The 288,358-nt window shown below is 43.4% G+C and overlaps 1 protein-coding gene across 1 annotated transcript; it reads right to left on the bottom strand.

The window, feature by feature from the left end:
• Positions 1 to 110,728: 110,728 nt before the first annotated feature.
• Positions 110,729 to 263,491, bottom strand: LOC126260281 (cilia- and flagella-associated protein 251-like). Its single transcript, XM_049957606.1, has 3 exons — positions 263,464 to 263,491; positions 257,143 to 257,256; positions 110,729 to 111,909 (listed from the first exon to the last, which is right to left on the bottom strand). Exons 1-3 carry the CDS (start codon positions 263,489 to 263,491, stop codon positions 110,729 to 110,731), a joined length of 1,323 nt encoding a protein of 440 aa, XP_049813563.1.
• Between the last annotated feature and the right edge of the window lie 24,867 nt (positions 263,492 to 288,358).

Raw genomic sequence — 288,358 nt, 5'->3', positions numbered from 1 at the left:
CGACTCACGACCCGTCCTCACGGCTTCAATTCTGCCAGTACCTGGGCCCCTACCTTCCAAACTACACAGAAGCTCTCCTGCGAACCTTGCAGATCTAGCACTCACGGAAGAAAGGGTATTGCGGAGACATGGCTTAGTCACAGCCTGGGGGATGTTTCCAGAATGAGATTTCCAATCTGCAGAGGAGTGTGCGCTAATATGAAACGCAAAAGTCCCGAGTTGGAGTCTCGGTCCGGCACACGGTTTTAATCAGCCAGGAAGTTTCATTTCAGCACACACTCCGCTGCAGAGTGAAAATCTTATTCTGGAAACATCCAATTTTGTCTCTCGCATTCATCTACTGCCGAGTCGCACCGTAAGGAGCGCTAGCGGCACCTGCGTTAAACATGGCTGCCTTCACTGGACGCGAGCGTGCCACCTGTGTGTTTTGGTTTGAAGAATCGAAGTCGGCGACAACAGTTCAGCGTAATTTCCGTACCAGGTACGGTAAAGATCCTCCTAGTCGGCCTACAGTTTATCAAAAAATAGTTCAAGTGGCTCTGAGCACTATGGGACTTAACATCTATGGTCATCAGTCCCCTAGAACTTAGAACTACTTAAATCTAACTAACCTAAGGACAGCACACAACACCCAGCCATCACGAGGCAGAGAAAATCCCTGACCCCGCCGGGAATCGAACCCGGGAACCCAGGCGTGGGAAGCGAGAACGCTACCGCACGACCACGAGATTCGGGCTACAGTTTATCAGTGGCATAAATGTTTTGTAGAAACCGGGTGTTCGGTAAGACATGGGAAATCGTCTGGTCATCCAATCACATCTGACGACCTCGTTGAGCGAGTGAGACAATGTTTTAGCAACAGCCCTACAAAAACGACCCGGCTTGCATCTCGCGAAGATGCAAGAGGGTGATCTACCACACTACCTGGCTGATATCCGGGATTTTCTCAGTGCCCGCTTTCCAGGTCAATGGATTGGCCGTGATGCACCAATTGCATGGCGCTCACTTTCCCCAGACCTGACACCACTCGATTTTTTTAAATGGCGATTCATCAAGGATGTCGTGTTTGTACCGCCTGTGTCGGCTTCTCTACCTGAACTTAAAGCAAGACTTTACTCCGCCATGAGCAAGTTACACCTATATTGCTACATCGAGTTTGGGAAGAAATTGACTTCCGATGGCATGAGTGCAGGATAATGAACGGAAGCCACATAAAAGTCTTCAGTTTAAGGTAAAAAGAAAACTTGTGAAAGGTGGCTACACTGAGCCACAGCGCCAGAGATCGCGCTAGAGAGTATTGTTCCGCCGCCTCCACTGACAGTGATTATTGAGATGTCGTAGTGGGCAGTGCTTGGGGTGAGCTCGTGGTAGTCAGTGCTTGTTAAGAACTCGTAGCAGAGAGTGTTTGTTGAGATGTGCTAGTAGGGAGTGCTTGCTGAGATGTGATACTGAAAAGTTCTTGTTGAGATGTGGTAATAGCGAGTCGGTGTGGAGATATATTGTAATGATTAGAGTGATTTTGGTCAATATATGAAGGTAACGAAACTTGATTTCTTTTTCATTATTTAATGTCGTAAATAATGCGTCATTACAGGTTCAGTCAACAAAGCATCTGGCTTGTGTTCTGGGATTAGAGTGTAATTCTGGTTTTCTTGAGTAATTATGGTATTTCTATTTCCATTAATTAATTCAGTATAATGATATTTAAAATTTCTTGTGTTGTTGAAGAAGAACCGTGCCAGATGCGTACGTTGAGTCATACTTCCACACACAGAACAGTTACACTTGTGCCTTGGTTTCGTAAGTTTTATAGTTGCTGGGGACTTAATTAATTAATTGTGTTAATGAAAATTTCCATTTCATTCTTTGTTGTTGTTCTATGCAGTCAGATAGCGTAATAATACTAGTCAGGGCCAACCGTTTACGAGGCTTCGTAATCGGACAGACAGCTACAAAAAATTAAAAATTATTTTCATTTTATTTTAATTAAGCCCCCATGCACTTGACGTGTTTCCCTACAAAAAATACCAAATCCAGCTTCATATGTTCTTTCAATAAATTTATAGGAATTTTTAAAGTTGTAAAGAGTTTTTTGACACACTCTGGGGGAAAAATAGTCAGCCCCTGAAGATATAATAATACTGTGTATTGTCGCCTCTGCCCTTGATAATGACTTCGATTTCCCAAGCAAAAGAGTCGACAAGTTTCGTAAGGTCCGCCATATCCAGCTAAAATTACTCACTGAAGATTAGGTACCACAGAGCAACCAAAGTGTAAGGACATTGATTGGTAAGTGTGACATGCTGTTCCACATAGACCCACACATTTTCTGTGGCCTAAGATCGTGTGGTTTAGCGAGTGGCGGGGAGTCTGGGTGTTCGTCAAACCAGGAATGTACGTGTGCAGCCTCGTGAACGAGGTGGATATCATTTTACAACGGGAACTCCCCATCGCACCCCCCTCAGATTTAGTGGTAAGATGGCTCAGATGGAGCATGAAAACAGGAAGGACGTATATTGAGCTGTAAAAAAAAAAAGAAAGCAAAATAGAAACAGTGAACGGTCTGAGCTTACTAAGTGCAATACTGAGCAAAAATGAACAACCGCGGTGTCGTGGCTAAGTGGTCACAGCATTGGACTCTAAAGCAGATAACTCTTGTTCAAAACTCCCTCGTACCATTTATTTTCGCAACATTATGAACTGCCCGTTCGGTCATTGATGTGTTTGTTTTCTTTTTTTAAACTTGGCAGTTGTCACACTATAAACTGATTACAGAATATGAGTCGAGTGGTAAGAATACGTTATCGTCGCAGGTAAACGTGATGGATAGTGAGAGCAGGCGAGATACCACATAGACGTCTCGCAGAAATGAAAACAACAAACAGACGGTTGTGAACTACGGTACCACAAAGGGATTCAAGAGCCAAACTTCCAAAACGGAACACAACTTCAAAAACATTAAAAACATATGTTTTGACAGATCACAGAGAAAATGTGTGATTGTCGAACTGTTGCGTTCATTTGTTGCAACTTAAGTGACAAACTATCATGTTTTCGTCATTTCCTTGGCAGTGATCGCATTCACATCTGTACGACCATGGGGGAAGGAAGCATGCCTCACTCACTTATCAGACGTATAAATTAGGTGCTTCGGTAAGAGGTTCCCGTCATATGCCGTGTAGGACACACCAGACGTGTTGCGGTGGATGATTCGCGGTTCCCATTCGCGGTTCCCATTCGCAAACCACTTCCTTTCGGCTGCTAATAGAGTAGTTGTGAAGAACCAACTGCCATTCTAGGTCCCTTCCTTATAACTCGCTGTTGCAAACGGACCTTACACAACAGACACAAATTTGAATACAACAAACAGTGGGAAAAAAAGGTAGGCGTGATGCACGTTTGAACACGGCTCTCCCACATGGCAGACCAGCACCGTGGCGTCACCACTGTTTTATTACGCTGCTCTATATTGCACTTATTGTCTCTTGTCCTTCGATCGTTCACTGTTTCTATTTTGCTTTTTTTCTGCCAGTTCAGTACACCTTCTTCCTGTTTCCATGCTTGATCTGTGTTCAGATTTTCACGGGCTATCCACTGGGCCCTCTTACCACTAAATCTGAGGGGATCCGATGGGGAGTTTCCCCTGTTAGAAGGACTATGTTCACAGGAAACTCATTAAGACGGTCACTGAGACACTCGTCCGAGAACTGCATCGCCATTGTGTCTGAGGATGTCACCCGCAGAACAAGATGAAACTATTGATTGGCGACTCCATGGAGTGTTCTGTACACCACGACCAGATAATGGATGTAATTGGAAAGAGAAACATCATTGGTCGCATTTTTTTGCTTTGTTTTATTATCCGCAAAATCGATTTTCGGTCACTTAGTGACCATCCTCAGTGCTGTAATATACAATTAAAATTGGTAGGCACTGGTATCAAAAAGCATAGAGCGATCACATAATCTCTCGCTCTAAGCTTTTTGATACCAGTGCCTACCAATTTTAATTGTATATTACAGCACTGAGGATTGTCACTAAGTGACCGAAAATCGATTTTGCGGGTAATAAAACAAAAAAACACGACCAATGCTGATTCTCCTTCCAATTATACAAGATGAAACGTTAGGCGCAAAAATATTTCACACGGTCTACTTCCCAGAAAACCGATGACAGCAGGGATGAAAACGAGGCCTGTAAAAGTCTAACTGCATAGGTCTTTAAATGTATTGCAATTTTCAGAGAGATTAGTGTGTAATGTAGACAACCTTGAGGTCCAAATTCACATGCTTTGGACCGAGCGCGGTGGCGCATTCGAACTGGAGTTGCATTCGGGATTAAGAATGGTTCAAATCCTTACGCTGCCAACCGGGTTTAGATTTCCTATGGTTTCCCTCAGCTGCTTAAGGCAAATGCGGCGATGGTTCCTTTGAAAAAGATATTTCACATTTCCTTCTACTATCGAATATCAAATGGCTCTGAGCGCTATGGGACTTAACTTCTGAGGTCATCAGTGCCCTAGAACTTTGAAGTACTTAAACCTAACTAACCTAAGGACATCGCACGCATCCATGGCCGAGGCAGGATGCTAACCTGCGACCGTAGCGGTGGCGCGGTTCCAGACTGAAGCACCTAGAACCGCTCGGCCACACTCGCCGGCTATCCAATATCATGCATGTTCTTCGTCCACAATGACCTCGTCGTGAACAGGGCGTTAAAAACTAACGCCAGTTCCTGTGTTTTCTGTGCTTCAGTTTATGTCACAAATTTCTCCCGGCTATTTCCGTGGTTTCTGTGAAAGCTTGAAAACTGTATTGCGGAGAGTGAGGATTACTTTGCCGACGGACAAAGGCATTTTCTTAGAATTTTCTGTTTATTCTGTTGTATGATACCTTTCGTCGTATCTGTAGGATCATATTTTAATTGCACGCACCTCTTTTCCCAGCTCGTATCGCGGCGTCACCGAGTGTTCAGAGGTTTCCAGCATTAGCCGCACGTTTTTCGCTCAGCGATTCCAGAGTCCTCGCGAACGCCAGAAATACCACACAGCACGCCACGGCGCACTCTTCGCGCTCACAGTACGCATTGCGACACAGTCCGTGTGAATGTGTGTGTGTGTGTGTGTGTGCGTGTGTGTGTACGAGAGACAGAGAGAGAAAAGAGAGCTTATATTGTGTACGCCGGCGCGTGTGTGGCTTTTCTCCTCGTGTGTCGCAGGTCTTTGTATCCGCTCTTCAGAGGGGAACGGAATATTTTTAAAATGTCGACAGCCGCGCGCGGCGCATGTAATTAAACATAAAGAGTGCGGACTGCGGCTCTGCCACAAGCGGCTGCGTCCATTCTGCCCGCTGATGGACAAAGCGGGGTCGCAGCGGACTGCCGGCCGAGACGACAGCGCAGCCGGCGGAAATGTATCCCTCTGCCTGCCCGCTATCTGGGCAGGCGACGCAGCACGCCGGAGCACGGACGGGCCTCCTGGACGCGCGCAATATCTCTTTTCCCAGCTGCAGGGAGGTTGCGGTAAGGATACTGCGGGACTGAGTTCAGACGGAAAGGACACAGTTAGGCCCTTGCTGCCTGTAGCTACAATTTACAGGTCAACAGGTTTGCGTGTAACACAGGGTCTTTCTCTGTTTGAGACACAGTGACTCAGTGCCCAGTATCAATGAATTACACTACTGACCATTAAAATTGCTACACCACGAAGATGACGTGCTACAGACGCGAAATTTAACCGACAGGAAGAAGATGCTCTGATATACAAATGATTAGCTTTTCAGAGCATTCACACAAGGTTGGCGTCGGTGGTGACACCTACAGCGTGCTGACATGAGCAAAGTTTCCATCGATTTCTCATACACAAACAGCAGTTGACCGGCGTTGCCTGGTGAAACGTTGTTGTGATGCCTCGTGTAAGGAGGAGAAATGCGTACAATCACGTTTCCGGCTTTGATAAAGGTCGGATTGTAGCCTATCGCGATGGCGGTTTATCGTATCGCGACATTGCTGCTCGCGTTGGTCGAGATCCAGTGACTGTTAGCAGAATATGGAATCGGTGGGCTCAGGAGGGTAATACGGAACGCCGTGCTGGATCCCGACGGCCTTGTATCAATAGCAGTCTAGATGACAGGCATCTTATCCGCATGGCTGTAACGCATCGTGCAGCCACGTCTCGATCCCTGAGTCAACAGATGGGGACGTTTGCAAGACAACAACCATCTGCTCGATCAGTTCGACGACGTTTGCAGCAGCATGGACTATCAGCTCGGAGACCGTGGCTGCGGTTACCCTTGACGCTGCATCACAGACAGGAGCGCCTGCGCTGGTGTACTCAACGACGAACCTGGGTGCACGAATGACGTCATTTTTTCGGATGAATCCAGGTTCTGCTTACAGCACTATGATGGTCGCATCCGTGTTTGGCGACATCGCGGTGAACGCTCATTGGAAGCGTGTATTCGTCATCGCCGTACTGGCGTATCACCCGGCGTGATAGTATGGGGTGCCATTGGTTACACGTCACGGTCACCTCTTGTTCGCATTACGGCACTTTGGACTGTGGACGTTACGTTTCAGATTCGATCCCTGCGAAACCCTACATTTCAGCAGGATAATGCACGACCGCATGTTGCAGGTCCTGTACGGGCCTTGCTGAATACAGAAAATGTTCGACTGCTGCCCTGGCCAGCACATTCTCCAGATCTCTCACCAATTGAAAACGTCTGGTCAATGGTGGCCGAGCAACTGGCTCGTCACAATACGCCAGACACTACTCTTGATGAACTGTGGTATCGTGTTGAAGCTGCATGGGCAGCTGTACCTGTACACGCTATGCAAGCTCTTTTTGACTCAATGTCCAGTCGTATCACGGCCGTTATTACGGCCAGAGGTGGTTTTTCTGGGTACTGATTTCTCAGAATCTATGCACCCAAATTGCGTGAAAATGTAATCATACGTCAGTTCTAGTATAATATATTTGTCCAATGAATACCCATTTATCATCTGCATTTCTTCTTGGTGTAGCAATTTTAATGGCCCGTAGTGTATGATGTATTCATGGTGATTTTATGCACCGTGTACAAACTCTACGAGTTGTTCAATGAGAGAATACGGAGCATGCTCACAAATGCATGTTTTCCATGCTAGAGACCATTTACACAGTCAATCCATTTTACGGAGACTGCGGTATAAATGGTTCAAATGGCTCTGAGCACTATGGGACTTAACATCTAAGATTATCAGTCCCCTAGAACTTAGAACTACTTAAACCTAACTAACCTAAGCACAACACACACATCCATGTCCGAGGCAGGATTCGAACCTGCGACCGTAGCAGTCGCGCGGTTCCAGACTAAAGCTCCTAGAACCGCTCGGCCACTGCAGCCAGAGTTACCGTACGCATGGTTTCCTCCTAGAGGGTGGTACTGTTCCTCATACGTGATGCCCTAGCGCCCTCTCCTGCCGTAGTAATTCGTAATGTCGTGTCCGATTCAGTTCTCTTGTAGTGGATGTGATACAGCGTTGTACACAACGGTCCCGTATTCTAATCGAGAGCTTCTCGACATGGTGTTTACTTTTGGAAAGGGAAAGAAAACGGGTGGCGGGGAGCAAAGTTGTATCACATCTATCATCGCTGATAACAACCACAGCATTCAATGTTTCGCCGGCTGGAGTGGCTGTGCGGTTCTAGGCGCTACAGTCTGGAGCCGAGCGACCGCTACGGTCGCAGGTTCGAATCCTGCCTCGGGCATGGATGTTTGTGAGGTCCTTAGGTTAGTTAGTTTTAATTAGTTCTAGGCGACTGATGATCTCAGAAGTTAAGTCGAATACGAGGTGTGGCTAGAAAAAAACCGGACTAGTACTGGTGAAACAATAAAACGAATGCAATAAGGCTGAAAGTCGCGTGGCCTGTCACGTGACTCTCGCTCCGCCTACTGCTCGAGTTTCATCTGCCTCCTGCACTCAGTCTGCCCGTGGCGTCTGTTTTAAGTAGTTGGCCGGCCGAAGTGGTCGTGCGGTTAAAGGCGCTGCAGTCTGGAACCGCGAGACCGCTACGGTCACAGGTTCGAATCCTGCCTCGGGCATGGATGTTTGTGATGTCCTTAGGTTAGTTAGGTTTAACTAGTTCTAAGTTCTAGGGGACTAATGACCTCAGCAGTTGAGTCCCATAGTGCTCAGAGCCATTTTTTAAGTAGTTGACGTTTTGTCTGTGCGTCGGAAAATGTTGAGTGTACAGAAAGAACAGCGTGTTAACATCAAATTTTGTTTCAAACTAGGAAAATCTGCAAGTGAAACGTTTGTAATGTTACAACAAGTGTACGGCGATGATTGTTTATCGCGAACACAAGTGTTTGAGTTGTTTAAACGATTTAAAGATGGCCGCGAAGACACCAGTGATGACACTCGCACTGGCAGACCATTGTCAGCAAAAACTGATGCAAACATTGAAAAAATCGGTAAACTTGTTCGACAAGATCGCCGTTTAACAATCAGAGCAGTGTCTGAGTTAACAGGAGTTGACAAGGAAAGTGTCGAACAAGTTTACCGATTTTTTCAATGTTTGCATCAGTTTTTGCTGACAATGGTCTGCCAGTGCGAGTGTCATCACTGGTGTCTTCGCGGCCATCTTTAAATCGTTTAAACCACTCAAACACTTGTGTTCGCGATAAACAATCATCGCCGTACACTTGTTGTAACATTACAAATGTTTCACTTGCAGATTTTCCTAGTTTGAAACAAAATTTGATGTTAACACGCTGTTCTTTCTGTACACTCAACATTTTCCGACGCACAGACAAAACGTCAACTACTTAAAACAGACGCCACGGGCAGACTGAGTGCAGGAGGCAGATGAAACTCGAGCAGTAGGCGGAGCGAGAGTCACGTGACAGGCCACGCGACTTTCAGCCTTACTGCATTCGTTTTATTGTTTCACCAGTACTAGTCCGGTTTTTTTCTAGCCACACCTCGTAGTGCTGAGAACCATTTGAACCATTTGAACCAATGTTTCCAACAGTGCTTCGCTGTCTGTCTGAGACAGGGTCGTTTCAGGAAGCAGGACATTATGAAGGACATACGTGAAATGTTCGCATAGCAGACTTGGAGGAAAATGTCATTAACACTGTGGAAGGCGATCGCTGTGTCGGTACTAGGGAGTCGCCCCGCCAGTACAGGGTAAGCCAGACGACCGTGTAGAACATTCTCCATGACAATTGTTACTCCTCTTACCACTTACAAGGTGTACGAGGCTTACTAGCGAAACTTTCCACATGTGGAAAAGTTTTGACACTGGTTTCTTCACCAGGCAACCACGATTCTTGTGGGTGAATTTTCCTCCCATGTTGGAAAAAGTGCCGTTGATGATTCGAAGAGTTATGTAGCTGTTACATGATGGTGCTCCAGCCCACTTTGCCGTTAACATATGGACACAGTCGTGTCTTCCCTAGTTGATGGATCAGGTGAGGGGGCCCGTTGCATTGCCCGCTCTTTCGTCGGATCTCAACCCTTGCTATATCTGCTTATGGGGCCATCCATTCCACATGTGGAGACACTGGAGCAGAGTACTCACGGTGCCTTTGACACTCTTCGGATACAGCCTGGCCGATGTGAATGTGTGAGACAGAACATACTACGGCGCGTACACGCATGCGTTGAGCCACATCGAAACCATTTTGAGCACATATTGTAAGTCTAGCTGCATAGTACAGCGCGTATTAGACTGGGTTCTCTGTAACAATGGATGATTGAGTAAATGGTCTCTGGTACGGAAACCATGCATTTCCGGTCATACATTTATAAGATCTTAAGTTCCGTATCCTCTCATCGATCAGTCCCTGGAGTTTGTGCACGGCGGAAACATATCAGCCTGTGTATGCATTCTGAAGGGACGAATGAGAATTTTTACGTAGGCCAGGATTCAATCCCAGATATCCTGCTCACTAGGCAGACCCACTAACCGCTACCCCACCTGGCGCAGTGGGTTTGCGCGACATCACGGACTCTCCTGCCACGCCTTCCTCCTCAGTCCATTCACGCCCCAGCCCGCTTGGCTTCACTTGGAGCGTGAGAGAGATATGCAGCTGTGCAAGCCACTGTGCCAGGTGGCGAAGTGGTTTGTGCACCTGCCTACTCAGCAAGAGGCCTCAGTTCAAATCCTGACCTTGGCACAAACTTTATCCGTCGTTTCAGTCTGCATATGTTGCTTCTGGAGTGAAAGGATCAGCCGGTATACAACCGCCCAGGGGATTTTAGCGACCAACCTGGATCTAGGGTGCAGAGATGGAAGCGGTCGGGAGAAGGGCACTGGATGGAACCAAAGGAAGAATTGGCATCAGGTTACGATGAGGACTGGGTGGTCTGGAGATCACTAAACAGGCTACGCACCAACACTGCACGGTCAAGAGATAACCTTGTGAAGTTGGGATATTCTACTACGTCTAATCTCTGCGACTGTGGAGAGGTGCAGACGACCCAGCACATGTATAACTGCCCTGAATGTCCTTCACACTGCACTTTAGAGGATCTGATGTTGGCAACCCCAAATGCTGTCGACGTAGCCCGCTTATGGGCCAAATGCCTATAACATTTTGTTTCTGTGCACACATATTTGTATATATATTTTCATATGCCTGTAATTAATTTTTTTTCTGTGTGCTATTTATTATTTTATATTCCTGTATCCATGGTGCTTCTGACACGAATAAAAAAAAAGTCTGCATATATACATAATAGATATTTCAGACTTTAAAGGGCTCTGGAACCATATAGTTTCATTTGATCAATGGATTAGTTTGTGTCTTCCTCTTCCTCCTGTCTTTAAACTGTTCCTCACTCCAAGTGAATTTTTTATTACGCATAGCTTCACGTGTCCTATCCTTTTCCACCTCTTAACTGTTTCCAGCGTATCTTTTTTCCTTTCCACCCTGTCTGACTCACCTCATTCTTCACTTCAGGGACAGCCGAGACTTCTGCTTGTGTGCAGTGCTCTCGCTGACACGTGTAGTTCTGTTGCCTTGCTGCTCCCTTCCCCACTATCACGCCACGCTGCCCGAGCGGGAAGAGGGGGATACTGCAGAAACATAGCACTTAGAAGGCGATGCAATCGAGCGAGGAACACTGAACGTTTTGTTTGCACCTTGGCTTCATGTTTCATAACAAAATAGATCACAAACAAATTTTTTTTCAGTTTTATTTATTTGGGTTTCGTGTGCTAAAGACATAATAAAATATATATCTCGTGCAAAATACGTTGGAATATGCACAGACGTAGATGATTTTTTGCAGACATTTGTCAATCGGGTTACCACTTGATGGTGACGCAAATACTTTCATAAACGGAAAAAAAGCCTTTCATGCACATACGTTTGAAGTATCCCAGTGTTATAACTATTTTGTTTTTTCTTCTTAATTACGCTGGAGAGCCAAAGAAACTGGTACACCTGCCTAATATCGTATAGCGTCCCCGAAGCACACAGAAGTGCCGCAACACGACGTGGCATAGACTCGACTTATGTCTGAAGTAGTTCTGGAGGGAATTGACACCATGAATCCTGCAGGGCTGTCCATAAATCCGTAAGAGGGGGTGGAGATCTCTTCTGAAAAGCACGTTGCAAGGCATCCCAGATATGCTCAATAATGTTCATGTCTGCGGAGTTTGGTTGCCAACGAAAGTGTTTAAACTCAGAAGAGTGTTCCTGGAGCCACGCTGTAGCAATCCTGTACGTGTGGGATGTCGCATTGTCCTGCTGGAATTGCCCAAGTCCGCTGGAATGCACAATGAACATGAATGGATGCAGGTGATCATACAAGATGCTTACGTACGTGTCAACTGTCAGAGTCGTATCTAGACGTATCAGGGGTCCCATATCACTCCAACTGCACACTCCCCACACCATTGCGGAAACTCCACAAGCTTGAACAGTCCCTCGCTGACATGCAGAGTCCATGGATTCATGAGGTTGTTACCATACTTGTCCATCCAGTCGATACATTTTTATACGACACTCGTCCGTCCAGGCAACATGTTTCCAGTGATCAACAGTCCAATGTCGGCGTTGACAGATCTAAGGGAAGCCTAAAGCTACGCCGGCCGCGGTGGTCTAGCGGTTCTAGGCGCTCAGTCCGGAGCCGCGCGACTGCTACGGTCGCAGGTTCGAATCCTGCCTCGGGCATGGATGTGTGTGACGTTCTTAGGTTAGTTAGGTTTAAGTAGTTCTAAGTTCTAGGGGACTGATGACCATAGATGTTAAGTCCCATAGTGATCAGAGCCATTTGAACCAATTTGAACCTAAAGCTACGTGTCCTGCAGTCAGCAAGGAGACACGAGTGGGCCTCCGGCTGCGAAATACCATACCGATGATGTTTCATTGAATGGTTCTCACGCTGACACTTGTTGATGGCCCAGCATTGAAATCTGCAGCAATCTGCGGAAGGGTTGCACTTCTGTCACGTTGAACGATTCTCTTCAGTCGTCGTTCTTGCACGATCTTTTTCCGGCCGCAACGATGTCGGACATTTGATGGTTTACCAGATTCCTGTTATTCATGGCACATTCGTGAAATGGTCGTACGGGAAAAGCCCACTTCATCGCTACCTCGGAGGTGCTGTGTCCCATCGCTCGTGCACCGACTATAACACACGTTCAGCGTCAATTAAAATTTGATCAGCTGCCATTGTAGCAGCAGTAGCCGATCTAACAACTGCGCCAGACACTTGTTGTCTTTTATAGGCGTTGCCGACCGCTGCGCCGTACCCTACCTGTTTATATATCTCTGTATTTTTTAATACGCCCGCCCATACCAGTTTCTCTGGCGCTTCAGTGTATATCTCAGGTGTTGAATTGACTTTTCATCAGAGAAACTTTTTTGTTCTCAATACATTCTAAATTAGCCACACCAAAAAGACACGGGATATTTTTCCAATTAAATTTTAGTTTTAAGCCACGTAGAAAGTATTTACTTACAGCTTTCTTCATGAATCAAAGAGAACTTTGATATTGCTTAAAAGATTTTTCTGAGGCTGTTAGTACTGATATGATTTGTTTAAGTAATTTATTGCAATTTATTGTCACTGACTGATTACACGGAGAACAGCACCACATAAAAGGAGGTCTGACTTGAATTAAAAAACACCTTTAGTGACAGAACTGCAATAACGCTCGATACTTTTGGTCGCCAGAGTATACACATTACAAGTCATAAAATAACCTCACATAGAGAGCTAGAGAGTAAAAACATTTGATCTTATGATGGGATTAGCTTTCTCTCTGAAATGATAATAATTGCATCATTAGTTAATGGAACCACTGGTGGTGTAGCGTATTTATTTGCTAAAAATAAAAAATGTGCGCGGATCTGCGCGGAAACAAATTACGTGTGTTTCAACTCGGATGGCATGGCAAAAAGGAGTATAGAGTACACAGAGCTTTCGGCGCTTGTATAATAAAAACCGCAGATACATAAAACATGAGTGTAGTTTCGATGTCACCGATAAACGTATGAGAAACATAGGTGATATGTTAAATTTCTTGGAGAAAGATTGCATCGATTTATTATTTATTGCATATTAATCGAAACATTGTACCACATTTGCAACCTCATTATGGAGAACTCTTCCCTAGGAAAGCAACGTAGAACTTGTGGATAATTATATCGTATTAGAATTTGTCTGTTAAACGGTTTTCATCTGCACTTGTACAGGGACGCTTTCAGCTGAAATGGCAAACAGTCTCGAAAACAACTCAAAAACAGATGTAAGACAGACAACGCCGTCAAAATGTTTAGAGAACTATTCTTGTAAATCTTTCAACGCCATAACGAATTCTTCAAAATTCGGGTTCTCTTAAGCCCCAGTGAGAACAGGGAAATGGACGTTCCTTTGTCAGAAGCTGCCCCATCCCCAATGACATTTACCTTTCAAATGATCCCCACCAAATCACAAAACGTTTTACTGAACATAGTAAGAGCTCTGCAATCCATTCTGGATGTGCCAATTTTTTTTTCCGCTTTCGTTCTTCCTTCAAAACCTAACAACAGCAGGTCTTAAATCGAAAAATCGTTACAGTCATGCTCCTTGACTTAACTAACGATCTTTGCAGGACGATATAACGCTTCCATAAACTTCGTTCAATTCCATCAATAATTGTTGCAACTGACAATGTAATAACGCTTGGGTCAGTACTCCTACACTACTTCAGTTTGCGGGTCACTGACTGTATATGGAATAAAATGAGATTGCACTTTGAGACACTGTGAGTCAGTATCCAACGTCAATGAGTTAGTTGGTATCTTTCTCTTTCTCTGTTCCTCTTCTCACTCACCACTGCTTCTAGTGCATTATTTATGACGCAGTCTCTCTCTTCTCGTGAGGTGTCCTACCCATTTCCATTTCCTCCTCTTAATTGTTTCCAGTGTATGTCTTATCCTCTCTACTCCGTCTAACTCAACCTCATTCCTGACGTTATACGTCCGACGTTTTGATGTTGCCGACAGCAGTCCGAACCACTGCAACCAAGGCCAACCGCCTAGTTGGCTCCGCTTTGCCACCCACACACACTAAGCAAATCTCGGCCAATGGAGCGGTTGGTTGTCGTTCTTTGACTTTTAGGCTCAGCATCGACTTCTTGGACACTCTAACACTGCGGAATTCTGCAGTCATATAAACAGTCTTTTCTGAAGGCGACTAACGACCAAAATCTGAACGAACGAGTTCAAGACACTGCCGTTGGATTTTGTTTTTGCGAAAACACTAAATAAAAAATATGTTGTCCAACGAAAACCTTCGTGTGAAGTTTCAACTATTTTCACAACACAGTTAATCTGAACGCTCACTGTAAACAATTTACTTGGCCAGTTTTTAAAGTGGCTCTATTTTCGCAATAACAAAGACAAGTTTTAAAAGCATCATGGCGTGACATCTGAACTGTGGTGTCACCGCTAGACACCACACTTGCTAGGTGGTAACTTAAATCGGCCGCGGTCCTGTAGTACATGTCGGACCCGCGTGTCGCCACTGTGTAATCGCAAACCTAGCGCCACCACATGGCAGGTCACAAGACACGGACTAGACCTCGCCCAGTTGTACGGACGACATAGCTTGCGACCAGACGTACCAAGTCTTCCTCTCATTTGCCGAGAGACAGATAGAATAGCCTTCAGCTTAGTCCATAGCTACTACCTAGCAAGGCGCCATTTGTATCAGTGCTAATATCGTACTAATATTCAAGAGAGATGTATTCCAACAAGAGAATAAAGATAAGTATTAAACGCATCTACGTACTTTTCCTCTTATTCATTAATAAGTCTCATGTTCCAGAACTTCAAGCCCGTCTGCGTTAGTTTAGCGTGCACCTAGCTACCTCATTGTGTCTATGCTGTATAAGCTAGACACAACATGAACAACGCCATCTAATAAACTTTTGCCATATTTGAAAAATACCCTTGAACAAGATCTGACGCGAATGTTAGCGCATATCATTTTTAAATTATTTTCTATTTTCTGCATTGTGTTAATATGGTAAAAAATGTACCTTTTACTTGATGGAATCTTGGTACAAATTTCACTTATTCAAACGAAAAGCCACAAGTCATCGTTTTCGATGCGGAAATATTTATGTTTTCGTTTAAACAGTGAAATATTGTTGAACAGATGACATTCAGAGGAGCCTTGAAGAGGTAGTCTGCTCTCGAATTTGAGAAGATACGCTCCGTAACTCACCAGAAAAAGTCGTAAAAATATTGACAGCTTTTCGCTAAGCGGACTGTGCGGAATTCAGTGAACGCTGTACAATGAACTTCAGGAAAGCGGCGTGTGGCAATCGTGAATTATGTTGAAGCTGAGTTTGTGAGCAGCGAAAAAGTGATTGCATCTAAACTGAGCTTTCTGCAAAGTAAATCAGTTGAACTTGTAGGTCAGTGGTTTTCATAATTTAGTAATACTTGCTATTTAAACAAAATAGAAGTGGTAAATGGCATTTTACTAACAGAAAAACTTTCATAACTAAAGGGAAGTTTCAAAGATGCAGCAGCTTTGAGCGCTGAAATAATTCAACGGCTGTATTTGAAAATTTGTGACTCAGACTTGCATTCTCCACTTCTCGGGAACGGTCCCCTCGACCTACTCGGCCATCCAGGCACACTTCCCGATGTGATAGGACATACTATGGGGACCCTTATGTTAAGTATTCGAAGCCACGCTTTTACGTGTTGTACGATACACATACAGTATAGCCAATTCGACACGCAAGTCGCCGAATTGGCATCAACTAAATAAAAAAAAAAAGACTTGCAGCAGGCGACCGGTCCACCCTACGGTAGGTCCTAGCCACACGTTATTTCATTTGAGTAATGCAGATGTTAAAATACAACTTTTGGTCTTCTGTATTGTATCATGTATCATGTAAAATGTAACACACTCATTTATTCAACTACAGCTCATTTAAATGCAATTAACAAGAATCTTTACCAGTGGAAAAGTAACTTATTGTAAACATCAGTTTTACGAAATTCACAGAAGGACTAATTATTCCATGTGTGTATCAAACTATCATGTAAAAATGTTAGTGTTAAAATAAGTTCAATCATTAAATGGGAAATTAATTGTCAAAATTGGATTATTTCATAAAACGCGAAAAGTAATGTATCGAGTCTACTTCTGACTAACTGAAGCACTGAACACTATGTTTACTCTCAAGAAATTATGTTTCCATAAAAAACTCGGAACAGAGTTTGTGATTAATTCTGTAATTACGAGTTCTAGAACTTTCTTTGATAAACTAACTATTACTTCGATCATTTGGTCAAAACGACATTATTATGTAAAATTTGAATCTCAGAATATATTTCTGCATTATGTAAGGTACCCCAAGATATGTTGACATCAAAATTCCTGCTTTAGTTAACCAGATATTAATAATTTTGTATCAAGTTTTCTTAGACACTCTTCTCAAGCAGGATTTCGACATTAAACTTGAAACGCAATTTTAAAAATCACATTTCTTATAATCAGTTATTTAATTTGTTTAAAATTGTGACAGCGTACACAATTGTGTGTACCGTAGGTCTCTCGAAGTGCGTAGCGTTCCAAAAGATTAGAAAAGGGCATCGGTCACCTCCGATTTCAAGAAGAGACGTCGAATAGATGTGCAGAACTATATCTCTAACGTCGATCAATTGTAGAATTTTGGAACACGTATTATGTTCGAGTATAATGACTTTCCTGGAGACTAGAAATATACTCCGTAGGAATCAGCATGGGTTTCGAAAAAGACGGTCGTGTGAAACCCAGCTCGCGCTATTCGTCCACGAGACTCAGAGGGCCATAGACACGGGTTCAGAGGTAGATGCCGTGTTTCTTGACTTCCGCAAGGCGTTCGATACAGTTCCCCACAGTCGTTTAATGAACAAAGTAAGAGCATATTGACTATCAGACCAATTGTGTGATTGGATTGAAGAGTTCCTAGATAACATAACGCAGCATGTCATTCTCAATGGAGAGAAGTCTTCCGAAGTAAGAGTGATTTCAGGTGTGCCGCAGGGGAGTGTCATAGGACCGTTGCTCTTCACAATGTATATAAATGACCTTGTGGGTAACATCAGAAGTCCACTGAGGCTTTTTGTGGATGATGCTGTAGTATATCGAGAGGTTGTAACAATGGAAAATTGTACTGAAATGCAGGAGGATGTGCAACGAATTGACGCATGGTGCAGGGAATCTCAATTGAATCTCAATGTAGACAAGTGTAATGTGCTGCGAATGCAGAGAAAGAAAGATCCTTTACCATTTAACTACAATATAGCAGGTCAGCAGCTGGAAGCAGTTAATTCCATAAATTATCTGGGAGTAGGCATTAGGAGTGATTTAAAATGGAATGACCATATAAAGTTAATCGTCGGTAAAGTAGTTACCAGACAGATCATTGGAAAAATCCCAAGGAAATGCATTCCGAAAACAAAGGAAGTAGGTTACAGTACACTGGACTTTTGAGCAACGGAAGAAAGCCATTTGATCGAATGAGTGTTGTTTCACATCGTTTCTAACTTGTGGCCGAGTTTACATCCAAAGAGTGACACCAGGCGGGAGTACGGCGACGATTTGGGCTTGAATACTGCTCACCGGTGTGGGATGCGTACCAGATAGGGTTGATAGAAGAGATAGAGAAGATCCAACGTAGAGCAGCGCGCTTCGTTGCAGGATCATTAAGTAATCACGAAAGCGTTACGGAGATGATAGGTAAACTCCAGTGGAAGACTCTGCAAGAGAGACGCCCAGTAGCTCGGTACGGGTTTTTGTTGAAGTTTCGATAGCATACCTTCACGAGGAGTCAAGTAGTATATTGCTCCCTCCTACGTATATCTCGCGAAGAGATCATGAAGATAAAATCAGAGAGATTAGAGCCCATACAGGGGCGTACCGACAATCTTTCTTTCCACGAACAATACGAGACTGGAATAGAGGGGAAAACCGGTAGAGGTACTCAAGGTATCCTCCGCCACACACCGTCAGGTGGCTTGCGGAGTATGGATCTGGATGTAGATGTAAATGTAGACAGTAATTTCTAATGAAATTTTAATTGTAAGTTATTTAACGTGACTCTGTTAAACAATCTTTCAAAGAAATTGTACTGTTAAGAAAGTATATAAGCAGTGAGCCTAAGAGCTGAGGAGTGGCAGAAGAGTGGCAGTAAAGTGGCGATTGTTTTCAGTTAGTTCGAGTACGTGATCGTTAAAGTCAGTTTCCTTAATCTGTGAATTGTACGAATGTTCTGGAACAATATGAACATTAACACAAAATGTAAACTCTATGTTAGTGTAAAGTATTTAATACCATCGTCTTTTCATACTGACTCCTAGGATTTCCGCAGTGAAATAATTTACTAAGCATCCCAATTAACACCGGACTGGTGGAGAAAAGTCGTCAAGACCCACAGGATAAGTACACACTCCAAGCACTTCATTGACATTAACACCGACTCGTACTCTACAAGTATGTCAACCGAACAATTTTAGCTAGATCCTGGTAAAAAGAGTGTGTTAGACTGTGCAACTCAAATTCGCAAGTGCTGCTTGCCACTGGTGTTGTGACACTATTCATTTTACTACTTACAAGCGGACGCCGATAATATGCATCGCCACTGAAATAATCGTATGCCCATCGAGGCATATCTGTGCAATTTTATGTTTGCTGTCTGTTCTTTAGGACATGTCATAATCGCGAACTGTCAGAGTCCTTGTGGTATCACGTATCGAGATGACCCCATGGTTCACAGTTGGCTACAGAATTGCACTTTTCTGTCCAACGCCGACTGCGGCCACATGGGACTTGGCGGACCCAATGGTGCACACCCGCTGAGCCACGGCGTCAGTGGCTCTGGACTACGAGCGCCCTCTGACCCCGCAATGTAGGACGGCCAGCGGCAGACACACAGACTACTTGTACCTGAAGCCTCATTGCTAAGACATAGTTCATGCGTAGTACATCGAGCATCATTCTAGTTGCTATTGTATGAGCTTCACTCTAGTTCTTGCTGTATTATTTGTAGTGAGTCTTCGTTCACTTGGAGAAATACAAGTTAATTAAATCTTCCGTTTGTTGTGTTATTGTGCTTGCTAATCATTTCAGCTTCCGTCCAGTTTTCCTATGGCAATGTTGGCCACACCAGTCTGTAGCCCACCTCTTCTTACCATTGTGTTCAAAGTTGTATACAGCAAACCTAAAATGAGGCTCTGCACAGTATTCAAGTGAGCATTCAAAACTACCAAACACAGCGTGTTTTTGACAAACTGTTTATTGTTATGACAAACTTTTTATTAACTGTTGGAAAGCACGTTTCTTTCCAGTAATAAGTCTGTGTTCAAAATTGTAAATAGGCTACGAGAGAGAAAAACGGTGCTTACTTTCATTTTTTTATTTCTGTAACGCTTTGCTATGATGGACTTCGTGGTGACTGGGTGTTGTGTGATGTCCTTAGGTTAGTTAGGTTTAAGTAGTTCTAAGTTCTAGGGGACTGATGACCATAGATGTTAAGTCCCATAGTGCTCAGAGCCATTTGAACCATTTTTAGCGTGAACTTGGTAGCAAATGTGTGTATACAAACTGACAATACAGAATAGATATTTTAATGCTTGGTCTTTGATGGCTATCGATCTTCCACCATAACTGAGTCCATCAACATGAGGTAGCAAATTTGAGGTGGACAAGAAGGTGGAAACGTGGATTCTACTGTGCCAAGACTGCTTGGTAGGTACAATAGGAAAGCACGATCAATTAGCAGGAGTACAAAATAATAAATTACTTATTATTTAACTTTGTTGTACTCCATGATCTCTTGGTTGACAATTTATAACTGCCAACTTAGTACTGTTCTCTTTACTGTGGTACTATTGCGGAACTTTACAACTGGGCTTCAAAGACTTGATGGCAGCAATGACTGAGCTGCAGATTATGACTAACATCGGCGCTGGCTGACCACTGTAGACTGGCGCAACTGCACTACTCCCCTGCTGAACGTGAAGTGGCCTAGCGGCGCCTCGCGTTGAGCATAAGTACAGCGACTGGCTGTGTACTCTTTGGCTAGGACAGCCGTTCTTCTGTTCCGTTTATGCAGAGAATCGCATCCGGTGGACCGATCTCTTAGGCGGCGGTGTGGTCGTATGTCTGACGACATCACAGACTTTTCTTCACTTTAAATGGTTCGTCCGCAGCTCGTGGTCGTGCGGTAGCGTTCTCGCTTCCCACGCCCGGGTTCCCGGGTTCGATTCCCGGCGGGGTCAGGGATTTTCTCTGCCTCGTGATGACTGGGTGTTGTGTGCTGTCCTTAGGTTAGTTAGGTTTAAGTAGTTCTAAGTTCTAGGGGACTGATGACCATAGACGTTAAGTCCCATAGTGCTCAGAGCCATTTAAATGGTTCAAATGGCTCTGAGCACTATGGGACTTAACATCTAAAGTCATCAGTCCCCTAGGACTTAGAACTACTTAAACCTAACCAACCTAAGGACATCACACACATCCATGCCCGAGGCAGGATTCGAACCTGCGACCGTAGCGGTCGCGCGGTTCCAGACTGAACGCCTTGAACCGATCGGCCACCGCTTAGTAATTACAACCAGATTGGGAAAAAATAACGCCCTTTAATAGTATAGTACAGTTAAATACATCTGTGGACCCTACTGAGACGTGAAGAGCAATTAATTTTTTACAGTTTTTGCTAGGCTGTTTTTCTGGAGAACTCACGAAGATGAGGACATCCTGTGTTAGTAGGAAGGCAGAACAGAAGCCGCACGGTCTCGGGAGGTTCAACCATTCTCATTTGACAGGATGTACACTTATTTCTCGAGACAATACCTTCGTTAAGCCAATGCTCATCGTCCAAATCCCCAGAAGTTTTCTTCGGAAAGATCTGAAAAATGACCACGTGCATCTTAAACTCTCTACAGCTAAAAATTCCATTACATGCTGAAACTGATTCAACCCCAAGGACGCTAAATGTAGTGAAAAGGTTAGCTGGCCAGAAGTTTGTACTCAAATTCCTTGGTTTTCCCATTGTCACACGATATTTGTACAGCGACTGGGCTAAAATACAGAATCACCGCGAGAAATGCATTCTTGAACGTAGGTGCAAATGCGCTGTTGAAACTGACCACGAACGGCGCCTGTCAAGTGTCGTGGTTCAAATGGCTCTGAGCACTATGGGACTTAACATCTGAGGTCATCAGTCCCCTAGAACTTAGAATTACTTAAACGTAACTAACCTAAGGACACCACACACATCCATGCCCGAGGCAGGATTCGAACCTGCGACCGTAGCGGTCACGTGGTTCTAGACTAACGCTCCTAGACCCGCTCGGCCACTCTGGCCGGCTCAAGTGTCGTCTGTCGTGGCCAGAACTGTTCTGTGGCCAAGCGGTTCTAGGCGCTTCAGTCTCGAACAGCGCTGTTGCTACGGTCGCAGGTTCCAATCCTGCCTCGGGCATGGATGTGTGTGATGTCCTTAGGTTAGTTAGGTTTTAGTAGTTCTGAGTCTAGGGGACTGATGACCTCAAATGTCAACTCCCATAGTGCTTCGGGCCATTCTGCGAGTGCTAAGTGAATTCGGACGTGGGCAAATTTTTGGTCTCGTATGGTGGGTGCTTCTGTAATCAAGGTGGCCGAAATGTTTGGTACCGGTATTTCAGGAGGCACGATATACAGGCATGAAAGCGGAAAACATCATCCGCTTTGTCTCAAAGTGGACGAAAGCTTGAGTTGAGTGATCGTGACAGACGTCAGAACGAAAACTAAGAGGAAGCTGCAAAAGTCACTGCAGAGGTGCACGTAGCACTAGCGGACCATGTCAGCACCACGGCAACACGAAAGGAGGTACATACAGGGTGTTTCAAAAATGACCGGTATATTTGAAACGGCAATAAAAACTAAACGAGCAGTGATAGAAATACACCGTTTGTTGCAATATGCTTGGGACAACAGTACATTTTCAGGCGGACAAACTTTCGAAATTACAGTAGTTACAATTTTCAACAACAGATGGCGCTGCAAGTGATGTGAAAGATACAGAAGACAACGCAGTCTGTGGGTGCGCCATTCTGTACGTCGTCTTTCTGCTGTAAGCGTGTGCTGTTCACAACGTGCAAGTGTGCTGTAGACAACATGGTTTATTCCTTAGAACAGAGGATTTTTCTGGTGTTGGAATTCCACCGCCTAGAACACAGTGTTGTTGCAACAAGACGAAGTTTTCAACGGAGGTTTAATGTAACCAAAGGACCGAAAAGCGATACAATAAAGGATCTGTTTGAAAAATTTCAACGGACTGGGAACGTGACGGATGAACGTGCTGGAAAGGTAGGGCGACCGCGTACGGCAACCACAGCTAGTGCAGCAGGTGATCCAACAGCGGCCTCGGGTTTCCGTTCGCCGTGTTGCAGCTGCGGTCCAAATGACGCCAACGTCCACGTATCGTCTCATGCGCCAGAGTTTACACCACTATACATACAAAATTCAAACGCGGCAACCCCTCAGCGCCGCTACCATTGCTGCACGAGAGACATTCGCTAACGATATAGTGCACAGGATTGATGACGGCGATATGCATGTGGGCAGCATTTGGTTTACTGACGAAGCTTATTTTTACCTGGACGGCTTCGTCAATAAACAGAACTGGCGCATATGGGGAACCGAAAAGCCCCATGTTGCAGTCCCATCGTCCCTGCATCCTCAAAAAGTACTGGTCTGGGCCGCCATGTCTTCCAAAGGAATCATTGGCCCATTTTTCAGATCCGAAACGATTACTGGCATCACGCTATCTGGACATTCTTCGTGAATTTGTGGCGGTACAAACTGCCTTAGACGACACTGCGAACACCTCGTGGTTTATGCAAGATGGTGCCCGGCCACATCGCACGGCCGGCGTCTTTAATTTCCTGAATGAATATTTCGATGATCGTGTGATTGCTTTGGGCTATCCGAAACATACAGGAGGCGGCGTGGATTGGCCTCCCTATTCGCCAGACATGAGCCCCTGTGACTTCTTTCTGTGGGGACACTTGAAAGACCAGGTGTACCGCCAGAATCCAGAAACAATTGAACAGCTGAAGCAGTACATCTCATCTGCATGTGAAGCCATTCCGCCAGACACGTTGTCAAAGGTTTCGGGTAATTTCATTCAGAGACTACGCCATATTATTGCTACGCATGGTGGATATGTGGAAAATATCGTACTATAGAGTTTCCCAGACCGCAGCGCCATCTGTTGTTGAAAATTGTAACTACTGTAATTTCGAAAGTTTGTCCGCCTGAAAATGTACTGTTGTCCCAAGCATATTGCAACAAACGGTGTATTTCTATCGCTGCTCGTTTAGTTTTTATTGCCGTTTCAAATATACCGGTCATTTTTGAAACACCCTGTAAGTTGGGAATTGCAGAGCAAACAGGAATCCCACTCATCAGTGATGCAAATGCCAGTCGTAACGAGAAGTCGTCACGCCGAAGCTATAGAACTGGACTTTTGAGCAACGGAAGAAAGCCATTTGATCGAATGAGCGTTGTTTCACATCGTTTCTAACTTGTGGCCGAGTTCACATCCAAAGAGTGACACCAGGCGGGAGTACGGCGGCGATTTGGGCAGCCATGTCGTGGTATTGCATGCATCATCTGAGCATTACGGCCAAGGATTATGCGACCGTTTTGGCTGATTAGGCCCGTGTCATGGAACAATGTTTGTTGCCCAATGGTGATCCTGTGTTCCAAGAGACAGGGCCCCTGTTCACACCGCTAGCATCATCCAGGACCGTTGTTGTGAACGCGACGATGAACTTTACCATCTCACCTGTCCACCAAAGTCACCAGATCTCAGTATTATTGAGCATTTGTAGTCACTTCGGAGGAAAGGGTGGTGAACACTGTCCACCTCCATCATCATTTCCTGAAGTTGCCACTAATTTGCAGGACGTATGGTATAAGATTCGTTCGAAAACAATAGTCCTATTTATCCATTCCCAGACGATTGGAAGCTGATTTGAATGCCAACAGGTTTCATACACTACTGGCCATTAAAATTGCTACACCAAGAAGAAATGCAGATGATAAACGGGTATTCATTGGACAAATATATTATGCTAGGACTGACATGTGATTACATTTTCACGCAGTTCGGGTGCATAGATCCTGAGAAATCAGTACCCAGAACAACCACCTCTGGCCGTAATAACGGCCTTGATACGGCTGGGCATTGAGTCATACAGAGCTTGGATGGCGTGTACACGTACAGCTGCCCATGCAGTTTCAACACGATACCACAGTTCATCAAGAGTAGTGACTGGCGTATTGTGACGAGCCAGTTGCTCGGCCACCATTGACCAGACGTTTTAAATTGGTGAGAGATCTGGAGAATGTGCTGGCCAGGGCAGCAGTCGAACTTTTTCTGTACCCAGAAAGGTCAGTACAGGATCTGCAACATGCGGTCGTGCATTATCCTGCTGAAATGTAGGGTTTCGCAGGGATCGAATGAAGGGTAGAGTCACGGGTCGTAACACATCTGAAACGTAACGTCCACTGTTCAAGGTGTCGTCAATGTGAACAAGAGGTGATCGAGACGTGTAACCAATGGCACCCAGTACCATCACGCCGGGCGATGACGAATACACACTTCCTATGTGCGTTCACCGCGATATCGCGAAACACGGATGCGACCATTATGATGCTGTAAACAGAAACTGGATTCATCCGAGAAAATGACGTTTTGCCATTCGTGCACCCAGGTTCGTCGTTGAGTACACCACCGTAGGCGCTCCTGTCTGTGATGCAGCATCAAGGGTAACCGCAGCTATTGTCTCCGAGCCGATAGTCCATGCTGCTGCAAACATCGTCGAACTGTTCGTGCAGATGGTTGTTGTCTTTCAAACGTCCCCATCTGTTGACTCAGTGATCTAGACGTGTCTGCACGATCCGTTACAGCCATGCGGATAAGATGCCTGTCATCTCGACTGCTAGTGATACGAGGCCGTTGGGATCCAGCACGGTGTTCCGTATTACCCTCCTGAACCCACCTATTCCATATTCTGCTAACAGTCATTGGATCTCGACTAACGCGAGCAGGAATGTTGCGATACGGTAAACCGCAATCGCGGTAGGCTACAATCCGACCTTTATCAAAGTCGGAAACGTGATGGTACGCATTTCTCTTACGTACACGAGGCATCACAACGACGTTTCAGCAGGCAACGCCGGTCAACTGCTGTTTGTGTATGAGAAATCGGTAGGAAACTTCCCTCATGTCAGCACGTTGTAGGCAACCTTTTGCGAATGCTGTGAAAAGCTAATCATTTGCATATCACAGCATCTTCTTCCTGTCGGTTAAATTTCGCGTCCTTAGCGCGTCATCTTCGTGGTGTAGCAATTTTAATGGCCAGTAGTGTACATCGTATTAGGCATGGCAATGTGTTGTGTGTGTGTTTCTACATTTTTGTGCAACCCGTGTAGGTGGGTGCATTACTCTCGAGAAGGAAGCTCCTTTCTCTTTAGGAAAAAATGAAATGAACGTATGGCATCATTGGCCGGGGGACACCTATTCGGGGAAGTTCGGCCGCCAAGTCCAAGTCTTATTTCATTCGACGCCACATTGGGCGAATTGAGCGCGGGGATGAGGATGAAATGATGATGACGACAACATAACACCCAGTCCTCGAGCGGAAGAAATCTCCAATCCGGCCGGGAATCGAACCCGGGCGCACTTGCATGGGAGGCGAGCAAGTTACCATCCAGCTGAGCAGGCAGACTTCTCTTTAGGAATTCAGGCCCCTCTGCTCGTATATTTGACACTGTCGCTCCAGAAATCCTTCGTAATACGGGAGAGTTTTTGTTTCACTGGTGTTACGGTATTCGACACATAAAGGAATAGTCAGATAATGAAATTTGGAGTAAAAGGTGCTTCTTTTATATTTAGTAAGGAGTTCACGTTCTGTCCTTGTCCGACACTTCCACTTTGAAGTATGGTAAGAATATGAGTAGCAGGTATGCAAAGAGACAGTCTATCATCATAGTCCGAACGACAAAATTTTGTAGTCCGACCATACGAGGTGTGGCTAGAAAAAAACCGGACTAGTACTGGTGAAACAATAAAACGAATGCAGTAAGGCTGAAAGTCGCGTGGCCTGTCACGTGACTCTCGCTTCGCCTACTGCTCGAGTTTCATCTGCCTCCTGCACTCAGTCTGCCCGTGGCGTCTGTTTTAAGTAGTTGACGTTTTGTCTGTGCGTCGGAAAATGTTGAGTGTACAGAAAGAACAGCGTGTTAACATCAAATTTTGTTTGAAACTAGGAAAATCTGCAAGTGAAACGTTTGTAATGTTACAAGTGTACGGCGATGATTGTTTATCGCGAACACAAGTGTTTGAGTGGTTTAAACGATTTAAAGATGGCCGCGAAGACACCAGTGATGACACTCGCACTGGCAGACTATTGTCAGCAGAAACTGATGCAAACATTGAAAAAATCGGTAAACTTGTTCGACACTTTCCTTGTCAACTCCTGTTAACTCAGACACTGCTCTGATTGTTAAACGGCGATCTTGTCGAACAAGTTTACCGATTTTTTCAATGTTTGCATCAGTTTTTGCTGACAATGGTCTGCCAGTGCGAGTGTCATCACTGGTGTCTTCGCGGCCATCTTTAAATCGTTTAAACCACTCAAACACTTGTGTTCGCGATAAACAATCATCGCCGTACACTTGTTGTAACATTACAAACGTTTCACTTGCAGATTTTCCTAGTTTGAAACAAAATTTGATGTTAACACGCTGTTCTTTCTGTACACTCAACATTTTCCGACGCACAGACAAAACGTCAACTACTTAAAACAGACGCCACGGGCAGACTGAGTGCAGGAGGCAGATGAAACTCGAGCAGTAGGCGGAGCGAGAGTCACGTGACAGGCCACGCGACTTTCAGCCTTATTGCATTCGTTTTATTGTTTCACCAGTACTAGTCCGGTTTTTTTCTAGCCACACCTCGTACAATGAGATTCGAGAAGTGTTTCATATCTGGGACGTTTGCTTTTCCATGACGTCATCAAATTCTGTGTTTTGTTTCAGGCTCGTCGTGGGGACAAAAACCACATGTAGTGATTTCTGTTCTCTTCTATAACCGACGTGCGTGCATTTTCGTCTCTGGCTCCTAAAACGGCCGGATCTGGACGCCTCGTAGTTGTTGGAGGCCGTCCCGCTTTTTGATGTATCACAAGACTTGATAGCTTCTCATCTAAATTTGGGTTTTAAATGCCACAAGAACAGTGGACTCGATTTAAATATGCAGAGAAGCAGAAACTTGTGGGACATTATGTGTTATGAGTGAATTATTATAGCGTAAGTTTTTATTCATCCTAGCACATTTTAAGGTAGGACTCGTTACTATGTTTAACTTTTAACGGATTGCTAATACTTTGATTGTATGTTCCTTCCGTTTAATAGGATACTTGATAATGGTCTAAGGTCGAAACAAAGAATAAAGAAATAATGACAGCTGAAGGCTGCTATGGATCATTTACACTATTCCTGCTGTACAACAAGTCTTTCACGAAAAGACGCTGGTTAACGAGAACTCTTTCATTATTAATTTGAAAACTGTCCAGCTTTGCTGCAGACGTTGTTGAGTTTATGTACTTGACTTTATGTCTCGAATTATGTTTTAAATAAGCTACCATATTGTACCATCCAAGAGGTAGAAGGGAAGTAGCAAGACCCAGAACGTGGAGGCAGTGAAAAGTGAAGACGCAACGGGCACAAGTGCCTAAACCTTGAAGTGCAGGAGAAGAAGTAGAAGAAGGAGAACTAAGCTGTACAATAATTGCCGGCCGCGGTGGCCGAGCGGTTCTAGGCGCTTTTGTCCGGAACCGCGCGACTGCTACGATCGCAGGTTCGAATCCTGCCTCAGGCATGGATGTATGTGATGTCCTTAGGTTAGTTAGGTTTAAGTAGTTCTAAGTTCAAGGGGACTGATGACCTCAGAAGTTAAGTCCCATAGTGCTCAGAGCCATTTCAACCATTTGTACAATAATTTTTTATTGCCTGTAGTTTGTGACAAAATTTTTGGAAAGTTTTGTGACTGCCGATAAATTTGACTCGGCTTGATGTTTTTGTTGCTCTCTCTTGTGTGTCTCCGTTGCGTCAGAGTACTGTAGCCCTTGTCGTTTTTGTCGGCTGATAAGGGGCTATTTTCTCTACAGGTTTAAGCGTCGAAGCCAGCCATCCGTTTCCAGGCCTTCTTACCTGAATATTTCCTGCATCCATGAACATAACAACCTGAATAATTCAAGAGGATTGTATCGTTTCTCTGTCTTAAGAGTGCAGTTTCACACACTTGGTGAGCTGGACAAAGGAGAGAGTGGGAATGTGGAACAGTACACTTACACGTAGTAGAACTGTTGGTTAAGGGTTCTGCTGGACTGAAGACCACAAATCATCATCTGTTGACACAGCAGTAAACAGGAAAAGTACTCATTAAGTTATTAGAATGTTTCGAGAAATTTTTTTTCAAACATGAGACATCATTTTCCTGCAAATGATGAGAAGTTTTCACTTGCAGAGCATTCTTAATTTCATATTGCGAATACCCATTTTACTCCAAATAGATTCTACGCCAGTCAGCTCGTTCGTACTACTCGTTCGTACCAACTTAAGGAAAATGAAACAGATGTTCTGAAACCTAAGGATTTTCTTCCATACTGGGACATTGTTGTTGTTGTTGTTGTGGTCTTCAGTCCTGAGAATGGTTTGATGCAGCTCTCCATGCTACTCTATCCTGTGCAAGCTTCTTCATCTCCCAGTACCTACTGCAACCTACATCCTTCTGAATCTGCTTAGTGTATTCATCTCTTGGTCTCCCCCTACGATTTTTTCCCTCCACGATGCCCTCCAATACTAAATTGGTGATCCCTTGATGCCTCAGAACATGTCCTACCAAACGATCCCTTCTTCTGGTCAAGTTGTGCCACAAACTCCTCTTCTCCCCAATCCTATTCAGTACCTCCTCATTAGTTATGTGATCTACCCATCTAATCTTCAGCATTCTTCTGTAGCACCACATTTCGAAAGCTTCTATTTATTCAAAAATCGTCAAAATCATGAAGAAACTCCAGTGATCCTTTGGCCACCAGCCTAAACGACAGTTCTTTTCCAAAGACGCGTACTCTACAAGAATGTTGAATCAAAAACCGACGGCACACCCACCTTCTATGGCCCAACGAACCTGCGGTGTCTGAGCATTGTACACTACTGGCCATTAAAATTGCTACACCAAGAAAAATGCAGATGATAAAACGGGTGTTCATTGGACAAATATATTATACTAGGACTGACATGTGATTACATTTTCACGCAGTTCGGGTGCATAGATCCTGAGAAATCAGTACCCTAGAACAACCACCTGTGGCCGTAATAACGGCCTTGATACGGCTGGGCATTGAGTCAAACAGAGCTTGGATGGCGTGTACAGGTACAGCTGCCCATGCAGCTTCAACACGATACCCCATCTGTTGACTCAGGGATCGAGACGTGGCTGCACGATCCGTCACAGCCATGCGGATAAGATGTCTGTCACCTCGACTGCTAGTGATACGACGCCGTTGGGATCCAGCACGGCGTTTCGTATTACCCTCCTGAACCCACCGTTTCTATATTCTGCTAACAGTCATTGGATCTCGACCAACGGGAGCAGCAATGTCGCGATACGATAAACCGCAATCGCGATAGGCTATAATTCGACCTTTATCAAAGTCGGAAACGTGATGGTACGCATTTCTTTTACGTACACGAGTCACCGCAACAACGTTTCACCAGGCAACGCCGCTCAACTACTGTTTGTGTATGAGAAATCGGTTGGAAACTTTCCTCGTGTCAGCACGTTGTAGGTGTCGCCACAGGCGCCAACCTTGTGTGAATGCTCTGAAAAGCTAATCATTTGCATATGACAGCATCATCTTCGTGTCGGTTAAATTTCACGTCTGTAGCACGTCATCTTCGAGGTGTAGCAATTTTAATGGCGAGTCGTATATTTCGGCTGAGCATTCCATAGCTTGCGATAACAATCGGATACTGGCCATAGCATGAACCTTTTGCTATTTTATGTTCAGAGAAGCGATGTAAACGTAATCCCAAGATGTCATTTAACATGATAAACCAGTATGAGAGCCCCATTTAGACGATTCCTGGAATTGTCTCATTTCACGTCTGTGCTATTAGAGGAATTTTTGTTCTGAATCCGCTGTCTGGCTTTCTCCTACACCCCCCCCCCCTCCCCCAGTGTGGTCGATGAGCTACATGAGCCATGATCGTCGCAAATTAGAGGCTTGTCGAGCAGTCGTGCGATTGTTTATACTCGGCGGTTACAACATTTTAACTTTACATGTAAGTTTTATTTGTGAGTGACGCTTTTGTGCCAACTGTACTGTGTAGTGCATCTGCAGCACCAATTTCAGCAACAATTGGCACCACAGCGACACAACGAACTGTTAGATTCGGCTACTTCAAGGACTGTTCCGAGCCAGACGCCCTGTAGCGTGTACTCCAATGACCCCATACCACCGGCATTTGTGACTGAGATGGTGTCAAGCGGATGGTCACTGGAGGGCAGGGTGGAGGTCTGTTGTGATTTATGATGAAAGCTGGTTCTGCCTCGGTGCCAGTAATGGCCGAGTGATTGTTAGGAGGAAGCCAGTTGAGGAATTGCAACCAGGGGTGCGACTTCGTATTACAGAAGGAACACTCACGTGGTTCTCCCACGCACCCTGACTGCAAATCTGTACGTCAGTCTCGTGATTCAATCTGTTGTGCTGCCATTCATCAACGGACGTCTAGGGGATTTTTTCCAACAGGACAACATTCGCTCACATACCGCTGTTGTGACTCAACATGCTCTACAGAGCGTCGACATGTTGCCAAGGCCTGATCGAAAACGAGATCAGTCTCCAATCGAGCACGTATGTGACAACATGGAACGACAATTCCAGCGTTATCTACAAACAGCACTAACCGCCCCTGTATTGACCGACCAAGTGCAACTGGGATCGAACTCCATCCCACAAACTGACATCTGGCACCTGTACAACACTATTTATGCACGTTTGCATGCTTGCGTTCAACAGTGTGGCAGTTACACCGGTTGTTAATGTAAAAGTATTTCATATTTGCAGTGGCTTATACTTGCAGTGGCTAACATTAAAATGCAACATTGCAATGTTATTTACTGAGACAAATGTATTCACGAAATTTCATTATTCGACATTAATTACCTTTTGGTAATGCTTTTTTACCGTCACTATGTTTCATGCACTCTAAGAAAGGCAATCCATTTGATGTTAAATCTTGTTAAATAGAGAGAATACTTTATAACTGAGACGACTTCTAAAATGGTTCAAATGGCTCTGAGCACTATGGGACTTAACATCTATGGTCATCAGTCCCCTAGAACTTAGAACTACTTAAACCTAACTAACCTAAGGACATCACACAACACCCAGCCATCACGAGGCAGAGAAAATCCCTGACCCCGCCGGGAATCGAACCCGGGAACCCGGGCGTGGGAAGCGAGAACGCTACCGCACGACCACGAGATGCGGGCTACGACTTCTACTGACAGTAAATAGTAACTTCTATAAGTTAAGTTATTAACATGAAATTTACCTTTTATAGTTTCTGTAGCGAAGTTCTGGAAGAAGTCACTCAGCGGTAAATATGTTTTTTTGGCTCCTATATCGGCTAGCTTTTAAAGAGCAGGGTAAAACTTTGCTAAGAAAAATATTTTTTCTTATTAGTGTCCAGAAGTGGGGTCGACTAACGATGAAATGTAATATATCTCAGACTCTGGAAATCTAACTAATAAATAATTCTGCGAAACCATCCCGTTCTTATTATACAATAATTCAGATTATTATTTAGAAAAATTGTTTCGTACATTTACAAGTTTCATGGCAGACATCTTCTGCAAAGAAAGCACAATCGAATTACCCAACTTACGGCGAAAATTAGTTACCGTTTACAAAGTTTAGTCCTGTTTAGAAATTAGAATGCTCATCAGCAGAGGAAACCATCGTCGAAAATAATAATATTGCAGTAATTGCAATGCATGATATGTCATAAGACACAAAGAATAATTAAAATATTAAGAAATAGAACTCACTAGAACTAAAATGGCTGACAAGATAGAATCTGATAGTTCGAGAGGCTAACAGAAAGGTGCTAGAACAATAAAGAGCGCCAAATCGGTCACCAACCGTTATTTATAGTAGTAACAGAGATGTTAATGCCGCGCCGATCACAGTAAGCTTGGCATTGACACTAAGACAATCAGCGTTCCATGACCGCTGTAGTTAACGCAAAATATATCTTTCCTTATACATTAATAATTAATTTTATTTCTACCAGGTGACGGGAGGCGTTATTTCATAGTCTGCGTGCGGTTGATACTCTCGCAGTGTCCGGAGCAAGTATGGTGGGTCTGACACACCGGTGTCAATGTGTTCTTTTTTCCATTTCCAGGAGTGTATTTTGCAGCTGTGACTTATTAAACTTATAGTTTGGTAATTTTGAAATCTGTCAACACCTGCTTTCTTTGGGATTGAAATTGTTATATTCTTCTTGAAGTCTGAGGGTATTTCGCCTGTCTCATACATCTTGCTCACCAGATGGTAGAGTTTTGTCAGGACTGGCTCTCCCAAGGCCGTCAGTAGTTCTAATGGTATGTTGTCTACTCCCGGAGCCTTGTTTCGTCTCAGGTCTTTGAGTGCTCTGTCAAACTCTCTCTCTGCCACTTCAGTTTTCGTCTACATTCTCTTCCATTTTCATAATATTGTCCTCAAGTACATCGCCCTTGTATAGACCATCTATATACGCCTTCCACCTTTCTGCTTTCAATTCTTTGCTTAGAACTGGGTTTCCATCTGAGCTCTTGATATTCATACAAGTGGCTCTCTTTTTTGCAAAGGTCTCTTTAATTTTCCTGTAGGCAGTTTCTATATTACTCCTAGTGAGACAAGCCTCTACACCCTTACATTTGTCCTCTAGCCATCCCTGCTTAGCCATTTTGCACTTCCTGTCGATCTCATTTTTGAAACGTTTGTATTCATTTTTGTCTGCTTGATTTACTGCATTTTTTTATTTTCTCCTTTCTTCAATTAAATTCAATATTTCTTCTGTTACCCAAGGATTTCTACTAGCCTTTTTACCTACTTTATCCTGTGTTGCCTTCACTACTTCATCCCTCAGAGCTACCCATTCGTCTTCTACTGTATTTCTTTCCCCCATTCCTGTCAATTGTTCCCGTATGCTGTCCCTGAAACTCTGTACAACCTCTGACTTAGTTAGTTTATCCAGGTCCCATCTCCTTAAATTCCCACCTTTTTGCAATTTCTTCAGTTTTAATCTACAGCTCATCACCAATAGAGTGTGGGCAGAGTCCACATCTGCCCCTGGAAATGTCCTACAGTTTAAAACCTGGTTCCTAAATCTCTGTCTTACCATTATTTAATCTATCTGATACCTTTTAGTATCTCCGGGATTCTTCCATGTATGCAACCTCCTTTTATGATTCTTGAACCAAGTGTTAGCTATGATTAAGTTATGCTCTGTGCAAAATTCTACCAGACGGCTTCCCCTTTCATTTCTTACCCCCAATCCATATTCACCCACTATGTTTCCTTCTCTCCCTTTTCCTACTGTCGAATTCCAGTCACCCATGACTATTAAATTTTCGTCTCCCTTCACTACCAGAATAATTTCTTTTATCTCATCAATTTTTTCGTCATCTGCAGAGCTAGTTGGCATATAAACTTGTACTATTGTAGTAGGCATGGGCTTCGTGTCTATCTTGGGCACAATAATGCGTCCACTATGCTGTTTGTAGTAGCTTACCCGCACTCCTGTGTTTTTTTATTCATTATTAAACCTACTCCTGCATTACCCCTATTTGATTTTGTATTTATAACCCTGTATTCACCAGACCAAAAGTCTTGTTCCTCCTGCCACCAAACTTCACTAATTCCCACTATATCTAACGTTAACCTATCCATTTCCCTTTTGAAATTTTCTAACCTACCTGCCTGATTAAGGGATCTGACATTCCACGCTCCGAATGGGGGACTATTTTACCTCCGGAATATTTTACCCAAGAGGACGCCATCATCATTTAACCATCTTGTGTATTGTTTATGCTCTTAAGAGGTGGCCGGGCTTGAGCATTCTGCCACGTGCGTATGAGTTGTGTGCTGTTTATAATCCAGGCACCTGCTCCGTATGAAAGACGTCAGGCCCAGCCTCTGAAATATCTTTCTCTCCTTATAGACACTCATTCTTAAAGTATTTTCTTTATTTAACATTACTCTGTCAGTGTACTGGGGTAACATGCAGCACACCTAGTTCGGTGAAATCTCTTCGTCACAGGGGCTAGAGCATGCCTAGGGTCGCCGGCAAGCGGTGCCCGCTGCCCGTCAGTAGATGAGATCTGCGGGGTCCTGGTTTAGCTCTGACTGTTCCTTCCCGTTTGCACTTGAAAGTGACATCACCAACCGGCGCCGCGGCCAGTGCTGAAATGTCCCTGATGACTTTGTTACTCAGGTGACATCCAGTGACCAGTTAACGTGGGAAGTCGGCAAGCTCTCGTAGCCACCATATTCTACAGCTACTGTTGGCCTACTGACAACTCAGAAGTCCCGCCTCCCTTTACAATTGTAGATCCACCTGTCGTGACATCTAGTGGTCAATTCCGCGTCACAGAGGGGTGTGGATACGTTTTATCACACAGCATATGTCTCGCGCACAACGAGACCAGCTGAAAAGAACCAGTTGAGAAGATTAATCTCTTTTTGTGCTAACAACCACTGTTGCACTACAGATGACATCTACATCTACTGCTGTCGCTAGTAACGGCGTATTTTATTTGCAGGAAACCTTTTGTGCCTGGGACAGAAACAGGACTATTTATTCGTGATATTTCAAGTAATAAAGACTTTCTCGACTTAACACAGCCGGCCGGGGTCGCCCAGCGGTTCTAGGCGCTACAGTCTGGAACCGCGCGACCGCTACGGTTGCAGGTTCGAATCGTGCCTCGGGCATGGATGTGTGTGATGTCCTTAAGTTAGTTAGGTTTAAGTAGTGTTAAGTTCTATGGGACTGATGACCTTAGAAGTTAAGTGCTCAGAGCCATTTGAACCATTTTGAAGTTAACACAAAATAATACAGTGTTGCGTTTTATTCGTGTCAGTGCTGTGCCTTGGCTGCAGTTTTTCTGCTCCACTTTTTTGTGTTGTCAAGTGTACATGGTGGGATTGTGGCACACAATCCGAATAAAACTTTCACGTCTCGTCAGAATCGTTGATAGGCCCAGTAAACGAGTCACAGCTCTGCGCGGGGACATAAAAATCGTTAGCACGGTGAAATAAGAACATGCATGAAACTTCCTGGCCTTTCGAGGGCGAGTGTTCTACCAGTTTTTTTGTTTTGTTTTTTTGTTCTATATAGTTCTTTGCGTTTGGTCTGGGCGGACGTCATAAGACATTCGTTAAACTTGATCAATGATTCCTTGACTTGACGCACCCCTCTGACCGAACACGCTGAGATACCGTGACGGCTTCTAACTGAGCTACCCAAGCACGACTCGCGCCCCGTCCTCACACCTTTAAATCCGTCAGTACCTCGTCTCCTACCCTCCAGACCTCATAGAAGCTCTCCTGAGAACCTTGCAGATCTAGCACTCCTGGAAGAAAGGATACTGCGGAGACATGGCTTTGCCACAGCCTGGGGGATGTTTCCAGAATGAAATTTTCAGTCTGCAGCGGAGTGTGCGCTGATATGAAACTTCCTGGCAGATTAAAACTGTGAGCCGGACCGAGACTCGAACTCGGGACCTTTGCCTTTCGCGGACAAGTGCTCTACCATCTGAGTTACCGAAGCACGACTCACGCCCGGTCCTCACAGCTTTACTTCTGCCAGTATCTCGTCTCCACCTTCCATACTTTACAGAAGTTCTCCTGCGAAGCTTGCAGAACTAGCACTCCTGAAAGAAAGGATATTGCGGAGACATGGCTTTGCCACAGCCTGGGGGATGTTTCCAGAATGGAATTTTCACTCTGCAGCGGAGTATGCGCTGATATGAAACTTCCTGGCAGATTAAAACTCTGTGGATGAAATTCAGACTATCTAAGGAACTAAGGAATATGACAGCCGTGCTTTGTCGCTATACTACGAGCCTTCAGTATGCCGAGAACCATGCGGGCTATTTGTTTGTTGTGCTTTCTGATTCCAGATCAGAGCTAGGACGATTTATTTATTTTTGCTCTCCTTCAGGCGTGATCCACTTAATCTTTGGCACATGAAATGCTACAAAATCACACACACATATATGAATCAGAAGAAACAGGTACACTAGTTGCAAATATACTAATCATATCTTCATACACTCAACCACCAAAACTCTATACGTGTTTTTGTACAGCTTCTTCATTATCGTGATCATCTACACGGCATTAAATTCGTGCTGGTGTGATTTCGCTGTGGACAGCCGAACACCGTCTAATCGAAGTCCTCCTACGCGCCAGAGACACATTCGCGTGAGGAAATCATGTACAGACGATAAAGACGCACTCGGAAGCTTTTAGTGGTAACCATGGGAGTACCACCGTCGTGCAGCGATGGTTGGGAGTATGGCTGCATGATCTCTTCCCCTAGTTGGTAAGATGGGCACCAATGATTGTCCCATAAGGTCCGTACCTGCCACAGCTCGTCCGTGCAAGGAACATGTTCATTCTTCTTTCAGCCGTGGTGCATTGCGCTCTTAGCAGGAGGGTCGACATTTTCATTTCCATGACAACAGGTGCCCTTTTACCCACAGCCTGGTCATTTCCTTGTTACAGCGCTGTAGTTCAAAGACTCGGTCTATAACGTGGTACACCAAGTACACTGAATAGCCAAAGAAAGTGGTACACCTGCCTAATATCGTGTGGGACCCCCGAAGCACGCAGAAGTGCCGTAGCAAGACGTGGCATGGACTCGACTAATGTCTGAAATAGTGCTGGAGGGAACTGACACCATGAATCCTGCAGGGCTGTCCATAAGTCCATAACAGTACTAGGGGTTGGAGACCTCTTCTCAATAGCACGTTGCAAGGCATCCCAGATATGCTCAACAATGTTCATGTCATGTTTGGTGCCCAGCGGAAGTGTTTAAACTCAGAAGAGTGTTCCTGGAGCCAATCTGTAGCAATTCTTGACGTGTGGGGTATCGCATTGTCCTGCTGGAATGCCCAAGTCCGTCGGAATGCAGAATGGACATGAATGGATGCAGGTGATCAGACTGGACGCTTGCGGACGTGTCACTTCTCAGAGCCGTATCTAGACGTACCAGGGGTCGCAAATCACTCCAACTGCAAACGCCTCACACCATTACAGAGTCTCCACCAGACTGAACAGTCGGCTGCTGACATGCAGCGTCCATGGATTCATGAGGTTGTCTCCATTCCCGTACACGTCCATCCGCTCGAAATAATTTGAAACGTGACTTGTCCGACCGGGCAACATGTTTCTAGTAATCAACAGCCCAATGTCGGTGTTGACGGGCCCAGGAGAAGCATAAAGCTTTGTATCGAGCAGTCATCAAGGGTACACGAGTGGGCCCTCGACTCAGAAGGCCCATATCGATGTTGTTTCGCTGAATCGTTCGCACGCTGACTCTTGGTGACGGCCTAGCACTGAAATCTGCAGCAATTTGCGGAAGGGTTGCACTTCTGTCGCGTTGAACTATTCTCTTCAATCCTCGTTGGCACCGTTCTTCCAGGGTTTTGATGATTTGATGTTTGATGTTTTACCGGATTCGTGATATTCACGGTACACTCGTGAAAATGTCCACTGCATTGCTACCTCGGAAATGCGCCGAGTATAACACCACGTTCAACCTCACTTAAATCTTGATAACCTGCCGTTGGAGCACAAATAACCGATCTAACAACTGCGCCAGACACTTGTCTTATACAGGCGTTGCCGATCGCAGCGCCGCATTCTCCCTGCTTACATATCTCTGTATTTGAATACGCATTCCTCTACCAGTTTATTTGGCGCTTCTGTGTAGTTGCTGGCATGAATGGCTACATCATGCCGTATGAGCAGCAATGAATGGTTTTGTATCAGCGTAATTAAGACGCTCTAGTACTGCAGTGATCTCTGCTGTAAGCACCGAAGCTTCCGAAGGTTCCTGGAATTGTCCACTATGGCGCATCTGTTTGTCATTATACCCGCTACCGCCGCACTAGAGACGGCTGTTATATCTTCTGAAAATAAGGACAAGGGTGTCCTGACTCCCTTGCTGCAGTATTTGGAGTCCACAAACACAGTTGGAAGCTTTTTCTTATTTTTCTTAATTGTCCTTACAACTGTTTAACCGTAATCAGTTTCTAATTTGCTTCAAGAGCCTCTCTCACGAAACAGTTGTCTATGATAATACCTCTGTTCTACAAAATGGTCAGTAACTGCCCTCTACCTGAAGTGGTTCCCTCATCAAGATAAGGAATGGCCTTTATCATGTAGCTGGTAGCATTGTCACAAATCATGACAAGTTTCGGGCCATATTTCTCTGGCTTATTTCTCACGTGAACCCTGAAAGAGCCTCCTCGAGGAAAGCCAGTGAGCTGTTGGTCGATGGTGCAGCAAGAACTTGGCATTTAGTTTGTTATAGTGTTAGTTCAAATGTTTCTAACGTGTGTTTGATGGTGTCAGTCTCCTTCCCTTCCTCCGTTCTTCCCTGGTTTCTCTGTCGTCTACTGGAGTGTGTTAGGGACATCGACCTTTCTCCAGACAGTGACACGATAATGATTGCCGCAGAACGCGCTATCAGATAGTAGTTTAGCAAATAGATGATTATCTTTCATACAGCTGAGAGAATCAAGATACCGTTCAAAGCTTGAAATATGTCACGAATGGATGTCTTGGAACATAGAAACAAAATACTAAAATGGAGACGAAATAAAGTTAGCTTAGACGAGAGTAAAGCCTTCCTCTCACGGGACATGAAAACTCACAAGGAGAGGAACTGGTACGCCACAGCGTGGGATTCCAACTTCCACTACACTGTGGAACGTGAAGTGGAGAATCTGGCATATTACGTTTTTGCCTCTTGGAGAGGAACGTGGTCAATGGTGGCAGGGCAACGGTGGCTGACTGTACTGAATGAACAGGGCCCCGTGTTACTGAATTTTATTCCAAATGGAAGTAATGCCTGTGATCGAATCCGGTACCGTATGTTCGTAGTCATATGCTTTCATCGTGAGCTATTAAGGTATGCAATATGAATTTTCTAATAATATTAAACGGAGACACATTTCTATCTTCTACATAATATTATTTATTTAATCACGTGAGGGCGGTGTAAGAAGTCGGAAATGGCATCATGATGAAATAAATAATACTTTTCAGAACATCTGGAAAGTGTTTCCTACTTAAAGTTGTAGTCATGTTGTATCAAGCATCCACGGAAAACTCAGTTAATGTTATAGATATTTATTTAAACTATATTTTAATTGAGAGCAATGATTTGTAGTCCCCGACCTGTGACTAATTTGGGCCATAGAATCATGTAGCCATGAGTGGAAACAACCTCTGTCATCATGTTGTTAATGGATGCTGTATAACTGGTTTCTATGAAAAATAAAAGCGAAAGATACAATTTGCTGAAGCAATAAAATCTGACATTAATGTTCGCGACCATTGACGAGAAGACTTCAGCAGAGTTCGAAACGCTGTTATTGTTGGTCATATACATTTCTTAAAAAATTGTCAGTATCCGAAAAAATTATATATATGATTTTGCCGATTTTTACAAAGCGTTTTGAAACTCTTCGTCCGCTAATTACCATTTTTAAAAGAGAATCTCTGCACCTAATTAAGATTACAGTAGTTTAAGTGTAATCTACATGTTTTTAGCTGTGTGTGTAAATACGTGAGTGCAAACCCCTCGCGTTCTAGATTAAGCGCTGTAGTCCGTCCACAAGTAGTTTTCCTGAGCTCTACACGCACGCTGTGGACTGCTGCTCTGTGCTCCCCCTCGTTTAGTTATTTTTCCTCCGGGCGCAGCGTTTCTCGGGCAGCTGGCAGTTATTCTGAAAACTCCCGCCGCCAAACTCGGCGGCAAGTTTTTCTTCCGTTACACCGCTCGCTTTATCGGCAAAGTCGACAAACTTTCCGCCGGATGATTAAATTGATTGTGCATGCACATAATTCAACTTAACAAGCGTAGTTCTCGAGTTTGGCGAAGACGATCTCGGAGGGACTTAAAAGCTAATTGCTTGTCCCGCAAGCTGGAGAACGCGGTGCGCCTTCTGTGTTGACACGGAGGCAGGCGGGGCGCGGTGTGATGGGGTCTGAAGAAAGGAGAGTAATTGGTTTCTTCTCGGTGGCCAATACAGCCTCGATAAACGTAAAGAACGACGAAATTTTCAACAGCCTTTTGGTTTCAAAGAGTACTTTATTAAGCGATACAATGCAATTTTGAGCGCGTGCTCATTTGCAGCTGGTCCTAGAAACATCACAATGAAACAGAACTAAATGGAAGTCTGAAACATAAAAGCTTCTACAACCAACGGGTCGTAGCATTTTCTCAAAAAAAAAAAAAAATAGTGTGATTACTTACAAATGCTTCAGGACAAATCATCCTCTTAAGTACACTATCTGATCAAGGGGGATCGTAGCTTGAAGCTGTTCGCTAATTACCACTTTAAACGAGAATATATGCATCTAATTAAGATTATAACAGTTTGAGCGTTATCTAGATGTTTTAACTGTATGTGTAAATAGATGAATGTAAACTTCTCGCGCTGTAGATTACGCGCTGGCACCAGTTAGTGGACGCATATTCAGGGTGTGCATTCTTCACTTTTATGACGGCTTGTACTCTCAGTTAAGGGGGTAGGACATTAAACGGGCCGACTTGGAACACGAAAGGCACTACAGGACATTTTAAGTGGAAGTTTAAAAACATAACAAAAGAAATTTGTTTTTACATGTAAAATGTCATCATTTTTTCACTTACTATTCGCTGCATTTGTTCCTATAGGTACACTTTTCTTGATAAGTAAGAGAGGTTCTTCGATGAAATTTTCACTGCTCATTAAACACAATGTCCTTAACGCAAAACTATAGAATTTTCCAAATCTATTAAAACTGTGGTAAAAATGAGATAATTAACTATAAAATTTGACTTTTTTCTAAAGATGAAGTTTAAAATGTAACAACTCATTCATTTTTTCGTAAACTAAATAAATTCTACAGTTCCATACTGTGCAAAATTCATCGAAAAATCTCTCTTACTTATGAAGAAATGTGTACCTATAGCAACAAATGCAGCGAATAGTAAGTGAAAAAATGATGAAACTTGACGTGTAAAAAGAAATTATTTTGTTATATTTTTGAACTTCCATCGCTATGAGTGTGACTCCTGAATCGTTCCTGGTCATGCTGACAAAGTTTTATGATTTTATTTGTATCAGTATAGACAGTGGAAATTAAAATGTCCTGTGGTGCCTCTCCTGCTCCAAGTCGACCCGTTTGATGTCCTATCCCCCTTAATAAAATATTCCGGGCTGTAATGCCTTCATCTTAAATGATATTTCACTATAAAAATACACCAACCAGCCACTTTTTAATGCGTTTTATTTATGCCAATATGCATTTCGGGTTTGCACCCATCTTCAGCTGGCAAATTACAAGGATCTTCAGTTACTACAGTAGTACAATCTCGACAGCAGTTTGGATGCTGCAGCTGGCCTGTGCAAAAGCAACGATTCCAATCATTTACTTCAATTTCGAGAGTTTAAAGTAACGCACCATCAATTGTTCATTTTACTTACATTCTCCTCTCCTTGTTTTTTCTTGGCTTTTCTTCTTTTTTGCAACAACACAAACACTTTTTGTCACGTATTTTACACAGGCGCACTGCGTTATGCCCCTAGCCAACAAAGGAAAAAGAATGAACCTCCAAGAAGAAATCGAAATTTATTCACGTAAACATGCATCCCCTTCTGACATACTTAACGACCAAACAGTGCTGCCAAACCGAATATTTCTGAAAAACTTCCACACTCTACTTATCAAACCACTTACTAAGCACAATCAAGAAATAAATTAATCTAATATAAACCCAAGAAATGCATGTAATAATAGACAACATAAAAATCTTAATTCTATCTTTGTTATATTGTAAATGTATGAATTACTGCTTTGTATAAATGTGTTATGTTAGTTTATTATCTTCAATACTGCCTAAGTAAAAAAAAATAAATAAAATAAAATAAATTGTATACTTCGTACTCAGAATGCTTCTATCACCCAAGTCAATGTTTAGAAAACAGTAGCTTATCCTAGAACCTCAAAACTTTCGTAAAATATAACTCTGTCCATAGATAAACCGCTTGTATGTGAACAAAAACTGTCAGTCGACAACATGGAGGATAACGCAGTGCGCCTGTGTAAAATACGTGACAAAAAGTGTTTGTGTTGTTGCAAAAAAGAAGAAAAGCCAAGAAAAAACAAGGAGAGGAGAATGTAAGTAAAATGAACAACTGATAGTGCGTAACTTTAAACTCTCGAAATTGAAGTAAATGATTGGAATCGTTGCTTTTGCACAGGCTAGCTGCAGCATCCAAACTGCTGTCGAGATTGTACCACTGTAGAAACTGAAGATACATGTAATTTGCCAGCTGAAGATGGGTGCAAACCCGAAATGCATATTGGCATAAATAAAACGCATTAAAAAGTGGCTGGTTGCTGTATTTTTATAGTGAAATATCATTATCCAGGGCCACGGAGCTCAACAGTCCAAATAAAATGGACAAATTGTTACTTCATCTTAAAATCCAACATTTCGTCCCCATCTTCGGAGGACATTTTCAAGGGGGATCGCAGCTTCTTTGAATGTCCGATTCATACCCTCTCTCGCTACTGATTACAGCAAAATTCCGTTTCCACGTGCTTTTTGTTTTAGTCAGTAATGAGCCAGGGTATGAATCGGACAGTCAAAGAAGCTCCGATCCCCCATGAAAATGTCCTGCTCAGATGGGGACGAAACGCTGGGTTTTAAGTTGAAATCCATTCGATCACGGGATAATAGACCGGAACATTTTATTAATTACGACATTACCGGCCGTGAAAATTCACATTTTATGGCTTGAACTCTGCTGGGGACACTTTGACCGGAATTTGTTAATGTCTTTGGAGGAATTGCGGTCCACTCTTCCTCACGGGCCGAAACAAGAGAACTTCTTGATGTTGGACGCTAGAGACTGGAATGAAGTCAGCGATCTAACTCATCCGAAAGCTGCTCCAGTCGGTTCAGGTTTGGCCTTGGGGCAGGTGATTCCTTGTTTTCACAGACCATCGCACCAAAAATCCTGCTTTATTACAGGGTGCATTGCAGTGTAGATACCATCGTCGTTTCCGAACTGTTCCTCTATTGCACGCAGCACACAGTGCTGTGAAATGAATGCAAGTAACGTTCTTCAAGCATTCGTCAAATCCAAACCTTTTCATGGGATTGGCACAGTGTATAACGAGATTCGTCACTCTAAGTAACTTGTTCGATGTCATCCACTGTGCAGTGGCGTTGCTCTTTGCATCTCAAACGTCGCTTAGCTTTGATTGCAGAAATGTGTGGCTTATCAGGAGATGCTCGACCACTGTACTCAGTTCTTTTTAACTACCTGCGCCGAGTCGATGTGTTACATGGACTCTTGTTAGCGCCTTGGAACTCACGAGTGATTTCTTCGCTGATTTCATCCGATTTTTACAATCACTCTCCGCAATGGTTGGCAGTGCTTGTCCGCCGGTACTTCCTTGTCTTTGTTTGTCTGTGGTTGCTTCTTCGCGTTTCCACCTCAGTGCAGCGTCACCTGTAATCGACTTGGGCAGCTTTATGTGGGCGCAAATGTCCCTGACGGATCTGCTACTTAGGTGACACCCAGTGGCTAGACCATGGTAGAAATCACTGAGCTCTCTTGACCGACCCATTCTCGTTCTCTGCCGACAAGACAATACTCCCTACCTCCTTTTATACTGGCGGGTCAGTTTCTCGCAGCGTCTAGTGATCAATTCCGCATTATGTCGGAGTGTCCGGTTACATTTGGTCTGATAAGTGAATTAACAGTAATCACCTGCTAACCACAAGTATACCCGACATGGCCAGCAGTGTACAGTATCCAAAATATAACGTACAACGAATAACAACAGTTGCGAGAACAACTTCAGTATTCTGTGCTAATAATAAAACTTCAAAACCATCTTGTCTGTCTGTTTGTTTCTACACCTTAATCTCCAAAACTACTAGACGAATTTGGATCTGACTTTCACAGTTAACACGAGCTTAGTTTGGTCCAATGTACAGGCTTTACTTCATCCCAACGGATCACGAAGAAAGTTGTTTTCTTTTCCTTTAATATCATTTCATTCCCCTCGCCCGACACGGGCGGGGGCAGGGGGGGGGGGGGGAGGCGGCTGCCAGTGGATACAAGTCAGCGCTCTTCACCAATATGAGAGTAAAAATTTTAAAACGTGTAATGAAAGTGGACACAGCAGCTGACAACATAAAGTTTGACATAATAGAAAGACAGATTCAGTTGCATAATTTAAAGCATATAAAAATGTCGATTTGTTGTTTAAGTAAAAGTGTGAGACAGACGAAATGGCAGATGAATATTTCACAAATGGTAAAAGACAGAGGGACAGTTGTACCAGTTAAAAGTAGAAATCCAGTGTTTTGGCTCACTAAGGTACAGAGATACATGAGTGGAATGATCAGTGGGCCTACACTGCCGGGAAGAGGGTTATCATGGGAACGTAGCAGCTGAGGTAGAGTGTAAGAGGGTGTTTGTGTGGGCGGATGTCTGTGGAAGTAATGCGGGAGAATGAAGAGGGATGCCGTTCTGGACCAAGGCTTAGGGTGTGGGTGGAGAGGAGTGGAGAGGAGAGGAAGCGAGCCCTGACCGTTAGATCTGGCAGGACAGGAATATATCAGGACGGATTTCATGGTCGGGTAAGGGAAGGCGATTAAAATGTCGTTGTGAGAGGATGTGGAGAGAGAGGAGGTGTAGGGTTGGGGAAATGTGGTGGTAGAGGTGCGGTAGGGAACCAGGATAAATGAGCAGGGTGGTGGGGGGGGGGAGGGAGGTGTCGAGTTTACGGATAAAATACGGTATTCAGAGACGTTCAGGATGGAAGAGGAGGAAAGGGGATTTTACAAGTTGTTACAGGACTTGGGTCTGGGAAGGTAAGCAGATTCGAAAGGCTAGGTGGAGTGCATGGTGTTGGAGGATTTGTAATGCGTGATAAATGGATATGTGAAAATCACCTAGCCCGAAATCTGTGAAATTCACACCCAGTTTTGCTGGAAGCTACCTGCTCAAGGGCAGTGGCTGCCTGCGCCCCCAGGAGTTGTCATCGACTGGAAACGGTCCCTGTGCGGCACGGCCACGTGCCCTCAGCGCTAGGATTTCACCCGGAACAAGTCCCGCCTGTCCACCCCCCTCCACGCCTATCCATAGAGTAAGGCGCTCCCCTAAACAGCCGCCAGTTCCACAAACTGGAAGCTACATCAAAGTTGTTATCGTCACAGTCCAACACATGTTACACTGCGATGAAATTCACTAATGATAAGAAATTTAAGTTTTCCTGGATAGTAATATAATATGAATGTGCATTATTAAAGAAATAAAAATATTTATGGAGAATTGAAAGCATCGCCAGCAATAGAAAAGAAAAAAGTAACTTGATGTTCTTTAAGGGCAAAAAGGACAAATTTTCATTAACTAATTCACTTATTATAATACGTTTATTTGAGGGAAACAGCAGAGCAAACATACAATGCGAAAACAATGGTCTTGAATCTGTCATGTCGGTAGTAAAGCCACGGATGCAGTCGAATAACTCTGTTGTCTAAAATCAACGTTATATAGAAACAAGCTGTTTTGTTTATGTAGGCCCTCAGAGTAGTTCACGAAAATTAAAGAATATAAGAATGCCATAAAGTAGAAATGCGTAATGAAAGCAGTAAGATATTTGCGTATATGACGTATTTACATATTTCGTTAGTATTTGCATGGGTAATTGGTGAATTTTGACTTGTAAATTCTTCCAATGCCGCAACTGCGCATTATAAACGAGGTTATAAAGAATTGTGGCTGTTTCTGTGTGATTAGTGTCCTATATGCTGTTGCAAACGTCTCAGGAAAATAATCTGTCGTTATTCTTTGTCCTGTTTGTTTTTAACCAAAAATTTATTAATTTTGTAAATGTCATTCAAACCATATTTTAAAAATAATAATGATGATGTGTATGTTTGTCACAGAGAAGTAATGGAGGAAATAAATGCTGCAGTGTTTCACGGCTGTAAAACGTCCTCTATGCTGTGCTAGCTCTTCTTCCGCCCCTAAAACTTTTCAGTAAAACTGTTCAGTGAATAACACGCAAAAACAGTCTGGATCGAACTAGCAAGAACAAAGTAATTTTGATGCCTTCTGGAAGTATAGTGAACATTGGTGGTGAGTTCTGAAACTCAAGTGTCAAGTATACTGTGGTTCGTGTTTCTCCAAGCAAATTATTGTTTGACGGTAGGTTTTTCTTGTTTTAGGTTTGGGTGCTTTTTCTCACATAGAAGTATGCCTCTTCAAGGGCTATTCATTTTAACACTGAGTTCTCTTATTTAAAGAATTAAGTGCTAAATTATTTTCTCTTATGTTTCCTGTGGAAGTACCTGGCACAGCTGAGGCCAATTGTGCTCGTTTATTGTAACGTGTCTTTTAAGTATCTGGCAAAATTTAAGACCTAGCAAGATATTAATTTAACATTCACTTCAAGTGCAGCCGAACGCGGTAAACCACTTGAGTCAACTGAAGCGATGCCCAGGCGCCGAACAAAGACCGGGAAAACTGGGTGTTAGTGGGCGGGACATGTTCCGGGTGAAATCCTAGCGCTAACGATTTCTGGCTCGGCCGACCTGCACTCGGAAAGCCCTCGTCCACTCAAGTGACTGACGACTTGGTTAGTCACTCTCAGTGTGACTCTGAATTTCGGAGTGTTCAGCTCATTCGCCTTGAGTCTCTGTGTTCTATATGGAACTGTCAACAACCACCCATGCTAGAACCAAACAGATGGGACTGCGATATGGAGCTGTCCGAAACATAGAACAACATATTGCCGAGGAATGCTTAAGAGCAAAGACTGAATCGTGCTTAGTTCAAACGAGCATCAATATGGGGCACCGGATGACGGCTCGCTTAGAAGTAAAAAAGACATCGAATCAGGCGTAGAAGAGATCACGATAGGAAGAGACTTGGATTTCTAAAATATATACCGAAGAGTTAGGGGACTTGCACAATCGAGGGTATCATTTTGTTACGTGAGTGCCAGAACAGCAAGCAATGAAGAGGATATTATACATGCACCGGGCCAAATCACACGGCAATCAGGAAGAGCCAGAAACGACAAGAAGTTGATCTTCAAGCAGAGTTACTAACAAGGAATGACGGAAGCAGTTTTCTCTTAAGTGATGACAGCTTTGGATATAGGATCACCGTTTTTAGCGGAAAAGCAGGGAGAGAGGATCTAAAGAATAAACAAAACTTTTTTTTATAGAGGGGACCTTCAAATGCTGTAACAAGCTGTAACGTTGTTGCTTTGATTTGCTATGAAAGCGGTACTGATAGACAATTAAAGCGGGTTAAAAGCTGTGAGCTGTCTGGGGAAGTTAACCTTGCATTACTGAGCAACTGTTTCACCAGGTATCCAGTCTAGCTTACCAAATTCCCAACCAGACTAACATTAATTATAATCTTTTAATAGTCATACGACAACCGGTGATATATATATATATATATATATATATATATATATATATATATATATATATATATATATATATAAGAGAATTTAAATAAAAAGAAATAAATCAGTTTATATTTGGAAATTTATTTTAACATTGATCATTGAAATTTCAGCATATTAAACTAAACTGGTGCCTTATTTAGGAATGTGAAAATGTGAGTTTGTAATCTTACGGAACACATCAAATATGGAGCCAAGATTGGGAGACTGCATACAACACTGCATTCATAAAATACACACGAAGAACGTTGAAACATATGCAACAGGAAATTAACCACAACCAACCGATTCAATTTTCACCCAAAGAAGTTACGTTCGTAGCGCAAACATGTCCGTCATGTAATTACCACACACTGGTATACTAAATTCGTACTAACTCTCTGTGAAATCTTCCCGAAAAGAATAGCTGAGGGCTACTTTGATGATTACACCACATGCTTCACGTGGTCAACTTGGTTTACACAAAGAGTGTAACTCCACAATAATTTTGATAATTAAAATAAATTAGATCGAAAAGCAATTTACAAAAGAAAAACCTCGAACTGGTTACTATCGTCTTACTATTAACCTGATGGGTCAAACAATTGTATAAGCACGTGGTACTGGTCTCACAAAGTACACCCCACGTGGGTTGAACATAAAGAAAAGTTGCTATATTGAAAAATATTGTCAAGACGAGACGTTATAATCTCACACACATTCGCATTGAAGATTGATGATGCTAGTTAGAGTTACTGATCAACACGTGGTTCCACTTTACTCACGAAGTAGTGACAAAGCAACTACCGGAATATATTCTGAACTAGCCGGCCGCGGTGGTCTAGCGGTTCTGGCGCTGCAGTCCGGAACCGCGGGACTGCTACGGTCGCAGGTTCGAATCCTGCCTCGGGCATGGGTGTGTGTGATGTCCTTAGGTTAGTTAGGTTTAAGTAGTTCTAAGTTCTAGGGGACTTATGACCTAAGATGTTGAGTCCCATAGTGCTCAGAGCCATTTGAACCATATATTCTGAACTTCACACTCGAATTACACTGCGTTGCAATTTAAGATAACATTAGAAATTTTAGAGCTAAACCTGAAATAAAGGTGATTAAATTTTCAGTTAGGCTGAACTTAAGAAATCCATTGTCCTACGGACTTAGCCGACACGCGCTTAGCCGGAGATCTTACCACTACTGACGCTCGCCGCGGACAGACTGACCTGCGCTCCTAACGAGCGTGCTTCCCAAATACAAACGGAAGTGACCAGAGAGGCAGCTTCCTATACCAACATGACAAGGGACAGACAGGACCATACTAAGCATAGAAACCTCTCTGCTTTTAGAAAGCATAGCTACCTGTTCCGACGTTGGTCCTACTGTTCTCTAGCAGACAGGCTTGTATGCTACCATTCAGCATGCAACTAGAAATACATTTGCTCATTCATTCTTTCACACAGAAGGGAATGGGGATGACAGTATCTTATCATATGCAGTATATAAAAGAAAGCGGATGTAAGTTCCGTATGAGACTGTGTGACATGAATTACATATAAACTGCGTTTTAAAGTGTACTAGTGTGACAGATCGTTCTTGTTTATGTGTAAAAGTAACACGTTTCACTGCTCAGTCTCCTCCCAGATAGTCATAAACACCACAGTAAAATTAGAAGAGGAATTTATGCCGTAAATGACAACAGATTTAAGAAATTAACATGAAAGGAATCGAACAGAGACCTTTCAAAGCAACTGTCACAAATATCTACTATTCATGCAGACTTTGGAAGTTCAAAGCACTAAACGAACATCTGTTCGGTGACTTTTGAATTCTTACCAAACAAAAGAAAAGAAGCGCATCCGTCTTCGGAAGTTCAAAGCACTAAACAAACATCTATTCGGTGGCTTTTGAATTCTTACCAAATAAAAGAAAAGAAGCGTATCCGTCTTTTCGGCAATGTTGTGGACAATGTATCAGAATGGAAACCTAATAATGTCACCGTCGATTTCGAATCAGCTTCTATTTCTACGCCAAAAGTTGTGATCCCGTCGATTCAAGTGCATGGCTGCCATTTCCGTATGAAGAAATCTCTCTGGAGGAAAGTGCAAGACTTAGAACTTACTTACGAATACAGAGAAAACGAAGAAGTAAGGCTGCAAATTCGCATGTGTGCTGCTCTGGTGTTCCTTCGACCTGAAGATGTCTGCGATGTCTGCCTCGTGATACATTCACAAGCACGGGATATCGCCAGGCTTTCACAGTTTTTTGACTATTTTGTAGATAGATGGTTGGAAAATGACGAAAATCCGATCAGTCTTTGGAACTGCTACAGACGGCGCCATCGTATCACCAACGCTGTAGAAGGTTGGCACAAGAAAGTTAGTAAACTTCTCGGAAACCGAATCTTAAAATTAAAGACGTGATCGAGTGTATGAAGACAGAAGCAGAGAACTCGGCATGTGCATAACTGAGGTCAGGATTAAGTATGAAAGGCAAACGAAAGAGAACAACTTATACGAAACTTGATGAAAGGCTGGAAAAAATAGTAGAAAAGTATGAAGAGGATGGTGACATCATGGCTTGTTTGAAAGCAGTCTCTTATGTCCAAAAATTTGAATGAAGCCATATGTTATCCATATGATATATATGAAAAGAATGTACAAAATGTAAATACTCATAGTAAATTACAAATTTAAAAATAAATCATAAACTTTAAAAAACTAAGTAAAAAAAATAAAAAAATAAAAAATTAAAAAACTGATTTTAAAAACGCTTAAATGACAATTTGTTCCTGACATTTAGCCAGTCGAAAGCCTTGATAAAGTGTGTTTATTACGAAAAATGCATAGGCAAGACATTAGCACTTCCTTTAAGAAACGATATTTCATGTATGTTCTACCATGATTGACTGTCTGATTTTTTTTTTATTTTCTCTCTGACGCAATCACAAAATTTTCACATGTGGCGTGTATCGGTCAACGTCGTCCATCTTCAGTAACAACGTAAAATATATATATATGAAATTACAAGCAAATAATTTAAAAATCGTATCTCTCCTACTTGTCAAAAACGTACATTAAAATAAACATAAAATAAAGTATGGCTTATAACTACGGATGGTATATCATGTATATGTAATGTAAAGTACACAACATGCGTTGTCGCATAATGTGCGAAGATGAAGGCGGCCCCGTACAAGGGCTGCGCGTATGTAGCGCTAGGTGTGACGTGAGAAGCCGTGTACAGCTAATTTCACCTATATTCGTGCCTAACCCTCGAATTTTAATTAGCATGACAATGCGTCTTAGATACATTACATGTACCATAGCTGATCTACGGCTGCATTATTTTAACGTATTTTTTATGAAGTAGAAGTGATTATATCTTATATTCTGTGTTTGTAAATCGGTTTTTCTTTTTTCGGTTGTCTCTGAAAATATAATACTAAGTAAAAATCATGTAACAGAAAAAATGATCACTTCTCATAATAAGTAATGTGGCATTACGAATCTTATTCGATCGTCACTAGTCCCCTTCACCTATACACCACGTGAAAGCACTTTTACAAGGACTGTAAAAATTGTCTATTGCTGACAATATAGGACGGCAGAGTTGTCTGGCAATATCACGGCCACACGAATTACAGCCAAATGTACGGCAACATTGACGGCCACTATTGCCCGGCAATGTTTGCGGCAAAACATTTGCGGCCACATGTGTTTACATGTGCCACCCTATGGCCGCATAATGAACAAAAGCAACATAGTGGACGTGAGTGGGGCTCTCCGACTTTTGCATTCTACAGGGGGGAAAAAAAATTAGCATGAACAAAAGAAATAGGGCATCATGGATGCATTCTTTTTTTAAAGCAGGCGAACTGCTTCCGAAACTTAAGTTTGTTAACTGATTCTGGGAACTTACCTTTTCCAGAATGCTGAAATCCAATATCCTTTAAAAGTAATCCGTCCGAGACTTGGTAACACCAATCCCAGTATTATCTACTATATACGAGTTGCAACCGTTCAGTTTTCGGTGGTGGTGGGTAGTGTTTAACGTCCCGTCGACAACGAGGTCATTAGAGACGGAGCGCAAGCTCGGGTTAGGGAAGGATTGGGAAGGAAATCGGCCGTGCCCTTTCAAAGGAACCATCCCGGCATTTGCCTGAAACGATTTAGGGAAATCACGGAAAACCTAAATCAGGATGGCCGGAGACGGGATTGAACCGTCGTCCTTCCGAATGCGAGTCCAGTGTGCTAACCACTGCGCCACCTCGCTCGGTTTTCAGTTTTCGGCTAGTAGGGGTTGATACAGAGGTCTGATATTCCTCTCCCAAGAGCTGAAAAAAATTAATTTTTAGAAGTTTACACCAGAGCTGCTAGTTACTTAGTTCTGGCTGACAAGTTTCAGGCTTTGCCTATTTTCAGATGCCACCTGTTACAAAGAACAATATTTGTGATGAGTCGATGCGTCGAATGTGGATAATAAATGTAGCCTATCAGTAATAGTATGGTTCACATGGTAAACTACTTACGTATTTTGTATTTACAATGTGTTTGGTGTGCACAGTTCTATTCATGTTATAACGTTTACGTGTATCTCAGACTGCGTTAAAATATGTCACAATTTTAGTTACACCTCACTGTATTATGTTAACATATCTGCATAATATATATTTTCCTTCATTGTTGTCCCTTCATTACCCAGCATGACGTGGTTCACGTATCATCGATATTTTACATACAATGGAGAAGTTCCTCAGTGAACTACAATGTGCATCATTCTGGCTTATTTATCGTAAATATTATCATAATTTTGACACATGTTGATGCAACGAATTTTATCATGTCTTACATAATTTTTGATGTATTCAACTTACTTTGCGATTGTATTAAGATCAATGACTATATCCAGTGTAAGACAATATTCCATCACGTCATAGTTATAGAATAAATATTTCATTTGCTTTCAGCACTATTTGAAAGCAAACATATTATTTAATTTGTATTTCAATGAAATCTATATACAATAGTATTATGCTCTTATAATTCTCACTGTATAGCTTGCGATTCATATGCTTATTAAAATACTCTTGAAGGTTTCTATGAATCGTTTGCAGTCGCGTATTTGATGATTAATGCATGGTGGAGTGCCTTTCATGCGCTGATTAAGGTGCTAAGGAAATTTTCTATAATTATTCTGCTGCCGATTCTGTTTGTTGATTTAACATTTGTTTGGGAGCTTAGTCGTGTGAATGTACGTTTGTACAGGTATTTCTTCTAGCATGTCCATCAACTAGCCTTTGAAGACATCTCCAAAGCAGTGAAATTTCTCTCGACATTTTCAATGGAGTTTGTATTATTTTCTGAGGTGCGTGCTGAAAATTAAAAGGTTATTTTCGCTTCTGTTTATGTATCCTGTATAGCTCGTTTTAAGAGGACCTGGAGTTCAACGGGCTGCATATGTGCGCCTCACTTCCATCGCGTGTTATTCTTGACCTACAATGCGAAGGAAGTTGATGTTTTGTACCAACACTGAATAACATTAACTAAAGCTGTACAAGGAAAACTATTTAATTATCTGTTACAGTTTAAGAAATACGAGATTCTGTATAATAGACGGTTTACTTTGGAGGAATTTGGTGAACATAACTCAGGTCATTGGGAAGACATAGGTACCTAATGTCCTGCAAAAGTAGTTTCGAGAAAATGAGAAAAGACTGTTATCAGTATTTTTGAGTCGCCGTACTCCTCTTTCAGAACATTCCATCAGCATTATTATTGCTGGCGGGCTGCTTCTTCATCCTCTGTAGATATTTTCATGAATCTTTTCCTTACTCTGGACCGTAGTGCTGACTTTCGCAACCCTTTCAGCTCAATTACTTGCTGACAAACTTTGGCATTCAACACAGCTATCATACTATTTCCTGGTTGGACAGTGGTCGAGAGGTTATAGGCGCTACAGTCTGGAACCGCGCGACCGCTACGGTCGCAGGTTCGAATCCTGCTTCGGGCATGGATGTGTGTGATGTCCTTAGCTTAGTTCTAGTTCTAGGGGACTGATGACCTCGGAAGTCCCATAGTGCTGAGAGCCATTTTGAACCTGGTTGGACGCCTAATTTGCCCATTAGTTTTGTCTTGCTAATAACACCATCACTGAAACAGATGACAGCATCCATTACACCTGAGTACTGTCAATCGAACAAACATTGGTTTTGGTACTCTTTGCCACACGCCGCTGTTGAAACTCTCATTGGTGTTTAGTGTATGGCTATGTAGACATCTGTTAGGTAATTTTGTATCTGCTAGGTTCCTGCATATTGGCTTCATTGTTTCCATGATTGTGGGAGGCATGAAATGTTTATGGTGATACTCCTCACCTGTCGCATGTGCGCGGCTGGTTTGCAGACTGTGTGCAGCTCATGGTCTAGCGGCTAGCGTTGCCGCGTCTGGATCACGGGGTTCCGGGTTCGATTCCCGGCCGGGTTGGGGATTTTCTCTGCCCAGGGACTGGGTGTTTGTGTTGTCCTCAGCAGTTCATCATCATCATTCGTGACAGTGAGTTGATTATATTGTGTAAAAATTGAACTGTGTGAAAATTGGGACTTTGTACGGATACTGATGACGGCATAGTTGAGTGCCCCACGAACTATACATCATCATCATCATCATCATCATTAGTTCGCAGACATTTGTTCAAAAAGCGTTTAAGACCAAATCAATAATTGAAAACCAGATAAAATACCCAATTTTTGAAAAGGGAGAAATTTGTCTTTCAATTGGTGACAAAAATATGTGTTCGAAAATTTCAGTCACTTCACGTCCAGGTCCCTTAAACATCCGTCTGTCTAATGTAGGCTTTATTACATGCGTTGCATTCGTTTTTTTTTAACTTCTAGAATAGTCATATCGTCATGTTTTGGCTACTTTATAAATGATGTTGGTGTCGAGTGTGTTTCTGTCAAAATTGCGATAATGCCTGCAATAAATAAGCCAGCGTAATCCAATGAGAACAAATTCTCCACTGTATATAAAATATCCTCGTCACGTCGATCACATCACGCTGGGTAATGAAGGTAGCACAATTAAATATGTATATATTTTGCACATACGTTAACATAATACGGTACAGTAGGGTGTAAATACAATTGTGGCATCTTCGAATACAGATCTGAGATACATTCAAGTGTGGTGATATAAATAGAACTGTCCACACCAAACACATCCTAAATACAAAATATGTAAATAGTTACCATATGAATCATGTAATTTATAGTATCTTTGTTATCTACAATCAACGCATCCACTCGTAACAGATTTTGTTCTGTGTAAGAAGTGGTTTGCGAAAATGGGCGAAATCCGAAACTGGTCAACCAACACTACATAGTTAATTAGTAACATTTCTCATCCATATGCTTCTTGGAACAAGGCATTTGCAATGCTTTCGTAGAAGGGTTCGAAGAATTTATTGAAGTCGTAGATCAGAGATGACCAGAGTTATAGGGCGTGCTAAGTAATGTATACAACCATCGCACTAAAATAATAACAGTTGACAAATTGATGCCCATTTAAAACACGTGATGAAGCTTCAAAAACGTTCAGGCGTCTTAGTAACCGACGCAGAATAAAATTTCTGTTCAGTACTGCAGATCTTCTAAAACGATAGCAGTGAGAGTGTCCTTTTTCTGAATTCGCTCTTTGCATACATTACTTTCTGTTTCTTTCGCTCTAGTTGTAGGTGTATTTATCACGTTCATGGATTTCTCATTGGTTGTCTCGTTTGCCTAATTTCATATACCTGTAGGTGCTACTGTATTCTTGGAGCAGTGGTTCGTGTAATTCAAGAGACAAATCTAATCTCCAAGAACGAAATAATGCTGTTTCACGTGTCTTGACACAACAGCACTGTCAGCTGAGGAAGAAGAATCGAGGCTGATAGTGAAACGCAATCACATACAGACAAGAACCGAGACGGATACGGCCTGGTCATTGAAGCGTTGCAGCAATGTTGCTGGCAACAGTATTGCGCCCACACATTACCATAAAATAACGCCTTCGGCTCTCCTACCTGCCGGGCGGAGAGGTCAGAGGACCTATCCTCGACCTTTTCCTGAGTGCGAATTTCGCTGGGTGCGTATTTCAGGACACCACGATAAACAGAGGGAGGAGCGTAAGTCTATCCCACATTGGCATAGCAGAGGATGGGTCTGATCAGTGATTTATACATGTGGAGGATTGTGGAAGGGTACAATACCCATGTTCGCCCAGTTACTAGTTTCAGTTATTTTAGTCTATTGCGGGCTTTCCGCTGAATTGTTAGTGGAAAGGGCTTAGATGTTACTCGGCAATCAAGGGATAGTCAGAGGTATTTAAGTGTGTTAGTGAACTGGATAGGACGGTCGTAAATGGTAAGCTAAAAGTCGGGAGGATGCAACCTGGGGGTGGTACGGCCTATAATTATTGCTTGTGTTTTGGTAGGGTTGATTTTGAGGAACCACAAGTTGCCTTAGGAGATGAAGTGATTGAGTTGGAGCTGGAGGAATCGTTGTGAGGGTAGACAGAGGGCGAGAAAGGGGGTCTCATCGGTGTACTGGAAATGAACACGGGGAGGGGGCTTTCGCATATGTGACATACAGGAGAGGAGAGAGGGCGGAACACTGAGGCGCACCTGCAATGGGACGGAACATACAAGAGTTGGTGCTGTTGACGGTGACGTCAGACGGGCCATCAGAGGGGAAGGGAACGATAACGTGGACATAATTTATGGGGAGTGTACAGGTCTGGAACTTAAACAGGAGGCAGAAATGCCATACACGGTCATATGATTTTTCGAGATCGAGGGAGACAAAAATGTCGGATTTGCAGTTGCTGACTTTTATGGGATAGGAGATGAGTTAGGTACAGGAGTTGGTCATAGGAGGAGAAATCTGGGCGGAAGCTACATTGATGGAGAGGAATGAGTAAGTATTATTGTACGTGGTTATGGATATGGCGGGATGATCACGAACAAAGAAGATATTATGATTTAAAGTCCTATCTAAAACCGTCTGGTTGGATGTAGTAATCTCCAAAACTGCTAGACGACGTTTCGTGGGGTTTTCGCAGGCAACTTGAGCAGAGCTTGCGGCAACAGGCTTTATTTAATCAAAACCGGAACATGAAAAAAAAGAAAGAGATCGTAATTTAAAATTTTATCTAATATCGTCTGCTTAGCTTAGTAGTAGCTCAGATGTTTAATCATCACAGCGTAGTACACCGAAGAACCAACAGATGGTGCTGTCAGTTTCGTAGTACACCAAGGAACCAATCGGTGGCGCTGTTAGTTTTTTTTTTAGTTCATTAACGGATATATTTAAGCAAGTTTATGGCAGTAAAAGCACCGCAATTTTATTTTTACGAATACGAACTAACATCGAATTTATTTGGTTCAGATATACGGACTCAACGATTACAGCCGCACGGTTAGCCGAGCGGTCTCAGGCCCCTTGCACGGTTCGCGCGGTTCCCCTTGTCGGAGGTTCGATTCCTCCCTCGAGCATGGGTGTGTGTGTTGTCCTTAGCGTAAGTTAGTTTAAGTTAGATTAAGAAGTGTGTAAGTTTAGGGACCAATGACCTCTGCAGTTTGGTCCTACAAGACCTTACCACAAATTTCCATTTTCCTCAACGATTTCACTTTGTATGCTAAAAACTTAACGACATTGCCTTGTGTATTTAAATATGTTTCACTCATATTTGAGTTCTAGCCTAAGGAGTATTTCCGGAAGTTTACTTCTGCGACAGAATTAAGTACAAAATAACATGGAATGTCCTTGGTTGGGATATATCGATTTGCTGCTTTCCCTTTTGTTTTAAAAGTTCAACGACATTTCTTTGCTTCTTTCGATGGTTTTATTTATATTTATTGAAAGTAAAAACGAATTTATTAAGTTTCTTTGTAATTTGGGTGCCTCCACTTTACATTTCCGATTTCATTTTGTTTTCGAGTAAACTACTCGTGATCTAGGATTAGCTCAGCGTGTTACGTCAGAGGGTTAGCTACCCTGTGTAACAAAAAACCTGAGTGAAACGATCTACGAAGAACATCAGCGATGTCTTGTTACATCTGTCCCTACCAAATACAACGAACAGTAACGAAAAAAGGGGCCCCCGGTTCGAACCTCGCCACTGCTTAAATTTTGAATAAAAATCCTCGGCAATGGTGGCCGAAGACTTCCAGCATAAGAAGTCACCCTCGTCTGCCAACGATCTTTTCAACGAGGGAGGACGAGCTGCCAGCGGTTCAGCGGACTCTCTTGCCCCTCTGGTGGGAAACTGCCCCTAGAAGGAGGGAGAATCAGCGTTGACCAACGGCATGAGGACGCAGAAGTCAATGGAAAACATCAGAATCGAAGGCACACCACTTCATTAAAGACACAGAATGTTTATCCACAGGACATGAGGCCTGTAACTGAAAATGTTTGATTATGATTTCTCTCCATGAGCGAAAGTTCCGGATGGAACTGCCAAGGGCTAGGTGACCATGAGAATAAAATGTAATAACCAACGAGAGGATAATGTTGTACGAATCGAGGCGTGAAATGTCAGAATTTGAATGTGATAGCGAAACTAGGTAATCGGAGAAGTTAAATGCACAGCCACAATCTAGATATAGTTGAGTCAATGAAGTGAAATAGAAAGAAGATAAGGATTTCTGGTCAGACGATTATAAGGTAATATCAACAGAAGCTGAAAATGGTATAGCGGGAGTAGGATTCGTTATGAATAGGAAGGTGGAGCAGACAGTGTGTTACTGTGAACATTTCAGTGATAGCATTGTTCTCACTGGAATCGACAAAAAACCAACACCGACAACAATAGTTCAGAAGTACAAGCGAACGACGCAGGCAGAAGATGAAGAGATACAGAAATTATACGATGATAATTCAGTACGTTAAGGGCTATGAAAATCTAATAGTCATGGCTGACTGGAATGTGGTTTGCAGGGGAAGGAGTAGAAGAAAAGGTTACGGCTTCGAGTCCCAGTCCGGCGCAAGATTTCCACTTTCGCGATAGGATTAGCACGGAACTCAATCCGTCCTGCTACTCTCTCATTCCTACTACTAAACCCATGTTCTCCCGTAACCCATTCTTCTACTCCTTGGCTTATAACCGCATTCCATTCCGCCGTTACTGCTGGATTTTCATCTCCCTTCACATACTGAATTACAAATTGCGGCTAGCCGTCACGATTTTTCATCCACTCTACCCTTTCCTTCCCCTTCCTACATTTCATCTTCACAAGAGGAGGTATGATTGCAAAAGGAGGGGGACTGCTACGGTCGCAGGTTCGAATCCTGCCTCGGGCATGGATGTGTGTGATGTCCTTAGGTTAGTTAGGTTTAAGTAGTTCTAAGTTCTAGGGGACTGATAACCACAGCAGTTGAGTCCCATAGTGCTCAGAGCCATTTGAACCATTTTTTTTGCAAAAGGAGGTACGATAAAGTTTCACTTAGACTACATCGTTGTCAAGCAGAGGTTCCGAAATCACATATTTGATTGTAAGGAGTACCCAGGAGTACATATTGACTCAGATCACAATTTAGTAGCGATGAAGAGTAGGCTGAAATTTAAGAAACTAGTCAGGAAAAATCAATGGGCAAAGAAATAGGATACAGATGTACAAATGGATGAAGAGATGCGCTTGAAGTTCTCTGACGCTGTAGACATTGCAATAATGAAGAGCTCAGTAGGTAGTTGAAGATGAACGAATATCTAGAAAAATGGCAAACTGAAGAAAACGTGGGTAACAGAAGAAATACTCCAGTTGATCGGCGAGGGAAGGAAGTGCAAAAATGTACAGTGATATTCAGGAATACAGAAATACATGTCACTTAGGAATGAAATAAAAAGGTAGTGCAGCGAAACTAAGGCGAAATGGCTGCATGAAAAATGAGAAGAAATGGAAAAAGAAATGATTGTTGGATGGACTAAACGTCCAGGGAAGTCAAAACAACCTTTGATGAAAGTAAAAGCAAGGGAGGTAACATTAAGAGCGCAATGGGAATTCCATTGTTAAATGTATAGAAGAGTGCGGATGGATGGAAAGAGCACACTTAAGGCCTCCATGAGGGGAAGCCTTGTCTGATAACGTGGTGCAAGAAGAAACTGGAATCGATGGGATGAGATAGGGAGTCTCGTATTACAATCAGAATCTAAAATAGCACTGCACGACTTCAGATCAAATAAAGCAGAAAAAATAGATAACATTCCAGTGGAAAGTCTAAAACCAATGGGGGAAGTGGCAACAAAATGACTAGTGTGTGGAATGTATGAGACAGACCACATACCAACAAAATGTCGGAGAAACATCATCCACACAATTGCGAAGACTGAAAGAGTCGCCAGTTGCGAGAATGCTCGCACAATCAACAGCTCAAGCATCCAAGTTGTTGATAAGAATAATATACAAAAGAACAGAAAAATAAATTGAGGCTCCGTTAGATGACAGTTTGGCTTCAGGAAAGGTAAAGGTACCAGAGAGATAGTTGTGACGCGTTTGATAATGGAAGCAATGCTGAAGAAAAACCAATAGACGTTCATAGGATTTGCCGACCTGAAAAAGCGTTCGACAACGTAAACCGGTGCAATGTGTTCGAAATTCAGAGAAAAAGAGGAGTAAGCTATAGGGAGAGACGGGTAATATACAATATGTACACGAACCAAGAGGTAGCATTAAGACTGGAAGACCAAGAACGAAGAGTTCGAATTTGAAAGGGTGTAAGACAGGGATGAAATCTTTCGCCCCTACTGTTCAATGTATACATCAAAGAAGAAATGATGGAAACAAAATAAAGGTTCAGGAGTGGGATTAAAATTCAAAATAAAATATTTGCTTATGACGTTGCTATCCACAGACAAAGTGAAGAAGAATTACATTTTCTTTTGAATGGAATAAACAGTCTAATGAGTACAGAATAAGAAGTGAGAGAAAAGCGAAGGAAGACGAATGTAATGAGGAGTAGCAGAAATGAGAACAGCGAGAAACTTGACATCAGAATTGGGGATCACAAAGTAGACGACGTTAAGGAATTTTGCTAGCTACTCAGCAAAATAACTCGTTATGGACGGAGCACAGAGGACGTAGGAAGCAGACTCATACTGGAAAAACAGGCATTCCCAGCCAAGAGGAGCTTGCTAGTATAAACATAGGCCTTAATTTGAGGAAGAAATTTCTGTGAACGTCCGCTCAGAGCATATTACCATATGTTGGTGAAACATAGACTGTGGGAAAACCGGAAATGAGAATCGAAGCATTCGGAATGTGGTGCTACAGAAGAATGTTGAAAATTAGGTAGACTGATAAAGTACGGAAATAGGAGATTCTCCGCAGAATAGGCGAGGAACGCAATGTATGGAAAACAGTGACAAGAAGAAGGGACGGGATGACAGGACATCTGCTAAGACACCAGGGAATAACTGCCTTGGTTCTGGAAGCAGCTGCAGAGGCTAAAAACTGTATAAGAAGACAATGACCTGGCGATGATTGAGGACGTAGGTTGCAATTGTTAATCTGAGACAAAAAGTTTTCGCAGGAGAGGAATTTGTGGTGGGTCGCGTCAAACCAGTCAGAAGAGTGATGACACAAGAAAGCAAAATAGCCTAGAAAATGGTCGAGTCTTCCTCAGTACTCCAGAATGCCCAAAACTCTGAAGACTACGCAGTTTCAAGAATCTAATAAAGATGGTGAGGTGAGACTTGTTGCGACTCGACGACAGTAACCCGCTCTTTCGAAACTCTTTCTGGAACGAGGCGCGACGTAACGCTGATCGAGAATGTTGTCAAAATGGTCCAAATCGCTCTAAGCACTATGGTACTTAACATCTGAGGTCATCAGTCCCCTAGACTCAGAACTACTTAAACCTAACTAACCATGCCAGAGGCAGGATTCGAACCTGCGACCGTAGCAGCCGCGTGGTTCCGCGCTATTTGTCATCTAGTTCCTCAGCACCCTTTGCTGACAAAGGCTAGAAGTTGCTTGCCTACAACATGGCATCACAGAAGTAGAATTTTTGGTACAGTGACCGATTCCCACTTATTGCTAAGAATTTACCATTTCGCTTTAAACGTGTATAGTTCCCAGTGAGCCCATGTTATGCATTGACCATATACAAAGCTCAAGCCTGGATGCTGCGTATTGCGGCTGTGGAGCTGTACGCACGACCATCTCTACGTGGCTCTCTCATGTGTCAGTGAGGCGAACAAGCTCTTCGTTCAAGTCCCCAACCAAAGAATTTCAAACGTGGTATACGAAGAAGCTTCATAAGTCAAAAATGAATTCTGCATACGAAGTCTCTACCTCAGCTGCAAATAAATACCAGGGAAACGCCAGATTTCTCAGATAGTACGTAGCAAAATGACTGTGGTACATGTAACAACAAAGAACAGGAAGAGAAGCCATGGAATAATTATCCATAAATCACGCTTAGACAACTGATTCCATTTCACTCACATGTATTTTTAGATATATCCGAAAAAGTTTAGAACTCAAACGCAAAATTGCCCTAAATAGACATGGTTGGAGGCCGTGGCTGTTATATAAAATAAATCAAATAAAATTGTTGATGGTGAACAGCAATTATTGTTTATCCTCGGGCAACTCACAAGAAATCAGTGTATAATCTGCACTGACGTAAGCATGAAAAAATCGTCTGATGATGAACGGTAAAAAATTCGAAGCCGGCAACGGTACTTTTTGAGTAAAGTAACGTAAAACTAATTTGTGGTTGGTTGCTGTTGATCATCAACAATTTAAATTTAGAACTGTCTCCTAAAGAGAGACAATAAATAAATCGGACATCTACAAAAAAGGTAGACATGAAAGGGAAGCAGTGGTTGGGAAGGGAGTGAGACAGGGTTGTAGCCTATCCCCAATGTTATTCAATCTGTATATTGAGCAAGCAGTAAAGGAAACAACAGAAAAATCCGGAGTAGGAATTAAAATCCATGGAGAAGACATTGTAATTCTGTCAGAGACAGCAAAGGACCTGGAAAAGCAGCTGAACGGAATGGAATGTAGTCGAATTAAATCGGGTGATGCTGGGGGAATTAGATTAGGACATGAGACGCTTAAAGCAATAAATGAGTTTTGCTATTTGGGGAGCAAAATAACTGATGATGGTCGAAGTAGAGAGGATTTAAAATGTAGACTGGCAATGGCAAGAAAAGCGTTTCTGAAGAAGAGAAATTTGTTAACCTCGAGTATAGATTTAAGTGTCAGGAAGTCGTTTCTGAAAGTATTTGTATCGAGTGAAGCCATGTATGGAAGTGAAATGTGGACGATAAATAGTTTAGACAAGAAGAGAATAGCTTTCGAAATGTTGTGCTATAGAAGAATGTTGAAAATTAGATGGGTAGATCATATAACTAATGAGGAGATATTGAATAGAATCGGGGAGAGGAGAAATTTGTGGCACAACTTGACTAGAAGAAGGGATCGGTTGGTAGGACATATTGTGAGGCATCAAGGGATCACCAGTTCAGTATTGGAGGGCATCGTGGAGGGTAAAAATCGTAGTGGGAGACCAAGAGATGAATACGCCAAACAGATTCAGGAGGATGTAGGTTGCAGTGGGTACTGGGAGATGAATAAGCTTGCACAGGATAGAGTAGCATGGAGAGCTGCATCAAACCAGTCTCTGGGCTGAAGACAACAACAACAACATATGCACTATTCACACTCAGCTGTTGAGTAATGTATAACTTTGAATACTGTAAGTTCTCTGCGATAAAAAAAAACTAAAACTAAATTCATCCCGAACAGCCCATAAAAGTGCAACGGTATCGACCGGTCGCCGTGTCATCCTCAGCCCGCAGGCGTCACTGGATTCGAATATGGAGGGGCTTGTGGTCAGCACACAGTTCTTCCGGCCATATGTCAGTTTACGGGACCAAAGTTCTTCTGTGATGCTGAGTTATATATACAGTGACAGTAATGATCTTGAATGCTGACTATTGGTAATGTTTAGTACCATCGCGCTAAGGCGCTGTAATATCCTCACTGCAGTCTTGAGAACTCTATAGAAGCACAGTATCTGGGGGCTAAACCTGTCAGAATCACACGCTGTGAGGTCATGTGATTTCAGCGTCCTCTGGTGTCATGTCTGCGTAGCGCCACACAACGGAGAACAATAAACAATGGAAGAGCGATACTCGCCCGGCGACGAGCTGGGGGAAGGTTTTAGAGTCCGTTTCCCATGTAGACGTGACTGGCGCGCATTGACCCGGGTGTGGTCGACGAAGATGTCATTGATACCCTAATCGTCCCTTCCCCGTCCCATCCAAAATTGCTCACTGTCGTCGCATGGTGAGGATGTGGGTGATGATAGAGGGAGGTCTGCGTTGTGCAGCTGATGTGGTAGGCCGTGGCGCGATGGCAGATGACACCAACTAACACGTCCTACTTTCATCTCTGATATCACCGAGATCACCTGCCGAGAACCGGAGGTAGGTCGTCCATCCAACTACACAGGTGGGTGTAGTACCGATGCTGCTGAAGACGTAGAAGACTGTGCAGTTGATGTGTGCGACGGCGAGTAGGAGGTCGTTGCGTGGTATTGCTGTTTGAATTGGCTGTGACGCAATGGCAGGTAGCGCCAACACACCCACGCCCTGCTAATGGTCTTGGAAACCACCAGAGCTATGTCCTGAGAAATTGGAGGTAGGTCGTCCATCCAGCGGCACAGGCTGGGGTTCCATAGTTGCTGCTGAGGACGCAGGAGGTGTATACTTGGTGTAGGCTCAATGTCCATCACTGCTGTGGCTGCGAATGACGATGAGTGCGGTGGCTGCAGGGGCATCAGTGACTGTTCTGGGTGCAGTGCCAGAGAGAGGCGGGCAGTGGTCGGTTTCTATGACAGAGTTATCGGAAGACCCGTGCATACGGACGTCAGGCAACGCAAGGGCTGTTCGGGGGCAGCAGGCTGGGTTGTACGCAGCGTGGCAGATCTACATCTACATCCGCAATTCACCATACGGTGCGTGGCGGAGGGTACCTCGTACCACAACTAGCATCTTATCTCCCTGTTCCACTCACAAACAGAACGAGGGAAAAATGACTGTCTACATGCCTCTGTACGAGCCCTAATCTCTCTTATCTTATCTTTGTGGTCTTTCCGCGAAATACAGGGTGATTCAAAAAGAATACCACAACTTTAAAAATGAGTATTTAATGAAAGAAACATAATATAACCTTCTGTTATACATCCTTACAAAGAGTATTTAAAAAGGTTTTTTTTCACTCAAAAACAAGTTCAGAGATGTTCAATATGGCCCCCTCCAGACACTTGAGCAATATCAACCCGATACTCCAACTCGTTCCACACTCTCTGTAGCATATCAGGCGTAACAGTTTGGATAGCTGCTGTTATTTCTCGTTTCAAATCATCAATGGTGGCTGGGAGAGGTGGCCGAAACACCATATCCTTAACATACCCCAATAGGAAAAAATCGCAGGGGGTAAGATCAGGGCTTCTTGGAGGCCAGTGATGAAGTGCTCTGTCACGGGCTGCCTGGCGGCCGATCCATCGCCTCGGGTAGTTGACGTTCAGGTAGTTACGGACAGATAAGTGCCAATGTGGTGGCGCTCCATCCTGCTGAAATATGAATTGTTGTGCTTCTTGTTAGAGCTGAGGGAACAGCCAATTCTCTAACATCTCCAGATACTGTAGTCCAGTTACAGTAGCACCTTCGAAGAAAAAGGGACCAAAAACTTTATTGGCTGAAATGGCACAGAAAACGTTCACCTTAGGCGAGTCACGTTCATACTGAGTTGTTTCCCGCGGATTCTCAGTGCCCCATATACAGACATTGTGACGGTTGACTTTCCCGTTAGTGTGGAAAGTTGCTTCATCACTAAACACAATCTTTGAAACGAAAGATTCATCTGTTTCCATTTGAGCAAGGATAAAATCACAGAAATCGATTCTTTTAATCTTATCAGCTGCAGACAGTGCTTGAACCAATTTCAGACGATAAGGTTTCATAACTAACCTTTTTCGTAGGACTCTCCATAGAGTTGATTGTGGAATTTGCAGCTCTCTGCTAGCTCTGCGAGTCGATTTTCCTGGGCTGCGAACAAATGCTTGGTGGATGCGTGCTACATTTTTATCACTCGTTCTCGGCCGTCCAGAACTTTTCCCTTTGCACAAACACCCATTCTCTGTAAACTGTTTATACCAACGTTTAATACACCACCTATCAGGAGGTTTAACACCATACTTCGTTCGAAATGCACGCTGAACAACTGTCGTCGATTCACTTCTGCCGTACTCAATAACACAAAAAGCTTTCTGTTGAGCGGTCGCCATCTTAGCATCAACTGACGCTGACGCCTAGTCAACAGCGCCTCAAGCGAACAAATGTACAACTAAATGAAACTTTATAGCTCCCTTAATTTGCCGACAGATAGTGCTTAGCTCTGCCTTTTGTCGTTGCAGAGTTTTAAATTCCTAAAGTTGAGGTATTCTTTTTGAATCACCCTGTATAAGTTGACAGGAGTAAAATTGTACTGCAGTCAGCCTCAAATGCTGGTTCTCTAAATTTCCTCAGTAGCGATTCACGAAAAGAACGCCTCCTTTCCTCCAGAGACTCCCACCCGAGTTCCTGAAGCATTTCCGTAACACTCCCGCGATGATCAAACCTACCAGTAACAAATCTAGCAGCCCGCCTCTGAATTGCTCCTATGTCCTCCCTCAATCCGACCTGATAGGGATCCCAAGCGCTCGAGCAGTACTCAAGAATAGGTCGTATTAGTGTTTTGTAAGCTGTCTCCTTTACAGATGAATCACATCTTCCCAAAATTCTACCAATGAACCGAAGACGACTATCCGCCTTACCCACAACTGCCATTACATGCTTGTCCCACTTCATATCGCTCTGCAATGTTAGGCCCAAATATTTAATCGACGTGACTGTGTCAAGCGCTACACTGCTTATGCTCGTATCTTAGGAGTCTGCAGTGGGGCACCGAGTCAAACGCTTTCCAGAAGTCAAGGAATATGGCATCCGTCTGATACCCTTCATCCATGGTTCGCAGGATATCATGTGAAAAAAGGGCGAGTTGCGTTTCGCATGAAAATCAACACCTGGAACAGGGGAACGAAGTGGGTTTCGGTCCCGTCGATGTTTGTATCCAACACACCGCGAACTATGTAATGAGCACGGTCAGACGTCTGAGTGATGAGGCCAAATTCCCAGCTGCGAGGCTTGTTGTAGACACAATAACTTTGTCTTTCGTGAGGAACCTCATTGCGAAGTTAGTGTTGGAAGCAGAATGGCGAGTGTGAAAGATATGAAGCAGAGTGCGGTGGCGACGCCACATTCTGCTTGAGTTCTGCAGGAGTTCTAATGGGGATGTTTTGTGTGCGGGCACAGTGCGACAGCTGCTCACAGGGGAACCTCCCCATCGCACCCCCCCCTCAGACTTAGTTATAATTTGGCACAGTGGATAGGCCTTGAAAAACTGAACACAGATCAGTCGAGAAAGCAGGAAGAAGTTGTGTGGAACTATGAAAAAATAAGCAAAATATACAAACTGAGTAGTCCATGGGTAAAATATGCAACATCAACGCTAATACGGTCACGGGCGCGCCGTGGTCCTGTGGTTAGCGTCAGTGGCTGCAGAGCGAGAGGTACTGGGTTCAAGTCTACTCTCGAGCGAAGAGTTTACTTTCTTTATTTTTGCAAAGTTATGATCGGTCCGTTCGTTCATTGACGTCTCTGTTCACTGTAATACGTTTAGAGTCTGTTTTGCGACCGCACCGCAAAACCGTGCGATTGGTAGACGAAAGGACGTGCCGTCTCCAATGGGAACCGAAAACATTTGATCCAGCAAAACACGTCTGATATATTCTAGACGACACTGGTGACGGCATGTGCGTCACATGACAGGAATATGTTGTCGACCCACCTAACTTGCACACTTGGAGAATGGGTAAAAAGATTCTTCTACCTTGCCCGATTTAGGTTTTCTTGTGGATGTGATAATCACTCCCAAAAAGTGATGAAAACATAAGAGTGTGTCACATAAACTGCAACAAATGAATGCAACAGTTTCACACTCGCACAGTTTTCTCTGCGCTCTGTCAAAACATATGTTTTTAACGTTTTCAAATTTTTCCGTGTGTAGACCGTCAAATCCTGCATATGTCCAAGCAAATCTGAACATGTCCTGGAATTTTGGAGAGCGAAATTGATTATGTGTGAGTGCCTGAACTCTGATAATTGTCTGAAACTAAAAATTTAAACTTTTTACGGGAGGGAAGGCTTGAACCAAGGACCTCTTGTTCCGCAGCTGCTCACGCTAACCACGGGACCACGGCGCTTCTGTGTACACATCATCCTTGATGTTGCCTATGTTGCCCATGGACTACTCAGTTTGTATCTTTTGCTTATTTCTTCGCAGTTCCGCACAACTTCTTCCTGTTTTCTCGATTGATCTGTGTTCAGTGTTTCAAGGCCTATCCACTGTGCCAACTTATAACTAAATCTGAGGGGGGTGCGATGGGGAGGTTCCCTTGTCAGAAACAACAACATTTTTCCTCGTATGCGAATCACGAAGCTTCGACATCTGAATCTTGAAAGTATCTACGAAACGTTCATCTTCGCCGTTCGATTGCGGAGAAAACGATGCCATTTGATATATAGATCTTATAATTAAATTTTCCTCGAGACGTTTGAGTCTAATCTTTGATAATGATGGAAGGTGAAAAAATGAATTAAAATTTATGCACTTGCTGGGACTTCAAACCAGGTCACCTGGCTTACTAAACAGGAATGCTAGCCGCTACAGCTTCCATGGTAGATAAAGTTGAAACTCAAATTTCTCAAGGAAAATTTAATTATGGGATCTATACTTCAACTACACCTGAGGCACAGGATTTACTCATTACATCCAAAACTGGGGTGCTATTCTAAAGCCTGAGAGCTCGGCAATAGTGAGAATCTAAGAAGGGGAATATAAGCTGAAGATATGAATTGAAGTATGTGTTGGGGAGGGCACTTGGGTAGTCCGCACAGTACTGGGAGCTATAGTGCTGTGGTGGTGTGCCTGCCTAGTAAGCAAGGAAGCCTGGGTTCAAATCCCTATTGTGGCACTTCTTTTCATTTCTTCATCTTCCATCAGTACCATTCTCATATAGTGAATTCTATTTTGCTGAGGAATTTTTTGAAATTATGGCGACGAAAACTAGCAAGCATTGTCCGAAACAGTTGTTTACAGTAAACCTTCTAAGCGAAAGGCAGAAGCGGGTGCTTTGATAATGCTAGCGCTAGTAGTCTAATACACTGGAATGACAAAAAGATATTTGCTGTGTTTATCGACGATAATGCGCCACGTTGTGTTGCACCAATGACCCGCCAAATTCAATGTGGATACGTCTGCCAAGGACCGCTATGTCGAGGCCAATTGTAAAATTCTTGGTGTGCTGCTGCCTGGTAATCCGCGCTTGTGCGGCAATGGGCGGTCATATCTTCTATTTGTTCATCCAGCCCGAGCCATGTACAACGCTAGCAGGCAACCTGCTTAGGTCTAACCATTTCGCAGAGTCTTCTGTGTAATAGTTTCACCACATGTTGTTGTAACGATGTGGGACTCACGACTCACGTTTGTTCATTAGCAGAATGCAATAAAATTACACAATTCTGAAGAGAATGGCTGTTGCAGTGTATATGTATTTGCAAACTACTGCATCTGCGATTGATTTCAGATTATGAGACCAACATGTCCGAATGTAGTACTTGAGCAATCGTAGTGATTGATGTTGTTGAGAAACCTCCGTGGCCTGCCGAGAATTAACGGGAAAAGCTCGCAGTTCTAGCAAATCACAAACACCGGAATCAAGAAAAAGAACTTCTGATATATCGAAATGTGAATCATTTCCCACAGATGAGCGAGTCAGAGTGCCTTTGCATGCTACGCCGTAGGGCATAAGACATTTCATATTGTTAACTGGAATGAAGTCGCGACTAATGTCGCAGCTGCTCTGCCATAGGAGTAGGTATATTTTTAGTCGGATGAAAAAGAGCAGTCAGTGGCTTATGATCGGTCACAAGAAAAAATTTTCTACCATACGAACGTTGGTAAAATTTTGTGACACCTAAATTATAGGTAAGGCTTTCTTTTTCCAGCTGACTGTAGTTGACATAGGCCTTGTTCAACTTCTTTACGTGAATGCTACTGGGCGTTCCATCTTGTCAATCTTGTGAGACAGAACTTCTCCTTTTCCCGTGTAATGATGTGTCGAGTGGAAGCACTTCTTTTGCGGATCTAAATGCAGAAGACATGGGCAACTAAGGAATACATGTTTTTGTGCTGGCGTACGCTGGCGCTAGCACACTATGCAAAATAGAGGTTATGACAGTATTGGTAGAGGCCAACGACAACTCGGTCGATCGAGTGCCTTTTCTTGATTCTGAGCTTGGGAACCGCTGAGTTGAGAAGGCCGTGAGCGGCCAAAACGAGGATATAGAGGCTCGCGCAGCGGGAGTAGAGTTGAGATTAGAGATGGGCAAACTGAAACACGTAACTGTTTCGAAACAAATGAAACAGTACAATGTAATGTTTCGATTCGCTAATATCCCTACACATTTTATCATCTTGAATGTCTACTGCATAAGTATGTCCATATAAACATTTCGTATTTCCTGCAGCAAATGCGCTGCTTTCGTGTCGTGTGACTTTCGTACTTTTCAATTGGCTGAGGGCAGCCGTAGCTGAAGATAGAAGAACCACCACGAACGGAACTGGAGGTGGGAGCAAACTGCAGAAACAACGGATATGCCACTGGGATTCCCACATTCCGTTAGTATGGGTAATATACCCATCCTGCTAATTTCCATGCACATAAAGGGAATCATTGTAAATAATAGGCACAGTGACTATAGACTCACAAATAACGCCAAATAATTAGAATAAATAACAACATATAACAGAAAAAAATTGTCTTTCGAACCGTTACTATAAATTCACCATGCTTCCCAGTCCTTACCGTTCACCAATACAGTATCAGTGATATGTCAAACAGATTGCTTGCAATTATACCTCCATCAAATTTATGTATATGTCTAATAACTGTCACTCTAAGCCTTTTTTTATTCAAAATGTTGTAGGCTTACTTGCGTTTCTTAATATGATTATTGTACATGAACAGAGAAGCGTATGTTATAAAAAAAAGTGTAGTTTAACTAAATGATTTTCACATATTTATTGTTTTGAATGTGAATAGTATGCGTTGTTTTATTGTTTTGTTAGTGTTTATAAAGCAGATGTTACGCCATTTCGGAATAGGACAGCCAGCTAGAAACGAAGCTTTATTTTCGGATATCTTAAGCTTCGTGTTATTTCTTGTCAAAAAGATTTCGACACTCTTGAAAGTGTTTCATGAAGTGGTATGTTGTGTTTCAGCACCCGTGCCGAGCCCGAATCTCGTCCGACACAGAGCGGAATGAAACATCCATGCACAGGTGGACTGAAACAGCCTTATTTTGAAACAACGATGCAGTTTCTATGTCTGGCTCGAGATCGAATCTGGTCCGGTTATCTGAGACAGGGGCGGAATGAAACACCACTGTTTCGAAACAGTGAACCACAGCCGTTCCGAAACACTGAAACAGCTCCACGTATCGATACACTGTATCGAAACATAGAAACAGTGGCCAAGTCTAGTTGAGATGTGTTTACGTCTGGAGACAGTGTGGAGGCGCGTTGTAGTGTGTTGGGTAGGGTGCAGTGGTGCTGATACCGGCTGGGTGAACTCGTAAAGAGGGGAGGGAGCAGGTACTGAATGAGGGCGGTTGTCGAGACGTGGCAGTCCCAGCAGACAAGCCTTTACAATTGCAGGGATGGGGGCTGAGCGTTAATTTGCCAGTCTCGTTACAGACTGGACCTAACAAGGGTGAGAAGCCCAGTGTCTGCTTGCTCATTAAGCAGGTTTTGATATTTCCGTGGCTGAGGCACCTGTGTTGAGTTGCGTTCGTTTAACTGTGAGATAGGACCAGTGCATTTAAGCCGTTGGGTTAAATTTCCACAAGCCTACTGAACATTTATCCAGTGTGGTACGTATTTGTTATGTTACGTGTTGTAATCTTGTCCAATGAGGGTACGAATTTGTATTTTGATTACTGCGAGACGTAAATTTCCTTGTAACTGGAGAGAATAGTTATCGCTTAAAATGTCTTTACTGTCTGGGTTGATTTGTGTGTGGCAGTTCACACACATTTCTTTTAACTGTTTGAATTCGAATTTGTATACTCCAGTAGTGAAATTTAACATTGTGTCTCTTGTCGACAGATAGTGTGCCAGTTACTGTTTCTATATTATACTGTGTAAGTGCGCGGGGGTTGTGCCACTGAATCTTACCATCTGTATTATGTCTTAGTCAAGGGTTTTGGTAAGGATCATGATCAAACAAGGTAATTGGTTAAATAGTTCTTAATTTGTAGTACTAAAAAGAAAGCCTTAGGTTGTAAACAATTTGGTGTCATTGTTACTTTTCAGTTTTTCAACTATGTATCGTATTTTGTATTGTTCGGTAATTGTATTGTGTATTTCAGTTTCAGCCAAGCTGCTTTAAATACAATAAGGTAGGACATTGCCTTGCTGTTGATGTTTGATTACGTAACTGGCATGAATCCGAGAGAGCATAACTACTAGTTCCCTGGCGTGCTAACCTGTGTGACAAAGGGTATGTTTGTTGGTCCACTGTTTTAATCCCTGTCGTGGCAAACTGTTTTGTTCTGTTGTGGGTGCAAGATTAATGTTGTGACTTGGCACCTTCTGGCATAAAAACTTGGTTTGTTTTGATGGAGCCTTCCTGCAGTTAAGCATGGGTCTGTGTTACATAATAAATTGAGCCATTAACTCGCCAGTTAGAACTGAGTGGCTTATCGTGAATTTGGGTACGGAATTGTAACTTAAAATCTTCTCATGGCCTGAGCACTGTAAAATAAAGAAATTTCAGATTTTTTCCAAATAACTGTCTTTGCTAAGTCAGCCGAAAAATTTAATGCATAAAACATGAGTTATTAGGCCTCAAACAGCTGTTCCTGGTAAAACTTACATGTATAGAGCATCTCTGTATTGTTCATAAAAACATATTGATTTTGTTGTTTGTTCTAAAAGTAAATCTTTTACTATTGTTTACTGTTATCAATTTCTTTGACTAAAAGCCTCATGGAGAATTTGGAGTAGCTTTCAAGAGTGTGTTTCTGAATCCTTTTACATTTCCTAAGTGTGCTCGAATTTTATTTAATGATTCTTTCATTCATTTGACAAATTATTTCATTATATTTGAATTTAACTGAATACCTGTCTTGGTGTTTAAAGCAGTCACTGCGCTTGATCTCTGAAGTTTAAGTAATCTTTGCTTGATGATCTTAGAGTAATAACAACAGTTACATTTTGTTAAGATTGGGTTGGCTGCAAGTTGTGTATCTCACACAATTGCTTAATCATAGACCCCCTGCAATTTTTCAAAATAACACGTTCGTTTGGTAAATTCGTGTAGCGCACTTGATTGTTTAGGCACAAGCACCATACCACTCCAACCTAGGTCCCTGCCGCCTGAATGGTAGCAGAGTGTCCTTGAAACAAGGGACAGGGTTCTCATCTCGTGTATTGCCTAATATGCTTTAAAATCGGTTCGTGTACCGAGTCTTTTTGTGCTGTTTCAGATTGTAGCTTGAAAGGATCATAGTCCGAGCACTGTGAGGAGTATCTTGCCTTACCAAAGAACAATTACTATATAAATGCGCTGTGAGGGGTATCAAAGCTGAAGGCAGAGATACCAAATTGTCCCAACAGCTGAGGAAGGCCTTGGACTGTGACATTGTCCTGGTTTTGGCCACTGTGGAAGAGGTAAGTGCTGCCTGTTCCTGTTGCTCCGAACTTTCTGTAGTGTTGGCCTACATTATTAGGTGGCAGTGTCACAACTAGGTCTCAGGTATTCAGGATTATCTTAACTGTCTTGGGAATCAAGAGGACGACCTTGGCTTTGTGAATAAAGATCCTAAACTGAAAGATGTAATTCAGGGTTTGTGTAGTAGGGTATTTAGGCTTCAGCTCGAGTGTAGCCTCCTGAGTTATCAGAAGGGCTCGAATCCAGCAAGTGAACTGTCGCGAAGTCCAGTTAATGCATCACCTACCCTAGCTGAACAACCTGCTTGCAATCTGTTCAATAAGTACCTAAGCCATTATGGCCCCTTGTAGAGACTGGGCATCTTTCAATGGACACTATTGATCAAATCATTAATTCGTTGTGGTTGACATTTCGTTTATATGAGACTAGAATTCTGAATACTTCAAGCTATTTTCCCAGTTGCCCATTAGAAACTGTTTATTTGTACCAGAAGGTAATTTCAGACCAAATCGGAAGATATTGTCAGACAGAGAGACAGACAGAGAGACAGACAGACAGACAGAGCTGGGATGTATGCTCAGCTAGTGCTGAGGACTCGGTCTTCAAAACATCTCACATGGACGTGGATCGGGAACTTTTTTTTTTCCCCGCTTCTAAACCAATATCCTGCGGTATGTACAGTCAAGTTTAGGTTCAGTAAAACATCCTACTAAGCGATAAAGTATGGCAATAACTGTAACAGTTGTCCCCACACTAAATGAGAGATACAAGATCATTGCCCAACAACTGGCGATTGGCATGATCGGCCATTTGTTCCAACTTACGCATCTCCAATTTTTCTGGTACCCAAGTCGAGTAGGGAGGGCTACAGATCGTTAGTTGATTATCATAATCTCAATCTGAGAGTTGCTCAAGAACCAGTGGCTTTCCTGATTTACACTCTAAACACGCCCCTGATTGGTAGCAAGTGAATGCTGTGGTGGCACTATGTGCACGATTCCACTTAGCGTTCATAACGCAGTTTGAACCCGATCTGTAAGGAAACATGCTGTTACTCGCCAAGGGTTTTGACTTCAGAAGACCAGCTGCCATCAATATTCCTAAAATATTCCAATGAGGTAGGAAGGGGACCTCTATCATACAATAGACAACTATTCCCTGTAATTGTATTTATTGGTATCACTTTTGTACATGTTGGGTGATTACAATGCATGAGAACGATGTCAGGTATCGCTTGTTCAGACAAGGGGATCCTGGTATTAAATTTCTCAAATAACGAAAAATATGAAATATCAATATTGTGGTGTCACCGCCAGACACCACACTTGCTAGGTGGTAGCTTAAATCGGCCGCGGTCCATTAGTACATGTCGGACCCGCGTGTCGCCACTGAGTGATCGTAGACCGAGCGCCACCACACGGCAGGTCTAGAGAGACGTACGAGCACTCGCCCCAGTTGTACGGACGACATTGCTAGCGACTACACGTACGAAGCCTTTCTCTCATTTGCCGAGAGACAGTTAGAATAGCCTTCAGCTAAGTTAATGGCTACGACCTAGCAAGGCGCCATTTGTACCATTGCATGTACCTCAAGATAGAGTCTCACTTGTATCATCCAGAATGCTGTATACCAAAGGACAATATAAAAGTGAAGTGTTCTAGTAGCTACGTTCTTTTCTTTATCACATTCATTACGAATCCTGTTCCAGACTTAACGCCAGACGGCGTGAGTTGACGCGTGCCCTTTCGGCTACTTCACTGTGGACTGACTGCCTTAACAGTCCACTACATTGGCGACGAGGATGGGATTTTAGCGTTCGTATTGCACTAATTTGCTTGTGTCATGGCTTCGCCACATTCTCCAGATGTACTGTCCGAATTTTATCGCTTGCAGAATCAGCAGACGCAGGCCGTATTGGATGCCCTGGGACAGCTCGTCCAGGGTCAACGTGCGCTGCAAAACGATGCGGCCGCCGCCGCTTCATCGCTACTGCAGCCACAACATGCCGTTGCACCCTCGTTTCGTAGCTTTCATGCAGCTATCGAAACCTGGACGGAATGGTCCCGACAATTTGGAATTCATCTCGCCGCCTACAGAATTCAAGGTAATGAGCGGCAGCCGTTTTTGCTTTCGTGTGTAGGTGTGTCCACCTACCGTGTGATAGTGAAATTGTTTCCCCGGCGCGACGTAACAACTCTGTCATACGAAGAAATTTTGTCTGCTTTAGATGCCTATTTCAAAGAAACAGTAAATGTCGTTGCGAAAAGGTATACGTTCTTTCGTACAAAACGTACGGCCGGTCAGACTAATAGGGAGTGGGTTGCAACTTTGCAAGGACTTACTAGGGAGTGTGCATTTGAATGTGACTGTGGCCTCCCTTATTCAGATACTATGGTGCGTGATGCAATAGCACAGAACGTTTCTGATGTTCGCATACGGGAACAGATTTTGAAACTAGTTAATCCCTCCCTTCAACAAGTGATAGACATATTCGATAGGCAAGGCACACTTGACTTTGCTCAGGAATCATTTGAAACTTCGCCGGTAGTGTGTCGCATTAACCGGCCTGCCGGGCGCGCTGCGCGGACCTGTAAACAGCCTTCGCGCACGTCCGCACCGCCACGTGTCCCGCGAAAGCAAGCAAATGCAGTTCTAAAATCATGCCCGCGGTGTGCAACTAGACATTCGCGTGAAAATTGCCCATCACGCCAAGCTATTTGCTTTTACTGTCATAAGAAAGGACATGTTCAAAGTGTTTGCCAGAAAAAGCTCAGATCAGACACTCACAACCATTCCAGGCCCTTTGCTTCGCGCCGGAATCGAATCAAGGACACACAGGCTCGGGAACCTTCGCCCATGGACATTCATGTAGTTAGTGCCACTCCGCCCAGTGTTCCTCTCGTTAACGGTGACTGTGTTCGTTCCACAAAAGTGTGCGTCGACGTCGACGGACGTCCCGTCACGTCGCACGTGATTCTGTACCAGTGTCTGTTCAAGTTGCACAAAACACTCGCTCTTGTCGTCAGCAGGACAATAAACTTTTTGTAGATTTGGACTTTGCCGGACAAGTGATACCATTCCAGCTCGATACCGGAGCTACAGTTTCATTGCTCAATCACGCCACGTACAAACAACTGGGCGCACCACTGTTGCGTGCTGCACGTGTTCAGTTAAATACTTATTCCGGACAAGCTATCCCTGTGTTAGGACAGTGCATTCTTCTTGCTACATACAAGGAACACAAAATTTGTGTCATTTTACGTTCTTCGTTCTTCTTCGGCAGTGAACTTGTTTGGTTTAGATTTATTTCAATTGTTTAACTTGTCTATAGTAAATCAGGTCCTATCAGTGAACCAGACTGTGCCTTCAGCCGGTGTTTCTAGTCTATGTGAAGAATTTGCAGACATTTTTGCACCGGGCCTTGGTTGCGCTAAGAACTATGAAGCGCATTTGGAACTGAAGGTAAACGCGCAACCGAAATTTTTCAGAGCGCGCAATGTTCCCCACACATTGCGTGATGAGGTCGCCAGAACATTAAACGATTTAGAATCACAAGGTGTCATTGAACGTGTGCAGGCTTCTCTCTGGGCCTCACCCTTAGTAATTTTGCAAAAACCTTCCGGAAAATTGAGACTTTGCGTGGACTTCAAGGCAACTGTGAATCCGTAACTTGTGACTGCTACTTTTCCTTTGCCCCGCCCGGAAGATCTTTTTGACAAACTATGCCCGGGAACATATTTGTCCAAGTTGGACCTAGCAGATGCGTACTTGCAAATACCGGTGGACGAAGAATCCCAGCGCGTCTTGGTGGTTAACACGCATCTTGGTTTGTACCGATTCAAAAGACCGCCATTCGGGTGTGCATCCGCCCCTGCATTGTTTCAGCAATATTTACAAACTGTTTGTGCGTCGGTCCCTACTGCTGCGAACTATCTGGACGATATTGTGATCTCCGGAAAGACAGAAGCCGAACATTTAGCCAACCTACGCACATTATTTCAGGTCTTGCGACAAAATGGTCTTCGCTTGCGGAAGGGCAAATGTGTGTTTTTTGCTCGTGACTTACCATATTTGGGACATGTCATCAATGCCCAAGGCATACATCCGAGTCCAGAGCACCTCCGTGCCATACAGGAGTTGCCTTTGCCACAGAATGTGAAGCAGCTACAGAGTGTGTTGGGAAAAATTAATTACTACCATAAATATGTTCCCCATGCCTCTTCCATTTCAGCTCCGCTTCATCGCTTACGCCGTACAGGTGTTCTGTTCGTCTGGACGACGGAATGCGAACGCGCCTTTCGACAGTTGAAATCGGCGTTGCTTTCAAATACTTGCCTTACGCCCTTCGATCCCCAGAAACCCCTTTTGTTGATGGTAGATGCATCGGATTTCGGGATCGGTGCTGTGCTTGCGCACAAAGATGGATCGCATGATCGCCCTATCGCCTTTGCGTCCAAATTGCTCTCGTCAGCGCAACGGCATTATTCACAAATAGAGAAAGAAGCTTTGGCTCTCGTGTTTGGTGTTACGAAGTTTCAGGATTTCTTGTATGGTCGTCACTTTCCCATCATCACAGACCACAAACCTTTGACATCGCTTTTTCATCCGCAGAAGCCTGTACCTCCACGTACAGCGCAGAAGTTCATTCGCTGGTCTATTTTCCTCTCGCAGTACCGCTACGATATCTTGTATCGGTCCACTGCTAAGCACGGCAACGCTGATGCGTTGTCCCGTTTGCCTGTTGCTGAGGATAAAGCGTTCGATTCTTCCGAACTTGCTTGCATGTTCATTGATTCGGAAACCGATGACGTGGTCGAATCGTTTCCGATTGATTTTCGTCGTTTAGCTACAGCCACAGCTGCTAACCCTGTCCTTGCTACCGTTTTGCGTTTTGTTGCTACGCAATGGCCCTTGTCAAAGTCACGGATCGAGGATCCGTTGGTTCGCCGATTTTTTGCTCACAAGGAGAGACTTTTTGTACGACATGGTGTTTTGTTGTTGCGTTCTGATAATGATCAGTCCCGGGTCGTGGTCCCACGTTCGTTACAGTCCTCTGTCTTACGGCTTCTTCACCAAGGACATTGGGGTATAGTGCGTACGAAACAACTTGCTCGTCAGCACTGTACTTGATTCGGAATCGATGCTGCGATTACGAATATGTGCTCTTCTTGCATGTCGTGTGCCGAACAACTATCCGCGCCGCCGCGGAAATTCTTTGCATGGCCGACAGCCACTTCCCCTTGGCAACGCTTACACATAGATTTTGCCGGTCCATTCTGGAATGCTCGATGGTTGGTTGTGGTCGATTCTTTCAGTAATTTTCCTTTTGTTGTCAGGATGTCTTCCACGACGTCATCTGCCACCATCCAAGCGTTATCTGCTATTTTTTGCATAGAAGGACTTCCGCAGACTATTGTTTCCGACAATGGCCCACAATTCATGTCCGCAGAATTTCAGTCACTCTGCAAGGCCAATGGTATTCAACATCTGACATCCGCGCCGTTTTCGCCTCAGTCCAACGGTGCCGCTGAACGATTGGTCCGGACTTTCAGGTCACAGATGTTGAAGTTGAAAGAGTCGCATTCTCGGGAGGACGCATTGTTGCTCTTTTTGTCTTCGTATCGCTCTCAGCCCCGCGATGGTCGCTCGCCGGCTGAGTTGCTCCACGGTCGCCCTCATCGAACCTTGATGTCTTTGCTGCATCCGCCGCATCAGGTTCCTGTGCAGCGGCAGACTCCTGCTTTTGCTCCTGGCGACGTTGTCTTCTATCGCAACTATCGCGGTTCACGGCGTTGGCTCGCAGGGCGCATTCTTCGCTGCCTCGGCCGCGCGATGTATTTGGTTTTTGGGGCCTCTGGTGAGGTGCGTCGGCATCTCAATCAGCTGCGCCTCTGTCGTCGCACGGGTTCTGCCGCTCCCCGTCTGCTTTCAGCGACGGTGCCCTCCGGTCAGCGCCCTGGGGACCCATCTACTGGCTCCCCTCATCCCCAGGTGTTACCGACGATGCCTTCCATTTTGCCCCATGGCGACGCGCCGCTGCCGCCGCCGCCGGCGCCGCCCGCAGTGGACGCTTCGCTGCAGCCGCCCAGCGCCTCCCTGGGTCGCGCGCCGCCGATCGCTTCCCGTGACCAGCTGTACTCCGCCATGGAACTCTTGCCCGCTCCGGCCCAGATGTCGTCATCGCGCGTCGGATCCCCCGACGCAATGGAGGTCGACCCTTCGGCCCCTCCTGTCTCATTACGGGCGCATACACCGCATGTTGACGTGCACCCTGGACTAGGTTTTCAGGCGTTTCCTAGCTCCCCTCGGACCGAATGGCCGGGTGCGGGTGGCACGGCCTCGCCTGTTGTTAGGCTCCCCACCCCATCGCATACGTCAACATGGGGTCCTCCCCACGGCGGGCGGAAGCCTTATCACACGACCGTTCGCCGATTTGCGGGGGAGGAATGTGGTGTCACCGCCAGACACCACACTTGCTTGGTGGTAGCTTAAATCGGCCGCGGTCCATTAGTACATGTCGGACCCGCGTGTCGCCACTGTCAGGATCGCAGACCGAGCGCCACCACACGGCAGGTCTAGGGAGACGTACGAGCACTCGCCCCAGTTGTACGGACGACATTGCTAGCGACTACACGTACGAAGCCTTTCTCTCATTTGCCGAGAAACAGTTAGAATAGCCTTCAGCTAAGTTAATGGCTACAACCTAGTAAGGCGCCATTTGTACCATTGCATGTACCTCAAGATAGTCTCACTTGTATCATCCAGAATGCTGTATACCAAAGGACAATATAAAAGTGAAGTGTTCTAGTAGCTACGTTCTTTTCTTTATCACATTCATTACGAATCCTGTTCCAGACTTAACGCCAGACGGCGTGAGTTGACGCGTGCCCTTTCGGCTACTTCACTGTGGACTGGCTGCCTTAACAGTCCACTACAAATATCACAAAATTTAGGGTAGTTAATTCTTTTAACTGAGAGACAGACGCTCTGGTGGAAGACTATCCTAATGTCGAGCAGAACAATCTTTCTGACTGTAACAAATTGTTGTTTCCCCAAAAATGTTAATCAAACGTGGCTACTTAGCGCATGAAAGAAATACGTCGGTTTCGGTAAATGTTAAAAGGACAGTCTGGCTTCGTGTCACTGGAGTAAAAACTGGCTTGCGACACGACATTAATCTTTAATGACGTGCTGCGTTCTCTACCTTGTTGCGCAGCGTCGTCAGCTTGGCTGCTGCTGTGTGTTGTCCGATCTGTGAAGCTATCAAAATCCTATACTTAGCTTGGCTAATTCTATATCAGCAAACTTGGCCTATGTTTTCGTAAGGCATAAAACGTAAACTTCATCCTAGAATGCTTTTAATGGCTAAACACACGCGCAAGGCTGGCACGCCATGTGTTTCTCTGCCCTAGCTGTTCTCGCAAGAATTTAACTATATTGGCTCTCTTCGTTATCCGCTCACGAATTTTACGAAAAGAATTCAAACATCTCTTGACTGAACTTTGGAGCCGGGTGAAGAAAGTATTCACACAAAAATCTCCTTTGCCTGTCATCACGTCCGACCACACTTGATGGCATCTCAAGGGAAAGTGCCTGTCGCACTGCGACAATTGTGCGTCTGCTTAGCCTAGCCTCCCTCCTTCTACAGGGGAGTTGGACACTGGATGGAACAGCCAATTGCAGTCGCTCTTTAATATCTAGTAGCCATGCCTTCACAATCAGCAAATGGCTTAGTAAGTACAGTGTCGTATAATTGCCTAGCTTTCAGGTGAACTGCCAGGTCTTTTACACCCCTCCCCCCCCCCCTTTATTACCACTCAATCATCTACAACAGTGGTAAGTTATGTCCTTAGGCGCCGTTCACGTGATATACTGTTCTTCCCCCAGGTTCTCTGCTGTACCTGTCACCTGCGCTTGATCTGGACTAGGCTGCGGCTCTGCAGGCCATTGTCACAGCGTCGCTACCTGAAACTGGCTTCCCCCTCCAGTGATGCTGCCACCCTGTTTCTACGGAGTTTAAACTTGCAAATTTACCTAAGGGTGTTACTCTCGTCTCTCTCGATTCCACGTGTATTAAATCTCAAACAAGCGGAAATATACGCACAAAAAACACAACCCATGTAACAAAACCAATGTCTTGCAACGCGATAAACGTAACTCAAAATTGAGGCCCATACAGGTAAGGTGTCAAAGATCCCTCCGCCTTACAACACAACTGCTTCACCTGGTCATAAAGTGCTAGGTATTTCACGGTCTTATATCTCAATCAAGCCCTCATCAGGTTCCCCTGGCGAAGGAATCGAAGCCAACTGCCTTTCAAATGGACTGGAATCTGTTAAGAGTATAAAAATGTCGTTTGGCTTGGCTACCGGGGCAGCTGTGTTATTTAGGCTGTTAGGTTTGGTGCTAGATAATTTCAAGTAACTACCTTGATGACGTTAGTTATAGGAAAACATTTTTCACATTGAGCAAGTGCTTCAGTGTTTTAGCGAGGTGGGACTAACGATTAACGTGTCCAATGCTACTCTGGCTAAGCGGAAATTACCTTTTTAGGTAAGGGAGGGGGTTTTGGCTGTACCTGAACAAAAGCTATTTAATTCCCTATTCCTAAATATAAGGAAGAAGTCGCACAATTCTTAGGGATGGTAAATTTCTTTTGGTGATTCTCCGCCAATTTCGCACAATTGGCGTTGCCACCTGATCAGCTATGTTGGGAAAGGGTCCCCTTTCCGTGGAGCGGTCTCGGAGCAACCGTCGTTTCATACTGAAAGACTTGATGACTAGTGCTCAGGTGTTGTCTGTACCAAATTTTGAACAGGAATTTTTAAGAGACAGATGCGTCTGACTTAGGGATCACTGCGATATTATTATTAAAAAAAAAGGATGGAGAGAAGATCCATCAGGTATACATCGCCTTCATTGCCAGAAACTAAAGTTAAATACTGGGTCTATGAGCTGGTGGGGCCCCAGTTGTTTTATTCATCCTGGAGCATTTTAAGTTCGTTTTGGAACAAAACTTTTCCAATTGGAGACCAACAATGAAGTCCTGACATGGGTGCTCGCCAGACCCCGTAAGAAAGGACACAAAGGAAGATGGAAAGTCTGTATTTCTGCTCTTAGGTCTTCTGTGAAACATTTTACGGGCTCCGGAAATAGCGCCGACGAGGCACCATTAAACTGTAGGTTCCATGGTGATGAGGTCAGGGTAACCCCATGGAGGACAGTGAGTAATGTGTAGGTGGAGCTGTGTTGGGATAAATCTTAGAAGATTGTAAGAAAAACAACAGGCTGGGAAGCTGAGCAGTATGCACAAACCCAATGAAAAAAAAGGGGAGTAACAGGATATTCCGTGCGTAATGGGCTGCTATAATTTAGGACTCGGTATGATGAGGCATCAGATTTGTCTATCCAGGCAATTAGTGCGCCGATATTTCAGTATTTCCACCAGTCCATTTATGGGAGGGGTGGTTCATTTAGGGGTGCAGAAGTCGATCATGTACACTAGACAGCAAAAAAAGTGGGTCACCCCTGAATTCCAGCGTGTAGGCTGCACCTGAATGTATGCAACCAACAAAGCATATGTGTTGCACATAGTCGCAACCCTCCACAGTACAGTCGTTGTAACATACACAATGGGTACGGCTAGAGACTACTAGAGAACACCGGTCTTTATTACAGTCCGTCCAGATGTAAAGTAAAACCACGATAGTACAGAAGAGATCAGACAGTCCTTAACGTTTGTCAACTAAACTCAATTACAATAAGTGACATTTCAAATGTTATGGGACAACTAGTTTTGTCACATAAATCGTTCAGTAATCCTTAGGCACAATTAAATATTTGAGACAGTATATGGATTTATAAAGTTGTATGGCAATTGGAAACAAGTTCTTTGCTGTCTGAAAGGTTTACCCAACACATGCCGAACATAATTCAACGTTCAACGGGGAGTGGTTTCGCATCAACTTTATGTAATACTAAGCAGTTAAAAAAAAGGGTGATTAACGGCGGCAGCCACTCTACAGAAATGGATGCAAACCCAGAACGTAAAGCCATTGTTAACCAAGCAAAGCTTTGTGCCTTATCGAGACACGATCACTAGGCAGAAAGAGACGTCAAATATTGAAGTTTGCACCAGTATCAGTTATCAATTCTCAACTTGAACGTAAATGACGATAATGTTTGTACGAAAGCAGGAACCCTAACATGACAATTACCTTCTTGATAATTAACCTCGAAAGGCGTTGTATAGTGTTGCATTGTCAAGGAGTAAAGGATGCAAATGTTTAAAATTGAAGTGCGATCATGTAATGCTGGGGACAAGGATGCGAACCCAGCACCTAAACGGATTGTTTAATAAGTACGTAAAATCAGAATGTAGATATCACAGTTTGTCACCAGTAGTGGGATTGAAACCTTACATGACGACTGAAGTTGTATTGCCTGACCGGAATTCGAACCCGGCGCCTGCCGCCATCGTTGTCTAACCAGGAACAGACGAGAAATGTCCAATGTTGGTTCACAATCAGCGAGAGGTGCACACGTTTAACTAGAAATAAGGTGACGAAAACGTCTATGCTGACAGAGTCGAACGCCGCACACATGGTTATGAAGACACGTTAATAATCAACTTCATAGTCAGTAGTAGCTAGGAGTAGCATGTTTATTTGTAAACCTTAATGCCTTACTCATCCCTAGTAACGTGTTGCCTAATATCTGCGATATCATGGTGTTAATTTACAAGTGGATTGACTGCCGTAAAGAGCAATGTTCTATAGTAGTCGTGTATCATTGAGATGTAAATGAAGTGCCTCAGCAGAACGTAATTTCCGTCGTGCAGCACGTATTGTTTCAGAGACACTGAGTACATGTTATAAGTGCACAAAACGTGTATTATATACTACTTATATGCTATTATTTGGAGAAGCTGCCGCCAAACCTGTTTACTTTTACATTCCGCTTAGTTGTCGTGGTTGAATACACGTTTTCTTAAGGCTACATCTAATGCAGAGCGCTTACAAGAAAGAATAGTTTCCTGCGTCATGCTATTGCTAGCTAGGTGAAATATTTTGTGGTAGCTATGTTTAAAATGAATGTATTTTTGAAAGTATTGTTCGTCATATATTTGAATAAATCGTCAACTGTAGGTGTGCCTGCACACGTTATAGCATAATAGCTGTAGCTGCGTTAGTTTGTACTACACACTTGGGTAGGTTAGGTGTAACGTTTGATCCTTCAAGGGGTGATCGTGGCCCTGCGGCCCGGTTCTGTACCAGCCGCGGCTCGCGAGCTACGGGCCAACCAGGCTGGCCGAGGCGAGACGGAAGTGAGCGATCTGGCGGTGGCGTTGGTGGGCCAACAGCCCGGGACGAACCAGCACAGCTGCGCCGCATGCCTCTGCCTCTGCCGCTCCGTTTGACGTAAATATGTTTACCTCCTCTCCTGGCATCAGTATAAGAGCGGCAAGCAGAAATACACATCAGGCTGTCTGCCGTAATGGCTCACTGGGAGAGGGTCTATTCGAGGTAGTCAAAAAATGGTTCAAATGGCTCTGAGCACTATGGGACTTATCATCTGAGGTCATCAATCCCCTAGAACTTAGAAGTACAATATGTGTTAGCTTTCCTTTGAGTTACACTTTTAATTCAAGTGGGTGTCTTTTGAATATACAGTTTAAGTATTCTATTTTGATTTCATTTATACCATGTCTACATACTTACAAACTAATCAGCGTAGATGGACTCTGTCACAATAGTTTTTGTTACTTCAAATACGTCTCTCTCTTCCCCTCCTTCCATGAATACACCCTCCATCCTCCACACAATACGCCAACGATTTCATATTATGTTTACTCGCCGCGCGGGATTAGCCGAGCGGTCTTAGGCGCTGCAGTCATGGACTGTGAGGCTGGTCCCGGCGGAGGTTCGAGACCTCCCTCGGGCATGGGTGTGTATGTTTGTCCTTAGGATAATTCAGGTTAGGGACTGATGACCTTAGCAGTTAAGTCCGTTAAGGTTTCACACACATATGAACATTTATGTTTACTCGTTGTTAATCTCTTCTATTCATTCTCTCTCTCTCTCTCTCTCTCTCTCTCTCTCTCTCTCTCTCTCACACACTATCGCCGCAAGTGCCTTTCTATTACACTCCCCCAAAACTTTGTAAACAAATCTAGCGGTTTCCATTGACGCTACATTTTCTCTTTTAATTGCAGCTATCTTTACTCTCTATCATTCCTCTCACCACGTATGAAACCGTATTCGTTGATCTCCCCTTCCCTGTAACCCATTCTTCGTTCTGAGAACAGTCCTTCCTTATCTCTCGGTCCTAAGATAAAACGAACTATGGCACACGTCTAAATAAGCAATACTTTGCAAGCATTTCACGCTTATATTTAGCACTTCCGCACTTCAATCCATTCCCAGATCCCGCCCTCCTTCCTGTTACGCATCCCTTGACATCTGCATCTACATCTAAATGAATACTCTGCAGTTCATAATTATGTGCTTGGCAGGGGGTTCTGTGGTCTGGTGGATTAATCTTGTATTGAGGTGTAAAACGTGTAGGTTCACATCTCACGTCGGGCGTAAATTTTTAACACACACAAGTAGCTCTCCTTCACCCCTAGTAACGCCAAGTGCAGAACGCCTGTAAGCTCCGTAGTTCAATATCCGCAGTAAAGATAACATCCCTTCGCTCCCCACTGGGCATTCGTTTGAGCTGTGACGGATGGAGAAACCCCGTAAGGCAGAGACTCTGTCACCAGCAAGCCGTCGTAAACCAAAAAACGTATTTCATTTTAATGAACCAATGGCCATGTAAGTTCACAAGGGTCGTACTTGATTTGAAACTGAGACGTTGAAAATTGTGGTGCTGGACTGGGATTAGAATTCGATTTCACTATGTTCCCGAAGATTGCAAACTCTTCTAGGCGTCCTCGAAAGGCACCTATCTGGTTTCGAATCCTGATCAGCACAAAATATTTATTATTTCATTTCAAGCCCTAGTATGTGCACTCCGAACTACTGGTGAAAAATAGTTGCATTTTCAACGTCTCTTCGTGCGTTGTCAGCTGTAACGTGTTCGTTTCAACTCACAGCCACATGATGTGCGTTTTATCACAACATTAAAAGATGAAACGTTTCCTTACATCTTTTCAAGTTCAAACATTCCTCTCCATCCTACTGGTGAAAACGGATTTGGGTTTGACGTTGTGATCACCAACGACGACATGTTGTGGATTCAACTTCTAGACAGCAGAGTATTTTCCATCACATCATTGACAGTACAAACATGCCATTCCTAGCTATTATTGGAAAAGAATTTGATATTTAACGTTTCTTCATGACCGCGTGTGCGGGGTTTGAATTCCATTCAGCACAGAACTTTTCGTCGCCTGATGTATAGCTAAACATGCGCCCATCTCGCTACTGGTGAACCAACAACAGCTATTTATCGCCTGTTCTTGGCTGGAAAACGACGCTGGTAGATGCTGGGCTCGAATCCCAGTCAGGCAAAAACAATTCTATCGTCAATTAAGGTTCCAGCATTTCGCTATTGGTAAAAACATTTGACATTTAAATTCTGATTTTTATGTACAGTCGTGCTCAAAAGTATCCGAACGACCTAGACTGCATTTCACATGATTCCCATGCGACCTACATAACGCAGCTGTCTAGCAGGTCCTCTAATCGCTCCTTGGTACAGTCGTTTGACTATTGAAAATGGTTCCAACAAGTCACCACTAGAAAACGGCGCTCTGTATCGCAATAACTCAGGATGTCAAGTAATACCACGATACTAAAAATATCAGGGAACACCGCATCACGGATAAGACTGTCCTTAAGGCTTTTAAGCTCGCATTTATTGCAATAACTGACATACCTGAAATGTTAGCACTCTCATTATTACGTCAGATACGTAATGCACGTAGTAAGTTCGTCGTATTCATGATTTCCTCTTCAAAGTAACATACCTTACTTGTTATTTAACACAAAATGGCCGGCCGCGGTGGTCTAGCGGTTCTAGGCGCTCAGTCAGGAACCGCGCGACTGCTACGGTCGCAGGTTCGAATCCTGCCTCGGGCATGGATGTGTGTGATGTCCTTAGGTTAGTTAGGTTTAAGTAGTTCTAGGTTCTAGATTCTAGGGGACTGATGACCTTAGATGTTGAGTCCCATAGTGCTCAGAGCCATTTGAACCAATCATGCAGCCTAAGATTTCGTCGCTGACGGAAATTAAGTCATTCCTAACTAGGCATAGAGAGAGTGATATACCTCATTTTTGGACAGTATCAGTTAGCAAATATCAACTTTAAATTACGTAATGTAAACATTTTTAACGGACGCGAATTCCTATCCAGCATCTATTCTCCCTATTAACGAACTACGAGAGATGTTAAATATTGCTACTTCACAAGTAACTTACTTGAAATGCAGTGAGGTAAAGCTTTGTGTTGGACAAGGATTCGAACCCAGAATCTAATCGGATTGTTATCGAAGCACAATCAACTTTGACATATCGGATTTTCTCGGCAGTAGCTAGATGTATTAAATGAAATGACGAGACGAAACATTGATTTTTCCTTTCCAGGACTCCAACCCGGCACATATCGCTGTTATATTCTAGAGAATAGGAACGTTAAGTACGGGTTTGTTACACCAGCAGCGACATGTTGAAATTCAAACGCCAGCATTAAAGCAATATTATTCTATTTCACTGCTTTAATTTCAAAGTTCAGTTAAAGTATTCATAGCTGGCTGCAATATTTAGATTACACAAGCACAAATTAAGAGTGCTAGTTTTGTTACCATATTTTAGCTTACCTGTGACTGCAGCTCAGCTTGGTACGTACTAAATTTTACTATTGTTAATTGTTCAGAATCATTTAATTCAAGTTCAAAGTTAAATCTCTTATTTCTAAATTGCGTAGATTCAAGTAGCTTTTGAAATGATTGTTGAGGTAGTCCAAGACTAACCGTATCTTACTGAATTTCGATGTGCTTCAGAAAGAAAGCTCACTATTAACTTCAGTCACTAAATTAACTTTAGATTATCCGGTTTTATTAATTCTTTTGCTAAATTAAGTCAGTGTGGCGAAATTTATTACTTCTGACAAACTTTCAGTTTTCACACTACACGTTGCCACGCTTCTAGTGCTAATTATATGTCTAATAACCTTTCTTTTTCAGTTACTATAGTAATTGTCCTTAGGACTGGCGACCGTAATTTCCCCCAAATATCTAATTACCGCTAGTTAATTGTTAACGTAACGGCCGCACATTTACTTTCTTTATTAACTTTACCCCTTTTGAAAATTAATTTCCACCAGTTTCATTTGCATTTTTCCTTTCATTGAGATGTAACCCTTTCCTCCCTATTTACCGACAGATTAACTTCGGTGACGATTGCATTTCCCAAATTTCCATTAGGTACACGCGGTTTAATTTTTCACTGTCATTAAGGTCGATAAGTGAGGGGGAGGTTAAAACTTCCGCAGAGTTTCTGTGAAGTTTGGAAAGTAGGTGACGAGGTACTGGCGGAAGTAAAGCTGTGAGGCGGGTTCGTGAGTCGTGCTTGAGTAGCTCAGATGGCGCAGTCTGCCTTCGGCAGTGACACAGTGCGGACCGTGTTGCCAGCCGGCCGCGCTGTGGTGCGCGCGCCTGTTTGTTTACGCCGGAGCAGCTTCGCGTGTGCGGTGTTGCGAGTCTAGAACGAGATGGCACACTCGTACAGAAAAACGACTTTGAAGTTCAGTTTTGCGAATGACTATACACGACCAAAGGCACACGAGATTGAACGTTTCTTCAGAGAACAGGTAAAAATCGATCCACAGGAAATCGTGGGAATCAATTTATCGCTCGTTTCAAGCGTCGTCTATGTCAAGCTTGTTGACGAGGCTGCTTGCGACAGACTTCTACAACGATCACCGAACGGGTATCGTTTCTGTCATGCCGACGGGAATGTTGGTGCGGTTACAGTCGATCACACGGGAATGGGGATCCGCACTATACGAGTCTTCGAACTTCCGTTTGAGGTCCCGTCTGAACTTGTTACCGACGCCTTTCGACCGTACGGTACAGTTCTATCCCATGTGGCCGAAAAATGGACGAGTTTTACCACGTATCCCGTTTTAAATGGGGTGAGACAAATACGGATAGAACTGCGAAAGCACGTCCCCTCTTATTTGTACATAGGAGGTTGTCGAGCGATTATAATCTATGATGGGCAACCTCGCACTTGCTCGGGGTGCGGGAAAGAAGGTCACGTCCGCTCGGAATGCCTCCAGCGACGTTTAGTGCAAACTCCACGGGATGACGTTCAGGCGCCACAACAGACGACTGTCTTACCGTTGACCTTTGTGGAAGCCCTGAGAGGCGACGTGAGGGAGATTTCCGATGGGCACCAGCAGCTGCCCCCTATAGAGAACATGGACACCAACGGACTGGAACTCCGACCATCGGTTCCACCACAACAGACACAGGACACCACACAAGAGATGCAGCTGCCGGCCGCTCCAGGCTCATCCGTGGTGGCTGCCAGTGCTTCCACCGAGAGCGTGATAGGCCAGGACCAAGACGGAGGATACGCAACCCAGACAGCCGATGCGGAAGCAAGGCAACGGAAACAGCGTTCGCCGAAGAGAAGAAAGAAGCGTCGACTGACTTCTGCTGACGATAGCCATAGTCCCGAGGGGACAGTGGACGACAACGACAGTATCGACCTGAGACCAGTGGATTCAACAGATACCGAGATGACGATGCAGGAACTACACAGCGATGATAACTTGAACTCTCCTTCTGGTGACCGGAAGACGGAAGTGGAGATGACAACTGTCCAAAATCAGAGCGATGACAACGTTACCTCCCATACTTCGACCTGTTCCGGAAATATGCTGGGGGACTGGGCGCAAGAAATGGACCAACAGGAACAGGATGAAAATACGAACGCGACGATTGAGGATAGTCCTGGCCAAAGGCCGGGAGGGGTCGGGAAATGTTGACCAACTTAGTGTGTTGAGGAGCGCCGGGGGTGCAGATGGCCGCTTAATGACACCGCCCTACAACTGATGAACAAAAGCCAGGCGTACCGCATTGCCACGATAAACATTAATGGCATACGGACACCGCTTAAAATTCAAATGCTGAAAGATATGTTACGCGCTGCGGACGTGGACATTGTACTCCTACAAGAAGTGCGGTTCACATCGCCGCCAGAGTTCTACGGTTACGAGGCACATTATTCAGTGCACGATGAAAGTGGATGCGGTGTGGCGATTCTCACCAGGGAAGGAATGGGAGTGGAGGACGTCAGGTCTCTCCCTTCGGCACGCGGCATAGCGATCACTGTCGACGGCGTTCGTTTCATCAATTTATACGCACCATCTGGCTCCACAAAACGAAGAGAAAGGGCGACTTTTTACACCGAAGAGATAGCACCGTTGTTCGCTGGACGCTTTGATAACTATATAGTGAGCGGCGACTTTAATTGTGTCGTCGACAAAAAGGACCAAGTACCTCATTATGTGCCATGCATTGAACTGCGTGCGTTGATTACCGAAATGGCGCTTCTGGATACCTGGGAACTGCAGTATGGTGACAGACCGGGTTATACGTTTGTCACGGGACACTCGGCGAGTAGACTTGATAGGGTGTATGTGACACGAGCACTACGGACGGCGATACTGGATGCCGAAATCTGGCCAGCGGCTTTACGGATCATATGGCGTACGTTTGTACGATTTCAATAACGCGTCAGAAGATATGGCGGAGTAAAGGTCACTGGAAAATGAATTGTGCACTTCTACGTGACACTGAATGTCACCGGTCGATAGAGGCGGCCTGGGAGACCTGCGTTCGCCGACAACGAGCCTACACCTCGGTTCTCCAGTGGTGGATTAAATGCGCAAAACCAACGTTACGGAGAAGGTTGATACGATACGGGCAGGACAAATCGCAGTGGAACCGCACGACGGCTGATTTTTATTTTACAGCCCTGAGGGAGCTGATGACCCAACAACCATCGCCGGAAAGGCACACGGCCATGCGCAGGATAAAAGCCAAGTTATTACAGCTGACGAGACTAAGAATGGAAGGTATAACGGTCCGGGCGAGATTGGCGGACACAGTTGCTGCCGAAACCCCCTCCATGCACCACGTAGTACGTGAACGCCAACGACGACGCAGGACATTGATCAGGTAACTAATCTCTGAAACTGGCCAGCAAGTTGTGCACCAGCGTGATATTGCGCATGTGTTTACCGACTATTTCCGCCAGCTATATGGACCTGTACATGTGAACCACGAGACACTACATGATATCATCTCGGAAATGCCAGATAGAGGACCACCACTGGATGCAGAGACTTTCATCACAGTGATAACAGAGGACGAGCTGACAGACGCAATTGCCAGGGGGGCACCGAACAAGTCCCCAGGACAGGACGGCTTCCCAATTGAATTTTACCGCGCCTTTGCATACCTCATGGGACGGACCTGGATTCAGATGTACAACGAACTCCTGTTACCGCAGACTGAGATACCTGTCGAATTCACGGAGGGTATCATCATCCCAATACCCAAACCACGCGGTGGCAGAAATCCAGGAGATTATAGACCACTCACTCTCTTGAACTGCGACTATAAGATTTTCGCGCGCATCCTTGGGGCTCGCCTGCGGTCTACACTTTCTGATAGACTCCTCAGAGATCAAACTTGCTTCGGCGGCAAGAGTAACGTACATACGGCGCTTGGTGACTACCGAGATATCATCGCATTAGCAGCGGCATGCCGAGTGCGTGGGGCACTCGTCGCTATTGACTTCGATCATGCGTTCGACAGAGTGGATCATACCTTTTTGCATGCGGTGATGGGCAGATTGGGAATCCCGCAGGCCTTCATCCTAGTGATCATGCGACTTTTACACGGCGTACGATCAAAGGTCTCGGTGAATGGGCGGGGCACTGACTACATTGTTATTTCAAGGTCAGTTCGTCAAGGTTGCCCCCTTTCGATATTTTTGTATGCAATGGCATTGGAACCCTGTCTATATGGTCTCCGAAGACGGTTGGAGGGAGTGCCGTTGCCACAACTGACCTTTCATTGCCGCGCTTATGCTGACGATGTGATGCTGGTGGCACGGACAGGCGAAGAAGTACGTACGGCGTTGGCATGGATACAGCGATATGGGATGGCGGCAGGAAACGTGCTTAATCTACAAAAATCACGCTGCATGAACGTCGGTCGAGGATTACAACCGGGGGAGGAAGGCCCGCTCATCTTAGTTCCGACCATGAAATGCCTAGGTATTACGTTCCACACGGATGTGCAGCGGACAGCAGCGGATAACTACCGACGCATATTGAAGCTGATGCGGACAATGGTGCTGTTACAGAAATTAAGAGCGTTGGATATGATTAAGATGGTGACCTATGTTAACGTATACCTAGCACCGAGACTCACTCACGTAACGCATGTCCTGCCTTTAACGCGCACAATGGCATCACGGATACAAGCAACTTTCGGAACCTACGTGAGTGTGGGACACCTGTTTAAGATCCGATACACAACGCTTACGCTACCACCTGGAGAGGGTGGACTTGGTCTAGTGAACGTGTATGAAAAGGCACGGGCGTTATTCGTAAGTACGATTTTCCGACAGTGGCGCGCTCAATTTCGCAATATCTCGGGTGCGTTGGCCGATGTACTAGCGCCCACTTCAATGCTGCCCCTAGTCAATGTGGGCCATATTTCACCCAAGCTGTCACATTTCAAGTCTTTTTTTTTTTTTTTTTTTTGGAGCTTAGCTATGTCAGAGATTCCTTCCCAACAACACGACTACCGACGACGCGAGACGTATACCAACTCTTACTGCGCCGGTGCCCCAGGAATACCCTGGAAAAGAAGTACCGAGACAAGAACTGGCGACAGATATGGCGCGTTATACGGAACGTTTACCTCCCAACGTCGGTACGCTCAACATGGTATGTGGTGATAAATAGGAAGTACGCAACGAATCAACGGCGGCACGCGATTCATTTGGCAGACACTCCACTATGTTTAGGCTGCGCAACAGTGGACACTGATGAACATCGTTTAGTATGTAGTGGGACGGCTCCAGTGTGGCACTTGGCACAACAGATATTGGCATTCCTGTTAATCTCCGCCCCTCACACAATTTCATCAGACACACTTTTTTTCCCCCAAGAATCTTATTTCCCGGTCCAAAAAACCAGTGCGGTGACATGGGTGCGGGGAATGGTGGTGGGCTACGTATATAACGAATCGGAAAAGGACGAAATTGATTTTTGGCATTTTCTCCTGGATGGACACACGAAGCTGCAACAGCATAAGAAATATGGGCAAGACTTCGCTAATTACTTGCGACTTACCTTTACCGACCCGCCGGCCAGATGGGGTGTGACGGGTGAGAGATGAGGTAGACGAAGAAGCCGAGATAGACATCGATCACACTTACGGACCCTTAGTTAATTTCGAGAAGACGACCCAGTCTTACACCAACGTCTGGAGAACGAGTCGATAGATGGCTCTCTTGCTTTATCGAACGTCGGGTCGTGAGCAGATGTCGCCCCCGACACGAATTTCATTTCATTGCTACAGGAGCATGTTTCTTTTGTATTTGTACTATCCGGAATGTCTTCATGTCTTTCATTTGGACATTTTCAGTTTTATTCATTTCGTTGATTAATTAATTTTCTCATTAGCCACTATTTGTCAACATAGGGACTTTGTAAACACTATTATGCGATAGTACCACAAAATGTATGTCAGCAAAGGTGATAAGCCTGACATTCGATTTAAAAAAAAAGAAAAAAAAAGATGGATAGAGCGTCTGCAAAAAAAAAAAAAAAAAAAAAGATGGTAGGGCCCTTGCCCGCGAAAGGCAAAGGTCCCGAGTTCTAGTCTCGGTCTGGCACACAGTTTTAATCTGCCAGGAACTTTCATATCAGCGCACACGGCTGCTGCAGAGCGAAAATCTCATTCTAGATCCTCTACTTCTTCGTCTTCATCGAGAATAGCAATGACATTAGCGAATTGTTTCGATGACAGCCTCTCACTGTGACTTTCATTCAGACCATTGTAATTCAACAGAATGTGGGAAAGACAGCATCCCTTTCATACAGCTGCTTTAATCCAAGCCTTCGTTTTTGAACTTCCGTTCTTTTTTTTTTTACTTTATTTTACACATTTAGTTCCGTACTGGAATGAGTCATTACATTTAATAAATGTCAGAAGTTTGAGAGATTGCAGGGCACTCTCACTTCTGATTTGGTGTAGGGAATACGATCTATGGCGATTTGACTTCATACGTTGTGATGAAATGGTGGGCAGCAGTTTGTGTGCTCTAGGGAAAGGAATACGGTAAGATTCACCTGCGTTGAAAGGAACGGGGTGCCGACTTAAACGACTGCAGTAAAAGCACGGCGTCGGTGGGGCAACAAAGCGCGTTTTGTCTGGAGAACGGTGAAGACATTTCCAGACGGCCTGTGCCACAGTCGCGTTGTGCAAAAACACATTAAGGTTTGGCGCCAGATGTCCAGGTATACGGCCTAGCGCCAAAAATTCGCCGAGAGCACATTGTAGGCCTTGTTAGCGAGCAAGCCGCCAAAAGAAATGTAAACCTTCTGCGAATGTCCGTGGGACAGGGAAATTGGGGCACAAACGTCCAGACTCTGTCTCAAAACATGTTTTGTCAATGTGAGTTTATAGACGTTCTTTGCGAACTTTGAAATGGACGTAACAGGGGAGATAACAAGCTGTTTATGGAGGGCTGTGCTTCCATCCTGTATTGTTTTAGCAAAAGACATGGCAAACGTGTGGGAAAGAGGCCGTGAAGCTGAATTTTTTCAGTTTTCTGCCAATTAACTTTAAGTCTCTGATTGGTCAAATCGGTTTGCAGTGCAAAGACCATTCACCAAGCTTAGAATGCCGGGCTACAGCTCGTGATTGGCTTGTGCGAGATTGGAGGGAAGTCAAAAAAAGAGAAATGTACTTTTGGAACAGAGCTGAGGAGGTAACACAAAGGGAGATACGCCCTTGTAGAAGTCTCTTGTACTGGCACTTTGCGAGTAAAGAACTGCAGGTCTCTACCTAAACAGTGAGACTTGTCCTTTGCTAGGGTGCGACTTAGAACCTGTGCCAGTCACCTTCTGAACTGTCAGAGGTACTGCTGATATCATCACGGTCACAACGAGCGACGCATGTGTGTACTCACTTGTCTTGGAGTCGGCCGTCTAAACATTTGACGAATTCACACGCACAGTTATGGCACGGAGTCGAATTTGTTTGGCAGAGCAACAAACGGGTCCACCTGCACACTGGAATCCGTCGAGGTTTCAGAGGCTCTTAGGGAAGTACCTGCGTTCTGAATTAACCGAACACGAGACCGCGTACTTGCATTTTTTCGGGAATGCGCATTTAATAACAGATTGCCGCCGTCCATGACTTCAGTCACTGAACGCATCGTCGTGCGCCGCCTTCACCAGTAGGATGGTAAAGTATTCGCTGCTGCGACGTAGGGCTATAATATCTCTTTCTCAGCATTTTCATCTTTCGAACCATTTTTATGGTAGAACATAGATGCTTGGTGGTGGCGTAGTTTGATGCCACAACCTGGATTCATGTGTATGAAGTGAGATAGAGCGAGTGGTGTTCTGTTTAGTGCCGTGTGTCGATCCCAAGCAGATCACTTTGTCCACCATGGATCACATTTTAGTAAGGCTTTTGTTAAATAAATATTTTTGTATGATGTTTCTTTAATAAATTTGTCTTGTCTTGTTTAAGATCAATAAATAGATTGTGAATTAGACTACTTCTCCCTGAGTTCTGATTAACAGTTCCTTTGCATTTTTATGGCAGTCTAGATCAGAAACATAAGGAGTAACTTTTTCATTTGGTGTCCACTGCGTGGATCTTTTACTTCATTAACAGTAATCCTCTTTCAAGTTAATAACAGGTTGAATAAAATGTACATGAATCCTATTTAGACAAATTACTGGCTATGTAACAAAAAAATTTAATTTTTTCCATGAACACCCCAAGAGGACAGAGTGAACCGTAAGGAAATTCTTCAATACAGATTTGAAATTGGGTGGATTACTACTAAGAGTTTTTAATTCTTGTGGTGGCTTCTAGAAAACAGATGGTGCAGGATACTGCACGCCTTTCTGCACTTGTGAGTCAAAGAAATGCGATGCAGTTTCAGACTGTACGTCTGTCTAGTATTAAATGAAAGTAGCTATTTCTCTCGAACAAGTTCAAACAGGTAATAACAAAACTTATTAAATAATTTATATTGAGAGGTCAATGTTAAAAATTCGCCTTGGTTCTTGGGTATAATTTATATTACCCTTCTTTCCCATTAGCGTACTCCTATTTTCTTTTCTCACCATTTCGGACGTTGCTGAAAGCTTTGGCTGGATCGACAATCCTACGAACGGGTCTTGATTTATCTTAAGTCTTAGTTTCATCGCAACGTCAGAACTGTCACTCTAACGTCTTTACCTTCCCGAGAGTCAAACTGAGTGCCATGTACCAGATTGCCAGTTCTCTTTTCCGTTTTTCCATACACTATTTTTCTCGGTGTCTTGGCTGTAAGAGCTGTAGATGTAGCAGTTTACCTGCAACGGAATGGCTCCACGCTACACGAAATTCAATTACGAATACCTGCACACAACTTAGCTCGGCCACCAGGGCTCCTGACTTTAATAACAAATCTAATGAAAGAACCCAAAATTAATTACCAGGTGGAGCACAAGTATTGTAAGTTTAATGGTCGGACTCCCGGGAGCGCAAAGTATGCAGCCGACGCTCCTGCCGGCAATAAGGACATCCGCTAATACGTTCGCCCTCCCTCGCTGACACGGCTGCTTGGGAAGTTGGGGCCTCGGTTTTGTTTCAAAGATCAGCTGCTCAATCCTACAAAGTGCGTTAATCATTTTCCTCTAAAATCTAATACGCTACTTTACTAACTTGTCCTAGAATTACGTCATTAATGTCTTCATCCCACATTATTAATGCAAGAAATATCAAATATTAACATGTCATTAGAACTGAGAACAATTGCTGTAAAGTGACGAATACAGTTGAAAGTCTCGCCCTCTCTATTATTCGATTCAGACGTTGATCGTACACAAACATAATCTGAAAATGTTTGCATTACACTACGCTAAAAATACATCTTTCTAGAAACATATGCAGAAGCATATACACATTTACAAGTACATACATACATACGCACGCGCAAACGCACAAAACTGTAATACTGAGAGACAGAAAATATATAGAAAGAGGGGGAGAGAAAGAGAAGGGAAAGATGAAGAAAAAAGAATCTCTTAGATCTACAATGATTTCATGTAATTCAATCACTCTTAGAATAAGTAAGTTTTTCTGTTTGTGTTAACTTCGAACTTCCAGTGAACTGGCAGTTCTCTCCAACCGAGTAACCGAATTAGTGTTGAGGGTGAATTCCTCCAGTTATTTATACGTGAGTTAGGTTTTCTGCACCGGCAGGGCGGTTCTAGGAGCTTCAGTCCGGAACAGCGCTGCTGCTAAGTTCGCAGGGTCGAATCCTGCCTCGGGCATGGATGTATGTGATGTCCTTAGGTTAGTCAGGTTTAAGTAGTTCTAACTTCTAGGGGAGTGATGACTTGAGATGTTAAGTCCCACAGTGCTCGGAGCCATTTTTTTTTCTGCCCCTGAGGTCAGATTGCGGACACACTTGAACTAATGGAGAGTTTTCCTTCTCTCTGTAAAGCTCTTCCGCTTCTATCTTGAAATATGGGCTGTAATCGTAGGAACAAAACTAGGACACCTTACAAAAAATTAATTCTATTGTCCTACGAACTGGGCTACGTTTTGAGACACCCTTGTGGGCCATGCACCAGAAAAATATGTCGATGGGAACAAGTCGCTATAACTGCACCACGGAAAGTACAGTCCTGGAAATGGAAAAAAGAACACATTGACACCGATGTGTCAGACCCACCATACTTGCTCCGGACACTGCGAGAGGGCTGTACAAGCAATGATCACACGCACGGCACAGCGGACACACCAGGAACCGCGGTGTTGGCCGTCGAATGGCGCTAGCTGCGCAGCATTTGTGCACCACCGCCGTCAGTGTCAGCCAGTTTGCCGTGGCATACGGAGCTCCATCGCAGTCTTTAACACTGGTAGCATGCCGCGACAGCGTGGACGTGAATCGTATGTGCAGTTGACGGACTTCGAGCGAGGGCGTATAGTGGGCATGCGGGAGGCCGGGTGGACGTACCGCCGAATTGCTCAACAAGTGGGGCGTGAGGTCTCCACAGTACATCGATGTTGTCGCCAGTGGTCGGCGGAAGGTGCACGTGCCCGTCGACCTGAGACCGGACCGCAGCGACGCACGGATGCACGCCAAGACCGTAGGATCCTACGCAGTGCCGTAGGGGACCGCACCGCCACTTCCCAGCAAATTAGGGACACTGTTGCTCCTGGGGTATCGGCGAGGACCATTCGCAACCGTCTCCATGAAGCTGGGCTACGGTCCCGCACACCGTTAGGCCGTCTTCCGCTCACGCCCCAACATCGTGCAGCCCGCCTCCAGTGGTGTCGCGACAGGCGTGAATGGAGGGACGAATGGAGACGTGTCGTCTTCAGCGATGAGAGTCGCTTCTGCCTTGGTGCCTATGATGGTCGTATGCGTGTTTGGCGCCGTGCAGGTGAGCGCCACAATCAGGACTGCATACGACCGAGGCACACAGGGCCAACACCCGGCATCATGGTGTGGGGAGCGATCTCCTACACTGGCCGTACACCACTGGTGATCGTCGAGGGGACACTGAATAGTGCACGGTACATCCAAACCGTCATCGAACCCATCGTTCTACCATTCCTAGACCGGCAAGGGAACTTGCTGTTCCAACAGGACAATGCACGTCCGCATGTATCCCGTGCCACCCAACGTGCTCTAGAAGGTGTAAGTCAACTACCCTGGCCAGCAAGATCTCTGGATCTGTCCCCCATTGAGCATGTTTGGGACTGGATGAAGTGTCGTCTTACGCGGTCTGCACGTCCAGCACGAACGCTGGTCCAACTGAGACGCCAGGTGGAAATGGCATGGCAAGCCGTTCCACAGGACTACATCCAGCATCTCTACGATCGTCTCCATGGGAGAATAGCAGCCTGCATTGCTGCGAAAGTTGGATATACACTGTACTAGTGCCGACATTGTGCATGCTCTGTTGCCTGTGTCTATGTGCCTGTGGTTCTGTCAGTGTGATCATGTGATGTATCTGACCCCAGGAATGTGTCAATAAAGTTTCCCCTTTCTGGGACAATGAATTCACGGTGTTCTTATTTCAATTTCCAGGAGTGTATATGGTCAAAAAACTTTCGAATGATCACCAGCATTTAAATTTAACTGAAATTAACTAAAATACAGTAAACGTAATACATATTTCATTTTGTTTAAATGAAAGTTCCACGATTTGACTGTACAGACTGCTTATTATACTGTACAATCATTTCAGCATTTGGCCATTTTTCAAGTACCACATGATCATATCTCTGTAAAGTCATCGTGGAAATAAGATTTTAAATTTGGTTGTGTAACGAAGATCTCACAGCATTATATAACGAAGTTTAATGTATTTTGACGGCTACTTCCTTTACAAAAGTCTCATCTTGCTCTTAACTTTGTTGTACTTGAAAACGGCTAAAGGCCGAAATCATGATTGTACACTATTACAAACTGTCTACTGTCAAATCGCGGAACTTTCATGTAAACAGTACTATGATTATAGCCCCAAACTATGGATAGATCATAAACATTTCATTTTATTTGGCACCACTTCCCATTTTTCGAGCGGGCGGGCATATGTTACGGTAAAAAATACATATTAAATATGGAGAGAGTGTTCTTCGTGTCTTGCACAAACCAGCCAAACGCCATGGCTCTGATATGTAAAGATCGGGTAATAAGACTTCAGAAAGCCTTATTTATCAGAAGTTGATGAACACGCGTTGGTTACTAATTCATCGACGCGTGTTCGCTAATTTGTAGTCTTGGTGGCTTCCTGCGATGTCCTCACGTCATCAAGCGCCGACGAGGCCGCCAAAGGCGTTTTCACGGCAGTGCTCACAGCTCATAGAGAGCCTGCTCGAATCCTTATGATGTAATACATTTTCTTCTCTGATATTTGGCCAGTAAGTCAAGGAGAGGGTGGCAAAGTTTCAAATCACCTGATCTTGAGCCTGCATTAAATTAAAATCCCTTGCAGAGTGCCTTATGTTCGACATCATCCGTCCGTCGGATTGGGGCGTTAAGCTCGGCGGACCCTTTGGAGCAGGCTGTAAGGGCGCCAAGTTTCATCCTCTCCCTTTCCCCGTCATCCTCATTTGCTTACGGAAACTCATCTCTCGACTCGTTTGACGCTGTCATTAACACTTTTTCTGTGCTTCCCAATTCGCTCCTTCTGACAGTTTTGTTAACAAAAGTAAGATAGTTGTTACGTACACTGAAGAACCAAAGAAACTGGTAAAACTGCCTAATATCTTGTAGGGCCCCCGCGAGCACGCAGAAGTGCTGCATCACGACGTGGCATGGACTCGACTAATGTGTGAAGTTCTACTGGGGGGGAATTGACTCTATGAATCCTGTAGGGCTGTCCATAAACAGGTAAGGGTATGAGGGGATGGAAATCTCTTCTGAACAGCACGTTGCAAGGCATCCCAGATACGCTCAATAATATTCATGTCTGGGGAGTTTGGTGGCCAACGGATGTGTTTAAACTCAGATGTGCGTTCCTGGAACCAGTCTGTAGCAATTCTGGACGTTTTGGGTGTCTCAATGTCTTTGCTGGAATTGATAAAGTCCGTCGGATGCATGTGATCAGACAGGATGCGTACGTACGTGTCACCTGTCAATCGTATCAGGGTCCCATATCACTCCAACTGCACACACCCCACATCATCACGGAGTCTGCACCAGCTTGAAAAGTCCCCTGCTGATGCATGGATTCAGGAGGTTGTCTCCATATCCGTACACGTCCATCCGCTAGACACAATCTAAAACCAGACTCATCCGACCAGGCAACATGTTTCCAGTCATCAACACTCCAATGTCGTTGTTGACGGACCCAGACGAGGCGTAAAGCTTCGTGTCGTGCAGTCATCAATCGTACACGTGTGGGTCTTCGGCTCCGAAAGTCCATATCTATGTCGTTTCGTTGAATGGTTCGCACGCTCACACTTGTTGATATCCCATCACTGAAATCTGCAGCAATTTGCGGAAGGGTTGCACTTTTGTCACGTTGGACGATTCTCTTCAGTCGTCGTCGCTGGTCCCGTTCTTGCAGGATCTTTTTCGGGCAGTGTTGTTTTACCGGAGTCCTGTTATTCATGGTACACTCGTGAAACGGTCGTATGGAAAAATCATAGCTACTTCGGAGACGCTGTGTCCCATCGCTCGTGGTCCGACTAAAACACCAGCTACAAACTCACTTCAATCTTGATAACCCGCCATTATAGCAGCAGTAACCGATCTAAGAACTGCGCCAGCCAGTCCTACATAGGCGTTGCCGGCCGTTGCGCCATGTTCTGCCTCTTCACATATCTCTGCATTTGAATACGCATGCCCAGTATTTTTAACCTTGCGTTGAAGAACAGTGTACTCTGTACGCTACTCTGTACAATTACTTACTTACTGTACACGTACATTCTGCATAGGAATTCATAAACTTTAAACGTACGAATATGACCGAGGGAATGTGTTGCAAAATCGGACTGCGAAAAAGTAACTTGAAAGTATTTATCTGGTTCACTTTCTGTTTAAACAATCGTGATGGCAAGAATACTGTCTGAATTCCACACTGAGAATCACTAAACTTTTAAGCTCATAAATTGGCCCTGAAAAAACTCAATGTTCCCTTTTTCCATTATTCAGTTTTGGCTTACCTTTAGTACAATTGACAATTGCTCAGGGGAAACACCGTGACACTGCTCTTGTTTTGAATGCGCGTCGCATTTGCTGAGCTGCGACTAACTACAGAGATGCACCTGATGTAACGTGCTCTCTTTAAAAATAAAGGCAAAACATACTTGGTTACTAATAAACCTGAGTAAGTAAAAATGATCACTCATATTTTGTCATGGACTGTGAACGAGGGCATTCACTTGGGATAAATTATAACATTAGATGTACTTAATTTTGCTCCCGAAACATTAATACAAAAAAAATTCTTGAATGAACAAACGCCAATAGTCTTCTACAAGAAGAGATTTTTCAAAAATGCAACTTGTAAAAATGACATTAAATATTCAACAGCTTTTCCTACCCACAAATACAAATTGAAAATTATGCATGGCTGTTTATCTTTCCTGATACTCAAGTCTCTGAATGTCTGAACCAAGAATGCGTAACTGCAAGCTGTCGCAAAAAAGCGCAAAATCTGAAATAAACTACCTTAAATTAAATCCTCTATTTCTCACCAAAATAAAATTAATAAAGCATTCTTCTCAAAAATGCTTCAGTCTGTCCTCATCTCAGATAATCAGTAAATCAACATGTCCCACTTCCCCAGAATATACCCGCAGTCGTACCACACGGCCTATGCCTCACTGCTGCTGCTGCTGCTGCTGCTGACACACCACCACCGACTGCTGTCTCCTCATTTCATGATTAGCAGCGTGCATCATCTCCCACGCACCTCATCTTCCAAAGTAAAGATGGTCCAAGCAAGCCTTCAGGCGACACAGAAACTCTGACACTGCGCGCTAATAATTTCAAACAGTACAAAGGCACTTACGCATTCATGATATTCAAATACACTCCTGGAAATTGAAATAAGAACACCGTGAATTCATTGTCCCAGGAAGGGGAAACTTTATTGACACATTCCTGGGGTCAGATACATCACATGATCACACTGACAGAACCACAGGCACATAGACACAGGCAACAGAGCATGCACAATGTCGGCACTAGTACAGTGTATATCCACCTTTCGCAGCAATGCAGGCTGCTATTCTCCCATGGAGACGATCGTAGAGATGCTGGATGTAGTCCTGTGGAACGGCTTGCCATGCCATTTCCACCTGGCGCCTCAGTTGGACCAGCGTTCGTGCTGGACGTGCAGACCGCGTGAGACGACGCTTCATCCAGTCCCAAACATGCTCAATGGGGGACAGATCCGGAGATCTTGCTGGCCAGGGTAGCTGACTTACACCTTCTAGAGCACGTTGGGTGGCACGGAATACATGCGGACGTGCATTGTCCTGTTGGAACAGCAAGTTCCCTTGCCGGTCTAGGAATGGTAGAACGATGGGTTCGATGACGGTTTGGATGTACCGTGCACTATTCAGTGTCCCCTCGACGATCACCAGTGGTGTACGGCCAGTGTAGGAGATCGCTCCCCACACCATGATGCCGGGTGTTGGCACTGTGTGCCTCGGTCGTATGCAGTCCTGATTGTGGCGCTCACCTGCACGGCGCCAAACACGCATACGACCATCATTGGCACCAAGGCAGAAGCGACTCTCATCGCTGAAGACGACACGTCTCCATTCGTCCCTCCATTCACGCCTGTCGCGACACCACTGGAGGCGGGCTGCACGATGTTGGGGCGTGAGCGGAAGACGGCCTAACGGTGTGCGGGACCGTAGCCCAGCTTCATGGAGACGGTTGCGAATGGTCCTCGCCGATACCCCAGGAGCAACAGTGTCCCTAATTTGCTGGGAAGTGGCGGTGCGGTCCCCTACGGCACTGCGTAGGATCCTACGGTCTTGGCGTGCATCCGTGCGTCGCTGCGGTCCGGTCCCAGGTCGACGGGCACGTGCACCTTCCGCCGACCACTGGCGACAACATCGATGTACTGTGGAGACCTCACGCCCCACGTGTTGAGCAATTCGGCGGTACGTCCACCCGGCCTCCCGCACGCCCACTATACGCCCTCGCTCAAAGTCCGTCAACTGCACATACGGTTCACGTCCACGCTGTCGCGGCATGCTACCAGTGTTAAAGACTGCGATGGAGCTCCGTATGCCACGGCAAACTGGCTGACACTGACGGCGGCGGTGCACAAATGCTGCGCAGCTAGCGCCATTCGACGGCCAACATCGCGGTTCCTGGTGTGTCCGCTGTGCCGTGCGTGTGATCATTGCTTGTACAGCCCTCTCGCAGTGTCCGGAGCAAGTATGGTGGGTCTGACACACCGGTGTCAATGTGTTCTTTTTTCCATTTCCAGGAGTGTACTAGAGACATGCCCATGAAGTTATCTACAGCCTCCTATCACATCTTTACACAACTTTTGCAGCCAAGATATTCTGTAATATATTCTGCATACTGTAGTCTTATCTACTGCTACTATTTTTCATTTCCTGCTCTCTCCATTGCAACTATTCATGGATACCTTAACAGACACCGATGATTTCATTTTCGTGTGTAGTAAGCATTTATAGAACGAAGCAGGTCTGATGACCTTGTTATTTTCCTCAGTTCAAATGTTGTCCAAAGGTGTTTCAGTCGAGGGCATATGAATGGGTGGCTCCTACCTTGCGCTGCTCCGCACTCGCAGGATGCGTCTCCATCAACAGCGGAGGTGCCCCTGTTTGCATGTTGGTCTTGAAATGGGGTGGCGCGCACCCTTAGACGATTGAGCGGTCTCAAAACAGGATAGGACAGTTTCCTGAGGCTAACTCTTCCTCTGCAGGGTTACTCGGCGGCAGCTTACTTTTCCATTTGGTGAAGCGGTTAGATTCCGATGTTCCAGTAAGAATTTCAGTCGATAGACAGCAGCTTGACGATCGTGCAGTAGATGCTGAGCATCGTTTATCTGCTACGCCCTCTCCGCATCGGCAGCGAAGATCCTTCTGACAGTTGACGGACAATTCCAACAATCGGGTAGAGTTTCTAGATTAGCTGGCTTTATGCTTCCCAATAGGATTCGGACAGTCTCCCTAACTGCGGTATCAACCTGCATGGTAGGGGCAGATGCTTCCCACACTGGTGAGGTGTACTTTGGAGCTGGCACGCATAAGACGAGAGCAGAAGTTCTCAGCATGTTAGGACAGGCTCCCCCGCGACGATCGAGTCTGTCTTCAGAGTATTGTTCCATGCACCGGCCTTCAGCCTGATATTGTAGCAATGTATCTTGAAGGACAGTGTGGATCAAAAGTAACGCCCAGTTATACAGGTGTAGGACAATCGCTTTCCTTGCTGTGTGAAGTCAATTTCACACCACGCTTCTCTGTTTCGTAAGTGGCATGCGTCCATCTAAGTCTTGTTGGCTTTGGGAGTGAAAGTATTGACTTAGCAAAAGCCAAACGTAACCAATGATGATGTCCATTTTTCTCCCAGCTCTTCAAACGCCTTCCCTTAGGCAGCCACTACTGTAGACGCCCCGTTAACCTGTTCCTTCTTCTGGAAGATTTATTCCCTCATTTATTTCCTCATTTATTTCCTCATTTATTTCCTCATTTATTTCCTCATTTATTTCCTCATTTATTTACTCATTTATTTACTCATTTATTTACTCATTTATTTACTCATTTATTTACTCATTTATTTACTCATTTATTGTCCTTAATATTTCCCATTTCATAATTTATTATACCACTTAATTTTTAGCATTGTTCGATAGCTCTGCATTGCAAATGTTTATAGTTTCATCTTCTCATAACTCGGTGTGCATACAGTTCCGTACAATAACGACCAAGCATTTGATGGAACTACTGAGAGAAGTATTAACATCTGTTTAGATAAACACATGAGGAATCGTGTTCGAAGAAACTAATAAGTCAGCTATAGCGGAACAATCTTTAGAATTGAGCCAATGAAATAAAATTTCATGAGATTAATGTGACACATTGTCATACTCACTTGAACAAGTTGGAAATAAATTTTAACAGAAAAGAAGAGGGACTCAAAAATATGTACGAAGACCTTGCCCATAGGAAGCAATTTTAAAGATCTATCACTTAAAAACGCAAATGATGATGTATCATCCACTCCCCGTCAGTCGAAACCCTATGCTGTCGGCAACATCACAAACGGTGCCGCAGGTAAGTGGGTGTCAACAGAACCGTTGTTGGGACAAAAGACCACCTCCTTGAAGGTGCCGTGCCACTGTGAAGCGTTAGGCGGCGTGCCACGCATTCGTGTTTAATGTGGCCGCAATTGACCACGCTATTTTGTGTGTCCCATTTTGCCTGTTGCACAGTGTATCGGTCATCTCCTGCTGCAGCTGACAGTAGTCAACCATCTCCTCTGCTTCGGGCAGCAGCGCCTCGTGTTCAAAACGCTATCCATGCCCTTAAAACAATGCCGTGTGCAATACGAAACTCCTGGGCTACGCTCCAAACACTTCGTCCTTCTCTCAGTATCACGATGATTCTTCCCCATGAAAAGTCATCCACGTGTTGTCTACGGGCCATGTTGTAGCGAAAAACACCAGCGCAGTGCACAGTAATTGCTTGCTGATCGACGCACACTCTCTCTTTCCCGCCACTTCAACTCCTTCGTGTTCAGGGGTAAATCAAATTTGACGCTATAATCACGCTGACCTCGCCCAATACGACGTCCCACTTCGTGTGTGCGACTGGGAAACCTCTGGTAACATGTTCCAGCACCTTCATTCATTTCCACGCGATAGTTAATATGTTATTTGTCTAGCTGGCTCGTAAGTTTTGGTCAGAAATACAGAAAGTAGTTATGCAATTCATTGGTCCCTATTTCCTGGCATGTTTATACAAAACTCACAAGAGAAAGAGCAGTATATCTACATAACATCTAATGTTACAGCACGACTATTACATTTAGAAGATAAAGGATGCTACCTCACGAAATTCGACATCGTAACTTTTGCACACACGTGCATTACATTGTGGTCCCCTAAAGGCATTAATCATCGATAAGTCATTAACCGGCGTATAATTATAACGAGTAATACCAAGAACGACGAGTTTTGGATACATCTTCAATGCACTACTACCATTGGCATACTTTCATACCACCCAAGTCATAATGCAAAATTAACGCTATAAGAAAATTCTTTACAAACTTGTACCGTGTTTCCTGACATTTTCTTACAAGTCGTACCAACGACGACACGTTTTCGAGGTATTTTCAATGTCCTGGTGCTTTGAAACAGCATTTATTCGTAGGACATAAGTTATATTACAAAACCACCAAATACGGGCTTCAACTAATTAGGATGAAATCCGGTATTGCGTATCCCATGTTCTACTTGTGACGTAGACACCACTTCGACGTGACGGACAGCTAGATTGAAGGAACTGAGACTTTTGGTGGTCCCTGAGAGCTGTGCTGTATAAAAGCCATGCTACCATACGTCTACTTGAGTTAATTGTCATTGCAAGATGTAGTCTTAAGACTAGCGACACTCACATCAACAGTTCCATACCCTTCGACTGTCATTATGTAAACTTGTTGAGGAAGTATTCAAACTACGTTGTGCTAGTTTAAATTACAATCATACTGCGAGAAGAATTTGATAGAGCACTGAAAGATCTCAGTCGAAAATAGGCCCCGAGAGTAGACGAAATTCCGCCAGCTCTACTGATAACCTTGGGAGAGCCAGGCATGACAAAATTATTTCGTCTGGTGTGCAAGATATATGAGACAGGCGAAACACCCTCAGTCAGAATTTAATGACTGCAATGCCAAAGAAAGATGTGAAAATAATCGAACTATCAGTGTAATGTGTCATGTTTGGAAAATACTAACACGTATCCCTTACAGAATACTGGAAAAACTGGTAGAGGCCCACTTCGGCGAAAATCAGTTTAGATTTCTGATAAATGTAGAAACACGCGAAGCGATACTGACCCTGCGACTTACTTTAGAGGATAGGTTAAGGGAAGGGAAACCTATGTTTATAGCAGTTGTAGACTTAGAGAAAGCTTTTGACAACGGTGACTGAAATATTCTCTGAAACTCTGTTAAATACAGGAAGCGAAAGGCTAACTCCTTGTGCAGAAACCAGACGGCAGTTATGAGTCGACGGGCATCGAAGGGAAGGAGTGGTTGAGGAGAGAGCGAGACAGAGTTATGGCCTACCGCAGATGTTATTCAATCTGTACGTTGAGCAAGCAATAAAGAAAACCACAGAAAGCTCTGGAGTAAAATTGAAGTTCAGGGAGAAGAAATAAAGACTCTGAGGTCTGCCGATGACATTATAATTCTGTCAGACAGCTAAGGACTTGGAAGAACATTTGAACGGAACGGACAATATCTTGAAAGGAGGACGTAAGATGAACAAAAGCAAAACAAAGATAATGGAATATAGTCAAATTAAATGTGATTCTGGGAGAATTATACTAGCAATTGTATTTTGTTATTGGGGCAGCAAAATAACTGATGATAGCCAAGTAGATAGAACATAAAATGTAGACTGGCAATGGCAAGAAAAGCGTTTCTGCGAAAGAGAAATTTGTTAATATCGAATATAATTTAAGTGTTAGGAAGTCTTTTCTGGAAGTATTTGTATCGAATGTAGCCATGTATGAAAGTGAAACGTGGGCGATAAACAGTTTTGACAACAAGAGAATAGAAGTTTTTGAAACGTGGTACTACAGAAAAGCGCGAAAGATTAAATGGCTAAATCACGTAACTAATGAGGAGGTACTGAATAGAACTGATGAGAACAGAAACTTACAGCATAAACTGACTAGAAGCAGGGATAGGTCGACAGTACACATTCTGAGAGACCAAGGGGTCATGAGTTTAGTATTGGAGGAAACCGTGTGGGTGGGTGGGGGGCATAAAAATCGGGAGAGCAAGAGATAAAAGAGATAATTACAGCAAGCAGATTCAGAAGGATGTAGGTTGCAGTTGTTATTTAGAGATGAAGGGGCTTGCAAACGATAAAGCAGCATGGAGAGCTGCATGAAACCATTCTTCAGACTGAAGTCCACAACAACAACAACAACAACAACAACAACCAACAATTTAAATTCTTAATCAGTTGCTGTGTAATGCTGAACAGAAGCATTCCCCCCCCCCCACCCCCCGTGGCTCACCGCTGTTTGGTGAGTACTTGCTTGGCGACCACGGGGCCCCAGCCCTCGCAGCACCGCTTCTCTTTCTGTGCTGTTTGTGTCCTCTTCTCCTGTCCTTTTCCCCTCACTTGGAGAGATGTCTCGTGCCTCCATGGGCTCTTGAAGCTCATTTACGTTGGTTTGATTGCAGGTCTCTTCTCTCTTGTACTGCTCTTTCCCTACAGTGCCGGCTGAAGTGGCCGTGCGGTTCTAGGTGCTGCAGTCTGGAACCGCGAGACCGCTACAGTCGCAGGTCGAATCCTGCCTCGGGCATGGATGTGTGTGATGTCCTTAAGTTAGTTAGGTTTACCTAGTTCTAAGTTCTAGGGGACTAATGACCTCAGAAGTTGAGTCCCATAGTGCTCAGAGCCATTTGTACCTCTTTCCCTATAGTGATCTTTCCCTGTATCGCTCCTTCCCTGCACTGCTCTATTCCTGTATCGCTCTTTCCCTGAACTGCTCTTTTCCTGTACTGCCCTTTCTCTGTCCTGCTCTTGCCTCGTTTTGCTCTTTCCCCGTTTCCTCTTTCCCCGTTTCCTCTTTCCCCGTTTCCTCTTTCCCCGTTTCCTCTTTCCCCGTTTCCTCTTTCCCCGTTTCCTCTTTCCCCGTTTCCTCTTTCCCCGTTTCCTCTTTCCCCGTTTCCTCTTTCCCCGTTTCCTCTTTCCCCGTTTCCTCTTTCCCCGTTTCCTCTTTCCCCGTTTCCTCTTTCCCCGTTTCCTCTTTCCCCGTTTCCTCTTTCCCCGTTTCCTCTTTCCCCGTTTCCTCTTTCCCCGTTTCCTCTTTCCCCGTTTCCTCTTTCCCCGTTTCCTCTTTCCCCGTTTCCTCTTTCCCCGTTTCCTCTTTCCCCGTTTCCTCTTTCCCCGTTTCCTCTTTCCCCGTTTCCTCTTTCCCCGTTTCCTCTTTCCCCGTTTCCTCTTTCCCCGTTTCCTCTTTCCCCGTTTCCTCTTTCCCCGTTTCCTCTTTCCCCGTTTCCTCTTTCCCCGTTTCCTCTTTCCCCGTTTCCTCTTTCCCCGTTTCCTCTTTCCCCGTTTCCTCTTTCCCCGTTTCCTCTTTCCCCGTTTCCTCTTTCCCCGTTTCCTCTTTCCCCGTTTCCTCTTTCCCCGTTTCCTCTTTCCCCGTTTCCTCTTTCCCCGTTTCCTCTTTCCCCGTTTCCTCTTTCCCCGTTTCCTCTTTCCCCGTTTCCTCTTTCCCCGTTTCCTCTTTCCCCGTTTCCTCTTTCCCCGTTTCCTCTTTCCCCGTTTCCTCTTTCCCCGTTTCCTCTTTCCCCGTTTCCTCTTTCCCCGTTTCCTCTTTCCCCGTTTCCTCTTTCCCCGTTTCCTCTTTCCCCGTTTCCTCTTTCCCCGTTTCCTCTTTCCCCGTTTCCTCTTTCCCCGTTTCCTCTTTCCCCGTTTCCTCTTTCCCCGTTTCCTCTTTCCCCGTTTCCTCTTTCCCCGTTTCCTCTTTCCCCGTTTCCTCTTTCCCCGTTTCCTCTTTCCCCGTTTCCTCTTTCCCCGTTTCCTCTTTCCCCGTTTCCTCTTTCCCCGTTTCCTCTTTCCCCGTTTCCTCTTTCCCCGTTTCCTCTTTCCCCGTTTCCTCTTTCCCCGTTTCCTCTTTCCCCGTTTCCTCTTTCCCTGTTCATTTTTCCCTGTTCTGCTCTTTCCTCGTTCCTTTCTTTCCTTCTTCTGCTCTTCCCTTTTTCTGCTCTCGTTTTCCTACACTGTGGCGTTTGAGGCCATCATTACTTTCTTCCTTTCCTTCTCATTTTTTCTTCTCCTCCCTGTGTGTGCCTGACGGTCACCCTCGCGTTTGACACATAGTGTAGTGTAACGATTTGTTTAAATGGTTTTTTTTCGACATATGACCATGTGTAGACTTTGTCACCTACGTCAGTTACAACCCACTTCAAAATTATTTATATTCTTTTTAAACTGTCTCAGAATGGTTCTTGAACGAAACTGTAAAACATCATTTGAGTCGTATGCACAGAATTACGTCACTCGGGCCAATTGGTTTGCGTAAACTTTTTTCAATTTTTAGAAGCACGACGCAACAAATCGGTTTCAGAATCTTCTGTCGCTCTTTGGCTGTCGACCCGCGACGTATAGTGGCCAGCAATTTTCTCTCCGGTCCCGGCAACGAAGATGCTGTCTCCGTTCGTTGCGCCGCCCTCTCCGTACATGAAACATAAAAAAAATACAAAAACTTTAGACACTTCACAACCATTACAAATATTACAAAAATACATCAACAAAACTAAATTAAACTTATATTCACCTGCAAACTGGGCTGACACTGGTGGATGGGTGACGCTTCAATTTCGTCCCACTACATACCCCACCCACAAGCTCAGTTTGTCAGGTTTTAACCGAAAATAAAACTTTTTCTATATACAATATTTAACTGTTAATACATTTTCCTCACATTTTACGTACTCTAGAGTCCTTGCTCTTAGATAGATTTAATCCTTTTACTACGATATTATTGTGACTATTTGTCATTTACTCTTAATTGTGCTATTATGGTAATTCATAACCGAATATATGGAGATTACTCCTTTTCATTTAATAGTTGCTAGTAAATACTAATTTAGTACGTTCTTTAACGTTGTTACATTAGGACAGAGCGTTTAAATTGTGATAGATTAGTTTCAGTTTTATTCATTTACTAGAGTTATTCTTTGCAAAAATGTATATCACTAATAAGTTTCTCACAATAACTAATAGTACTATTTATTTTACGTCATTCTTTTCCCTAGTGCCCTATTTATGCCTGAGGTCAAGAATGTAAAACATATGGACCTTCAAAGATAAAGAAGAATTTTCTACATTCCTTATTGATCTTCGAACTTTTAGGATGAGATCGTACTAATACAAGATCTCCTACCTGAAATGAGGGTTCTATAGCATGTTGATTACAACTTTTAATTCTCCGTTCAGCATTTTTAACAATCTGTTCGCAAACTTTTTCGTTTGGATAGACAATTCGTAGAGTAACATTTTTCTTTCCTTTATATAATACGGTAACCTACTAATTAGGACTCGTATTAGGTGACTTTCAATAATTGGTTCTTCAATTAATTTAGCACGGTTTAAATGCCATTCGAAATAATTCCTATAACCTCCCCACCGTTTAGAATATGGAGGAGGGTCTAACAATTCTAAAGTTAAGTGTTGTTGTTTTCCTCTTGACCAATAATTTTGTTTAAACTGCTTAACGAAATCATCCCAGTCCCTAAATTCAGTTCTATGCAGTACTGCCCATTCCGCAGCTTCTGCTTCTAAATGTCCTATTACAAATTGAATCCGTTTCTCGTTACTCCATTTAGGAGATAATGAAGTTTCAAAAGCTTTTATAAAGATAATAGGGTGAAGTGCGCCTCCTGGTTTGAATACAGGAAATCGACTTGCTACATTTGAATTTGTCGTTATATCATCCAAACATATTGCGAGAGACATAGTTGGATTTTGTTTAGATTGCAGAGACGGAGTTGCATCGGATTGGCTTGCCGTGATTTCTTTATTTATATTATTTTCGTCCGAGCTAGCAAACTCGATGCGACTGTTGTGTCTGATTACGTTATTGCTTCTACTACTTGAAATGTTTTCATTATTATCTAATTCCGATAACCGTTTAGTAATTTCCTGTATTCGCATTTCTGTATTGGATACACGATTAGCTAATATCGATTCTTCACTGTGTTCACGATGTGAACGCTCTGTACCTTCATCAATGTTATTATCTTTGGAAGTCTCAAGGTTACTGCATATTTCTGTAATTAAATATTTCATGTTTTCTATTTCAGTATGATCTTTTTCTACTCGATGAGTTAGTATCTCTAATTCTACATTATCTATTGAAGAAATCTCTACAGGTTTGGTAGAAACCTCTTTAATAGATTCTAATAATTCTCTACGAACAGTTTCTGTTCGCATAGAAAATTCATCTCGTAACTTATCGTTATTTTTCTCTATTTCATTTACAACTAAGACATTGACATTATCTAGTCTCTTGGTTAAGTCAGTAATATCATTTCGCATGCGAGTTTTCTCCTCACGCGATTCCTGGATATGTTCTTTTAACCTTTTACAATTATCAGCAATCTTATACTAAGTCCTACTAGTTTTTCCTGCATTTCAACTTTAGAAGCCTCTATTTTATCACTTAATTCTCGACTGGTTTCATTAAGATATTCCTGTAACCTGTCTGTAGATTTTTTTAGCTCCCCTTTTAATCTAGCAGTAGATTCCTCGTTAGACTGTTTTAATTCCTCTTTTAGTTCCTCCTTTAATCTAGCAGTAGATTCTTCGTTAGACTGTTTTAATTCCTCTTTTAATCTGGCATTAGATTCTTCGTTAGATTGTTTCAATTTAGCGATCGCCCTAAAAAGGGATCTCATGCTCCTATCGGACATAGACTGCTCTTCGTCTGACATTTCACTTCCCGACATTATCGTAAGATATTAACTAGTTACACACGCAGACTTGTAATCAACAATCCTATAAAAGCACACTCCCTACATACAACACTCCACTTCCAACTTAAAACAGACTCACCGGACACTAATATTGTAATTTGTAGTTCTCGATGATGAGTGTGCTGCTATGGGATGCAGATGTAATAGCCGTCGACGCAGCCGCTGAGATGCTGCGACCCCGCTTCCGCAACCGGCAGGACGCTGAGTCGAACACCGGAGACGTCACTGGCTGCAACCACGCTCTGCCCACCGTTGACAGGCGAAGCCCTCAGCAACGCCTCTAATACCAGCCGGAGGAACGCCCCCCAGCTGACGCACTGGGCCTGTTAGTTTAGGGAGAAAAAGGTTGTCGGGGTTTGCAGCGTTCAGCTGCTGCCCAACAGATGCGCCTTCTCGTGGAATAACTGCGTGACCGTACTGCTTGGCTGCGCTCCGTCAGATGCCCACACCCGCGAAGTCGCCGCTGGCTGGTGAAGGCTCCACGAAGACTCTCGTTGACTTCCGAAGGACTCTTGATGTTTTGTTTCGTACCTGTGTGCCTTAGTTGCACACAAGTCCTGTTTATAAGGTCGCCACGGTGTAGTGTAACGACGTATAGATTTGTTTAAATGATTTTCTTTCGACATATGACCATGTGTAGACTTCGTCACCTACGTCAGTTACAACGCACTTCAAAATTATTTATATTCTTTTTAAACTGTCTCAGAATGGTTCTTGAACGAAACTGTAAAACATCATTTGAGTCGTATGCACAGAAGTACGTCACTCGAGCCAATTGGTTTGCGTAAACTTTTTTCAATTTTTAGAAGCACGACGCAACAAATCGGTTTCAGAATCTTCTGTCGCTCTTTGGCTGTCGACCCGCGACGTATAGTGGCCAGCAATTTTCTCTCCGGTCCCGGCAACGAAGATGCTGTCTCCGTTCGTTGCGCTGCTCTCTCCGTACATGAAACATAAAGAAAATACAAAAACTTTAGACACTTCACAACCATTACAAATATTACAAAAATACATAAAGAAAACTAAATTAAACTTATATTCACCTGCAAACTGGGCTGACACTGGTGGATGGGTGACGCTTCAATTTCGTCCCACTACAATAGCAGGAGACTGGGTAACGGGTAATTCCCAGTCCCGGGTTGGCATGTAGGGTCCCAGGCCAGGCCCAGGGAGCGGTGATTGCCTGAGCTGTTACCTTCCTCGTCTGCCGATTGGTCCCTCCGTCTGTCGTTCGGGAGGTGTGACCTAGGGTGTGGACAATCACCTAAGGCGGGGGGCTTCCCTTTGGAGGACCCCTGCTGGATCAGGGCGTTACTGCTGTCCATAGAGTTATGAAGAAGGAAGCTGCCGATTGGTGCCCACTCGCACATTATTCCTGACTTTCCATCGATTAACGCTTCCTATCAAGATCAAGGCAGGCTATGAAATCATCTCTGCGCGCCCTCGCATTCCCAATCCGTTGAGGTGTTATAAATGCCACCAGTTCAATCATACCAGCACGTCATGTAAAAACGCGACTGTGTCACTTGTAACAGCGATGCACAAGAGGGAGCCTATCCACCTCCTCCTCCCCCCCCCCCCCCGCCGCTGCGTTAATTGTCATGGAGAACATGCTGCTTCTTCTCGTTCTTGTCCCGTCTATCAAGGCGAGCGGGCTGTTCAGGAGAGGGGAATTGAGAAGGTACCTTTTCGTGTTGCCCGGAAACTGTTGGCGAGCCGTGAACAGAATGTCCCTTCGTCTGGAAGCTACAGCACCGTGTTAGCCTTTCCCCGTCCCACAAAAAACACGGCTACACAAACTTGTGACTTACAGTTCAGTTCGATGGTGGCAACGTCGCCTCACCTTCAAGCTGACACTCCGTCTCCCGCAACCCAGGCAGTAGATTCTGCTACCCGTTCTTCGCCCTCACCAGCGAAGACGGTTGCAACGCAGCCAGCGAACCGTCAATTCAGAAAGGATTATTCCCAGGAAGATTTCTTGTGTACCTCGAGTTCGCAGCCGTCTGGCTCTTCTGCCAGTCGCCAAAAGCGAAACCAATCATCCAAAGGCAAACAGTCTTCCGCCTCTCCAACTCGTCGGCCTTCTTCGACACGTCGGTCCTTTTCAACTGTCCGACACCTGGGAAGCTCCGTTGATCCCGCTTAGTTGATGGACGAAGATCCTCCACCTGTGGATTCCAGTGGCCGTCCTCCCTCGACAGCTCGCCGTACGCGGCCGTCGAGGTGAGTTTCTTCATTCTCCGCCGTTCCTAAATTGTATGGCCCTTTTACAATAGAATATCCGTGGCCTTCGGTCTAACAGGGCGGACCTCCAGCTGCTCATGGCAATCGCAATGTCCGCTTGTAGTCTGCCTCCAAGAAACCAAGCTACGTCCTGAAGACCATTTTGCTCTCTCCCATTTTATTTCGCTCCGGATGGACCTTCGCCTTAGGGCGGGGATTCCTGCTCATTGTGGGGTCATGCTGCATCTACGAGATGAAGTTTGTCATCGTCCTATCCGCTTGCACACCCACCTGCAAGCAATTGCTGTCCCTGTTTTCCTTCCCGAATTTACCTTTTCGCTCTGCACCATTTATATCCCTTCGTCTTCTGCTGTCACTAGGGCAGACCTGATGCAGCTTGTTGCTCAGCTTCCTCCACCCTTTCTGCTCCTCTGTGACACCAATGTCCATCATTCTCTTTGGGGCTCGCCTGTCGCCTGCCCAAGAGGTTCTCTTTTGGTGGACCTTCTCAATCATCTTAATCTTGCGTGCCTTAACACCAGCGAAGCCACGTTTCTCTCTGATTCCACGCACACTTATTCCCACTTAGGTCTCTCGATTGCTCCGCCCAGCTCGCCCGACGCCTCGAGTGGTGTGCTCTTTCCGATACCTGCTCCAGTGACCACTTCCCTTGTGTGACTCGCTGTACAGTCATACCCCGCCACAGCGGCCTGCTCATTGGAAATTCTCTCTTGCTGACTGGAGGCTATATTCCTCCTTCGCAGTCCTTGACGAACGGCCGTTTCCCAGCTGTGATGACCAGGTCGAGCACCTCGTGGACGTTATTCTCTCGCCTGCCGAATCCTCTTCCCTCGTACTGCTTCTTCCCGTCGGGTCCCGGTCCTTTGGTGGACTGTGGAGTGCGGTAATGCGATTCGTGCCCGACGACGTGCGCTTCGCGTCTTTCACCGCAATCCTATGCTAACGAATTGCATCCTTTACAAGCGATTACGTGCCCAGTGTCGTCGCACTATTAAGGAAAGCAAGAAAGCATGCTGGGTTTTCTTCACCAGCTCGTTCAACAGTTTTACTCCGTCCTCTCTCTCGTTTGGGGTGGCCTGCTCCAGCTTTCCGGGACTACCACCCACTCCCCGATTCCTAGGCTGACTGTGGCGGGAAACGTCATAGTCGACCCTGTCGATGTTTCCAACGCTTTGGGTCGGTACTTTGCGGAGTTTTCAAGTTCCACCCACTACCATCCTGCCTTCCTTTCTTAGAAACAGGTGGAGGAGACTGGTGCAATCTCTTTTCTCTCTTTGAGTCGAGAATGATACAATACTCCTTTTACTATAAGGGAGCTCGAACGTGCTCTATTCATCCGGGTCTTCTGCTCCTGGGCCCGATAAAATCCACGTCTTCATGCTGCAGAATCTTCCTCCTGTAGGAAAACGCTTTCTCCTCGATGCCTAAACTGTCTTTGGACTGACGGTGTATTTCCCACGCTTTGGAGTGAAGCTATTATTGTTCCCCTACCTAAGCCTTCCAGCTGTCGTCCAATTTACCTTACCAGCAGCGTTTGTAAGGTGATCTAACGCATGATCAATGGTCGATGAGTATGGTGGCTGGAGTCACACCACCTTCTCACTAATGCTCAGTGTGGGTTCCGAAAGCGCCGCTCGGCTGTTGATCATCTCGTCACCCTGTCGACGTTCATCATGAATAACTGTCTGCAGAAGCGACAAACAGTGGCCGTATTCTTTGATTTGGAGAAAGCCTATGATACCTGTTGGCGGACAGGCATTCTACGTACTATGCACATATGGGGCTTTCGCGGTTGTCTTCCCACTTTCATCCGGGAATTTTTAACAGACTGAGTTTTCCGGGTACATGTGAGTTTATAACTCTCCGATCTGCTACTGTTATACCATAACCTTAAAGTAGGAGTCAGTTTGCAAAACAGAATTATATTGTTATAGTAATTATGGCATAACGCATCAGAACAGTGTTACCCTCTGAGAGGAATTTTGTTGTTTGACCGTGTTGTACCTAACGAAGGTGGCTTATCGGAAGTGAAAGTCAGAATAACGTAAATATTCGAAAAGTAACAAAGAAAATTTTGTTTATCTGCACTGTTTAACTGATAATGGAAAACGGTCGCCAGCCTAATTAGGCAAAAGAATGATTAACATTCTCGTTGAAGAAAATAGTTATTAGTAATTTTAACGGATTAACACAACCTATACTTGGCCATACGCAAGTGCAATGAACTCTGACACACTCATATGTTTACGGTAAGATTGAAACTAACAGTTGGAACAGAACAAACTATTTGCAAAATTATAACAGCTACCGAAACACGCTATTACTTTCAGGGCTTACACAAAGTGAGTGGTCTTTATACTGTTAATATGCACACAAGAGAGACAAACACTTAGTAATCATGAATGTATAACGTTTCACCACTGCAGCTTTCTCACTTTTACTACATCGAAACACAATGCTAACAAAATTGCAAGAAACTGGCTGACCTTTTAGAATTTACTACAGATATCAAGGTGATCATTAGCTAAGCAAAACTTTAGTAACCTCAGTCTTAAGAACTTTTACTTTTGCAGTTGGCAACAGCACTTTAATAAGCAGTATAAATAGGAAAAATATTTTCATCAAACAACATTTACTTTAACCCACTTTCTTGCCACATTAACTTTAACTTTCTTTTTACTAAGTTCAAGAGACATTAATTAGCATAACATTGGTCATAAAAGTTCTTTCAATAGGGACACTCGGTAATTACTTTAGTTCAAACGGAAAGGAACCTGAGAGGTGTTATGATGAGAAAAATCAAGGTTGGTACATAAATTCAGATATAAATTACCTTGTATTTGAGCACAATAACACATCCATTAAGCTGATCCTTCACTGTACATCATTATAGTATTACGTTACAGTGATTGCGCAACGTGGTGGCAGCTGCATGTTGGTAGGTGGATTCGCAGACTGAATTGTTGGACTATGTCATTTCTTGGTGGCGACGACAGATACAAATTCCAGAATAGTTCCAGCTATTTATCCATCCATCCGAGGCATAGGAAAGTAGCAGGAAAAGCCTCCTCGGAACCAGCACAATATGCATCATTTACATGGCAGTGCACGGACTGGTAGCTCGTCTCCGACCGGTGGCTCGTCCCCGACTCGTAGCTCGCCTCCGACTGACTATCAGTTCCACCTTTTCTACATAGGCCAACCACAATTTGCGCGCGCTACACAGTTCCGTTCCCGAGGGGAACCACACTACCTCTTATACACCAAATTACTAAGATTCCTAAGTGAGGATCAGCAGTTGACATAACAGCAAACAAACTCATTGAATAACACAGAACATTTGCACATATTAACATGTCCACAAAAAATTATTCACACAAAATTACAATCATATACAGTAAGCTTTTATCCCTCCAAATGGGTCAAAGCATTTAAACGAGAGATATGCTACACAGCATACAATCAAATCATGATATCAAAGTTCTTACAAAGAAAGGAGTATACAATTTTATGTTATCGATTCAAACAAACATATTTACAGAAGCACAGCAATGTAACATTAAATGAAACAAAAGCAAAATAAATCAGTACAGCATTAGAGCTATGGTGTTACAAGTTCCTCCTTATCCCACGCCTTTTCACAGGAGAATGGGGTGCCTCATGGCTCCGTACTGAGTGTCGTCCTCTTCGCCACAGCCATCAATCCAATTATGGTCTGTCTTCCAGCTGGCATTTCCGGTTATCTTTTCGTTGACAACTTTGCTATTTATTGCAACTCCCTGCGGACGTGTCTCCTGCAACAGTCTTCAGCGTTGTCTGAACCGTCCCTATTCGTGTAGTGTCCCAAATGGTTTTCGCGTTTCTGCTACCAAATCAGTTTGCGTCAACTTCTCGCTGTACAAGGCGTTTCTTCCACCGTCCTTGCGACTGGACCGAAATGCTCTCCCGTTCGTGGATGCGACAAAGTTCTTAGGGCTTACGTTCGATACGAAACTCAGTTGGTCTCCCCACGTAACCTACCTGGCTGGACGCTGCGCCGGGTCCCTAAATGTCCTTCGTGTATTTAGTGGTATCTCTTGGAGAGCTATCCTCCTCCGCCTCTATCGATCTCTTGTCCGCTCCAAATTGGAATATGGATGCATTGTCTACTCCTCTGCACGGCCGTCTCTGTTACGCCGTCTAAATGCATCATCTGGGGATCTGTCTCGCCACAGGTGCCTTCCGTACTTGGCCTGTTGAGAGTCTCTACGCAGAAGCCGGTGAACTACCACTGTCATACCGGCGCGACATCATACTCAGTAGGTATGCGTGTCAGCTTTCTTCCATGCCAAGCCACCGAACCTTTGACCCTTTTTTTTATGACATTCTTGAGAGCCAGTACGAGATGTACGTTTCTTCTCTGCGGCCTCCCGGCGTCCGCTTTCGTCACCTGCTTCAGCAGCTGCAGTTCACACTTCCTGCCACTCTCCAAATGGGGGAGAGCCCTTCACCACCTTGGCTTGTGTACACAGGAGCGTGAGAGTAGAGCCAAAACCAAAACGGACGAAGAGAGGTTGACGTCGACGTGTAGGAAACACAGGCAATGGAAACGACTTACACGAGGACATTAGAAACCACCTTGAACTGGTTGCAGGACGTGGGTAACTAAACAACTTCAGATAATGGCTGCATTCACTTCATGCATGACTATAAAAACGCAATGGTTAATGTTAGCAGAGTAGAGTCTTATGTTAAAACTAAAGCATTAAAAGAATACGTACATCTTTATTCAGGGATTGGCACACAAAATCACAGACACAGTGTGGTACGATCACTTTTAAATATAGAAACCGACAGCGGCACAGCTACATTATGTCAACAAAAGTATCCGGACACCCCAAAAACATACGTTTTTCATATTAGGTGCATTGTGCTGTCAGGTACTCCATATCAGCTCGTGAGGGAGCAGAATGCGGCGCTCCGCGGAACTCACGGACTTCGAACGTGGTCAGTTGATTGGGTGTCACTTGTCATACGTCTCTATGCGAGATTTCCACACTCCTGAACATCGCTAGGTCTACTGTTTCCGATATGATAGTGAAACTGAAACGTGAAGGGACACGTATAGCACAAAAGCGTAAGGCTGACCTCGTCTGTTAACTGACAGAGACCGCCGACAGTTGAAGAGGATCGTAATATGTAATAGGCAGACATCCATCCAGACCATCACACAGGAATTCCAAACTGCATCAGGATCCACTGCAGGTACTATGACTGTTAAGCGGAAGGTGAGAAAACTTGGATTTCATGGTCCAGCGGCTGCTCATAAACCACACATCACGACGGTAAATGTCAAACTACCCCTCGCTTCGTGTAAGGAGCGTAAACATAGGACGATTGAACAGTGGAAAAACGTTGTGTGGAGTGACGAACCACGGTACACAATGAGGCGATCAGATGGCAGGGTGTGGGTACGGCGAATGCCCAGTGAACGCCACCTGCCAGCGTGTGTAGTGCCAACAGTAAAATTCGGAGTTGGTGGCGTTACGGTGTGGTCGCTTTTTTAATAAAGGGGGCTTGCACGCCTTGTTTTGCGTGGCACTAACACAACACAGGCTGCATTGATGTTTTAAGCGCCTTCTTGCTTCCAACTGTTGAACAATTCGGGGATGGCGATTGCATCTTTCAACGCGATCGGACACCTGTTTATAATGCACGGCCTGTGGCGGAGTGGTTCCACGATAGTAACATCCCCGTAATGGACTGGCTTCCAGACTCCTGGTCTGAATCCTATAGAACACCTTTGGGATGTTTTGAAATGCCGACTTCGTGCCAGGCCTCACCGACCGACATCGATACCTCTCTAAGTGCAGCAATCCGTGAAGAATGGGCTGTCATTCCCCAAGAAACCTTCCAGCACCTGATTGGACGTGTGCCTGCGAGAGCAGAAGAAGGGTGCTCCAACACCATATTGAATTCCAGCATTAACGATGGAGGGCGGCACGAACTTGTATGTCATTTCCAGCCAGGCGTCCGGATACTTTTGATCACATAGTGTATGTCATTCAAGCAAGTCATACGACACAGAACACAAGAAATCTTACCTTACGATGGAATAATCTCATAGATTTAACATGATTTTATTTGCGAACATGTGTGCACCTAAGAGAAGTAGAGTACGAAGACAAAGAAGCACTTTTTTCTGGGACGAAATAGCCTACGTACTTATCACATCTTCCACTACTACAATATTTGGAAGCATGACGTCCCCTCCTTGCTGCCCAACTTACTAAGTGACTGGAATCATTTTAATTACCGGTTAATGTGTGTTCAGTTTCATTTCTATGCTTGTTAAAATATGGCTCCCATCCTTGCTTCCCGACTTGTAGCTCGATCAAACATCCAGTTTTAATTTTTACCGCGAGTTCTTACTACTCGGCGAAGGTCTTCAACTAAAAGACTCTTGGATACACCTCCATCCCAACACACTCGTTTTTACTTATGCCAGTAACAGATCCACAGGCAGACTCGCGAGGTTATATGTATACAAGAACTTTTTAAGACAAGTTACCAGTTACGAAACATGGCCAGTTAATTTCTCTTACCACAGTACTTATCACATACCTCTGAAACTCGCTTGATCAGAAATTATTCTGGGTTCAAATGGTTCAAATGGCTCTGAGCACTATGGGACTTAACAGCTGTGGTCATCAGTCCCCTAGAACTCAGAACTACTTAAACCTAACCAACCTAAGGACATCACACACACACCCATGCCCGAGGCAGGATTCGAACCTGCGACCGTAGCAGTCGCGCGGTTCCGGACTGCGCGCCTAGAACCGCGAGACCACCGCGGCCGGCAATTATTCTGGGACGACGGATGAGGCAGATGAATGTCTACGTGTTGGAAGATGCTTTCGAGGCAGTTGAAGAAACTTGGAATAAAAGCATGCACCGTTTACCAACCTACAAGGGTTGTCCAGAAAGTAATGCACCGCACTTTTTTCCTCAGCCGAAAACTATGCTACGAATGCGAAACTTTACTTATGTATTATTTGAAGCCTCCTGTGTGAGCAAGCCAAGTTTCCGTCACTTCAGACGGATAGTGTAGCTGCAGGACAGTTTGAAAATGGCGTCGGTAGGTGATGCACGTGACAAGCAACATGCCGTCACTGAATTTCTCACTGCAGCGAAAGAAACTGTTGAGGATATTCAAAATCACTTGTGCAGAGTCTATGGAGCATCTCCTGTCGACAGAAGTACAGTTAGTCGCTGGGCACGGAGGGTGAGGTCGTCAGAAGGCGGTTCGGCGGAGCTCCACGATTTTCAGCTGTCGGGGAGACCATCCACGGCTGTCACACCTGACTTGCAGCGAGGTTATGTCATTCACGAGGAGAGAGGCATTACGACTCGGCAGTTGCAGACAGTTTGAGGAGGTGATTCACAGAGAAGCACTGGCTCCGCCACCAGGACAAGGATTGGTACCGACAGGGTATATACGCCCTTATTTCGCTTTGGAGGAGGTCCGTAGAACGGGATGGAGATTATGTGGAAAAATATGGTGTGTAGATAAAACATTCTTTCGTGTGCATAATTCTCATTATGTTCAATAAAGAATTGTTGATGAAAAAAAAATGCGATGCATTACTTTCTGAGCAGCCATCGTGTAATGATCTCGTAGTACAGTGGATGGAGCTGGGAAAACCAAGCCTCGTAAACTCGTTAAGAAATTTGCAAAAGAGAAATCGTACTAGAGGCGACATATGAAAGAGAATTATTTAACACCCTTGCTACTCCTGCATCAGGATGAAACTAAGTTAACTTCAAATACACAAAGGATTAAGAGTACGACAGCCAAATTAATTGCCTTCTCTAGAGAATACACTGACGACATCCAAGTAAGAGCATTGTACTATATTTCTAATGAACTGACCTCAATATGCCATATTATTCGCGAAATTAAAAGAGATAAGCGGAAGGTAGTTACCGAACTCGTTGTCCCACATAATAATGCGTACAACACTCAGGGCGCCGTGGAGGACTATGCTGTGAACCATTTTACTGAGCTTTGCACTGAATTGGAAACTAGTGACGTCGTAGAACGTAATAAGTTCGAAAAAAATACGCTCAACGATTACCCTTATAAACAACACAACATTAGTAGAAATAGTGGAAACAGAAAAAAATATTGCCGACGTCTCCAAAGAAAAAGTAATTGACTTAAACGGGTTGCCAATTGATTATACTCATTACTGGTACATCACTGGTGCAGAATTTACGAAGATATTCAACGAATACTCTAAAATTATATTCTACCATAACTGTTCACAGAAGGCTTAATGGCGCATACACCGGATGGTTATAATTAAAGTGCCGCCACTCACATAGTTGATGTGTGGGCTCTAACTATAGTACGGCTGCTAAACTTAATAGATTTGCTGAAGCGTTAATGCTGAACCAATTTACCCTGGAAAAAAAAGTGTCAATTTCGGCTACCGGGTGCAAATTTGGCGCTGTGAATGCAAGAAAGGCACATAGTAACGTTTCCATATGAAATAGGAATGGAACGTGGGCAGAAAAGATCGAACCAGTGAGATTTTGCTGTTAAGCGCTACTTGCACAATTTGTTCAGTATGAGCACCAGAGACGTCGACAAGATGCTGCATCCGTAAAACAAAGTGCTCAACAGTTGCTCGCAGCATTTCCTATCAAATCTGAGCAGTGTGTTCCTGTCCACCGGTATTCAGATGAGGTAGACAGAAGTTGTCTCTGGTAAACGCGGTCATTTAGATCATCAGAGCCAAATGTCACCTGGATTCGTATCAGGTGTTCTTGCAAGACAATCTCTGGAGATAATACAGTCATTGAAGGTTGCATTAAGCAGGTCTTTCACTGGGCGAACGGCATGATGTGTTTCTCCGTCGAAAACGGGAATCAAATGGCTCAGAGCGCTATGGGACTTAACATCTGTGGTCATCAGTCCCCTAGACTTAGAACTACTTAAACCTAACTAACCTAAGGACATCACACACATCCATGCCCGAGGCAGGATTTGAACCTGCGACCGTAGTAGTCACGCGGTTCCGGACTGAGCGCCTAGAACCGCTAGACCACCGCGGCCGGCCAAAACGGGAATCACATGCTGTAAACAGCTTCCTGTGGGATAGGACGCATTCCTCTTCCAGATGCCACAGCAAGCACACCCGTGTTTTCGAATTTCATTACTATATTCTTTGACACCGACCCTCTCGTCAGACCTTTCAGTGGGCGATACTCTCTTAATGCCGTATATTAATTGCTGCCGTTCACATAAAAGATTTCACTAACAGCGCACCATCTCTCTTCTCGATAGTCATGCTGTTCACTGATGTTATTGCTTGTCAAACGACAGCGTAGATGTCACACGGTCATACAGCGCCCGATTTGCATCTGATAGCCAAAACTGGAGCTTTTTTTTTCAGCGTAAATCGGTTCCACAATAACACATTAGTATATCTACCAAATTTCGCTGCCACAGGGTCATTATACTCCACACTGGACCTCCGTGAGTGGCTGCACTTCAATTATAACCACCCGGTAACCACCTTGTTTTAACTAGCGACCACCCATGAAGTTGAATTCAGGTTTTAAACTATTCACGCGCATAATGAATAACACGATATGATCTGTACTACCAAAAGTGGTTGGACTTCATGAGACCAGTATTGTAACCAGATGCTCAGTGTGAATAGACACGTCAGGTACCACAAGTGGGACTGCAAGACCAAAGCAGTCCTAGCATTTCTTGATTTCGTCAAGGCGATCGATAGGGTTCATCACGATTTCGTGCTGAAACTGAAGAAAGGTATCGTATTTAACGATACCTCCTTGCGGATAATAAAATGTCGCATCAGAGGAACACATTCTATATGCAATGCTAATGGTCAAGTAACGAGGCCAGCTCACAGAATCCTGAGGGCACGACATCCATGTGCTGTGTTCGTGGAGCCATTTTTAAAAACGTTCTACCTTGAATTACCAGGCTTACGCATTTTCAACAGCATGAGTGTTGTCACGCATATACAGACAACATCTGTATAATAGTCAAATAAAAGTAAGACGTACAAAGAGCCCAATTAATTATACGGAAATACATCACAGCCACTGGAGCCAAACGGTACTCAAATGAATCTCAGGCCTTATTATTACAAGCGCACCAAGATTACATCAAACCAACTGGATGCAGGAAGCAGACTCAAGAAAACAATTGGGTATGATTATCAAAGGAGGTCTAAGATTAATGTGAGGCGCAGATGGCATGATCGCACACAGGAAGTCCAACTAATAAATACTGCAATACGGTATTTCTTTTCTTGAAATAGTCTTAAGCGGTTCATGATGTCATTTTCTGCTCATAATCAATCTTAGTATTAAAAAATAATAAAACGGAAATGAAATTTAAGTAATCTGAAATCCCGCTTAAACGCTCGATTTGAGGCATGTGATGCCTGTGACGTCACTGGCTAGCCAGTTGTTCCTACTGTCAGAGCGCTCATTAACAGTGATGTCTTATTTTGAAATTTACGTTTCGAAATATGGGTTCCAAATGGTGTGTAGCACAACATTGTACAAACAAATCCATAACTTCTGTAAAAGTGAATTTGAAGCCATTCTGTCTATTTTTCGACCGTGGCCGTCTCAAGAAATATGTAAACAAACATGAATATATAAATAAAACACTTGAGTTCTTTCAGAATAACCATATACAAGAAATCTCTCATGACCCCACTCAGAAATTCAACAGTAAAGTAAAGAAATAGTTGAATAAAACATGCTTCTTATTAACAAGTTTTTTTTTTTTTTTTGTCGTCATCAGTCTACTGACTGGTTTGATGCGGCCCGCCACGAATTCCTTTCCTGTGCTAACCTCTTCATCTCAGAGTAGCACTTGCAACCTACGTCCTCAATTATTTGCTTGACGTATTCCAACCTCTGTCTTCCTCTACAGTTTTTGCCCTCTACAGCTCCCTCTAGTACCTTGGAAGTCATTCCCCCATGCCTTAGCAGATGTCCTACCATCCTGTCCCTTCTCCTTATCAGTGTTTTCCACATATTCCTTTCCTCTCCCATTCTGCGTAGAACCTCCTCATTCCTTACCTTATCAGTCCACCTAATTTTCAACATTCGTCCATAGCATCACATCTCAAATGCTTCGATTCTCTTCTGTTCCGGTTTTCCCACAGTTCATGTTTCACTACCATACAATGCTGTACTCCAGACGTACATTCACAGAAATTTCTTCCTCAAATTAAGGCCGGTATTTGATATTAGTAGACTTCTCTTGGCCAGAAATGCCTTTTTTGCCATAGCGAGTCTGCTTTTGATGTCCTCCTTGCTCCGTCCGTCATTGGTTATTTTACTGCCTAGGTAGCAGAATTCCTTAACTTCATTGACTTCGTGACCATCAATCCTGATGTTAAGTTTCTCGCTGTTCTCATTTCTACTACTTCTCATTACCTTCGTCTTTCTCCGATTTTCTCTCAAACCATACTGTGTACTCATTAGACTGTTCATTCCGTTCAGCAGATCATTTAATTCTTCTTCACTTTCACTCAGGATAGCAATGTCATCAGCGAATCGTATCATTGATATTCTTTCACCTTGTATTTTAATTCCACTCCTGAACCTTTCTTTTATTTTCCATCATTGCTTCCTCGATGTACAGATTGAAGAGTAGGGGCGAAAGGATACAGCCTTGTCTCACACCCTTCTTAATACGAGCACTTCGTTCTTGATCGTCCACTTTTATTATTCCCTCTTGGTTGTTGTACATACTGTATATGACCCGTCTCTCCCTTTAGCTTATCCCTACTTTTTTCAGAATCTCGAACAGCTTGCACCATTTTATATTGTCGAACGCTTTTTCCAGGTCGACAAATCCTATGAAAGTGTCTTTATTTTTCTTTAGCCTTGCTTCCATTATTAGCCGTAACGTCAGAATTGCCTCTCTCGTCCCTTTACTTTTCCTAAAGCCAAACTGATCGTCACCTAGCGCATTCTCAATTTTCTTTTCCATTCTTCTGTATATTATTCTTGTAAGCAGCTTCGATGCATGAGCTGTTAAGCTGATTGTGCGATAATTCTCGCACTTGTCAGCTCTTGCCGTCTTCGGAATTGTGTGGATGATGCTTTTCCGAAAGTCAGTTGGTATATCGCCAGACTCATATATTCTACACACCAACGTGAATAGTCGTTTTGTTGCCACTTCCCCCAATGATTTTAGAAATTGTGATGGAATGTTATCTATCCCTTCTGCCTTATTTGACCGTAAGTCCTCCAAAGATCTTTTAAATTCCGATTCTAATATTGGATCCCCTATCTCTTCTAAATCGACTCCTGTTTCTTTTTCTATCACATCAGACAAATCTTCACCCTCATAGAGGCTTTCAATGTATTCTTTCCACCTATCGTCTCTCTCCTCTGCATTTAACAGTGGAATTCCTTTTGCACTCTTAATGTTACCACCGTTGCTTTTAATGTCACCAAAGGTTGTTTTGACTTTCCTGTATGCTGAGTCTGTCCTTGCGACAATCATATCTTTTTCGATGTCTTCACATTTTTCCTGCAGCCATTTCGTCTTAGCTTCCCTGCACTTCCTATTTATTTCATTCCTCAGCGACTTATATTTCTGTATTCCTGATTTTCCTGGAACATGTTTGTACTTCCTCCTTTCATCAATCAACCGAAGTATTTCTTCTGTTACCCATGGTTTCTTCGCAGCTGCCTTCTTTGTACCTATGTTTTCCTTCCCAACTTCTGTGATGGCCCTTTTTAGAGATGTCCATTCGTCTTCAACTGTACTGCCTACTGCGCTATTCCATATTGCTGTATCTATAGCGTTAGAGAACTTCAAACGTATCTCGTCATTCCTTAGTACTTCCGTATCCCACTTCTTTGCGTATTGATTCTTCCTGACTAATGTCTTGAACTTCAGCCTACTCTTCATCACTACTATATTGTGATCTGGGTCTATATCTGCTCCTGGGTACGCCTTACAATCCAGTATCTGATTTCGGAATCTCTGTCTGACCATGATGTAATCTAATCGAAATCTTCCCGTATCTCCCGGCCTTTTCCAAGTATACCTCCTCCTCTTGTGATTCTTAAACAGGGTATTCGCTATTACTAGCTGAAACTTGTTACAGAACTCAATTAGTCTTTCTCCTCTTTCATTCCTTGTCCCAAGCCCATATTCTCTTGTAACCTTTTCTTCTACTCCTTCCCCTACAATTGCATTCCAGTCGCCCATGACTATTAGATTTTCGTCCCCCTTTACATACTGCATTACCCTTTCAATATCCTCATACACTCTCTCTATCTGTTCATCTTCAGCTTGCGACGTCGGCATGTATACCTGAACTATCGTTGTCGATGTTGGTCTGCTGTCGATTCTGGTTAGAACAACCCGGTCGCTGAACTATTCACAGTAACACACCCTCTGCCCTACCTTCTTATTCATAACGAATCCTACACCTGTTATACCATTTTCTGCTGCTGTTGATATTACCCAATACTCATCTGACCAGAAATCCTTGTCTTCCTTCCACTTCACTTCACCGACCCCTACTATATCTAGATTGAGCCTTTGCATTTCGCTTTTCAGATTTTCTAGTTTCCCTACCACGTTCAAGCTTCTGACATTCCACGCCCCGACTCGTAGAACATTATCCTTTCGTTGATTATTCAATCTTTTTCTCATGGTTACCTCCCCCTTGGCAGGCCCCTCCCAGGGATCCGAATGGGTGACTATTCCGGAATCTTTTGCCAATGGAGAGATCATCATGACACTTCTTCAATTACAGGCCACATGTCCTGTGGATACACGTTACGTGTCTTTAATGCAGTGATTCCCATTGCCTTCTGCATCCTCATGTCGTTGATCATTGCTGATTCTTCCGCCTTTAGGGGCAATTTCCCACCCCTAGGACAAGAGAGTGCCCTGAACCTCTTTCGGCTCCTCCGCCCTCTTTGACGAGGCCGTTGGCAGAATGAGGCTGACTTCTTATGCCGGAAGTCTTCGGCCACCAATGCTGATTATTTATCAAAATTTAGGTAGTGGCGGGGATCGAACCCGGGACCGAAGACGTTTTGATTATGAATCAAAGACGCTACCTCAACTAAATTTAAAATCTTATTTCCACGATGACTTTACAGAGATATGATCATGTGGTACTTGAAAAATGGCCAAATGCTGAAATGATTGTACAGTATAATAAGCAGTCTGTACATTCAAATCGTGGAACTTTCATGTAAACAAAATGAAATATGTATTACGTTTACTGTATTTTAGTTAATTTCAGTTAAAGACGCTACCCCTAGACCACTGGTAGAAACGCTAAATTAACAATTATGAACCAAACAGCCCCAAAATGAAGAGACCAACCGAAGATCTATAAATCTAATATCCCTATCAGACCAATTGTCAGTGCTATAAATCATCCAGGAATACAAAGTTATGCATAAGCTGCATGCAATTCTACAAAAACAATATAAATTTAAAACATCGTTTTCAGTAAAAAATAGCTACCAAGCAATACAAAGTATTAAAGATCTTCATATCCCATCCAGTACAAAGCTCATCTCCCTCGACATAGTTAACTTATATAGCAACATGCCCATCAAAGAATCCATAGATATAATCAAAAATAATTTATTATAAGGTCATACTATGTCCACAGCCGAAGTACTTGAATTAATAGAATTGCTAGAGCTTGTTCTTTCACACAACTATTTCACATGTAATGGCAAAATGTACAAACAAGATGTACGCCTAGCAATGGGAAGTCCTCTAAGTGGAATAGTTGCAGAAATTTTCATCAACCACCTTGAAAATAAACTTCTCAACAACAAAGACATAATAACCCCAAAAACAGTACACTACTGCAGATATGTTGATGAAACATGCATTGTATACAATGCAAGTGGTGAAGAAATAGAAACGCTATTAAACAGATTCAATAATTTACACAACATCCAGTTCACCATAGAACGTGAGTAAGATAACAAAATTAATTTTCTAGACATGACAATAAGTAACACAGACCAAACCCTAAATATCAATGTATACAGAAAACCAACATACACATACACATTCATTTGTAAATCTTCCACACATCCCAACTCGCATGAACAAGCTGCCTTCAGATCCTTCTTAAACAGAGCACAGAAATTCCCATTTAATGCTGCCGACTATGAGACAGAAATGAACACTATCAAATACATTGCATATAATAATGGTTATGAACATGAAATAGACACACTATCACAAAGAAAAACTAAAAATAACAAACAATGTGACACAGCTTCCTTACACAACGTCCAAAAACCCAAGTACATAACATTAGCATATTTAGATGTCATATCAGACAAAATAGCCAAGCTGTTTATAAAAAAAAAGACAGACATCAGGATCACTTTTGCCACCAAGAACAACCTAAAAAGGAAACTGATACATGACATCTCACATCTCACAGAGAAACTTAACAAAGCAGGAATTTATAAAATTATAAACCCACTTTAAAGAACACAGACTGTTTCAGACTAGGCAAACCGAATAAATCAGCTGTAGCGAAACATAAATGAAAGAGGACACAGCGTTACAACAGACAACGATCTCAGAACACTACATAACTTAGAAAAGAGCTGGAAAATGGACATCTTGGAAGAAATGGAAATATTCATCCATGGCCAAATGGGGAGTAACGAGATCCTGAATGAAATGACAGACTTCAAAAATTCACATTTCTTTTTCAATTTCACTACAGTACTCCTACAATAAAAGATTCATAACCTGACAGTCGTTTGACTCTAGCCCCAGCAATAGCTTAAAAATGTGTAAAATAAATTAGTTTATATCATGATGTGTTCAATAATATTGTAACAGGTTCTCAGTTTGTAATGTATTTCGTCAACCTACATCTTTAATACGATAACAAGACGTGCAGAAGACATGTAAACATCTGACACCACATAGATCGACAAATCGATAGTCAAATCGAAACCAGCTGCATTTCTTCTGCCTGCTCGTCCACTGCACTACAGAACTGTAATCATGTTTCCAAGTTACTGCTATACTAGTGACAATTTGTGAACAATGACCAGAACCAAGGAAATGGAGGCACCCCAGAGCACCACAACGAGACTGCCACGCCAGAAGAAAAAAAGTGAGTGACCCTTACAAAAAATTTTCGTGCAGACATCAGTCCAGCTTTCAAAGTGACATCACCTCTTACTACGTTTTCTCTTCTTCCACAGGATGACCACAGCATTTACGGAAAGACTATGTAACATCAGTATGGCCTTATTGTAAAGTTGTTTTTGTAATGCCATTTAGCCTGAAGATGAGGTATTATCTCGAAACATGTCGCTGAATAAATAAGTAATACAGTGGTTGACAAAAATTTGTGACTGGAAGCGGTAATTAAAAAAAAAAAAATCTTTACAAAAAAAAACCTTTACATATTTCTGTAAAAATGTGTTTGAGTGTTTCAGAGACTGTGAAGATGCGTAAAATGTGGTTGCAGTTCAGTTGTAGATTGCAGAGTAGACCGGGGCAATGCCGACACCTGGGGCAATACCGACACGATAGATTTTAGTTTTATTTTGATAGCGGAGCGCTGCTGCGTAGTGCTGCGCCCTTGCGGACGACACCACAACTAGCGCTCAGTGTGTTTCCGTCCTCTAATATTTTATAGGGGATTGTTAATGCCTAAAAGTTTGTTTTTATTGTGTTCCAGATGGTGAGATCGAGAAAACGGATGACTGAGAGGGGTTAATGGGATGAAGAAACTGTTAAAAAGGCATGTGATCTAGTTGAAAGTGGTAGATCAGTAAAGAGCGTCGCCGCGGAATTAGTAACTCCCAGCATTACGCTACATTATCGCTTAAAAGCAAAATTAGCAGCCAAATCAGCGTTGGGAAGAAAAGCCTATTTTACAACCGAACAGGAAGCTATTCTAACTGACCATATAAAGCAATTGTCAAACCAGTTCTATGGTATCACATTAACAGACTTAAGCCGACTTGCTTTCGACCTTGCAGAAAACTTAAATATTAAGCACAGTTTTAACGAAGGAACAAAAATGGCAGGTGATGACTGGGCCGCCGGTTTCCACAAAAGGAACCCAACCTTAAGCCTAAGGCAGCCTTCTGCAACACGCCTTAACCGAAATCTGGCTTTTAATATATCTGTAGTTGATTTATTCTTTTCAAACTTGGATAAAGTATATCAAAAACATCAATTTAAGGCAACAAGAGTATTCAATATGGACGATACTGGGATATCAACAGTTCAAAAGCCAGGAAAGGTTTTAGCCCCTAACGACCAACATTTGGTAGGCTTATAACACTTCCACTCCGCTACTGTTATACCATAACCTTAAAGTTGGAAGCAGGTCGTGAAATAACACTATCTTGTTAAAGCAACTATGGTATAAAGTGACAGAGCAGTGTTACCCTCTGAGAGGAATTTTGTTATGTTGACCGCGTTGTACCTAACAGAGGTGGCTTATCGGAAATGAAAGTCAGAATTACGTAAATGTTTGAACAGTAACAAACAAAAAGTAAATTTTGCCTATCTGCACTGTTTAACTGATAATGGAAAACGGTCGCCAGCCTAACTAGGCAAAAGAATGATTAACATTCTCGTTGAAGAAAATAGTTATTAGTAATTTTAACGGATAAACACAACCTATACTTGGCCACACACGAGTGCAATGAACTCTGACACACTCATATGATTACGGTAAGATTGAAACTGACAGTTGGAGCAGCACAAACTATTTGCAAAATTATAACAGCTACCGAAACACACTATTACTTTCAGGGCTTACACAAAGTGAATGGTCTTTATAACATTACTATTAATATGCCCTTCTAATACACAAGAGAGACAAACACTTAGCAAACAAGAGTGTATAACGTTTCACCACTGCAGCTTTCTCACTTTTACTACATCGAAACACAATGCTAACAAAATTGCAAGAAACTGGCTCACCTTTTAGAATTTACTACAGATATCAAGGTGATCATTAGCTAAGCAAAACTTTAGAAACCTCAGTCTTAAGAACTTTTAATTTTGCAGTTGGCAACAGCACTTTAATAAGCAGTATTAATAGGAAAATTATTTTCATCAAACAACATTTACTTTAACCCACTTTCTTGTCACATTAACTTTAACTTTCTTTTTACTAAGTTCAAGAGACATTAATTAGCATAAAATTGGTCATAAAAGTTCTTTCAGTAGGGACACTCGGTAATCACTTTAGTTCAAATGGAGAGGACCCTGAGAGGTGTTATGATGAGGAGAAAAGTCAAGATAGGCACATAAATTCAGATATAAATTACCTTATATTTCAGTACACTAACACATCCAGTAAGCTGATCCTTCACTGTACATCATTATAGTATTACGATACAGTGATTGCGCAACGTGGTGACAACTGCATGTTGGTAGGTGGATTCGCAGACAGAATTGCTGGACTCTGTCATTTCTTGGTGGCGATGATAGATACAAATTCCAGGATAGTTCCAGCTATTTATCCATCCATCCGAGGCCTTGGAAAGAAGCAGGGAAAGCCTCTCTCGGAATCAGCACCATATGCATGTTTTACATGGCAGTGCACAGACTCATAGCTCGCCTCCGACCCGGACCTCGCCTCCGACTGACTATCAGTTCCACCTTTTCCACCTAGGCCAACCACATTTTGCGCGCGCTACACAGTTCCGTTCCCGAGGGGAACCACACTACCTCTTATACACCAAATTACTAAGATTCCTAAGTGAGGATCAGCAGTTTACATAACAGTAAACAATCATTTTAAACAAAACAGGACATTTGCACATATAGATATTTCTACCAAAAATTATTCACACAAAATTGCAATTATATAGAGTAAGTTTTGTTCCCTCCAAATGGGACAAAGCATTTAATAGACAGATACACTACTTTGCATAGAACCAAACCATGACATCAAAGTTTTAACAAAGAAAAGAGTAAACAATTTTATGTTATCGATTCAAACAAACACCTTTACAGAAGCTCAATGATGTAACATTAAATGAAACAAAGGCAAAATAAATCAGTAGAGCATTAGAGCTATGGTGTTACAGGCTCTGCGACGAGTTGGGAATGAGGGAAGAATATTACGGTGGTCTGCGCTGTAAGTGCTTCTGAGGTTTACATCCCACCCATGTTCATCTATCCCCGGAAGCGGATGTCTCCTCAGTCGGAAAAAGGAGGGCCAGCTGGGGCCTTATATAGATGTTCACATAACGGATGGTGGAACGAGGATCTCTTCAATGATTGGCTTAAACACTTCAAATAGAACGCCAAACCAACCAAGGAAGACCCCGTGTTATTAATTATGGACAACCACGGAAGTCACATCTCTCTAGATAGCTATGAGTTTTGTAGAGCTAATTATATTCATGAGGTTTCTATACCACCACATACGTCACACAAATTGCAGCCTTTAGATTTGGCTTTTTACGGTCCTCTCAAGAAGGCATTCAACATTCAGTGTGACAGGTTATTAAGGGCTAATCACTCCGAGAAGATATCAGTTTATGATATTGCTTCGGTCTTCAATGAAACTTACATGAACGTCGCAACCATGGAGAAGGGCGTATCAGGATTTGGCGCAGCAGGGATCTTCCCGTACAAACCAGAAAAGTTCAGTGATTTGGATTTTATCTCTGAGAACAGAATCCAAACTCCGGTCATCACTGACCCAGAAATGTTGACGAACCAACGAATGGCGATGGTGTTCACGAGGGGAATAATGCAGTCACTGAGGAGCCTGCAAACACAAATCAGGCAAGGGCTGAAAATTCACAGCGTTCCTGGAAAACCACCAACTTGAAGCTGACTGGACTTGATGCTATTCCAGTTGCTTGCTCTTCAAGGTCGGATCCTTCCCCAAAAACCTCTCAGGATACAACTCACTTCAGAGAAGCCTTAGAAGCTTTATCAGCTATGCAACAACAGCCACGACCACCTCACAATGGTGTCAAACAAAAAGTTGACAGGAAGCATCAATCCATTATTATGACGTCCACATCCATGAAAACTGTATTGGAGGAAGCACAGAAGTAAAGAGTCATTAAGGATATGAAAGCTAAGCGTAGATTAGAAAAGGTGATTGATGACCCAAAGATTGTTCCAAAACTTAAGCTTTCTGAAGAAGTCAGGTCAAGTCGAAGGTAAACCCAAAATACAATCATGATGACCCAAAGATTGTTCCAAAACTTAAGCTTTCTGAAGAAGTCAGGTCAAGTCGAAGGTAAACCCAAAATACAATCAAGCACCACCAAGTGCAAGGCTACATCCAAAGGCAGAAAAAGAAGAAAAGGTGCAGCATAAAGTTTTCTTTTGAAGAAACATCTTCTGAAGAAGAAATAGATGAGTCAACGTTATGCGACGACGATAAAATGGACGACGAAATAGATTTATTTTCCAAAGACAGTAAAATGTGTTTAGTCTGTGGGGAATATGGCATTAAAACTGAACTGTGATATCGGTGCGTATTTTGTGGGAAGTGGGCACACGCAGACTGTAGCGGCTATGATTCTCCTGAAAACTACAGTTGTGACTTTTGCTCTACGTCTTAAAAGGATTTGTTTTCTTTTCAGACTTATTTGTCATATTTATTTATCTATAGTCATGACATACTATTATAAGTATCACATATAACTTTGTAACAATATACATTTTATTGATATACATTCATTTCTCACTAATGTCAGCATTATCCTAAAGTGGTGTCGAAATTTCCCCGGCGACCAGGGAAATACCGACATCCACTAGACATTGCTATATACGCGTTTTTCACTTTATAAATGTAATTAGTTTAACAAAACTATACTTTTAATGAAAGCAGAAATCCCCAATTAAACTTTAGGTATATCAATAAAAAACTTAACTAAATCAGTAAAAATTTAAAAATTAAAAATGTCTTAAGGTGTCGGCATTGCCCCGGTCTACCCTATCATTCACACGAGATATCATTGCACTTAGTATTTATCGGAAACACGCGGTAACATTATAGTAAACAAGTACAGTTGTGATTAGGAAAAAGGCAACGCTTTGAAAATGCTTTCAGGTCTATTACGCATATACTAAAATCCCAACTACTTGCTGATTCACGTTTAGCCGACCGAAGTGTCCTCTCTCCCAATAATATTGTGGACGGCTAGTACGTGTATTTATTTCTGTAAGGATCATTTTGATGTAAGTAAACACTCCAGATAACAGGTTATCGCTTGTTCTGTAATGTGTATCATGCTGAACTTCTACTGCAATGTTTACCAGATCGATTCTCATTTGGAGCAAGTTTTTCTTATTTTCTTCTCTTCACTTAATACTACTGTCTTCTTAAGTTTGCTTTATTCGTAATACTGTTACGTAAGAGCTTGAAATTCGGTATCACAGCACGTTTTAATACCTGTTTTCATTTATTAGCTTCATTTTATACCTCGTCAGTTCTAGATGAAACACAACGCTGGGTTTAGGAACCTGAATTTCATGCCTAACGTAGGTCTTATCCCGAAGAAACTGAGAAATGATTTAAAAACTACTGTTCCAAAACAAGTCGTTGAAGACAATAATTTGCCGCTTCCTAATTGTCTCTCCTGAGCCTGTTGTAAAGCTGTATGATTTTGACAAAGAGAGAAACTGAACATCGCTTGGAAATTACGAGGAAACGTAATAGTACCACAGCATAACGGTAAAATGAAGATGCCTATTAATAAACTTTCAAATCACAGTGTTTCAGCAGTAGTTAAGTATGCAGTACAACAACAGGTATTTGAAATTTCTGCTGCACCAACTGCGTATTTTAAACATATAATATTTTTGTGCTTGAAATTAATGACCTGGAGGAACAGAAAACTGTAATAGGTGAAGTAGTTGAAGATAAACACGATAATGCTCAACAGTTCCCCACGAGTGTTATCACTCTCCCTGAAAATTTGAAAGTTGAGCACAGAGCTACCTGGAAAACAGCAGCCGTTTGGCAACAACTACAGCAATTAACAAGCAGAGATATCTTCTGAATGAAAAAGTTCCACTTGTTCTATTGTGCAAGGTTTCACAGGTAGCCCTGGAAAACCTTTTCGGCAATCCTGCTTCGTAAGAGCGCAACTGTATGGAAACCATTTTTTCATTTAAGATGGAACAACACCTCGGTCACTTTCCCAGTGAAAGATCTGCTTAATGCAACCGTCGGCGGACGTTTTACCTCTAGAGTTTTTCCAGATGCATGGCTTGCGAGATCATCTCATCTGAATCCATGGCTCTTTTACCTCTGGGAATATCTGAGAGAACGCGTTCGCCAGGGACACATTCGGTCTCTACCTGATCTGAAGGCCAGTATACAGGCACAAATTGCTCAGATTCCAACGGAACTGCTCCGATCAACTGTTGATCACGTCGTTTTAGGTTTGCGGCATCTCGTCGACATCTCCAGTGCTCATACTGAACGAAGTGTGAAAGCAGCGCTTGATAATATGCTCAACATATATACCTTTTGTGGTGTCACCGCCAGACACCACACTTGCTAGGTGGTAGCTTTAAATCGGCCGCGGTCCATTAGTACATGTCGGACCCGCGTGTCGCCACTGTCAGGATCGCAGATCGAGCGCCACCACACGGCAGGTCTCGAGAGACTGACTAGCACTCGCCCCAGTTGTACGACGACTTTGCTATGACTACACTGACGAAGCCTTTCTCTCATTTGCCGAGAGACAGTTAGAATAGACTTCAGCTAAGTCCATGTCTACGACCTATCAAGGCGCCATTAGCCTTAGATAGCTTGTATCTAAAGAGTCTCACTTGTATCGCCACAATCTACAGATGTCTCATCAAGAACGATGTATACAAAGGATGGATTAAAGTTATGTAGCCCAGAAGCTACGTACTTTTCTTTATAGCATTCATTACGTCTCCTGTTTCAGACTTCACGCCATCCTTCGTGAGTTAGCGCGTGCATCTTGGCCGCCTCTTTCAATTAGTGTGCGTAGTGTTGGCAAGTCTGCCGACACTACACCTTTCCCTCCCGTTTGACCTGTTCTGTCCATGTCTCGTTCCTGATCCATTACATGTTGAAACGTTTGTCTACGTCTTAAGTGGATCTGAGCACCATGGGACTTGACATCTGAGGTCATCTGTCCCCTAGACCTAGATCTACTTAAACCTAACTAAGGACATCACACACATCCATGCCCGAGGCAGGATTGGAACCTGCGACCAGAGCAGCAGCAGCGCGACTCCGGACTGAAGCGCCTAGAACCGCTCGGACACAGGGGCCGGCTCTTGCATTCACAACGCTAGATTCGCCCCTGGGGACAAAAATTGGAACTAATTTTGTTCTAATGAAAAACGATTCCGCATTAACGCATTAGCATGTCTACCAAGTTTCGCTGCCGTACGATAATTACAGACCACACTTGACATCTGTGAGTAGTTGCGCTTCAATTATAATCACCCAGAATATGCGCTATTAATCCATTCCATATTCCCTCAGTTTTAAGGCAATTCTATGAGTGACTGCTGTGTCGCAGTACTTCGGCACAGTCGCCACGCAGTTCAGTTTTCACGTTTCCTATACCCGGAACGCAAAAATCTGGAATGAAGAGACCATAAGTGCATCAGCCTTCGGAAGGGTTCCGCTATCAGGGTTCACAAAATTCCTTTCCATTGTGTACTTAAAAGTTGTTCCAGCACTAAATATCTAATCTGTTTGGAGAAAAGAACGGAAAAACACAAGTAACTTAAGCTAACACTCCTGTAACACACGTATAGCTTCGTCTTACTTCTGTGACGTCATCAGAGCTTCAGCCCATAACATAGCGTTATGGATCACGTGCTAGTTAACTTCTTGATTCTGGGAGTAAAGGATTCATGCCAATTCTCAACAGACCAGCGGAAGCAACAATAGAAATAATGCATATAACCAACCCAGATCATCAGCTATAACAGAAAGAATAAAAGAATTACATTTGGGTGCCTGGTCAATATGTCAACTACGCGAGCTCCAAAAAAACCTTTCCTATAAAATTATATAATGTATCTCACGGAGCAGTACATAATTGTAACAGGCATACAAATTACAGAAAATGTTGCCTAAAATTTCGAGCAACAACAATTACTACGGAGTAGGCTTCACAAACCACCCATTTAACAAATAATACTAAATGGTATGGCAGATCTTTTGATGCTCTAAATTCAGCATTCAAACTGTCCTTGACCATAAGCTTTATTATTACTGATTTCACATTGTAACTGAAATTGAGGAAACTTGTTGATTACCTGAAAAGCGCCTTAAGACACCCATAGATGGAGCAGAATAGTAGTTTTCTTATTATTTTTATTTTCTTTTATTTACCTTAACTTTAAAATTTCGTTGTCAGCCATCTGAACTAGGCTGGCCAGTCTTTATGAGATGGAACGGCGGAGGGACTTGTGTACGTCCATCCATTTTATTTGTTTTTACTCGGTGTTGAGAGATCTAGAAGAGACCGAACTCGTCAGGTGGCAGGTGATTGAAAATAGGCGAGGGGAGAAGTAGTAGTGTTGCCTAAGAAATAGTTTCTAATGCGGAATCTATATTGTACTTCTAAAAAAAGAAAAAGGTTGTTTTACTAGAATAGATTTAATTTTCATATACGAAAACAAATTTTACCATTTTCACTTACGTTCTCGTCCTAATTCGTCACGAAGAGTACGTTACCTTCAGTTAGGGACCTGTTTATTCATGAGAAATGTTAGCTATAAGTTCTTTAGTAGACATTATGTACTTTTACAAGAGCTGTTATGCCTGGAAAAATTTATAAAATAACGTCGGTGCAGTGGCCAGACGTTTGCCATACAATACTCAAGGTCTAGAGTTAACATCCCGGTTTAGGTGTACGTTTTTTTTTCTAGTTTTTACCTGCTCAGTAAAGCTGTATCGTAAACATGACAGTTTGTATTAATCGACAGCATCGCAAACTGGGTTTTACTGTAGCTGATGTAGTAATGCGAAACATTACACTTTCCCCAATAGTTCCTAACTTGTGAGTAACCTCCTCTGAGGCAAATTTACCTGGGGTAAAAACAAAAGTGTTGACTTGTGTTTCGGTCACCAACCAAAATTATTCTTGAAAGATTGTTCCCATTACTACACCACCGTAACAGTTTCCTTGGAAAAAGTCGTTCCTTGCTCTTATTGTGTTTCTTTTAGCCAATCCGGGAGCTCCCCTTCAGCACTGCCATGCTCGGAGTCACTCTGGGAAAAGTTCCAAATGAGGCAACGTCTGCCCCTCTTATATACGGAGTGATGCACGAAATGTGTTACCATTCTGTTTTTGAATATAAACTTTATTGTCAATACAATCTGAAAGGAACATATACTACAATGAAGAGCCGTCCATGGAGATTTGTTCTAACTCAGCACATGCTCAATATGTCCACTATTTCGTTTCCTAACTTCCTTCAAACGAACACTGAAGTTAGTGATTACCCTACGGCACATGTGTTCCGTAATTTCACTGCAAGCTTGAAGAATAAGTCTTCTGAGCTCCATTGAGTCACGTGGACGTTTCTGGAAAATTTTTTCCTCTAGGTACCCCCATAGAAAAAAGTCACATGGATTGAGGTCTGGATTATTGGGGGGGGGGGGGGGGGAATTTTGTCCGTCATTTAAGCGACCTGGAAACCTGAGTGAAATGATCCGCATGTCGAAATGCTCGTGTAAAAACTCCAACACAGTGTTTGCAACTACTGCGTGTTGAAGGGCAAGGCAGTAGCAAGAAGCTGTGGAATGAAGCTATTGCGAAGCATGCTCAAATAACGCTCCTTGTTCAGTTTCTTCAACGAAAATGGGTCCAATAAGTCCGTGACTGGAAATTGCTGCCCACGCTGTAATCCTCGGAGCATAATGTTGTCGATCATGAAGCACTTGTGGGTTTTCAGTGGCCGAAAAGCTTACATCTTGTTTGTTAACCACACCGTCTAAATGAAAATGCGCCTCGTCTGAAAACCAAACGTTGTTGAGAGTTTCTTCCCTATCCTCCGCCCACTGAGCAAACAGTAGTCTCTGCTGCTTGTGTTCTTCAGTGGCGAACAAACTGGCTTAGGCCGAGGTCGCTTCGCTTCCAGTACTGTTCCTTTCTGTACAAATTTATCTTACAACCTGTGGATGGTCTTCTTGCAAGGGACCCATCGTGTGTTAAACTGTTGTCGCAAACGCCTCTGAGTCACAACAAGGCTTTTCGTTTCATGAAAAAGTAACAATTGCCGATCGTTGCTGTGTCGTCAGTCTTCCATTGTAAGCCATTGCTGCTTACTAGTCTCCTAGCGGCAGTATCGTGAATTACACTTCATTTCGTAACTCATTTGTTTTTCCAAGCTCTGCTGGTAATGCTGTTGAGATCCCAGCGGGATATCTAATGTGCGTCATAGATTGTAAAAAAAAAATAATTGGTAACACATTTCGTGCGCCACCCTGCATTTAAACGAAGCTTTTGGTGTAAGAGCCACGCTTTCTTTTCACCTGCCCCATAGTGACCTCTGGTGTCCGTCCCGAAAGTCGTGGCTACGTTTGGCAGGCAGCATCACTTTCTGCTAGGGTTGCTCCTCACTCCATCGTACAATACGTTCTCGCAAGTGCTCGCTACAGGAAGCTCTCCGTGTTGTGCAATTCTCGCTGGAGCATCGCAGGGGGTCAGAGAAAGCTCCGCCTGAGTTTAAAGTCAAATATGTCTTAAATCAATGAAATTAATATATTAGATTTTCTTTCGGAGCTTGTATATTTAGCTGCAATAATAAAATATTTGGTTTTTCTTACCTTTTGCTGTAACAGGTCTTAAAATTAAACAAAAAATCTGTGTCAGTCAACTTCAGTTCAACTGGGGATGAAGCTGACCGATTACCTGTTATGCGATAATAATGGAATGTTTATAACTCTGAGGTGACTTCGTTTGTTCTGAAACTGTATGAACAATTGAAAAATAAATTTTGTATTATAATTAAATTTTAATACTGGTTTCAGAACAACGTACAAAGGAAGTTTAAGTACAAAAACATGCAATGAAAAATTTGATTCTTCTTTGGCACTAAAAACTGACGTAAGCAAGTGGCCGTGTGGGGAGTGAGTCGGACGGCAGCGGGTGGCGGAGCACGAAGGGCTCTTTAGGCTGGGCGTGTTGCGATGCGAGCGGTGCAATTTGTCTGTCGGACGACTGGACTTCGGTATTCCGCTTGGGGTCGCGTGTCTGAGAATAAGTTTTCATCCTGGGGCCTCCGGAGTACACGAGGCGGCCGTAGCTATTCCTGCAGCGAAAGTCCGTGCTTGCGGCGCGTTGACTAAGACGGAAGCGTGCCGTCTTAGAACTACGGTCAGGCATCTCGCTTCTACAATTTTTGAGAACATTTCTCTTGGAAAAGTGAACATCAACAGTCACAACCGCAAGAAACTTCTTTTTGTTATGAGGTTACCGGTTTCGGTCTGTTTTAGACCACCTTCAGGCCTCACACCATGATGGCAGATTGTGGGAGTGCACGGTGCAGGCGATACGACTCCCCGAAGGCTTGAGCAGTTAGCGTTAGTGGAGTCGTAGCGCATGCTCCGTTCACTGCCATCGTCTACCATCATGGTGTGAGGTCTGAAGATGGTCTAAAACCGACCGAAACCGGTAACCTCATAACAAAAAGAAGTTTTAAGGTTTTTAACATGGCTGTCAATCAGCGACTGTTGTATAATACAAAATTTTGAAAAACACAGCCATCACTCGCGAACACAATTAATTTGTAACCTAGGTTTCGGTGTCACAAGGGATACCTTCTCGGGACAAAATTAAAACTAAATGTTACAGAATAACGTGCCAAAAAATACGAAAGCTGCGATCATACCTGATAGCGTCAGAAAGTCAAAATTAAAATGAGATGCAACAGAGGTGCAAGCCACTAGGGGCTGACATGTTTCCTCTGCTACAGCTGGAAATTTTCAAGCATTTACTTTCGAATGACGGACTTTTTCTCAACGAGCAGGTGCAGTTGCGCGGAAGAAGTTATTTCAATGGTATAAAGCCGCTGCTTGACGAGATCTAACACTTTGATGTACCGACTACTTCTTGTAGATTCAGAGATACCTTTTCTTTCTACTTTTTACGGCTCATATACGTAAATCAAAAAAACCTTTTGGTTTCATAACGTATCTATTATAGCAAGCAGTAATGCCATTTAATGGATTATTTCGTATATGTCTTCTTTATACATTTATGCTGGAACTTTTGTACTACAGCCAGTCACTCATTAGTTGTATTTTATATCATGCAGTATCCCGCTATTGTAATTACTTCATGTACACCGTTCAGGTGTTTGATTATTTCCCTCTCTACAGTTACGAGAGAAGTTTACAAAATAGCCTGTTTTACCAATTAGCCACCAGATGGCGGTATTGGCTTGAAGTTGCCGTGGCGCCCAAGTCACATGATGTTTCAGTTTTGTGTTGACTGTAGCAGAGGTCACATGGCAGCCCCTAGTGGCTTGAACCTCTGTTGCATCTCATTTTAATTTTGACTGTCTGACGCTGTCAGGTATGACCGCAGCTTTCGTATTTTTTGGCACGTTATGCTTCAACATTTAGTTTTAATTTTGTCCGAAGAAGGTGTCCCTTGCGACACCGAAACCTAGGTTACAAATTAATTGTGTTCGCGACTGAGGGCTGTGTTTTTCAAAATTTTGTATTATACAACAGTCGCTGATTGACAGCCATGTTAAAAACCTCAAAAAGAAGTTTCTTGCGGTGGCAACAGTGACTTCCTCAATCACCAACAGATAGTTATTCCAATGTGTCACATTGTTGCTGCTTTCTTACGTCACATTCTTGCCGCATTCACGAGGAAAGACGGCCGACTTCACCTTGATTCCACCAAGAACTGCGAAATTTTATTTGTGTGTCTATGAAAAGGCAAGTATAATAGATTAATTGCCGTTATTGCTCCATTTGTCGTTGTAAAGGGTCAGCGCATGACATTTGTAACATCTGGACACACTGGTAGTTAACACTGAGGTGAGAAAAGTCATGCGATAGCGATTCGCACATATAAAGATGACAGTAGACGTACACAAGGTATACATGTGAAAGGACTGTGCATTGGTGGAGCTGTCATTTGCAATCAGGTGATACATGTGAAAAGGTGTCCGACGTTATTACTACCTAACGTGAAACGACAGTCGAAGCTAGACACATGGGTCATTCCATTTCGGAAGCTCTTAGGGAATTCAGTATTACGAGATCCACAGTGTCAAAGTTGTGTCGAGATTACCATATTTCAAGCGTTACCTCTCGCACCGGACAATGCAATGGCTGACAGCCTTCACTTAACAACTGAGAGCAGCGGCGTTTGTGTAGATTGGTCAGTGCTAACAGACAAGCAAACTGCGTGAAATAACCTCAGAAATCAATGTGGAACATACGAAGAATGTGTCCGTTAGGACAGTTTGGCGAAATTTGTGTTAATGGCGTCTGGCAGCAAACGACCGACGCGCGTGCTTTTGCTAACAGCATGATATCGCTTGCAGCGCCTCTCTTGGGCTCTTGACCACACAATTGGACCCTAGACGACTGGTAAACCGTGGCCTGGTCAGATGAGTCCAGATTTCAGTTGGTAAGAGCTGATGGTAAACTTCAAATCTGGTGCAGACCCCACGAAGCCACGGACCCAACAAGGCACTGACAAGGGAACCTCCCCATCGCACCCCCCTCAGATTTAGTTATAAGTTGGCACAGTGGATAGGCCTTGAAAAACTGAACACAGATCAATCGAGAAAACAGGAAGAAGTTGTGTGGAACTATGAAAAAAAATAAGCAAAATATACAAACTGAGTAGTCCATAGGCAACATCAAGGACAGTGTGAGCTCAGGATCGCCGTGGTCCCGTGTTTAGCGTGAGTAGCTGCGGAGTGAGAGATCCTTGGTTCAAGTCTTCCCTCGAGAGAAAAGTTTAATTTTTTATTTTCAGTTTATGTGACAAACTCTTATGTTTTCATCACTTTTTTGGAGTGATTATGACATTCGCAAGAAAACCAAAATCGGGCAAGGTAGAAGAATCTTTTTACCCATTCGCCAAGTGTACACGTTAGGTGGGTCGACAACATATTCCTGTCATGTGACGCACATGCTGTCACCAGTGTCGTATAGAATATATCAGACGTGTTTTCCTGTGGAGGAATCGGTTGACCTATGACCTTGCGATCAAATGTTTTCGGTTCCCATTGGAGAGGCACGTCCTTTCGTCTACTAATCGCACGGTTTTGCGGCGCGGTCGCAAAACACAGACACTAAACTTATTTCAGTGAACAGAGAGGTCAATGAACGAATGGACAGATCATAACTATGCGAAAATAAAGAAAGTAAACCTTTCACTCGAGGGAAGACTTGAACCAAGGACCTCTCGGTCCGCAGCTGCTCACGCTAACCACGGGACTGATCACTGGTTGGAAATTGTTTTGTTTGTCTACCTGGAGGACATTTGCAGCCATTCATGGACTTAGTGTTACCAAACAACGATGTCATGTCACCAGGGCACAATTGTCTGCTATTGGTCTGAAGAACATTCTGGACAATTAGAGTGAATGAGCTGGCCACTCAGATCGTCAGACATCAATCCCATCGAACATTTATGGGACATAATTGCGAGGTCAGTTTGTGCACAATATTCTGCACCAGCAACACTTTCGCAGTTGTGGACGGCTCTAGGGGCAGGATGGCTCAATATTTCTTCAGGGGACTTGCAAAGACTTGTTGAGACCTTGCCACATCGAGATGATGTTACATGCCAGGCAAAAGGAAATCCGACACGATATTAGCAGGTATCACATGACTTCTGCCATCTGGGTGTACGTTTGGATGTTTGTGATGTCCTTAGGTTAGTTAGGTTTACCTAGTTCTAAGTTCTAGGGGACTAATGACCTCACCAGTTGAGTCCCATAGTGCTCAGAGCCATTTGAACCATTTTGTACGTTTGGACGTACGAGGCATTTTCACACTAACAACTCTTAAAATGTCAACTGTATGATGCAACAAATAGAACTGCCACCTATTAGACAACGACGAATGTATAAGCTAACAGACAAACTGTTATAGCCAATTGTTGTTGCATGGACTGTGTCACATTGTTGCTGCGTTCTTACGTCAAGTTTTTGCCGCATACATGGATGTCTGTTGATAAAAGAGCCGTTCGAGAAATGACCAATTTCACCCAGATTACACCAAGAATTGCAAGGTTGTATTTATGAGTGTATAAATAGGCAAATATAATAGGTCTGTTATGCCTGCAGTTGTGAAGGGTTCGTGCACGACATGCAAAATAACTGGACACACGAGTTGTTTTATGCCATTGTCAAGAATTAAAAATTTAGCTAATTAAAGAATTTAAAGAAATCAGTCCTTCTGAAAATGGTTAGTATTGAGACAGAGCGATTGTCACGAATTAAGAAATTTCGAGCAGTAAATGCAATAACTGAAATAAACTTATCACCAATATATAACATAAAATAGATGTTGAACTTCTAGGTCAAGTTTACACCATCAGTTATCTTCTCCCCATTTGACGCACGTCCCGAATTCAAGTATTCTAATGAAAAACAGGAACAGAAGAGAATTGAAGCATTTGAGATGTGGCGCTACAGAAGAATGTTGAAAATTAGGTAGACTGACAAAGCTATGGAATGAGCAGGTTCTCCACAGAACAGGCGAGGAAAGGAACATATGCAAAACAGTGACAAGAAGAAGGGACAGGATGATAAGACATGTGTTAAGACATCTGGGAATACCTTCCACGAGACTAGAGGGAACTGTAGAGGGTAGAAACTCTGGAGGAAGACAGGTGGTGGTGGTGGTGGTTGTTGGGATGTTTAAGGGGGACTAAACAGATAAGGTCATCAGTCCCCCAGGAGGAAGACAGAGACTGGAACATATTCAGTTAATAATTGATGACTAGGTGCAAAAGATCCTCTGAGATGGAAAGGGTTGCCAGCCGCTGTGGCCAAGCGGATCTAGGCGCTTAAGTCCAGAACCGCGCTACTACAGTCGCAGGTTCGAATCCTGCCTCGGGCATGGATGTGTTTGATGTTAGGTTTAAGAGGTTCAAGTACACAACTGGCCATTCAAATTGCTACACCACGAAGATGACGTGCTACAAGCGCGAAATTTAATCGACAGGAAGAAGATGCTGTGATGTGCAAATGATCAGCTTTTTAGAGCATTCACACAAGATTGGCGCCGGTGGCGACACCTACAACGCCCTGATATGAGGAAAGTTTCCAACCGATTTCTCATACACAAACAGCAGTTTACCGGCGTTGCCTGGTGAAACGTTGTTGTGATGTCTCGTGTAAGGAGGAAACATGCGTATCATCACGTTTCCAACTTTGATAAAGGTCGGATTGTAGCCTATCGCGATTGCGGTTTATCGTATCGCGACATTGCTGCTCGCGTTGGTCGAAATCCAATGACTGTTAGCAGAATATGGAATCGGTGGATTCAGGAGGGTAATACGGAACGCCGTGCTGGATCCCAACTGCGTCGTATCACTAGCAGTCGAGATGACAGGCATCTTATCCGCACAGCTGTAACGGATCGTGCAGCCACGTCTCGATCCCTGATTCAACAGATGGGGATGTTTGCAACACAACCATCTGCACGAACAGTTCGACGACGTTTGCAGCAGCATGGACTATCAGCTCTGAGAGCATGGCTGCGGTTACCCTAGACGCTTCATCACAGACGGTGCGATGTGATGGTGTTCTCAACGAGGAACCTGGGTGCACGAATGGCAAAATGTCATTTTTTCGTGTGAATCCAGGTTCTGTTTACAGCATCATGATGGTCGTTTCCGTGTTTGGCGACATCGCGGTAAACGCACATTGGAAGCGTGTATTCGTCATCTCCAAGCTGGCGTACCATCCAGCGTGATGGTATGTGGTGCAATTGGTTACACGTCTCGGTCACCTCTTGTTCGCATTGACGGCACTTTGAACAGTGGACGTTACAATTCAGATGTGTTACGACCCTTGACTCTACCCTTCATTCGATGCCTGCCAAACCCTACATTTCAGCAGGATAGTGCACGACCGCATGTTGCAGGTCCTGTACCGGCCTTTCTGGATACAGAAAATGTTTGACTGCAGCCGTGGCCAATACATTCTCCATATCTCTCACCAATTGAAAATGTCTGGTCAATGGTGGCCGAGCAACTGGCTCATCACAATATGCCTGATGAACTGTGGTATCACGTTGAAGCTACATGGGCAGCTGTACCTGTACACGCCATCCAAGCTCGGTTTGACTCAATGCCCCGGCGTATCAAGGCCGTTATTACGGCCAGAGGTGGTTTTTCTCGGTACTGATTTTTCAGGATCTATGCACTCAAATTGCGTGAAAATGTTCTAGTATAATATATTTTTCCAATCAATACCCGTTTATCATCTGCATTTCTTCTTGGTGTAGCAGTTTTAAGGGCCAGTAGTGTAGTTCTAATTGTAGGGGACTTATGACTCCAGATCTTAAGTCCAATAGTGCTTAGAGCCGTTTGAACCATTTAGAAAGGTTTGCAAAGGAGAGGAATTCGTGCGGGCCTCGTGAAACCAATCGGAAGATTTTTTAGTATTCAAGAAATCGCGCCATGGCGTCCGAGTGTGCGATATTAGTGAACGTGCAGTGTGCATAGTGGTAGCTTTGTTGAGCTGTTCTGATATGTGTACGGAAAGTGGCAGTGTGCGGTGCCCGCAGTTAGTGCCAACAGGCTGGAGGGCCCGCTCAGCGACGGTGAATAGCGGCGAGTGGCGGTGTCAGCGTCAGCGACCCTCTGCCCCCCCCCTCCCCCCTGCTCTCGTGATGATGAGGGTCCGGTGTCAGCGCAGCCCCGCCGAGGACCTGGTGACACGGCGGCCCGGTCGTTCGTTACGCTGACCTCTCGAAGCTCGTTAAAGCGACGCCGCAGACAGCAGCAGCAGACAGCGGCTACAGCAGCTGTCACGTGACGCACGAGGCCACCCCCACTCCCCGTCACCACTACCACCCCACCCCGCCGCGCTCACCAACTCAACAACCTGGGCTCATTCTGTGAGCGCGTCCCGGGTCCTTCATGGCCCCATATGGCATGATTCACACCTCTGCCACAAGCTCACAACTACGAAACATGTAGGTGTCACAAAAACTATTTCTGTTTGTTACGCAACTTGCATATTTCGAAACGTTAACCGGTTCAGCTTGTATTCTACTTTGTAGTGACGTTCCTGACGTGCCTTTTTTTTATTGTGTATGACGGGAGATAATCTTACTCAAATAGAGCTTTTACATGGAAGTCATTTCAAACGTCCTTCGAAAAAACATATGTCCATCCTATTTTACGCAGAAAGGATGTAATATGTCTCCACATTAAAAACTGGAACCCCTTTACGATAGACAGACGAAGATTAACGTGTGGTTGCGTTTTACTATTCACTTTGCGAGGTCTGATTAAAAAGTAAGGGGTATTTATTAATTTCGTGGGCATTGTACATCAGATGTTCAAATTTTTTTTATCTTGCTGGTACACATGTTCCTGATGTGGCGTGGTGTATTGGTTTGACTGAGTGTTGTACAATTTCAGCAAGATTACAATAAAAATAATTACTTATTATTAATGTAACATGAAGCTTTATTTAATCACTGCTATTCCCGGCTAATAATTGTTATTTTGTTAAAGAAATCTCCACCGGAGAACGCGCAGCAATGCTGTTTGTCAAGCAGTGCAAGTGGCACCAAGTTCATGCACAAAAGCAATCATATATAACCTGCATAGAAGCCATATGTGTGACAAGTAATCTGAACTAAGCAAGAGTAATGATTAGTAATTTTCAGTGCTGTTGCATTATACTCTCTTCACTAGTTGCAGATCGTTTATCGAATTTAACGCTACTGTTATTCGACGTGGCAACACTTCTCTTTAAGCAAAATGAACAGTTTTGTCACACTGTACCACACGCACACAACACTAATATATTTTTTCCTGTCAAAATATTTCATAAAAGTTGTTACGATATAACCAGGCTTCATACACGAGCATATAAAAATTTGTATCATGTAAGATGCTGTTTGCGTTCATAGAAGTTCACTATATTTAGAGAGTCTAACTGGAATTTATTACAAGCCAGTGGGTTCTGGGCCACCAATACACAATTATTATCGCAATTATGACCAACGACATTTATATCTGTACAGAAAATCAGTTTAAAACTGCCGTTGTAATATTTCACTAACACGGCGGCTAACATAAGACAATTATCGATTCTACCTCAGGCCGTGTTTTACTACTAACAAATAATATATATTAAATCTTTTTGTACCTTCACCATATGCATTAACATTTCAAAATGTTTCTCAATGTTAATGGCTCATTATTCAACATTTACCAAAAAACCGCGCTGTAGAGCAATAGCGCAAATGGCTGCGCTCCTTAGTAGCTGATCAGGAAGTTTAACATTTATATCAGATGAGAATCACAATGAAATAAAACTACAAACAAAGAAGATCCATTTCAATGACACATAATCTCTATTTTTCTTAATATTAAATTAGCATCATAATAGAGTTTCTTACAGGCCTCTGTGTTACGAGATATCAAGAACATCCTATCAGTACAACAGTTCGAAGAAGGATTATTCGAAGAATCATAGATAACAAAAGATTCAGATTTTCATTACAATTTTCCATGGGTATTGTCAGAGATATAATTTATTAAATTACACGTCATTAACGATAGTATTGTGTACATAGTTCCGCGTAGTCAGCGCGTACACAACTTTCCCACTAGAGCGCGCCCCGCTAACAACAGCGCAGGCGCAGCGCTCGTCCGTCTCCGCACTACGAGATGGCGCTGTCTTAGAGACGGACCAAATTCTGCTTCCGCCGATCCGCGTATTAATATGTCACACAGCCAATGAGATTGCTGCTAACGTAGAACCTTTTCTCCTTGCGGATCACACTCGCGCAGTGATACATAAACGCACAAGGTATTATAATGAGTCTGCATTTGTCTGCACCAGTCTGCACCAGTCTGCATTAGTCTGCATTAGTCTATAGTCAAGTTTCAAAAAATGGTTCAAATGGCTCTGAGCACTATGGGACTCAACTGCCGAGGTCATTAGTCCCCTAGAACTTAGAACTAGTTAAACCTAACTAACCTAAGGATATCACAAACATCCATGCCCGAGGCAGGATTCGAACCTGCGACCGTAGCGGTCTTGCGGTTCCAGACTGCAGCGCCTGTAACCGCACGGCCACTTCGGCCGGCCAGTCAAGTTTCAGTCTGCGCCTAATAAGATTATCGTATTCCTGTACATAGCCATGAAGATAAATGTATAGACACTTCGTCAAGTATCAGAGATATGTGAGAATATGATTAACGTACCAAGACCAAAGGAACTTCAGATTGTCAATCATAAATAGCATCCAGAATCAAGTAAGGTTTATGATTGTTATTATTTTAATAAATGTGTGTGAAAATTAATCAAGTTCTGATTAAAGTTGGTCACCGTCAATCTGCTACTCTAAGCGTGCAAGTGGCATTTCTATCGTCTGACCTAATGGCAGAAGATAAACACGCGACGATAAGACCACGAGACATATTGCTGACACTCGCCTACTTCGTTAGAGCGACAAGTCAAATAATCTGATGGTGTGTGTACCGAAGGTCTTACAGTACGCACACCACAGATAGTTATTTATTACTTTATTAATGATGAAGTCTTTTTTATTAAATCACGAGAACGTTTATTCACATTGAACATGCAATGCTGTCGTGAATATTATTCTGAATAAAATATAGACGCGGGTATTACACTGAGCCACAGCGCCATTGAATTAGTAGAGTGTTCTGTCTGGCGCGACTGGCTCAGGTGTAGGGTGTAGTATCGAGTATTCGTCTTGCGGCCCCATTGCCAATAGGTATGAGGTCTTTGCTGTTGTGTCGATTCCCTAAGGTCTCGACACAATGAGTGGCGAGGTGCACGCGAAACTAACGCAGACGGGCGTAAATTCTGAAACAGGAGACTGGATGAAAACTATAAAGAAAAGAAGAGAGATTTTAATATACTTAACTTTAATGTAGTCTTGTTCTTGTTGAAATACATCTCTTGCATAGTAGTAAGCAATTAGCAATGATACACATGGCGCCTTGCTAGGTAGTAGCGATGGACTAGCTGAAGGCTATTTAATCTGTCTCTCGGCAAATGAGAGGAAGACGTGATACGTGTGGTCGCAAGCTATGTCGTCCGTACAACTGGGCGAGGTCAAGTCCGTGTCTTGTGACCTGCCCTGTGGTGGCGCTACGTTTGCGAATACACAGTGGCGACACGCGGGTCCGACATGTACTACAGGACCGCGGCCGATTTAAGTTACCACCTAGCAAGTGTGGTGTCTAGCGGTGACACCACATTTGCTATATATATATATATATATATATATATATATATATATATATATATATATATATGGAGAGCGAAGATACCGGAGCACTTCATCGGGATTAGCGGCGACTACAAGCAGCAGGCCGACATTCTGTCCGTTGGTTGGCAAAATTCGTGTCGGACGACCTCTCGAAATCTGGCTGCCCTCTTCTGCCTGGCTTTCATCGGCACGACTCAGTAACCGCTGCGACGCACCATGGACCCATGGAACTGCTTGCTGATGAGAGGAAGTAACATTCTCTAATCCTCGTCGTGATTTGTTTCGTTGTCTACCTGCCCTCCTCATTATTTTTTGTTTTTCTCCCGACCCTCACAGTTTTACTCGGTCGGCTCTTTGGTCGTAAATATAGGCAGTAGTATTGTACCAAGACACTTTGTCCCGCTATTATATTGCCTTTCCTTTCTGGCTTGTACCCGATCATTAATGTTCTAATTAATCAGCTCTTGGTCGAAAACACAGCGGGAACAATTGCACTAGGGCACATGTTGCCGTTAACAAAAGACGGACCTTGCGTTTAGATTTAACAGTTAACCGGTTCAAATCTTTGATTGTAATTGCATTTCTCAGTCATTAGTTACAAACTGAACAAACTGTTGTACTAAGCTGTTCGTTTCTGTGTTTGAAAGACCGGGTCATTATTGATGTATTTCAGCTGGATCTTGTGGTTCCACCGAGTGAGTTCTCTTGTAGTAAGTGTTCACAAGTAATGTTTTATGACGTTCCTTCAGAGCGGTCTCAATAAACTGACAATCAGTGTAGCTTTGAAGATATTAACAGCCGATTGTCTCCAGGGCTTTAGTCAAAATAAAATTGTTAGAAAGGACGGGTTTGGATCCAGTCGCACCTTGGTTGCCGATTGAAACTAAGAGGTTGGTTGCTCTGAAGCAAGCCTTATCATTGTCATATTGTTTGCTAATCTGTTTAACCTTTGAGCACAGGTGCGCATCTTAACGGCGAACCTTTCGACATACAGCTTTCAAATTAAAAGTTAAGTCATCTGTTTTAAGTAACTGAATCACTCTTCTCATCAATGGTGCTTATATAGTTTTCATGTCTTGCAGAAGGGCATTTAATAAGACGGACTGTGCCCAGCGCGGTGGTAAACACCGCTGTTTCACCCGATAGCAGGCGGGCTGCATGTCCGGCTGTCTTGTAACCATAGTCATATTGTTTGCTGTTTTGCAATGCAGCTCTTCAGATTTCTTTTGCAAAGATTAAAAGCTTATTCAAGTTAAGGTTTAAGGTCATAACAGTTTTCCAAATTTGTTCATTTTGTTAAGGAGAATTTTACGATTATCTGTAAAACACAGTTTATATATTGCTAAATTAACAGGTTGTGTGAAAAGAAAGTTATATTGGTGGGTTCTCCCACGTTTTACTTAATTCCAGTAAGTACCACGTATTAGTTCCTGTTGAATGTTTGTATTTTCAGCTGTTTTGTGCATTTGTTTGTTGTTGACAATCGAAAAAGTTACACGTGTTTTCTAGTGCTCGGCGAGTTTTCACTTACGAAAATGATGGAGCAAAGCATTTGCAATAAATTTTGCTTGAAAAATGGAATAAAGCGCAGCTTCGCGTTCGAGATGTTGACTATGGCTTTTTGCGAAACTGCTATGAGTAAGAGAAGGGTTTATGAATGATGCAACGTTACGAAGTGAGTCGAGAGGACGGTCAACACGACGACCGCCCCTGGACGTCCTAGCACGTCAGTTACCGACGACAACGTGGAAGAAGTAAGGAGAATGGCTCTGGAAAATTGCCGAATCACTATCAGAGAAGTTGCTGATGGTGTTGGCATATCCTTTGGCTCATACAAAGCAATTTTTTCAAATGTTTTGGGCATGAAACGCACAGCATCAACGTTTTTTCCCGAATTGGTGAATTTCGACCAAAACCGACGAAGAACATCTGAAGAGGGCTATAACAGGTGACGAGACATGAGTATACGGGCATGACGTCGAAACCTAGGCCCAATCGTTCCAATGGAACCTGCCTGAAGAGCCAAGACCGAAAAAGTTCGACAAATTCGATCACAGGTGAATGTTCTTCTCACCATTTTCTTTGATTACAGTGGAATAGTGCATCATGAATTCCTGCCTGTGGTGGTGCAGTCATTAACGAATACTACTTGGAAGTTATGCGCCGCTTGTGTGAAGCAATCCGAAGAAAAGACTGGTGGCAAAATCATTCTTGGAAACTGCATCACGATAATTCTCCCACCCACATCTCAATGTCTGTTCATGACTTTCTGGCAAAAAAAGTTATGTTGTTCCTGTCACCGTATTCGCCGGACTTGGCACCCTGTGACTTCTTTCTATTTTTGAGGCTAAAGATAACCATGTAAGCACGTTGTTTTGCCTCCAGTGATGCAATATAAATCGAATCGCTGAAGCAGCTGAGCACTATAACGAAAAGTGCGTTCCAGAAGGGCTTCCAAAATTAGAAAAATCGCTGCCACAAGTCTATTATACCTAAGGGGGGTTACTTTGGATGAGACGAAGTTGATGTTGATGAATAAATAAACTCAAAGAAAGACAAAAATTCCCGTAATTTTTCTATCATATCTCGTGTAATCAGTATTGCAATTTGGGGGAAGTGACGTATCATGCTGTTTGATGTCAAAGTGTTAGTATTGCCAGGCACGTTTTTATAAATAACTGCAAAATACCTGAAGACGATCAGAAGCTGAAACCGGTTGTGGTTGGAGTATTCTTTGTCATTCAACTCTTAGTCGTTGAAAGATAATGTTCCTTAAAAACATTTGTGCCTGTTCCATGGGCGGCCACAGGAATTTATTCAAGGCGTGAGAAAAATTCAAAAGCGACCATTTTGATATTTTTGAATGTGAGAAAGTGTGGTGCACCCAAAACATTAATTTGACAGGAAGCTCATAAAGCTAACTGTATCTCAGATGACTGATAGTGATACGGTAAATATTTTTTTGAGGACTGGTTGCTGTAACACCCTACAGTGAGGTGGCAAAAGTCTTGGGATATCTCCTAATATCGTGTCGGACCTCCTTTTGCCCGTCGGAGTGCAGCAACTCAACGTGGCGTGGACCCAACATGTTGCTGGAAGTTCCCTATAGAAATATGCTACCTCTACAGCCGCCCATAACTGCAAAAGTGTTGCCGGTGCAGGATTTTGTGCACAAACTGAGCTCTCGGTTATGATCCATAGATATTCGATAGGATTCATATCGGGCGACGTGGGTGGCCGAAATATTCGCTCGAATGGTCCAGAATGTCCTTCAAACAAATCGTGAATAACTGTGGCCCGATGACTTGGCGCATTGTCATCCATAGGAATGAAGTCCAAGAATGGCTGCAATTGGTCTCCAAGTATCCGAACATAACCATTTCCAGTCAATGGATCGTTCAGTTGGACCAGAAGACCCAGTCAGTTTCACGTAAAAAATCCAACACCTTTATGGAGCCACGACAAACTTTTACAGTGCCTTGTTGACAACTTGGGTCCATGGCTTCGTGTGCTCCGGGCCACACTCTAGCTCAGGGGCGGGCAGGAATTCTGCACGTGTGCGGTGCACATGCACGTGTGTTGTTAACAGGTGTTCTGCGTGCACACAGGGGCAAGCTGGCCACCCGCTTCTCTCCCCTCCCCACCATACCGTCTCTCCGCTTCTTCCTATGTAATGCGTTTTGTTTCCTGCCCTGCTTTATTGAATGAAGGAATAAGGTTAGTAGGAGTGCTTGAAAGTAATCATCGTTTGAAAGAGTACCTATTACCTACGATACGTTTTATTTAATTATCACAGGTGGAGTTTACAATACGTTTAATGTGTGGAACAAAATTTCTACATACAGACAAACGCAAAAGTTTACTCTTAACCGAGACTTATTAATTTTCATAACAGAAAAAAATCTCTCTCAAACGTATGTCGAGCCAAACATTGACATTATCTTCGCGGCTTCACGATGGAGACGAGGAAACTTGATGTGGAAAGTCGTGATAAAAATCTATCAGACGTCTTACCAAAGAGGAACCTGTCTCTCAGACGAGAATTACGCTGTAGACCTATTAATTCCATTTGCAAACTGGGATGAATATCATCTACAGAAACAGCAGATTGTCTCGAGAACTATTCAAAACCTTGGGATAAGTAAGATATATCGCCAAATCGCTAGAGAAATTCCTCTTTTATTGCACTAAGAACGGCAACATGCTGAAATTTATTATAATGGCGTTCAATATTAAACTTCCGCTGACCAGCGAGAATACTGTCACATATTATACATTTCCAATTTTCACGTTTTTGCACAGAGAAAAAATGATTCTCCCATTCCTTTTTAAAAGATAGCAAATCTCCAATTCTCCGTTTCCTTGATTCACTCTGCATTTTCCGGTTATTGAAGTTCACTACGTAGTGGTCGCTTCGCTTCCGCAGCTTAGCCTGGAACTACACTGCCGCAACCTGCCGGCTGTCGCCACTGCTCCGTTCGACGATTGCACGCGAGCAGCACAGGTGCAGCGCTGTGTGCTCATGAGCCGCGTGGAACATTTGCCCGCCCCTGCTCTAGCCCTACCATCCCTCTTACGATCTGGATCGGGACTCATCTGACCAGACCACGTTTTAGGTATGAGGTCCAATCGATATGGTGACGAGTGCAGGAGATGAGCTCCAGGCGAGGTCGTGGTGTTAGCGAAGGCACTCACGTCGGCCGTTTGCCGCCATATCCTATTTAAGTCAAATTTCGCCACATTGTCCAACCTGATGTTTGTCGCATCTCCCACATGGATTTTTGCCGTCATTTGCCTCAGTGTTGCTTGTCCGTGTTAGCACTGACGAATGCGCGTAAACGCTGCTGCTCTCGGTCGTTAAGTGAAAGCCATCGCCTACTGTGTTGTCCTTGGTGACAGGTAATTGCCTGAAATTTGGTATTCTCGCCACACTCTTGACACTGTGGATCTCGGAACGATTGCCATGCGTCTAGCTCGAACTAGTATTCCACATTCAAAGTCTGTTAGTTCGTGTTGTGCAGCCATAATCAGGTCCGAAACTTTTCACGTGTATCACGTGAAATTACATCTTCGCCAATGCACTTCCGTTTTATACCTTGCATACATGATACTACTCCCTTTCCTGTATGTCCATATCCCTATCCCATGACTTTTGTCACCTTAATGTTAAGGGAAACACATTTCATTAGCATTACCAAAGTACATATTTCTGTATTATTAACATACCTATGCATATAGGAAATCTTCGAAAGCAACCATGATAGTGGTTGGTAGAACTAACTCCTAACTATCTAGGACTGAACTAAAATAGTTTTCATCTCCCTGGCTTAGCAGATAATTGTGTACTCTTACAACTGGACTACAGAACACACACGTACGTGGTAGGGCATTATGTTGTGTTGCATTCCATGTGTTTCAAGAACCATGTAGTTAATGAAGATCCCAACACCTCTTAGACCTTGACATTTCACCGTATTTTCCTCTCTTCCAGTGCAGAAACAGATATTTCTGCTGCATTTTGGTCCAGAGACGAAGAATATGTAAAGACAGTTACATTACTACACATCTGCATTGGTACATGACCGTGTTCTTCATACTGCAGTCGCTCTAACCTGTAAAACTTAATGAAGTATCAAAAACCCATGGTGGGTCAAATGCAAACGTACTGTTCAACATGTGAGGCAAGCTTGTTCTTGTGGAAATAATTGGGGATGGGTACTGTGAATGCATCGGTTGCAGCAACCATGTTTGCGCTGAGCTGGGCGTTGGAATTGTTCCTTTCTGTGGCTTGTTAAGCTCAATACGAGGAAGCGACAGAGAAAAGCCGGAGTATTCTATTTCGGCAATGTTTTGTAAATGATCACATCCCCCAATACCGCAAAACAACGTCGAGACCGCCGCCACGACAAGAAAACTACACAGTTACAAGTGAAAGCCTAACAACCAAATAGATCAGTGTTTACTGGGCCACAGTGTTTCCCCTTGCACTTGGTAATGCTAAATCTGCAGTTTAATAGTGTGGTATCGCACGTCGATATCACCTCTTGGGCGTTATAGCAACGGAATTGCAAGTTTCCATCTGACGACAACAGTGGCCATGTGTGATCTGGTAGACCACGCCCACTTAGCCACACCTCCAACAGCTATGTACTTCGAGTGCTCTCTGCGGCTACGATATAGTATGGCTGGTGGCAAGGACTCACCTCACTTGTGCTTGGAGCCTCATCACACATATACCATAGTGTGTGCCTAGTACAGTGAACTTTATCCTTGTTGACATTATAATAGCTGGACTCTATTTCCTACAGCATTATTTGTAATGCCTTCCTTGACTTGGAGGAATACAAGTTAAGTAAATCTTCTGTCTGTTGTCTTAACTTGTTCGCTAAACATTTCTGCTCCTGTCCAGTTTTCCTACGACGACAGCTGCCACATCACTCTGTAATCCACCTCTCCTTAGCATTGTGTACGAAGTGGTACACTTAAAATACGGAACAAGTTCTGGAAATTGTAATATTACCCTCCCTCATATCACCAGTAAACTTTCAGTCTCTTCAAGAAGATTAATTGCTTTGTTTCAAACAGTTCGAGAGGTGTAAGACATACAAATAATTTTGTTACTTATCTTCATTTTCTCATTGTGGGCTGCAGTTCATCGTGTGTAGGGGTAGGTCCTTGAGGCTGGAATTTTTTGACTCTGTGGCTTCCAGTTGACATAATAACTGATGTTTCTGTTTTCTACGACTTTTTTATTTTATGCCATTTTATTACATCACACTGACTTTACAATCTCCACTTAAGAACACTAATTTACATTGTTATTGCCGAAATTAAACACACGTTCGATATCAGGAGAGGCACGCCCGCTATTCCTAACTTATTCTGCGGTACAGAGAGTTTACAAAACAAAGGAGTTTACAAACTTTCTTGACAAAAGAAGAATCATCACTACGTTATATCATTATTTTGGAAATGAATTCAGTAATAAATTTAATAGTTAGAGTTAGGTCGTGCAGTTAATAATATGAATTTTAAGTATGCCATTTATTTTGTAATTTAAAATATTTCTAAGAGGAGAGTGATTTTAACTGTACTTACGGAGTTATTACATATCGATTGTAACAAATCAATTTCTTTTTATAAATTTTAGCCCGAAATACTATACATGGTACACCATATCAAATGAAATTCATTTACTTAATCAGCTGAGATAATGTTAACCTACACAAGATTCGAAAATATTCCTCTTTTCGGCTAATTCTACAAAGAAAGGTAATGTTAGAGAAGGATGTGCTATTACAAAATGCATCAGAATTCTGTAATGGGTAAAAGGTCTATCCCATATTCCAGCAGGAGAGAGCAGATACCTTCTCTCGCACCCCTCCTCCCCCCTCCTTGCAGACACCTATTGCCAGTACCGACATTTGTGGCACGCATAAGTCGTGAAATGTGTACGTGTACAGCGGACGCACTATTTTCGACTCAATGTACGATCATATATCGGTGACTGATTACCTATCTGAGCGGAAAAAGGGTTAATTTGGCGAAGCCTCTGTGTTGTGTATCTCACAAAGTCAGGGAAGTACGACGTGGCGACTAAAAAGTCGACGATTTCCTAGTTGTCTGATAGTGTCGCGACATATGGAAATTACAAAATGAGTAAATAGAATACAAAATTCGAAACAGAATGACGCTGTAAAGCCTTGCCTTTGGCCCAAAGCTGTGGAGTAATGGCGAACTGCAGTACATAACATAACCAGCGTAACAGCACTCGGTCAACTGAGGCTTCGTCTGACAGTCTTGGGTAAAGCATGCACGTAGGTCTCGTTTCCGATGAAATCCAGAGATCAGTGGACACTCTTCTAATGGAAGTATCGCAGTTTTAACGGCTAGAACAGAATAAAAAGTATTTTAAGGAAATGTGTGTCTTTTACGACAGATGAAGGTCATTTATAAGTGAAATTCAGTATTTCTGTGCAACAGATTCTTTAAACTTAAAGATTCTGTAACACATTTTGCCGAAAAAACAATACTGCCCAAAAGACAATTACGATCAGCAGAGTCATAAATGAAGGTTTCTTTGATAAAAAGCTAAACGTTTGCTTCAATTAATACGTAGTGTACAGTAGAGTACTATAAATATAGAAGGCCTTACAGACAAAATGTAAACCTTGAAGCAAAATACGAAACGAATTTATACCGGTAGTTGAGGCGTGGAGACGGAACCACAGAGCAACTGATGGAGAAACAACGATGTGTTGTAGTTAAACAACGCGATCTTCGCCCCCTGGTCGTGTCCAAATGTCATTCGTAGCCAGTAGAATGAATATCTATTGAATACATGACGAGAAACTTTACTTACTAACTTAAAATTGATATCTATTTATAGTACTAACTGTAAGATTAAGGACTGTTATATTTGTGACGGAAAGGATTAAAAATGTATATACTGTATACGACGATACTGGTTATTTAGCTGCATGTGTAAGATGTTTACAAAAGTTTTGTTACTAGCTTGCGTATGGTATCTAATTACGTATTAGGGTATATACTTTTATTTATGCTATTTTGTGTTTTAATTCTCCGCATCACAAATACAGGGTGATTCAAAAAGAATACCACAACTTTAAAAATGTGTATTTAATGAAAGAAACATAATATAACCTTCTGTTATACATCATTACAAAGAGAATTTGAAAAGGTTTTTTTTTCACTCAAAAACAAGTTCAGAGATGTTCAATATGACCCCCTCCAGACACTCGAGCAATATCAACCCGATACTCCAACTCGTTCCACACTCTCTGTAGCATATCAGGCGTAACAGTTTGGATAGCTGCTGTTATTTCTCGTTTCGAATCATCAATGGTGGCTGGGAGAGGTGGCCGAAACACCATATCCTTAACATACCCCCATAAGAAAAAATCGCAGGGGGTAAGATCAGGGCTTCTTGGAGGCCAGTGATGAAGTGCTCTGTCACGGGCTGCCTGGCGGCCGATCCATCGCCTCGGGTAGTTGACGTTCAGGTAGTTACGGACAGATAAGTGCCAATGTGGTGGTGTTCCATCCTGCTGAAATATGAATTGTTGTGCTTCTTGTTCGAGCTGAGGGAACAGCCAATTCTCTAACATCTCCATATACTGTAGTCCAGTTACAGTAGCACATTCGAAGAAAAAGGGACCAAAAACTTTATTGGCTGAAATGGCACAGAAAACGTTCACCTTAGGCGAGTCACGTTCATACTGAGTTGTTTCCCGCGGATTCTCAGTGCCCCATATACAGACATTGTGACGGTTGACTTTCCCGTTAGTGTGGAAAGTTGCTTCATCACTAAACACAATCTTTGAAACGAAAGATTCATGTGTTTCCATTTGAGCAAGGATAAAATCACAGAAATCGATTCTTTTAATCTTATCAGCTGCAGACAGTGCTTGAACCAATTTCAGACGATAAGGTTTCATAACTAACCTTTTTCGTAGGACTCTCCATACAGTTGATTGTGGAATTTGCAGCTCTCTGCTAGCTCTGCGAGTCGATTTTCCTGGGCTGCGAACAAATACTTGCTGGATGCGTGCTACATTTTCATCACTCGTTCTCGGCCGTCCAGAACTTTTCCCTTTGCACAAACACCCATTCTCTGTAAACTGTTTATACCAACGTTTAATACACCACCTATCAGGAGGTTTAACACCATACTTCGTTCGAAATGCACGCTGAACAACTGTCGTCGATTCACTTCTGCCGTACTCAATAACACAAAAAGCTTTCTGTTGAGCGGTCGCCATCTTAGCATCAACTGACGCTGACGCCTAGTCAACAGCGCCTCAAGCGAACAAATGTACAACTAAATGAAACTTTATAGCTCCCTTAATTCGCCGACAGATAGTGCTTAGCTCTGCCTTTTGTCGTTGCAGAGTTTTAAATTCCTAAAGTTGTGGTATTCTTTTTGAATCACCCTGTATAATAATGGTTAATGTTACGGCCAATGCTATAAATAGATATCATTTTTAAGGTGGTAACTAATGTTTCTGGACATGTTTTGAGTAAGCACTCATTCTGTTGGTTACGCACCGTATCTGGAGACGACTAGGTGGCTGGAGCTTCCGCTATTTAACCACACGACATCGTTGCTGCTCCAACAATTGATTGCATCTGGATGCTTCTGCAGTCCCTGCTCAGCCGATCCGTCTCCACTCATCAACTTTGGGTAGTACTTCGCTTTAGTTACGTCATTTACATTTTTCTGTACGTCCCTCTATATTTATAGTACTCTATATTCCAGCGCACGTCCTGAAGACGGTCCGACTTTGGACTGAATCCGATCACCAGTAAATGTGATTTGTGCGATCTAGACTGTTTTTCTAAGCACAAGTGATGGACCAAGCCTGTGGTTAGGAGGTCGAGAGGGTATTCAAAAGGACGGTGGGTGCGTATGCACTGGACCTCAAGCGGCTTTTATTGCCCAATTTGAGGTCGTTTCTCGCCTTGATTCAGCGGAGGAGTAGTATAGCGAATTGTTCGTCTCGACTTTCCCTACGACACTGCGGTACGTTTAAGCACTTACCGTTTACACCCTGTGTAGTTGCCTATTACAATGGATGATTGTTGCGTGTATTGGTGTGATGCCGAGTCAAAGGAGCAAAGCAAGCACTGGAGACATGTAACTTCAGCGGGGGTTGGGGGAAACACAAAGACGCTGCCATACAGATGTTGAGGCTTTTTTTTCGGGAGGGGGGGGGGGGAAGAGGAGGAGGAGGAGGGGGGAGGAGGAGGAGGAGGAGGAGGAGGAGGAGGAGGGGGGGGGGAGGCGTAAGGAGGTTGGGGAGTACGGCCACACTGTCGTGCTAACAGATTATGCACGTAAAGGCGAAACTGCCGCAGGACCGAACTGCCGATACCTTATAACGAGGTTACGGCAGAGTGTCAAGACGAATCGTCGGTGTAAGCAGTCCAAAGGAGTTCTTTCGCTCCAGGACAACGTCCCACCTTATTCTGACGGAAGAGTCACCTATGCTACTGCTTTAGGCTATGAGATATTTCTCCATCTGACCGTATTCTGCTGGCATGGCATCGAATTTCTCATTCCTTCCTTCCTCCGACGAAGAAACGGTTGTATCACAGCTATTTCCAGAATAACGAAGAGATTATATTCGAGGAGGGCCGTTACCTGCAGCCTTCAGTTAAGTTGGTGCATAAGGGTGTAACGTTTTACACATAACAGAGACTTTATTCATTAATAAAATATTCTCCTTCACTATTTACAACAGACTGTCAACGCTGTGGCAACGTTTCGATTCTGCGACTGTAGAAATCATGGGGTTTTGAGGCGAAAAACCCGTCGAGCCATGTTCGGAGCGCATTTTCATCCGGACAGGAAGTTCCTTGAAGTTTCTTCGACAGAGAGCGGGAAATGTGAAAATCTGAGGGCGCAAGATGAGGTGAGTAAGGTGGGTGCGGAATGACTTCGAATCCCAACTCCTTTATACCGTTTTTTTGTGTCTAGCAGAACGCAGAAGGGCGTTATCGTAGGGATGCATCACTTGTCACTGTCTTCCAGGTCATTGATCTTGTAGTGCCTCTGCAAGACGTCTCAATTGTTTATAATAAATGCGAGCGCTAATGGTTGCACCTCGGGGAAGGAATTTGTAATACACCACAACATCTGTTTCCAGCAGGTGCATTATCTCTTGTGGACGCGCGCAGATCTTTGTACATGGAGTTGGTGCTTTGTTTGGCGTCAAACATTCCTTCCTTTTCCTTACAGCAGTATAAAGAGACCACTTCTCGTCTCCGTAACGGTGCAAGGTAGGAGTGGTCGAAGTTCTCCACAAGCAAACCGATGACGAGCAAGCAGAAATAGACATGCGGCCAACCACTGATTTTTGTGATTGTGGCTTAGAGCATGCGGCACCCATACACCCAATTTTTGATTTCATGCAAATGTCATACGATGGTGGAATGACTGCAGTTCATCACATTTGCCAGTTCTCCAGTACAATGACGTGAATCATTGTGGATTAATACGTTTAAACGATCTTCATCAAACCCCGAAGGTCTTCCTGAATGTAGACGCACACTAGTGTCAAAACGACTCTTCTTAAAACGAGAAAATCGTTTTCTTGCTCTGTCCAGTGGCATTATCCCCATACAGGGCGCAAATTGTTTCTGGATGCCTCCGTTGCTGTCTTCCTTCATCTGAACTCAAACAGAAGAACATGTTGGAAATGTTACGATTTCTCCATTTCGCGCATGATTTTCAAGCGTCTACAGTTCCACTCCTTACTTCCAAACGACAAAATGACAATATGTAAACTCAAATAGTAACAGTGAACTACAAATAAAAAATGACATTCGATAAATAAACGCATAGCAAACGGAATACCCACGTGTAAAAACAGAAACGCTACGAATTACAACCGAGGTCACCACCAGGTCACCCGGAAGAATGGGCCGTATAGATGAGTAGACACCTAGAGGACAAACACCACCATCAACTTCCAAGGTCGCAATTTGATAATAAAATTTTTATCACTGCCCGTCCCATAATTTCTCACTTAGTCTTCTCGTCTAATCAACAGAAGCTTACTGTATCGGTAATTAAACACTTAAACCTGAAGATATAGGAAATGCTTTCTTAGATCTATCACATTAAAATAGTTATGCAAAAACTAACTGCTTCTGTTTTCGCTCTAAGAATGATCTCCACTGACAAACTACAACGTGAAAGTTTATTTCTACTCTGTTGTGCCTCGGATGGAAAGCCATTCCTAAGCAAAGAAGGCTAAGTATAAAGGTGGAAGGAGTATATAGAGGGTCTGCACAAGAGTACAGATGACAATATTATGGAAATGACGTAGATGAAATGGGAGATGTGATACTGCGTGAAGAATTTGACACAGCATTGCAAGACCTAAGTGGAAACAACGCACCGGGAGTAGACAACATTCCATTAGAACTATTGATAGCCTTGGGAAAGCCACCCATGTCGCAACTCTTCCATCTGGTGAGCAAGATGTATGAGACAGGCGAAATGCTCACAGACTTCAAGAAGAATATAATAATTCCAATCCCAAAGAACGCAGGTGTTGACAGATGTGAAAATTACCGAACTACCAGTTTAATAAGTCACGGTTGCAAAATACTAACGCGAATTCTTTACAGATGAATGGAAAAACTGGTAAAAGCCGACCTCGGAGGAGATCAGTTTGGATTCTGTAGAAATGTTGGAACAAGCAAGACACTACTGATACTACGACTTATCTTAGAAGATAGGTTAAGAAAAGGCAAACCTACGTTTCTAGCATTTGTAGAGTTAGAGAGAGCTTTCAAATTCTGAAGGTGCCAGGGGTAAAATACAGGGAGCTAAAAGGCTATTTATGATTTGTAATTGAACCAGGTGGCAGTTATAAGAGTCGACAGGCACGAAAAGGAAGGAGTGGTTGAGAAGAGACAGCATTGTAGCCTGTCTCCGATGTTATTCAATCCGTATACTGGGCAAGCAGTAAAGGAAACAAAAGAAAAATTATGAAGTAGGAATTAAAATCCATGGAGAAGAAATAAAAACTTGGAGGTTTGCCGCCGACACTGTAATTCTGTCAAAGACAGCAGAGGACCGGGAAGAGCAGTTGAACGGAATGGACAGTGCCTTGAAAGGAGGATGCAAGATCAAAAAAACCAAAACGAGGATAATGGAATGTAGTCGAATTAAATCAGGTCAAGCTGAGGGAATTAGATCAGGAAATGAGGCACTTAAGGTAGTGGATGAGTTTTGCAATTTGGGAAGCAAAGTAACTGATGATGGTCGAAATAGAGAGGAAACAAATTGTAGACTGACAATGGTAAGGAAAGCGTTTCTGAAGAAGAGAAACATTGAACATAGAATTAAGTGCCAGGAAGTCATTTCTTGAAGTATTTGTATGGCATGTAGTCATGTATGGATGTGAAATATGGACGATAAGTAGTTTAGACAAGAAGAGAATAGAAGGTTTCGAAATGTGCAAGGGATCGCTAATTTAGTATTGGAGGGAAGCGAGGAGGTTAAAAATGGTAGAGGGAGACTAAGAGACGAATACAGGAAGTAGATTAAAAAGAATGTCGGCTGCTGTACTTACTCGGAGATGAAGAGACTTGCACAGGATAGAGTAGCATGGAGAGCTGCATCGAACCAGTCTCTGGACTGAAGACCACAACGACGACAACATACCATATAGTCTTTTGGATTAACTCAGTGAGTTCATCTGTTCGTGTTTACCCCTGAATGAATTAAGCTATGTGACGACCATGGAAATGTTCACAACGATAAAGTGTATCACAGCCCACTATTCACTTATCACTAATTTAATTTGAAGTACTGTATTTTGATTTGATGCATTTGAAATGGGCAGTTAAATTCGGTGACTGTCAAAACAAGAAGTTTGTTTCTATTTTTACGTGTTTCGGGAAGTGATATACATTTTCAAGTGCATTTGCTGTGCGCTGTGCTATTTATTCACAATGTTTGCCATGAGGTGCTGCATTTTTTATGTTGCCTTTACTATAATGTACAAAAATTAGCACAATTTTCAATAAACTGTTGATCACTATATACAGTTAGTGCCGAAATTTGTATAGAACTTCTACTTATGGTTCTCCTGTGGTCCACCTTTACAAGTTTGTTCCAGATATCGTCGCTAGCTCCATATAAAGATCGATCGTTAATTAAAAATTACGCGTGTTTTTATATATTATAGTGAAGACAAGAGAGCAGAACAATATTTCACGTCTCTTACGGAGAACGTCACGTATAAATGGCATAACACGCTGGAAACGTATTTGGAAATGGGGACAGTTTCCCGAAACGTTTCTTAAAAATGCAAATAAAAAGAGAATCGTGATTCGTAGAAGACAAAATTATTTCATAAACAAATATGTCGAATTACTATACATTTGTGAAGTTTTTTGATCATGCTAAGTTTCAGTATTAATGTGTAAGACCTTTGATCTACAGCAGTCACAAAACTCGAGATTTATATAGACTCCATTTCAAGCGCAGGTTTTGTTTTGGAAAGGGTAACTTTCACAGACTGTTTACAAAATACGAAAAGAATTAAACTGACGAAATGAGGCATTCCGTTCTTCCTGAAGATGTTTGTTATTACGCCATTCAGTATTGAGTGATTCTATTCTCGACATTAACAGTGAAACTAACCGTCTACGCTGGACGTACACTGGCTGCCTTGGTTCTTATATCTGCCCAAGTTTATCTGTAGCACCCTCCGTCATCGTGAGATAGGTCGCGGACTCATAAAGCGGAAGCAGCCTGTTGCAGAGGCCTATTTCGGCCTCGCGTGTGGATGCTGGTTCTAAATCTTCCGTTACTGCAGATGGAGAGACAAAGAATCTTCTGCTATTATAGATACAGATACAAAGAAGTCGCTACCAACAAGTGGACATGTAATGTGTGGAGGCTATGCCGCAGGTCGAGTGTCGAATGGCAAAATGGTAATGAAAATGTCATTTGCATACAATAAATATTTTTTAGTACCTGTCAGCCCTGATTCCAGTTCAGTTTTGTGCCTTCACAAAAATTGTGATAGGAAATGTTAATTAGGGAAGAACGTAATCTCGAATGGCTAAAATCACATAAAAGTTATTTTAAAATGGGCAGATATGTTCTATCGACAGACAATCATGACCGACATATTGACAAGGGTGGTAAATGAGGTATTACCTATAGTTGTTCAATTCTGCTGTGCTTTAATAATTTAACTGAAACTCCACATGTACACTTCGATGACGGAAAAGGGCAAAACATAGACAAAATAGCAACTATTATTTAGAGAAATATAAACCTGTTCACGTACTATACATACACTGATCAAGCAAGACAGTATGACCACAGACCTGCTATAGACATAAACCCGTCGTGGCGACAGCAGCGACACGTGACGAGGAATGACTGCTAGTCGTACAGACGCACTGTGCGTGTAGTATCAATGAGCGTGGTGTTCGTGTGTGGAATGGAGATGTGGAGGGTCTGAGTTTGACCGAGGGCAGATAGTGAAGGCCCAGACGCTCAGCACGAACATTTAGGAAACAGCACGACTTGTCAAATGTTCGAGGAGTGTCTTCAATATGTGGCGACACCAAGGTGAAGCCACGTGCAGACATCGTGGCGTTGGGCGGCCGCCCCTCATTGCAGATGTCGGACGTCACAGGCTGGGGAGACTGGTGAAACAGCACAGACGGCGAACCGTGGCGGAACTAACATCAGACTTCAATGCTGGGCGGAGTACAAGTGTGTCTGAACACACAGAGCACAGTACACTCCTAACGATGGACCACCGCAACCGACTACCCATGCATGTGCCAACACAACGACTTCGGCTACTACGACTGAAATGGCCACATGGCCATCAGCACTGGACGTTGCGCAGTGGCATAGCATCTCATGAATCCCGATACCTTATCTAGCATGCCGGTGGGAGGGCGCGAATCCGCCATCTTCCAGGGGAACAACTCCTTGGCACCTATACTGCGGGCACGCCCAGGGCACGTCTTCTTAAAGAAAGTTCCATTTTGACAGCGTTGACCGGATTACGGTCTTTCAAATTCCGAAGGTGGAAGGGCTACAATACAGGGAGAAAAAGGCGTTACAATTTGTACAAAAACCAGATGGCAGATATGAGAGTCGAGGGGCACGAAAGGGAAGTATTAGTTCAGAAGGGAGTGAGACAGGGTTGTAGCCTATCCTCGATGTTATTCAATCTGTATATTGAGCAATCAATAAATAAAAGAAAAATTTGGAATATAAATTAAAATGCTGAAGATAAGGTGGGTAGATCACGTAACTAATGAGGAGGTATTGAATAGGATTGGGGAGAAGAGAAGTTTGTGGCACAACTTGACTAGAAGAAGGGATCGGTTGGTAGGACATGTTTTGAGGCATCAAGGGATCACAAATTTAGTATTGGAGGGCAGCGTGGAGGGTAAAAATCGTAGAGGGAGACCAAGAGATCAATACACTAAGCAGGTTCAGAAGGATGTAGGTTGCAGTAGGTACTGGGAGATGAAGAAGCTTGCACAGGATAGAGTAGCATGGAGAGCTGCATCAAACCAGTCTCAGGACTGAAGACCACAACAACAACAACAAATTAAAATCCATGGGGAAGAAATAAAAACTTTGAGAGTTGCCGACGACATTGTAATTCAGTCGGCAAGACTCAGTACAATGAGGAATACCTCCGAAGATGTCCAACGTAGCCTTGGACGAAACGTCAGGGATTGAAGAGTTCCATGGAGCACGGCCATACAACCCGGAAGAATTCTCAGCAGCTGAATGTTCCATTTTGCCATGACAATGGTACACGTCCTAGTAGTACACAGTCACACTGAAATTACCTTCTCATACCTGGGACAACCCTGCAGCAGGGTAAGAGGGAGGGAGGTGTCCAAGAACACAAAACAAAAAGTTGGCACAGTATTGACAGTATCTGGAATTGTGGGCGATAAAGATAAAACGATTTTGCAGAAATGTCTAAAAATCAAGAATGCTCCGGTCTCGTTCATGAAACAAGCAAGAGAATGATAGGCGTTTTATGGAATTGACTGTGAACGTCCTCGTACGTGGGAAATAGGTCTCGTCCGAGAACAAAAGTGACTTTGGTGCAATGGCATTTTCCGAATCAGCTGCCACACCTCTGCAGAAGGTTCCACACTTCAGTGTATGTTCATCTGTGTCAGGCGTGTGACACCAAGAGCAAAGCGGCGAAACTATCATGTTAATGTAGACGACATTGTGTCATGTATTTCCCAGTAACAATCAGAGAGAGAGTCGTACGAACGTTCTTGTCGAGGAAGACATATTGCACAGAACACGAGGCCACAGCCCATGCGACCATAGGATAACGGATTTTCACCAGTTTCCGCATTATCTCTCGTCGTTGGACGATAAACATCAAGTGCTGTAGGGTCCCTGGTACAAGGAAATTCTGGATAAACATAACTATATTCCATAAAGAAAGTCCTAACGTGTGAAACGATGCAGAACTATGCGCTACTGCAAAGGGCGCCACTCAGGAGGGAGGGGCCAGTTCATCAATCAGGTTTCCCGTTAATACAGTCCGGTGGCAGGTCCAAGATTTCATCATCGTACTTACATATACGGCAGCTGTTCCTGATTGGACGTTGACGAGACCAAGGCCGCCGTCCTAGGGAGGAAGAGTTAGCGTGTCGCATCAGGCTCTGATGATTAGGCCCGCGCTTTCAGAGTAGCCAATCCCACCTGCAGTCTGTGTGCTATTGCCTTTGGCATCGGTAAAATCTGTGCCATACGGGGTAGTCACGACGCCACATGAGTGTTGACAAAATCAATCCGTCGTATCATGGCAAATACTCGCAGGAGGTTGCCACGAACGTTCGTGCGTACCACAAGCTTCGGCCATCTGGACACACTTTCTGTCCACCCACATTCTCAATTTATCGCACGCTGAAATGTAGCGTCCCTCGCCCATTAACCTCTAGTCACAAATTATTAATTGTGGTAGGAGTTCGGACGATACTAGCGCTTCATCACGGAAACAAACGTCAAGGAACCGTCACGCTCTTATATACACTCCTGGAAATGGAAAAAAGAACACATTGACACCGGTGTGTCAGACCCACCATACTTGCTCCGGACACTGCGAGAGGGCTGTACAAGCAATGATCACACGCACGGCACAGCGGACACACCAGGAAACGCGGTGTTGGCCGTCGAATGGCGCTAGCTGCGCAGCATTTGTGCACCGCCGCCGTCAGTGTCAGCCAGTTTGCCGTGGCATACGGAGCTCCATCGCAGTCTTTAACACTGGTAGCATGCCGCGACAGCGTGGACGTGAACCGTATGTGCAGTTGACGGACTTTGAGCGAGGGCGTATAGTGGGCATGCGGGAGGCCGGGTGGACGTACCGCCGAATTGCTCAACACGTGGGGCGTGAGGTCTCCACAGTACATCGATGTTGTCGCCAGTGGTCGGCGGAAGGTGCACGTGCCCGTCGACCTGGGACCGGACCGCAGCGACGCACGGATGCACGCCAAGACCGTAGGATCCTACGCAGTGCCGTAGGGGACCGCACCGCCACTTCCCAGCAAATTAGGGACACTGTTGCTCCTGGGGTATCGGCGAGGACCATTCGCAACCGTCTCCATGAAGCTGGGCTACGTTCCCGCACACCGTTAGGCCGTCTTCCGCTCACGCCCCAACATCGTGCAGCCCGCCTCCAGTGGTGTCGCGACAGGCGTGAATGGAGGGACGAATGGAGAGACGTGTCGTCTTCAGCGATGAGAGTCGCTTCTGCCTTGGTGCCAATGATGGTAGTATACGTGTTTGGCGCCGTGCAGGTGAGCGCCACAATCAGGACTGCATACGACCGAGGCACACAGGGCCAACACCCGGCATCATGGTGTGGGGAGCGATCTCCTACACTGGCCGTACACCACTGGTGATCGTCGAGGGGACACTGAATAGTGCACGGTACATCCAAACCGTCATCGAACACATCGTTCTACCATTCCTAGACCGGCAAGGGAACTTGCTGTTCCAACAGGACAATGCACGTCCGCATGTATCCCGTGCCACCCAACGTGCTCTAGAAGGTGTAAGTCAACTACCCTGGCCAGCAAGATCTCCGGATCTGTCCCCCATTGAGCATGTTTGGGACTGGATGAAGCGTCGTCTCACGCGGTCTGTACGTCCAGCACGAACGCTGGTCCAACTGAGGCGCCAGGTGGAAATGGCATGGCAAGCCGTTCCACAGGACTACATCCAGCATCTCTACGATCGTCTCCATGGGAGAATAGCAGCCTGCATTGCTGCGAAAGGTGGATATACACTGTACTAGTGCCGACATTGTGCATGCTCTGTTGCCTGTGTCTATTTGCCTGTGGTTCTGTCAGTGTGATCATGTGATGTATCTGACCCCAGGAATGTGTCAATAAAGTTTCCCCTTCCTGGGACAATGAATTCACGGTGTTCTTATTTCAATTTCCAGGAGTGTATATGGTTGTGTTTTCTGTCGGATATGTCAGATAGAATACTCAGATATATTCAAAATGCTAGTACGGTTTTTGCGCCACATCGTTTTGTTTCCTTCACCGCATTTCAACAGTTCGAACGTGTCTATATTTACATCTACGAATACACTCCGCAAGCCACCGTACGGCGCTTGGCGGAGGGCACCTTGTACCACTACTTGTCATTTCGTTTCCTATTCCACTGGCAAATAAAGCGTGGATGAAACGACTGTCTGTATGACTCCGAGAGCCCTAATTTCCGTATCTCATCTTCGTGGTCCTTATGGGCAATGTACGTTAGCGGCAGCAGAATCGTTCGGCAGTCAGCTTCTAATGCCGTTTCTCTAAATTTTCTCAGTAGCGTTTCTCGAAAAGAACGTACCGACAACAAATCTACCAATCCACATCTGAATTACTGCGATGTTTCCCTTCAATCCGACCTCGTACGGATCCCAAACACTTGAGCAGTACTCAAGAGTAGTCGCACCAGCGTTCTATATGCGGTCTCTTTTACAGGTGAATAACTCTTTCCTAAAATTCTCCCAATAATCCGAACTCGACCATTCACCTTTCCTACCACAATTCTCACACGCTCGTTCCACCTCATACAGCTTTGCAACGTTACGCCCAGATATTTAAATGACTGGACTGTGTCAAGCAGGACACTAGAAATACTGTATCCACAATTAGGCTAGCCGCCATTCATCACACCAACTGGAAATTTTGTCAAAGTCGTCTGATATGTTCTTACAGTCACTCAACCTTAGCGTAGACCACATCATGAGCAAACAATCCTAAGATTTCTGTGCCACTCTGTGCCAGATCGTTTACGTATAAAGATCTCTCTTAAACCTTGGGTAAACACAACCGGTCGTGTCTTTTCCAAACGAGACATACCGGCGTTTGCCTCAAGCAACTTAGGGAAATGCAGGAAACCTAATTCTGGATGGCTAGTCGCAGATTTGAATTGCCCCGTCCCAAACACGAGTCCAGTTTTTCGTCAAGAGAGGAAATAAGCAGGGAATTAAGTGAATAATGGATCAGAGTGTAGCCAAAGCTGCCAGAAAAATTATTGTAAATATGTAATGATTGGACAGAAATGAATGTACAGGGTGAGCCAAAAGGATTTCAAACTTTGGAGTGATATAAAAATTTACTGAGATAACTTACAGAATCTGTTGATGCATCAATTTCTTATCAAACAATCTCAAGTTTCACATAAAAGCGTCAAGTGTAAGTTTGATTCGATGTGACTACAATCTATGATGCAGCACATTCCACTAGTAATCAATATCTTCCAACACTCATTGCAGCAAATCGGGTGTATCTTGTGCAACGGCAGTGTAGATTAGATTTTTCAGGTCTGCTAAATTTTTTGGTAGGCGAGCAACATACACACGATCTTAAGCTAAGCAGTTATTGCAGAGTTCGTTTCGTGAAACCAAGATGCAGCAAACATTCCACCAGTAATCAATATCTTCCAACACTCATTGCAGCAAATCGGGTGTATCTTGTGCAATGGCAGTGTAGATTAGATTTTTCAGGTCTGCTAAATTTTTTGGTAGGCGAGCAACATACACACGATCTTAAGCTAAACAGTTATTGCAGAGTTCGTTTCGTGAAACCAAGATGCAGCAAACATTCCACCAGTAATCAATATCTTCCAACACTCATTGCAGCAAATCGGGTGTATCTTTTGCAACGGCAGTGTAGATTAGATTTTTCAGGTCTGCTAAATTTTTTGGTAGGCGAGCAACATACACACGATCTTAAGCTAAGCAGTTATTGCAGAGTTCGTTTCGTGAAACCAAGATGCAGCAAACATTCCACCAGTAATCAATATCTTCCAACACTCATTGCAGCAAATTGGGTGTATCTTTTGCAACGGCAGTGTAGATTAGATTTTTCAGGTCTGCTAAATTTTTTGGTAGGCGAGCAACATACACACGATCTTAAGCTAAGCAGTTATTGCAGAGTTCGTTTCGTGAAACCAAGATGCAGCAAACATTCCACCAGTAATCAATATCTTCCATCACTCATTGCAGCAAATCGGGTGTATCTTTTGCAACGGCCGTGTAGATTAGATTTTTCAGGTCTGCTAAATTTTTTGGTAGGCGAGCAGCATACACACGATCTTAAGCTAAGCAGTTATTGCAGAGTTCGTTTCGTGAAACCAAGATGCAGCAAACATTCCACCAGTAATCAATATCTTACAACAGTCATTGCAGCAAATCGGGTGTATCTTTTGCAACGGCAGTGTAGATTAGATTTTTCAGGTCTGCTAAATTTTTTGGTAGGCGAGCAACATACACACGATCTTACGCTAAGCAGTTATTGCAGAGTTCGTTTCGTGAAACCAAGATGCAGCAAACATTCCACCAGTAATCAATATCTTCCATCACTCATTGCAGCAAATCGGGTGTATCTTTTGCAACGGCAGTGTAGATTAGATTTTTCAGGTCTGCTAAATTTTTTGGTAGGCGAGCAGCATACACACGATCTTAAGCTAAGCAGTTATTGCAGAGTTCGTTTCGTGAAACCAAGATGCAGCAAACATTCCACCAGTAATCAATATCTTACAACAGTCATTGCAGCAAATCGGGTGTATCTTTTGCAACGGCAGTGTAGATTAGATTTTTCAGGTCTGCAAAATTTTTTGGTAGGCGAGCAACATACACACGATCTTAAGCTAAGCAGTTATTGCAGAGTTCGTTTCGTGAAAGCAAAACACACAGCCAGCACACTTCCCATCAGCGAAAGTAGCCACTTTAACTTTTTACTACACTGGTGCACCTGGTGGTGAAATGAGGTACTGATGCAGTACATGAACTAAATTTGAGGTTGTTTCCTAGAAAATGACGCATCTGCCGATTCTGTAAGGTACCTCCATAAATTTCTATATCATTCCAAAGTTGTAAAGTCCTTTCTGACTCAACATGCGTAACAGTATAAAAGAAATTTCGTTACTGAAATTGATCTTATTTCTATGTAACATGGGAGACAGTGATAGCGATGTAGCGTGTCCTCCTTGCTGTTGTATTTGTTGTGGCGTTTCAGTATCCTATGATTATAATCTGTGAATGAACTTGTTTATATGCTCCATATTATCGGAGTTAATACGGACGCAGGACTGTGTTGATAACTGAGGAATACAAATAATCCTAAATACACGTATTTTTACGGGCGTATGCTATTTACTGCATGTTCCATGTCACATTTTCAAGCCCACTGCCTTACTTGGGCGTTACTCGCGAGAAATTGCAAACTTATTCACGACATAGCCGTAAAACACATTGTATTTTGTGTCACTAGCTTTCAGTTTACTTTCGAGAAATATTTATCGGATTTTTTCTGTTTCCGTTTTTCATTCACTTTCATTCCTGGCGAAGTTCCTCATTTTTCGGAGAGCCGAAATATTGGTACAAAAAAATGGTTCAAATGGCTCTGAGCACTATGGGACTTAACATCTATGGTCATCAGTCCCCTAGAACTACTTAAACCTAACTAACCTAAGGACATCACACACAACACCCAGCCATCACGAGGCAGAGAAAATCCCTGACCCCGCCGGGAATCGAACCCGGGAACCCGGGCGTGGGAAGCGAGAACGCTACCGTACGACCACGAGATGCGGGCAAATATTGGTACAACCAAACGGTTTTTGTAGTACATGCTCTAATAACAGACTAATGCGTTCCATTTTCTCGGCGTACGTGATAGCCGTTTCCTAGATTGACTCGTTTTCACTCTCTTCCTATGTCAAACACACTTTGTTCAGTGCATCCGCTTCACTTACCGGCTCAAATACTACGTAATAGGAATCACTCTTAACCATTCTTGGGTGGTTTCACCATCTGCGCGTTCGCAACAGGGAATTTGTATCCTAAACGAAACTATTCGTACTAATGACTACAGAATACAAGTGTCGTTTTTCACCTTTTAACAAATTTTCGTACTACGCACGGGTGATTAGCATATACTTGTTTTATGTTGCTGAACCACAAACTCGGAGTTATGTAAGAGAGTTATCAGACATTGAGAAATTTTATTTCTTTATTGTATGTTGTAAAATGCATGTGTCTACGTCTCACGACTTCACCAAAGTGGTCTTTGAACAGTGCAGTTTTCCTCGTCGGTAACAAATTCCGTTCTCGAGTACCAGTAGAAGCCGTGTCAGAGTCTGCGTAAAACTCACTCAGTGCATTACTACAATTATAAATCGCCTACCTTCGCATTCACGTTGATAATGGGCACTATGAACAGACTATGAAATATAAACGCATACATTTGTCGTCGACTTTTGCGTATTTTAAATGCAAAATTCGACAGATATTTTCGAAACAAAGCTCCGCTGCGATAACGAAAACAGTGTATTGGAACAGCCATCAGAGCCGTAACAGTTTGCCATAACCATTCGTTTTGATATTCTTCTAGCAAAACACAGGGGAACAACTTCGCCCATTACTTCCTTCTTCCAATTTCTTTTTACTGCTATTTGCTTTTTTGTCAGTGTTCAAGATGCAATAAACGGCCAGAACCAAAGCGCACTTATCTCGAGCAAGCCGGCAGTTGGAGCTACAGCAGGCTTCTGCATACAAAGTAAACACCGGGCTGATGCTGACGGAACAGTGCTTGTAATCCACTGCAGCTATCTCAGAAAAAGCACAGTGTTTGTATTTGTTTTTTAGTGGCAGCTGTGACGCTGGTATGAGTTTGCGTGCGAGATAAGGAAAGATCACAGATACACCCATTACTGTTCCTACAAAGCCGTGAGCTGAGTAACTTAAATCGTATATTTCCAGTTTTTCTTGTAACAATATTTGATTTTGAAGGAATATTTCCACTTACTGCTGAAAGACTGTATGCAACGATTGTTTCCATTCTTTCCTGAAGACTTAGCGGAATAGCAGCTGCCACTGTGTAAGTAGGCTGTTTATGTTTTCTTATTGGCAACGTTACGTAGCGCTCTGTATGAAAATCACTGGCTGTGCTGTATGCAGTCTGTGGCTAGTTTGCATTGTTGTCTGCCATTGTAGTGTTGGGAAGCGGCAGCTGGATGTGAACAGCGCGTAGCGTTGCGCAGTTTGAGGTGAGTCGCCAGCAGTGGTGGATCTGGGGAGAGAAATGGCGGAGTTTGAAAATTTGTAAGATTGAATGTCATGAACTGCTATATTTATTATGACTATTAGGTAAATACATTGTTTGCTCTCTATTAAGATCTTTCATTTGCTAACTATGCCTATCAGTAGTTAGTGCCTTCAGTAGTTTGAATCTTTTATTTAGCTGACAGTAGTGGCGCTCGCTGTATTGCAGTAGCTCGAGTAACCAAGATTTTTGTGAGGTAAGTGATTTGTCAAAGGTATAGGTTAATGTTAGTCAGGGCCATTCTTTTGTAGGGATTTTTGAAAGTCAGATTGCGTTGCGCTAGAAATATTGTGTGTCAGTTTAAGCACAGTCCTGTATAAATTTTTCAAAGGGGACGTTTCAACTGTTTGGGTCATTTGGTCTATTTTTAATCTCTTCTATCTGATGGTGATCAAAACTGTTGGCCCATGCCACCTCAAGTTCAGTTTATCTTCTGTTTCTTGTTTCAACTGCCAGTAGTTTCAAAAGATCTTTAGTTGATCAGTCAGTTATGCTGCATTATCCCGCACAAGTTCTTCTTCCTTCTTTACTTATATAGCGCCGCGTATACATCAATTTTGTCTCAAAATGTATTTATCGAATTAGATTTTATGTGTAAGATGTTTATCGAAATTCTGCATAAGGTAAGCCTCAACCGAACAATGAAAACAACAGTCAGGAAAATAAATGCATACAGCAATATAAATAACTTTAAAATAGAATCAGTTGGAACAGCGGGGAAGCTAAAGCGAACCGTCTGCAGGAAAAATTTGATGAAATCGAGAAGGACGTAATTGTCATGAGGGCAGATTCATCACATGAAAAAACCGACTGGTATTAAGATCGTAAAAACATTTCTACATCACGACGCAGTGGAGAGAGCATGTAATGGAAAAAGAACACTGGCAACGAGGAGGAAGGATTGTCTATTGGCGTGCTATAAGAAGAAATGAGTGTCACTTCCGAATATACAGGGGTCCTTGGTTGTATGGTGAGCATGTCATTTTGATTTTTGTAAGTTATCGATGTGCATTCAGAGAGAGAGTTATGTCACTGTTATATAATCTTTGGTTTGTCGTGGCACAGTCTTTGCGCTGTCATAGTTGAGTGTGGTAGTTGGACAAATTCACTGGTGCTGTGTCGATTTGTGATTGTATATGATAGATGAAAAAAAGTTTGTTCTAAAAGACAGAAAGGATCTATATGGTGCATATATTGGAAGGCGAAAACAATATAAATTTTCAATAATGTTATTTATTAAGAGAAGAAGTTTGCAGCTCTGCGCACCTGGTTTGTGGGAATGATTATTGTCAGCTAGTTATCTTGCTTACAGCTGCGAGAAAAACCGTCTCACTTCCCTGACTCATGCATTAAGATATCAACTGGTTAAGTTCTCTGGTTATCACTGAAATTCTCTGTTAATATTGTAACCTTTTCAAATCATTGTTCATTTTGTTGAGTATAGTGTTGCTCAGACCAATGTTATGTGTGAACATCACACGAAGTTTTACTCTCTCTTTTAGAATACATATTCCAATCGTTATTCTTGATGTGATTTCATAGGAACAGTTACTCTCCCCATCCCAATTTCTATAGAAGGTTTATATTACGCATTACAACGTTGCACCACACGGTGTGCAACAATTTGAATATTGTTCAGAAATTTTATTTAAAAACAGAAATCTAGCTTAGCCGCTGCCTGCTTGCTGTTTGCTGTTGTACTTCCGAGAAATCTGCAACAATGTTGTCAAGACGCGAGGTAAGTGGAAATTTTGATTAGGCCCAGATAAATGTTTTATTTCAGATGTGTATTTGATATAAAGACAATTTGTATCCAGGCCAGTTACAGTTCAGTTCAAATTACGTTTTGTTTAGTCAAAGGTTACCACACGATTTTAGGATGGATAACAGTTCCTGGGTACATACTTTCAGTTATAGTACTTTTTTTATAGATTGCGTCATAAATCTGGGCTAAATTTCATACAGAAACATATAGTGGGAGCGTATAGGGTTACTCTCAGTTTGATAAAGCTGTGGTACACTTGCGATGAAAAAACACAGAAGAGAGACGTAATGTGTCTACGGAAACCCCAAAAACCTTGGGGGAAGTAGCAAGATTATTCAAGGTAGTACGTAGCATCAGTGAGACTGGAGACGTATGGCAGGATTTTCAGAAGTACATGATCCACACGAGCACGAAAAAAAAAAAAGGCAGATGAGTGTGAGAACTATTTTACAGTCACCTCATGTATACGAGTTCTTCTGAAGAATGGTTCGTAGGACAATGGAAAATAAAATTGTCAGTTAATGGGTCTCAGTTGCTGACAACTATACACAGTCCATCCAATCACATTAATGTTACAACAGTCACATTAATCTTACAACCTGTCAAAGGCCTCAATAACCACCTTTACAGCGCAGACGTCAGCGAGACTGCAGGAAGAGAATCAGTGGCACTTGGGAAAGTACCTTGAGGGATGTGCAGTCATACCGACTCTAGTGCCATGGTCAGCTTCACTAACTTTCTCAGCTGAAGATCCATGGAACGAACAACCCGATCGAGGTGGTCCCACAGATGGTCGACTGGGTTTTAATGCTGATAATTTCGTGGCTAGGGGTGTACGACAAACTCATCTTCGTACTCTTCGAACCATGCACGTCCACTGCGAGTTCTGTGACACGTTCTATTGTCCTGATGGCGGATGCCACTGTGCCGAGGGAAAACAAACTGCATGTAGGCGTGGACGTGGTCCCCAAGGATAGATACATGCTTGTGTCCAGACATTGTGCCCTGCAGAAATATGAAATCACCCACGAAAGGCCACGAAACCATTCCCCAAACCCTAACGCTGTCTCCTTGCTTGCTTTCAGACGTTTCACGCCATACACGCCAACGGACATCTGTCCCATGTAGCATAAAACGAGATTCATCTGAAAAGGCCACGTTCGCCACTCAGTGAAGCTCTAGATGCGGTACTGGAGTGTAAATTCCAGTCTTTGTCCCCGATGAACAGTGTGATCCAGGCGGCTGTTACAGAGGCCCCTACACAGCAACGTTCGGTCGTTGAGGAGACACTGTTGGTAGCCCCTTGGTTGGTCTGGGCGGTCATCTGCTCAACAGTCGCTCGCCTATTCGCCTGTACACGTCTCAGCACCAGTCGTTCACCCCTGTCTTCTATGGCTGTAGGGCCTCGGCGTGGTTTTGGATAGTGGAGTTTTGAAATTCTCGATACACTTTGCCGGGGTGGCACGCGAACAGTTTACAAAAAACCTGGGTGACAAACTGCCTATTGGCTTTTGTCTCGGGTTCTTCGGCCGACGTTCATCTAATGATTTTTCTGACGTTTCGCCAGCACGAGTGGCTGGCATTGTCAAAGCTTCACCCTCCATTGCCGGTGGTGAACTGGAGGCGAGCTCGCGGCCGCAGACTATATGTACCTGGCGCGCCAACGTCCGAGGGCTTCTCCGCGGTCATTTCCGGTGCGGTTCTCCTCTTGCTACCTGCGACGGTCGTTCGCTGCAGTACGGGAAGCCAGGATCCGTTTACCTTAAGGCTTTCCTCTTTCTTGTTGAAACTGTTCGCGTGTTTTTGGATTTCTACAGCTTCTCTGAACAAGCGCGTGTGATAGTGCTTCTCTACAGCCAGAACTTCCGTGTCGGCGAATTTTATTACGTGGTCGGTCTCATTCAGTGCGTGCTCTGCCACGGCCGATTTCTCCACCTGCCCCAACCTGCAATGTCGCTTATGCTCTTTGATCCTGGTGTTAATGGATCGTCCAGTCATTCCGACATAAACTTTTCCGCATGTGCAAGGTATACGGTATATTCCCGACATTACAAGTGGGTCTCTTTTCTCCTTCGCCGATCTAAGACACTCTTTGATCTTCCTTGTCGGTTTGAAAATCGTCTTTACGCCGTGTTTGCGCAATATACGGCCGATTCTGTCCGTCACTCTGGGAATGTATGGCAGAAACGCCGTACCAGACATTTCTTTTTCTGGTTCCTTACTTCGCCGAGTGTTTAGCTCTGTTACACTTCTAATGTAATTTGTGGAGTACCCATTGCTCCTCAGAACAGTTTCCAGGTGTTGCATTTCTCGTTTGAGGTGTTGAGGCTCACATATTCGTCCTGCTCTCGTTACGAGCGTACTAATCATGCCTCTTTTCTGGCTCGGGTGGTGGTTTGACAGTTTGTGCAGGTATCGGTCCGTGTGTGTCGGTTTTCGATACACGCTGTGTCCCAGGTTTTCGCCGTCCCTTGTGACCAGCACATCTAGAAATGGCAGTTTCCTGTCCTTTTCTACCTCCATGGTAAATGTTATGTTGGCATGGAGGCTGTTCAAGTGTCTCAGGAATTCACCGAGCTGTTCTTCACCATGGCTCCACACCACGAAAGTATCATCGACGTACCTGTACCACACCTTAGGTTTGCAAGTCGCCGAGTCCAGTGCCTGTGCTTCGAATTGTTCCATGAAGAAGTTGGCCACCACAGAGGACTACCCATGGCCGCGAGCTCGCCTCCAGTTCACCACCGGCAATGGAGGGTGAAGCTTTGACAATGCCAGCCACTCGTGCTGGCGAAACGTCAGAAAAATCATTAGATGAACGTCGGCCGAAGAACCCGAGACAGAAGCCAATAGGCAGTTTGTCAACAAGTGGCCACGAAAGCCTTAACAATTTTGTAAAAACCTGGGTGTCAGATAGCCAGTTCCGTTCCCGCGATGCGATAAAGACTCCACTGGTCCCCCCCCCCCCCCCCCCCCACCACCCCTTCCACCCCGACGCGCGTCATATAGCCTCCATAGCCTCCATTGCTATTTCTACCGTCTGCCGTCTGTGAGTGGTTACCGCTCGTTGACATCGAACGTAGGCGTTGATCGTATTAATGTCAGTGGAACGTGTAATATATAGAACAACTTAAAATGAAACTGAGTTTCTGTCAGATGCCTCTAAGTTTCTCTTTAGGAAAGATAAATGTACCGGAGAGGCAGGTCTGTTGTTCCCTGAGATAACGGAGGCAAAACTTAAGAAGAAAGAAGACGCTTTCATAGGAATTATCGACCTGGAAAAAGTGTTCGATAATGCAGACCGGTGCACAGTGTTTTAAATTCTTAGAAATATAGGTATAAGCTGCAGCAGAAGAAGAGAAATATGCAACACGTACAACGACCAGGAATGAATAATAAGATTGGGAGATCGAGAGATTTAAAAGGGAATAAGGCAGGGACGTTGAATTTCCACCCTAATACTCAAACTATGCATTGGAGAAGCAGTGATGGAACTAATGAATGTTTCAGGAGGGGTATTAAATTTTACGGCTAAATGATGTCAATGATAAAATTCGCTGATAACATTACTACCTTCTGTGAGTGAAAGGAAGAAGTACAGGTATTTCTTGAATGGAACGCACAGTCTAGTAAGCACTGAATATGGACTGAGAGCAACTCCAAGAAAGGCGAATTTGGTACCACAAAGTAGACGATTTGAAGGAGCAAAATAACACATGATGGACGAAGAACTGGATGTAATGACTAGGCACAGCAAAGAAGGCATTCCTCGACGAAAGGAGTCACCTGGGATCAAACACAGGCCTTCATTTGAAGAAGAAATTTATGAGAATATACGTCTGGAACACAGCATTGTTTGGAGATGAGTTGTGAACTGTGGGAAAACAGGAAAGGAACAAATTCTAAGTGGTGTTACAAAACGATGGTGCAAATTATGTAGTCTGATAAGAAATGAGGAGATATTCCGCAGAATCGGCGAGGAAAGGAGTATATACCGGGTGCGTAAAAAAAATGTATACACACTTTGAAGCGTCATAGAAAATTTATTTACTCTTCTACAATGTTAAATTTCTGGAAATGGAACGCTTAAAGTCCAACTGGAAAAATAAATGTACTTTGCAAAGGTGATTAACGTTCAAGCTGGTGGCCTTCAGCACAAGTACGAGTCACCACCGATTCCGTACATCGTACCAAAGTGTCCAATGAGATTTCTACGCACACCGCCTGAATCTCATTCCAAAGTGTGTCCATGTTACGTGGTTTACGTTTCTACACCTCACCTTTTACTGTCCCCCATAAGAAGAAATCCAGCGGCGTGAGGTCTGGAGAGCGTGCAGGAAACTCGATTGGTCCCCTGCGTCCTATCCACTGGCCTGGCACATTGTGATCCAGGTATGCTCGTACGTCCCTATGATAGTGCAGCGGGGCGCCATCTTGTTGGAAATAAAACTCATCATTACCATATAATGCACGACTGGCAGGGAATATGGAGTCAGCAAGCATTGTTAGGTACGTTTCTCCAGTAACAGTACCTTCAAAGCGGAAAGGCCCAGTGAGTCCCCTTGCAGACAAACCACACCACACATTTACACCAGGCAAATTCACAGCCTTTTCAACTGTAATGTGAGGATTATCTTCAGCCCACACAATTGTGCCTATTGACAATTCCATCGAGTTTGAATTGGGCTTCATCCGACTAAATTATGCTATCCACAAATCCCGGTTCACGTGTCACCATCTCCTGAACCCATTCACAAAATTCTAACCTTTGATCTGGATTGTCGTCACTTAGCTGTTGCACCAGCCTTTGAATGTACACACGAAACTTCACTTTCTTCAGAATGCGTAGCACACTTACATTATTCTCACGTGCCGCTTGCTTTGAAGATTTTTAAGGCGAACGCTGAAACAGTTCTAAGAAAGCAGTTGTTGAGTCATCACTTGTAGCTGTACGAGGTCGCCCTGATCGACCTTTATGCACATCACACGCTGTTCCATGAATTTCGAATTTGTCTCGTAGACATGTAATTGTTAACCTTGAAGGTGGTTCCGTACCGAACTCACTTCTCCACTGTCTTCGAACCGCAGCTACACTCTCAAACTTCCAGTACTGCTTAATTATCTGCTTCCGCGCTTCAAAGCTCAAACGCACGTCCGCCATGTTGCAGTTACTTCCTGGCCACTGCTGTCACCTGTTGATATTTAACCTTGTAGAACGGGAAATAAATAGTCTATGACAGTTCAAAGTGTCTATACATTTGTTTGACGCACCCTGTAGAATGCAGTGACTAAAAGGCGGGACAGTGGGATAGAACGTGTATTAAGACACCAGGGAATAACTTTCACGGTTTACTCAGGAGAGTGGTTCGTGGTAGGCCGCATGAGACTAGTCATAACAGTAGTATGTGTCCTCCGATCCCCCACCCTAGATAGAAAAGCCACCACTATTAGGATACGATGCACTTAAGTTGTCACGTTCTTAATCCTTATTGTCATGTTGGGTAACACTCCAGGGAAATTCATGGGTGCCGTCTGTACTACATACATTCTAACTGTAAGACAAAGAAAACGACGCACCACGAAAGAATTATTCAAATGGGAGGGAAATTGGTAGATGTGCTGTACGTGTACTCACAAATGATAACAGTTTGAGAAAACTAAGAATTTTTAGTATATTGCAGCCCCGTCAGCAACTGTGATAGACTAATATTTTGAAGAATCAGCCTGAGTTGCGCAAATTTTCTGGTCTTTACCAGGTTTCGGCTAAATTAATCTAGCCGTCTTCAGAAGCATAAAATTACTAGCATGTTATAGTAATTTTATGCTTCTGAAGAAGGCTAGATTAATTTAGCCGAAACCTGGTAAAGACCAGAAAATTTGCGCAGCTCAGGCTGATTCTTCAAAATATTAGTTTGAGAAAAGCTGTATGATTTATTCAAGCGAAAGAGCTTTACAACTCGGGCAAGCTAATAACGTGTTGGTCCACCTCTGACCCTTATGCAAGCGGTCATTCGGCTTGGCAATGTTGTAGGACGTCTTCCCGAGGGGTATCGTGCCAGAACCTGTCCAATTGGCTCGTTAGATCGTCAGAATCCCGAGCTGGGTGGAGTGCTCTGCCCATAATGCTCTAAACTTCCTATACTGGGGAGAGATCCGGCGACTTTACTGGCATACGTAGGGTTTTCCAAGCACGCAGACAACCCTCTCCGCATATGGGCGGCATATGGGCTCAGATTGACTTTCCAGTAAGGGCAACGAAACGGAACGTAGAAAATCGTCGAGGTACCACTGTTCTGTAACGGTGCCGCGGGTGACAACCAAAGGGGTCGTGCTATGAAACGAAACGGCATCCCAGGTCAACACACTGGCTGTCGAACCGTACGACGGGCGATAGCCATGTTGGTATGAACACAATTCTACGCCAGTCAATAGAATTCCAGGCTGAATGTGGCCGACGCCACTTGAAAGAAAGAGTGAAAGAAGTGAAAGAGACACTTGTTGTGATCGGAAAAACGATCTGAATATGAGGAAATGGTTCCTGGCAGTTGAACGTCAGATAGATGATAATGATGAACCAGCGGCTTTGAGTGCCCCCCTGACGTTTGCTCCGTTCTGTCGTCTCTGCAGGTCGTCCGCCTCCTTCCTGAAACTGTGTTCGGCCATGGTTCACCCAGTACTGCCAACATCGTCGAAGAGTTGTATCGCTCCTCCTCAAATGCCGAGCGACTCGCTGATTAATCCAATCGTCCAATGTGAGTCCAACTACACACCCTCTGTCAAATACTGATATCTGAGTATATTGTTCAAAGGCCTGTCTGCGAGGCGTAGTTACTGTCCACTTGAGTACAGGGAATGAATTTCGCAAATACTTCATACCCTGGTATCAATATATCTCCTATTTGCCATCCTCGCCAGCTGCGCGGTGAAATTGCGCTGCTGCGACCCATATTCATCCATCGGCAGCCGAAATTTACGATTTTACATTTTCCGTCGATGCCTGTATGAGTATCAGTTTGTGACCGATTTGTGAAATTTCTTCGTGGTGCATCGGGACTTCTTTTATTTTTCTTAGAGTGTATAATGCTAACCATTAAAAAAATGACCCTAAGACTATGGGTCTTAATATCTGAGGTCATCAGTCCCATAGACTTAGAAACTAGTTACACCTAGCCAACTTAAGGACATCACACACATCCATGCCCGAGGCAGGATTCGAACCTGCGACCGTAGCAGCAGCGCGGTTCCAGACTGAAGCGCCTAGAACCGCTCGTCCACAGCGGCCGGCTGCTAACCATAGGTCATTGTTTTAGAAGCTAGAGAGCCTTATAGTTGCATCACGGTGTCGTACTGCCTCACAATAAGTATTGCTTGGAAGAAACACCTGCTGCGACCGCAAAAACGGAATATGAGAAAATGGTTCCTGCACGTCATGTCCTTTATAACGAATCTTACGATTTCAACTGGTTTCCGCAAGATGCTCAATGGTAAATCATATTATCCGCAATTAAAGCAGAAATTGTTACTCTGGACGTAGTCCTATTCTAAGTAGATATTCCGAACATGTGTTGACTAATGATAGTGACTACAGAGTATAAAATTTTAAGTTTACCACTTGGTGAGCCGTCCGGGATGGCCGAGCGGTTCTAGGCGCTACAGTCTGGAACTGCGCGACCGATATGGTCGCAGGTTCGAATCCTGCCTCGGGCATGGGTGTGTGTGATGTCCTTAGGTTAGTTAGGTTTAAGTAGTTCTAATCAAAACGTCTTCGGTCCCGGGTTCGATCCCCGCCATTGCCTAAATTTTGATAAATAATCAGCATTGGCGGCCGAAGACTTCCGGCATAAGAAGTCAGCCTCATTCTGCCAACGGCCTTGTCAAAGAGGGCGGAGGAGCGGATAGAGGTTCAGGGCACTCTTGTCCTAGGGGTGGGAAATTGCCCCTAAAGGCGGAAGAATCAGCAATGATCAACGACATGAGGTTGCAGAAGGCAATGGAAACCACTGCATTAAAGACACGTAACGTGTATCCACAGGACATGTGGCCTGTAATTGAAGTGTCATGATGATCTCTCTATTGGCAAAAGATTCCGGAATAGTCCCCATTCGGATCTCCGGGAGGGGACTGCCAAGGGGGAGGTTACCATGAGAAAAAGATGGAATAATCGACGAAAGGATAACGTTCTACGAGTCGGGGCGTGAAATGTCGGAAGCTTGAACGTGGTAGGGAAACTAGAAAATCTGAAAAGGGATATGCAAAGGCTCAATCTAGATATAGTAGGGGTCAGTGAAGTGAAGTGGAAGGAAGACAAGGATTACTGGTCAGATGAGTATCGGGTAATATCAACAGCAGCAGAAAATGGTATAACAGGTGTAGGATTCGTTATGAATAAGAAGGTAGGGCAGAGGGTGTGTTACTGTGAACAGTTCAGTGACCGGGTTGTTCTAATCAGAATCGACAGCAGACAACACCGACAACGATAGTTCAGGTATACATGCCGACGTCGCATGCTGAAGATGAACGGATAGAGAAAGTGTATGAGGATATTGAAAGGGTAATGCAGTATGTAAAGGGGGACGAAAATCTAATAGTCATGGGCAACTGGAATGCAGTTGTAGGGGAAGAAGTAGAAGAAAAGGTTACAGGAGAATATGGGCTTGGGACAAGGAATGAAAGAGGAGAAAGACTAATTGAGTTCTGTAACAAGTTTCAGCTAGTAATAGCGGATACCCTGTTCAAGAATCACAAGAGGAAGTATACTTGGAAAAGGCCGGGAGATACGGGAAGATTTCGATTAGATTACATCATGGTCAGACAGAGATTCCGAAATCAGATACTGGATTGTAAGGCGTACCCTGGAGCAGATATAGACTCAGATCACAATATAGTAGCGATGAAGAGTAGGCTGAAGTTCAAGACATTAGTCAGGAAGAATCAATACGCAAAGAAGTGGGATACGGAAGTACTAAGGAATGACGAGATACGTTTGAAGTTCTCTAACGCTATAGATACAGCAATAAGGAATAGCGCAGTAGGCAGTACAGTTGAAGAGGAATGGACATCTCTAAAAAGGGCCATCACAGAAGTTGGGAAGGAAAACATAGGTACAAAGAAGGTAACTGCGAAGAAAAAATGGGTAACAAGAAATACTTCAGTTGATTGATGAACGGAGGAAGTACAAACATGTTCAGGGAAAAATCAGGAATACAGAAATGCAAGTCGCTGAGGAATGAAATAAATAGGAAGTGCAGGGAAGCTAAGACGAAATGGCTGCAGGAAAAATGTGAAGACATCGAAAAAGATATGATTGTCGGAAGGACAGACTCAGCATACAGGAAAGTCAAAACAACCTTTGGTGACATTAAAAGCAACGGTGGTAACATTAAGAGTGCAATGGGAATTCCACTGTTAAATGCAGAGGAGAGAGCAGATAGGTGGAAAGAATACATTGAAAGCCTCTATGAGGGTGAAGATTTGTCTGATGTGATAGAAGAAGAAACAGGAGTCGATTTAGAAGAGATAGGGGATCCAGTATTAGAATCGGAATTTAAAAGAGCTTTGGAGGACTTACGGTCAAATAAGGCAGAATGGATAGATAACATTCCATCAGAATTTCTAAAATCATTGGGGGAAGTGGCAACAAAACGACTATTCACGTTGGTGTGTAGAATATATGAGTCTGGCGACATACCATCTGACATTCGGAAAAGCATCATCCACACAATTCCGAAGACGGCAAGAGCTGACAAGTGCGAGAATTATCGCACAATTAGCTTAACAGCTCATGCATCGAAGCTGCTTACAAGAATAATATACAGAAGAATGGAAAAGAAAATTGAGAATGCGCTAGGTGACGATCAGTTCGGCTTTAGGAAAAGTAAAGGGACGAGAGAGGCAATTCTGACGTTACGGCTAATAATGGAAGCAAGGCTAAAGAAAAATCCTGACACTTTCATAGGAATTGTCGACCTGGAAAAAGCGTTCGACAATATAAAATGTTGCAAGCTGTTCGAGATTCTGAAAAAAGGAGGGGTAAACTATAGGGAGAGACGGGTCATATACAATATGTACAACAACCAAGAGGGAATAATATTAAGAAGGGTGTAAGACAAGGCTGTAGCCTTTCGCCCCTACTCTTCAATCTGTACATCGAGGAAGCAAGGATGGAAATAAAAGAAAGGTTCAGGAGTGGAATTAAAATACAAGGTGAAAGGATATCAATGATACGATTCGCTGATGGCATTGTATCCTGAGTGAAAGTGAAGAAGAATTAAATGATCTGCTGAACGGAATGAACAGTCTAATGAGTACACAGTATGGTTTGAGAGTAAATCGGAGAAAGACGAAGGTAATGAGAAGTAGTAGAAATGAGAATAGCGAGAAACTTAACATCAGGATTGCTGGTCACGATGTCAATGAAGTTAAGGAATTCTGCTACCTAGGCAGTAAAATAACCAATGACGGACGGAGCAAGGAGGACATCAAAAGCAGACTCGCTATGGCAAAAAAGGCATTTCTGGCCAAGAGAAGTCTACTAATATCAAATACCGGCCTTAATTTGAGGAAGAAATTTCTGAGGATGTACGTCTGGAGTACAGCATTGTATGGTAGTGTAACATGGACTGTGGGAAAACCGGAACAGAAGAGAATCGAAGCATTTGAGATGTGGTGCTAGAGACGAATGTTGAAAATTAGGTGGACTCATAAGGTAAGGAATGAGGAGTTTCTACAGAGAATCGGAGGGGAAAGGAATATGTGGGAAACACTGATAAGGAGAAGGGACAGGATGATAGGACATCTGCTAAGACATGAAGGAATGACTTCCATGGTACTAGAGTGAGCTGTAGAGGGCAAAAACTGTAGAGGAAGACAGAGATTGGAATACGTCAAGCAAATAATTGAGGACGTAGGTTGCAAGTGCTACTCTGAGATGAAGTGGTTAGCACAGGAAAGGAATTCGTGGCGGGCCGCATCAAACCAGTCAGTAGACTGATGACCAAAAAAAAAGCGTTCTAGGGGACTGATGACCTCAGAAGTTAAGTCCCATAGTGCTCAGAGCCATTTTAGCCATTTTACCACTTCGTGAGGTTCCCTCACATATTATCAGCAGGTCACATTCACCAGGCCTACATCCCCACAAACGTGATCAACACATCATCACCATCCATCTTTGAGTAACTGGTCTACTACGACCCTACACCAACATGTCCATCCTTGCTTATTATCCCAAACAATTCGTGTCATTTCGTGGCGTCAACTTAATCCCCTTCCAGTCATAGCGTATCAGATCATCTCTAAGATATACCGACTTCAGTAACCGTAAACTATGCCCCTCCCCCTGCCCCCCACCACCCAAATTAGTTTCCTGTCTAGGTACGATTCAGATACATATTTCGTCAAATCGTTTCTTGTTACACTCACCGCCAGAATCTGCAAGGAATAGACGAAGGAAAATCAATGTGGGTGAAATCTTATGGGACTAAACTGCTAAGATCATCAGTTCCTAAGCTTACACACTACTTAACCTAAATTATCCTAAGGACAAACACAGCCATCCATACCCGGGGGAGGACTAGAAACTCCGCCGGGACTAGCCGCTCAGTCCATGACTGCAGCGCCCCAGACCGCTCGGCTAATCCCGCGCGGCCAACAGACGAAGGTCTCACATTGTTAGTATCTGGTAGTTTACCTTATAATCAAATTTTTTTCCTAATGCAATTCATTTCAATTGCTTTTAATTTCTTAAGAACAGCAACTCGGCCGTTGCTAGGCAATTTCCCGGAGGTGGAATGTGAGTACCAAAAAAAAAAAAAAAAAAAAAAAAAAAATTAAAGTACCTAGTGCATTTTAAAAGAAGATGCGATTACCCTAATATCTTCGCTCTAAATGCCTTGGAAAGGATTACAGTTTATTCTTATACGCACAATTCAGGCATGCACCAACAGTATTCCTCCATTCGAAACTGGGTTTATTCGTTAAATGTCGGATGCAGTGAACATCGTATGCTCAGACAGTTTTAACTCCTGCAGTAGTAGAGCGCAGCATGCAATGTCAAGTGCAAGAGGCGTTCCTGTTAACTACACTTGACGCTGTGTAGTTACCACATTTTAGTCCGACATTCGCTCACAATTCGTGTGATGCATAATTAAAAGAGACCCCGAACGTGTTAGCGGTATACGAGCGTCAGCTGTCAAATGGAGAATGCGATATTCCATTATCCAGTCAACCACAGCGAAAAATATGCGTGATCCCCTTTCCACGTGCATCGAATATTTAAGCAGCTAGACGTACCTGTTTCCGACATATTTAGCAACCGAACAATTCTTCCTGCAATATAACACCCTGTTTTGTCACGACGTCTCAGCCAACAATGTGCGCTCAATCGAGGACCATATTTCGACATTTGGACGTCCGAAAAGGAAAAATTATCGAGCGTATACCATCACGTTAACAGCAGCTTAGTAACCGTTCCATGGTATCACGGCGTTTGTGCAAGTCGTACATTTAACACATTCAACACTTTAAAATCGTTCAAAAAGTTAATTAACTACCCAATTCAGTGCCTAAACTCATATTTTTCAACAAATGTTATAGTAGTCGATGAGGACAATAATGATAATCAGACAAATACTCAGGAAAGAATTAAATCTGTTTGAATAAGTATACTTCAAACAAATTCGGAGAAAAACTATGCTGAAAACATTCTGAAATTTTAGTTGGAGGTAAGCTGAACACTAGTAATTCCTTGTAATTCCTTGTATGAAACATGATCGGTACACTTTAAAAAAATTCGTCGCAGATTTGTGCTGAGGACATTCTGAAACTTTAATAGAAGGTAAGCTGTATACATGAAATTCCTTGCAACGTCTTTGTTAAAACGTTCTCACTATTTTTCCCGAAAATATTTTAAACGATAATGCAGTCACGAGAAACTTCGTTCCCATGTAGCGTCGTATGTACCAAAATGTGATAAAATGCTCAAAAAATTATAAAGTATATAGTTACAGTGAAAGGAAAGCAGCGGTTGAGAAGGGAGTTTGACAGGGTTGTAGTAGATCCGCGAAGTCATTCATTCTGTACTTTGGGTGAGCAATAAAGGAAACCAAGGAAAAATTTGGAAAGTGAATCAACGTTATGGGAGAATAAATTAAGATTTTGATGTTTGCTGATGAAGCTGTGATTCTGTCAGACACAGCAAAAAGTTCAAAGGGCGGTTGAGTCGAATATATATAGTCTCGAAAAGAAGATGAACATCAATAAAAGTAAAAGGACCTGGAACCCAGTCTTATTAACTCAGGCGTTGCTGAGGAAATTAAATTATGAAATGAGACACAAAGCAGTAGATGAATTTTCCTATTTGGCAGCAAAATAATTGATATTGATCGGAGAGGATATAAAATATAGACTGGATTAGCAAGAAATCATTGCTGAAAAAGAGAGCCTTTTAATAAATGAAAAGCACCAGTTTGCTTTTTTGTTCTACAATATTATTCTTATTGTTAACTGGTTTTCGGCTTACAAGGCCATCTTCAGACTTTTACTGAGTATTATCACCAAATAAGTAACAATGCTTGCAAACAACATTGGAAGAGATGTAACACGTCTAAACTGAAGTAGAAACATACGGTAAGTAACATATTTGACAGTGTGGTGGTAATGTAATGAAACAATAAAAATTGAACAGTACATAAATAACAACGGAAGAGACAGGAAAACCTTTTAACACAAAATAGGAATAGCGTGCCTACATAACATTTTCTATTAAAAACAAAACTAATAAAATAAAATAAAATTAGTACTATACAAAGCTACATCAGGAGGTATGAAACATGGAGAGTGGTAACCAAAGCAATTAAAAGAAGAGACAATTATCAATGTAACTATAGAATACATAATCAATAAGATAAAGAATCTTTTAACATTTAATACGAATGTAATTGTCAGGAAGTCTTTTCTCAAGGTACTTATCTAGAGTGTAGCCTTGTACAACTTGATCGAGGACGATAAGCAGTGCAGACAAGAAGGGACTAGAACTTTATAATGTGGTGCTACACAAGAGTTCTGAAGATAAGATGGGCAGATCGAGTAACTAAGGAGGAGGTACTTAAGCGAATTAGGGAAAAAAAGGAATATTGGCAAAAGTCGAATAACAAAAGGGATCGGTTGAAGGGCATAACGTGAGACATCAAGTAATAGATCAGTTGGTAACGGAGGGAACTGTGTAGGGTAAAAATTGCAGGAATGCCAAAGGATGAATACAATAAGCAGCTTCAGATGGATGCATGTTGGAATAGTTGTGCAGAGATTAACACATTTGATTAGCGAGGAGAACTGCATCAAACCAGTTTTCGGACTGAAGACCACAAAAGTATGATAATGCAGTAGATTACATTTCATCGTAGAATTATAAAATGAAAGTGTTAATGTGGTAAATTAAGAAACTAATTAGACATTCTGATTATTACTCATTGGTTGTCAGGTGCGAAACCAGAAAGAATATACATGAAGCAGGACAATGTCGTTAGGATGAAAGTAAAAACATTCATGCAATGTTTTATTACGACTATCGTCAGTAACAAAAGTTTTAAGTTTTTTCAATTGTGACCCAGCGAGGTGGCGGAGTGGTTGGCACACTGGAATTCGGAAGGACGGCGATTCAAACCGGCGTACGGCCATCCAGACTTACGTTTTCCGTAATTTACCTAAATCGCTTAAGGCAAATGCCGGGATGGGTCCTTCGAAAGGAACTATCGTATTTTAGTCATCTGTGTTACCGCACGCATCGAGCCACAGAAATCGATAACAGTGTGTGTGTGTGTGTGTGTGTGTGTGTGTGTGTGTGTGTGTGTGATTTCCTAAGGGAAACTGCTGAGGTCATCGGTCCCTAGACTTACAGACTACTTAAACTAACTTATGCTAACAAGGGAACCTCCCCATCGCACCCCCCTCAGATTTAGTTATAAGTTGGCACAGTGGATAGGCCTTGATAAACTGAACACAGATCAATTGAGAAAACAGGAAGAAGTTGCGTGGAACTGTGAAAAAATAAGCAAAATATACAAACTGAGTAGTCCATGGGCCACATAGGCAACATCATGTACACTGTGATCTCAGGAGCGCCGTGGTCTCGTGTTAGCGTGAGCAGCTGCAGAACGAAAGGTCCTTGGTTCAAGTCTTCCCTCCAGTGAGAATTTTACTTTCTTTATTTTTACATCGTTATTATCTGTCCGTTCGTTCACTGACGCCTCTGTTCACTGTAATAAGTTTAGTGTCTGTGTCTTGCGACCGCATCGCAAAACCGTGCGATTAGTAAACGAAAGGACGTGCCTCTCCAATGGGAACAGAAAACATTTGATCGCAAGCTCATAGGTCAACCGATTCCTCCACAGGAAAACACATCTGATATATTCTATACGACACTGGTAACGGCATGTGCGTCACATGACAGGAATATGTTGTCGACCCACCTAACTTGTACACTTGGCGAATGGGTAAAAAGATTCTCCTACCTTGCCCGATTTAGGTTTTCTTGTGGATGTGATAATCACTCCCAAAAAAGTGATGAAAACACAATAGTTTGTCACATAAACTGAAAATAAAAAATTAAACTTTTCACTCGATGGAGGATTTGAACCAAGGACCTTTCGTTCCGCAGCTACTCACGTTACCACGAGACCACGGCGCTCCTGTGTTCTTAGAGTCCTAGATGTCGCCTATCTTTCCATGAACTACTCAGTTTGTATATTTTGCTTATTTTTTCACAGTTCCACACAACTTCTTCCTGTTTTCTCAATTGATCTGTGTTCAGTTTATCAAGGCCTATCCACTGTGCCAACTTATAACTAAATCTGAGGGGGGTGCGATGGGGAGGTTCCCTTGTAAGAACAACACACACACACCCATGCCCGAGGTAGGACTCGAACCTCCGACGGGAGGGGCCGCGCAAACCGTTTCATGGCGCCTCTAACCGCGCGGCTCAACGCTTCATATAATTGGTAGGGCAGTGATGTGGGTAAAGAGGTGAGATTATACTTTCTTATTATCGGATTTGAATCGTGCCGCTAATGCAAATTTTGATTCGTTATAATCAAGGAATTGTTATTTTAGGAGGACAATGTGAACTGTAACGTCCAAACCACTCGTAGCATCGCAAATATTTCTGTATATGGGTTCCATGCTCGTTGGAAGAAGGCAAAGGTCAACCGTTTTGCCTGGTTTCCCTATTGTAAATACTAGTATGCTTCAGTTTGATGATGAACTCAGCTGGATTGTTGGTTGATTTTGGGCGGAGCGGGCCAAATAGCGTTATCATCGGTCCCATCGGCTTAGAAGAGAAAGGAGAAAACGGGAAGGAAGTCGGCCGTCCCATTTCAAAGGAACCATCCCGGCATTTGCCTAAAGCGATTTGTGGAAATCACGGGGAACCTGAATCAGTATGGCCGCAAGCGGATTTAAACCGTTGTCTTCCCGAATGCGACTCCAGTGTGCTAACCACGGCGCCACCTCGCTCATGAACTCAGTTTTCGGTTGTTAATAGTTTTGTATTTTTTGCTAATACCATTCAGTTGATAAACCCGGTTTCAGCTAATGATTTCCACAACTACAGAAACACAACCTATGATACCTCTTAGGCGCTACAGTCTGGAACCGCACGACCGCTACGGTCGCAGGTTCGAATCCTGCCTCGGGCATGGATGTGTGTGATGTCCTTAGGTTAGTTAGGTTTAAGTAGTTCTAAGTTCTAGGGGACTGAATACCTTAGAAGATAAGTCCCATAGTGCTCAGAACCATTTGAACTATTTTTGAACCTCTTAGGCAAACTATAACGCAGTGCTATCAGAAGAAAAGTTCGGGTTGGCGCAGACTGTAGACTTTGTTTTGAAAACCTTTTCCTACCTGGGCAATAAGCTTTTCTTATTCGGTTAGCCGGCTACGGTGGCCGAGCGGTTCTAGGCGCTTCAGTCCGAAACCGAGCGACTGCTACGGTCGCAGGTTCCAATCCTGCCTCGGGCATGGATGTGTGTGACGTCCTTAGGTTAGTTAGGTTCTACATCTACATCTACTTCTACATCTACAAGTAGTTCTAAGCTCTAGGGGATTGATGACCTCCGATGTTAAGTTCCATAGTGCTCAGAGCCATTAGAACCATTTTCTTATTCGGTAAATTTGTGAACGTTGCTTATTAAGATGTTTCAAAGCTGAAGTAAATTCCTTCGCCTACAACCACATTAAAAGAAATCTTAACAGTATTAAATAGCGGTTTGTCTAGCGATTACTGGCCGCAGTTTGCCGCATTTCGTCGGTTAGAAGGGAAAAAGCATATGGACCAGAAACTAATCTTCTCAATGTTAATGAGGAACGAAATGAAACTTCTCACGCTGCGACTTTTATTGCAGTGATTACAAAATCAAATGTAACGAACAACGGCGTTGGCAGTACGAGCAAACTGTTGGTGTCAGTATGACGTTGCAGTACGTGGGACCTGAAATGAAGCACAACCAGTTTGGGTCAGGAACATACAGAGCTGGAAATTCTGCAGTTCGTATGCATTGCTTGCACAAGGATGTACTGTTGCGGTATAAATAGAGAGCCCAAATACTCAATGCGTATTTTCCGGCGAGAAAGAGCAGTGGTAAACAATCTTCGCTACATCAGTTTACTCTAAATAGAGCTCCACAGAACTGGATGTTCTGGTTGTTGTTGTTGTTGTGGTTTTCAGTCCTGAGACTGGTTTGATGCAGCTCTCTACAGTAAAGGTGCATGCCCACGAGAAAAATTACGGCTGTAGTTTCCCCTTGCTTTCAGCCGTGCGGAGTACCAGCACAGCAAGGCCGTTTTCGTTAGTGTTACAAGGCCAGACCAGTCAATCATCAAGACTGTTGCCCCTGCAACTACTGAAAAGGCTGCTGCCTCTCTTCAGGAACCATACGTTTGTCTGGCCTCTCAACAGATACCCCTCCTTTGAGGTTGCACCTACCGTACGACCATCTCTATTGCTGAGGCACGCAAGGCCCCCCCCCCCCCCCCCCCCACCAACTGCAAGGTCCATTGTTCATGGCTCAAGACTAAATGTAAGGCCTCTAAGTTGGATGTGAGTTTTGTAACGTTGAAATATTTTACTACATTGTCGAAGCGGGTACTACACTAATTCTGCGAAAATGTGAATTTGGACCAGGCAGAATGAGTGTATTGCGACTGAAAGCAGTTGATCTTGTAACCTCCCCACAAAAATGAAAGATAATACTGAAATGTAAATGGACCTAGAGCTAAGTGTAACCTCCCCACAAAAAATTTTATATGTTAATATTTTGAATGCTAATGGACCTAGAGCTAAATGTAACCTCCCAGCAAATAAATTTAATGACAAAGACAATTAAATGAAAATACAATAGCAATCTGACCCAAATGTAAGTTCCCCACAAAAAATATAAGAAAATTCAATGATAATGAAATCTAAGTGACAATGAAAACACAAATGGACCGAAATGTCGATCTATAGGCACTGTTCACTAATTAAACCGAAATTCTTACCTTAGTAAAACTGCATCTGCTCTTATTTTTTGCCATAGCTTGGAGGAAATTCATTGCAAAAATTTTGAATTTAAGGGAGACTTTTCTTGAAGGAATAGCAAGGGAAATATTTCTTTCATTAAAGGATTCTTTGTTAAAAAATTGCTTTGAAAACAAAATTATTATTGGGGCGATTCTTGCACAAATTAGTTACAGTTAATTTACATTATTAGCTGAGCGCAATGCTGCTTCATTACATTATTTAAAAATAATATACCTCGTCCTGAATCATGACCAGAGTGCGATGTCGACGCCCGCCGACTCCTCACACACAACTAAACACTCTCGCAAATAGACCACAACTACGTCATCTCGGACGCGCTACTACTCTCCAACCGCTAGCTCGCAACTGCACTGTCTCGTAACTCGACTGCAACACAACTGCTCTCTCACGCGGTCAAGCGCAGACTAGGAACTCTGGTCAAAGATTTTATCATGCCTCACCATCGCTGCTACCGAGTACATACACGTTTCAATCTTCTGCAATATTTTCTTCCTTGTTCCACTTGAACTAGGTGACGTCGACCATGTCATCTGGTCTTAACATTTAACAGAAGACATTAACACCCTTTGTCTTTGAAAACGGCCTTTAGCACCAATTTTAGCATTTCACAGACATCGTTGGTAAAAGTACGTAAATGAAGTAATGCAACGCACGTTTCGTAATGAAGTATTGTTTTCATCCTTTAATTTAATCTTAATGTAATCTACGAATAATTGGAGATGTCTGATAATTTTAAATGTATTTCCTATACAAGGAAAGAACTAAGTAATTATTGTCTGCCGGCCGGAGTGGCCGTGCGGTTCTAGGCGCTACAGTCTGGAACCGAACGACCGCTACGGTCGCAGGTTCGAATCCTGCCTGGGGCATGGATGTGTGTGATGTCCTTAGGTTAGTAAGGTTTAATTAGTTATAAGTTCTAGGTGACATATGACCTCAGACTTTGAGTCGCATAGTGCTCAGAACCATTTGAATTATTGTCTAGTTACCACAGAAAACCGCAACCATTTGCTGCGAACTAAATATTTACCTGTTCTTTTAGGAAAATGCTTTTGAAAACGTCCAAGAAGCATTAAATGCTCCCTTCAAGCACGTGTGTAACAGCAGCAGAATGAATCGAATTATTTGGTAACTTAATTATCCGCAAAGGTACATCTCGAGCTAAGAAATTTCGTGAAATAGCGAAAATTTCATAGTGGATTCGAATCGAGGTTATGATGATTAAAAGCGTCTTTACGTCCCTCTAACACGAGGCTAACATAATTCCCATGCCAGAAATGCTGATGATTAACCAGTTAATGGAGAACTGAATTTTTTTCAGTTTTTCTAATTTGTAAGCTCAGCGTGTCATAAATTACGGCTCAGGTAACTTATGTGGGCTTCAGAGGTCAGTTCCGCTACGAGCGCTGACCGGGAAGGTTTTTGTTTATTTCACTTGCTGCAGCGTCGCTTGTGTGAAGTTTTCCTCGTTAATGTTATCTGCCGAGCGAGTCGTAGCGCCTCATCTCCGCCTTACTGTCAGTCCGTGTTCGTCAATTTGCAGCGGCGTCGGCCGCTCGCTTCCATGGTTTCCACGTGTATTCCACGAAACGATTCTGTGAGGTTTACTTTCGATAAAACAAAGCGACATGTGCAGCTCGGGTCTCTAGAAATCAACGATTGGCTTGTCGGTACAATTCAGGCGAACTCTGATCAGATACACACCGCTTATTTTTACTCAGATGAGTATGTGTTTTACGTGAAATTTATGAATCCCCTTCACGTTGAAAGGTTACTGTCGGCACATGATTCTCAAGTATCGTTCAAGAATTGTGATAATTCCGTTAGTATGGTGTCACTCGCAGATGCTGAAATTTGAAACGTCCCCTTGGAAAAATTTATGAAATGACAGTGCTGGAAAACCTCTTACGTTATTTGATTTACAAACAGCTGAGCAAAACTGAACGAACTCAGACATTTCTCTCTTTACTTATGATCATCAATAAACTGACACACAATATTTTTAGCGCAACGCAGTCTGACTTTCAATAATCCCTACAAAAGAATGGCCCTGACTAACAATAACCTATACCTTTCATGAACCACTCACCTCACAAAAATCTTCGTTACTCGAACTACTGCAATACAGCGAGCGCCAATACTGCCAGCTAAATAACAGATTCTAACAACTGAAGGATCTAACTACTGATAGGCATAGTTAGCAAATGAAAGATTTCGACAGAGAACACACAATGTATTTTTACCTCAATAGTGTTCAAAAATCATATATATATATATATATATATATATATATATATATATATATATAAAAATTCATGACATCCATCTTTACAAATTTCCTTTTTCTGGCGGATACACGTCCAGATCGTCCGTTCTCAAAATTGTGGCATCTCTCCCCACATCCACCACTGCTGGCGGCTCACCTCCAACTGCACAACGCTACGCGCTGTTCACATCCAACTGCCCAACACTACAATAGCGAATACTCCAACAATGCCAACCACAGTCTGCACACAGCACAGTCAGTGATCTTCATACAGAGCGCTACGTGGCGTTACCCACATAAAAACCTAAACAGCCTATTTACAAACTGACTGCACGAATTTTCGAGTGTTCAATCTCTCTCCGGAGGTAGATGACAACTTTCTAAAGCACATACTGATTCCTTATAGCAACTTAAGAAACGTCCGTCGTGAAAGTTGGTCTACTCAACACAGATTACAGTGTTATAACGGAAGTCGTTCCATGGAATTTTATATCAAACGCATGACGTTTACAAGCCTGTGATAGCCGCATTGGTGTCATGTATAATGGTCAAGACAGAACTTGCTTCCTATGTAATGAAAGTGGATACGTTTGGTATAATTGCACGGGGAATGTGCTTGTATTAAAGCCGTCATTACTGCAGCGTTGCAAATGAACGGTTGCTGATCTTGTCCCTTCCATTCCCCGAGTCGGATCGCCTACTGCTTCGGATCAAAATGACCGAAGAAACAGTTCTGATAGTCGCGTAAGTGAATTTCCGCCTTTATCTCCGCGACAGGACCAGAATGCTGTTGCCCCCAGGATAGAGCCTCCAACAGTGACAAACAAGTGACGTCACACTCACGATGGTGAGGGTGAGGATTTTCCTGTGCCTTCTTCTGCCCTAAGATGCAGCGCATCACTTTTATCCACTGCTCCTCTCGATGATACGGTACCTGCCGACCGTGGTACGGTGAGAGGGGAAGAAGTTATCTTCAGCATCCCTCCTGCTCGCGAAGTGGTTCCTTCCGAGTTGCCTCCATCTGGAGAGGGAGCTCGGTTCGCCGTCCCCCCCCCCCTTTTCGCCCTTCCTCTTCGTGTCCCCCTACACAGTCTGAGACGTGGCAATGTCCTCCTGCTCCTTCTTCATCGGCCGCCGACGGTTTACTGAATTTGCTGCCTGCAGTAGCCCCAGAGGAGCTCTGAACGGCAGTAAGCTGTGCCTATGACCCGCCTCCCACTCCTCCCCAACTCTGTAGAGGTTCGCATGCCACGCAGCCGACAAACACCACATACAACTTGAGCGTGGAATGGCACGTAAGAAATCTAGAAGTAGTATATCGATGACGGGATTCTGGTCCCCCCAAAAGTCTGATTCATGTGTGAACCGACACTGGACCTAGACGGTCAGCTGTCTACATAACTCTGGCCGATACGTTCCGTGCATCCCTGTATAGCTGTGATCAATGACCCAAGCCTACACGTTCCTTTCCTTAAATGTTAATCGTGTGGAATCAGAATTGCGATTGGCTTCGCTGCGTCAGTTCATTTAAGCTTCGTGTGTGAACATAGTGCTCTTACAGGAGTCGTTAGTTAGGCATTTCTCCTTGCCCAGCTTTCATGTGGTCTTTAATAAAGCACCCGAATACTCCACGGGGACCGCCTTATTCTTCGGCGAAGGCATTCTTATTGCTGAGGTGAGGTGGAAATGTTGGATTCTAGCTGGGGCATTGGTTGTCAAGTTTTTTGATCTTAACTTGGTTCTTTTATATGCACCGTGAGGCACTGGTCGTACGGTGGATCGTTCGCCTTTTTATGAACAGGAAATTGTTTATCTGTTGCATAGAAGTCCTCCGAATATTCAGTTGAATGGTGATTTTAAGTGTGTCTCGCGTCCTCCACATAAATCTCCAAATTTTAATTTTTGTTGTACGTTAGTTAAATTTTCCCAGTTTACTGCGATTTCTAGTAGCAGATTAAATAGATTTTACTTATCAGACAGCCTGCATTATAATGTTCTTGAAGTCATCCCAGCTTTTTTTACGGGCTACTGCGCTGTGACTGCACCTCTCAATCTTGCACGACAATCTGTCAAATTGTTTCGCAGTCTGTGGACTTTAAACGCCGCTTACCTAGCTGACTCCACTCTCGATGACGTGATGCGAGCCGTGTGGGAGTGTACTCTCCAGTCCACGGGGTGATAATCTTCCATTCTGCCGGCCAGGGTGGCCGTGTAGTTCTAGGCGCTACAGTCTGGAACCGCGCGACCTCTACGGTCGCAGGTTCGAATCCTGCCTCGGGCATGGATGTGTGTCATGTCCTTGGACTAGTTAGGTTTAAGTAGTTCTAAGTTCTAGGGGACTGATGACCTCAGAAGTCCCATAGTGCTAAGAGCCATTTGAACCATCTTCCATTGTTGACTGGTGGACACAACTGGCAAAACCAGGGCTCAGATAAGCTTTGATACTTTTTTGTGCTGCCAAAGTGCACGACTTTCGGAGAAGTTACGAATATTACTATTCCATCGTGCGTGAATTTTACGATGCTGCGGATCACTCACTGTGCGAACTGCGTAAGTTTGGCGTGTAATGGCGAAATTGTTGAGGGTAATATAAACGGAAGGTTTGAAACTGCATTCTGAGCCACGTTATTTGGTGACGGAATGTGGTGTCACCGCCAGACACCACACTTGCTAGGTGGTAGCCTTTAAATCGGCCGCGGTCCGTTAGTATACGTCGGACCCGCGTGTCGCCACTATCAGAGATTCCAGACTGAGCGCCGTCACACGGCAGGTCTATAGAGACTTCCTAGCACTCGCCCCAGTTGTACAACCGACTTTGCTAGCGATGGTTCACTGACAAAATACGCTCTCATTTGCCGAGACGATAGTTAGCATAGCCTTCAGCTACGTCATTTGCTACGACTTAGCAAGGCGCCATTATCAGTTGCTATTTATATTGTAAAGAATGTACAGACAAGAGCTACGTTCAACATTAATGGATTAAAGTTAAGTATTCCACCAAGTACCACCTTTTTTTTCTGAAGTCTAAATTCCTTGTCCTGTTCCAGACCTCACGCCAGCCTGCGTGAGCTTAAACGCGTGCCTTTCGGCTTCCTCCAAACTCCGTGGGTTGGCTCCTGCCAATCCACAACACGGAAGATCTGACTTCCTTATATCATTTGCTTCGCCTTCAGACCCATCACTGGCGGACTTGTATTCATTCTCTCACGACAAATGATTGACTTATCGCAATGGCGCAAGCAGATATGAGTGTCTTACACAAATATTGTGTCAACATTTACGATGTCGACGCGTCCAATGATACCTTTCACGACCCACAGTCGGCATCTTGGGTATGACAATTATACCTGAACATAATGAAACGCTCTTAGCAGCCCTTCTGCCTGAGGAAATTTACACACTTATTATGGGATCGCCTTTTCAAAAGTCGCCGGGTCTAGATGGACTTCCCGCCCGCATCTCGTGGTCGTGCGGTAGCGTTCTCGCTTCCCACGCCCGCGTTCCCGGGTTCGATTCCCGGCGGGGTCAGGGATTTTCTCTGCCTCGTGATGGCTGGGTGTTGTGTGATGTCCTTAGGTTAGTTAGGTTTAAGTAGTTCTAAGTTCTAGGGGACTGATGACCATAGATGTTAAGTCCCATAGTGCTCAGAGCCATTTGAACCATTTAGATGGACTTCCCAAGGAATTTTACGTGCATTCTTGGCCGCTGTTGGGTGCTACGTTTACGTCTCTTCTGAATGATGTGTTACAGGGGGGAGTAGTGCCGACCTCGTTCGAAGTGTGGAAAATTGTTTTAATCCCGAAACGCCCTGGGCCGGCTGCCCCCTGATAGGTTTCGCCCACTTACTTTGTTAAACTTCGATTATAAGACAGTGGCGAGGACATTTAATAGTAGGATGGTGGTGCCGATGAAGACGATTGTTATAAAACATGAAAGGTGTGCACCTGGTCGTTCCACTCTTAACCCTATAGTCGAGCTTCCTGACGTGGTTTCGGTCGCTGCTGTAACGTTCGTCACTTGTGCACTTGCTTTTTATAGACCTTGATGAGGCATTTTACCTTTTTAATCACGACTTTTTGTTTCGGATTGTGGAGACTGTTGGATTTACTGATTACAATATGGACATCATTTTGTGCCCAGGTTCTTCCCTGTTTCCAAGGTCGAAAATCCATTCCATAATGCGGTTGCTGGAACGTTCCGTTCTTTATGCCGTAGAAGGCCAGGTACCAAACCTGAGGTCATCGGTCCCTAGACTTACACGCTACTTAATCTTAGGCTAAGGACAACACACACAACGATGACCGAGGGAGGACTCGAATATCCGACTGGGAGGGGGGAGGGGGGGGGGCGTGCGAATCGTGACAAGGCGCCCGAGACCACGGGGCTCTAGATGAAGTACGTACACACATGAGCGTATATAATGCTTGCAATCAAATTGGAATTTTGCTCTAGACGGGAAGCTTAGTTTGCGATTTAGACTATAACATGATTTCGTTGTCTTTCTGCTTTTAGATTCTATATAGAAAGTAAATATAAAAATTCATAATAAATACGAATTTTAAAAAATTAATAAAATATAAAAAATAAAAATTGTTGATACATAGCAAGAGAACTGGATAGTGTTTTTTTCAGGTATATTCGAGGATTTTTTTTCCTTTTATTTATTATTTTGTTATCATAATTAATCATTTGTCACATTTTCAGCTTATATTACATGATGATTTGACTATGGCCTTCGAGAATTTCATGATAGTACCAAGTCACTCTGACGATTGAAAAAAAAAGTGGTTCTGGGGGACTGATCCTAGTTTCTTAATTCCGATGTATGGGTTCGATCCCACTTCTGGCATCTATTTTAAAGACACACAATCAAGTCCCGTTCACCTCTAGTAATTCCAAGTGATGACCGTCAGGTTGCAGCCTAGTCCAGAATGTGCATTCTAAATATTACATCCTTTCGTTGGGAACTGGGGAAGAGCCGGCCTAGATGAGGCCATTACAGAGACGGAAGTCGCGGCAAACAGAAGCTCTTTCGCCAGTGAGCGTCCTTACACTAGAAATGTATTTTATTTGATGAGCCGATGGTGATTTAACGTCACAAGACTCTTATTTTATTAGAAAATAAAACGTTGAAATATTTGGTGCTGAACTATGATTCGAATTCTGAGCTCCTCTTTCGTGTTACCTCACCCACAAAGAAAGAGTATTTAGATCATTTCGTTGTTTTTCTCAAGATTGCAGACCTTCTAGGCCTCCATGAAAGACACATAAGCAGGTTCGAATCCTTGGTCAGCTCAAAAATATTCATAGTTTGATTTCAACACCGAACTACTAGCGATAAATAATTTTCATTTTTAATGTGTGTTCGTGCATTGTGGCATTATTTCTAGTCAAACATGTTCATATCTCACAACTGGCGAGCCAACTATACGTGGATAGAAAGCAACGGCGGAAGGTGCTGGGTTCGATTCCCGCTGAGACAGGATAAATTGTATCCTCATTTCAGATTCAAAACATCTTGCTATTAGTGAAAAATTCGATGTCTGACATCTGATTTTACTTATTCAGCAATGAGATTACGTGCTGGGTTCGAGACTGTGTCACCAAACTATACATCATGGAACTTTCTTTTGAACATGTGCAAACTTTGTCGCTTGAAATTAAACATTTTTGGTGGTTAGTTAACAGAGAGATAAGGGTCTTGTCAGAAATCCAGGCAGAAAACAAAAATTTTGGAATGTACACTCGACAGCAAAAAAAGTGGGTCACGCCTGAATTCCAACGTTTAGGCTGCACCTGAATGTATGCAGCCAACATAGCATATATGTGTTGCACATTGTCGCAACCCTCCACAGTACAGTCATTGTAACATACACAATCGGTACTGCTAGAGACTACTAGAGAACACCAGTCTTTATGACAGTCCGACCAGATGTAAAATAACACCACGATAGTACAGAAGAGATCAGACAGTCCTTAACGTTTGTAAACTAAACTTAATTAAAATAAGTGACATTTCAAACGTTATGGGACAACTAATTTTGTCACATAAATCGTTCAGTGATCCGTAGGCACAATTAAATATTTGAGACGGTATATGGATTTATAAAGTTGTATGGCAATTGGAAACAAGTTCTTTGCTGTCTAAAAAATTCACCCAACACATGCTGAACGTCGTTCAACGTTCAACAGGGGGTGGTATTTATGAAATACTAAGCAGTTAAAAGAAAACGTGATTAACGGCGGCAAGCACTCTACAGAAATCCCAACATTAACAGCGAATCACAAGTAATATCATTATTGACATTACTCATCAACAGTTACTTGTACATAAATTTGTACTTTAAATGACATGACCAACGTCTTCGTTCTGGATCTGGATGCAGACTCAGGACGTAAAGCCATTTTTAACCAAGCAAAGCTTTGTGCCTTATCAAGACTCTATCACTAGGCAGAAAGAGACGTCAAATATTGACGTTTGCACCAGTATCAGTTATCAATTCTCAACTTGAACGTAAATGACGATAATGTTTGTACGAAAGCAGGAACCCTAACATGACCTTGGTAACTAACCTCGAAAGACGTTGTATATTGTTGGATTGTCAAGGAACAAAGTATTCAAATGTTTAAAATTGAAATGCCATCATGTAATGCTGGTGACAAGGATGCGAACCCAGCACCTAATCGGATTGTTGAATAAGTACGTAAAATCAGAATGTAGATGTCACAGTTTGTCACCAGTAGTGAGGTTGGAACCTTAAATGACGACTGAAGTTGTATTGCCTGACCGGGATTCGAACCCGGCGCCTGCCGCCGACGCTGTCTAACCAGGAACAGACGAGAAATGTCCAACGTTGGTCCACCATTAGCGAGATGTGCGCACGTTTAACTAGAAATAAGGCGACGAAAAAAGTCTATGCTGACTGAGAGTCGAACGCCGCACACATAGTTATGAAGACACGTTAATAATCAAATTCTTATTCAGTAGTAGCTAGGAGTAGCATGTTTAGTTGCAAATCTTAAGGCCTTTCTCAACCCTAGAAACGTGTTGCCTAATATCTGCGATATCATGGTGTTAATTTAGAGGCAGATTGACTGCCGTAAAGAGCAACGTTCTCTAGTAGTCGTGTATCATTGAGATGTAAATGAAGTGCCTCAGCACAAAGTAATTTCTGTCGTGCAGCATGTATTGTTTCAGAGACACTGAGAACATGTTATAAGTGCACAAAACGTGTATTATATACTACTTATATACTATTATTTGGAGAAGCTGCCGCCAAACCTGTTTACTTTTACATTCCGCTTAGTTGTCGTGGTTGAATACACGTTTTCTTAAGGCTACATCTAATGCAGAGCGCTTACAAGAAAGAATAGTTTCCTGCGTCATGCTATTGCTAGCTAGGTGAAATATTTTGTGGTAGCTATGTTTAAAATGATAGTATATTTGAACGTATTGTTCGTCAAATATTTGAATGAATCGTCAACTTTAGGTGTGCCTGCACATGTTATAGCATAATAGCTGTAGCTGCGTTAGTTTATACTACAGACTTGGGTAGGTTAGGTGTAACGTTTGATCCTTCATGGGGTGATCGTGGCCATGCGGCCCGGGTCTGTACTAGCCGCGGCTCGGGAGCTACGGGCCAGCCAGGCTGGCCGAGGCGAGACGGAAGTGAGCGATCTGGCGGTGGCGTTGGTGGGCCAACAGCCCGGGACGAGCCAGCACAGCTGCGCCGCATACCTCTGCCTCTGCCGCTCCGTTTGACGTAAATACGTTAGCCTCCTCTCCTGGCATCAGTATAAGAGCGGCAAGCAGAAATACACGTCAGGTTGTCTGCCATAATGGCTCACTGGGAGAGGTCTATTCCAGATAGAGTCGTCGCTCTCATTGATGAAGGGGGATGTTCCATCAGAGAAGCTGTCAGACGGTATGGCGTACCACATACCACTGCAACGAGATGGCGGAGGATCTGCCTTGAAAGAAGTTCCACCAACAGGGCTCCTGGCTCAGGCAGGAAGAGAGTGAGCTCAGAGCATGAAGACAGGGACCTAGTGTCTAAGAGCAGAGAAAATCCGTTTCTGAACGCGAGGCAGTTGCGGCGGGAGACAAACTTCCCGGGCTCCAGTGACACTATTCGCCGAAGGCTGAGGGACGCTGGACTGCATGCACGACGATCCGCCGTGAAACAAGAGCTCAGCGAAGACAACGTTTCATATCGGCTAGCATTTGCGGAGCTCCATCTGAGGGCGTCGTGGGACAACGTCATTTTCACTGATAAGAAGGTGGCAAGGGACTCGCCATCGACTCGAATATGTAACCACTACGAGAAGAAGTTGCCGGCTATCTGTTACCTGCTGGGGTTGGATTTCTGCGAGAGGGGCGGGAATTGTTCACAGGATAGAAGGAACTCTGGACAGCGTGCAGTATGCCCACAAATTGGAAAATGAGATGCTTCTGTCAGTGCCCATGCTGTACGCAGAAGGGGACGTCACATTGCTAGAGGACTATTTTCCCCATTCACAAGTCTTCATTTGCTCAGCAGCGGCTCTCCACGATTGGCGTCAACGTCATGGATTGGCCGCCACGGGCGGTTGATACGAACCCCATGGAAAGTATGTGGGCTGAGGTCGCCAAAACATTAACAGAGAACTGGCCACGAAACCAACCAATTGCTGCGGACGCTCTTTGGGACTGCGTCCTGGAAGCCTGGAAGGAAGTTGCTTCTTCAGGCTGTTACGTCCGACGGTTTATACATTCTATGCCAAGACGCATGATAGAAGTACAAAATAGAGGATTCTGGATAAAATATTACAGTCCTTAAAATGTTTTGTTATGTCTTCTTTTTCGTTATTTTTCCTCATTGGGAGCTAGTGGATGATCGCGTGGCAACAGAAAAGGTACAATATGGGCTAGTTTTCCTTTGAGTTGCCTTTTTAATTGAAGTAGGTTTCTTTTGAATATACAGTTTGTTAAATATTCTATTTTGATTTGATTTATACCCTGTCTAGATACTAACAAACTAATCAGCGTAGATGGACTCTGTCACAGTGGTTTTTGTTATTTCAAATACATTTCTCTCTTCCCCTCCATCCATGAGTACACACTCCGTCCTCCACACAATACGCAAACGATTTCATATTATGTTTACTCGTTGGTAATATCTCTTCTATCTCTCTCACACACTCTCTCTCTCTCTCTCTCTCTCTCTCTCTCTCTCTCTCTCTCTCTCTCTGACACTATCGCTGCAAGTGCCCTTCTATTCCATTCTCCCAAAACTTTATAAACAAATCTAGCGGTTTCCATTGACGCTACATTTTCTCTTTTAACTGCAGCTGTCTTTACTCTCTATCATTCCTCTCAACACCTATGAAACCGTATTCTTTGATCTCCCCTTCCCTATAACCCATTCTTCGTTCTGAAAACAGTCCTTCCTTATCTCTCGGTTCTAAGATAAAACGAACTGTGGCACACATCTAAGTAAGCAATACTTTGCAAGCATTTCACGCTTATATTTTGCACTTCTGCACTTCTATCCATTCCCAGATCCCACCCTCCTTTCTGTTACCCGTCCCTTGTCATCTGCATCTACATCTAAATGAATACTCTGTAATTCGTAATCATGTGCTTGGCATGGGGTTCTGTGGTCTGGTGGATTAATCTTTTATTGATGTGTAAAACGTGTAGGTTCACATCTCACGTCAGGCGTAGATTTTTAACACACAGAAGTAACTCTCCTTCACCCCTAGTAACGCCAAGTGCAGAACGCCAGTAAGCTCCGTAGTTTAATATCCGCAGTAAAGATAAGATCCCTTCGCTGCCGACTGGAGCAGAGCGGCATTCGTTTGAGCTGTGGCAGATGGAGAAACCTCGGAAGGCAGAGACTCTGTCACCAGCAACCCGTTGTAAACTAGAAAACGTATTTCATTTAATGAACCAATGGCCATGTAAGTTCATAAGGCTCTTACTTTATTTGAAACTGAGACGTTGAAAATTATGGTGCTGGACTGGGATACGAATACGATTTCACTGTGTGCCCCAAGATTGCAAACTCTTCTAGGCCTAGAAAGGCACCTATCTGGTTTCGAATCCTGATCAGCACAAAATATTCATTACTTCATTTCAAGCCCTAGCATGTGCACTCCGAACTACTAGTGAAAAATAGTTGCATTTTCAACGTCTCTGCCGGCCGAAGTGGCAGAGCGGTTCTAGGCGCTTCAGTCTGGAACCTTGCGACCGCTACGGTCGCAGGTTCGAATCATGCCTCGGGCATGTATGTGTGTGATGTCCTTAGGTTAGTTAGGTTTAAGTAGTTCTAAGTTCTAGGGGACTGATGACCGCAGAAGTTAAGTCCCATAGTGCTCAGAGCCATTTTTCAACGTCTCTTCGTGCGTTGTAGCTGTAACGTGTTCGTTTCAACTCACAGCCACATGATGAGCTTTTTATAAGAACATTACAAGATCAAAGGATTCCTTACATCTTTTCAAGTTCAAACGGTCCTCTCCATCCTACTGGCGAAAACGGATTTGGGTTTGACGTCGTGTTCGTTGCGATCACCGAAGACGATATGTTGTGGATTCAACTTCTAGCCAGCAGAGTATTTTCCATCACATGCCACTCCTAGCTATTACTGGAAAAGAATTTGATAGTTTAAGTGTCTTCATGACCGCGTGTGCGGGGTTTGAATTCCATTCAGCACAGAACTTTTCGTCGCCTGACGTCTAGCTAAACATGCGCACATCTCGCGACTGGTGAACCAACAACAGCTATTTCTCGTCTGTTCCTGGCTAGAAAACGACGGCGCTAGATGCTGGGTTCGAATCCCATTCAGGCAAAAACAATTCTATCGTCATTTAAGGTTCCAACATCTCGCTATTGGTGAAAACATTTGATATTTAACTTCTGATTTTACGTACTTCGTTAACAATCCAATTAGGTGCTGGATTCGCATCCCTGTCACAAGCTTTACATGATGGCATTTCAATTTTAAACATGAACATACCTTGTTCCTTGTAAATGACACCATATTAAACGTCGTTGGGGGTAGTTCCCAGGAAGGCAACTGTTACGACAGGATTCCCAGTTCAGTACAAACATTTTCGTCATTTATTTTCAGGATCTCAGTTGATAACTGATACTGGTGCAAACGTCTATACTTCACGTCTCTTTATGCCTAGTGATCGGGCACAAACAAAGCTTAGTTTAGTTAACAATGGCTGTCGGTGCTGGGTTTGAATCCAGGTCCAGAACGACGACGTTGGTCATGTCATTTAAAGTTCAAATTTGTACACGTAGCTGTTGACGTGTTACGAGAACAATGTTGTTGTTGTTGTTGTTGTTGTTGTGGTCTTCACTCCTGAGACTGGTTTGTTGCAGCTCTCCATGCTACTCTATCCTGTGCAAGCTTCTTCATCTCCCAGTACCTACTGCAACCTACATCCTTCTGAATCTGCTTAGTGTATTCATCTCTTGGTCTCCCCCTACGATTTTTACCCTCCACGCTGCCCTCCAATACTAAATTGGTGATCCCTTGATGCCTCAGAACATGTCCTACCAACCGATCCCTTCTTCTGGTCAAGTTGCGCCACAAACTCCTCTTCTCCCCAATCCTATTCAGCACCTCCACATTAGTTATGTGATCTACCCATCTAATCTTCAGCATTCTTCTGTAGCACCACATTTCGAAAGCTTCTATTCTCTTCTTGTCCAAACTATTTACCGCCCATGTTTCACTTCCATACGTGGCTACACTCCATACAAATACTTTCAGAAATGACTTCCTGATACTTAAATCTATATTCGATGTTAACAAATTTCTCTTCTTCAGAAACGCTTTCCTTGCCATTGCCAGTCTACATTTTATATCCTCTCTACTTCGACCATCATCAGTTATTTTGCTCCCCAAATAGCAAAACTCCTTTACTACTTTAAGTGTCTCATTTCCTAATCTAATACCCTCAACATCACCCGACTTAATTCGACTACATTCCATTATCCTCGTTTTGCTTTTGTTGATGTTCATCTTATATCCTCCCTTCAAGACACCATCCATTCCGTTCAACTACTCTTCCAAGTCCTTTGCTGTCTCTGACAGAATTACAATGTCATCGGCGAACCTCAAGGTTTTTATTTCTTCTCCATAGATTTTAATACCTATTCGGAATTTTTCTTTTGTTTCCTTTACTGCTTGCTCAATATACAGATTGAATAACATCGGGGAGAGGCTACAACCCTGTCTTACTCCCTTCCCAACCACTGCTTCCCTTTCATGTCCCTCGACTCTTATAACTGCCATCTGGTTTCTGTACAAATTGTAAATTGCCTTTCGCTCCCTGTATTTTACCCCTGCCACCTTCAGAATTTGAAAGAGAGTATTCCAGTTAACGTTGTCAAAAGCTTTCTCTAAGTCTACAAATGCTAGAAACGTAGGTTTGCCTTTTCTTAATCTTTCTTCTATGATAAGTCGTAAGGTTAGTATTGCCTCACGTGTTCCAACATTTCTACGGAATCCAAACTGATTGTTCGGTAATTCTCACATCTGTCAACACCTGCTTTCTTTGGGATTGGAATTATTATATTCTTCTTGAAGTCTGAGGGTATTTTGCGTGTTTCATACATCTTGCTCCCCAGATGGTAGAGTTTTGTCAGGACTTTCTCTCCCAAGGCCGTCAGTAATTCCAATGGAATATTGTCTACTCCGGGGGCCTTGTTTCGACTCAGGTCTTTCAGTGCTCTGTCAAACTCTGCACGCAGTATCATATCTCCCATTTCATCTTCATCTGCATCCTCTTCCATTTCCATAATATTGTCCTCAAGTACATCGCCCTTGTATAGACCCTCTGTATACTCCTTCCACCTTTCTGTTTTCCCTTCTTTGCTTAGAACTGGGTTTCCATCTGAGTTGATGTTCATACAAGTGGTTCTCTTATCTCCAAAGGTCTCTTTAATTTTCCTGTAGGCAGTATCTATCTTACCCCTAGTGAGATAAGCCTCTACATCCTTACATTTGTCCTCTAGCCATCCCTGCTTAGCCATTTTGCACTTCCTGTCGATCTCATTTTTGAGACGTTTGTATTCCTTTTTGCCTGCTTCATTTACTGCATTTTTATATTTTCTCCTTTCATCAATTAAATTCAATATTTCTTCTGTTACCCAAGGATTTCTACTAGCCCTTGTCTTTTTACCTACTTGATCCTCTGCTGCCTTCACTACTTCATCCCTCAAAGCTACCCATTCTTCTTCTACTGTATTTCTTTCCCCCATTCCTGTTAATTGTTCCCTTATGCTCTCCCTGAAACTCTGTACAACCTCTGGTTCTTTCAGTTTATCCAGGTCCCATCTCCTTAAATTCCCACCTTTTTGCAGTTTCTTCAGTTTTAATCTACAGGTCATAACCAACAGATTGTGGTCAGAGTCCACATCTGCCCCTGGAAATGTCTTACAATTTAAAACCTGGTTCCTAAATCTCTGTCTTACCATTATATAATCTATCTGATACCTTTTAGTATCTCCAGGGTTCTTCCATGTATACAACCTTCTATCATGGTTCTTAAACCAAGTGTTAGCTATGATTAAGTTGTGCTCTGTGCAAAATTCTACCAGGCGGCTTCCTCTTTCATTTCTTAGCCCCAATCCATATTCACCTACTATGTTTCCTTCTCTCCCTTTTCCTACTGTCGAATTCCAGTCACCCATGACTATTAAATTTTCGTCTCCCTTCACTATCTGAATAATTTCTTTTATTTCATCATACATTTCTTCAATTTCTTCGTCATCTGCAGAGCTAGTTGGCATATAAACTTGTAGTACTGTAGTAGGTGTGGGCTTCGTATCTATCTTGGCCACAATAATGCGTTCACTATGCTGTTTGTAGTAGCTTACCCGCGTTCCTATTTTCCTATTCATTATTAAACCTACTCCTGCATTACCCTTATTTGACTGTGTTTATAGCCCTGTAGTCACCTGACCAGAAGTCTTGTTCCTCCTGCCACCGAACTTCACTAATTCCCACTACATCTAACTTTAACCTACCCATTTCCCTTTTCAAATTTTCTAACCTATCTGCCCGATTAAGGGACCTGACATTCCACGCTCCTGATAACGACATCCTCTTGAGTAGTCCCCGCCCGGAGATCCGAATGGGGGACTATTTTACCTCCGCAATATTTTACCCAAGAGGACGTCATCATCATTTAATCATACAGTAAAGCTGCATGCCCTCGGGAAAAATTACGGCCGTAGTTTCCCCTTGCTTTCAGCCGTTCGCAGTACCAGCACAGCAAGGCCGTTTTGGTTATTGTTACAAGGCCAGATCAGTCAATCATCCAGACTGTTGCCCTTGCAACTACTGAAAAGGCTGCTGCCCCTCTTCAGGAACCACACGTTTGTCTGGCCTCTCATTAGATACTCCTCCGTTGTGGTTGCACCTACGGTACGGCTATCTGTATCGCTGAGGCACGCAAGCCTCCCCACCAACGGCAAGGTCCACGGTTCATTGGCGGGGGGGGGGGGGGGGGGGGAGAACAATGATATTACATATTACTGGTGATTCGCTGTTAATGTTGAGATTTCCGTAGAGTGCTTGTTGCCGTTAATTACGTTTTTTTATTGGTTCGTCCAATATCCACTATCCAGAGCCACTCGCCATTGAGCGACCTTCAGCACGTGGATAGAAAACCTTTTCGAGAGCGAAAAACATTTTTCCATTTGCCGTACTGCTTTGTAGCTCCATATATTGTCTCAAGTTCAAAATGGTTCAAATTGCTCTGAGCACTATGGGACTTAACTGCTGAGGTCATCAGTCCCCTAGAACTTAGAACTACTTAAACCTAACTAACCTAAGGACATCACACACATCCATGCCCGAGGCAGGATTCGAACGTGCGACCGTAAAAGCAGCGCGGTTCCGGACTGAAGCACCTAGAACCGCTCGGCCACTCCGGCCGGCTTGTCTGAAGTATTTAATTTTGACTAAGGATTACTGTACGATATATGTAAAATAATCCGTTTTCTCAGAACTGTTGGAATGTCACTTGTTGTAATTAATTTTAGTTAATGAGCGTTATGGGGTGTGTCATCGCTATGAACGTGTTTTCTAATATGTTTTGTATGACGATATTAGTTGACGCTTAGACTGACTGCCATAAAGACCTTTGGTCTCTAGTAGTCTCTTGCGGTACCCCTGTGTGTAGTCAAACGACTGTACCCCACGGGGTTTTGCTGTTTAGAGGACCTACAACACAGCTACGTTATGTTGGTTGTATTCAGCAGTGACTCACTTTTTTTGCTGTCAAGTGTACATTTGGTAACTGACACTGGTGAAAACTTGGATATTTCACGACTCTTCATGCCTAGTCATCAATGACGAACGTGCTGTAATCTAGTCTCGCACACGCGCGAAGCTTTGGTTAGTTACATTGGCTATACGTGCTTGGTTTCAATACAGATCCAGAACAAAAAAGTTCATCCTGTCGTATAAAGTTCAAAAATGGGGACAAATAATTTCTCGGTCATGAGAATAGAGAAATTACTGGTGATACGATGTTAATTTTGAACTGTCAAAGAACATTAGGAGTCCAGATACTGTCTCAAAATTTGTTGTTCATAAAAGTATTTTATTGTATTGCCGCAATGACGTATGTGACGGAGTTTGTTAACTCAAATTATAATGTGTGTGGTAGTGATTTTGAAATGTCACTTTACTGTGATACAATTGAGTTTACAAGCTTTAAGGCCTGTCTAATTCCTAATAACGCGTTTCCTAGTATTTGCAATAATGTGGTGTTTTACACCTGGACTGGTTACCAAAACAACCGTACTGCAAAGAGTACAGGACCTGCAAGGCAGCTACTTCTTGCAAATCAGGCGAAAGGCGAATCAGGTCGCGCAGATACTTCTGGGTATGATAATACAAACAAGTAAGTATTTTTTCTGCCTGTGGAAGTCTTGATAAGATGCTCCCTGGGACGACGATCTAAAGCAGCAGCTGAAGTCAGTATGACACTCTGGATACTGAGGTTCCCAGCACTTAAGAGTGAGACGTAGTGTAAACTTGGTCGATCCGGAAGTACGTTCACATACAGAACGTGGAGAGAAAGGGGGGGAATGCTGTCTCGCTATTCGCATTTTTTGGGTTACGCAACAGAGTACATGATCCACTTAGCATGAAGCACGGAAAAATTATTACGCTACATTTTATTTGAGGTGGGAAATCTTTACACACCCAAGGAATCTGCAATAGAATAGTTCCTTCGTAGGATTCTGCAGGTATATCTAGCGGCTACAATTCCGAGCCCGCAGTATCATTTTCTGTGCAAAATTTCGGGGGATATGCGGCCTTTCGTACAGTTATTATGGTAGTATGAGACATTTACCATTTCTCTTTTATTCATGCTGCATGCTTATTGTTTTTGTGTTTTCATTTTTGAACTTTAATGTATGCAGTCCGCATCTGTTCAGTCCGTGGTGATAATGTGACGAAATAGTGATTATGTACTTCCTTAAGGTCACGTGTCCTGTGCTATGATTTCCTGACAGAAGTAAACCGAGCGGCAGTCATGTTACTTAGGGAAACTAAAGTGGCATATTTGGCCTTTTCATACTTGCTTTTTAGAAAATATGCAGTTTCAATGATACGTTATGTTACATACGTTTTCAAAAAGCGTCATTTTCTTGCACAGTTTGTTGAGCTAAATTGTCGTTAAATTTAACGTCTGCACGGTAATATGGTACCGATGATGGACGTGTTCCAACAAAGTTTGGTCGGCTGTATAATAGGCACAGTGTGACGACCCCCACGTGTCGTATTGCATCACGTTCGATCAGTGACTGTTCAGAGATTTGGATATTGAAACTTCGAATATAATAACTCCAGAATTTAGGATCACAAACACACTCTTATTTGTTTCTTTATCATCTCCTAAAGATACGTAATAATGATCGATAGATCTTGAGCTAAGAGATCCTTCTTGGGTCTTTCACACTGAAATTCTAGATCACATCTCTGTTCGCGACACGAATGTGCGTCTTCATATTGCAATCTGGTTGTTTCATGCTCTCAGATATTAATCATTTCATCAGACCTAAATGCTGACAGCATTTTATACTCTTCTACTCAGCACCGCGGCTCACAACGAGATACTATACATAACGCGGACTGATCTAATACTGACTCTCGGCGTCCCATTTTTGGCGGCCAGATATAGACGTTTTCCATCTCTCGACTTGATCTGCTATCGATTACTATTCATATTTCATGTCCAAGATTAGATAATGATAAATAGGAAAGAATTATGTCATGTAGAGATATAACAAGTAAGTGTATACAGTCGACACTAAGCCACACAGTACATTTTAGATCCGTAAGCAGGTGTTCGTTGATCTTGTGCAAAACAAACAATACGATCTGATTTCTAGACGATAAATTTACTTTTTCCTACAAATACAGCACGTTACCGGCGTACAGCCCGGTTAAAGATGATTGTGAGGTACTATTGCGTTGCTCCAGCTAGGCTAGTTTAAAACTTGTACTATTATGACTGTGTCTGCGTAGTTTCAGCAGAATAAATTTTATGAGTTTAAGATGTTGAAGTGCTTACATCAGAGGCAAGTACTGACAATTTTCGAACTGCTGTGGAGATTTGTTTATATTCCCACACAATAGCTGACCGGTTGTGACCTGCCTAAAACTTATTTTAGAGTATTTAACTGAAGGGCCAACGTTGTTTTTGTACACATTTCGTCTACGGCCAAGAAAAATGGATTAAGAGAAGTCTTGGTGAGCTTGTAACCACAATATAGTTCTTTTATTGCACTACCATTATCCCACTGTCTTTGTTGTACACGGTATGAAGATAATTTCATATGGACACAAACAGCCGTGTCTTATTAATGCATGCAAAACCATGACAGTCCTTCCAGACTCTTGTCACTTTTAGTGTCACAGATACCACACTTATATTCGAGAAAAAAGATTTTAATATCGGTATTTCGAAGATAAATGACGTTACAAAAATATGTTGGTCTTTGTCTCATGAGCAGCCGTCACTATCTTTAACGAATCAGAAGGTACGTGAGGTGAAACGTTTGTCACCTCACCAACATATACTCAGTATTCTCACACTGATTAACTCAACTACAACTCACCGTTCTCTGCATCTGCGAAGTTTCCAGATTATGCAGAAACGATTTTTGACATTATAACTTTAACAGAAATTATTAATTATAATACATGGCACAGGAATTAGGATCATAAAGCGTCTGCACTTTAAATTCAATTTAAGTTGATCAGTGAACTACAATGTTAGAACTATGTCCAGTTTAAAACTTGCACTATTATGACTGTTACTCCGTTACATTCTTACTTCTAATAAGCATTATAAAAGTCTTCCCTTGTGGTAGTTGCATCACCGTGAAAGTGGTGGCCAATAATCTTGCACGGGTTTGTCACGTCTCTAACTATATGCTATATCGTCAATCAACATGACATATTTGAGAGCCATTTTTACAGTGGCAGCCACGGCTCAAAAAACTTTACAGCCTCATAAGTCTGGGAATACTTTCACCTGTAACTTCAGAAATTGAAGACGATTAAATGGCGTGGAAATAAACGCTACACCACTTTAGAAATATTTTGAAGCTGAATTCACTGCAGTGTTAACTACCACGTCAGCGGCCAGTGAATTCGGATCTGCACACTTCAAATCCTCGCTGTCTCCTTCTTGTCGCTACTGTTGCATGCACCACAACTGAGAACGCCAAAGACAGTCGTCCAGTCAAAATCCTTGGCTATGGGTGGCAACATATTTAATTTGGAATTACTTATTACTTAAAACCTTGGAGCAGTACAGTCATTTACAGTTATAACAACAACTTCTCTGTCTTCCCTTTTCAAAGTGTTAGACATATCAAATTATTCATTTCATAAATTATATAGCCGCAACATTACAAACACACACATAACAATACTAACCCTGCTGTTCTGTTCGGATCTATAAGACCGAAATGGCTGTAGATTTCGTGTCTTATTGTTTAAGATTTTGAGGATTTGTCTCAAAATGCATGAGCAATACGTGTATGAAAATACTTCAAAACATTTTAAGTAGTCTGGTCATAAACCTAAATTGTAAATATGTAACATTCAGAGCATAGTGAACTGTGAAAAATGTTAATGTCAATGTCAAATATTGTTTATCGTTCTGTTACCCCTCAAGGTAATAACATTTTTTATCGTTGCAGCGTACTCTGAATAATCAACAAAGTATCTGCGTTTACGACTATGCACTTGTTTCTTGCTTTTTCCTAGAAATTCTTTAGCGCTACTCAGTTGTTTGAATGTCTGGTCTTCTGCTCAGTTTGAATTGTGACACCATGGCAATTAGATCACTGACTAATGATGGGTTGCAATAATTACTAGTTTCCTCAAAAGATGAAGGAATACTTTCCAAGCTGGGGGGTAAAGGAAGTGATGCATGCGAAATAAAGTGTTGTAATGAGAATCCAAAGCCTGTACAAATTAGAGTACAGTCATTTCCTTCTAAAAATGTGGATTTAGAATGGCAGTTATACCCGTCAGTACAATGTGGCGGCAGCTTGGAATATCGTCTGGAGTACTGCAGGAGTTCGCAGTTGTGCAACCAGCAGAATGAGTGAAGTAAAATATTCATCTAAAGTAGTATTTTGTACAGTGCTTCAAAATGAATTAGATGTCAAATGTTGAGAGGCAGAATATTGTAGGAGAAACATGGAAATAAACCGATAGCACAACACATTGACCAAGAAAACTTATTTCAAGTAGAGAAGATTCTGTGAGAGTGGCAATGTGCATCCAAACCCTGATGGTCTCGCAAATGTATCAGAATCAGCAAAAACAGTAAAAGCTACTAACAGTGCATACCGTAAGCTGTGCACAGAAAACAATGATAATAAAATAAATATATTGAATCGTAAATGAAATAAGTAAATTCGCAAAACAGATGTTTCTGATTGTGTCCAAACTCTGATTTGTAAGAATAAAAGTTGGAAAACAAATGTTAATATTTCCAAAAATAATTGCATATATTGAAAATTGTTGTTTCATGTTTTTGATTTTGTCGATATTTATGTGACTACGTGTGTCCAAACTGCCATCAGTAAAGTAACAGAAAACATGAAAAATAGTGTAAACCTTTATAAGAAGGCGTCGTGTTGAAAACTGTCTTTTCTTCCAAAATTACTCTGTTATTATTAAATTGACAAGTTTCTGAAATGACGCTCTCTATATTACTTTACAATTATTATTATTATAAGATAATTTTGAATACAAAGTTTTGACTATCATCATTATTATTATTATTATTTTATTGTTATCATCAAAAACATAGGTATATAACAATGTCAAACACTGTACGGAAACTGTGTTAGTATAAGTTTTTTGTAGTATTATAATAACGAGCCTTATACAGTACAACTGTATAAGGCTGAATTGAACAGCACAGTTAATCGCTCTATGGTTGCATCGAAAAATATTTTCTTTTCTTAATTTTGTTAGTTAATGTATTTAGTATAGCAGTTCCTTTACGTTTAGCAGGCAAACTTCAAGACCGTTCTGTACGTCGAGAAACAATATCACGACAGTGCACGGTACCAGAAGTCCCAAAAATCCGCGACGGAAAATGTGATTTTTCAGGGGATCCTACCTCGGGTTCTGTTTATCACAGAGACAGGGGGTCAAGTGTTTTGGATAGCCCTTGGCCTACCTATCCATCACTATAGAGTCAAAATTTACACACTTCCTCCAGCCCAAGCAAATAGAGCAAATCAAATGGCTCTTTTGTATTAGGTGTGGTCTAGGGTCGATCTTAGGCAGCCTGTAAAAGCACCAGTTGTTCATGTGCGGTTCCTGAGAACATCTTAGGACGCCTCGAAATATCATGAATTTTGGGCGCGAAAAGTACCATTTGTGCGGATGGCCACTTCTATAACTTCTATTATAGCAAACGTCGAAATTTTTACTATACGTTCTTCAGATGATATTCTTGGGGAACGTCGAAACTTTTTTCGGTATCATTTTCCGCCACCGAGATCCACAGATTCAGAGTTACCGTACTTATGCGGAAACTGGTTTTTAGCCGTTTACGCACCGTTAGCTGCAATTATTTACATAACTAACCAAAGAAAAGGGCTCAAATTGTAACTGTACATCTTTAGACATTCATCTAGAAACGCCGTTTTCGCGTTTTCCAAAATCTGTAACCGTTATAAAGGTACACTGGAAAAGCCATCATTATTATCTTTCGAAAGTAGAAGTGGTGAGAATGGATACTTCTATAATTTCTGTTCACATACGTTGAAAATTTTCGATACCATTATCCGTTACCGAGATCCAGAGGTTGAAAGTTACCGCACATGCGCACCCAAAATACGCAAGTAATATCCAGTCTGAGGTACAAATGTACTTTTAACTGCCTTTGTGAAAACACAGATAGGGTTATGACGTCCTGTCTCTGTATAATGGGTGCTTCACGCCTTTACAAGTATGCTGTGACAAAAAGTGCACTAAGAAGGATCATAACATGTCTGAAAAGAAATTATGTTTAACTGGAAAGTCTGCAGTGTTTGTAAAATATTTCCAAGGACATTTCCACTTTTTTAAAAATGCAAACCGTAAGTCATGTGTTTCCTATGAACTGGGATCGATGAGCAAAAATCCAGAAAATATGTGAAGCATACGATTTACCTTACTTACTTTTTATCTATATATGTGAAGATATATAAATGGGTCGAAGTATAGAAAAGAAGTGTCAAAACTTTACTGAACTATAGAACTCATTCCTCAGTTGCTGAAAAGTAATAGCTATGTATACAAAGAGGTCCGTTTTACATAAGCAGCATACACTGGTGTAACAGTGAAAAGAGGGGAGCCAGCAGGAAATGCTGCTGCCGGAGCACAAAAAAGGCGAATGAGTTCCTCTTTAGAAGACTCTGACGGAAAAGTGGGGAACCAGCTGCCTCAACCCTAATTTCGCCTTTGTCACCAAAAGTTTTGGCATGCGAACACATTCGCGCTCTTTTCTGCTGAAACAGAGTAGCAGAGAGACAGTGATGGTGAACCAAAGAGCAACAGTGCAGTGGGAGAGTAAGAGAGAGGGGTATAGTGATGATAGGAGACAGAAAGTGGCAGTGAAAGAGACACACACACACAGAGAGAGAGAGAGAGAGAGAGAGAGAGAGAGAGAGAGAGACAGACAGACAGACAGACAGACAGAGACAGAGACAGAGAGAGAGAGAGAGAGAGAGAGAGAGAGATGGGTGGAGACAATGTAGGAGCCAAGGTGAGAGAGAGAAAGAGAACTGGATGGAGACCAGTAGGAACAAAAGAGAGAGGAGACAGTGGAAACGAAAATTCAGACGATTGGAGACTATACATAGGCTTGAAGGGGAGGGAGGGGAGGGGGGGGGTCTGTGCGATCACAAACTGGCAAACTTTAACGCATATGAATAGGGAGGAGGGCGAAATTTGACTGAAATTGTAAACACGTGAGTGTAGAGGAAAAAATATGTTGGAGCCCGCAGAATTTTTGAAGTGTCGCGTTGTGTGGGGAAGACAGTGGTGTTGGGAGAGAAAGAAAAAAGAAGAGAAGACAGTGGCAGTGGGATGCACTGTAAATCAACGGGAGAAAAAAGGAAAATTGGGAGAGAGACATATATAGAAAGTGGCAGTAAGAGGGAGATGCTGAGTATAAAGTCTTAATTATAAAAAGGGACTACGCACAAGGATTTTGAATGTTTTGTATTAAAAGAGTGCGAAAATGTCCTCATACCAAAATTTTTGGTGATAATGGCGGAACGAGGATTCAGGCCCACTTCTCAGCGGTCTTTTAAAGAGGAAAACATTCGCCTTTTCTGTGTTCTGACAGGAGCGCATTTCCGATGGTTATTTATATGAAGGATCTCGTACATACTTCGCACATGTTCTTGAAACCGAGCGAGGTGGCGCAGTGGTTACCACACTGGACTCGCATTCGGGAGGACGACGGTTCAAACCAGCCACCCTGAAATTACAATGAAATGAACACCCTTAGCTGCTTACAGGCGTTGACATACGTCAACGGGGACTGATTAAAATGTGTGCCCCGACCGGGACTCGAACCCGGGATCTGCTGCTTACATGGAATACGCTCTATTCATCTGAGCCACTGAGTACACAGAGCGACTGCAGGGACTTATCTCTGGCACGCCTCTTGCGAAACCCACATTCTCAACGTATTGTCCGGCACTGCATTCGTAGTGCCCCCGTCCATTATACTCATTACTTGCGGCGCGTTGCCGATTCCCGTAAGAGTTCGGGCACTGTTTGTGCATTCGCATAGAAGAAGAAGATGATCAAGTGGCCGGTGAGCCTTAACTATATATATATATATATATATATATATATATATATATATATATATATATATATATATATATATACTAAGATGGTATTTATTCTTTCGGACATGTAAGCAGGAGATCCCGGGCTCGAGTCCCGGTCGGGGCACACATTTTCATCTGTCCCCGTTGACGTATGTCAACGCCTGTAAGCAGCTAAGGGTGTTAATTTCATTGTAATTTCGTTCTAACTAGCTGCATGTCCGAAAGAACAGATACCATCTTAGTATATATCCAGCCATCCTGATTTAGGTTTTCCGTGATTTCCCTAAATCGCTTCAGGTAAATGCCGGTATGGTTCCTTTCGCATGGCACGGCTGACTTACTTCCCCGTCCTTTCATACTCCGATGGAATCGATGACCTCGCCCTTGCAACACAAAAATGGTTCAAATGGCTCTGAGCACTATGGGACTCAACTGCTGAGGTCATTAGTCTCCTAGAACTTAGAACTAGTTAAACCTAACTAACCTAAGGACAACACAAACATTCATGCCCGAGACAGGATTCGAACCTGCGACCGTAGCGGTCTTGCGGTTCCAGACTGCAGCGCATTTAACCGCACGGCCACTTCGGCCGGCCCTTGCAACACATGTATCGATTAGAAGTAGGTTTATATTATGTAACTGTGTATCTGCAATTATAGAGTGTGAATTCTGTGTTAGTTAAGGTCATTGATTTGTGACAGGAAATTTAGAGTTTTGTAATGTAAATATCAAAAAAGCAAAATCATTTGTTAAAATAATGAAATTTTATAATACGTGTATGTTCATAAGAAAATCAATGTTTATTGGAAGCTTGTTCATGCTTAGGGCACTTGTATTGTAAAATGTAAAAGATGCAGTGAAGTCCCCCCGCAACGGAAATGGCATGGTGGCATGTAAAAGGTGGTTTTGGCGGTCGAACTGGGCGGCTCCTTGGTGGGAACGGTACGCAGTCGGTGGCCAGCCGTAGCACGGTACACTTCGACGGTGCCAAGAGAGGCAATTGGAAGCTGCTTTGCAAGAGATTTTTGCCTCGGATGTAGATCTGGATATTGTTTGGTACTCTCGGCAAAAAGGAATGGCTCTACTATGTTGAAAATCCGACGCCAAGAAGAACTTTTATAGAGCGTTCGAACCTCCAGAGCCGTGAGTACAGTTAGCCGCCATGTCGCTTGCCATCAAAACTTCGCCGCTGCTTCACTAAGTTCATACATCCAGATATATATATGGGCATGGATCAGATAATTTGTGTGAGTGGTTTTCATAAAAATCCAACTTATATAGATCTGTGTTTGTAACCATATCTTCTATTCTGATCACGAACCTATGCAGGGTCCTCTCCCAGTGCTACTAAAACCGAGTATCCAGTTCTAAATGAACAATTATTGGTTTCAAGTGATTCAAAGTGGTTTCTGTTTCGTTTGTCAAATGTGAAAGGAGTAACAAAAGTTGAAGTTAAAACCAATAAAGCGAAGTTAGATAGGATTTGGCTAAAGTACTCTCAGTTTATGGCAAAGTATAGTTTTGCAAAAGTACAGTGCCAGATTGTATAAAGGTTATTGTCTAAAATACCTGCTTCACGGGTGCTCAAATGGGGACAAATAAGTTAACCTTGTTTTAAAATTAGTGGTGTTTGATTCCTATAATTAATGATTCCTTCTTTACTTAATTGAGCTCAGTGTTGAATATTTTGCCTTGCAAAGTAGAATATAAACTATTCCAAGTGAAGTTAAAGAGTAGCTTTGTTTGAATTAGTCTTTTCTACTGAAATAATAATAGAGCTTGACTAGTGACATTATACTAGTTTATGGGTCCTCATCATACTCTTCACATATTAAAAAGATAATTGAACTATTACTACTGCTAAGGAAAGTTAAAGAGGAGTATAAAGAGTGTAATGATGATATTAATTATCTTTATTTGTGGTTTTACATGTCAGTTAAGGTTGGTTCAAATGGCTCTGAGCACTATGGGACTCAACTGCTGTGGTCATAAGTCCCCTAGAACTTAGAACTACTTAAACCTAACTAACCTAAGGACATCACACACATCCATGCCCGAGGCAGGATTCGAACCTGCGACCGTAGCAGTCGCACGGTTCCGGACTGCGCGCCTAGAACCGCGAGACCACCGCGGCCGGCAGTCAGTTAAGGTAGAAGTCCCTCACGTTCAAATTTAGTCCGGCACTTCATGTAGTAACATTTCAGCATTGGTTTAAGTAACGATTTTGAGTGTAGCTGTTATTGGTATGAGTTTAGTGCAAATTTGCCATCTATGATTACTGGACTGTGCGTTATTGATAACTGCTGCTGCTGCTGCTTAATGACAGTAAATTTAATAACCATTATCCAATTTTCTTAGACATATATTTACAAATTAATGTGCCCAATTGGGCTGGCGACCTTTCATTTTTTTTATCCATTCACATATGAATTTTATCACTTTCATTAACTCCCAATGTTAAAGTCTGTTTAGTTTTTCTGTTCAGTTCACCATATTAAAAATTATAGTCTGATATCTTTACCCATTAGACACATGCCCGGTAAAAATTCAAAATCCTCTCAGAGGATAGGTTTAGCTTGTTTCAAGGCAAGCTAGTGTTATATGTGGCTCTGTGTGACAGGACATTCATCAGTTTTACTTACTGACATACAGTCCGTAACGTACATATTGGGCATAAAACTATTGTAAGACGAGTAATGAATATCCAGCGGCACGAACTTGCAATAGATCAGACAAAGTAGTTAATAGAAAACTTTACAGGTCTTTAAAAGACAAAATTTAAAGTATTGAAAAAATTAAAATGGATACAAACACGATAGTACGTCAGGAAGAGAGAGACGAAAAAGTGCCTAGTGTACCAAGTGGTAGTAGTTCACTGGACAAGATCACAGATGGCGCCACCGGACGGCAACAGCCTTATGTCGAGTACCATACGCACTTCAGTGAGCAAATTCAGATGATGAGCTTGTGGCGAATAAAACAACGTGGGAGAGATGAAACGACTGAAGGCAGTGGTTGTGTTAACGACTCGATGGATATGTTCAGTTCATCGAAAGTCGAAAGTGAACCGAGCGAAACATGAGAAGTTGAATCTGAATATGAGGACACCAAACAAGAAAGTGAAAAACCACTGAATATGAGCGATTTGTTAGAAATGTTGTGTACACAAATTGCATCAAAAGGTAGTAATATCAACAAACAAATTACAGCACGAGGTAGTTATATTAACAACAAGCTTAAAGTGCAGGCAGATGTAATTAAAGCACAAGGTCACCAAATTGAAATGCAAGGTGTTAACATTAATAAACAGATCGAAGAAGTAGACTCAAAAGTAGGTGTTGTGAGTAAAGCAATCAAGGATTTAAGAACTGAGATGCTATCAATAACAATGTCGCCACTATGCAGGGACAAAGTAATGGCACCAACAATACGAGGTGCGGCTAGAAAAAAACCAGACTGATGCTGGAAAAAACATTTACAATTATTTTCAATTTCATGTTATCTCCTTCAATGTACTCTCCTCCTCGGTCTCTACACCGCTCCATACGAATTTTCCACTGTTCATAGCAACGCTGCAGATCATTTTCGGTAAGTCCATACATTACTTCCGTCGCTTTTTCTTTTACTGCTTCAACAGTCTCAAATCTAGTTCCTTTCAAAGCTGACTTGACTTTAGGGAAAAGAAAAAAGTCACAGGGGGCCAAATCAGGTGAGTAGGGTGGATGATCTAAGATGGGAATGTTGTGTTTTGCCAAAAACGTCTTCACTGACAACGCACTGAGAGCTGGGGCATTGTCTTGGTGAAGGATCCATGACTTTTTTCTCCACAAATCGTTCCGTTTTCTCCGTACTCGCTCACGTAGGGTAGCCAGGACGCTAATGTAGTAATGCTGATTCACTGTTCGTCCCTATGGTACCCAATCAATGTGCACAATCCCTTTGATGTCAAAAAAAAAAAACAATCATCATTGCCTTGAATTTCGATTTTGACATTCGTGCTTTTTTTTGTCGTGGAGAACCAGGAGTTTTCCAATGCATCGATTGGCGTTTAGTTTCGGGATCGTAAGTAAAAAACTACGATTCATCGCAAGTAATAACATTTTGTAAGAAGGTGGGATCACTTTCAATGTTTTCCAGGATGTCAGAACAAATCATTCTTCGGCGTTCCTTCTGTTCAATTGTGAGACACTTTGGAACCATTTTTGAACACACTTTGTTCATGTTGAAACTTTCATGAAGAATCTGCCTAACACTTTCCTTGTCAACTCCTGTTAACTCAGACACTGCTCTGATTGTTAAACGGCGATCTTGTCGAACAAGTTTACCGATTTTTTCAATGTTTGCATCAGTTTTTGCTGACAATGTTCTGGCAGTGCGAGTCTCATTTCTGGTGTCTTCGCGGCCATCGTTAAATCGTTTAAACCACTCAAACACTTGTGTTCGCGATAAACAATCATCGCCGTACACTTGTTGTAACATTACAAACGTTTCACTTGCAGATTTTCCTAGTTTGAAACAAAATTTGATGTTAACACGCTGTTCTTTCTGTACACTCAACATTTTCCGACGCACAGACAAAACGTCAACTACTTAAAACAGACGCCACGGGCAGACTGAGTGCAGGAGGCAGATGAAACTCGAGCAGTAGGCGGAGCGAGAGTCACGTGACAGGCCACGCGACTTTCAGCCGTATTGCATTCGTTTTATTGTTTCACCAGTACTAGTCCGGTTTTTTCTAGCCACACCTCGTACATTCAGTACTGAAATAATGAAAATTGAAGACACTAGAATCTTTGGTTGTATCAAAAGTTGATGAAAAATTTTTGGCCTCAAAACTGAAATAGTAAACAGATGTAAAATCGAAATTTCTCAATTTAGACAAATGGTGAATTATTCTGAAAAGGAGCTGAGTAAACAAGCGGCAATATGCGAAAAGAAGTGTGATCAGAACACTTCACAAATTCAAGGTAAAGTGAGCGACCTTGAACGGAAAATAAGAGAAAAACTGAATTATGACACTGACAGAATAATTTGTAGCAAATTGCTGGAGAGTGAAGAATGATTTGATCCAGCAAAAAGGCATAACGGATGGCACCTGTGGTGTCACCGCCAGACACCACACGTGATAGGTGGTAGCTTTAAATCGGCCGCGGTCCATTAGTACATGTCGGACCCGCGTGTCGCCACTGGCAGTGATCGCAGACCGAGCGCCACCACACGGCAGGTCTCGAGAGACGGACTAGCACTCGCCCCAGTTGTACGACGACTTTGCTAGCGACTACACTGACGAAGCCTTTCTCTCATTTGCCGAGAGACAGTTAGAATAGCCTTCAGCTAAGTCCATGGCTACGACCTAGCAAGGCGCCATTTGTCACATTGCATGTATCTTAAGAGTCTCACTTGTATCTTCAAGAGCCTCTGTACCACAAAAGATGGATTAAAGTTAAGTATTCCAGCAGCTACGTACTTTTCTTTATAGCATTCATTACGTATCCTGTTTCAGACCTATCTCTAGCCTGCGTCAGTAACGCGTGCCTTTCGGCTACTTCAGTGTGGCGTAGCTGTCTTGTTACGCCACAACAGCACCCACTAGATTTTTTGAAAAACTGTTCAAAAAGGTTCAAATGGGTCTGAGCACTATGGGACTTAACTTCTGAGGTTATCAGTCCCATAGAACTTAGAACTACTTAAACCTAACTAATCTAAGGACATGACACACATCCATGCCCGAGGCGGGATTCGAACCTGCAACCGTAGTGTGAAAAACTGTGAAAAGAATTTTCCTGACTACATAACTGACCAGGAAAAGATCAACGTGGTTATTAGCGCCTTGGCAGGTGATGCGTAAAGATGGGGCTTAAATTTGGATACAGAACAAGTGTCATTTGGTGAGTTGAAACAAAAATTATACAGGAATACTGGTCAGGGAGTCACACCTAGTGATGCGTGGCTGGCGACCACGGGGCCCCGAGCAGAGTCCTGGCATTGCTTCCACTTACTTATGCCAGGCTCCTCACTTTTATCTTTCCTATTTGGCCACCCTCGGCCAGCTCTTGTTCTTTTCCGACCCTGACGCTATAGGTTTCGAGGGCTATACTTCTCATGCAGCGTCTGACCCGGAGCGGGCGGCTGCAAAAGGCGTCTGTATCCCATGTTCTGGGCGGCCTCCAGAACTGCGGAAGGCAACGGAATACCACCGCAGATTATCTTCCCTGCATAATGCAGTCTCCATGTTATGCACAAAAAATGGCTTCCTTTCATGTTAAATCAGTGTCCGGAGGTAAAATAATCCCCCATTCGGATCTCTGGGGGGGACAACTTGAAAGGAGGCAAAAAATCAAAACGAGAATTGGTACCTGGAATGTCAGAACTCTGCTACAAGCAGGAAAATTAGAAAACCTTAAAAGAGAGATGGAAAAGAATCACATGGACCTCTTAGGAGTTGCTGAGGTAAGATGGAATGAACATGGAGAGTTGCAGTCAGATGAATATGTATTCTACTACTCAGGAGGAGAAGTAAAAGGAATTAATGGAGTAGGAATGATTATGACAAAGGTATTGGCTAAATGTGTGGAATATGTAGACTATGCAAATGACCAGGTTATTGGTGTAAGGCTGAAAGGAGCACAAAAAGATTTACTGATTGTCCAGGTGTATATTCCAACTTCAGAACATGATTACCAAATTGTAGAGGAAACGTACAATGTAATAGAGAGAATAATGGACGAAAATAAAAAATGCTGCAAAATAGAAATGGGTGGCTGGAACGCCATTGTGGGAGAAGGGAAAGAGGGAAACATAGTAGGCAGTCATGGTCTAGGAAACAGAAATGACAGAGGTGAATGGTTAATTGACTTCTGCAGGGAAGGGCAGCTGATAGCGGCAAACACATGGTTCAAGAACCATAAGAGGAGGATCTACACTTGGAAATCACCAGGGGATAAATACAGAAACCAAATCGATTTTATACTGGTAGAAGAAAGATACAGGAATGGAATCAAGAAGGTGCACACATTACCAGGTGCAGTTATTAATAGTGACCACAACTTACTTATGGCAGAAATAGAAATAAGAATGAAAAAACTGAAAAAGGCGACCATGGTGAAGAAGTGGGATTTAGAGCAGATAAGGTCCAACAAAGAACAAATTACAGAAATGATGTCTCGGGACTTTCTAAACACATTACGAGACAAAGAAGCACCTGATAATGCCAACGAGTGCTGGAATATGCTGAAAGAAGGAATCATTAAAGCAGGACAGCAAAATATAGGATATGTAAAAGGGAAAAGGTCAAAAAAACCATGGGTCACACAAGAAATGATTTCCAAGATGAAGGAGAGAAGGAAATTGAAAAACAAGAACACTGAAGATGCAAGAAAGATATACCGAAGGTTAAATAACGAACTGCGAAGAGAAACAGAGCAGGCTAGGAAAAAATGGCTAAAAGAGGAATGTGATGAAATTGAAGAACTGGGCAGGAAGGGAAGATACGACTTACTATACAACAGAGTAAAGACTATGACATGGGAACAAAACAGAGCAGGAAGTGCTACTATGGAAATTTTGAGTAAAGACGAAGAGGTAGTGTACAAAGATCGTGACGGTGTCCTCCAGAGATGGGAAGAATATATAAAAGAGCTATATGACACAAATAGCAAACCAGAAACTCTGGAACTTGAATCACACAACAGTGTAAGTGGTGAAGAGAAAGGACCGACCATCATAATGGAAGAAGTAAAGTCTGCCATTGCTGCAATGAAAAATGGCAAAGCATTAGGTACAGATACAATACCGGGAGAAATACTAAAATACTTGAACCACAATGGAATAAGAGAAATATTGAGGTTATGTAATAAAATATATGACAGTGGTGAATGGCCTGAGGACTTTTTGACAACAGTAATGATTCCATTACCTAAAAAACAAGGAACCAAGAAATGCAGCGAGCACAGGACAATCAGTCTCATTTCACATGCAGCCAAAGTGATGTTAAGAATAATTAATAAAAGACTTGAAAAAGTAATAGAGGAGAATCTCGGCGAGGAGTAGTTTGGCTTTAGACGGAATATGGGCACCAGAGATGCAGTAGGGCTCCTACGAATCGTGGGAGAAAGGTTTATTGAAAAAGGAAGAGACCTATATATGTGCTTCATCGATTCAGAAAAGGCATTTGACAATGTGGTTTGGGACAAGTGGCGACTATTATGAGGGAAAAAGAGTGTGGACTGGAAAACCAGAAGACTTATAAACTCATTATACCTTAATCAAAAAGTTTCAGTTAAAGTGAGAGGAGAAAGTACAAACTGGATCAGACTAGGGAAAGGGGTAAGACAAGTATGCTGTTTATCACCTACTCTTTTCAACCTGTACTTGGAAAATATGATTGACCAATGCTCATTAGATGACAAAGGAGTAGAAATTGGAGGAAGAAGAGTAGGGTGTTTAAGATTTGCTGATGACATGTTCCTTCTAGCCAAAGGGGAAAAAGAATTACAGGATTTGGTGGACACCATTACAACTAACGGAAAAAATATGGAATGAAAATTAACACAAATAAAACAAAAGTATTGGCAATAGGAGGAAATAAGGAAATAAAAATTGTGCTGAATGGAGAAACACTAGAACAGGTGCAAAATTTTAAGTATCTTGGAAGCAGGATAGACACCGACTGGAAGTGCACCACAGAAATTAAAACAAGGATAGCAATGGTAAAAGAGGCGTTTTATAAGAAAAGGAGAATCTTCTGCAGCGGTCTGGACAGAGAACTCAGAAAGAGACTCATAAAATGTCTTGTATGGAGTGTTCTTCTATATAGCGCTGAAACATGGACTATGAGGAAAAAAGACAGAGAAAGGCTGGAGGCTTTTGAGATCTGGACATGGCGGAAGATGGAAAGAATACGTTGGATGGACAGAGTAAGAAATGAAGAGGTACTGAGAAGAGTGGGAGAGAAAAGACAGTTACTAGATGTAATAAAGAGAAGAAAAAGAAATTGGATTGGGCATATATTAAGAAAGAATGACGGACTGATAAAAACAGTTTTAGAAGGTTATGTAGAAGGGAAAAGGAAGCGAGGAAGGATGAGATTCCAGATACTGGATGACATGATGGATGGTACAACATACAGCAGCCTTAAGAAGGAAGCAATGGATCGCAGAAAATGGAGAGGCAAAGGACCTGCTAATATAGCAGATAACTGATGATGATGACTGGTCAGAACAAAACCAGGACTGCCTATGACGAGAATTTATCGTGGCTAGGTTGCATGACAACAGAGGCAGAAACTCAATGAAAGAGTTTTGCGAAATGTGGTATAGAAAATTGACATACTTGAGAAATAGATGAACAGAATCTGAAATAGTGTTGGAACTGTGGAAAACGCTCCCAGACGATTCAAAACGTTACTTGGGAAGTAACCACAAAAGCCTCTCATCATTTTTGTAAAGACTTGAAGACGAGGACCACTGGAGAGGAAACCATGGTTATCATCAAAATAATAACAAATAGAGTAGGGATAATAATGCGAATAATGAACAAAATGAAAAAGAACATTACCGAGCAAATATGATACAAAACGGTAGAGGTAGAGGTCGCAGTAACGTGTTATTTCGCTGTAGAGGATTTGCACTGCGAAACTATCAAAACAGAAATGACACGGAAAACTAAGGTTCGCATGTTTCATGGGCCAGATTCTCGCAGACAAATATTATGGTCCCAAACTAAAGAAATAATACCGGCTAAAGCAAAGTAAAATTAAGAAACAAGCAAACGGCAGAGCTGCGTCACAAGAGGGTGCACACAGAACAATGGGTGCGGACTTGAATGAGTAACGTATGAGAGACTATGCGGCAGGTGATAGCATGTGAACTAAGCCACGACGTGCATTGAACTTGGCGGAGCGATCAGCTGTCTGTCATGCGGCTGCAGTAGCAGCGGTAGGAAGAGATGACATCCCAAGGGAATTCAGGGACCCGTTTGGGTGGGAAATGTCACTGGAACAAGAAAGGAATCGGACACGTTATTAAGTAAAAGCGAAAAGACAGACAATTTGTACGAAAAGGAGTCCTCAGGGATCGCGGAATGGCACGATGTTTTACGGTTTAAAGCAATATAAGCGGGAGAACTTTGAAAAGGGTTATACGTACAGAGAATGAATAAAAGGGGGAAACGAAAAGAGGGCGTTATCCAAAGACGAAAAGGAGATGAGAGTAGTTAGCGCCATGCAAGGTGCGCGAGCAACGATTTCGGAGGAAGTGGTTGTTGAGGGAGAGAAAGGCGCCACGCAAAGGATGTGAGCTGTCGGCGTTAAAGAAACTGGTGGTAAAAACAGAAAAATGGTCACTATAAACAGGAATCTGGAGGAGGATGAAGTCCTCGATAGTGTGGATGAAGTGATCGTGGCTGATGAAAGACACGTACAGTTAAATGTTGTTGATGGTCATGAGAATATACTAAATATGAAGTTAAAGCTGATATTGAAGAAACGCCTGTGACTGAAAATGAAATAGAAATTTTAGGAAAGGATCGGAAATTTGAAAATGAGAAAACTAACGAAAAGTCAAAAGAAGAGCTGCCTCGTTATCTAATAGTATCATTCATGCTACAATCAGACAGCGAATGTGAAATAAGTGACGGTTAAGACGAAGAAAACGTAGAAATGTGTATATGAAATGCAAAACAAAGTCTTTTCCAAACAAAATTCGGCAGTAAATACTGAACCGAAAAAGAAAGCCAGCTGACGATACGATATTGGGTCATGAGTTGATGAGTCATGAAAGAAGTAGAAATCAGAAAACCGAAAAAGCCCCCCGATATATGTGATTTGCCTGTAAATGACATATCTTGGAGCGATCTGATGGTCGAACATGATTTGTTATGAAAGGAACAAGAAATTTTTAGAAAAGTTGGACTCAAAGAAGCCGATTGGAGTAATCGATGAACCTCTTGCGTTACAACAAGAACTGTGCCACTATTCGAGGATGTTGACAAGAATGGGTAAACTATGCGCGAACATGGTGTCAAGAAGGAAGTGGTCGACCTAGAAAAGTGACAGTATGTGATTGGTTGGCTGACTTGGGGAAGGGACCAAACAGTGAGCTCATCGGTCTCATTGGATTGGGGAAGAATGGGGAAGGAAGAAGGTCGTGCCATTTCAGAGGAACATCCCGGCATTAGCTGGAGGCGGTTTTGTAATCCTCGTCCTCCAGACAGAAGGTGAGGATCGAGTGATCGTGAGATTCGTATTCATATCCCCATAGTCATTACTATTGATGTTAAATTCAGCTGATGCTTCAGAGTCCCCAAGGACCAATACAGGCTGGTGACAGAAAGGGAGCTGAGCTCAGGTTGCCCTTTGCACCAACTGCCATTGATTCCTATACATCCTATGCGCCTGCAACGGTGTTGACACTTTGGACCTTCAATCTGATTGACTGGAGTAGACTTGTCTTCATTGGTGGGTCCCACTTCGAATAGAGCCATGATGGCCAGGGAAGACGTGTCCACTGATGCCCCGACGAGTGGTGGGAGTGAAGACCAGGGGTGATGTTTTATTTCAAAGCAGGGCCCCTTTGGTTGTCGCCCGCTCCTCCCTAAAAGCACAGCTGTACTTCGACGAGATTGTACACCTCGTTTTGTTGCTCTTCATAGCAAGCCGTCTGAACCGTGAATTTACTTTCAAAATCTTTTCTTAAAAATTTACTTTATTTACTAGCGATTCATCAAGAACATTAACACATTTAATCACACTATGTGAGCGTGGAAGTAGTTGCCAGGGAGTAACTCATGAAAATGAAATTACCTTTTACAAATGGGAATTTTATTCATAAAAGTATTTTCAAAAACAGATGTAAAATTTATAAGCAGAAAAGAACTCTCGAAATATCAAGTTACGATTTTATTTAGAGTCAGAAAGAACAATATTGACAGTATGAGCCTTCGTGCTGAGAAGCTTGCCGCTCCCTTTCAACACGACCGTAGTCACGACCGTTCACAACAACCTCTGAAAGACTACACTGGTGCAAATCTGCAACACACCAGATTAATTTAAACTAAATTTTTAACAACTCACACAAACACATTAACTATGCACCCCGTAAGAGGAATGGAAATGGTATAATCACTCACAGTAAGAAATTATTTGCCACCGAAAGTGCAATTTGTTTTTAAAAGGACTCTTACGGTGGAAGGGTGGCAACTTTATAAAAATGACTATTTAAATAAAACCCATGAAATTCAGACTTACATAATATGTACAACATGCTCTACATTACACATATACCACCTCGCAAGATGATAGGCAAAATAAAACATATTTCAGGAAGTCGGCCTTTACACCTTAAATCTATAAATTCGTTAACACCGAATCAGACAAACATGACAGCGGCAGCTATTAACGTATGGCAGATTGACAGGGGGATTACTGAACAACCCGAACCGCAGATTGCTCTAACCCTCCCTAACTCCACAAGGGAAAAACGGACCACCCAATGCACAAATAACCACCTTCCCGCGGGTGAGAAAACGGAGAAGAATTGTGGGACGATCCCAAAACAAAGCGGCTGGCGACGTCACCAAGAAAACAAGTAGAATTTAACAAGTAAGTGAAACAACATATCTCTAATCACTTAACTTCTAATAAACTGCGATTTCTGGCGAAGACCTGGCGCAGCAACCCCGACGCTCTCCCGAACCGTTCGCTGCAAGCCGCCTCAACGGACGCAGGAAGGCGCGCCGATCTCCCGTCTCACGGCGTCGCAGCTCGCCCCGGCCAGACCGATGTCGTGGTTTCGCTCCTGTTGCTTTCGTGTCAACAGCGAAGCCACTACCCCTTTCTATACGGCGCGGCCCACTGGACTCACGTGGGGACCTCACATGCGTCGACGCTCAAGGCGGACAGGTCATCTCGTGCCTCAGTGCGCGACCGAACAACCGACCGATCCAACCGCCAATGAGCGTTGCCCGAGCAAGTCGAGCAGACTGGCGGCCTAACGCGCAGACTCAGATGCAGGAACTCAGCCCCGACTGGGCGACCACTAGCTGAGTTCTGTTACTGGCGGAGTGGAAAGACTCTCATTTTCTGGCTTAAAGTTTGATCCAAACGACAGACATACTTGCACTTCGACGACAGACAGACACAAACTGCCGCACAAATGCGAACGAGAGACTGACCAGCAACTGGTGACGCGAGACTGACCTAGCCTCACTCCGAATGACCCACTGCCGAGCTCATAGCGGCCCTTAAATGCACGTGAACAGCCAACCTTTCCGCTTTCCCACCAGAGGGAGACACCAAAGCTGCGGTTGCCACAGCGGCGCCACCGCCAGAAACGGAGGGCGACTGCTTCACACAACGCGCTGCGGCGCGCTCTTCAAAACAGCAATTTTTATCACGGCTCACTGTCCTGATCTTACATTTCAACAAGATAATGCCCACCTGCTCACGGTAGGAGTTTCCAGTGCTTGTCTTCGTGCATGCCAAATAATCCCTTGGCCAGCAGGGTCTCTCCTCAATTGAGAACGTTTGGAGCAATGTGGGCAGGACCCTGCAAACAGCTCGGCATTTTGATGATCTACCACGCCAGTTGGACAGCATTTGGCACGATGTCACTCACAAGGGAAACTCCTCATCGCACCCACTTCATATGCAGTGGTAAGACGGCCAAGGGGAGAGCCCGTCAAAAACTGAGCACAGATCAAACATGAGAACAGGAAGAGGCACTAATGAACTGTGGAAAAAGCAAAATAAAAATAGTGAACAGTCAAAGTGTAACATGTTCCATATCGAGAGACCACGAGCAGCCGCGGCGTCATGGGCAAGTGCTCACAGCGTTGGACTGTAAACGAGACGAGCCATGTCCATAACTCTTTCGTGCCACATATTTTTACTTTTTTCTTTTTTTCATAACATTACGAGGTATCTGTCCGTTCATTGAAATGCTGGCTCTCTTTCTGCAGTCTTGGCTGTTTTCCTACTATACAGGGTGGTCTATTGATGGTGACCGGGCCAAATATCTCACGAGATAAGCGTCAAACGAAAAAACTACAAAGGACAAAACTTGTTTAGCTTGAAGGGGGAAACCAAATGGCGCTATGGTTGTCCCGCTAGATGGCGCTGCCATAGATCAAACGGATACCAACTGCGTTTTTTAAAATAGGAACCCCCATCTTTTATACATATTCGTGTAGTACGTAATGAAATATGAATGTTTTAGTTGGACCACTTTTTTTGCTTTGTGATAGATGGCGCTGTAATAGTCACAAACATATGGCTGACGATTTTAGACGAACAGTGGGTAACAGGCAGGTTTTTTAAATTAAAATACATTTATTTTATTTCGGTTGTTCCAATATTATACATGTGACTTTGTGAACTTATCGTTTCTGAGAACGCATGCAGTTACAGCGTGATTACCTGTAAATTCCAAATTAATGCAATAAATGCTCCAAATGATGTCCGTCAACCTCAATGCATTGGGCAATACGTGTAACGACATTCCTCTCAACAGCGAGTAGTTCGCCTTCCGTAATGTTCCCACATGCATTCGCAATGCGCTGACGCATGTTGTCAGGCGTTGTCGGTGGATCAGGATTGCAAATGTCTTTCAACTTTCCCCACAGAAAGAAATCCTGGGACGTCAGATCCGGTGAACGTGCGGGCCATGGTATGGTGCTTCGACGACCAATCCACCTGTCATGAAATATGCTATTCAATACCGCTTCAACTGCACACGACCTATGTGCCGGACGTCCATCATGCTGGAAGTACATCGCCATTGTGTCATGCAGTAAAACATCTTGTAGTAACATCGGTAGAACATTACGTAGGAAATCAGCATACATTGCACCATTTAGATTGCCGTCGATAAAATGGGGGCCAATTATCCTTCCTCCCATAATGCCGCACCATACATTAACCCGCCAAGGTTGCCGATGTTCCCTCGTGGATTTTCCGTTGCCCAATAGTGCATATTATGCATGTTTACGTTACCGCTGTTGGTGAATGACGCTTCGTCGCTAAATAGAACGCGTGCAAAAAATCTGTCATCGTCCCGCAATTTCTCTTGTGCCCAGTGGCAGAACTGTACACGACGTTCAAAGTCGTCGCCATGCAATTCCCGGTGCATAGAAATATGGTACGGGTGCAATCGATGTTGATGCACCTTTCTCGACACCGACGTTTTTGAGATATCCGTTTTTTGCGCAATTTGTCTGCTACTGATGTGAGGATTAGCCGCGACGGCAGCTAAAACACCTACTTGGCCATCATCATTTGTTGCCGGTCGTGGTTGACGTTTCACATGTGGCTGAACACTTCCTGTTTCCTTAAATAACGTAACTATCCGGCGAACGGTCCGGACACTTGGATGATGTCGTCCAGGATGCCGAGCACACGACCATTGGGCATTGTGATCACAATAGCCATACATCAACACGATATCGATCTTTTCCGCAATTGGTAAACGGTTCATTTTAACACGGGTGATGTATCGCGGAACAAATACCTTCCGCTCTGGCGGAATATTACGTGATACCACGTACTTATACGTTTGTGGCTATTACAGTGCCATCTATCACAAAGCAAAAAAAGTGGTCCAACTAAAACATTCATATGTCGTTACGTAATACACGAATATGTAATAAAAATGGGGGTTTCTATTTTAAAAAAACGCAGTTGTTATCCGTTTGACCTATAGCAGCGCCATCTAGCGGGCCAACCATAGCGCCATCTGGTTTCCCCCTTCAAACAAGACGAGTTTCGTTCTTTGTAGTTTTTTCGTTTGATGCTTATTTCGTGAGATATTTGGCCCGGTCACTATCAATGGACCACCCTGTACGTTGGTTATAGAATATGGTAAGAACATGGTAAGAATTTGTTACCGTCGCAAGCAAATGTGATGAAACAGCGAGAGCAGGTGAGGTACAACATAGACATGTCATAGAAATGAAATCAACAAATAAACGGGTGTGATCTATGTTACAACAAAGGAATTCAAGAGACAAAACTTCCAAACCGGAACGCAACTTCAAAAACGTTAAAACATATATTTTGGCAGAGCACAGAGAAACTGTGTGATTGTGGAACTGTTGCGTTCATTTGTTGCAGCACACGTAACGAACTATTACATTTTAATCATTTCCTTGGAGTGATCACATTCACATTCATACGAACACCTGAATCGGGCACTGACTGCAATTATGTGCGTCGTTAACAGATTCCTGTCATACACTGGGCCCCCTTATCACTGAATCTGAGGGGCTGCTATGGGGTTTCCCTTGTCAGAAGGACATCCAGCTACTGTGTCAGTCAACTCCAAGCAGAGTAACTGCTTGTATAAGAGATTGTCGTGGACTAACGCGTTACTGACTTGCTCAATTTACAGAATTCTTTTTTTCGAACAAATCATTTTTTTCTGAAACTGTAATCATTTGTTTGTCTCTACACGTATATCACATCTACTGATTTCCATCCCATTGGGATAATTCCTTCTTGGTTTGTCGTTTCTTTCTCTTAGAGTTGATTTAAAACATACAGTAGTCTCTGTACTTGTATTGCCGGAATAAGATATTATCACGTTATTTCTTTTGACGTCATTTTGCACTGTTGCTCGGTAAAGTATTCTCTCGCAGTTACCTGATTTTATCTTGGGTGAAACGTTGTAAGCACGAACTGTGTTCCGAGTCATCTACAAGTTGAACCAGAACGCCACTGAGAAACTTTCAGAGGTGGTAGTATGTAGCAAAACAAGAAAAATATGTCGATATTCATGTGCTCTAAAATGAATCCGTTAAGCGATGAGCCCTTTTTCATTATCGATACTGTGAAAAACAAGTGTTCATCGCTCGAAAGTTAGGCTCTTTAGAGCCCATGCTTACTGTGCATTTCTTTTTTCCTTAGCACCTCTCAAAATATGGAAAGAAAAGAGCATTCAGTAGAAAAGATGTATCTCACAATAACGAAGATGAATTAGTCCTCACTGATAAGTGTTACAAACCGGCCGGCCGCGGTAGTCTAGCGGTTCTGGCGCTGCAGTCTGGAACCGCGGGACTGCTACGGTCGCAGGTTCGAATCCTGCCTCGGGCATGGGTGTGTGTGATGTCCTTAGGTTAGTTAGGTTTAAGTAGTTCTAAGTTCTAGGGGACTTATGACCTAAGGTGTTGAGTCCCATAGTGCTCAGAGCCATTTGAACCATTTTTTTGTTACAAACCGGTCAGAATGGGAAGGACCAGGCCCCTTTGCTTTTTTCTTTTATCACTCGTTCATTACATCAGAGAAATACATTTTAAGACCAAATTTAACTACATGAAATATTGCTCCCAGTAAAGGTTAACATAAGCAGTGACAAAACTTAGTTGTCTTAAGGGTTTTTGCTGGCAACAAATTTTAAGGAGGCAATGTAAGGTTTATATAAATTTAGCTCAAACACGTAGCTAGTGTATCATGACACAGACACTTCAACAATTTCGGTAACAAATAAAAAGCGTGAATTTGTACTCACAGTAACCAACTAACCAACAGCCTTGCCATTGAATAAGTAGTAGGCCATTCGGAACGAATTAGAAACACCCCGCAACTAGGGGAGTTAATACCAACAGTCTTTAAATGACTTGCTCCCCATTAAATAAACAAACTTACAGTAATTAAATAAATAACAAATCAAACACACTACGTTCCACTCAAACTCTTCAGTGGGAGCCAAGCCAAAATGAAGATTCCATTAACTGACTAGCACTGAAGTCACACTAAAGCTCATCTCTGTGTTCCCAGACACACATGGGGCAAACTTATACAAAACAAAATTTTGAAGGGAGCACATCAGTAAAACCGGTAGTGAAGCTAACTCGTGCCACTGAAAATTAAGGTACTAGACCGGGGCATAAGTTGGTATACAATGAGGTTGCCTTAGTGCTACACTGCGCTCCAAAGTATTAATTCAAATCGCCAATTCTAATTTAAGTACACATAAACCAGCATTAATTAACGAGGAGTGACACCAGGTCGCTCGAAGGAATGGAAACACTTAATTGAAAAGACAAATGCCGGAAGCGGCAGTAACATCAAACACCTTCTCCGAGTTTTAACCAGGAGTCACTTCCCTCTATACAAGTAAACATTTAACCAAGCACAAGGAAGGAACGCCAAAGAGAAAATTCAAATAAAACCCCCAAAAGATTATAGAGGACAGGGAACCCCAACATTTAAATTTAAAAGAATTAGCTCTCCCCAAAGGCAGTGTAAACGCGAAGGCCACCAAAATTGGTTACAAAAGGTCTTATACATTTGCTGCTTTTCTTTAAAGAAACACAAGGCTGCTTAACTTCTGCTGGCTTCTGCAGGACGTCTGGTATGGCTCGTGTAGGATACACCAGGCAGCAACCCAAGCTAGGCGGTCGCAAGGCACGGCGAGTAAAATCAGGAGAGCAGACAGGCAGGCAGCCAACACATATCCTCCATGCTGAACCGGCAGACCGCGTACAACCAACTCCACATATACGTGGTTGCTTCCCACCCCGTACCTCACGGCGTCTCACCAGGTAGCCCGATCAAACGTCAACTGCCACTCGCCTCGCGAATGCGGAAAACAACGAGGCAAGCAAAGATAAGAAACATCGAAGGATCGATAAGGGACATCCAAGAGACTGGCGCGCCAGTAACGAGCGCCCCGGCTCACTCGTAGCTCTTTAAGATTAGCGTTTTAGAACTCAAGTCTACTATACTCTTGAAAGACGTGCACTTCAGTCACCATTGAGTGCTCGTGTTTCATATTTCTAATCCCAGCATTCTGGTATTCGGTAATACAGGGTGAGTCACCTAACGTTACCGCTGGATATATTTCGTAAACCACATCAAATACTGACGAATCGATTCCACAGACCGAACGTGAGGAGAGGGTCTAGTGTAACTGGTTAATACAAACCATAAAAAAATGCACGGAAATATGTTTTTTAACACAAACCTACGTTTTTTAAAATGGAACCCCGTTAGTTTTGTTAGCACATCTGAACATATAAACAAATACGTAATCAGTGCCGTTTGTTGCATTGTAAAATGTTAATTACATCCGGAGATATTGTAACCTAAAGTTGACGCTTGAGTACCACTCCTCCGCTGTTTGATCGTGTGTATCGGAGAGCACAGAATTACGTAGGGATCCAAAGGGAACGGTGATGGACCTTAGGTACAGAAGAGACTGGAACAGCACATTACGTCCACATGGTAACACCTTTTTATTGGTCTTTTTCACTGACGCACATCTACATTACCATGAGGGGTGAGGTACACGTACACACGTGGTTTCCGTTTTCAATTACGGAGTGGAATAGAGTGTGTCCCGACATGTCAGGCCAATAGATGTTCAATGTGGTGGCCATCATTTGCTGCACACAATTGCAATCTCTGGCGTAATGAATGTCGTACACGTCGCAGTACATCTGGTGTAATGTCGCCGCAGGCTGCCACAATACGTTGTTTCATATCCTCTGGGGTTGTAGGCACATCACGGTACACATTCTCCTTTAACGTACCCCACAGAAAGAAGTCCAGAGGTGTAAGATCAGGAGAACGGGCTGGCCAATTTATGCGTCCTCCACGTCCTATGAAACGCCCGTCGAACGTGTACCTGTCCCCTCATGGTAATGTAGATGTGCGTCACCGAAATAGACCAATAAAAAGGTGTTAGCATGTGGACGTAATGTGCTGTTCCAGTCTCTTCTGTTCCTAAGGTCCATCACCGTTCCCTTTGGATCCCTACGTAATTCGGTGCTCTCCGATACACACGATCGAACAGCGGAGGAGTGGTACACGAGCGTCAACTTTAGGTTACAATATCTCCGGATGTAATTAACATTTTACAATGCAACAAACGGCACTGATTACGTATTTGTTTATATGTTCAGATGTGCTAACAAAACTAACGGGGTTCCATTTTAAAAAAGTAGGTTCGTGTTAAAAAACACACTTCCGTGCATTTTTTTATGGTTTGTATTAACCAATTACACTAGCCCCTCTCCTCACGTTCGGTCTGTGGAATCGATTCGTCAGTATTTGATGTGGTTTACGAAATAAATCCAGCGGTAACGTTAGGTGACTCACCCTGTATAATAATTCAGGCGCTGTTAATAATTTCTATGGCTTGCCTAATTTATTTGGCGATGTTTACAGTTTGTCTCACACTGATCTGTGAGAGGAACTTGGCGCCAGGAATTTTCTTTATTTATGGGAGAGGGCAGCAGTCTTCCTAGCAGCCATGATGGCTTCCCGTTCCCCTCCTTTTTCCGATCGCCAGGGTAGCACGTGGTGTCTGTTGAACGTTCAGTAGTGGCCAAAGTTTCTCCTGTTCTCAGTTCCCCAACCTGCCTTACCAATCTTGTAACTGCTATTTCTGCTCGATTTTATGTCGCGAGGTCGCCTCCCTGTGAGATTCCGGCCCTCTGATTTGCCACTTCAGGTACGCGCCCGTTTTTCGCCGGTAGGCGCCAACCGCACTCCGCGAGTGGATAGTGGACAAAGGGGCAGTAGGGCAGTTCTAGTGTGACCGTGCCTAAGACTGGAGGTGCTGTTTCCAGAAGATGAAGTTCCGGTACGCATAAGCGCCGACGTGCACTGTAGCTTCGCGCCCTGCGGCCCAGAGGGAACCTTATAGGTCATTTTAACTTACGTGCGTTACTTAAATTACGGTTTACGCAATTTTCCCGGTTATAAGACGGTAGGGCATAATGTGCGCGATGTGTTGGTTAGTCACAGTAGCTTTCAGTTCGGCACTAAAGTGTATACTTTCATGCTCACTTTTCCGCTTCGCCTGGCAGTACCTCTTTCAGTTCTCCCGTGCAAAATTTGACCCAGAATTTAAGTCTTCCTATCTTGAAAACTTGTGCCCTTTGTCCTACGCCACGTAGTGAGTGTCTGGCGTCCCTTCATGTTTCGTTTAAAGTAGTCGTACCGCAAGCCAAAGTTATCTAGTATCGCCTGTATGAATAGTTCCGCGTCTTGTTGGTTTTGTTCCTTTAGTACAGGAGGCTACCTTGTGATTCACCTACAGTAGCATCTTTCTTAGTCTTTGACTGATTCATGGTGGTGGTCGTTGCATGTGTGCAGCCCCTACCTTTAGTAAATTGGACTCCATTTGATAATACGGCGATCGTTCCTAAAATTCCTTTCCTCCTGCTATCTTAGCTTATTATGAACGAGCTTTGGGGCAGACTGCTGAACTCAATTCTTTCTTCCCCCACCCCCATTTGACTGTATAATTGTTCAATATTCAACTGTTAAATAGATGAGTCCTTTAATATTTACACTCTCTCTTTCATTACGTGAAATCATCCTTAGTGTCACAGTAGAATAATGCAGAACTATGACGGTTGCTATAAGGTCGTGCAGGTCTCGCGCCATTGCGGGTGTGTGAAATCTTATGGGACTTAACTGCTAAGGTCATCAGTCCCTAAGCTTACATACTACTCAACTTAAATTATCCTAAGGACAAACACACACACCCAAGCCCGAGGGAGGACTCGAACCTCCGCCGGAACCAGCCGCACAGTCCATGACTGAAGCGCCTAAGACGTCTCGGCTAATCCCGCGCTGCTCTCGCGCCATTAATGATAGGATAAAGATTCAATACCGCGCGCCTGGCACGACTATTGCACGCATGGCACAGATAATAGTAATAATAATTTTCGATTATTCCCCATTGATAAACTGGGAAGTGTTCACGGCTCAGTGTGAGTACGTGAGTTCTAAATCCACTTGATGTGGTGGAAGTGGTGGCCTCTGTTTTACCTTGCTGGTTTAGAAAAAAATATTAAAAATCACTGACGCTACAGCAAGGGACAGTAAGCTGAAAAAAACGAGCCACCGCTTTTACTCTTTTTTGTTGTTTTGGTCCTTACTGCTACCTCTCAAAGTTTCTGGGTGGAGTTCTGGTTCAGAAGGTTTCGTCGACAGTAACCTTGATTATCTTGACCCTTTGAACATTCGTCATAGGTAACTGCAGCATCTCGCCGTACCGATTACCTGCCTTCCATGATTGTAAATAAATGCAAGATGACGCCTAGAGAAAGACGTTACTAGTACCTTATTTCAGTACTAACAGTAAAGAACATGTAACATCTGTTAAATATCTAAGGCTGTTACCAGGGAACGATGAGATATGAACCAGAATTTCTTTGTTGGGACGATGCTGAAAGCTATTTTGCATGGATGGAAGTGGACAGAAGTAGAAATAACTTCATGCGTGCCTCACGGACGTGTGTCGAGACACTTGCTGCTCATAAAGTGCAACAATAACCTGTCAGACAATAGGAACCTTAGTCTTTTTGCAGATGATCCAGTTATCTACACTCCTGGAAATGGAAAAAAGAACACATTGACACCGGTGTGTCAGACCCACCATACTTGCTCCGGACACTGCGAGAGGGCTGTACAAGCAATGATCACACGCACGGCACAGCGGACACACCAGGAACCGCGGTGTTGGCCGTCGAATGGCGCTAGCTGCGCAGCATTTGTGCACCGCCGCCGTCAGTGTCAGCCAGTTTGCCGTGGCATACGGAGCTCCATCGCAGTCTTTAACACTGGTAGCATGCCGCGACAGCATGGACGTGAACCGTATGTGCAGTTGACAGACTTTGAGCGAGGGCGTATAGTGGGCATGCGGGAGGCCGGGTGGACGTACCGCCGAATTGCTCAACACGTGGGGCGTGAGGTCTCCACAGTACATCGACGTTGTCGCCAGTGGTCGGCGGAAGGTGCACGTGCCCGTCGACCTGGGACCGGACCGCAGCGACGCACGGATGCACGCCAAGACCGTAGGATCCTACGCAGTGCCGTAGGGGACCGCACCGCCACTTCCCAGCAAATTAGGGACACTGTTGCTCCTGGGGTATCGGCGAGGACCATTCGCAACCGTCTCCATGAAGCTGGGCTACGGTCCCGCACACCGTTAGGCCGTCTTCCGCTCACGCCCCAACATCGTGCAGCCCGCCTCCAGTGGTGTCGCGACAGGCGTGAATGGAGGGACGAATGGAGACGTGTCGTCTTCAGCGATGAGAGTCGCTTCTGCCTTGGTGCCAATGATGGTCGTATGCGTGTTTGGCGCCGTGCAGGTGAGCGCCACAATCAGGACTGCATACGACCGAGGCACACAGGGCCAACATCCGGCATCATGGTGTGGGGAGCGATCTCCTACACTGGCCATACACCACTGGTGATCGTCGAGGGGACACTGAATAGTGCACGGTTCATCCAAACCGTCATCGAACCCATCGTTCTACCATTCCTAGACCGGCAAGGGAACTTGCTGTTCCAACAGGACAATGCACGTCCGCATGTATCCCGTGCCACCCAACGTGCTCTAGAAGGTGTAAGTCAACTACCCTGGCCAGCAAGATCTCCGGATCTGTCCCCCATTGAGCATGTTTGGGACTGGATGAAGCGTCGTCTCACGCGGTCTGCACGTCCAGCACGAACGCTGGTCCAACTGAGGCGCCAGGTGGAAATGGCATGGCAAGCCGTTCCACAGGACTACATCCAGCATCTCTACGATCGTCTCCATGGGAGAATAGCAGCCTGCATTGCTGCGAAAGGTGGATATACACTGTACTAGTGCCGACATTGTGCATGCTCTGTTGCCTGTGTCTATGTGCCTGTGGTTCTGTCAGTGTGATCATGTGATGTATCTGACCCCAGGAATGTCTCAATAAAGTTTCCCCTTCCTGGGACAATGAATTCACGGTGTTCTTATTTCAATTTCCAGGAGTGTATAATGAATTAATCCTGTATACAGTAGGGAATCTAGTTTCCCCGTAGAGTTTTTTCAACAGAGACAGACTTCCTAACAATCATATTCGGCTGCAGGACAGTAACTCATGGATAATACGGGATGACCTACGTTAAATACGAGTGCACGACTTTAATCGCCAGATTAAACAGTTTAGAGCTTGCTCGGTCTGTGTAAGTACACCCGGGCTCGACTTTACGGACCTGGCTTTCATGCTGCGGCTGCGCCCATTTCTCTCGTCTGGCATCGTATATGGCTTTTTATAGTGTGAGGATTATTCGAATAAAGGATTCCGCAGAGGGCTTTACGCAGCAGGACTCGCGCAGTAAACGGTGTCTTTTACGGTTATAAGCATCAGCCGTGCTGTGTTTTTTATTTCCGCTTCGGCTGGTTACACTGGACCGCGCGGGCCCTGCACTCCATAAACGGAGGGCGTAAAGCCGGCCGGCGCATAACAGGGCGAGGCTGCGACTGCCCGCTTTCCTCGTCTACTCTGGAGTCCGGTGACCTGCTTGTAACAGCGGCAGGCGCGGCACTGAATGTGTCTACAAGAAATACGGGGAACCTCGTGAAGACCTTGGGCGTAGTTGTAAAGAAATTCCGCCTCCGGCCAATACTCACGTTTTTATTATAATTTAATATCGATTACAGTTTCTGTACTTCGACTGTGAAACCGAGGATAAACAGTTACTACTTATACAATGCGCGCATAATACACTACTGCCATTAAAATCGCTACACCAAGAAGAAATGCAGATGATAAACGGGTCTTCATTAGAGAAATATATTATACTAGAACTGACATGTGATTACATTTTCACGCAATTTGGGCGCATAGATCCTGAGAAATCAGTACCGAGAACAACCACCTCTGGCAGTAATAACGGCCTTGATACGCCTGGGCATTGAGTCAAACAGAGCTTGGATGGCGTGTACAGGTACAGCTGCCCATGCAGCTTCAACACGATACCTCTATTCATCAAGAGTAGTGAGTGGCGTATTGTGACGAGCCAGTTACTCGGCCACCATTGAACAGACGTTTTCAATTGGTGAGAGATCTGGAGAATGTGCTGGCCAGGGCAGCGTTCCAACATTTTCTGTATCCAGAAAGGCCCGTACAGGACCTGAAACATGCGGTCGTGCATTATCCTGCTGAAATACAGGGTTTCGCAGGTATCGAATGAGCCACGGGTCGTAACACATCTGAAATGTAACGTCCACTGTTTAAAGTTCCGTCAATGCGAACAAGAGGTGACCGAGACGTGTAACCAATGGCACCCCATACCATCACGCCGGGTGATACTCCAGTATGGCGATGACGAATACACGCTTCCAATGTGTGTTAACCACGTTGACGCCAAACACGGATGCGACGATCATGATTCTAAAACACAACCTGGATTCATCCGAAAAAATGACGTTTTGCCATTCGAGCACCCACGATCGTCGTTGAGTACACCATCGCAGGCGCCCCTGTCTCTGATGCAGCGTCAAGGGTACCCGCTGCCATGGTCTCCGAGCTGATAATACATGCTGCTGCAAACTTCGTCGAACTGTTCGTGCAGATGGTTGTTGTCTTGCAAACGTCCCCATCTGTTGACTCAGGGATCGAGACGTGGCTGTACGATCCGTTACAGCCATGCTGATAAGTGCCTGTCATCTCGACTGCTAGTATTACGAGGGCTTTGGGATCCAGCACGGCGTTTCGTATTACCCTCATGAACCCACCGATTCCATATTCTGCTAACAGTCATTGGATCTCGACCAACGTGAGCAGCAATGTGGCAATACCAAAAATCGCAATCGAGATAGGCTACAATCCGACGTTTATCAAAGTCGGAAACGTGACGGTACGCATTTCTCCTCCTTACACGAGGTATCACAACAACGTTTCACCAGGCAACGCCGGTCAACTGCTGTTTGTGTATGAAAAATCGGTTGGAAACTTTCCTCATGTCAGCCGGCCGGTGTGGCCAAGCGGTTACAGGCGCTACAGTCTGGAACCGCGTGACCGCTACGGTCGCAGGTTCGAATCCTGCCTCGGGCATGGATGTGTGTGATGTCCTTAGGTTAGTTAGGTTTAAGTAGTTCTAAGTTCTAGGGGACTGATGACCATAGTGCTCAGAGCCATTTTTTTCCCCTCATGTCAGCACGTCGTAGGTGTCGCCACCTGCGCCAACCGTGTGTGAATGCTCTGAAAAGCTAATCAGTTGCATATCACAGCATCTTCTTCCTGTCGGTTAAATTTTGCGTCTGTAGCACGTCATCTTCGTTGTGTCGCAATTTTAATGGCCAGTAGTGTAGTTCGCTATACTGACAGAAAAAATAGCAACACCAAGTAGGAGATGTGCAACATAAACGAAAGCTATTACGAGTGTTTCTACATCTGAAAGATGAAGTCCTTTCAGTTTTCATGGCTGTCACATAAGAATGGAGCTAGTACCACTATGAGGGTGAAAATCGGATTTGCTTTAAATGCACTCTGTAACAGTGGTGAGTATTAGTTATCTTTGAAATTGAACGTGGTTCGTTGATATTAGTCATGAAAGCCTTAAAGCCAGAAGGACGCCGTTACCAACACCTTACTGAGTTTGAACGACGTTGTGCCATAGGGCTCCAAAAAACTGGATGTTTCTTCTGCGATGCTGTTGTGTCGGGTACTGTGGGAGTCAGCTCTGACACAAACAAGGAAGGAGAGAAGTTGCGGTGGCCGGTGGCAGGAATGCAAAACGATGTGTACATAACACCTTCAAATTAATGGAATTCTTTATTTCTAAAAAGAAAAGACGCGTAGCATGACGTCTCTTTTGTGAGATGGTTTGATGTGCTTCCTGCGCCTTCTACACGCATTTATTTTGTCGACTATTGCTACTCGAAGAACGCAGATTAAGTGATGTCTTCGTATTACTCGGTACTGATGCTCTCCAAGCCAGCGACCGAACTCGGCCGACGAGCGGTGGGCGGCGTTTTAAATCAGCGTTGACTGGGGGTGCTGAACCCTGTCTTCCTGGAGGTGTGGCACTGCCTGCTCTTTCCATTGGAGTGATGGTCAACGCTTTCTTGATGCTGTTTCGCGGGGCTGCGCTTGTCGGTGTACAGTCGATGTTTTAGGACTGGGGAAAATTCAGATGCTACATCTACATCTACATCTACATCTACATTTATACTCCGCAAGCCACTCAACGGTGTGTGGCGGAGGGCACTTTACGTGCCACTGTCATTACCTCCCTTTCCTGTTCCAGTCGCGTATGGTTCGCGGGAAGAACGACTGACGGAAAGCCTCCGTGTGCGCTCGAATCTCTCTAATTTTACATTCGTGATCTCCTCGGGAGGTATAAGTAGGGGGAAGCAATATACTCGATACCTCATCCAGAAACGCACCCTGTCGAAACCTGGACAGCAAGCTGCACCTCGGTACAGAGCACCTCTCTTGCAGAGTCTGCCACTTGAGTTTGCTGAACATCTCTGTAACGCTATCACGCTTACCAAATAACCCTGCGACGAAACGCGCCGCTCTTCCTATGGTCTTCTCTATCTCCTCTGTCAACCCGACCTGGTACAGATCCCACACTGATGAGCAATACTCAAGTATAGGTCGAACGTGTGTCTTGTAAGCCACCTCCTTTGTTGATGGACTTCGTTTTCTAGGGACTCTCCCAATGAATCTCAACCTGGCACCCGCCTTACGAAAAATTAATTTTACATGATCATTCCACTTCAAATCGTTCCGTACACATACAAACCAGATATTTTACAGAAGTAACTGCTACCAGTGTTTTTTCCGCTATCATATAATCATACAATAAAGGATCCTTCTTTCTATGTGTTGTGGACATAGTTCCGTGTAGTCAGCGCGTACACAACTTTCCCACTAGAGCGCGCCCCGCTAAGCACAACAGCGCAGGCGCAGCGCTTGTCCGTCTCCGCACTACGATGTGGCGCTGCCTTAGGGACGGACCAAATTCTACTTCCGCCGATCCGCGTATTAATATGTAACGCAGCCAATGAGATTGCTGCTAATGTAGAACCTTTTCTCCGCGCGGATCACACTCGCGCAGTGATACCTGAATGCGCGAGGTATTGTAATGAGTGTACAGACCTCCGATTAGTCAGTCTGTATGATCTGCATTTGTCTGCCTTTGTCTGCACCAGTCTGTACCAGTCTGCATTAGTCTGTACCAGTCTATAGTCAAATTTCAGTCTGCGCCTAATAAGATTACCATATTCCTGTACATAGCCATGAAGATAAATGAATAGACACTTTGTCAAGTATCAGAGATATGTGAAAATAAGATTAACGTAGCAAGACCAATGGAACTTCAAATTGTCAATTGTAAACAGCATCCCGGATCAAGTTACGTAATTTCTACGCTTTTTATTATTTTAATAAATGTGTGTGAAAATTAATCAAGTTCTGTTTAAAGTTGGTCACCGTCAATCTGCTACTCTAAGAGTGCAAGTGGCATTTCTATCGTCTGACCTAACGGCAGAAGATAAACACGCCACAATAAGACCACGAGACAATTGCTGACACTCGCCTACTTCGTTAGAGCGACAAGTCAAATAATCTGATGGTGTGTGTACCGCAGGTCTTACAGTACGCACACCACACAATGTATTCGCAATACATTACATTTGTTTATGTTCAGGCTCAGTTGCCACTCCCTCCACCAAGTGCCTATCCGCTGCAGATCTTCCTGCATTTCGCTGCAATTTTCTAATGGCACTGTACATGATTTCTGGCAGTGGCTGTCACGGGCATGTACGGTGGCAAGAAGAACGTGCTCCAGACAGCCACATGATACTACTGAGATGGAATTCCATCGCGTTCGTCGCATGGCTCTGGCACATCGTACTGCACCGCCATCAGCGGCTTCATTGTTGTCAAGGGAGAGCTCATTGGAAGCCAGGATGAAAGCTGTTTCTGCATCGGTGCCATTGATGGTTGGTGTTGGTTAGAAATTGTGGGCTTGCAGCCAGCCTGTCTGTGCGCTTGGCACTCTGGACCGACACCTGGAGTTACGCTGTAGGGTGCGATTTCGTATGGCAGCAGGAGCACTCTCGTGGTTATCCGACGCATCCTCACTGCAGAATTATACGGCAATCTGGTAATTCGACATGTTGTGCTGCCATTCATACAGGATTCCGGAGGGTGTTTTCCAACAGGATAACGCTCGTCCACATACCAGTATTGTAACCCAACGTGCTCTACAGAGTATCGACGAATTGCCTTGGCCAGCTCGATCACCAGATCTGTCTCTAATCGAACACACGTGGGGCATCATCGGACGACAATTCTAGCATCATCCACAATCAGTACTAATCGTCCCTCTATAGGCTGACCAAGTGCAACAGACATGGAACTCCATTCCACAAATTAACATTTGGACCTGCACGATACAATGCACGCAACTTTGCATGCTTGCATTCAACTTTATGGCGGCTGCACCGGTTAATAATGTACTATCATTTCACATTTGCAATGACTTGGGTCGCGCTTGTGATTTGCCTAAAATCACTCCAGTCAAATGCCGGGATGGTTCCTTTGAAAGGGCACAGCCGAATTCCTTCCCCTTCTTTGCCTAATCTAATGAGACTGATGACCTCGCTGTCTGGTCTCCTTCCGCAAACAACCCAACCCAATTGTCTCGCGCTTGCATTAACCTGTGATCTTGCAATGTTAATCACATAGACATGTTACCTAGACATACGTATTCCTGAAATTTCTTTTGGCGTTGCGATATTTTCCACCAGTATATGTTGTACATTTTATTAATGTTTGTAAGTAACTGATCTCTTCCTGAGGGAATTATTTTCACTTAAACGTCAGAACATGGTCTTCAATCCTGAGTCATTGATTTTGGCACGTTTTCTTTCCTTGGTGCGCAACACATACAGACACTAGCCGTCACTCGCAATCGGTCACATCTAGACAGTGGAACAATGGAGTCGACAACCATTGTGTGCAAGGAGTTAATTTTGTGCACAACGGTGAATGGAAACCACGAGTTAGTCTGTTTCCAACAGTAAGTTGTCTTAGTGATGTAAGTACCTCCGACGCAACATCTTTTCGCTGTTAAACGCAGACGATTCAGCTGCCCCTACGGCTGTTACTTTATGCAAGATGTAGTGTTATGTCTGGCCTTCAAATTCTTATATTCTCTTGCTCGCTGCGCTAAAACTATTAGTCCTACAGAAAAAATGAAGAGGCCCTTCTGTAGAAAATTTAATGTAATTAAACACATTAATTACATTAAATTTTGTACAGGTTTTCGACTGAGCCAATAAAAAGGTAGAATAGTGATCTACAAACGCATTCCATCCTACTACTGACAAAAATTTCCGACTATACGAAGTATTCCCTATATTCGACCTTTTTGGTTCTCTATTCTACATCTACATCTACATCTATACTCCGCGAGCCACCTTACGGTGTGTGGCGGAGGGTACTTATTGTACCACTATCTGATCCCCCCTTCCCTGTTCCATTCATGAATTGTGCGTGGGAAGAACGACTGCTTGTAAGTCTCCGTATTTGCTCTAATTTCTCGGATCTTTTCGTTGTGATCATTACGCGAGATATATGTGGGCGGTAGTAATATGTTGCCCATCTCTTCCCGGAATGTGCTCTCTCGTAATTTCGATAATAAACCTCTCCGTATTGCGTAACGCCTTTCTTGAAGTGTCCGCCACTGGAGCTTGTTCAGCATCTCCGTAACGCTCTCGCGCTGACTAAATGTCCCCATGACGAATCGCGCTGCTTTTCACTGGATCATGTCTATCTCTTCTATTAATCCAACCTGGTAAGGGTCCCATACTGATGAGCAATACTCAAGAATCGGACGAACAAGCGTTTTGTAAGCTACTTCTTTCGTCGATGAGTCACATTTTCTTAGAATTCTTCCTATGAATCTCAACCTGGCGCCTGCTTTTCCCACTATTTGTTTTATGTGATCATTCCACTTCAGATCGCTCCGGATAGTAACTCCTAAGTATTTTACGGTCGTTACCGCTTCCAATGATTTACCACCTATGGCATAATCGTACTGGAATGGATTTCTGCCCCTATGTATGCGCATTATATATTGATTGGGTTATTACGTCACAAGCATAGTCGGCTACTTCATTAACATTATAGTTTCACACGTGCAACGTCGTGTTTACATGCAAACGGTGACAAGTGAAATAATAAGTACAGAGGACTTGCAAGATACAACTAATGTATTACTGATCAACAGGTTAACCCAAAGGGCACACACAGTATTTACCAAAAATTTTCTACAAGTGTCTTTTATTCACAAGTCAGAAAAATACATTACACTTTCTAAATTGCATTAGGTGCATACAAGAACTTCTATACTAACTGTAAGCACTTCAATAATAAAAGGTAAAATCAGTTTCATTTAACAAGGGCACTTGAATAATAAAGGTGAAATAAGTTTCTTTTAAATAGGTCACCTTGGCAAGCGCAATAGGACAATTCACATAATTTCCAATTTCCGCTACCCGTCAAGTATTTCTCTTCAACATGTACATAAGTTCAACTCTCGCTGCAGGTAAGGTACAATTCAAAACACTGGTCTCCTTCCTTTATGGTTTTGAAGATAAATATATAAGCAGTATAGCAAAGGGAACAGACTCCTTGGCGTCCCAATCCAGAGGAAACTTAACTTAATGCAAGGTCCCGACTCACTGCAACCCGAAGAACTCAGTGGCCGCCGTACCTGTTGCCATTTTCCCCGCGGCCAAAAGAACCTCCCGTTCCCTCTGGTACTGGTCGGCCAAGGCGTTGTACTCCGGACATCGATTTAGACATGAACTAGGTGCCCGCTGCAGTGCTGCAACAGAAAAGCGCAAACACACAGTCACAGCCAAAAGAAACAATGTTAACAGCCCCAGAATATAGTAACTTAAAATTCTGCAAAGATAGATCACATCAAGACAAGGGTAAATTAAAAATGGTTAAAAGAATTAACTGTAGACCTCAAATTTCAAAATATGTAAATTTGCCCCAGCACAAACAGACTAGTTTTAAAAGGGCAACGATAAGACAAAGCAGAATATTATTACACCAGTACGTCGCAGTTCCAATACAATATTAACGCCCATAAGAAAAGGTAGAAGCTAGTGATAACACGGGTAGGCCCGAGTGCAAAACTAGAAAGCTAGAATGTCTACTTCTTCAATAGACAGCTGCGTGGTACATAGTCCAACTCCACTAGCCAAAATGAATAACACATTGCTCAGCGTTCTGTGTAGAAGACCACGGCCCAGGCGCTACAGTCTGGAACCGCGCGACGGCTACGGTCGAGGTTCGAATCCTGCCTCGGGCATAGATGTGTGAGATGTCCTTAGGTTAGTTAGGTTTAAGTATTTCTAAATTCTAGGAGACTGATGACCTCAGAAGTTAAGTCCCATAGTGCTCAGAGCGATTTGAATCATTTGAACCATGGCCTAGTCGCGCCTCAAGAACTTGCAATAACAGGCCCGATTCCGCACTCCGAGCCACATACACCGGTCGAATCCAGCTAACTCCACTCAAACACAAGTTTCACTCTCTGAGCAGCGACACGTACCGGCCGTTCAGAAGCCAAAACCCAGTCTGCCCGCCAGCCCACCAGCACCACCACCGGCCAACGAGGCAAAGATAAGCAACGCCAGAGGGAAACAATCGATCAGGGTGAATCGAACGGAGAAAGCAACTGGCGCCGTCGTCTCCCCACGTATCAACACATATAAACGAGAGTAATGACAGAAAAAAGAGTTTTCCAAATACACTCCTGGAAATTGAAATAAGAACACCGTGAATTCATTGTCCCAGGAAGGGGAAACTTTATTGACACATTCCTGGGGTCAGATACATCACATGATCACACTGACAGAACCACAGGCACATAGACACAGGCAACAGAGCATTCACAATGTCGGCACTAGTACAGTGTATATCCACCTTTCGCAGCAATGCAGGCTGCTATTCTCCCATGGAGACGATCGTAGAGATGCTGGATGTAGTCCTGTGGAACGGCTTGCCATGCCATTTCCACCTGGCGCCTCAGTTGGACCAGCGTTCGTGCTGGACGTGCAGACCGCGTGAGACGACGCTTCATCCAGTCCCAAACATGCTCAATGGGGGACAGATCCGGAGATCTTGCTGGCCAGGGTAGTTGACTTACACCTTCTAGAGCATGTTGGGTGGCACGGGATACATGCGGACGTGCATTGTCCTGTTGGAACAGCAAGTTCCCTTGCCGCTCTAGGAATGGTAGAACGATGGGTTCGATGACGGTTTGGATGTACCGTGCACTATTCAGTGTCCCATCGACGATCAACAGTGAAGTACGGCCAGTGTAGGAGATCGCTCCCCACACCACGATGCCGGGTGTTGGCCCTGTGTGCCTCGGTCGTATGCAGTCCTGATTGTGGCGCTCACCTGCACGGCGCCAAACACGCATACGACCATCATTGGCACCAAGGCAGAAGCGACTCTCATCGCTGAAGACGACACGTCTCCATTCGTCCCTCCATTCACGCCTGTCGCGACACCACTGGAGGCGGGCTGCACGATGTTGGGGCGTGAGCGGAAGACGGCCTAACGGTGTGCGGGACCGTAGCCCAGCTTCATGGAGACGGTTGCGAATGGTCCTCGCCGATACCGCAGGAGCAACAGTGTCCCTAATTTGCTGGGAAGTGGCGGTGCGGTCCCCTACGGCACTGCGTAGGATCCTACGGTCTTGGCGTGCATCCGTGCGTCGCTGCGGTCCGGTCCCAGGTCGACGGGCACGTGCACCTTCCGCCGACCACTGGCGACAACATCGATGTACTGTGGAGACCTCACGCCCCACGTGTTGAGCAATTCGGCGGTACGTCCACCCGGCCTCCCGCATGCCCACTATACGCCCTCGCTCTAAGTCCGTCAACTGCACATACGGTTCACGTCCACGCTGTCGCGGCATGCTACCAGTGTTAAAGACTGCGATGGAGCTCCGTATGCCACGGCAAACTGGCTGACACTGACGGCGGCGGTGCACAAATGCTGCGCAGCTAGCGCCATTCGACGGCCAACACCGCGGTTCCTGGTGTGTCCGCTGTGCCGTGCGTGTGATCATTGCTTGTACAGCCCTGTCGCAGTGTCCGGAGCAAGTATGGTGGGTCTGACACACCGGTGTCAATGTGTTGTTTTTTCCATTTCCAGGAGTGTATTATGCTAAAACTGATGAAGTAGACAACTCGATCCAAAAAGAACCCTTACAAGCACAGTACTTACTTCGTCAGAATGCCTGACGACTGCAACGGTGTAGCTATTTACTTTCTGCTGTTAAAATTCTCAAAATTGTTAGGTAACACTTATACAAACGTAAAATTTACAATTTGTAAGTGCTCGACTAAGCCAGTGGCGTAATAGGAACATAGTAGAAATCGTGATCGGTGAGGGTTGACTGTGGGAATGGGGGTTTCTTTTGGACGTCACTTTTGTACGTGTCTCTTGAATAACTAAAAAACTACGGCTTCTGGCAACAACGTATCCCTGTACAGAATATAACTACATTAAATTTCCTACAAAAAGGAGCAGTTCTTGTATTTCTGTAGGACTAATAGTTTGCGCGTAGCGATCGAGAGAATATGAAAATCTCCACAGTGGTTTTGGAGGCCAGACATAACATTGCGAGTTGCATAACAGTACACCGGTAGTGGCACCTGTCTCACCCTATGTATGTCGTAATTGCTCGCACCGCAAGCCCAATAACCATTGTGGCCGCGGAACTCAATGTGTCGAGCAGCAGGTGCATGTTGAAAATGAGACGTGGAGATGCCATCATGTGTTAACTGCTCGCTGCTTACAGATCTACGTTTCACTTACAAAAGAACTTTTTTGTTTTCTACTTAGAACTGTGAAAGAAGGACCTGTTAAATTACGAAAAGCTAACGTTAATTAGTTCTTGACAATACAGTGACATGATTTGTATTTTTTGAAAACTTAACAGTTCCTTCCTGTCACGTAATTTTCTAAAATTTGTATTCTTAATTACAGAACAATTAGAGGCAGCACGAATATTTGTGCAGTAGTGCCTACGTGACGTAATCAATACGTTGATACCAGCATCAAAAATGTTAAAGTAATTTCCCCTGTTACGTTTTCGCGATTAAACTGCTGAACCGATTTTGATGAAATTAGGTATGGAGATAGCCTGAACCGTGAATAAGAACACAGGCTGCTTTAGAAAGTGCAAAAAAATTTAAATATAAATCGACCCGAAACACAATGAAGTAGGCAACTGAAAATTTTTCTTTCCTTCAGCAGCCGCGCGGGGTAGCTTTGCGGTCTGAGCGCCTTGTCACCATTCGCGTGGCTTCCACTGTCAGTTTTGAGTTCTCCCTCGGGCATGGGTGTGTGTGCTGTCCTCGGCGTAAGTTAGTTTAAGTTAGGTTAAGTAGTGTGTAAGTCTAGGGACCGATGACCTCAGCAATTTGATCCCATAGTCAAGTTACCACAAAAATTTCTTTCCTTCAGTAAACATGCGCCCTCCTGCCTACGCTCCTACACACGCACACACACACACACGCACACACACACACACACACACACACACCGCTTGCCACCGACGCTACGCGTGCTGCCTAGGGTGGTCCTAATTTTTAAACTTTTTAAAACTTTAGCTCAGATCTCCCTATATTGTTCCATCAACGAAAAGGCGATATGTGTAACATTAGAATTTAGTCCGCAAGTATAAGACGACCTTCATGGACCATGAAATTTCGGACTTATTCTTTGTGAATTTTGTTATGCAGTTTATCTATATTATTATTGTTATTATTATTACTAAGCAAAGTATTATTATTAGATATACTTATTTTTAATAACCCTGTTTAATCCTAATATTGTAATTATGATGAGTATCATAATTTTATTGAAAGTGTAAGTATAGATGGCTGTAGTAGGCATGCTGTTTACCAAACAGGAGGGAACAAGGGATACGGCTGACAACAATCAGTCACTTTGCAGTGATACGGCAGCAAGCAACGTAGGTCGAGTTAATGGCAGCTGTACAATTCTAGAAAAATTGCTGAGTCGTGACGTGTTATTCCTCGCTTGCCGTCATCACATTTTTGAATTGGTTTTGAGGATCTCTTCCGACTCGCCGATGGGGGCAACATGTGGCAAAGACAAAGAAATTTTCAAGAAATTTAGAATCATTTGGTCAAAACTAGACCAACTTTCTACTCAGAAACAACCGCGACATGACTGCCAAGAGCTGCTGACGTTCACGATGTTGTTTCTTGGCTGCATTCCAAAGAATGGGATATTGGTTCGTATACCAGAAGCTGTAAGTAGCTCAGGGTGGATGACAAATGTCGCATATGCGTTCGAGTTATACAGATTTCAATACAATTTTCGTTTATCTCATATAAAAAAAAAATCGTAAACAAGAATATGCACGCGTGTACGTCCGAGCCTAATTTCTGTTGATAGAAGCAGTTAAGGCACCTTACCATGATTTCCTACTAATGGGTCAACTGATAAACTATCAAGATAATGATAAAGTAATTAGTGCAAAAAATTCGGATGACCTCTGGTACTTACAGTTTGCTTCAGAAAGAGTGACATCAGCTTTCTTTGATGACAATGTTCCAAAAAAGTTCAAGACAAATAGCTCAAGTTACCCTGTAATCAGGAAAGGCTGAAGATGAAAAACAAGAAAAGACGAAAACCAAGTGAAAAGGTACACTACGCACAAAAATGATTTTTCTTCTTTTATGAATACTGACTTTTCTTGTTTTTTAACGCCTCTTACGAAAAATTTCTTCTCGATGTTTTGTATCGGTACCGATTTTCTCCACAAAGACCCTTCAACATGAAAGAGGATTCCCTTTGCAAAAGTGCAATTCAAAAACTTGAAGAGATGGTTGTTGTGAATGATGTTGCATAAAGAAATGTCAGACTTTTTCAGGACCACAATAACATTCTGACAAAACACGAAACTAAGAAACAATTTGCATTACAGGTTGTTACAGAAGATCGTTATAAATTCCCAGCTGCTGCTAAATCTTCTCTTAGGAATAAACAATTTCCCATGTTCATTCCCTCAAATTACTTTCTGTTTCTACCTAAATGAATGTTGTAAAATGATTATACTAAATAAAAAAGTTTCTCAAATTGAAAATGTCTGCATTAGCAAAAACAAACTTGATATCTCTTGATTTTTTCGTGTTGTTTTTCGAATTCTTAAAATGAACTTTTCAGTAATATGATTTGAAATCATTTTAAACAGTTGCTGAGTTTCCTAGAATGTGTTACATATATTACTCTCACGAATGGCGTACAAACCTCACTTCAAACAATAGAACGTGTTGTGCACAGAGTTCTACCCTTTCATGCCAACTTTTATTCTGTTTACATGTCAAATTACATGCACAATTTTTTGAATAAATCCATTGCCATTTTGTGTAAATTAGTATACCTTCATCACGTAAGATATTTTGGTCTTTTTATGTGGGATCTTAGACGTTGTTTATTGTCTTATCACAAGTTTGGTTCAAATGGCTCTGAGCACTATGGGACTCAACTGCTGAGGTCATTAGTCCCCTAGAACTTAGAACTAGTTAAATCTAACTAACCTAAGAACATCACAAACATCCATGCCCGAGGCAGGATTCGAACCTGCGACCGTAGCGGTCTTGCGGTTCCAGACTGCAGCGCCTTTAACCGCACGGCCACTTCGGCCGGCTTATCACAAGTTTGCCACTTAGGATTCGGTAGTAGCGCCTGACGCTTTGTTAATTCGCGTTTATATAGTTGGTTGTGCACATATTACAGTAGTGTTTCTTAAGGATGGTTATGTGTCGAGGGTAATTTCGGGACAGAAGTTAATCACAGGTAATTCCCACATTACCATACCACAGCGCATTTTCTGTTGCAGAGCGTGTATGTCATCAAACGACACATCATTACCTCACAGGTCAAAGCCGACGTCTGGTATCAATAGCTTGTCCAACCAAATTATTGGTAACGTACCTGCCAGACAGCTCGCAATAGCTAGTCTGTTTACCTGTGTCAGTATCTTTCAGTGTTAGCATGGCAAATTCACTGGTTTTTAGTATACGACACTTCGTAAGTTACGTTACTGTATTACATTTTAAACAAAGAAATCTGATATTGTCTTTGGGTAGTTGGATAGTATAAGGAGCTGATCTCTACTCTACATTTTCCTTGTGTGTGAGCTCTACACTAAAGAGACAAAAGTTGTGGGATATCTGCTTATTTACCTGGTGTAGTGAAGCAGCTGGAGGTGGCATGAACTCAACAAGTTGTTGGAAGTCCGCTGCAGATATGTTGAACCATGCTGCCTCTAAAGCATCCATAATTGAAAAAGTGTCGCTGGTGCTCGATTTTGTGCCCGAGTTGACCTCTCGATCATGTCCCATAAATATTCGATGGGGTTATGTGTCTTCAGTGGCGGGCGACCTGGTGACCAAATCATACGTTCGAATTGTCCAGAATGTTCCTCGAGCCAATGTCAAACAGTCGTGCCCCAGTGATATGGTTCATTGACATCCATAAAAATATTGTTGCTTGAGAACATGAAGTCCACGAATGGCTGAAAATGGTCTCCACGTAGCCGTTGCTACAGAGGACGCAGTCCATCCCATGTAAACAAAGCCCACACCACTGTGGAGCCCATACCGCTCGCACAGTGCCTAGTTGACAGCTTGGGTCCATGGCATCGCGAGGTCTGTCCCGCACTCGAAGCCTACTATAAGCTCTTACCAGATGAAATCGGGACTCATCTGACCACGTCGCGAGTTTTCAGTAGTCTAGCGTCCAATCGATATGGCCACGAGTCCAGGAGACGCGCCGCAGACGATATCGTGCTATTAGCAAGCCACTCGCGTCGTCTGGCCCATTAACGCCAAATTTCTCCGCACTGTCCTAACGGATACGTTCGTCGTACGTCCCACACTAATTTCAGTAGTTATTTCGAGCAGTGTTACTTCTCTGTTGGCACTGACAACCATATTCAAACGCCACTGCTGTCGGTCATTAAGTGAAGGGCGTCGGCGAATGCCTTTTCGTGGTCAGAGGTAAAGCCTAAAAAGTGGTATTCTCGACACACTCTTGACACTGTGGATATCAGAATATTCAGTTCCCTACCGTTATCCGAAATGAAATGTTCCATGTGTCTAGCTCCAAATACCGTTCCGCGTTCAGAGTCCGTTAATTCCATCTACGAGGGTCACTCCAAAAGAAATGCACACTATTTTTGCAAAAATACAGTTTTTATTCTGCATGTGTGAAAGTTTTACAGTGTGTAGGTACATCCTCCCCGTTTGTTTTCAAACTTAATCTTTTCCCGTGAGTGGCGCCGTCACAGCATGTTTTCAAGTTGGCTGCTACACTTGACGTTCGTCAGAAGTAACGTGCCATCATAGATTCCTGTGCTGTGAAAACGAAACAGTGGATAACATCCACAAGAGGTTGGAGATGCTGCTGTCGATCGCAGTACAGTTAGTCGGTGGGCAAGCAGGTTACGTGATGAAAGCGGGCACGGCAATATTGAGGATTGTCCTCGCAGCGGCAGGCCTCGTACTGCACACACTCCAGACAATGTGCAGAGAGTTAACCAATTGGTGACTACTGACAGACGCATCACAGTGGACGAATTGTCACGCTACGGTGGGATAGGGGAAGGAAGTGTTCGCAGAATACTGAAAGTGTCGGCGTTAAAAAAGTTTGTGCCAGGTGGGTTACCAGGATGCCACGGTGGCCGAACGGTTCTAGGCGCTACAGTCTGGACCCGCCCGACCGCTATGGTCGCAGGTTCGAATCCTGCCTCGGGCATGGATGTGTGTGATGTTCTTAGGTTAATTAGGTTTAAGTAGTTCTAAGTTCTAGGGGACTGATGACCTTAAAAGTTAAGTCCCATAGTGCTCAGAGCCATTTGAACCATTTCTTTTTTTTTTTTTTTTTTTTTTTTTTGACAGTGGCTCACAAAGAAACAAGAAAAACGGTATGCAGCGAACTTTTGGAACAGTACGAGAATGGTGGAGATGAATTTATTGGAAGAATTGTGACAGGCGATGAAACATGGCTCCATCATTTTCCACCAGAGACGAAGAGGCAATCAAAGGAGTGGTATCGTGCAAATTCACCCAAGGGAAAAAAAAAAAAAAAATTCGAAACCTCACCTTCTGCTGGAAAAGTTATGTCTATGGTGTTTTTCGATTCCGAAGAACTCTTGCTTGTGGACATCATGCCAAGTGGAACCACCATAAATTCTGATGCATACGTGACGACACTGAAGAAACTTCAAGCTCGCCTGAGTCGTGTTCGACCACACCGGCAAAAGCAGGATGTTTTGCTGTTGCACGACAATGCACGGCTATACGCCAATCAAAAAACCATGGAATCGGTCACAAAACTCGGATGGACAACACTGAAACACCCGCCTTACAGTCCTGACCTGGCTCCATGTGACTATTATCTCTTTGGGAAACTGAAAGACTCTCTTCATGGAACAAGGTTTGAAGATGATGACTCCCTTGTGCACGCTGGCAAACAGTGGCTCCAACAGGTCGGTCTAGAATTTTACCGTGCGTGTATAGAGGCGCTGGTTCCAAGAGGGCGTAAGGCAGTTGAGAGGGATGGAAATTATGTGGAGAAATGAAAGTATTGTTCCTAAAGGATGTATCTACACTCTGTAAAACTTTCAAAGATGTAGAATAAAAGATAGATTTTTAAAAAAATAGTGTGCATTTCTTTTGGAGTGACCCTCGTACATCTATGTCTACATGGATACTCTGCAAATAACATTTAAGTCCCGTTATGTATCCATAATCACGTTGGAAACCTTTTCACATTAATCACTGGATTGCAATGACAGCTCCGCCAATGCACTACCCTTTCACACTTTGTAAATGCAATATAGCAGCCATCGGTGTACGTGCATATTGGTGTCCCATGACTACTCTTTCTTCAGGGCAGATAAAACATAAAAATGAACTTTTCGTCTCGAAACCAGCTTTCACACAATAAAAGACATGCAGCTGAGGCGAGGCGAAATTTTACATGCCGCTTTGACGCGAGTGCGCTTGCGGATTCTCGCTGTTAGACGCCACAGACCTGCCGTCGTGGAACAAAGCTAAATTGGCCTATGAAGGTCACGGGGGCACGCCAGTGAGGCGTAAGAGTGTGTGTTGTACGTAGGGGCGGATGTGTAGCAACCAAGGGAATTGAGCGCTGAATGAACTGTGTGCGGGGGGTGTGTCGAGGTCTCTGCTCAGTGACGCACGCATTTCCAGTTGGTTTGACAGCGTTTGCAGCACTGCTAGTCTGAAGCACTGCACTGCCAGCGCTACATTCTGACTAATACGAAATGTCCTTCAATGTCTGCCTCAACTGTGGTTCTGCAGTTTTGTTCCTGGAACTAACTCTGTCTCTAAATGGCTCTGAGCACTATGGGACTCAACTGCTGTGGTCATCAGTCCCCTAGAACTTAGAACTACTTCAACGTAACTAACCTAGGAACATCACACACACCCACGAACGAGGCAGGATTCGAACCTGCGACCGTAGCAGCAGCGCGGCTCCTGACTGGAGCGCCTAGAACCGCACACCCACCGCGGCCGGCTAAACTCTGTCTCTCTCTTTCTCTTTTACCTGCTCTTCCTCATCAGACTTTTGATTGCCTTAATGCCGTCCTAATCCTTTCAGCTCAACGTGACTACTACATACAGAATTCTTCACGCTACGGTTTCTGTCATTCTGTATTTTAATAATTTTCCACCTCTTCTTCCACTGCTAAGCTGATGCCTTGTGCTATTGTATATTGTACACTTTTGTCCTCCTGTTTAGCGCACGCCTATAGTCAACAAAATGGGATTTCAACGTGTAGTCCATGTCACGGACTGCGCGGCCCCTCCCGCGGGACGTTCGAGTCCTCCCTCGGCATGGGTGTGTGTGTTGTCCTTAGCGTAAGTTAGTTTAAGTAGTGTGTAAGACTAGGGACCGATGACCTCAGCAGTTTGGTCCCTTAGGAATTCACACACATTTGAACATTCAACGTGTAGTGTCATAGAAAACACTTTGTTTTACCCAAAATAGTTTTTATCGTGAAAAACAGATGAATTACAGAAACATATACAGCGAATTTAACTTACGCCATCCATTGATCAGTCTCATGGTAACCGTCATCATGTGGAACATGTCAAGTGTATAAATGTACAAGAAACGCACACATGAATGAAGTTCTTTCTTTAAAAAAAAAGCTTAAAATTTTTATTACCTACCCCATTCCCTTAAATGGCAGAAAATGCATATATTGTACCTACAGATTCATTTATTTCCATTCAAGAATTTACTTGTGGAATAGAAGGAGTTGTCACGGAAATATGGTTTCAATCTATTTTTAAGTGTTACTGCTGCCTGTCAGAATTTTGTTTCGTCTGGTAATTTATCGAAAAGTTTTACAGCAGCATATTTTACCCTATTGTGTGCCAAAGATAGGTTGATTAGAGGATAGTGTAAGTATTTCCTTCTTCTGGTATTGTTGTTGTTGTTGTGGTCTTCAGTCCTGACACTGGTTTGATGCAGCTCTCCATGTTACTCTATCCTGTGCAACCTTCTTCATCTCCCAGTACCTACTGCAACCTACATCCTTCTGAATCTGCTTAGTGTATTGATCTCTTTGTCTCCCTCTACGATTTTTACCCTCCACGCTGCCCTCCAATGCTAAATTTGTGATCCCTTGATGCCTCAAAACATGTCCTACCAACCGATCCTTTCTTCTAGTCAACTTGTGCCACAAACTTCTCTTCACCCCAATCCTATTCAATACCTCCTCATTAGTTACGTGATCTACCCACCTTATCTTCAGCATTCTTCTGTACCACCACATTTCGAAAGCTTCTATTCTCTTCTTGTCCAAACTGGTTATCATCCATGTTTCACTTCCATACATGGCTACACTCCATACAAATACTTTCAGAAACGACTTCCTGACACTTAAATCTATACTCGATGTTAACAAATTTCTCTTCTTCAGAAACGATTTCCTTGCCATTGCCAGTCTACATTCTATATCCTCTCTACTTCGACCATCATCAGTTATTTTACTCCCTAAACAGCAAAACTCCTTTACTACTTTAAGTGTCTCATTTCCTAATCTAATCCCCTCAGCATCACCCGATTTAATTTGACTACATTCCATTATCCTCGTTTTGCTTTTGTTGATGTTCATCTTATATCCTCCTTTCAAGACACTGTCCATTCCGTTCAACTGCTCTTCCAAGTCCTTTGCTATCTCTGACAGAATTACAATGTCATCGGCGAACCTCAAAGTTTTTACTTCTTCTCCATGAATTTTAATACCTACTACGAATTTTTCTTTTGTTTCCTTTGCTGCTTGCTCAATATACAGATTGAATAGCATCGGGCAGAGGCTACAACCCTGTCTCACTCCCTTCCCAACCACTGCTTCCCTTTCATGCCCCTCGACTCTTATAACTGCCATCTGGTTTCTGTACAAATTGTAAATAGCCTTTCGCTCCCTGTATTTTACCCCTGCCACCTTCAGAATTTGAAAGAGAGTATTCCAGTTAACGTTGTCAAAAGCTTTCTCTAAGTCTACAAATGCTAGAAACGTAGGTTTGCCTTTTCTTAATCTTTGTTCTAAGATAAGTCGTAAGGTTAGTATTGCCTCACGTGTTCCAACATTTCTACGGAATCCAAACTGATCTTCCCCGAGGTCCGCTTCTACCAGTTTTTCCATTCGTCTGTAAAGAATTCGAGTTAGTATTTTGCAGCTGTGACTTATTAAACTGATAGTTCGGTAATTTTCACATCTGTCAAAACCTGCTTTCTTTGATATTGGAATCATTATATTCTTCTTGAAGTCTGTGGGTATTTCGCCTGTCTCATACATCGTGCTCACCAGATGGTAGAGTTTTGGCACGACTGGCTCTCCCAAGGCCATCAGTAGTTCTAATGGAATGTTGTCTATTCCCGGGGCCTTGTTTCGACTCAAGTCTTTCAGTGCTCTGTCAAACTCTTCACACAGTATCTTATCTCCTATTTCATCTTCATCTACATCCTCTTCCATTTCCATAATATTGTCCTCAAGTACATCGCCCTTGTATAAAGCCTCTATATACTCCTTCCACCTTTCTGCCTTCCCTTCTTTGCTTAGAACTGGGTTGCCATCTGAGCTCTTGATATTCATAGAAGTGGTTCTCTTCTCTCCAAAGGTCTCTTTAATTTTCCTGTAGGCAGTATCTATCTTACCCCTAGTGAGACAAGCCTCTACATCCTTACATTTGTCCTCTATCCATCCCTGCTTAGCCATTTTGCACTTCCTGTCGATCTCATGTTTGAGACGTTTGTATTCCCTTTTGCCTGCTTCATTTACTGCATTTTTATATTTTCTCCTTTCATCAATTAAATTCAATATTTCTTCTGTTACCCAAGGATTTCTATTAGCCCTCGTCTTTTTACCTACTTGATCCTCTGCTGCCTTCACTACTTCATCCCTCAGAGCTACCCATTCTTCTTCTACTGTTTTTCTTTCCCCCATTCCTGTCAATTGTTCCGTTATGCTCTCCCTGAAACTCTCTACAACCTCTGGTTCTTTCAGTTTATCCAGGTCCCATCTCCTTAAATTCCCACCTTTTTGCAGGTTCTTCAGTTTCAATCTGCAGTTCATAACCATTAGATTGTGGTCAGAATCCACATCTGCCCCTGGAAATGTCTTACAATTTAAAACCTGGTTCCTAAATCTCTGTCTTACCATTATATAATCTATCTGATACCTATTAGTATCTCTGGGGGTTCTTCCAGGTAAACAACCTTCTTTCATGATTCTTAAAGTGTTAGCTATGATTAAGTTATACTCTGTGCAAAATTCTACCAGGCGGCTTCCTCTTTCATTTCTTAGCCCCAATCCATATTCACCTACTATGTTTCCTTCTCTCCCTTTTCCTACACTCGAATTCCAGTCACCCATGACTATTAAATTTTCGTCTCCCTTCACTATCTGAATAATTTCTTTTATTTCATCATACATTTCTTGAATTTCTTCGTCATCTGCAGAGCTACTTGGCATATAAACTTGTACTACTGTAGTAGGTGTGGGCTTCGTATCTATCTTGGCCACAATAATGCGTTCACTATGCTGTTTGTAGTAGCTTACCCGCATTCCTATGTTCCTATTCATTATTAAACCTACTCCTGCATTACCGCTATTTGATTTTGTGTTTATAACCCTGTAGTCACCTGACCAGAAGTCTTGTTCTTCCTGCCACCGAACTTCACTAATTCCCACTATATCTAACTTTAACCTATCCATTTCCCTTTTTAAATTTTCTAACCTACCTGCCCGAGTAAGGGATCTGACATTCCACGCTCCGATCCGTAGAATGCCAGTTTTCTTTCTCCTGATAACGACGTCCTCTTGAGTAGTCCCCGCCCGGAGATCCGAATGGGGGACTATTTTACCTCCGGAATATTTTACCCAAGAGGACGCCATCATCATTTAATCATACAGTAAAGCTGCATGTCCTCGGGAAAAATTACGGCTGTAGTTTCCCCTTGCTTTCAGCCGTTCGCAGTACCAGCACAGCAAGGCCGTTATGGTTAATGTTACAAGGCAAGATCAGTCAATCATCCAGACTGTTGCCCCTGCAACTACTGAAAAGGCTGCTGCCCCTCTTCAGGAACCACACGTTTGTCTGGCCTCTCAACAGATACCCCTGCGTTGTGGTTGCATCTACAGTACGGCCATCTGTATCGCTGAGGCACGCAAGCCTCCCCTCCAACGGCAAGGTCCATGGTTCATGGTATTATAATCATGAATGCCACTGTTGTTGTTAAAATGGTGCATGTTGTTGAGAATAAATTTCACCGCTGAGTAAAGGTACTGTGAGGCTGTTGTAAGAATTCCTAACCTTTTAAAGAGATGCCTACAAGATGTGCGACTACGAGCCCCCACACATTATTCTAACCACTTTCTTTTGAGCAGTGAATAGTTCTTACCTAAATGTTGAGTTACCCCAAAATATTATTCCGTATGACATCAGAGAGTGAAAGTATGCAAAGAGTGTTACCTTGCTAACTTCTATATCCTCAAAACTAGGAATTATTGTGATTGCAAAAGTTGTTGAACCTAGTCACTTTAGGAATCCAAAATATGAATTTTCCAATAAAGATTCTCATCTACATGCACACCCAAAAACTTAGTATGCTCTACCCTGGCTACTGACTTCTGTTGATGTGTCATATTTATTGAAGGAACTGTACTGCTTACAGTAGAAAATGTTTTCAATGGCAATGTATGTTGTTTGTTAATTATACGCTGAAATCTATCGACACCTAATTCACTTCTCGCGCACGACGTAAGTGCTACTGACTGTGTCTCATAACACAGCACGCATTTTGCAAAATGAGAGCTTATTTTGGCTAACTTTTACCGCCGACACTCATTCTCTTTCCCACAATAAAAAATTTCTATCAATACAATGTTTAGGCAAATTCGAAGCTATTTGAGTTTGGGGCGCTCAAAATACGTGATATTAGCATCTGTAAAGATTACAGGCTTATACGCAGCCGCGTCGTTCGAGTAATGGTGCGAGTTGGCGCTATCCCGGAATGTTGACGAGCTGCGGGTTCAGTACACGGCGACCGCCGAGCACCTCCCAGCATGCGTTACTGGCCTAGCGTCGTAGGCCGCCTGCACGGACAGAATTGTTTCCAACGCGCGTGGTTTCGGCGCAGAATTTATGCTCTTTCCGGGCTCACAATGGCGTCTTGACAAATCCGTACTTATTCGTGACAGGACGTCAGACACAGTTACGACGGTTCAGCGTAGCAAACGCGTTCATATACACTGTGGTGTCACCGCCAGACACCGCACTTGCTAGGTGGTAGCCTTTAAATCGGCCGCGGTCCGTTAGTATACGTCGGACTCGCGTGTCGCCACTGTCAGTGATTGCAGACCGAGCGCCGCCACACGGCAGGTCTAGAGAGACGTCCTAGCACTCGCCCCAGTTGTACAGCCGACTTTGCTAGGAAAGGTTCACTGACAAATACGCTCTCATTTGCCGAGACGATAGTTAGCATAGCCTTCAGCTACGTCATTTGCTACGACCTAGCAAGGCGCCATTACCAGTTTATATTGAGATTGTTATTAGAGTACCGTCAAGAGCGATGTACACCAATTATGGATTAAAGTTAAGTATTCAAGCCACTACGTTCTTTATTTATTAGACACAACTCCTTTAATTGTTCCAGACCTCACGCCAGTCTGCGTGAGCTTAAACGCGTGTATTTCGGCCTCCTCTAGCAACACGGTGTTGGCTCTTCTGCCAACACTACATACACACACTAAAAAAAGTTTTGCACGGCATCGGTTCCGAGAGTTCCGGAACCTGTAAAGAAAATCGGAATAGAGATCAGCATAAACATCATTTCCGCCCTTTTTATTGCTCATGAAAACCACACATTGTGTGTTGCTACACGATACAGTGAGAGCTTCAGCGGTGCTGGTCCAGATTGCTGTACACAGCGGTACCTATAATACCCAGTATCACGTCCTCTTGCATTGACGCATTACCTGTATTCCTCGTGGCAAACTGTCCACAAGTCCATCAAGGCATTGTTGGTCCACATTGTCCCACACCTCAACGGCGATTCGGCGTAGATCCCTCAGTGGTTGGTGGGTCACGTCGTCCACAAACAGCCCTTTTCAGTCTATCCCAGCCATGTTCGATAGTGTATATGTCTATAGAACATGCTGACCACTCTAGTCGAGCGATGTCGTTATCCTGAAGGAAGTCGTTCACAAGATGTGCACGATGGGGGTGCGAATTGTCGCCCATGAAGACGAATGCCTCGCCAATATGCTGCCGATATGGTTGCACTATCGGTCCGAGGATAGCATTCACATATCGTACAGCGGTTATGGCACCTTCTATGACCACCGGCGACGTACGTCAGCCCCACATAATGCCACCCAGCAACAGCAGGGAACCTCCACCTTGCTGCACTCGCTGGACAGTGTGTCTAAGGCGTTCAGCCTGAGTGGGTTGCCTCCAAACACGTCTCCGACGATTGTCAGGTTGAAGGGATATGCGACATTCATCGGCGAAGAGAACGTGATGCCAATCCTGAGCGGTCCGTTCGACATGTTGTTGGGCCCATCTGTACCGCGCCGCATGGTGCTGTGGTTGCAAAGATGGACCTAGCCATGGACGTCGGGAGTGAAGTTGCGCATCATGCAGCCTATTGAGCACAGTTTGATTTGTAACACGACGTCCTGTGGCTGCACGAAAAGCATTATTTAACATGGTGGCGTAGCTGTCAGGGTTCCTCCGCAGGTTGCGGTCATCCACTGCTGTTGTAGCCCTTGGGCGGCCTGAGCGAGGCATGTCATCGACAGTTCCTGTCTCTCTGTATCTCCTCCATGTACAAACAACATGTACACTTCCATTGTTGAGAGCCCTTCCTGGCACAAAGTAACAATGCGGACGGGATCGACCCGCGGTATTGACCGTCTAGGCATGGTTGAACTACAGACAAGCCGTGTACCTCCTTCCTGGTGGAATGACTGGAACTGATCAGCTGTCGGACCTCCTCCGTCTAATAGGCGCTGTTCATGCGGGGTTGTTTACATCTTTGGGCGGGGTTAGTGACACCTCTGAACTATCAAAGGGACTGTCTCTGTGATACAGTACCCAAGTCGACGTCTGTCTTCAGCAGTTCTGGGAACTGGGGTGATTCAAAACTCTTTTGTCCCTATAGGAATAAAGTGGTGATGGTTAGTGACTCGAAGTTCCAGTATTTCTGTGCTTCATGGACCAAATGCCCGCAATAATCCCGATAAATACCAAGGGAGGCTCTCTCTCGAAGATAAAAAGCTCGTACAATCATAAATATTTCTCGTCGCTAAGTGAGCTTAAAATCTAGTAGAATCTTTCTTGTTTATACGTTTAAACAACACTAATAGGCATACTACCTAAGTACTTTATTTGTCTAAAATAGAATAAATACGAGGCAGTTTTGTTACGGAATTGGAAAGAAATTCTGGATTACCAAGCACGCAGCTATTTCGCTGTAGGAAAAGAAACATACATGGAAATACCATAAAATACTATCGATAAATCGTCCAGTCCCTAGCGAGTACTAATTAGAGAAATCCGATGAAATCTTAACGAAGGTTCCTATCGTCAGCTTTAGTGGTGGTGGCAGTAAAGACGGTTTGAGAGGCTTCCAGCCACCAGGCCGGCACAACCTCCTGGTGTCAAGGTTGGCTAACCTGCTGCAGCGCCAAGTCAGTGAGCGAGGGAGAAACCAGCACCCCTACACAACGGGGTGTCTGCAACCGAAATTTGAACGTAAAGACCTTAAAATTTACTGATGTTTGCCATCTTGTGGCTTTATTAATATAATTGTCCGGTGGACATGAAAAATGTCCCCATGGTTCCTTTAGACTGTCGTGAGACCTATTCGCTGCGTGTGTCATGGAGACTATGTGTTGAAATTTGTCGCTATCCAGACAGATTTATTCGTTCTAATGTGCACCTTGAGAAAGTAATATGAAGGCCTCGGCTGTAAACAGTGGTAAGTAACAGTTGATGATAAAAAGAAGTGTTACATGTAAAATATGGTACGTGGTTTGCTTTATTCATATCAGTTGATATTTCCACAATAAACCGAGAAATGGCAGTTCTGTCTCTAATTTTAGATTCTCACTAATAGCAAATTGGTCGGGATGTGTGCTTATAAACGCTGTTAGGTGCCACAAACACGTCTGGTAGTAGTAGTAGTAATAGTATTGGGAGGAGGAGTAACAGTAGGAGTAGTAATAGTAGTAGTAGTAATGTGTGCGGGTTCATGACAGGAAAATGCCTTTCAGGGACGACTTGTACAGATCCGATGATCATGTGTATAACTACATATCAGATAAAGATCCTGAATATATTCCTGGACACAAATGAGCTTCGAAAGTTGTTTTTAACCAAATGTTCAAATGTGTGTGAAATCTTATGGGACTTAACTGCTAAGGACATCAGTCCCTAAGCTAACACAATGCTTAACCTAAATTATCCTAAGGACTAACACATACACCCATGCCCGAGGGAGGACTCGAACCTCAGCCGGGACCAGCTGCACAGTCCATCACTGCAGCGCCTTAGACCACTCAGCTAGTCCCGCGCGACTTTTAATCAGTTAAATTTTAATAATTATTTAAGTAATAAAACGATGATGTGTCCCTTACCACAGGTTACGTGAATTTACGTGACAGTGTGATGGCAGAAATGTTAAGGACTATCCTTCACATCCTTCACCGGTTATAGTAAGGTGACAATAAAATTAATTACACTACAGGCCTTTAAAATTACTACACCAAGAAGAAATGCAGATGATAAACAGGTATTCATTGGACAAATATATTATACTAGAAATGACATGTGATTACATTTTCACGCAATTTGGGTGCATAGATCCTGAGGAATCAGTACCCAGAACAATCACCTCTGGCCGTAATAACGGCCTTGGTACGCCTGGGCATTGAGTCAAACAGAGGGTAGATGGCGTGTACAGATACAGCTGCCCATGCAGGTTCAACACGATACCACAGTTCATCAAGAGTAGTGACTGGCGTAATGTGACGAGCCAGTTGCTCGGCCACAATTGACCAGACGTTTTCAATTGGTGAGAGATCTGGAGAATGTGCTGGCCATGGCAGCAGTCGAACATTTTCTGCATCCAGAAAGGCCCGTACAGGACCTGCAACATGCGGTCGTGCATTATCCTGCTGAAATGTAGGGTTTCGCAGGGATCGAATGAAGGGTAGAGCCACGAATCGTAACACATCTGAAATTTAACGTCCACTGTTCAGAGTGCCGTCAATGCGAACAAGAGGTGACCGAGACGTGTAAGCAATGGCACCCCATACCATCACGCTGGGTGATACCCCAGTATGGCGATGACCAATACACGCTTCCAATGTGCGTTCACCGCGATGTCGCCAAACACGGATGCGTCCATCATGATGCTGTGAACAGAACCTGGATTCATCCGAAAAAATGGCGTTTTCCTATTCGTGCACCCAGGTTCGATGTTGAGTACACCATCGCAGGCGCTCCTGTCTGTGATGCAGCGTCAAGGGAAACCGCAGCCATTGTCTCCGAGCTGATAGTCCATGCTGCTGCAAACGTCGTCGAACTGTTCGTGCAGATGGTTCTTGTCTTGGAAACGTCCCCATCTGTCGACTCAGGGATTGAGACGCGACTGCGCAATCCCTTACAGCCATGCGGATAAGATGCCTGTTATCTTGACTGCTGGTGATACGAGGCCGTTGGGATCCAGCACGGCGTTCCGTATTACCCTCCTGAACCCACCGATTCCATATTCTGCTAACAGTCATTGGATCTCAACCAACGTGAGCAGCAATATCGCGATACGATAAACCACAACCGCGATAGACTACAATCCGACCTTTATCATAGTCGGAAACGTGATGGTATGCATTTCTCCTCCTTACGCGAGGCATCACAACAACGTTTCACCATGCAACGCCGGTCAACTGCTGTTTGTGTATGAGAAATCGGTTGGAAACTTTCCTCATGTCAGCATGTTGTAGGTGTTGCCTCCGGCGCTAGCCTTGTATGAATGCTCTGTAAAGCTAATAATTTGCATATCACAGCATCTTCCTCCTGTCGGTTAAATTTCGCGTCTGTAGCACGTCATCTTCGTAATCTAGCAATTTTAATGGCCAATGGTGTACATATTGTGCTTTATCACAGATTAATTTTTGAGGTTGTTGTACTTTATTATGGCAAAGACTGATAATGCAAATATTATTATCATAAAGTGAAACAGTTCGGACTTCTAAAAACTGTATTTTCGAGAGGTGTCACAGTAACATTCTTTACATCTCCCAGTAAGTAAACGGTAGTAAGTCGGTGTTAAGCCATGTTAAGTGCACTCAGTTTGCAAGTAACGGATGTTAATGAACAAAACATTGGATACAATCTACGATTTGAAAATATATCGTCACTGTAGTAGTAGTGTAAATAATGAGTTACCTGAACTAATAATTCACATTGGATATACTTCAATGATTTTATTCAAACTTTACTGTGCAATTCTCGAAGTAATCAACTTTTCCCCTTAGCATTATTTACAGTTGAGGTCTTTATAAGTCCAAATCATGTCAGTGATGTCTTTACTCACATTCTTGCTGAATACATTCTTGTCTGGCACGCAGAGGACAGGACTAAACCTACCACAATCATTTCACATTTTCACATTAAAGTGAAACACCTTTAATAACATTTTGATAATTTTTGGAACGTATTGATTACATGACGCATGTTTAACAGACCCTATAAAGGAAACATTTGGATCATTAGTTGTCGCTTTTGTTCCTAATTATTTCCTTTACTTCAAAATAAATGAGACGCGCGGGATTCGCCGAGCGGTCTGAGGCGCTGCAGTCATGGACTGTGCGGCTGGTCCCGGCTGAGGTTCGAGTCCCCCCTCGGGCATGGGTGTGTGTGTTTACCCTTAGGATAATTTAGGTTAAGTAGTATGTAAACTTAGGGACTGATGACCTTAGCAGTTAAGTCCCATAAGATTTCACACAGATTTGTACATTTTTTAAAATAAATGAGCATGATGAAGAACATGTGTTATGAGGTGTGAACCATATTTATTGTGAGAGGCACCCACATGCCTTGCTCATACTGTGGCATCAAGCAGTCAGGCCTGCAAGATGAGTGGTCTGCCAAGAGAGTGAATTCATTCTTATTTATCGAGTAACATGAACTGTAGTACTCATAATTAAGTTGCAAATTATTCTTCTGTATGAATATTAGGCAACGGAAACGCACATCTGACTATTACTAATTTACACAACTCTGACTGTTCACTACGCACTGGCAATACCAGATTTTCTTTTTTTCTTTAACGGCTTTTATCAACACGTGGCCACCGCACTGAATATGAGTGGCGCACACATTATAAATTCTGGATATCATGGCAACATACAATTCGAAGGAAAAGGCCACCAATCTTAATCTTTTCACTATCTTATTCATTCCGATAAATTATATAACCTAAACACACAAATTCTATAACCTACAACAATAACACATGAGAAATTCCGCCCAGTGGGCATGGCTTTACATTGGTGATTCTCTATCTTATGGTCTCGTAATTATTTAATGCTACAGTGCACTTTCTGGATAGGATGGTGGATCTTTTGCTATATCTGACACTTCGACTCTCACAACCGTCGTCACGAAACTTTCCTCCAGACCGAGCGGTACAAAAGGAACATGCATAACCCACTACCTCTGAAACTACCTTGCTACTCTCCCATGCAAACCACACATACTTAAATTACATGACATACACCACACTGCAACATGGAATACAACATAGGAATAGTCACAACATTATAATCCCATCACTTTCAGCTTTCCCACTTCAATTAGTATTTATCCCAGTTCCACACGACACTGCCCCACTTCGTAACTTTTCTTTCCTACTACGAACTCTGGACGATATTGCACGTCTTCCTGTGCAATGCAGGCCAAGTGGCGTTTCTGGATAGACGGCTGACTCACCTTGCTTCTGTCTCAGAGTATTATAGTTTGAACCAAGCGGCACATGGAAACATAACACGCAAAGTAATATTAAGAACATATTCATCACACACACGAGTCCTCAACTGCTACCATGGACGAGTACTTGTCTTTATCCTTTGTCTCATACACAGACTGAGACTCACACAGTACTCCCCACGTGGAAGTACTCGTCTCTAACTTCAAGTCCTACACACGCCATTTCTTAAATATTTCCAACTTATAGTACACACGCTAGTAATTCAGCTTAACTTAAGCACTCGGAAGTATTTCAACTTATTGCTACACGTGGTTTCATTGTGACCGTTGGTCACTTCCGAAGATTACTACGATCCCATTAATATTACCTGCCTGACATTTAATTCTCCCCACAAAAGTTCCTGAAATAGAGAAATTATTATTCCAAACTACTCTTAAGTATTTCACATGCATACCATGTCTCCACTCTTTTGTCCTTACGGAGCACACCTGAGACAGGTCTTACCAACACTAGATCCAGCGGCAGAGTGCTGAAACATGGCCGTTCTTCAGGTCCTCTCGCACCTCTGCCGAAGTGAGGGAGCACCTTGCTACCGTATTGGTCAGTCACATTTCAGGCGCTCAAAGCTCAGGTAAATTTCATCTCTTTGGTCCCACCAAAGGTGACCCAAGTACCGTCTCAAAGATGATCATATATTCACATTCACTATCTGCGGTTAGCAGACGACCATAGATTCATTCATTTCACAGATCTCACCAAACTGGATGTAGGGATTTATTTTGTGGGAGTGCACATGTGATAAATTAAATAAATAAATTGTCTTTCTTTCCCACACTGATATCCGGCTTCGCTGTATTAATTGAAATTGAGTTATTATTAGAAAAAAATGTGTTGTTCTGACAAGAATAATGAAGTATGTTGTACCTATTTTCAATGTCGGGCGGTATTGTAGCCTTTCAATTGTACACGCATGTTGTTAAAAATAAGTGCTTTTATTTGTTACAACTTATGCTGCTTGAAATAATTACTTGTATGTGATAATATTTGTCGCGTAATTCAGCTATAAGCTATTATCGAGTCGTTTTAGAAAGGCTGATGTCGACTGCTACAATAATGGAAATTTACGTAGTATACCGTCCCTAGACACTTTTCAACGCGCAATTGAAAAACAAATTCTCCTTAGAAATTGCCAGGAGGACAGCAACAAACAGATAGTACCCAATATGTCGAAACAGTGACAAATTAAAAGAAGGTGGTACAAATAGCGTTGTTGATCTCGACTAGAGCACAGTGTGGCAGTGTTAAGCCACCCGGCTGTACATGGCGTCTGGTCGGCCTTCCCTGTTACGTCTGGAACGCTGTACGAGGTGCACTACGGCTGACTGCTGGTCCCAGGAGGGTATCGCAGGCACGGAGGACAAAAGACGGCGGGTCCTCAGCCTCTCGAAGAGTCCGGATGAGTGAGTCGAAGACTCTGGCGGGTGCAGTAAATTCTGCGCAAAGGGAGAAGAAAACAGTCTCCCCAACGACTATTCGTACGGTCTACTATGCATGTGCCTATTTTAAGGGACGTTATACCAAAAGCTATAAAGGTATAGCTATGAGGTATACTGACGGTATTGTCATAGTGTGGCCTCATTTAGCTTTTTGCAGCATATCAACTCCATTCATAACATACAAGGGACTTAATACTTCGTACAAAAAGACAGAATGGTTATCCGCAATTTCTGGACGTTGTAATTAAATGGAACAATGATGGCCCCCTAGGCCGTTAACACTGCATTGTATTTGCAAACATCGAATTATAATCATCGTTTCGAGTATGAAAACGCTTCCGCTTACGCGTTATTATTAATTTTCTGAAAGCAACATGTGTCAAGACACATCATCTTCAGGTTACAAGAGCAAAACAAGCCGTATTTAATGAATGAACAGACAGATATTTGTTGCACTCTTGTTAGACGTCTCTGTATTGTCATTGTAGCGTGAAGATGAAGTCTGTACTTCAAAAGTTAACAGTCGATATGGCTTTAAGTAATTTCGAGTATGTTTTCAGATGACTGATTTCGAATCTCTCAAACGAAGAGCATAAGAAAAAAACTGAATCTGCAATTTAATCTGACAAATCACATCGTGAGCAAGTCCTTCATAATTATAACATAACCGAGTGTAGGGAGCCCTTGACTGAACATAACAAGTAGATGATGTTTTTGTTCAGTGGTTGAGGTATAGTTTCAGCTCGGTAACGCCTGCAACGGAAGAATATAACTCAACGAGTATTGCAAGAATCCCGAGGCGGCAGTGGAACATAACAAACCGTTAAAGTGGGTTTTGAGCCAGAGTAAATGTGAACAAAAATCTAGAACGTTGGAAATGGTTTCTCCTGAGCTGGTACGGAATGGACCTACTGAGAATGAGAAGATCAGCGCGGCCGAGCGCTGGAAGCTTGATATTTGGATCTTAAGTAGCGCACACGGCTGGCTAACGACGGACATGGCACACACTTCAATAATCTGAAACGAGGCCAGGAAGACTGGTACAATAAATGCGAGAGCATTATGTCAATCTTCGGAACACAAGACATCTTATAAGAAATTACTCACTCAGCCACAAACACATTTACTGTCAAACCCTCTATTCTTCCACAAATGTTCACACTTACTCAGCGATAAATCATTCGATGGTACACAATAAACCGTTTGTCCGGTATTGGCACTGAAAAATAGCCATCATTTCGAAAAACAACTTATACCACATTGTTGTTAAATATTTTATAATATTACGTTTATACGTCTAAAGGTGCCGAACTCGACCGTTCTCCACGCTTACAATTATAAAACGAAACTGTATGTAGTTATTAGTGAATCGATTTATTGATTATGATCAATGCTGACTGTAATATAAATGAGGGTTCGCTAACAGCAAGAAATATGTCGATGGTAATCAGACACGTAATCAAAAAATATAAGAATTGGTGTCAACGGTCACGTCATCATATAACCTGTCAGTTGCAATACGTATTTTAGTCATAGAAACTCTAGGATATGAATGATACTCCATCTTAATATACTTCAAAATGTTGGACGAAGTAAGTTACTTGATGGAAATCTGCCTGATTTCTCATGGGCTGAAATATCGTGATGCTGGTAGATGTTGGTGCTGGAAGAGGTGCTCTTCGGAACAGCAGCGACGGAGAAAAAAGCGAGTGTAATTTGCCACATCGATCCGGAAGGAGACACTCTACTTTTGTGTGTGGAGGAACATACGTACTAAGGAACTTACGTACTGCGGCTTGGTCGGAGTGGCGATTCTGTCATCTTTTGTGTCACACTAGATAGTTGAAGGGTTGTTGCTGCATTTCAATAATTAACTTTATCTACGTATAAAACTACTCGTAGGACCACTATGCAGTAAGAGTTTGACCTGACTGAGTAAACCAACTGTGGTTCAAATGGCTCTGAGCACTATGGGGCAACTTCTGAGGTCATCAGTCCCCTACAACTTAGAACTACTTAAATCTAACTAACCTAAGGACATCACACACATCCATGCCCGAGGCGGGATTCGAACCTGCGACCGTAGCAGTCGCACGGTTCCAGACTGTAGCTTCTAGAACCGCTCGGCCACTCCGGCCGGCGAACCAACTGTTCTTCAAGGTTTAATTGCAGTGTTGCCCATGTTGACTTAAAAAATTTCTCTGTTTACGTTCATTAATTTAAAACTCGCATAACTGTTTACCCTATCACTTTCTAATAAATTATTTGGTAGCACAAAAACAAAGCGTAAAGCAAATGGTGTACGGCTCGTCTCTAGGATTTTTACGAGCCAAGTCCTATTCAGAGCCGTACATTTCCGCCTCTGTCACTTTAAATGCACTGAAGCCGCAAGTGAGATTCTCGTCTGTCACTCCATTTAAATTCATTTCACCTTTACCGAGCGAGGTGGCACAGTGATTAGCAAACTGTGCGGCGGGGCGGGTTAGGAATGCCAGCGTAAATGTTTGGTCGCTGTCTCTCGTCGTACTGTGCACACTGCAAAAGTTCCACCTACCTCAGTACGGCGTCTGATCCGCAGCCCGTTTCTCTGCATACGTAGACACTGTCCAGGCGATGTTAAAAGCAGCGTTGAAGAAAAACACCGTTTGGAAAGACCGCGTAATCTTTGGCAGCAAGCTATCCTGTAATATCTTATAGCAAATTTCGGATGGAGGGCGATTTCTTCATCCTTTTATAAAAATGGCAGAATTCTACAATGAGTTCTTTTATTTCCTTAGGTTCAAAATTAAACACTTGCCATCAGCTCATATTTAATTAACGAATAATATCACTGTCCTCAGCTCACAGTTCATACAACCCTGTACACACACAAGACATCCTGGAATGTAGTTAAGTCAGACCCCAATTATTGCGCGATTTGCAGTAATTACTCAGCTACAATATACGAGTTTGATATTCGGTCCCTTTTCAGTGGATTTCTAATAAAGAAATTGCTCGCCAAATATTCTATAGACGAATATGGAACATGCCACGTGGAATTTTACGAAGGTGTAAAGATCGCACGCTTTTATCTTTTCTACAAAACACCTCACGAAGCTCAAAGTTTCACAATCTGTCCTTAAGTGCAACTGTTTTCACGGTAATACAATCCAGACGCGAGAAGCCAATGACTTCTTCATATTACTCATAATGTAGACGGACACGTCCAACATGACCCGCATGTACGATAGTTAGCCAGCGACTCTGAATGCTCCTTCTGTCACAGCCTATAACTACCTGCAATGCGCGGAAAATGCTAAACTCTGATTGGTTGTTCAAAATGACCAGCGAATCTAAACAATCCTTCGAGATCATTTTCGCTCTATTACTGTCTTATACCAATCATTATTCACAGCTGCATTTGCGTCACTTCATCACACAAATATTCATAAAATGTTTTACAGAACCAAACAAAAAGAAAACTAATCTTGAAACAACTTTAGAAAACTATTACTCTGTATACGGCCATTCTAGCTGCCTTCTTAAAAAAGTAAGTACCCTTGGACATACGTCATCAGCACGGTGGGGAAATTACACTTTTCATTGCAACTTGCTTGCTTAACATTTTACCATGACATAGTTATGTGAAGTTTAACATGAGATAATATTGAATGTTTTGTTCGTATGTCCCACATGTACCCATTCTCATTTACTCACACAAAAACACATTAAATAAATACTGATCTTTTCTGAATTTTATGTTACGAAAATGAAAAATAGTTAACGTTTACAATCATGAAAATTCAAACAAATTGACCTAACATTTTTTGAACTTCAGTAATGATTCGAAATGATACTAAAAGACAAACTGTTATCAATCCTAACACACTTTAATCTTACGTCGGTTTTTGGTGTTTTAGGTAATCGTCTCTGAATCTGAAAGTATCACAGCTAGATAGCTGAGATTTTAACACAAACTTCCTTTTAAAAGCAAACGACTGTATATTGGCTTAACATAACTGAATAATATTTAATACTGTTTATTTAAATTCTTAGGGGCTTGAATATTCTGTCGTTCGAACTAACACAGGTTGCGCTTCCCACGGCTAGGCTAGCGACAGGTGCGAATAAGTCACGCTAAGATACAAGCAGCTGTTCCCTTCACCGCCAACGGCTCCAAAACTTCGAGACGTACTGCAAAGTAATTGACTGCAATAATGCTATTGCGTATTGACGCGCGGTGTTACAACTGGACTCGCATTCTGGAGGACGACAATTCAAACCTGCGTCCGGCCATCTTGATTTATGTTTTCCGTAAATTTTCCTAAATCACTTCAGGCAAATGCCGGGATGGTTCCTTTGAGAGGGCAGGGCCGATTTCCTACCCCATCCTTGCCTAATCCGATGGGACTGATGACAGCAAACCAAACATTTCATCTTCAAGCTGCAAATATGAATCCGTGCTCCTGATCCTGATATGTGGAGGCAGTTTATGTGGTGGTTCAGAGTTTAAAAATCGTCTGCAGTGGAAAACGCTTGAAGGCGATAAAAATCAGGTGTCAGTAGTTACGAATGGAACAATGTTCAGGTGAAAAGAAGAAGGCAACGCAAAGGACTGTTTCGACAGACAGAACTTCACCTTCAGTATCGACAGCAGCTTCAACGTCGGTGGAATGCGTCGCTTTCGGCATCAGCAGCACAGCAGAGGCAGTCGGCATGACAGAAAAGCTACGTACTGGCGACCGAAGTGTAAACATGTGTGATTTTGGAGGCTCGACGTCGGAGATGGAGATTTTACCAATTAAGGTCACCGAGCACTTGTTGTGCGGAAAATGATAGTTCATCTGCTCGCCCTAAAGTTTAAGTATGTAAAACCCAGTTGCAAAGATTTTCCGAATAATGATGGAAATAAAAACTAATACTTCAAATGTTAGTTCTGACATGAGCACTGACATAGGGAACTTGAAAACGGACCTAAAAAACGGGGTTGGGAAAATTAAAAAGGATATAGAGGGTGTAATTGGGCAGAAACTAACAGAAATTCGAATCAAAATGGTCGTAACTGCTGATGAAGTCAGCTGTAGCGATGGTAGAGTAGATAATGCCAAAAAATCGATGGTTACAAAGGTAGAAAACATGCATTATGAGTTGGGGGTGGCGTAAATGAGTGTATACGAATGCAGAATGAGCTTGTGGGAATGACTCGAAAGGCACTCCACAACATTCCTAAAAAAATTGGGGTGCAGAATCAACCGCATTTGGAGGAAGTAACTAATGCAGACACATGATAACGCGCACACCAAATTAAAAGATGTTCCAGCGACAAGTCAAGCAACAAATGTTGTAAACGTGTCGTTGGGTGGACCGGGCACTACAGAACGTTTTCCTAACGATGGAAAGTACCATCCAATAAATTTCTTCCTTCGTGTGGAAACAGTTTCACATCGGAAATGTCAGACGAAACTATCAAGCTGCTTAAAAAGGTAGTTAGGTAACACGCAGTCAGGGGCAAATACGATGAATAATTAATTTACCAATTATGAAGTGTTTGAAAAGTACGATATTGCAGTGCCTGATCTGTTAAAAAGCACGATACAGTGTTCCTTTAAACATGCATGCATTTCCGAAGAAACATTGAATTGTATCTCTTAACAACACATACACCGCAATATCCTACTTATCTGCCTATACGAGGCAGTGAATTTCAGTTAAGATGTTGTTCCCTGTACGGTAATTGTATAACGTGTACGAGTGCATTTTGCGATCATGGCCGACGATATGTGGAATTTTGGGTCTGACCGTGAGCTGTGCAGGGAGAACCGAAGCGCTTAAGGCTACCGCTTGCGTAAAACGGGAAATTCCCGTTCGAATCCCTGTCCGACACTAATTTTCACTGTCGTCACTCCACATACAGCTGATGGTTGTCCATATTCGCAGCTGCGAATACATTTCACGTTTCAAAAGTGTTTTGTGAATGAATTCCGCAGTGAGGCGAAGCGGAGGCGACCCCAGAACGAATTCTTAAACAGGCCAAGTTCTACAGAAACGACAACGTGACAGTGCGGGAATTTTGTGTATGTGAGCCGACTAAACTAACGCTCATAAGTCGGCCGGTGGACGCTCCCACCGAAATTAAAACACTCAATCAACAATCTTCGCAGAGGGTTCAAATGGTTCAAATGGCTCTGAGCACTATGGGACTTAACTTCTGAGGTCATCAGTCCCCTAGAACTTAGAACTACGTAAACCTAACTAACCTAAGGACATCACACACATCCATGCCCGAGGCAGGAGTCGAACCTGCGACCGTAGCGGTCGCGCGGTTCCGAACTGTAGCGCCTAGAACCGCTCGGCCACCTCGGCCGGCTTCGCAGAGGGATCTAGTGCATAGTGCGACCAACTCATTTGACGGATTTTTAGATTTCGTAGAATAATTGGAACAGTCACTGAAATTTAAGCCGAAAATTTTAGCAACAGACGAGGGAATGGGTGTCACTATGGTCATTTCAACTACCATGAATGAAACCAAAATAATGTCTTAACTGAACAGTTATAACAACGGGAAAAATTATCGTTGCAGGAACAATCAAGAAGGAAATTGTAGGAGTCGTGATAGGGAGAAAAGAGTTGAAAGATCACATAACCGCTACAGGAGATCGGAAAACTAATTTTCGCCGCTTCTCGTGGGGGAAATGACATACCGGCATGGGAAAGGACACGATGGGTAGCAAATCCAGTATCACATGGGGAATAGGAAAACAGGGCTCAAATAATGGAAATGGAGGCTGTAAAAGGCGGAAAGAAAGTAGAGAGAAATAGGAAGAAACAGAAATGGGAGAGGGGTAAGCGAGAGAAATAAGTTAAGTAACGATAAAATGGGCTCGGAAATTTATGTAGTTCATGGGAATAAGAGAATAACAACAGAAAAATTTCGGGGAAAACTCGGCGTCAAATTTGAGGCGAGAAGTAAGTGCAGACTTGGAGAATCTGGAATATATGTAAAGTACACTGTTATACAATCAAATAGCAGCAGTGCTTGTGAGGTGAGTAGTGAGTGAGAAAGGAAGTTTAAATGAGTCAGCAGACATTGAAGAAAATTGTTACAGTAATTCGTTGAATGTTTGTCGCCAGAACTAATAGATTTATTGTCAAGGGAAAGTGAGGGGGAGATTTCAGGAAAGAAAGTTGGGACGAGGATATAGTTGCCAGTGGATTATTTCGGGAGATGGGATCAGTGCTTTCATTTCTGTACAGGGAGGCTTGACAGTGGGGTTAGATGTCGATAAAATGTCAACGAGTGTTTTCGAAACAGACCAGGAGATAATAGTAAGAAACTATGGGGAAAACATTGAGTAAGATTCAAAAATTAATAATGAGTGGTACGTAAGGGAGGAAGTGGATTACAGTATTAGTGATGGGGAGACATAAAAGGGAAATTTAAGAACACTATTACCAAAATTGTGGGCGAAAGAAAAATTTGAAGTGGCAAGAGACGCTGAGGGAAGAACAGAAAAGCCGAATGGTTGGGAAGTGTATAATGGTTTTCTTAAGTGAGATGACGTAATTCAAAAGGGTTGTGCATTAGAGCAAGGGTCTAAAGTCTGTCCGAAATAGATATAAGTTAGACTCACCATGAATTCTAAAGATGTACTTTGTAATAGCAAGGAAGATTTGTGCTTAAGTGAAAATATATTGTTAAGTAATGTCGGTGACTGGGATATAACTATAGGCTTATGCGCTTGAGATAGGAAAAATGATAAGCTGGCGGAAGGAAGTGAATTGTTGGAGGAAGACGGGAAGGTTGATATAATGATGAGGTGGTGTGTATCGGCGTTGGAATTACTGGGA

The sequence above is a fragment of the Schistocerca nitens genome, chromosome 5 (assembly GCF_023898315.1).
Source record: "Schistocerca nitens isolate TAMUIC-IGC-003100 chromosome 5, iqSchNite1.1, whole genome shotgun sequence".
NCBI lineage: Eukaryota > Metazoa > Arthropoda > Insecta > Orthoptera > Acrididae > Schistocerca > Schistocerca nitens.
The sequence above is the reverse complement of the archived record's forward strand: the minus strand, read 5'-3'. Positions and strand labels throughout refer to the sequence as shown.

Coding starts and splice junctions, on each gene's coding strand:
- LOC126260281 (XM_049957606.1), bottom strand. CDS start 263,491: ATGCTAACACTGAAAGATACTGACACAG. Junction 257,257..263,463: donor ACTGAAAGATACTGACACAG/GTAAACAGACTA, acceptor TTTCTGTTGCAG/CACTGCAGCGGGCACCTAGT. Junction 111,910..257,142: donor CGCGGGGAAAATGGCAACAG/GTACGGCGGCCA, acceptor AAAAATGAACAG/GGAAAGAGGAAACGGGGAAA.